Below are 288,358 nucleotides of genomic sequence, written 5' to 3' on the forward strand. Positions count from 1 at the left end.
GAATAGGGAAGAAATATAAAATGGAGACTGTCTCTTGGAAAGCAATGTCTCTGGAAAGAAGTACTCAAAGACGACATGAAGCTCAAAATGAGTCCTCACGATGCTGTGACAACAGGAAAAGTAAATTCTCTAATAAGAGATTATCTTAACCTCCATGTATGGCATTGGCGAAACTGAAAAGAAATACTACGGAATAAATTTTTTTTAAATGTTAAAAAAAAAAAAAAAGGCAAAGAAAATCTGGAAAAGTAATTTGAGAGCTGGAAAAACTATCTTGCAGTGAAAGACTTAAAAAGCTTCAACTGTTTAGCAGAGCTAAAGAAGATTAAGAGATGGCTTGATTACGGTGTATTAAAAAGCTTCCCAGAGAGAAAATACCAGGTTCTTTAAGCCAGCATGGAAAGACAAAACAAGGACTAAGACTGGAAGTTACAGCAAGATGAAATACAAATTCATGCACTATTTCTAATTTAGCAGCAGGGGTGAGTAACGATAGAACAAACTAAAGAAGGGATGCAACCTCAATATGTCTGGGCAAGCCTGTGACTGAAACCATACGACATGATGGATTATCTTCCATCACAAAATTAGCGCTAATGGGAGGACTCAAGTCCCCTGAATAACTTCACGCCACCCACACACATCTTTACTCTGTAAATGCCAACTGATTGATATATTGAGATATAGACCATTGCCCTTCTAAAGACATGTACTTCAATTTAACCAAAACTCTAACAAGGTAAAATTATTTAGTCCACTCAAGTCAGAAGGTTAGACTGCCTTCTGATCTTCATTTATGTGTAAATCTAACAGAAGCAGAGAACAGGGCTTGAAGAGACTGTAAAAATGTAGCTACTCACATCTTTAATATATTACTGAATTAGTGACACTGAAAACTTGTGTTTCCAGTACTTAATTTGGTTGCAGTTTCAGCATTACCAATAAGTGTGGACACTGATATTAGGTGGGATTATTTATAAAATATTTCATGTCTGCTTCCCAGGTGCTAATCCAGAATTATTGCTTTGGTTTTGAAGAGAAACACATCCAGAAATAAAAATGCCAATTCTTTTCAAATTTGTACCTGAAGACATCTCAAAATGGAATTTTTATGATGATTTTTATTCTGCTTGAGAAGTGCAGCTTGTTTCCCATATAGCGTTAACTATGAATCTGTTTTGTGTTTAGCTTTTCTTGGGTTTCGCTGTCTTTCTGCTCCCTTTTGCTCCAGTTCCTCTCCGAGCAGCTCTCATGCCAATACATGTTTATTCGGGTCTTACCATCTTTGCAACAGTGATTGCAACAGCTCTCATGGGAATCACAGAAAAGCTTATATTTTCATTGTAAGTATTTGTTTTCACTTGTTTATTGTAAGTATTTTTTTTTCACTTGTTTATTAAGGTTATTCATTGCAAACTGTACTTCCATTTGCACAGAATAATAACCATCTAGTATTGGGACATTGTTTTGTTTTAAAAAGACCCCCTACCTAGAAGGAGACTGCTGTTTTTAGACCAGGATTGTCTTTAAAACAACTGACCTTTTTTTTTTCCCCCTTCCAAAGGAAAAATCCTGCATATAGTGCATCCCCACCAGAGGCAACTTTTGTCAACTGTCTTGGTCTTTTGCTTGTCATATTTGGTGCACTTATTTTGTGGATGGCAAGCAGGTCCCATTGGAAGCGCCCCCCAGAAGAGAATGCTAAAGTTCTGCGGCCCATTGGAGGGACTCCTGAAGGCACAGAAGCAGAATCCACAATGACAGACGGTAGTAATGCAGATAAATCTGATCTGAGGATCAATAGCGAAGCAGCCAGAAAACAAAACCTTAAACTTGATGAAGCAGGCCAACGATCAACTATGTAAAGAAAATACACAGAATAACAGTACTATTATACTGCCAAACCCCCCTGGTTTCTTCCCATTTAGTTATATTGACATATAAATAGGTTGGGGTTTTATTTTCAGTATGGCTTGCTCAAAGGTACTCAAGTTTTCTGCATATGAATTTAAATTCCAGTAAGTCCCAAACATACTATATTGGTTCATGCTCAATCCTCATTTAAAAAATGAGAGCGTGAATGACATCACATAACGGGAAAATCACATAATTGGAAAATGTTTTCCATATCACTTCTTAATTTAATGCTTATATATCTTCTAGTTATGAAAAGTTAACATGATTCAGATTAAATTTTGCTCTGAGTGATTTTGCAGGTTATGAATCAGAGTCATGAAGTATACCAGACAGCAGAATTTAGTTGGTCACACATAATTTTTCTGGTAATGTTCACTTTTTTAAAGGCCTGATTTCTCAAGCTGATGAACCCCCTCACCAGCTGCTAAGATCTACGGGATTTGAGGTCATTCAGCACTTTGCAGAGTTGCACCATAAAAATGTTTAGTCTAAAATTTTGAATTCAAAAAAAGAAATGAAAGTGTGCCTGAAATCTTCATTAAATGTTACGTTTCCTTTAAAAACTTCTATGTTTTTTTTTTTAATCAGAATGTATCTGTTGACTTTTTAACCAACTCTACCAAATATATTGTATACAGACAAGATTTGGCTTTGGATTATGTGCGGGCATTACTGAAATCTAAGGAAATTGTAAGACATCCAAATGCAGAATTTGTCTTATTTGGAAGGCTATAGATACACACTTAGAAAAATATGTATCACTTAAACCAAGTCTTCCTTTTATCCCAGAAGGCAGCGTTTTACTATCTTTATTTGATTGTACAGTTCTACTGATTTATGGCACTAGACTAGAAATTAGGAGGTTAGAAACCAGAGAAGACTGCTAGCAGTCTCGCAGAAGAAAGGAGCTTGAAGTGAGAAATGCTTCCTCCAAGAAACAGCTGAGCTTTGCTGATTTGATTAAAATGCTACCCATTAACTGAAAGCCAATTTTGGTATCTCCACACTGGTGTCAAAATCATTATCGTCACAGGCATGAAGACATACTTTAGTCTATAAGCAAACTATATAAACTCTATGACTTTTTAATTTGAAATTAAAGTATTAAATAATGCAGTTTGAGTCTCTACTGGCACTTTACTTCTATAGCTCTTTCTAGTAATCGGAATATTAATGTATTATGTTCATTCATTATTTTCACAGATATAAACAATACTTACATTTTTTACTTCTATAGAAGAATAATTATAGTAGATTATTTTGATTGCACATGTCCAAAATGGTGAGCCTTTCTATTACAATCTCTTGTAAAAGCTGCAGAGCCCACTACAAGTCCAAATTTACCACTGTTCATGTTGCAATATAGACAGTTTCAGGCAGCATATAATATCCTATTTTTTTAAAGACTACATAAGTTTTTATCTACTTCAGCTTTTTAAAATGTTTAAACACATTAAACTTTAGCAAATATGCAATTTTGTAGTTCAGTGTTGCGTAAGTACAAACAGTTTTGGTCATGAGTTATTTTGGATCTTCTCTGACAAGAAGCACCTCAGTTCCTGTTATTTGATTTGTAATAACATTTAATTATTTGGTGAATGCAGTGTAGAAAGCTAGCGTAGTAAATTATTCAAAAAACTTTTCTGCTGTACCATTTGGTACTCAAGGACTACATCCGAGAGTTCTGTGTTTTCACTCACATATGTTTGTGGATGACTGGGACACACCTAGCATTGGTGTATTGTTTCATTTGAGAAAATACCTACTTTTAAATGCCTTAGTGTAGAATTCAGGTATGACAGAAGGAATACTATCCTATTGTGTGAGCACTCCTCCAGTCCCACTACGTGCAATGGATCAGACAGCTTTTTCCCTGTTTTTCAAGTTCCACACAGTTATCTGTCTTCCCTAAAATTGTTCTGTGCAGCTTCAGCATAAAATCCAAATGGTACTGATAGCAGCTTTCTGAGAGAAAAACAAGAGCACTTGTTTTACATGACATTAGTGCTCAACTGACACAACATGATTATGTTATGCATCCTATTACAAATTTCTATATTGAACATTAAGTAGGAAGAGGGATTCGCAGTAGCTTCTGGAGAACACTAAATTGTGCTGTCGTTTCTTCTGATCTCATTATGTTCTGCTCAACGAGTCTGCTTTTTTGTTGAAATCAGTAAGCGTCTTACAGCTGGTGGATGCACATTTAGTCTTTGCAAGAGATGCTCTGTTAACACTTTTGAAGTATAACAGGTGAAGTGAATAAACTGTTCTAGTGATTTACTATGCTAGCTTTCTATACTGCAGTCGCCCAGGCAACAGCATTTTAAGTTGGCATGTGTTGGCCTGTTACTGTGTCATCTACCTGTGCAAACGAGCTCATTCAATCCTTGCATAGTACTAAGTCATCTAATAAAAGCATGTGTTTATGTGGATGGTAGTCACTTGTCTAAGGATTGTTCTGGAAGAAACTCTAACTGTACAGTACATTGGGAAAAAAACCACAAAATCTGTGATTTCTTTTGTTACAATACTGACTTGGATGTATTGAAATCAACAGCTTTTAAGTGAGTGGTTCTATATGCTGTTAAAGTTAAGCTATAGTAACGAGTATGCCTTCTGTTTTCCATTTTATTCCATGTACTGTTCAAGAGTAATGATACTTGAAAAAGAATGGTGGCATTTCTTTACTGCTCTATTCTGATGATATAAAACTAATTGAAAATCAAGGATTAGCAATCTTTTGAGGGTAGTCTGCCAGCCTGTATTTTGTTTTTCAACTTTGAGGTTAAACGTGATAGTAGAAACTCAGTGGGAGCTGGAAGATTCCATTCTGGGAAATTACCATAATCAGTGTGTATCTGTTGTGTATCGTGTATGAACTGTGGGCTTCTGGCCGCTTTGGTCTTTGGAAGGTCCCCATGAGATGCAGTAGCTGTGAGCTCCTAAACCTTGCTTAACCTTGGTGTGTGCAATTTAAAATAGACTCAACATGCTATAGACTTTTGGCTTCTGTTCTAAACTGATTAAAAAGGTCTTTAAGTATCCTTGCAACATATGAGGTTAGTTCAAGTGCTAAATAAAAATACATGGGACTTTGGAGAGTAATTTTCTCTGGAAATTACTTTAGGAATATTCCTAAAGCTGCTTCTCAAAGTGGCCTTCCATTAACTTTCCTTTCATGCAGCTTTTCTTACCTGTATTTATGTGTAATAGTAGCACACAGAAAATAAAAAGGTATACTTTCGAAGACATAAATGGAAGGTAGAACTCTAGCTTTTTTATCAGGATTTTTCTGCACGTTTGGAAATCTTCTACATTGTTGTTTTTAGAGGGACATGATTGTAGAGCTTACATTCCAAATTTGGATTCCTATAAAAACATAGGAAGTTACAAAACCTAACATTAAAAGTGCTATTTTTTTAAGATGCCTGAAAAAAAATATATTTTTTAATGTATTTACGTGCTGTCATGCAGTACTGTGCACAGAAGCAGAACAGTGTTTTTTCCAACATTAATGAAACAGAGAAATGATGGTACAAATTAGATTTTAAAATTTAATGTACAGTAATTACGTGTACACTTCTTACTACATGTAACCAAGAAGATTGCATATGATATTGTAAATACGGATTACTTGTTTACATGGATATTTTATTGAGAGACTAAAAGATATTGCCAAATATTTTCTATTTCAGAAGACTCTTTTGCTTCTATTTCAGAAGGTTCCTTCCTCTGTTTCTAACTGTTCACAAGAACTTAAAGAATTATTTTATTGTTTTGTTACATGCAGTACTTCTTTGTAGATGAAAGCAAATGTTTAATTACAATGTCTATTTTCCTTATTCTTTTTTGTATGTTAATAAAAATGATTTTTCAAGCTTATGATACCACTGAGTACAGATGTATATTATGGTACTAAAATATGACTTTCTGAATTTGGGAAAAGATCAAATTCTTCTTATGAATCTTTTTTGAAAACAGGAGGATAATTGTACAAAATTTCTTAAATATTTCTCAATTCCAAATATTTGTTATGATCTTCCTGACGAAATTTATGTACTCTGTAGTGTTAGAACGATAATCAGTATGTAACGGAAAGTGAAGGAATTCACTGTATAAAGAAAGAATCTGTATTTCACCTTCTGATCATAATAGAAATTCCCCATAGCAGTTGTTAGAGGGCAAAAAAACCCCAAAACTATCCTCAGTCATGCACTTGCCATAGCAAATAAAGGAAGATCATAAATTCTGATGTATGACGGTCACATAATGCGCTGTAAGATCCAAATACCCTCAGATAAATAACAGCCAAACTGAACGCAGAGAAGTTTTGACCCTCTGGAACCTTCTGATCCAGATTTAACTTCTGCACATCACGTTACTCATCAATACGTTGTTGATCATAAAATGCTATAAATAGCAAAACTATCTATATGAACATATCTGTAACAAGTAAGAATTAAGATGAGTATGTTCTTGAGCTTAGTAAGATTAACTGGAAACTCTTCTAAAAGTGTAAAGCATAAACTGATTATTCCTGAATATCATACAGCTGTCGGCTAAAACTTTCCAACATCATCATCATCATGGAAGAGTAAAAAATATTGTTACAATCATCAGTATAGCAGAAAACTTACTGTATTCAAACCTAACAATTCCCTGTTGCTGATAACTTAGCTTAACTGTCTCCTGTAGGCTGGATTTTTTGGGGAAAGTTCTGGTAAAATAGTCCATATTTTTTCAATACATTGATTATTACAAAATTCAATAAAAACTCAATTGTATTCACACTTGAAAGAGGGGACTCAAAATTTTGGCAGGAGGACTGCATTTGTGTGGAGAAGTGTTTTTTGTAAGTAGCTGATGGAACCCTTGTAACTTACGTACAGATTTTTGTATTGTGTTATGGTATGAGCAACACCTTCGATCTCTGTAAGACTAGTGGGTAGTAATGAAGGGTAAATTACTATACAGGAAGAGACTGAAGTCCAGGACAAAAAAATGGATGACAACCATTCCAAGCGATGCAGCTAACAGAGGAGAGGAGGTAAAGTTGAGAAAATCCAGTTACTACTGTACACATATCAGAACTTTTGTTGTAACAAAAATGACAAGGCCACAGCTAACTCTAATAGAAGAAGTAGAAACAACTGGTATAAATTTCAGTGAGCTCACTTATGCTTGCCAAATATGGTGATCATAGACTACCAACTAACATATGTTAGCTTGGGGCTTGAGTTTACAGTTGAGTTCATGGCCATGTATACTGACTACTCGTTGGCTCTCAAATTCCATCTTTTGCCTATCACCAAGTCAAGCAATAGCTATAAGTAAAGCTATCAGAAAATGGATAAAAGTTGAGAGAATGTTTGCAATTTTTATTTCAATTTTCACTAGCATTTCATTCCAACAAAAACATTTCCATCTAGTGGTACTCAAAGTCTGCAGGATATTATTAAATAGTGTGATTAATAAGCAGATTTTCAAATGTTTTTGTAGCAGATGATCCTTCTCATATGTGTATACAGGCAGTAGTCCACTAGGTGGCAAGCACTACCAAAACGGCCTTTGGCAGATGCTAGTCGATCATTGCTTTAGATGATACAATATGATGTAGTCATCTGCCTTAAAATAAAATTACAAGGTTAGTAGACATAAAACACACAGTCATGTCAGAATTTATATATTTAGTTTTATATTCTTTTAAAGGGCCCACTTAAAACACAGTATTTCTTTATCTCTGATGTTGGAAAGCGTTCCTTATGGTGTTCTACCTCAGACTTCTTAAACTCCTGTTTGTAACTTCTGTGTGAGTACAAGCTTGGTTAAAAGACGCAACAAAGAGGACATACCAGCATGAAAATGATAAGCTCATATACACAATATGAAAGTAGCAAAAATTAGAAAAAACAGGAATTTCCAGTACTTTTGCCATTTGATCTTGCAGTCTCACATAAAATTTGACCCTGAAAAAGTGAACATTAGTGCCAATTTCAAATAACCAAAAAGTAAAGTTCTCTCCTCTGATACATGCTAAGAACTTCTGTTCTTAATTTACTCTATTTGTGGATACTGACTTTGTAAGCATGTTTTCTGATATATTCCACTGAATATACTGGTTTCAGTACTACTGAAAGCTATTTTGTGCATGTGCATGCTAGTGCTACTTCTTGATCGGACTTGCTTACCTGTCCTCTCGGGCTATACTGGAAGATATTTTGTCTCCTACAGCTAACTATGGCAGTGATTTTATGGTGTTAGTAACAGTGGGAGTACTGATGTAGACAGGGCACTGTGGTTTTTCACAAAGCTTAGTATTCCTGTTTAGCTCAAAAAAGTAGCAAAATTCAGTGTAATTCTGATTCTCCAGGACATTACTCTCATTATTGCTATGACTATTGGATCTGGTAGAAATACTGTGTTACAAGACCTCCAGTATAGGTATTATCCTAGCAATTCAGCTTGAGTGCTTGATCTTTTTATTAAAAACATCAATTGCTGTTGCAGTTAAGGCATAGCTCATAGATCACTGTGGCAATGGGAGCACTAATACTGTCTGGCTACTGTTCCTGAGCAGATATAGAGAATGGGATTAAAAATACAAGAAAATTTACATGAGTGTTCATTGCTGTTATTACTGCATCTGTAATGAAGAATTTGAACAAAAGTTCAATAAGACACAGCCCCTGAAATAATTTTAATCTGTCCCAAACGCAAGACTTCCAATGGATAATAATTGATATAATGTTAAAATTGTCAGGGGCCTGAACACACTAACAGGCCTTAATGGCCCTGACTAGCTTTACCCGGGACCCTCACCCACACACCCCTGTCCATGAGTCCAGGGGCTCTAATTAAGCTCAACCTGGGTGCTTCAGTCCTTGCCTGTGCCCCACTGGACCTGACTTCCTGGCCTGGTTTCTGCCTGACCCCATCACCATGGACCTGCCCAGTGATCACAGGACTCTGGCCCTCAGTGGGTCTGGTGGATTGACTTTCCAGCATGACCGTCAACCTGCCTCAGCACCACAAACTTGCCTGATGGTGTTGAACCCGGCTGCCACTTCCATGCCCGTCCTGCTCCCAGCAAGCCCTCACTGCTCTCTGACAGCAATCTTGTATATTCAGCCTGTGCTCTGAACTGGATAGATCAGTCTTCATGCAGTATTTGCTGTAGACAGGCAGTGGCTTCTCTATTTATAACTACTTCTTCTCTTCATATGGTTTTATGGAAATACTTTGCTTAAAAAGCCTTAAAGTTACATTTTAGCTATAATTCACAGATAAAGGATGAGGTGTGTGGAGTAAAAGATGTTTGCTGGACAGTTACTCAAGAAAAAATAAAGCACTTTTTTTTCTGCATTTACAGAGTGATACAAAATGATACCATCACTTCACAGACCTTCATACCTAGTAAGAATAGCAGCTGGAAATGATGAGTATGCTGCTTAGATTTTGTAGCAATGTAAAATCAGAGATAAATCTTGTCCTCACTTTATTACATACTATAAGCAGAAGTTGGAAGGGCCTTGCAAAACAAAACTGCAGCAGCTTTCAAAATGCTGCAGTAGACGACTTCCTAGCTCTTTTGTCTTTACTGACAGCTATACAGCTGGTGACTGAAAATAACAACCGCTGCCCAGCAAAGAAGGCACCATTATACATGGATTTGGATGAACTGTTCTCTGCTACCAGGCAGCGGGACCCTGACAATGGCATTGCAAAAGCTTGGGAAGAATTTGCCTATCCATAGGACTGTAAGTGTATAACCAAAAGCAGTATTTGTCTCAAAGAATTTGCATACAGACCTAAGCACTGCTATCCTAGCCTCAAATAAATGAGATGAAGTTCACAGGCAAAACAGGCAGTCAGCCATTCCCACACCAACAGGGGTTCAAATCCCCCACAGCAGTGTCACTCCACTTTGAAAAAAAGTATCTTTAAGTAACAGTTGCTTCCAGAGTTTTTAGTGGACATCAGAGACAGTAGATTTCAATGTTATTTCAATCTCCGACTGTACCTGTACTCTGTCTGTACCTGCTTTTTCTATAAAGTCAAATATTCTAGCACAGAATTATATACAGTGCCCATTTTGATTCCTTCCTTCATAAGCCTACACCAGTCACCAAGGAGTTTTGCATACTCTGTTTGAGCCTCTCCAGAATTTTCAATTGTTACTCAGGTACTAACACAGAAATGAATATAGGAACCTCTATCAGGGAATCTACACATGGTTTGAGCTGTTCACAGCAATGCCCAGGTCTCTTCCCTAAGTTGAGAGGTGATTACAATCCTGTGAAAAGTTCAGACATTTCTTCACATTTTCCCTACAAAATGTATTATTTTGCACTTAAGCTTTCCAAGCCACTGAGTTACATGTGCTCCACTCACTAAATAACGCTTCTTTCTTATTCCAGCCTTCCTTCTCCAGTTCTTCTAGGGACATTTTATTCCTAACTCTGTATTCCCTGAATCTCTGCTCTAGCAAACAAAATCTTTATATCTCTGAATACATTTTCTTTGTTTTATAATAACCCTGGTAATCATTCTCTCATTTTGGGGAGGGCAAGTCAGTTTAGTATGAGTAAGACAGTTCCTTCTCATGCCTTAAAGGACTAATTCACTCTGAAGTAAGCTCTTGTGGAATGTAATAACTGGATACAAAGACATTTTGTACATCAGTCCAATATGTACAAATTCAGATTATATTACAAACCACACTTTCAGTTTTATTATGTTGTCACCATGTTTATATGATAGTTGTTATTTGTATTACACTTAGTCTTCCTTTGCCTATCTCTAAACATTTAAAATACCCCTAATCAAATTACTAGTAATATTTTTGATATGTAGGACTGTAATAACAAAGAATACCTTGGGGTTTTGATCTAACATAATGAATTTTCAATTAAAAATATTTTTTGTGGCTTTAGAGTCAGTCTGTATGTAAAATACATAAAATCCATCCCACCAGCTACATCCAACAATTTTTCATTACTTTAAATCTATAATTTGAGGTCTGACCCATTTTGAGAGAAGACAGCTTGTATAGCCTCTATGCAAAACACTAGGAAAAGCAGAAACTTCAATTTGTTCTCTTTATAGATTTGTTTATTCAGAAAGAAGCTTTGAAGTAAAAGGCTTTGAAAGGCTGGCAAGCTGAACAATGAGTTGTTATTCTTTGAAGGCACATTATCTTAAAAATTACAAGAAAACCTGAGTGTTTCTAATGAGTAGAACTCTTATTTTTGAGAGAAAATAAATGGAAGAGTTTGAGAGGATATTTTTTGTTGGTTTTTTTTTCCTCCTGGGGCTGCCTGTTGCTCTTATGTGGAAGTTTCCTGCTGATTTGACTTTTTATTCTGCTGTGAGACTGATGCCAAGATTTACATGATTGCTGTGGATAGGAATTGGATTTAGCAAAAGGAAGATAACTGCTTTTCCCCTAGGGAGAGACAGAAAAGGGAACAACGGAGTGGGGCACATAGACAATATTATCTGAAGCTATATTCTTGGTCAATTATTTTATTCAGCCTCTATTTTAGATTATGCTGCAACTAATAAAAGGCAGGAAAGCTACTGGCCTCAAGCCAGGAATACAGATCAGCAAAGAAACTATTTGTGTTTTAATGCAAACGTCCAACTATAATACTGTTTTTATATACAGCTGACAATAATGCATCTTGTAATATATGTGTAATTAAGAAAAACTGTCATTAGAATTTGCCACGTGGAGATTTGCCTTATATGCAGGGTTCTTTAGCAGAAAGAAAAGGGTGATTGTAGATCTGTGCATCATTACAGTTATTTTAGCAATTCATTGTCTGTATAGTCTTTTGCGCATTCTTTGATTTTGGATTACATGCTCTGAATGTTAAAACAGGGGTTAAGATTTTTGCTTATAAGGCAGACTTGTGCAACATGAAAGCATTTACAGCCAGTTGTCAGACTGTTGTCTTTTGTTAACCTACAGTACCTATGGAAAATGCAATGTTTTGAGATACTGAAATATGTTTGCATCACAACGCAGGGAACTTCACAAGCAAAGCAAGACTCCACAGTAAGCAGACAATAAATACTGAGGGCAGAAGATAGTTTGAGGGAGTTTAGCACTGAGAGCGTATATGTTTTCAAATGTAATTATTAACAGATCATTTAACAAAATTTTAGTAATTTTTCTAATTAAATCATATACACAGAATAAATTAAAAAATCCCACAGTTAGCCAATAATTAAACAAACCAGAAATAAATACTATCTACTTGGTCTAAAAGTTTCAATCCAGTAATCATATTACCAAGGTATCATATTACAGTATCATATTACCAAGGTAAATATTCTGGAGTTCCTGAACTAGATGTATATAACAGAAAAATGGGGAAGAATTCCCATCATTCCCTTTTCCTTCAGTTAGTTATATGGACAACAGTTTATCCTGACATTAAAATAAAATCATCTAACTACAATGACTGATTTTATGTTTTTGCATCTTGTTGATTGCACAGTTATGATTATGTCATGAAATTTAGTTATTAAGGATAACTGATCCTTTAATTAAATTGTGCCTGTTGCAGTACTGGTTTTGATGCTAGAAAACAGCATATTTGAGATACTCAGTTATCACCTGCAAAATTTTCAAAAGGCATTTCTTGAAAAAGAGTGTCATTTTATGGCCACTGATAATAATTGCTTGGTATTTTTGTATATGCTAAAGATTACATTTAGTATCAGTGTTTCTTGAATAGAAATTTTAGCAAAGCCTTGAATTTGGGGTATATGGACAAGCTTCCTGGAGTTTAGAAGTTTAACTGAGCAATTGGTACTACCCAAAGTCTTAGTGAACCCTCCATTCTACTGAGACTCCCCTCAACACAGAATTATTTTGAAGAGAAACCTAATAACCTGATATATAGCTACAAAATTACCATGAGGGTTACGGCAGACTCATTAGCATTGATCTACCTTCCAGAACCATTTATTTTCTTTTCAAAACATGGTAAATTGAGTCTTGGTTTGGGGTTTTACATTTTTCCCTCCTTTTAGAATGGAGTGATGACATGGAGCTTCTCTGTTTCAAAACTTCTTATTTTTTACTACCTCCTGCTATGTCACATTTGACTTTAATTTCTCTTTCATGGGGAGGAGAGCACTATGGGGAACAACAGGTGCCTTATTTCTCCCCTGTCTGTTTTCCATGGTTGGCTAATGAGATTTCTAATGATGAAATTCAGGGCAAGAGGTCTTACCAGGAAGCTCAGAGACTGTGAAATCCAGCTCCTGTGAACTATTCTGACCTCCTACAAATCACAGGTTGTAGGCCTTTAATCAATAATTCCCATATCAGTTCAGAAATTGTGCCTCAAGTATACAGAAAAAAATCGGCAGTTAAAGAATTTAGATGATAGAATATTACTCCTACCCTAGATACATTGTTCCAAATTGTAATGAATCAAATTTTTTTAAGTATCTAATTAATATTTTTTATTTATCTACCTTCAACCTTTGATCATTGGATTTTATGCTTTTATCTGGTAACTAATGGATGCTCTACTATCAGCTATTTTCCTTCTAGATAGATATTTGTAATTATGACCAAGACAACTATCTTTTCTATGAAGCTAAATGGGGAGTCTGCATATCAAAAAAGTAGTCTGTAAGGAATAAAATGTTCATTCTTCTGTCCAAAATGAAAGAACCCACCTCACAAAATTGACTACACAGAGGAGGATCACTTTACACCCTTACACAGGGCTATAACCAAGCTAAAACCTTTAATAGCTCAAGCTTGGGCTTGTCACTGCTAGCTCAAACTGTCACCGTATCATTATGTTCCAAAAGAGTCCAGCAGGCTCAGTGCAGAGGCAGAGCAAGTTCACATTTATTCCTGCAAAACAGAATATAAAACTATCCTATATATGACAAAGGTGGCTTGAGGACTTCTTTGAGATATATGTGCTTACATAAATTTTCACAATTTCATCTGAAAAATAAAGTCTTTTTTAGTTTTGTAAAGATTTGGAATAAAACTGACTTTTATAACAGGATGACAAGTCTCTTTCTTTCTTTCTAGTAGTTCTTTTGGCCATTTCATTCATTTGTATGGTTCACTGCAGGACTGGGACAAAACTACCAGCAGCTGACAGCACTTCTTTGCCTCAATTCTTTTCTACACCTGCAGCACAAGTCAGGGAGGTGACATTATGAAGATGAAAGACAATTCATCAAATTCATCAGAAAGACAAAACATCAGATCCTATTTCCACCCAAGACAGAAACCTGTACAATGAGATTTTTTAAAAGCAACCAACTGGCCATGATTACAGCTAGCAATATAACCAGGAGAGCCTTTCTGAAAGGAAAGGAAAAAGTGCCAATGAAAAGGAAACAGTATATATAACTACACCACATCAGTGGAAACTAGCTAGAAACGTAGTGCTTTCCTATAGAATACGAAAAAATCGTCAAAACTCTTAAATATACGTGCAAACTGGATTTCAAGCAGAAAAACAGAAGTCTTTCTGGCAGCTTCCCAGCTTTCCAGACTGCTGCTCTTTAGTAACTGAGTCCTATTGAGCTATTTGTGCAAAATGATGAGCATGTTGCTCCTATACTTAATAATAAAATATAAGTAAGTATATACTGCAAGGATATTTTCAAGAATATTACTGCGTGTTGTTTTATACTGAGTAAAAAATACCTGGAAGGTAAACATGAGTTTATAACAGTATATAATGCCTTCTTCCACTACCACTGTCATCTATATCAATCATCTATACAATTGGAAATTTAGAGATATCAAATGATGCTATATCAATGAATTATGTAGATGTCACTAGTTAACCAGATCATTCCACATTAGTTTTAGGGCACTCAGTTTTGCTTTGTATGACCAACGTATCTTATTTCTGGCAAAAGTCTGTTCGTTTTGACATAGTTTCTTTTGACAACTCATCAAATGGCTCTTGATCACTAGACTCTGTCTCATTTTCCTCTTTCTCTGCCTGGCTGTAGCAGTGGTCTACCAGCAGGTCTAGCTTCGTCCACTGCCAGGTTCAACTGAGTATTCAGACCTGGATTGAGGAGCTAGTCCAGTTTCTGGTAGACACACAAAATGGGTAGCAGAGATAAACCACTGCCGTCTGTGGTCCCGTATATATTTCCTGACATATTTGATTTGGGTAGACTTTCTTCTGTATTTGGCACATACAGATTTCTGCACCGCCAAACAAATACTCATGTGTCAGAGATGCTTGGAGTATGTTATTAATTTTTCATGCTCCTTGACTCAAAGGTACAAGCATGGATATTCTCACAAAACAAGCTTCTCTGCTCATTGTGACTTAATGGATTTTTATCAAAAAGTTTTGCAATGAAAAAGACTCACAGCTGCGGTACCCATGCAATATGCAACCCTATCTGTATATAGGCCAGCGGTCTCTGGATAATTCAGAATGACATGGAAGGAAAATGAAGTGAAGAAAAGTAAACAGGTAGACAACATTTACAGTTGTTCTCCAATCCAGAGACTGCTACTCTCTGAGATAAATACTCCTTTGGAGTGCCATGATCGCTTTACAATTCCAAAGCAAACTGATGATCAATAGTTGTAGGAAAGTCTTACAGCGCAAGTTAAATGTGCTGTAGGACATTACAGGAAACAGACAGCAAGGCAGGTGCCACTTTTTAGACTGAGATGTCCAAGTATTAACATTCTGCTTCAAGTGGAGTTTTAATGAAACTCCAGTTACAAAAACTCTACCAACATATTACAATAAACTCATCCTGTAATATAAAATTCAGGCACCAAAAAAGACAGAAATAAAAGTTTTCTAGAACGTGCCGTAGGGTGGTAATTTCTGACACTGACTAAGCCACTGAATTCTAGGATATCTATAAAACTACAACTTGAATGCAATTCAATAAAATTTAGCTTTTTATTTGGAAGTCAGATGGACTCTAGAATCATAGAGTCATAGAATTATTTAGATTAGAAAAGACCTTTAAGATCATTGAATCCAACCGCAAACCTAACACTGCCAAGTCCACCACTAAACCATGTCCCTAAGCGCTATGTCTACACATCTTTTAAATATCTCCAGGGATGGTGACTCAACCACTTCTGTGGGCAGCCTGTTGCAATGCTTGATAACCCTTTCAGTGAAGAAATGTTTCCTAATATCCAATCTAAACCTCCCCTGGCGCAACTTGAGGCTGTTTCCTCTCATCCTATGACTTGTTACTTGGGAGAGGAGACCGACACCCACCTCACTACAACCTCCTTTCAGGTAGTTGTAGAGAGCGATAAGGTCTCCCCTCAGCCTCCTTTTCTCCAGGCTAAACAGCCCCAGTTCCCTCAGCCGCTCCTCATAAGACTTGTGCTCCAGACCCTTCACCAGCTTCGTTGCTCTTTGGACGCGCTCCAGCACCTCAATGTCTTTCTTGTAGTGAGGGGCCCAAAACTGCACACGGTATTCAAGGTGCAGCCTCACCAGTGCCGAGTACAGGGGGACCGTCACTTACCTACTCCTGCTGGCCACACTATTTCTGACACAAGCCAGGATGCTATTGGCCTTCTTGGCCACCTGGGCACACTGCTGGCTCATGTTCAGCCGGCTGTCGACCAACACCCCCAGGTCCTTTTCCGCCTGGCAGCTTTCCAGCCACTCTTCCCCAAGCCTGTAGAGTTGCATGTGGTTGTTGTGACCCAAGTGCAGGACTACTTTACTTCCTCTGCATTTGAGGCTGTCTCATATCTCTAATACACAAGAAATTAAAAGTCTTACCTTAGTTATACACTCCAAATATTAACTTAAAGAAATTGAGTTACTTCAGAGTTTATGGATATAAGCTCCTTAAACATGACTGTACTTCACAAGTAATCAAACTACCAATACAAAATACGGAGAAAGAAAAAGAACAAATGTTAAATGAAGTCATATATTCCAATGTAGGGAAATATTACACTTTTTCTTCCTTTTACACATCTTACTATGTATCTAGTTTTTGTCGGTTTTTTTTTTAAATGTATAACTAGCTTCCACAGCCCATTATAGCCAAATATTTCCCTTGGCTCATATAAGTTTTTTGGTAGTAGAAATTTTCCACTTTTTGTTGCTTTAGGGAAGCTGCAGTAATACAGTTATTTGAAAAGGAAAATTGGATGGCTTTGCATTGTATACAATATTTGCATACCTGAGGTTTTTTAACTGATTCATTCCTGTGAAGAGTAGCCAAAGGAAGGAACTCTGCCTATTTTGAGTTTAGACATCTTTTAGAATGAAACTGCACAGAGTAGTGCAAGTACATACACACACAAAAACACGTGCATATGGCCAGCCGGTGCTAGCTACTTTGTAGGAGAAAGATACACATTCTGAAGTCCAAATTTTTCAAAACAGCTTCTGATGCTGTGTAAGTAAAAATCTTTAATAGGCTACACACCATTTAGGTGTACATAAAATGGCAGGTTTTGCCCCAGGTAGTAGGTAATTTAAGATATTTAAAAGCTAGCATTTGAGCCTACAGTTTGTAATGAGCCAAAATTTATGGATTAACTTTAACACCTTAAAAAAGTTATCTATAAATGTAAGACATGCTAAATCTATTATTTTTGCCAAATGTCAAATCGTCTTTTATTTTGGACTATTAAATTACACATCTCATAATGGCCTAATAAATCACCTCCAACTACATAAGCAATTGCAGATATGCACAGGTAGCTGGCTTTCACAATTAGGGTGTTCTATTCCTCTTCCTGGAAGCACAAAGCTTTTTCTTCAATGTGTATCCTCCAGACCGATAGCTTAGAAATGGCATAATTCTGCAGACTGAAGGTTTTCTGATAAGGAAGTGCCTTGACTACTAAGTATGTATATGTGTTTGTGTGTGTATGCAGATATATACATACATACATGCACTACAGTATATATACTGTAGAACCCACACTTTGCTACAGTTGTTCTTCCACCAACTTATGTGGAGACAGGAGTTCAAGCAGTGTTCTAGCCAACTGTCTTCTTAGACTTTCAGGTAAATTACTAAAGCAGCGTCCTAGTTCAGAATGCCATGCTCCACTACTGTCTTTACAACCATACAACCTTAAAAAACTGACTTGGAGCTGCCACTGTTCACTCTCTTACCCCTGTCCACAGTTCTTGCTGACATTACAAGTAGTTTTATACAATTGCAGCATTGTGTAAGCAAGGGACTATCAGAAGCTTGAATGTTTACATTCAAAGTTACACTGCAGCCACAGAATATAACTATTAGAGCTGTTACGAAGTGCTAGTTAACAAAAAAATAAAGGACATTCTCCCTAAAGGTACGTTTGGGGGTTTTTTGCTTTTTTTTCTCAATTGTATTGAGAAGGACGTCTTAAGACTGATGGTCGAAAGACAACATAATTATTTAAGATTTTTTTTTGTTCACTGCCAAAGTTATAAGACAAATAAGTTGGATTTCAGCATGCATTTTACTCTGAAACAGGTTTTTTGATACATTGAAGTGCAGATGCATTTTTCCTCTGAAATAAAGGCATAGAAGGGTTCTATTAATACTGTCCATATTTCAAAGACTTAAAAATCCAGTATGTCTATTGTTTACATAATAAGATTTTTTCCCAACTATTCACCTCAAGCTTGACTTAGAAACTGAACATTAAACACATTTTTTTCATGTGAATTAACTAGTAGGGCAGCTTTACATGCCATCATTTTGTTTGCACTGATGGAACTGATGGTTCTTTTAAATGGAAGGCAGCAATTCATTTTTGAGGCCTTAAAAGTATAATAAAATCCAACTAATGCTCATTCAAAGATGTATCTACAGTGGAAAATTACTGCATAATGAGACATGGTAAAAGCCAAATACCCAAGTGCTACTCTGCACAACTGCCCTTCAGGTATTTTTAGTGTATATTTAAGCATGGCTTAGCTTCTGCCAGTTTGAAAGGACTCTTCCTTGTATTCTATTTGTAGTAAAAGTAAAAAAGCCAGCCAGAACATATAAAGATTTGCCATGACTTAAGTGTTGTTTACCAATAGACTTATGATCAGTTGCCTAAGCAGTTGCCTAAGCAGTTGTCTAAGCTGTTGGGATCCAGTTTTGCCAGCTCTCCAGAGCTCTTCCCTTAAAACTATCTTATTCCGTGATGCTTACCAAAACTTCAGTCACTGATACACTGAAATCACTATCTATCATAATAGCCAATATTGTCTTGGTTTTTTTAATACTAAACTGTCTACCTCTGTACAACCTATTTTATACTTGGATTATAGGACCTGTCAGTGAAGAACCATCTTTTTTCTTTTTATTTGTATAGCAAATTCCTTGTTCCTGACTAGGGCCTCTATTTATGTAAGCAATACAAACAAAATAATAAGAAGAAAGCTTTTCACTGAATACAGTAGGTAAGATCTGAAGGATTGACTTCAACTGAGTTCTATGACTGAAAGTCTAAGGGGATCAGGCCTACATTTCTACAGTAAAAGTGTCTGTATATCATCCCAAAGACTAAATTATGAATACTTCTGCTTTGCTTGAAATAAACACACTTTCTGAATGAGATTTTTCATTAACATTTCACAAGTCAATGTTGTTTATTACAGTGTTATCACACACATGCAGCCATTTGTTATAGAAGAAACAAAATGAAAAATCTTTTATGTTTCACTGGGTCAAAAAGCACTGGCAAAGATGTGCTGCAATTCATTACTATGTTACTGGAAATCTAGCTTTCATAAACATGAAGCTTCCTTTCTGGATATATAATCAAATCACATCAAATTTGAGGTCAGAGAGCTTATCTAATTAGTTTTCATTGACTTGAATATATGTTTATGTTTCTTAGCTGTTGTTGTAGGTTTTACAACAGTGTTTTTCATTAAAGGTTGGCAAAAATATTTAACTATATCTTAACCGGACTCTTCTGCACAGTTCTGGTTGCTGGGATATTCTGCTGAAACATCTTGATCGTTCAGAACAGTTTTGTGTATGATAAGCCCTAATCCACTAACTTTATGCGGCTGGACAGAAGATTGAAAAAAAAAAAACAATCAAGTTACGAAGGCTTGCAGAATTAACAGAATAGTCCTAACTGTGTGCATTCATGTTCTCTATGGGTTCACTCAATGAAACGTTGGTGATTGTTGATGAAACTAACATATTCCATCTTACAGTAAGGATAAGAAAAGGATAAGCACATGGACAGAAGAACTTTCATGACCTCCTGCCTCTTGTTTCTGACTCATAACTTCCTCCTCCATCATGGTAATGTGTCAGCAGGATTATGTGGTGAACTGTGTTAGAATACTGATCCAGTTCTTCACATGATCACACAAACAACCAGCCCAATTAAGAAAGGAATATGGGTGAGAATGGGTGTCCACAGTGAGACCTGCTTTAGCCAGGAGACTCAATGACAGAAATATTTATGTAAACACATCCTAAGTTAAAATGACATATCTTAAAGTAACTTGGGGGATTCTGTAAAAGGGATCTGCACTTGTTCAATTAAAACTGAATTAAGCTTTAATTAGAAGTTTATTAAAAAGTTTATTAAAAATACTTTTTAGTGCAAACAAGGCTTACAAATAAAAGATAATGAAAGGATGTCTTGGATAAAATCGCACTTTTTACATTGGCAAAGTCAATCAGGGAACAGTGTTTAAGAGAGAACTGCAACACTGTGTTTCTAAATTAAAAAAAAATTTATATCACAGGTTTCCTGATCATATAAGAAATATAATACACTATAGTGAGCCTGCATCTGAATGTGTGGCAGGAGAAATACAAAACACAAAGTTAAAAAAAATCCACTAAAATTGTGAAGTCTATTGATTCTACAGATCACATTACCTCTCGAGTCCAGAGACAGAATCTCATAATGCGATCCTTTTCCAAGCAAAACAGGTACCCAACTAAAAGACAGTTGTGCTGTTCGACCACAGTTTTCAAAGGGACTGTTGACTTTGCATGTGTCAATTTATGTATGTCTACTTGAGATGTGTTAGGACTTTTTTTTAGAACTGTTGAACATCCATAATTGCCTGTTTAAGTCATTATAGTTCTTGATGTTCATTTTAGCTACAAAATTAAACCCCAAAGTAATACCCCTTGGTCACTAAAAATCAGAGTCACTTTGAGAGAAATAATAATTTCATTATTTTATCCTCACTTACTTATCTCCTATCTCTTTGACAACTGTTAAAATATATATGTTTTAAATTACTACGCTCAAGGCTTCAAGTAAAAAAAAAACTTTTTTGTGGCAGGCATTATCCATATGTTATTAACATTGTCTCTGACTCATATAGTTAATAATCTTGTTAAGAGCATCCAATCTGTCATTATCTTGTTCATCAGTTCTTTCTATTTTCTGTACCATATTAACAAAGTTATATAAAAATCTTTTCTCTCTTCAACTCATTATCCATGGATAATTTCTTTGCTCTGGAGTGGTCTAGCGTGGTGTTCTGGAAGTTGTTTGAGACATATGCAATATATGAAGGATGTTCCTTCATCAATATATTCTAGTACCATCATTTGGGCAGGTCCTTCAGTACAAAATCAGTTCTGATTTATACCTAACACCTTCATTCTGTGGCCTCAGAAATTTCTTCCTCCACGCTTCTCCAGTCTCCTGACACCTACTTTCACAGATCTGGTTGTCTTTCTGTTATTTGCTTTGGATAGTCTCTTTCCACTTCAAGCTCAATATAGAATAAAGTATTCTCCTTAAATGCTTATCCTTTCTCTTTTACTGTTGTTACTATTGCAAGCTTGTACATCACAATATTTTTGTTCTTATTTTAGAACGTTTAGAAAATCAGAACTTCTTTCTTGCATTCAAATGCAAAGCAACAGCAAAGAGAACCTACCTGTACTTTTAAAAACTCAGAACACCAAGGTCTGATTAGTACTGAAAGAAGTTCTTTAAAAAGGGAAATCTGGGGAACATGTACTTTTGTGCACTACAGTACAGCCCAGAGATCTTTGGCGTACTGATGACAGAATCTGCAGGTTCCCTTTTAGCTCTCTAGGGAGTCCTACAAATTTCAGATGCAGTAGTCCATGGTTCAATTTCTTGCTGGAATGGATTCTTCACAAGTAGGGATAATCCTTCATTTGATGTTTACTCACTTGGATACATTTCTGTATTACATACTGGCCATATCAGGCTTTGCAATGCTTATTTATTCTTACCAGAATGCACTCCTGCATTAGCTGATTTTATTACACTTATATGGTTGAAATGGCACTTTTATTCTACGACCTTCTTTTCATTAGCTTAAAATAACTTTTCACAACAATTACCTCTAGGCCAATACTTCTCATGCTTGTTCTCAGACTAACAGTCACATTTTTACCATTTTTAGTTTTAAGAGAATGTGTTCAGTAGTTTTCGAGGATCAGGCTTTCAAATATATACAGATACAGTTGTTTTTATTAAATATTTACCAATTACAATAGTTCCTTATTTCCATTCCGACTTGTTATTTTTTCCCTCCTAATTATTAATAAGTAATATATAATAACTCCTCAAACACCACTTCCAAAATTTTTTGTTTTGAAATTCCTCCTGAAGTTTGTCTCCTCTCTGGTTCTGTTAAAGTTATAAGGTATTTAGAGCATCTTTTGACTTGACTCACTATCCAAATGTATTAAATAAAACTCAATAATTTTATTATATCAATTATGCATAAGTTAATATACATACTCTATGCATGTATTGATATATTACCTACACTACATAATTGTAATTTATATAGTCATAAATATATTGTATTATAATGTCTCAATTAAAATGTATCTTAATTACATAAAATATATGTTAACATCGTAATTTTAAATCTATAAAAGCTATATAACTAGCTAAGATTTCAAAACAATATGCTGTTCTCTAGGTAAATACAGCACAATGTAGCATAATATATAACATGACATTACATGATCTCATGGTCAATATAACATTTATTAATAATAATGCAGTTTAAGGAAACAGATTATTGAGCCTGAAAGACAGCAGATGAAGGTGGGAGAAATGGAAAAATTAGCTGTATGCAAACCTTATGCTGTACCACCTGCCAGCTTGTGTCATGTACTCTTCAGCCATCACTGAATCTCCTGTGAACAATGGAAGATTCAAAATAAATCCAAATCAGAATAAGCCACAGTTTTTACTGTAAAAATTGCTTAGTCTTCCTTAGTTATTATATTTTGGGTTATCCACTATTACTGAACTGACAAATTTAGTATTGGTTAAGAAACTTCTAAAACCATTTCCAACATTTTCTTAGCAGACACTGAATCAGAATTTTCAATTGCTACAGTACCATATAAAAAGTCTATTTAAAATGTATTTCAGTCCAATGCCTGACATAGCAATTTCTCATCTCTCAGCTTGCTAGTACCAGCACTATTCTTCACAGTGCGGAAACAATTCAAATACACAAAGAGGCACATCAGCATTCTGTTGAGTCCTACATGTTTCAGCAAATAAAACAAGGTGATTTGACAATTCCAGATATAGCTTAATCTTTTTTGATAAATAAAAAGCCAGTAAATTAAAGCATTTCCTTTCATTTTACACAATATTGTGGAATTTATTTTAATAAAATGAACTCCAATATCTAATTGATTGATTTCCAACAGTAATTTAGAGACAGATTTTCAAAGGCATGAAAGCCTATTAAGAACGCATCTAATTGATTTTCAGAAAGAGTTGAGGACTTGATCCTGCATTCACTGCAGTCAGCAGTGAAATTTCCATTGATTTAAATAAGAACAGGTTCATACCTGCAGAGACTAGCTATTTATGCCTTTCACATTATCCCTTCCATAGCTAGAGATCTTTTCCCACTTTTTTTGCACAAATAATCTACACACTTGATGTGAAGTGAAAATGCTAAGAGCATATATTCATGTCAAAATAAAAGAGGAAAAAAATACTGATTTTGTATATACACTCGCTATAATTTACCTTATATTATAAAAAAAACAACAAGCCACATTTGCAAAGAAAGGTAATGAAAGTTTTAACACTGAAGATGAGTGAACACACTGCCATTCAGTTTTATGGTGCCTCTCTTCACTGAAATCAATGGGATTATTTATGAGTAAAACAACCAAACTGATACATAGTTTACTTTCTAGGTATTTAGAAGTAAATAAGTTTACTTAAACAAGTTTGAGTAATTATACATAGAACTATTGCTTTACTACTGCAAAAGTGAGAAAAACATTATCAAATATTCAGTTCTATCAAATGATCCAATACATTATCAATAAATGAAACACTGTGATCTTATTCTGTTTTATTTAGTAAAGAAATGCAACTTAATATTTAAAATGTATTACTCTCTAGGGAATAACTGGTTTTTAAGAGAACTGTCACACCGATATATGCAAAGATCAAAAAGTGACGGTAGTGTTAGCATTCCAAATTCATCTAGATGAAACAAGAAGATAATTAGGTGTAAAAAATTCACACTCTTACGTTCAACACAGTAAAGGATCAATTTCATCTAAAGGCAAGTGGAGTGTACACCATATCATCTGATCCAAAGTAGTGACCTTCTTGATTCAAATATAAAATGCCTATTCCTATTGCAGATGGAATTTACCAGGACAAAATGTTCAATAGAAAGATTAAATTTCCAGTGGGGCAGAAAGGTATTTGTCAGTGTCTCATTACAGCTTTGATACAAACATCTTGGATTTCAATTAGCTTTCAGATATAACGGCAATAATTCAGCATTGAGACTACAGACAGATCTTTGTTTCTTACACCCTTATATGTGGATTTTTGTTTCGTTTGCAATAAGACTGTAAGATTTCCAAAAGAAAAGAAATAGAAGGAAATAACATTCCAGTCATTTTAATGTCAGAGATATCACTTAGTGATGTCTGTCTGATAACTTTGCACTAGGAGGCGAGGGTGACATCATTTACATTTTTTTCAGCATAAATGAAAAGTGCTGAATTCCTTGAACCGTGTGTCCCATCAGTTCTTCTACCCTCACTGTCCCACCTCTTATTATTAACATACCATATCCACTCTGATGCTTTTGATCCTTTTCTATGAAAAGTAATTTGCTCTCTCAATGGAAATAAATATGAAATTTGCTTTAGTACATTTCAGGAGTTCAAACAATGGCCCATAGAAATTTCCACCCTATAGAGGTCATCTTTTAACTTTACAAATTTAGAATTTGCAGTCATTTAAAATGTTTACTTCTAAATATTTGATATTTTAGAAAACTGTTCTGATATTTTAGAAAACTGGTCACAGAACTAGGAGTTGGAAGGGCAATTTTTAACTGTCACCTGAATATCTGTAACTCTGATTTTGAGTTAACTCCTATAAAACTCTGGATAATATTTGTCACCCTTACTTTATACCTGTGTCATGAGGGTAACTCTGTCAGCTTATGAAATGTGGCAGGAGGAAAAGCTCAGAAATCATGGAGGTATGATTCAAAAAGCTTCCTTTCAAATACCAATTCACACAGCCTTAGCTGTAAGTAATATTGTTATTGAAATAAATACAGTTAATCTGACACATTAAGAAACTGAGACTAAGAGAAAATAAAGATATGTCTGTAACCTAGGAACCAGTGGCAAAAACTATTGGTGGCAAAACACCACTTTTCCTCCTTTGATATCAAGGTGAAAGAGTTATGACTTAAGTCACTCGCCCTCACAATTCCAGAGCAAGGACAAGAGCTGGGAAAATAGTCCCTTTTAAGATCAATTGTTTTATGTACTAGCCACAAGCTTCTTTCTCTCAGAGAAAGAAATTCAACAAAATGCTTGATTTATCAGTAAACAAAAAATGATAAACATAAAATTATAAGATATAATGGATCTGTATTTTTTACTTCATCTTGAACTCTAAATGGGTCTTGTAAATATATCACAACAGTTGGTCAGTAACTGTCTGTGGACATATACAATGAATTAAGGTAGCATCTATAATGGATTTTTTCCTCACTCCTGAACTGCAGCCACCTTTAGGATAATGAATAGCAAGAAAAGAGACAATACTTCATAACTATAGCGAAATGAAAAATAATTTTCCTGATTAATGAGAGTATTGCTTAAATATCACATACTTCCACTGACTTTAAAAACAGCTGTAAGTACATTTTGCTTCTACATACATATCTGTAAATATGTGTTGGCGTTTGCTAGCATTACTAGCATACAAAATACTAACAAAAATAGTGTTGTTTAATTTTTGTCATACTGCTATAAAAAATCAAATTTAACAGGTTAGATTGCTTTGTATACGTAATGCAGAACAAAACCTGCCAAATCATACATGTAGTTTTTTTCAAGAAGAATATCTGAACATATTCTATTTCCTGTAAAATAAATGGACTTCCCCAGCCATAAAGATATATTTAATATTTTATTATGATGAAATGAAATTTAAATTTTATAAAAATATTTTTCTGCAAGTATAATGTAGTTGAAGAATTGATTTTTTTCAAATTGTTTATTTTTTGCAGAGAAGCAGAGCTTGATTGTAAACTACTAAAGCTGCGTCAGATTCCAGATTGCTATTTCACAAGAAGGTGTTGCATGAGAAGGATTAAATCAGTTGTTTTTTTTTTTTTCTTCCTGTACTCACAGCACCATAGGAACACAGACTTGGAAAGGACATCCAGAGATCTAGTCCAACCTGTTTCAGCAGAATCAGTGTACTTTAACATATAATAGCTGTCTAATCTCCTGTTAAAAATACCCAGATAGAAGAGATTCCAGTAGCAAATTTAACAAACCAAAAAGACAAATTGCTTTCTCTCGAACAGGCTCATATCTTATAAAACTTTTTCTGACAGAAATGACAGATTTGACTCCACAGAAAACTGAACAGAGAGCCATCAAGACCCATGGTTAAAAGCATTTCTTGGATAAAAATTTGCCAGCAGTAGAGTATCCACTTATACACATACATACCTGCAAAATATACCTTATTCGCAGGAAATTGTATACTTCTCTCAACTTTAAAAAAATTAAATCAGCAGTTGTTTAAATTTTTAACATTATATAATGTGTGCATTTCATTGTCTTATTGTTTTCTTGAGTCTTAAAATCATATGTCATGGGGAAGATGTACACTTACTTAAGTTTATACAAGTTCACACATGTATATTCCGTTTACAAGTCTTACAGAAGGCCTTTTGCAGTTTTTTCTCTTTTTCTGTCTTAACATAGATGCACTAAAGTAATCAAGGGCATTGAATGATGTACCATTCCAACCTGAACAGATAACTTTGGTTCAAAATGTTTTTTTTAAAAACAAACTACTTGCACAGATCATACTATTTCACAAGAAAACATAATCCAAAACACTTGTCAAATAGATTAAATAACAGGATATTAATGTGGTCAAATTTTGTTCAAGCAAAATAGAAAGATCAAATTTATCGTGATTTAAAAAAACCCAAAAAACAAAAAAACAACGAACAGGTTAAGACAATATGATGTGTTTGTCTAGAAAACCAATCTATAAATAAAACAAAGGAAATCCTGTTTGTTTGGAGCATATAAAATTAAACTAACATTAGCCCTAAACTAGAAAGTAGATGGGTTTAGCTATCCAAATCATGTTTACTGACATTAAATGTGGTTTGAATTTAAAACTTTTTTCTATTTTTTTTCATAGGAATGCACACGAATTTTGCAGATTCTCAGTGACTGATTTTAACATTTTTGAAATGCAACAAAAATCTGAAACAAATTAAAATACAGTTTAGCTGAACAGTCTTCATTGACAGCCAACCAGATTTTCAAAATTTTTCTTGCATAAAAACTGTTGCAAGATCCACAGGAAATCTCCTTACAGACATTCCAAACTATATAAGCTTAAACACCACTGTTAGCACATGATCTCTGTGAACAAAGAGGATGAAGTTCTGTCATACTCTGGTAAATATTCAGCCAGGAGAAGGCTACTTGCAGTTGGACCAAGTCGCTATACATTTGTTTGGGACATGGAACACATCCCTGGTATCTTGTCCCTTCTCACTGCGCTTGCTCTGCCACTTGTGATATGTCCAGCAGGGTGCTTACTATAAACCAGATGGCTGCAGTAATTGTTACAGGAGATTTACTATGCCATATCCTTTCTGCTCAGGTGTTTTATAAATATGGCCTAGGAGCTTCTGCTAGTAATAAATACATTTCCAACTACCTACTGCTTTGCAACTTACGTTAAAAGTAAAGATTTATTTAAGTTAAAAAGTAGGAGATATTCTGAGAAAATTTTTGTATTAAAAATTGCTGTTTATGTGTTTGCTCTATAGTTTAATTCCATGTAATTTTCAGACTTTCTTCCAACATATTAGCAAGTTGCTTATTAAAGACCCAAAAAAAGGAACAAACTCTATCTTTACTTACATTGCTGTTAGCAGTAAAATGACTCCATGGCACCAGTCTTTATTGAACTGACTGATGCTGTGAGATAGTGACTCAACTAATTCTCAGAAGAATGTGAAAACATGAAAAGTTAACTGTTACAGTTAACAGTTACAAAAGAATAAATATTACTTTGTGGTAAGAATAGAGGACCGGAACCCAGGAATCCTAAATTCTAATCCCTGTGGTCTTGTCACTTATCTTTTTAACTCTCTTATTTGTTTTCTCTTATTTCTCTCATTTCACCTCCTCCAAGCTCAGGAGCGATGCATCCCAACAAAGAGGAAGTCAGGCAAAAACGCCTGCATGGATGAACAAGGAGCTCCTGGACAAACTCAAACACAAAAAGCAAGCCTACAGAGAGTGGAAGCAAGGACAGGTAGCTTCGGAGGAATACAGAGAAATTATCCGGGCAGCCAGGGATCAGGTTAGGAAAGCTAAAGCCCTGACAGAATTAAATCTAGCCAGGGACAACAAGGGCAACAAGAAAAGCTTCTGTAGGTACATCAGGGATAAACGGGAAAATGTGGGCCCTCTCCGGAATGAAACAGGAGACCTGATTACCCGGGATATGGAGGTACTCAATGACTTTTTTGCCTCAGTCTTCACCGGCAAGTGCTCAAGCCACACCGCCCAAGTCACAGAAGGCAAAGGCAGGGACTGGGAGAATAAAGAGCCGTCCACTGTAGGAGAAGATCAGGTTCGAGACCATCTCAGGAACCTGAAGGTGCACAAGTCCATGGATCCTGATGAGATCCATCCGCGGGTCCTGAAGGAACTGGTGGAAGAAGTTGCTAAGCCACTATTCATCATATTTGAGAAGTTGTGGCAGTCCGGTGAAGTTCCCACTGACTGGAAAAGGAGAAACATAACCCCTATTTTTAAAAAGGGAAAAAAGGAAGACCCGGGGAACTACAGGCCAGTCAGTCTCACCTCTGTGCCTGGGGAAATCATGGAACAGAGCCTCCTGGAAGCTATGTTAAGGAACATGGAAGACAGGGAGGTGATTCGAGACAGCCAGCATGGCTTCACCAAGGGCAAGTCCTGCCTGACCAACTTAATGGTCTTCTATGATGGAGTGACTACGTCAGTGGACATGGGAAGAGCTACAGATGTCATCTATCTGGATCTTTGTAAGGCCTTTGACACGGTCCCCCACAACATCCTTCTCTCTAAACTGGAGAGATATGGATTTGATGGGTTGACTGTCCGGTGGATGAGGAATTGGTTGGACGGTCACATCCAGAAGGTAGTAGTCAACAGCTCAATGTCCAGATGGAGATCTGTGACGAGCGTTGTCCCACAGAGGTCTGTATATCTGTTCAATATCTTCATCAATGACATAGACAGTGGGATCGAGTGCACCCTCAGCAAGTTTGCAGACGACACCAAGCTGAGTGGTACGGTTGACACACCTGAGGGACGCGACGCCATCCAGAGGGATCTGGACAAACTCGAGAAGTGGGCCCATGTGAACCTCATGAGGTTCAACAAGGCCAAGTGCAGGGTCCTGCACCTGGGTTGGGACAACCCCCAGTATCAATACAGGCTGGGGGATGAAGAGATTGAGAGCAGCCCTGCCAAGAAGGACTTGGGGGTACTGGTGGATGAAAAGCTGGACATGAGCCAACAATGTACACTCACAGCCCAAAAGGTCAACCATATCCTGGGCTGCATCAGAAGAAACATGGCCAGCAGGTCAAAGGAGGTGATTCTGCCCCTCTACTCTGCTCTGGTGAGACCCCACCTGGAGTACTGCGTCCAGCTCTGGAACCCTCAGCACAGGAAAGACATGGACCTGTTGGAGCGGGTCCAGAGGATGGCCACAAAAATGATCAGGGGGATGGAACGCCTCTCCTATGAAGAAAGGCTGAGAGAGTTGGGGTTATTCAGCTTGGAGAAGAAAAGACTTCGGGGAGACCTTATTGCAGCCTTTCAGTACTTAAAGGGGGCTTATAAGAAAGATGGGGACAAACTTTTTATCAGGGCCTGTTGCGACAGGACAAGGGGGAATGGTTTTAAAGGAAAAGAGGGTAGATTTGGACTAGATTTAAGGAAGAATTTTTTTACAATGAGGGTGGTGAAACACTGGCACAGGTTGCCCAGAGAGGGGTAGATGCCCCATCCCTGGAAACATTCAAGGTCAGGTTGGACAGGGCTCTGAGCAACCTGATCTAGTTGAAGATGTCCCTGCTCATGGCAGGGGGGTTGGACTAGATGACCTTTAAAGGTCCCTTCCAACCCAAACTATTCTATCATTCTATGATTATGAAGTACTTGATATGGGTAATTATTTAACATTTCTAGAATGAGATAATTTGATGTCACTGGATGAAAAGTACATTCATTTTTAGTAAAACTTAGTATTTTACTGTGCCTTTGTTCATATTAATTCTAGCCTGAAATATACTTTAAGATTATGTAAGATACCCCTTTTGTTTACATATAGAAAAATAATTGAATTCTTAACGAAAAGTTAAAAAAAGCCCCTGAAAAAAGTGAACACACTTTCTCCTTATTTATCCTACTATCTTTTTAGCTAATAACGCTAACCTAATACATATAAAAGGAAGTCTGTTATCATCTTAACAAATATTCAAACGTATTCTTCCTTTGATGAATACACAAAACTTCCATAAAGGTTAATGAGAGATAGGTGCACAAACTGAGGGTAGAATATAGCCTGGCATACAACATATTTGAAAATAGTTCCTTTTGGTTGATCTCTTGGCAGTTTTCATACTCTCTCTTAAAACCATTAGAACTAGTGCAGGTTTTGGTGCATTGCAGGATCCCTTAAGAAGCTCCCATTATCTCCTCTCTTCTTAACCACATAATAGAAAAAAAATGAGAGTACCGTACACAGAACACACCGAGGAAGGAGAACTTGCCTTGAAATTTTTCAGCTGGTAAACCTATTTTCGATAATGCTTAGTAGTGAATCACTCTTAAGTGCTGGACCATTCACTAGTGTATGTCTTCTATGCCAAAGGTTATCAGATTGCAAAAGTGTTCTCATCTCAGAAAGGACCCATCATTCACCATCATCTTATTTTGACACAACAGAAAAAAAGCATGTCCATCTAGCAGGAATAGGAAAGGGGTGAGAAGGACAGAGAGAAACCTATATTAGCAATGCAGCAAATTTTCTAAGAGAAAACAAACTATTAAATGATACTAGAAAAGTTATATCTTTATATTATGGGATGAGATCTTCCTGATTATTTCAATTCCAGTAAGTCTATAAGATGGACTTTTAATTTTCCTGAAATATGAGGAAAAAAAGGAAATTAAAATGGAGCCTTAACAGAGAAAGGTACGGCAGCTGCCTTTTTGCAGTCTCTTGTACTGCTAGAGAGGACAGCGCAGCAGTGGCAGTTACTTAAGGAGGGAACTACCCTCTCCAGCATAGATCTTGGGCTCATGCTCCAGAGCAAATCACTGTTCTCCAGCAGCACAATGAGGTGACAAAGCAAGGTGAGGGCCCACTTGCCTTTGCTGTCTACCCTTCTTCTGATTCAGGCAGCACGGAAGTCTAACATTTTCCAAAATACAAAAGTAGAAGCTCTTCTGAATCGAATAGTATCTTCTTGTGTTTAATCTGGATTCCTGCCCACCTGCAGCAGAGACCTGATTTATCTCTATCAGTCCTTTACATGTCTTAAAATAACTTCTCAGTAATACACTAATTCTGTTTACGTGGGTACACAATCACTGTTGAAGTGGTGTTCACATCTTAAGCAAGCCATGTTCATCCTAAACCCAATGCATAGGGTGGGCACATAAAATCCCTTACAAGCTGTTTTCCCGATCCTAGATACAGAAAGGGTCCACCCCACAGTATAACTTCTCCACGTTCTCAGAGACCATTATAAAATTGGGGTTCACTATACCAAAAGATACTGTCACCAGGAAGCTGAGGCTAGAAGAAAACACTCACTTGTAAACATCTACAACCAGTATGCTTTCTCAAACCTGTCCTCCCACCATATACCTCATGAGCCTTCCAGCTGATGAAAAATGTATATCAGATTATTTAAATTTAAACTGCTATTACTTGTCAGATCAATAACTGCTAAAAAATCACAAAGGTATTTGTATAGAGTTAGCATTCTGTCAGTGTTTGTGTCACTGCTAAACTGACCCAGATAGAGCTATTTGAAAACTATAGCTATCATTTACAAAGAAAAAGGGGGATGTCAGTGCTGCAAAAATTAGCTATTGTAGTTACTGTGTTCTAAAATGAAAGACTAACGTAAAAAATAATAACATGACCTTCAGCAGATATATTCAGGACCAAGAAATACACTTCAGTGTTGAAGATCAATTACCAAAAATCAATTGGCTAAATTCATTACAAGTGTGAAATATCTGGCTGCTACATTCATAATTTTAAATGTAAGCCTGAAAAGTATTATTGGAAAGCTTCAAATACAAAATTAATATTTTATGGCCAAACGAGAAGCATATGCAAAATACAGAAATAAAACACATATTCCTATTCTCAGTTGCACACATTATTGTAAGTGATATTAGAAAATTCTGGCAAATAAATTCAACAACGACAGCTGTTTGTGGAATTTCATTACTATCATCTTCATATTTCCACCTCTGAAGAAAAATAAACCCTCTTCTCTTGCACATCATACAATTTTCTTTGACAGTTTCACTTATAGTTTTTCTGAATGGTAACACCCATACTCTTATGAAATGCATGGGGGTTATTCAATGATCAGAAACCATCTACACAACAAATAGTTTTTCTGATTTTTCTTAAGGTATAGTATGAACCCTGACTCACATGGAAGACTACAGAGGAGTAAATAATCAACACTGATTCTTGCAGCAATTGAAGTTCTCCTGAGAGCTATCCCAACAAAGTACCAACCAACCTGTTCAGTTTATGATACACAACAGGATTGCAGCCTGACAGAGCTTGACTGCAAACGCAGTCTTTTTCCAGGGCTTGTCAGCAGGAGTTCAGAAGATATACTCACCAGACATAAATGTTTGTAGATCCAGTGATTTTAAATGAATTATTCCAATTTGCAATACCAGAAAATTTAACCCTCTCTGGAGCTAATAGTTATTGCCTCTAAAAACTTCATTTCATAGAGAGTTGTGAACACACACTCCACTTGAACTGTATGAGTTGTCCATATTAATTCTGCTTTGGTAAGCAGAGTTTTGGAAGATCAGCAGTCTGAGGAATCAACCACTTCATTCAGATAGTAGTCAGTAGCACCAGCTCAGCAGTTAGGAAAAAAGGTAGAAAAACTTGATATATGTTTCCACAGGATACAAGTGGCAATATACTTATTTATTTAGGATAACTGGGGAACAGCAAAGTCAATTACTACTGGTTGATACTTGTATCAAAATGAACTGTGTAACTTCATTCCCGCATGGCGTTCATTGGCGCGGTTCGGGTTTGGCACAGCTTTACCCCATTCAGCACCCCCAATGAAGCAGTCTGCTAATGTATGATGCCGTATCAACCTGACAACCTAACTCCACTTGCTGACATCCACGCAAAGCAGTGGGTAATTCTGTCCCTAACCTGACACTCACAGCAAATCAGGCTTTTATGTATTTTACGCTCAGGTCACTGAAGTGATTATGGCTACCAGCCTGTCTAGCCTACCACTCAAATCATACAGTTCAGTCAATGTCCGCATCGGGCTGACTCGTTTCACTGCCGGCTTGGCGGTGGCCAGCGTGCATCCTTCCTCCCCGGGAAGCCAAATCGAAGGAGAAAGCGAAGCCCCGCACAGGCGTCCCGGCTGGGCCTGCCTTCCTCAGGGCCGCCCGCCGCCGTGGGTGCGAGGCGCAGCGAGACCGCGAGACGCCGCCGCGCGAGCCACTGAACCGCCGCTACCAGCTAACCACAGCAGAGCGCGCGCGCACCCGGCCGCCCGCCCCACCACGCGGTGGCGCTCGCTTCCCCGGCCCCGCGGCCGCTGGTCGCTGCCGATGTGTCCCCCAAAAGACTACAGCTCCCATCATGCCGCGCGCGGCCGCGCCACACTCACTCCGCAGGACGCTGAGGACGAGGCCCGCCCAGCGGGGCGCGTTGCATGTTGGGCGTCGTTGTTCTCAAAGCAGCTTCACCGGCGCTCCACAGGAGGGGTTCGGTGTTAAGCCTCTGGAAGCGCCCCATCCCCGCGTCGCTTCGCGCTGGTTCCCCGTGTGCTTTCAAATCGCTGCCCCTGACGGCGCAAACGAGTGGCCGGTCGGTGCCGCAGTCGTCTGCACCTCCGTGTCCTTCCGCAGTTCCTGTAAGTTCCTGCGCATCCCGCAACGCTTTCGGAGCTGGTTTGATCCTCGGCTCCCGCCGTAGGCTGCTGGCTGTCAGCTGCCGGCGCCTTTGTGGAGCGGCGGAAGCGGAGCGGGGCGCTGTGGCCGAGGGGCGGTTGGAACAGGAGGGGGTCCCGCTGCCAGGTGCGCGGGGATCCCGCGGCGGCCGAGCTGCCCCTGGGGTCGCCGCCCCTCCCGGCTCTGCGCCGCTGCCTCCCGGTGGGGACCCTCCTTCTTTCGGCCTCGCCTTGTCGAGTGAGGGGCGCGGCAGCAGGGTGGGGCCGAGGGGTGGCCCGTGCCGGGGCTCGGCCCTTAATAAGTAGGAGAGGGTACGGGAAAGCCCGGGGGGGGGGCGCGGGGGGGGGCGCGGTTTAGGCAGTGCTGCCTTCCCCGGGCCTCAGGGTGTGGTAGGGTCCTGTCAGGGTGGGAGTGTGCTGCCAGGCTCCCGCCCCAGTACGGCCCGTGTGGGATTTGGGTGGGGAACTTTCTGCTGGCGGCACCGCCGCTGTCATCTTAGGGTGGGGCGGGGTGGGCGCTCCTCTCCTCAGGGATGGCTCGGTTTGTGCTGCTTTGTTTTCCCGGCTCCGCATTAGAAAGACGGGTGGGGGCGGGAATCCATGGTGTGGTGACAATGCGCCTTCCTAGCGCTGTTTTAAAGCGACATGGGAATGCCATTTGAAAATGCTGAGAGTGGCTTTTTTTTTTTTAATTTATTTATTAGCACTTAAATGTTTGCAGACGACATGGAGGAATATATACATTTACCCCAGTATACATACCACTAAGTGTATTGGGGTAGGTGTATGAGGCTTGCATCGTTTTGCATCCTTTTCTGTGCTTAGATGTGCTATGCAAACACTTGCAGGTATTCTTAATTTTGAATTAGTGAATAGTTATATTACTAGTGCTTAATCTGGTGTCATTGTTATCAAGCTTAGTATAAAAGCATTTATAGATCCCTCATCTGTTGTAGAACCATTTCTGCATTCTCTTTACTGACTTTGATTTGCTTAAAAACAGTAAACCTAAGCTTTTATTCACTCCATCCAGTCACACAGTTTTTCATACCTGTGTTCTAAATCTTTGTTAAGTTCCGAAGTGGGTTTTTTTCACCTTTTGTTTATTGCTGACCTTCTTGTCTGTATTTAATTGTGTTAGTTATGTAGCAAAACTTTTTGTAGAGTTTTTGTCTTTGAAAGATCCACAAATTTCTTAGCAATGTACATGAAGTTTGGGGAAAAAATTGATATTGCACATATTTTACAGGTCTTTTTGGCCATCACATTTGTACTTACTTTGCCTTGCAATTTTTAGCAATCCTTCTAAATCTTTTAATAAACCTATATTTTGAATCCTACAACTGTATGTAGGAAGATACATAGCTTACATACTGCTAAGTTATAGCATGCCAATATTTAAGCTGTTGAAGTGAAAAGTAAAAGGTAGATATTGTGCTGGTACTCTCCTTGCTGTTTTCAATCTCATAGTTGGCTCTGTAGCTGTACAGAATCCTATGGCAAGATCAGATAGCCCCATCTCCAGTGCCTAACACTTCTTTCAAAGCAGTTCCTTCAGACAGTGTCAGAACTACCTTAGGAATGGATGCTGTCACATATCATAGTTCTGTCTGTTTGTTTTAAATCAATCCCTTTAGTACTGAGAATGTGTTTAGTGAAAGAAACGTGGCAATAGGAATGTGATTTTTTTACTATTTTAAGACTTCTCACAGTTCTGGTTTTAGTAAGCTAGTGTAGTTCCTTTAATAATAGCTTATTTAAAGGAAAGCTGCTATCTTAAAAAACCAAAACAAAACCACCAAAAAAAACCCCAAACCACCAAACCAAATCCAAACAGTGGTATGATTTCTGTTGGTCAGTGTTTCAGCCATGTCTGACAAAAGTGAACTGAAGGCGGAGTTGGAGCGCAAGAAGCAACGATTAGCTCAAATCAGAGAGGAGAAGAAAAGAAAGGAGGAAGAAAGAAAGAAAAAAGAAGTAAGAAATAATTTTCTCTTTGAAATTTGACTGTTTGCGTATGTAACTTGCCCAAAACTTAAAGGTAGGTTCACTTAGTCATTTGCTACATGCTATTCAGGGAGTGTCTATTGAATGGTCGGTTGCTAATGCAAATGTAGCACTTTCATTTTCTGATAAGAGCAAACACCTACTGTTTTCTTTAGAATTATCCATATGGTAAGTTAAATTTTAATTTTTTTTTTAAATCCTACACTGGCATAAAGTTTGGATTTCTAAAACTACTTGTGTGCATGGGACATCATTAAGCAAATCAATGTGAAGCACAAAAGCTCTACTTAATGAGTTGTGATGGTGTTATTTAGAGAACTCATTTCTGAAGTGCAGTTCCGAGGATGTCCATATGAATTGTCTGACTGTCAGTATTATTATTGTACAAACAATGCGCTACTTTCTGCTACTCTTTGACTCATCTTTAGCCTGAATTTTAAAATCAGAGCAACACTCAGGATGTATATGCTACAAGTGTTAGACTTGGTTTGTTAACAGTCTTCTGGATTTCTCTCTGCTGAAGTATGTGACAATCAGTGATTTATTACTATGTTTCTCCTGAATGTAGATTATACTTCATAATTTAAACTTTTGCTGGTGTTTTGGAGTACTTTTTCAAGACTTCTCTGTGTTTTGGTTATGGTCTTGTAGGTGTTCTAAATTAGCTTATGACTGAAGACTGGGCAGCTGCCAGCTACATGATTCAGACAAAAAGGAGAGGGAAATATCTCAAATTATGTTCTGATGACCTTGTAACAATGTATTGCCTGTATCCGAGATTCCATGTGTGATGCAATAGCTTATCAGTTGAGAACTTTTCTAAAATTTGGGAATTGCTGCTTTAATAGAGACTTACATTTGTATCATGAATTTATATTTACAAAAATATTCACTTGCCAATGGCTGAGTTGTGAACACCTTAAGCTATGAATTATATTTCTGTAATTGAATGAGCAGTTAAATGGATGTGGAAAGATACGGAGTGTTCAGCATCTTTCACAGTAGAGTTTGCGTTATCTCTAAATTATGAGGATGGGGGTGTAATTTTTATACTTTTTTTTTTTTTACATGAAATCTAGCAGATAATAACACAAGTTAAAGAAAACTACTGCCTTGTAAACTTCAAGTTACTGCAAAGTGTTTTAAGACTTTCTATTTTTTTGTGAAACCTGAGGTTCAAAAGAAAGCTTTCTCACTAAACAGCTTTTTGATGTTTTTGTTTTAAAAAATAGTTTAAAATGCACACATAGGCAATGATCATTTTTACATCTTATAAGCATTTTCTTAATTGCTACACACTTTAGCATTTGGTCTATTTAGCTAAGTGCCCTAATACTTTCTTGACCAAAGAGGGATGTCTCTTACTGTCATTCTAACCCTATCGTGTTTTCTTTGACACAGTTATTGTCATTTCAAAATCAGAACAATATGACTATGTCTTTAAAATACTTTTATACACAGGTATTATATACCTTTTTTTTCAGTCTTTGCATTTTACGGTGCTTAGCATTAGTGTAAAACGGTATTCTTGATCTTATCAAGTGTCAGTCATTTTGACGAATGAGAAGACACTTTTTGCATGTTATATGTCTTTTAAAGGCAGTATCAAAGCTACAAAATTTTGATTCCTGTCTGCTGTTTATTATCTACAGAAAGGACCATCAGAATTACTAGAGTCAAATATCTAACCTGTATGATGATAGGTTTCAGCAGCATAAAAAAACCTGTGAGATCTCAAACAAATAAATGAAACAGGTTTTGATACCTGTTAAATGCTATAACTTAATTATTGAATTATTTTTAGACTGATCAGAAGAAAGAAGTTCTTCCTGTACAAGAAGAATCTGATCTTGAAAAGAAGAGAAGAGAAGCTGAAGCATTACTTCAGAGCATGGGGTTGACACCTGAGTCTCCTGTTGGTAGGAATGTTAAAATTAGTTCGAGATAAATGTTTGGGTTTTTTTTGTTTGGGGTTTTTTTTGGGGGTCTGGTTTTGGTTTTTCTTGTTTTTTTGGTGGTGGTGGGCTTTTTGTTTGGTTGGTTTTGTTAGGGTTGTGGTATTTATATAACTAGCATGAAAATTCTCTGGCCACTATTTTTTGGGGTATACATGTCTGGTTTTTGTAATATTTTGTCCTGCATGATCTCTGTTATAAATGTCAAGTGATGTGCTTCAGTACACATTACTAGTACTATTTTGTAAAATACATGTTTTACACTTAGTGGATTATTTGGCATATTTTAGGTAAAATATATAAATATCATGTATTTGTTGTTCTTTTTTTTTTCCCCTATTTTCCCTGCACATTATTCTTCTGTATTTTTTTCCTTTCTCTTTTTCTTAATGCCAAATTTTAATTCTAATATTTTAGTGCAGAGTTGGCTTGTTTCCTTTCTGCATCTTTTACACCCTAATTTTCCTTATTTCAACATTCGACTGACTTTGATAGAGTAATAGCAAGGCTAAGTATAAAATTTAACTATCAAGGATGATGATTCATATCTGTGCCACTCTTGGATGGGTTAGCGTATTGGTGGTTGTTTTTTGCCTTTACATAGCCCCATATCTCTGAAAGATGAAAGCAAAGAGTGTGATAATTCAATTCCCCTTTTTGTCTCTAGCTCTGAAATCTAAGGGATATAAAACTTATTTTTCAGGTTGGCTCAATGGTGAGGCTCTATTTCAACTGGGTTTGCAAATAAAAAATAATAATAATTTGGTATGGGTATAGTATATCCCTGACTATATCTTCGTAATTGCTTTTGCGTAGTCCTCAAGCGTTCAAAAGTGAATGTAGAATAAAGACCACTATAGCTGGTCCCATTCCAACAGCCACAGCAGCCATTTTTAGTAGTTAGAACTGTTCTAAGAGTTTAGAGACTGCATTTGGGCTATGTTAGCACTAGTGCACAGCATTTTAAGTCATCAGTTCTTACCTACTACTAGAGATTTTGTTTGGCAGACTAATAGTTGAACACTTTATTGTGTGGGGTTTTGCTAAGGTAGCTGATTAAGACTTTTGCAGAAATGCATATGGTTGTTGGTTTTTTAAATCTGTGAGAGAGAATCTGAAAACCACAGAATAGTCAGTCCTCAAAGCAAGTCATTCATAGACTTAGAGTAGCTGTTTGTGAAAAGCTCTTTGAGGTGGTGGTGTATAAGACCCAGGCACGCCCCTGCGAGTGTTGTGTTTAATTCCATTGAGCATCTACTTAACCACACCCTTTAACATACACAGATTCTCAGGGAATTCATCCTGTTCCCTTTCAAAACACCCAGATCTGATCTGGATCCTAAATCAAGCTAAAATGTCCTACTCGCTACCTCTCAGTAGCATGCTTGAGGCACAGGCTCGGGTCTGCTGGCTGGATACTAGCGAAGTATGATAGTACAGTGATCGTACGCCTGAACTGAAGCTAACTCACAGCTGACCAGCTTGGGCAGATAGCTTGAGCTCGCATTGTCCGTGTAGGTGGATAGCTTGAGATTAGATTCCTTCATAGAAAATCATGTTACAAATTCCTCAGGCAATTCCTGTCCTGTTAACTGCCAGAGAGAGGCAGCTCTCTTACCGGAGAAGGGATCTTAACAATCTAAGTACGCTTTTGATATCTACCGTACCCATTATATAAGAAGCCATAAGTTAGTGAACCAAAGTAACTTTCAAGAAGGTATTATAGTTTCATCCTCTGTTGGGGCAGGTGGAATTTTACTTGGTCTTTTCATAAGACTGTTAGCCTTTTGAATAGGTTTCACCTCACTAATGGGAAGACTTTCTTGAAAACAGGGTGCCCCACAAGAGGGCACTGTAGCATCAAAACGAAGCTACTGAATTCTTTTGGCCGGGCTTACTGCGAGGTAGCGCTGACTGACTTTGTAAATGTTAAAAAGATATGTTTCTAATGTCTCCTCTTCAATTAAGAAAGGGTGACATTAAAATGTCATCGTTTCTGATAAAACTCAAAAATAATGTAGGAATATAAAGGCCTATGGGCATTTCCTTTACTATAAATTATTCAGTAGATGGCGATGATGAGTTGAATATATATATACTCTTAGATATACACATATACACCTATATTTATATAGATATATGTATAAAGTGTAAGTGTGTGTATGTATGAATTTTCCAAGTATAACTCTAGACCTGTATAAAAGTCTCTCCTGTAGGAGAAATGAATTTTTAATAAATTGAAGTATTCACTGTGATTTTGTAAATTTAGGGTAGAATTTTTGTCAACCAGAGTCATGTCTCTCTTTTGGGATGGGATGGAAACATTCTTCAAAATTCACAATATACTTGTGATTTCAGGAAATTCTCTAGAAATGTTGCAGATTTAAATTCAGAATTCTCCCCTGCCTGACCCCTGGCAGAGTGGATACCAATTTATACACATAACTTGTGTTCAGCTGGTTAAAGGTTCTTTTTAAGGATTGTTAAGGAGTGAATGTGTTCTATGAATGCTTTACATATTGCTGAAAATGAAGCAAATAAGGACCTTCAACACACACCCTGATTCTTAAGCATAAACCTGTTCCATTAAATAATGAGTTTTACTATTTCTAAAAAGAAAAGCTGAAAGAAATATCAAAATAGCTTTGTGTTTTTATCAGATTGCATATCATTCGCTATTATGTATCAGTTCCAAAAAACATGTTGCTTTTTAAACAGTAATTGCAATCTTCATCTACGTGCTGAAAATGAACTGACTTTTAAGAAAAAGTTTCAATATAACTGTACTAGACTGTTTGTCAACTAAAAAGAAAGAAAACAAGAAAATCCCTCAAACCCCAACACTAGAAACTTTGTTGTAATACACAGTATTTATGTTGGTTTGATTCAAACTAGAACAAAAATAATAGTATGCTGTATGACAAAGCCACTTTTTTTGGTTCACGCTTCAGTGATTATATATTTTGAAACAAAATTACCAGTTAAATACATTCAATGTCTAATTTTTAAGAAAAACTGATGTCAAAGCTGTATTAGCAACTATCTTCCTTTTATGTTTAAGCAACATGATTTAGTGGAAATTACCCTTTGAAAATTGATGCCATCATTTGTCAGAAGTTCTGTTTAAAAATATTTTTTCAATTCATTTTTTCTTAAATGTCTTTCCCTCCATGTCTTCTTGTATGCATCAGATGCATAAATGCCAAACAATTGCATGAAAGTCCAGCATGAATTGTTAACATTGTCTTTTCCCCTCTTTTTCTACTGTTCATTTTCATCCATGTATTTTTTGTTTGCCATCACTTTTTTTTTTAAATACTTCATGTTAAATTAATTTGAAAACATCCTAAGCTGTGCAACCTCTGCGAGTAGTAACAGCGGATACCTGTCTGTTTCACTATTTAGTCCCTCCTCCTACGTCTCCGTCTTCCAAATCTGTGAGTACGCCAAGTGAGGCTGGGAGCCAGGACTCTGGTGATGGCGCTGTTGGATCTAGGTATGTCACTTTCCTTGTCATATTCCTCTGCTTCATACTCGTATTCTGAATAATTAAGCTTTAGAAGAAATCAAGGTTAATTACTTGATTATAATATAATAATATGAGGTTATGGTGTTACTGAATCTGTGAACAGTGACTGTTTTACAGAAGTACTTTAAAATTTGAAATGCAACTACACTTACTAATTTGAAATTTGCAACATTAACATGGAGTTGTTTAAACTTGCAAGTTTAAAGTAAAATGAGTCTGAATGTCTTGTGGTAATGTTGTTGTAAGTATGAATGTATGTCAGGACAATAGAAAACTGGAAAAGTCCAACTTCTGGGCTCTTCCCAGCTTTTTCTAAAGGAGGGTGTGTATGGATGATAGGCTATTTCCTTTTTCCCTCTATTCTAGTTGGTTTAATAAAAGATGCTGTCTACAAACTTTGCTTCTGATTTTAATTTTTTTTCCTTACTCAGGACAGTATTTCTCGTTATTTTACCTTGCAGTCATCCCTGTAATACAACTGTACCACTCACAGTCTCTCTCATTTGGCCAAAACATAGCACCTTGTTAGTACGACAGGTTTTTTTCAGTTCCAGTACTTGCTACATCTATTTGACCATTTTTTTGTGCATGACGTTTGAGAAATGCTTCTCTAAAGAGAGTCAGAGAAATATTTCTGTTAAACTAAGAATTCAAAGTGGCGTTATATGGGTGATAAGGTGGGAAACACTAATTCCACAGGGTATTTCTGCTGTTCCCCATGCGCAGTCTGCAAATAAGAGCAGTGTTTGCCTACTAATATTGATAACTTATGTTTCCTCAGCACATTAAGTTCACGTACTTAAAATTTACTGAGTATGCATTGTGTATGAAGTTTAGTTAAAGCACAGTTACTAAAGCAGTTATCATCACTTCTGTGCTTATATGAGTATTTGTTTTGGAGAAAGAGTGAATACTTACACCGCTTTGAAACACCACAGTTTTAAAAGACTACAGTAACATCTTGTATGCATGTGGATTATGCACACATAACTGTATACAATCTTAATCTGAAAATTTTCAAGATTATAATGACTTGAACAAAAGTTACAAGGTGCCTATTTCTAAGTAGCAACCATTAAATTAAAACACAGAATACATCAGACAGCAGATATGAACCCAAACTCTTCTTTCTTTTTTTTTTTTTAACAGAGCCCAGGTGTGATCTTGTACATAGCATATTCATATGCAATTGAAGTTCACCCGTCATGTTAATAAAGAACCAATATAATTGTTCCTTAACTGAGTAACAAGCAAATTTTAAATTATTTGAAATCTGTGATTGCTTATTAAATTGTCATTTTATATTTAAATTCACTGTCTAAAAGAAAAAACAAGAATTATTTGATGATGACTTCTTTTTTAAAAACCACGAATTTCTTTCCATTCATACATAATTTAAGTTCAATATGAAAAAGTATGTATAGGCCACATATCTGTTCCATTCATACATGATTTAAATTCAATATGAAAAAGTATGTATAGGCCACATATCTGTAATTGAACGCTATATTGTTTACTGAATTTATCCCCACCTCATGGGTGTACTGTACTCTCTGATGGTATGTTCCTTGGAAGTTGTACATGATGTTGTATGCATACATTTTCTTATGAAGCCTTGAGAAAACTCATATCCTAAGCCTCTATAGCTTCATGCATTGGCAAACTTTTAAACTAAATCTGTCTCTTGACAATTTCCCAGACATGGAAGTGTAAAAAGATTGTGGTCTTGAAGGTGTGGAGGTATGAATGTATAGCTAAACTGAAGGCTATATAGAATCACTGTTAGAGTCCCCTTGCTTATTCTCGGACCTCTGGATAACATTCTTCCCCTCCCACAGTAAACAGATGTCTATATTCTAGTCTATTAGTAAAAGTTTGTACGGCATTCCTAATGTAAACATACACATGAACCTGAGAGTTAATGGGAAAAGTTGGACTGTGTGATATCCCTTAGCGTTATACCTGGCATTTCACAGGTGACTCTCATATCAATATAAGATATATTAGCCCAAGCTGTTCTACTATGCTTGATAATCTTAAAACAAACCCTTTCATATTAGTGTATTATTTCAGTTCTTTTTTTTGGTCTGTGGCCATTTGTTCTCTGGTCATGCGGCAATTATACTTTACAAAGGTGATCTCCTTTGTTGGTTTAGTCTTTTCTCCTCTATGATGCTGAATCTTGCCAGTGACTTTACTTATTTAGTAATTAGTAGAGCAGTGTTCAGACTGTGTTCCTGCTGTTACTTCCCTCTGTCTTGCTTTATTTTCATCAGTAAAGAGTTTTGGTTCACAGCTTGATAGTGATCTTTCTCTTTTTCCTCAGTTAAGAGTATAAATTCAAGGCTGGAAATTAATACAGTTGGTTTACTTTTAGGTTAGGTGGATGCTTCATAGAATTAGTTTAAGTGCAGAAAGAGATACAGGAAGCGTTAGGAATATTTTTTAGATATATAGGAAGCGTTAGGAATATTGCTGGATACAGAGAAGTTTGGGCATATGTGGAAGAATAGGAACTTCGTTCACTGAAGCTTGTAGATAAATTCATTTAACTTAAGGCATAACAAACATCTGGAAAGCAAAAGGAACAGTATTTTACATCATTTTGGTACACATAATAGGTGAATTTTTTCTCAGAATGTTACCTTTATTTTAAAATATCTCTGAGAAAGATTTAACTGTATATCCTGTACTGCTTGTTGACTTAACTATTTTAAATGGCAGACTATTCCTGGTACCACTGAAGCAACTGTTGAAAGTTAAAAGTATGCTTTGAAAGCAGGAAAGCAACCTCAGTAAGGGCTAGGTCTTAAGCAGGCACAAAATTTGGAGCCTTTTAAATTTATAGCCCTTTCTTCAAGTTCATCTCAAGTGGGATTGAAAAAGTTGATAAAATGTTTGATAAGTATTGAGTAACGCAGCATTTGGATCTGTAGATAAGTCATCCTTTGCAGAAGCAACATGAAGGGTGGGGGGATGGTGGTTTGTTTTTGCACCTGTATGAGCAATATCCAGCTTGAAGTCTCAGGCACCAAATTAAACTCCAAGCATAAACCTAAAGAATAAGTATACTCAAAATAATTAGCTTTATGGTAAAATGGTGTATTGTCTGATGCACAAAAGATATGGAAAGGTTTTAGAGATTAAGGTATTACTGTGGATGCAATAGCAGTTATGTAGAATGATTTGCTAAATATGAAGACAGTGGATTTGTAATTCTTAATTAAACTATAATTAATTATTCTTCTAATGCATACTTTGTACAAGAACAAGGTAGTGCATGACACACCCATATTTATGAGTTTTTATGGCATTGCCTGTACATTTTTGAGATCAACTTTACCTTTAGGAATTCTGTATCTGGTTTATAAGAACATTACCATCTATGGGATGGAAATGGAAAATTACCTTTTATTGACTTAGCATAGTAAAATATTACATATTCTTTTTTTTTATTTGTTATAAAACATGATTTAAAAAAAAAAAATAACATCTAAGAACTTCAGAAAAACCATACATGTTCGTCTGTTAATCTCTCTTTTATAAGCTTATTTCAAAATTCTGCCTAAGCCTGATAGCAGGCAGTAGACTAAATGAAAATTTGTGGAGAAGGGATGAAGGCTAAAAATGAAGGAAGAGGGAAGATTTATTTCCCCCTTCATATTTCTTCTGATACAAAAGTGACTTGAAATAGATCTGTTCTGTTCATTATTCCACATGACTTTGAAATGTGTTATTAATATAAATCCCACTATTTCTAAGAGATTTAAGTATCTTGAACGGAGTTGGCTCTAAATCAGATGACACTTATAAGCCCAAGGCAGTGCTTAACCCATAATTACTGCAATGTCACATCTTGGAAACTCTAGCAGTTCTCTATCCCAGTGGAAATGCATTTTTGCCCCTCTACCAAAAGGCTTATGTGTTGACTCATTTCCTTTACCAATATGACAGTTTCCTCCACATATTTACCGCTCTGGGCAAGATTGCATTACATTAACAAATCTGTCTTCGTATGACATGAACAAATCTGAACAGATTTAAAAAGGAATTTGAAGTTTTTAATGGTTCTTGTCGGCATTTAAAATATTTTTATTTGCCTCTCATAAAGGCTGTGTTTGTTTGCAGATCTTTAACTTTCAATCTTTAAAATAATTTAATTCTTTTCTAATAGCTCTGAATTCTATGTTTGCTTTTTAACTTTTGTATTTACTGCATGTATTATTGCACTGAATGGTTGCTGAATTTCCCTTAACTGATGTTACATTGCTTTGTTTCTTGTGAACAATGAAATAACTATAAGCTTACTGTAACTCTAGCATTTCATAGTGTGTATTTGCTTCACTAATCTCTGGCCTTTTTTGCTAATGCTGCATGATTGTTCAACCTGGGGTATCAGGACGCTGCATTGGGATACTGATCCATCAGTTCTTCAGCTCCACTCTGATTCCGATCTGGGGTATTGCATAGATTTCTTATATTCCCTCTTTCATGTACTTACAGATAATAAGTATAAGAGTTTATTTTTTCTTTAAGAATTCAAGTTGATGTTAAGAGTCTGTTCTGTGAGTGACAGAAATTCACTATCCCTAGACTTAGTGCAGTTTGCTTGCGATGGGAAATTTTTATATTATTCAATATACATAAGATGCTTATTTCTAATAACAAAACTTAACTTATTCATGTTTTTCTTTGAGTCTTTCTTTGGCAAAATGTAAACTTTAAAAAGTCATTTCTTTAAAATAAAAAGCTTAGAATAACTGTATTTAAAAACAGAGTGACTCCTATCTTTTCTTATAAATATGTTTATAAAAGCTGTAGCTCATTATAAGCACTTACTAAAAACCATATCGTGCTGTAAGAATTATGATTCTGCCCACCAAAAGCTTTCAAAAGGGATTACTCTTTTTCTTTCACTTTTATCTTAGGAGAAGGGTGGATAATAAGAAACGAAATTTGGTATAGGTAAATTGTTGTTGGATCATTGCAGTATTACTACAATATATACTGAAACTAGCTTTTATAGGAAGTTACAGTGACTGAATTAATGTTATGTGGTTTTTGGAAGTACACTAGGCATTGTAGTTTGATACTAGCTATATCTGCGTTTATAGGATCTTCCATAAGCTAAAGTCAGAAGCTCAGAGGTTTTCGGTATCGTATTCTGGAGTAATGTATTATGGATAAATCACTTGTCAGTGTGTGAGTTTCAGATTAGACCTGCAGTTCTGCATTCTAAATAGTACCTTAGAGGTAGACAAAAAAGGGCAGCAAAGTTAAAAGGACTAGGAAATGCTTTTTCCTTCAGAATAACTAAGCTGTTTTTTAAGCTTTAAAATCCTAGAACCATTGCTGTACAAACATGACTCATGTCAGCAGATCTGTTCCACTGAAAATAGAGATACATCATATATGTAGCAGTACCCTAGTCAACCACAAAGAGCAAAACCTTAAAATTATATCCTATAATCCAGATATTTATATATATATTTGCATACCTTTCTTTTTGTTGCAGATGTATAAATAGCTGCTGATTTTAAATAATAATGATAATAAATTATTAGTCATAATCATGTGACTTCCTCAGAGTTAAATTTCCACTGGATTTAAGTTTGACTAAGCAGTGCTGTGACATGATGATTTGGATATTATTCTAGGCAAAATGTGAAGTAATTCATAAAGTTAAATAATTTTTCTGATTTCTCTATTAATTTTATTTAGACGTGGACCTGTTAAACTTGGAATGGCCAAAATTACACAAGTTGACTTTCCTCCTCGAGAAATTGTTACATATACAAAGGAAACGCAAACACCTGTTATGACTCAGCCAAAGGAAGGTGAATGGTTAACTTATTACTACCCAAGTTATTTTTCTTTTCTTTTATTATAATAATGATGACTGACTGAATTAGAACCAGCACTTGTGATCTTGAAACTTAATAAGGTAGGATGAGGGTTGATATGTGAGATAATTGGTATAAATTCAATTATTAAATTCATACAGGTCTTGCTTAAGAGCGTTACTGTCATTCTGCATCTTGTTTAACATTACTTTTATTACTAACACATGGTATTTTCTCCTCCTAGTAAACGTTCAGATAAGACACCGAGTTGCTTAATTAGCTGACAACTGATAAATGAAAGTGGGATATATCTTGTATTTATGACATCTAAGAATCCACACACAACTTACTTGAAGGCTGTGTATCCTTACAACAAACTTAGCAATTAAACCCCCCCATTTGAATTTTCATACCTGGAGCTTATACACTGAGTTTTAACAGAAGGAACTAATTTCTTTATTAACCCATGCAGTTTCTGTTCTCAGCAACTGAACGTATGCTTTCCTTCAGTCACGACTTGTTTGCTTTTCAGAAAAGAAATTTTTCCAAAGAAAACATAGTTGGCTAATAAATTTGCTTTTCAATGTTGAAACACTTGAATTTAGCTGCAAATGAAATACTAATCTTGACCTAGTTTGTATGTAGTTCTACAACAAAATCTTGTAGTTGTTTAATATGACTGACTTTGAGTATATGTCTTTGCTAGCAGTTTTAGGACCTAATTCTACATTCATAATTTTGCATTTTCCTGCTCTTTGGTGTGTGCACTTTTGGGTGTTTATGCAAGGAGAAAAAAGCACTTTTTAAACCATGAAGAGAATACTCAACTGAAATCTTATGCTGATGTTTCCAGAAACTGTATGATTTACCTGAAAATGTAATACAGATGATATGGAGTGTAAAGTGTAATGCAAGTGATGCAGAATTGTTGTGGCTCCAGTCTACATCAATATGCCACTCTTGTCTGGAGTGTGTCTTGAAGTCACTGTGGCAAATTTAACTAGATGCAAATGACACTGTCAATGAGATTAAGTGAGGGGGGGAAGGGAAGGGTAAAGAAATGAAGTAAATTGCAACAATTAGGAAGTTTCTTCCCTTCTTATCTCTGGGTATCCAGTATAAGGGATCAGTGTGTCTTCAGGACACAAACCAGATCTTTCAAACTTCATTATTCAGTGAGCCAGAATAACAGAGGATGTACTTTTTCTCTAACGGCGTTTCTTTCCCATTCTTCATTTTATTTGTATCCCTGCACAGATAGGCATTTTGGGTTTTCCTGCTTTTATTTCTCCCATGCCCTTACCTTTTCCTTTAATCTCTCAGTTTTTTTTCCTCCCCTCTGTCAGGTTCATGGAATCTGAAGACTTAGTTCATAGTTTGTGTGCCTGAAGAGTTTTACTTCTGCTGCCTGCTGCCAGTGGAAATTGCTTGGGATTGTATGATCCTAGTTTTACGCTCAGTGGATAGGCTGTAGTTGAGGTTTACTGTAATGGAGCTGGAAAAATGGGTCGTCTGTATTTCTGCATTTACCAAAAAGCTCTCTCAATACAGATGTTGTCTCCTGATCCATTCCACCTTAAAAATAATACTGTTTTCTTGAGGGCCATCATAATTATTTTATGTATGTGTACTTCACAAAAGTCATTTACAGATGCTTTTTTATCACTTCAGCGTCGAGGATCTTTTTAAGGTCTGTCTTAAGACTGCCTAAATACATTCAAAATTAAGCTCTATGTTCACAATTTACGATAATATCTGAAATAGGGCATGGGTTTTAAAAAAAAAATCATGCTGCCTCCAAAAAAAGAGTCACTAGGTGAGAGATTTTAATTATGGGAAGAAAATTTTGAAATCTTTAAAACAATTGACAAAAGCAATATGCTGAATTTTCAGAGTGCAATTAGATAAAATTAGATACATTCTATCTCATTGAATCTTGTTTCTTCTCACAATCTGAGGGTTTTTTATTTATTTTATTGAGTATACTGTAAACTAAAGATAATCTTACAAAGTACACTTGAAAGTTGAGCTTGCACCTGAATTTACACATACAAGTACACCTCCTGGACATTAGGAAAAATTTCTTTACTGAAGGAGTGGTTAAACATTGGAACAGGCTGCCCAGGGAAGTGGTTGAGTCACCATCCCTGGAGGTATTTAAAAGACGTGTAGATGCAGCACTTAGGGACATGGTGTAGTGGGCATGGTGGTTGACGGTTGGACTCGATGATCTTAAAGGTCTTTTCCAACCTTAATGATTCTATGATTCTAAGTAATCTTCAGTAGCTCCCTTGTATAGCAACAAGTTGCATCTCAGTTAGGTTAGCTCCAACGTTCACACTTTCTTAGAAAATGAAGTGGACTGGACTTTTCTTAATTATCATATCTTGAGATTTTTAAAATGCTGTTGGAGCTGTACTTTTGAACAAAGGAAAACAGAAGCAGGTTTGTTAGATATGCTGTGCAGTCATTCTGCAGGTTCAGGTCTACTTGTGCTGTAGGTTGAATTGTGCTAACACTGATTTTGGGAAGGGAAAAAAAAAAAACCACCAAAAAACAAAAACCAAGAACAAACGAAAAACAAAACTAAAAAAACAGTTCCACTTCTGTGTGCCACAATGGCTATGTAGTTATATTGTAACTTGAATTGGGAAACATTCAAGCTACAACTAATCTGTTTGGTGGGACAGATAGGAAGTAGGGGAAAACTGGTGTTAAACTAAAACAGTTCCTAATTGTCATGGAAATATTTATGGCAACACAAATGAAATGGCAGTTACATAGGGGAGATTTCATGTCCTCAACTTAAAGTTGGCCTTTGGAGATGCCTGTTTTGGATGCAGTGTAACAAACAGTTAAATTTAAATAATGAGTACGTTTCACCTGACAGTTCTGGTTTTAAAATGCGAAGGTCACTCATCTCAGAAGTTGATAGAAAAGACCGTATTCAGTAGTTGAGAAATCCAAAACAGGAAAATTCCATAGTTAGGGAAGGGAGGTAGACTAAGTTTATATGTTCATGCTTCTGTATAGTGCAGACATGTTGCACCATCCTAGACAATATTCAAACATGAAGTAACTCCCTCCCACTATCTTACAGATACAAGGCTTCTCAGCTGCAGCTGTTTTGAGCCAGTGACCCCTTCCATTTGTGATGAAAGAATGACCACTTTGCATGCAGCCCTAGATGCTAGAGCTAGAATGTGACCTCAGTGTTAGTGGCACTATAGCCTCTTTATGTTAAGACAAAAAGTATAATTGCTGGCATTATGACTTTTCCACATTTCTTCACCCTCACCCCTTTGAAGTGTTGTATCCAAAATAGTAGATAGGCTTGTCTTTCTCTTATAGAATGCCCAGCTCTTAATTTTGAAATGTGACAGCTTCTTTAGGAGGTAGAGGCATTTAATGTGTTAACAGTTCTCACAACATCCACTATTTTATGGCAGTAATATGTTGGTCTAATATGACCTCAAAGAATTTGAGAAACTGCCTATCTTAGGGAGATTGATTTGTGTTATAATATTGTAAAACAATAAAATCCAGATCTCTCCTAGAAATCAGTTTCATTCTGTGATTAGCGATTGAGTCATCTTTAGAGCGCTAAGTATTTTGCCACAGGAAGTCACTAACTGTGTTCTGAACAGTATAGAATATTAAATTTCCCCATTAATTGAAGTTAATAAACATGTTTCACAGTTCTTACAGGAAGATGTCCACATCCAAAGTAGACTTAGAAGGTAAATCTGCAATACTTGTTTTATGGGCTTTTCATATGATGGGTGTAACCCACAGCTGCTCTTTCCTCAAGGTCCCATGTGTACAAGTAAGTGACTAAGGATATAGAAGAGAAGTACAGTAAGCAGTGCTGTCAGGCGTGGCCGTCTTGGTGCTCTCAAACTTCTTGCTTTGAAAATACTGACACGTGTCTGTCTTCAGTACTACTATTTTTTTTTCCCCACACACTTCTGTTTTTTTTCTCCAGAATTTTCAATAGCCTTCATCTTCTAACCCTACTGTTTCTGTAGCAGCTCTATTTATTATGTAAAAGAAATGAAATGAAATCATGAAATGGTTCATTATTCTGAGGAATATAGCAGAGAAAATACACCCACTTTTTTTTCTTGTTCTCTTGGCACGTCCTGTTACTGGGTTTTTGTCATTCTGTGATACAGTAATGATGGCCATCTTTTTTGTTTAGGGACCAAATAAATTTATTTTGGTGTGATAAAAGTGTTGTGCCGTACTCAGGCTGTTCTCCCTTATTTCATAACTAATAAACCTAAGCGTCTACATCTCTATGCCATTATTACTCTTTAATAACTTTTGTCACCGTCATAACATGAGCATCCTGTGTTTAGGCTGCTCCATTCCCCAGCATCCTTGTTCTGCCATCCCCTTTTCTACTATCTAAATCCATTTCTCACTTCCCATGATGCTGTGTATAACACTGCTGCCTGCTTCCCTCATTGTCCAATTTTGGTGGACATGTTTTTTAGTTAGTGTGGTCAACTGGTTATTAGGGCTGTTATTTAGCCTTTATTTGGCATGCTCTGTCAGGCAGCAGATTTTCAGATCTACTGTCTGAAAATACATTTGAAATTTTCCTTCATGCACTCATTTCTTTCTAGCAGGTAGCAGAAGCAGTTTCAGCAACAGAGATGCAATTTAGATGTGAACTCTGGTATATGTCTTAATGTTCTGCAGGCTCCATGTTGGCCACCACGCAGAGTACTGTAATCATTGGTGCTAAATTTTTTTTTCGTATCTGTACTTCTTGCTACACTGCTCTCTACGATACTGTTTGATCTCTTCCTTTGTGATTTGCTAACATATTGTTCTAATTCTCATGGCAAGAAATTTGTCACCAGTACACCCAATAAAGATGTGTTATGAGTCCTTGAAGTAGTTAATCCAAAGAAAGATAGGCATATAGGAGAATATGATTCTGCTTAGCTGTCACAATTAAGGCTTTTCCTGGGCTAACGGGCTACTTGTTATTTAGTGCTGCTGTACAATATTGTGCATGTGCAATCACAACTAACTGCAGACAGTATTATTGCATTAGCTCCACTCTTTGAGGAATTACTGCCTGGCAAAGTCTTCAAGACGCAGGATGAAAATATTAAGCATTTTTGTCCTTTTAATTCTGACTTAAGCTAAGTAATAACAATTTGGATGCTGTTATAGTGAATGTAGTATTTTTACATTTTAATATTTTAAAAAGAAATAACAGACCCGTATATATTTATGTATTATCCTGTACCTGCCTTAAGTGTACAGTGAAATATAGATGGGAAAACTTGATATGAAGACATTCTGCTTAACAAAAGCCACCCATTTCACAGATGATTTAACTTTGATTAACCTACTCTGCAGCAACAGATTACTCGGACAACTGGAACTTCACTCTATAGTGTTATTGCTAGGTGCAGCCTAATTTACAACATTGCTTTTCTTTCTGTCTTGCCAAAATACGTTACAATTTTGATGTTAATTCAAAGTAAAAAATCAGTGGTTCATTAAACGTGTTTTTAGCATTCATTGACAAGAAATTTGTCGCTATTAAAGTAGCTGCTATTTTTATGCAATCTTTACTGCTCAGTTTGTAACCTTAGATCCCCTGTTTGCCTGTCAGAAATAACATGGAATTAATCTCTTAGCATATTATAATGAATTTTGATCAATATGTTGATGTGACATAGAGTCCCATTTCCTGTCTTCACGGTCCTATGACTTTTCTAAGTGTTAGCAGCCTTTTTTTAAATGCGAAATTGTATTTGGTATATTGACAATTGAAGTGGCATAGAATGCCAGTAGGTACAGACAATAATGAATAAAGAGGATGAAGTTAGTGCCTTTAAGGTTTCCAAATTTATGTAGCTGACTTGAAGTAAATGCAGTACACCACTGTATCATGGGTTCTTGACTTACTAGATGTGGAACTTTTTCAAAAATGGTATGTTGAATCTTTTCAGTTTGCTGGGTAATATATTATTGTTATGCCAATTCCTTGCAAATACCAGCACCTGGCCTGTTTATTAAATAAATTTAAGATGAAGGAGAGACAGGAGTAAATAATTAAAACAAAAACTTCTTACCTTTTTTGTTGTCCAACAGCTTCATGCTGCCTTTTTTGATTGTAAACTTCTGTGAGAAAGCATCCTAGTTTCAGATAAGGAGGTCAAGAACTTGTATATGTGGGGGTTTTTTGTTTTCTGTTGGTTTTTTTTTTTGTTCCAGATCCTTTAATGAGAAAGTTTGCATATGACTTTTCTTTCTTTAGAGAGAAGGGTTTAGATTTATGTAGTTACAGATAAATCACAGTGAGATGACATGTTCAATTTCAAGTTTGATACTTTGAGAATATTAAAATAAGTGCTGTATCCTGCATTTAAATGCAGTAATATCAGCTGGCTGTATGCAGTGAAAGTACTATGAAGGAATTTAGATCTCTGTATAATATATGCCATTTATGTTTCAAACATTAAAAGGCAGGAGCAATCAACTATATGATCTTTTGAATAAAATATGTAGATTAGAAGGTCACTTAGCGCTAAGGGGTTGACCATCTGCATTTGACAAGAATTTGACTCCTGTCACTGAAAATGGTACTTAGAATCAGTGTAGTATGACTAATGGGGGGTTGGGCTGAAATTTCTAATTTGGGACTTTCAAAGCTAGAATAATGTATCCAGGGTGACCCAAAACCAAATTTCTGAATTTGAAGGCGTCATTTAAATCTGCAAGATTGATTGGCAGGGCAAAGAAGATGGGGATTTTTATCCAAGTGGCTGTAATGTGAATATGTGGTCCTGTATTTGTTGTTCTCAAAATCGTGTGTGTTAACTCGTATTACATTTTTTAATTAATCAGTGTTCACACCTCTGGTGATTTGACATTAAGAATTCCATTCTTTAGAATTGCTACAAGTCATACAGTTTTCAGATTACTAGTCCGCTGTACATGCGAATCCATCTAAAAAGGAGCAGTGTCTTTCTGTTTCTCTGCGTGATTATTTTGCCCAAAAAAGCTTTCATTTTTTTTAAGTAGCACAAAAGCTGTAATTGGCATGCTTTGTAAGGAAGTGTCAATGTGCAAGAGAGTGGAGATCACTAAGAATTCTTTTACGCGTTCTTTCCCCTTTGCACCACCGCCTCCTCAGCAGGGTCACTGAGATCACTAGCTTTTCTTGAAATGGCCATTTTCACTGGCAGGTGCATTATACCCTGTATTTTCAGATTGTTTTTCCATTCTGAATGTTTGGCAGGTTGATTGCTCTGGCTGCATTGACGGAGAAAGGGCTGACAAATGCGGTTGGGCTGGCTGAAAAGACAGTGATTACTGTTTTCCTTTGTGGCTGATTGAGGCCCTTGAAAGGAAAGATTTTAACCTTCACCATTTGGTTCAAAAGTATGAGCATATATTGAAATCATTCATGCCATTTATCCTAGTTCTGTAAACTTGTCAGAACGTAAAAATCGCTCAATTTCAAGTAATGTAGGATTGGCATACGTCATTATCATTTTGATTAAGTTGGAGTTTGTATTATTGTGTGCATTATACAGTGTCATTTAAAGCTTTCTTTCCTGCAGGTACAGTTATATTTTTATTGCTTATACTATGGAGTTAGAAAGATTTTCAGACCTCTTTAAACCTATCACTATGTGTGTGGTTTGGCAGCTGGTATGGCCTACAAGCTGTATTTTGTTTGCAGGGTAAAGGCTTGTCTGTAGACCTCCTGGAGTGCTGGTAATTGCACAGGCTTGCCATTGGGGAAAGACATGATTGGAAGCAGTCAGGCAGAAAAATGTTGTGCCATCCCATTGCCATCTCTCATAGCAGAGAGACAATCCTAGCAGTACCATCTGGTTGTTGCTATCTAGTCAGCTGGCCTGGCTGCTGGGACCATGGCTTGGCAGCTGGTTCCCATCCCTTGACCACCCTTTTTTTGTGTGTGTGCGTGCATGTGGATTTTTTTTTTTCACTTTTTTTTTTTTGTTGGATAACTTTGAACATGGTCAGGGAGATGGCTGCAACAAACAAGCATAGTCCCTGTTCAATACTGTCTCATTACTTGTGATGAGGCATGCAGCAGACTCCTGCTGCCATTCCCTTATAGACAGATGACATAGCTGTTTAACCAATAAAAATAGTCTTTTCAGAAGCTTATTCTAGAAAGTGGATGAAGAAAAGCCAGGAAATGCATATTCCACAACACAAGTAATTTAAAGTTATTTTCTGGTTTACAGTATTCAAAGAATAAAATGCAGAAATGCAAAAAGTGCTGTAAACCTTGTCGGTATTCCTGAGCATTAACATTTTATGTTATTCATTGCAATTAGGAAAAACACATTTTGCTGTAAAGTTCTCATTGCCAAACATGATACAGATAATGAGACTTGCATTTAGAATGACAGAAAAAATGTAATCTCCCTGCTATTATCTTTAGCAAAATTTGCCTCTCAGAATAGCAACCTGAAAGCTAATGTAAGCCATCTTCATGCCATGTGAAGACCCATTAGACTCTGATGGTTTCAGATCACAAGTAAGCAGCTGCTCTGTAGACTATTTTAGACATTTGATTTTTCTTTTTTCTGCAGCATTAATATGTCAGTATGTTACACAGAACATGCATCTACCACATGGTTTTGCATGGAATCATAAATGCTTGTGAGAGAGATTTCTACTTTGGATTCTTTACAATTTCTTACGTGTCTTATTTCAGTTTATACAACTACATAATTTAGTGCAACTAAAATCCAGGTGTAGACAGTGTTCCAATGATCTTTTGGTTTGAGATAATGTTATCCTGGGGACTACATTTTACAAATATAACCATTTTAAGCTAAATGATACCATTTTACATCAGCTTATTTGAGATTCATATGGAATGTTACTGTTCCTCTTTAAAAACATTGACAGTCTCACCATAATGTTTCTCTTTAGATGAGGAAGATGAAGATGATGTGGTTGCACCAAAACCATTAGTTGAACCTGAGGAAGAAAAAACATTAAAAAAAGAGGAGGAGGAAGAAGGTACAGTTCACCTCAAGACTTCTGAGTGTGATGTAAAGAAAGGCATCAATAAATTTTTAACTTTTTTTCTTTCCATTAAGTTGAAATTAATTTGATTTACATTTTAAAAATCAGCTAGCAAAATATAAAATGTAAAAATGTAATTAAAGTCTATGGATGTTAGGAAACAAATTTTCCAACATCATGATAAATACTTTTTTTTTCTTTCTTGGAAAGAATTGGTGAAAGTATGCAGTCCAGAGAATGTATGTATAATTCTTTTCCAGCTGCCCCTCATGAACTTACAGAAGAGGAAAAACAACAAATTTTGCATTCTGAAGAATTTTTAAGTTTCTTTGACCACTCCACAAGGATTGTCGAAAGAGCCCTTTCTGAGCAAATCAATATTTTCTTTGACTACAGTGGAAGAGACTTAGAAGACAAAGAAGGGTAACATGAATGTTGAATACTTTATTGTGAATGTGCAATATTTGTAATTGAAAAAGTTATCTAAGATTAATATCTGGTAATTGCCTTTATAGAGAGATTCAAGCGGGAGCAAAACTATCCTTAAATAGGCAGTTTTTTGATGAACGTTGGTCAAAGCATCGTGTTGTCAGTTGTTTGGACTGGTCATCTCAGGTAAAAAATAATGCTTACAGTAAGCAGTTATCTTTGTAAATTATTCTAGTTCTATGCGCTTGACACTTCTATAAGTACAATTGATACAGGCTATATTTCTGAATGTGTTCCTTACGTGCTCCATAGTTTGCAAAAAGTAAACAGAACTGTTTTGTGAAAAGTAGCAAAATGTTTGTATTATGAAGAAAGTCTTCAGCATATTTGTTTCTGGTTTACGGACTACTTTGTAGAGGTAACTGTTAGCTTCACTGGAAAAAGCTCACTTAAAAGTACTGGGTTTTCACATTTAAAAGCAAGTTTATGATGAAAGACAGAACGACTCTAATGTGTATATTAATGCTGTTTTATGAGCTAAATTTGAAACAATTACAGTTTTAACTGACAATTTCTCATTCTTATATAATGTAAGGTGGCTTTTGTTTTTTGGTGGTGTTTTTTTTTTAACCTTATTTTGGCGAAAGAAAACAAAGATTCTAGGGTTGTCTGGACCACTAGCTAGTCATCTTGCTTACTTTGAGTCTTTTCCACTTATTTTACAGTACCCAGAATTACTTGTAGCCTCTTACAACAACAATGAGGATGCACCTCATGAGCCTGATGGGGTGGCCCTTGTATGGAATATGAAATACAAGAAAACTACCCCAGAGTATGTCTTTCACTGCCAGGTATGATTCTGTCTCGGGAGACTAAAGTTTTTATGTTGATGAACTTGGACAAGTACCTTCCTTATGCTTGTCAACATAATGATTTCATTGAGCTGGCATTCACATATTTGCAAACAGATGTTGATAGCTAGAGATTTCAGTTTAGAAACATTATTCTGTTTCAGAATTTCTGACATCATTCAGAATTCAATCTTGTTTGAGAACTCCTTTTCTTGTTTTAATTTATTTAAAAACCAAAAAACCTTCTTGTGTTATGGTTGAACCACAAAGAAGGTTTGTGTGTAAGAGGATTGAGTGGGATTGTATACTATGAGAGCTTAGTTTACTGAATAAAATGAAGATGGCCTGAGGAGATGGGGCAAGTATGAAAACTAGAAACATATGCATCAAGAAAAAAGGCAGGTGGAGGTTTTCTAGTAGCTTTCTGAAAGATAAAAACACGCAAATCTCTTCCATTATACCAAGCCTGGGATAGCCAGTTTATTTTCAAATGTCATAATTCTGAAAAGTTACATAGTTGAATCAAAATTTAATCTCATGTTGTTAGATTACTGTCAAACTCCAGATTGCAAAAGTAATTTTATCATATCAAAGCGGATTTGTACATTCTCTAAGAAAATGACCACAGAATGTGGCAAAACGTTATTAAAATCTTGTGCATTACTGGGCCTTCCCTTGCTAACAAACTATGCTAGGAGGAATACAAATACATATATATGAAAGAAAAGAGGAGGAAAACTTCATTTTATGAATACAAATTAGAACTAAAAGACTGTTGAGGGTTCACAAAGGGTTTGTGAATCCTTAAGTAATTGAACAGTGAAATAGCGTATCAAATAAATCTGGGCAAAGAACTTACTCTGATATTTGGTCCCATTTTCTTTGGTTTTAGACATAGTGTCGTTGAATTATAGTTTATTGTGGTTTTTTTTGTTTGTTTGTTTTTTCCTTACAGTCAGCAGTGATGTCAGCTACATTTGCAAAATTTCATCCCAATCTGGTGGTTGGTGGCACATACTCAGGCCAAATAGTGCTATGGGATAATCGCAGCAATAAGAGAACCCCAGTGCAGAGAACTCCACTTTCGGCTGCTGCTCACACGGTAGGGGGTGAAATATCTTCAAGGACTGTTCCCTGTTGAGATGTATTTAACCTCTAGGGAACTCTGTCCAGTGCACTTGGTTGATAATGCTTAAATGTTTATGTCCATATTTTGCCAATGCTATCACTGAAAAACTGGGCTATTCATAAAAGTCAAAGTTTCAGAAAAACAAATATCAGCTTTATAGGGGAGCGTTCTTTGTACCGTACTGTGATCAACCTTTTATGCTTTGTTAAATGGTGAAGTTCTATATTTTACTGTATATTAATTATACCAGAATTAGTTATTACTTGGAAATTCCTTTTTCTGATAGTATTTTACATTTCTTAGCACCCAGTGTACTGTGTAAATGTTGTTGGGACCCAGAATGCTCACAATTTGATTAGTATCTCAACTGATGGGAAAATATGCTCTTGGAGTCTGGACATGCTTTCCCAACCACAGGTAAGATAACTCTGTATATATATAGTATCTATTCCAGATGAATATATAGTAAAAACTTAATGAATCTAAAAAGCATTAATAAACACTTTCTCAACACACAGAATTATACTTGAGGTAGCTTGGTAAGTATTTGATAAAATATTTCCCCACTCGTGGAATCACATATTATCTGTTGATCCTTTTGTATATTTTTGTTGCACTTGTGTTAGTGGTGAACACAATTTTAACAAGAAATAACTTTTTTATTCCTGCCCAATTTTGTACAAGTAAAATATAAAAAAAACCCTACTATTGAAAAATCTAAATGAATTTGTAGATGTTAATAATTAATTTTTTTTTTTTAAGTAAGTTGCTGATATTTTCACTACAGGATAGCATGGAGCTGGTTCACAAACAGTCCAAGGCTGTGGCTGTTACTTGCATGTCCTTCCCCGTTGGAGATGTCAACAACTTTGTTGTTGGCAGTGAAGAAGGCTCAGTGTACACTGCATGCCGCCATGGCAGGTAAATGCAAACTTTAATTATTCAAAGGAAATAAAAATAGTGAAAGGATGGGTCCCTGCATGCTTTACACTCCTAAAATTATTTATAGTGCGTTTACTCCTTTGTCTCGAAGGAGTTCAAGATAGCTGTATATGAATTCCAGTGCGCACTTTTCCCCGAGTCATTAAAAACAGAAGAAGTTGGAATATTGAATTGGTGCTGTGCTGTCTTCAGTGACTGGGAGTTGTTTGTGTTGATGAGGGCAGCATAGGTCACTGTGGTTTTATTCATTTGAATTGTAGCAGAACATTCCAAACTTTGTATCGGTTCTATAGATAATTGTACAGTAACATCACGCACAAATCTTAAATTGGCTAGCTTTTCTCCTGCTGTTCAATCTATTTTGAAATTGTCTGACTGTATCTTATCAATTGCTTTCTTAAATATAATTGAGTGTCCAGGTTTCATCTCAGATACACATCACCCTTGCTGCACAGCTTTTTGGTTCCAAAATACCCCAAATTGTATCACTTTTGTGTAACATCCTTCCCATCTCTTCCCCCCTTCTTTTTCATCGCTTCTGATAGGAGACTATTAGGGATATATTGTTACTGTTTTATGTCTGAAAGCTGTGTCCATAAGGTACATGTAACTCTTCTTAAGTCAGTGGGAGTTTTATGCTCATTCCAGAGAACTGGATTTTGTTCTTTGTATGAATGGAAGTTTTAGCTATTGCTTGGAGAACAGTGTAGTTAAATGTGTGGACTGGTACCTGCTGAATAAGTCTCTTCTTTCTGTGGTATATTTTGGCACTTAAGGTTAGCAGAAAATAGATGTTGAAGTTAAGGTCCATATTCAAGCCTGGTCTTCTGTGATCCTGTTGTGATGAAGCCTTTTGCAGTGGGGTAACATCCATACAAAGCAGCAAAATCTTCTTGGGGCTATATTTATATTGCATTTCAGTGCTATTTCTGTCTGCACATGTATGGTTTCCAGATAAATTAACCTTGGTTATATATTCTAAAACAGCAAAGCTGGAATCAGTGAGATGTTTGAAGGACACCAGGGACCAATCACAGGTATCAACTGCCATGCAGCAGTTGGACCTGTAGACTTCTCACATCTTTTTGTCACCTCTTCTTTTGACTGGACAGTAAAGCTTTGGACAACTAAGGTAACTTAAATAGATAGTTCAGTGGTTTTCTTCGTGGTCCTTGACACAAGGTGGTGCTATAACGTAAGCTATTTAAGAAACTTCAGTAAACTGAAGTCAAATCGGGTGAAGCTCTCTAGGTTCCTAGCAGCAGTCCTGCAAAGAGGAGACAGCTCATGAGCAAAACTATAGTTAACACAAAGCTTTGCTTTCAGATTGTACATCATTTGTATACTTCTGATCCATTCTGTTCATCCTTTTGCCCTTTGTTATCAACAATGATTACAATGTAATCAAATGTAAATCATGTTGTAAAATCAGTTACTTTCATATTATGCATAAGGCAAATGTTTTGCTACAATTTTGTGGAGGACTAAGGGACAGCACCAAAACTGATGTCGGTTAAACTCCATGAGGCTCACAATTGAAGTATCTATCATGCCCATTGCCAGAATTACCTCCTTCTCTGTTAGTTTCATGCCCTGAGGAATGCAAAGCAGAGGAAGCAGAGTTAGAATCTCTCAGTAATAGCCTGAAGTGCTGTCACTTTGGCTTGATTTATAAGATTCTTAACGCATTAAGTTTACAATCTCTTAACAATACTGACTTGCTACTGATTTGTTTTATAGTAGCAGCCAGATACCAGCAGCAGCCAGGCTGCATGCTTTGCAAAGCATCTCTTTAATAATAGCAGTAATTTTTGGCTGCTTTTAACAGAGGCATTTTTTAAAGTAAGTAAAAATGTGAATCACTTTTTAGTTATTGCTGATAATGCTATTGAGAAGTACTGTATTTTGCTTTACCCGTTAGCTTTGTAATTTTGAAGTGCAGAGTTTGGGTATTGCATTGTTATGTTTGCTTTTTTCAGAATAACAAACCCCTCTACTCCTTTGAAGACAACTCCGATTATGTTTATGATGTGATGTGGTCTCCAACTCACCCTGCCTTGTTTGCCTGCGTGGATGGGATGGGCAGGCTTGACCTGTGGAATCTCAACAATGATACTGAGGTGAGGCAGTCAGTCAAATGTAGCTGGAAAAGTGTTTGTACACTTCGCAAAAAATGTCAGGCATTTACCATAACGTTTTGGTTTGGTTTTTTGTTGTTGTTCTTAAATATTCTGTAGTTCCAGTAGTTTCTGCGTAATAGATACCATTCTTTGATTACGGGGTTGTAACTCAAATGACTCCTCATAATGAATAACAGCGGTAATGAAATTGTTTTACCTGTAACAAGAGTGCAAAACATCTGTCAGTGTAACACTGATCCATGTTGTGAAAGTGATTATAGACCTCCCCTGATACGGCCTTGGCAGCCTATAGCTTAACAGTGTGAACAAACCTGTTATCCACACACCACCGTTGTTCCTATCGCCATATTACTATTGCCATAGTAATACTGCAGTGAAGTTGTAGTTTGTTTCTAAACTTAGAGAATTGAATGTTTGGGTTTTCTGGTGTGAGTTATAAACGTAATTATAGTGTAAATCTTTTATGAGACTTAAACTTGTTGGAGGTAGGTGAGAGGAATAACCTGACAGATACTCAGTACTTGAATTTCACCTTCTTAAAACTGCATATAGAAGAAAGAGCAGTTCTGTAGGAGCATATGCCAGCCTATGGCTTCAAATCGGAATTACCCGGTTTTAGTCTTCGGACAGGATTTGACCTGCCAAAGCAGCTGATTTCATCCCTGCCCTCTGTCATAATCTTTCTTGAGATCCCAGGGCTCCTCCTTGCTGCCTGACTGAATGCATGTCTGCGCCTCCTGTCTCATGACAAGAGTGCAGATGTGCTTTTTGATAGAGGATGTTTGTACTTTGGCCAAGGGGCAGAAGATGTGTTGTTTTGGTCATGTCACTGGTGATAGCTTAAGGCCACTGAGAGTCTTTGAGACCTACGTACTCTGGCCTCAGTGGAAACATTGGGCACTTCTTTTGATACAAGATTGAGGGACTAGGTGTGTTTTGTAATCTATAGCTTATGGAATCCTCGTGCATTTTTAGCAATGTGTTTTAAATGGATACAGGTGCCAACTGCAAGCGTTACTGTGGAGGGCAATCCTGCTCTGAACCGTGTGAGATGGACGCATTCCGGGAGAGAGATAGCTGTAGGTGATTCAGAGGGACAAATAGTTATATATGATGTGGGAGAGGTATGTATACCATGTATTGTGCAAAGTACATCACAAAACGCTCAAGTTTCTTTGACTTTTACTCTTATTTAGCAACTTGCTTTTAACTTTTTTTCCCTGTGGCTAGAGGAATAAGGTTTAATTTTTATTTTCACATTAATGTTTCCTTTTTGTGTCTATTTCAGCATATTTCAGCAGTCTATTCTAGCATAACTTTTTAGCATGCTATCTGGCAGCCAATCAAAAAGTAAAAACATAAGGCTGGTGAAATAAGATGAAAGAATCAATGGTTTTGTTTGTAGAGATTTTATCTTCTTTGTAACTGTGACACATGTGAATTCTGATCATAGCTTGAGAAGTGCCAAACAAAAAATTTTGCAGTGAAGCAGGTCTTGACTTCGTTCCTACAGGGAAGCTGTTGCTATTGCGAGTATGTGTACTGCAGTAGTATGTAACTAATTGATTGGATGAGGACATGGCATTAGTATTCCCCTTTGGAGGCCGTCTCTCAGATGGAGACGTATCATGCAAGCTTGTAATAGTACCATTACATACTTAAATACAGGATTTTCAAATTCTGCTTCTTTTGTTAGTTAGAGCTTTTGATGTTCAGATTATTTTAAAAGTTACACTAAATAAAGGTAAGGTTTTCCATCGGAACCTCTTCTGAACATTACTTTAAGCACTCTACTATTCAAAATGAGCTCCATTTTTATTTATCAGTAGGCTTAAATAACGTTCTCTTTGTCAACAGCAAATTGCCGTTCCTCGCAGTGATGAGTGGACTCGATTTGGTCGAACACTGGCAGAAATAAATGCTAACAGAGCTGACGCAGAAGAGGAAGCTGCAACCCGCATACCAGCGTAGATCTTTAAAAACAGGCAGCAGTGGTAGACTTGTGAATGACTTGATGCAAACCTTAAAAGTGTAAGCATGTGTCAGTTCAATTAATAGCTTAAGGGAGGAATATATGGATTCAACTATGGACTCTGAAAATCAGGTCTTGCATTGTCAGTTTTTATATATCAATTACAAGCACGTTCTTAGATTTGTGTAACTTTTAATACAGTTAACTTTAACTTTGCAAGGAACTTCTTTTGCTGGAACACTAACCTGGTGTAAATTTGCTATTGGGCTTCTGAAATTTTCACTTTGTAACAGCATCTATTTCTGAAAAGTAAAAGTTCTGTTTCTAAACTAAACTTTCTATATTACAGACTAACCTTCATTAGGTAGTAAATCTCTGAAGCATTCTTTAATTTGAACTCTTCAAATTACCCATGGATATGCATGCATATGTTCAAAGTAAGTTTCATTGTTTATATATAGATGAGCCTCAGACTCTGGTAGTGGGTAATATATGTGAATAAAAATTTGTCTGCAGTTACAAACTTACGTGATAATTGGACCTGAATTAATGAAATACATGTTTAATACCAAGTTCTTTTGTTTGAATTGGTGCATTAAAAGGTGAGACTGATTTATAAATAAATATTATATGAGCACTAATCTGACCCCTAATCTCTGTCCCTTCAGTAGTTTGAGAGGAGAAAGTTCCTGGGAGCTGCTGCTTTCACTTTACTACACACATCACGGAATTGTTTTCTGCCCCCAAAGTCCGCTTCCTACCATGGCAATCGGCCAAAAGCAAAAAGGCTACTGTCATCACATTTTTTTTTTTTTAAAGGATAAGGAGCTAGATTTTGACTTAATTTCTATAGTATGATGATTTGCATTCTGTTAACTACAGACTTACTACTAATTTTCTGTATTAAGTTAAAGAAAGATGTTTTCATTGCTTTTTAACATTTTTATTGAAACAAAACCTCTCAATGGCTTGAAACAATGGTTGGAATTTCTGTTAAAGGTTAAATTTTTATAGTTTCCCATCAAGACTGGGTTTGGGATCGGAGGGGTGGGGTGTTTGTTGGTTTTTGGTTTTGTGGGGGGTATTTTTTTTTTTTTTTAGTAAATATTCTGGCTTGTACTAATTAGGCACTAAACCAGTATTGATGCCTTTAAGTTAGGACTTTAGGTTTGTTTCTGGTATTCTTAATCCGCTAAAAGCTTATTGTTTTGCCAGAAGAGCTGTTTTATATGTTTGAAAGTAGGAAATAGGTTTATATTCCTTAATCAGCTTTATGTCCAGAAGTATTTTTATTGTTTCTGCATTGTTTGTGTTTTAAGGTTTTTGTTTTTTTTTTTCTTTCTATTTCTCCTTGTCTCACTTCTGTTATGAGCAGCTCATAGAGACACAGACAGCAGTAACAGCAGTTCTGTCTTCAGGAGATTGTCTCTTTCAGTGGGTTTGAAAGTGAAATGTGTTTAGGCTTCCATTGGTGTTGACTTGTTGAAAGTCCCCCCTCTTTTCAATGCAAAGTCCTGCTGTTCAGTTTGACATTTGCCTTCTATGTTTTCCTCACCCTCACGACAGCAGCTATCTGCTCAGTTGAGAAACATGTGAACTATATAAAGAACAGGCACATCATGTGATGATTTTTACCCTTTAGGCACAAGAATTCTTAACGAGCAGAATGTTCTGTTGTCTTGCTGTTTTTTGGGGTTGGTTTTGGTTTGTCTTTGGTTTTTTTACTGAGATTGTTACTTCTCATTTAATAATACATTTCCTTCAGACTTATATTTTCAGAAATCCAGTACATAAGGCTTTTTTTCAATGGATTGTGGCATAAACATATAGGTCATATGGCATTAGTTTTACATAATTTCAACCTTTTAATAATTTTCAACAAAACTATTCTGTATTCATTCCTGTTTCTGTTCCTCCCTCATGAAATAGTTGAGTACAGGTTAAAAATGTTGTAAAAGCCATACCTGCAAACATTAAGAGACCAACAGTGATGGGAGATACTGTAAATGATCATTCTGGGAGCCACACTGTCCAGTTTTGGAGCTGTAAGAAATACAAATGCTGTCTTGCATTGTAAAGGCTCCTAAGTCAGTCAACAAGGTGTGACTAAGATTAAATGCTAGTGGGTACCTACCATTCTCGTATCTATTTAGAAAAGCACAGAACAAAATACACAGATATGGGAGAGTGTTCCTGGGAAGCCTGTCTCTAGAAAACTGCACAGAACAGGTAATTCTTTAAACAGAAAAAAACGAATAAAGACAGGAAGCCTTCCAGTGGGGTTATATATATGCACATTGCCCAAGTTCAATGTATTGTAACCTCTAGCTCACTAAATATTATTCAGCACCAAAAGATTTTGCATCTTGCTTAGAGGCTAGTGCTGAAGGAGGGCTTGTGTGTGTTTGTAGTGTTCAGTTTTTAAGAAGCCATTTCTTCATAAGCTGACTAAAACTCTTCATATTGGCCTGCTGTCACCTGAGCAAGAAAGTAACAGAGCCTCAAATCAGTTTATACCGCTGGCATACACTGTACTCCAGGATGTTTAACCCTGAAAGAAACATGTAAAACTAAAGATTGGAGGTTGTCATACTTCAGTAAGCAAGGCTGGAAACCCACCCATCTCTTCTCTGGCTGTATGGGTAGTATAACTACCTTTCCTCTAGGACTGCAGAAATCTAGACTCCTCTATTTCCTCTGACATTTTTGCATTTAAAAATTACACTAGATAGACTTCTGGCAGACATTAAGCCAGAAATAGTTCAAGCTTTTCCTTTCTCCTCTCCTTTTACTTAGCATTCCACTCAACTGGAAGTCTAAAAAAAACCCAGTTTTTCATATAAAAAGAATATAAAAGTAAGTCTTTTTTTTCCAGAATAACCTAATCTTTCAATGGTAAAACAATCTCAAAATAAAGAGAATGCCTTCAATTTTTGTTAAAAGAAGTTTTCCATTCTGGAAAAAAAACACTGAGTAATAAATCCTGTAAAGACTCTTGAGTCTGCTAGTAACTGGCAAATATCTCATTGTGTTTTAAATATGCTACCATAGAGGCAAGATCTATTACACATTTAGTATAACCATGTATTTCGAGATAATTCCTTGTTACGAAGTAGTGCTGCAAAATAAGATATTGCATGTGCTCATCCAATTACTGTGTTCTCTTACACTTAAAAATCAGCACGTTGCATTTTAATAGCTTTGCTGCAACTAGCAGTGAAATGCATTCCTTTAGAGGCTTTGTCCTGTACTGTACATTCATTAAATGGGTGCATCTAATCTTTATATTTTGTTCTGTGATCTGGGGAGCCGGGGGGGGGGGAAATCATACTGGACAACTTTTCCATAAACATAAAGAAATTAACTGACTTAAGTGGTTTTTAAATGTTTTATTGTCACATGATTGTTAACAAAACTCCTTCAAAACATTCTGTACATTTCAAACTATTTTGAACTGCAATATCCATTATATAAATGTACGTGTATAGATGCCACGATGTCTCTGTACAAAGATGTACAATATGTACAGTAACATTAAATGCAAGCTGTGCAAGGCAAAGTCTAGGCCACAGATTCATGCCACTGCTTAAAACAAGGCATAGAACCACAGCTTCAATCAGTTTCTTGTGTGCAAATAAACAAATAAATGCAGGTATATATTAATATTAGAAAGGAGTAATTAGATTTGCAAGCTCAGTTCAGCTAGAACAACATGCAGCTGACTGGAAAAAATACAGTACTACTCTTGCAAACTTCTTCCACTGCATCACTTTGTTAGGTTGAAACATCTTTTCAGGATTCAGCTGCTACTTTTAGGTTGAGCTGAGGCGATGCCAGGAGATCGAAACTTTGGAAGATATAAACCAAATTTATTTTCTATACCAGCAAATGTAGCTGTAGCAAGTCTGTATCCACCAATGTGCTCAGGGTTAACAGGAGGAAGATCTGAAATTCGAGTTTTTGGGCTAGGTTCTGATCCAGGAGGTTTGCTGTTTGAAGAAAGAAAAAGAAAAAAAGCCTTTCCTTTATTTAAAGTGTTTTCTTAATCCTGAATAACTCTACAAAATCTAGACTAAATGCTTATGGCTTTTGTCCGAGTATGGGAGACTGTTAAAGCTGACTTTAATTAATTCACTTCTATGGTCAAGTAAAGTTGTGAGTTCAGACCACTACTTAATGGGAAATCAAGGCCAAAACTGAAGTTACATTTTCACTGATAGCTTTGTAAATTCTTTTAACTTCCAGTGACACAGGGAAAATGGAAAAAATATCATGCTACAATGGACGTACACATTTTACGTAGTGTATTAAAATAAATATGAAATGGTTCTTTATCTCCTCATCTGTTTAGAAGTAGCATGCAAGTTTCTCTCACTTATATAAGGATGGGGGGATTTTTTGCATACTGTAATTTTAAGTACAGGTGCTCAAAGTCACCAAGTTTAAGTGGTCCCATGCATGGGGAAAAAAGTAAGATTTTTTTTTTTAACTTGGTAGGCTTTTTGTGCAAGCTAAAAAGCAAATATTTGACTTACAGGCCTCCAAAATCGACATAAAACCATCTCTGCAGAAGTTCGTAAGTGACCAAAGTAACACCAAACTGGGGTGAAGATCTGAACACACGAGCTGTTAAATATTACAAATCATAGTGTCAAACAAAGAAAAGTTTCTCAGGAGAGAAGCTAAATATTTTAAACAAAATGTTACGGTTTTGAGAATCAGACCTTGTAAATACTGCTCTAATTTGAGTCCTTAACAAAGCAAGTGCTAATTTGCAGATTCGGAGTCAGCCTTAGTATTCAGAGTGCATTTCTCACCTCCAGCTCCCTTCCAAAAAGCCGAAGGTCCTTCTTCCCTTAGAATCTTTCCAAAGCAGTCAATAACTCCACTGTATGTTGTCTGACCAGCGCGAGCTGCCACTTGCAGTCTTGTCTTGATGACATCAGCAGGGGTTACCAAAGAAGCAGCAGGCACACCTTTTAGAAGAAAACCACATTTAATTTGCACAAAGAATCTTGTAAAAGATGAAACGCTTCTAACTGAAAAATACAACTGCAAACTTCAATACTTTTTGCAAGAATTAGACATTACTAAAATTGCAAGTTCTTACACTTGATGCTAATGTAAACTTTTGTTCTTGGTATAATCCTTCTGAGTTTCTTCTAAATTTAAAGGCTATAATTGATAGTAAAGAAAATAATAATAAACTATCAACAGCAATTCTCTCAACATCTTCTAGTGGTCTGTCATTAACAGTAGTTTCAAATAGATAAAAGCATTTTTAAATTCACACATATGCTATATACGTAGTAAAAGATATCTATGACAAAAATCAGTTGTGCAACCTTACTGTATTTGCTAATACTCTACAACATTTTGCAAATTACATAGATGATTGAGTTGGGAACTTGAATCCTACACATCCATTTGTTAAAGGTGTTAATAAGAAAACTACTACTTAGAACACCTATTCTACAGAAATATGTCTGTACTGCTGTTCGGACTATTCTGTAGGAGAATAGATGCTGTTTACTTCAATAGGCAAGCCATAAAAAGACTGAGGACAATGAAGGTGTTTTACAAGTCTGCTTAGTACCAGCAGCGTGATATTAGCCAACAGTGATAGAAGAACAAATCTCCACTTCCAAGGCACCACTCTCAGCTTTCTAGTCAAAGGAAAGGAGAAAGTTTTCAGAAATGTACTCCACAGTATATAACTGTGTTATCTGAGATATTTCTGAATACTTCTGAACACTGACAGAATTTCAACCTCTTAAAAAAGAGGAACCATCTTCTGACTTAGAATTTCGAAATTGATTTTGACTTCTGTTGAACTTCTACTATTGGTTAACATTGAATTAAAAGTTTAACAAGTCACTGATTTGCATAGGTGATCATAAAATCTCAAAAGTGTTGGTGGTCAATTCAGGAGGTTTTAAAGGAAAACAGAAGCAGTGTAGTTAAGCCTACAAGCATACACTAACAGCAACCGTACACAGAGCAGATTTTCCTTTACAGGCAGATATGTTCAGACTGTATTCTTCCCTGCAGCATGTGCACAACAGGAATAGATCGAGCAATTGGGAATTTGAAATTTGCAATTCAGAAAGGCAGATTCCTGTACATGCTATAAAACTAGGCCTACAAGATTTACACACATTTTTAATAGGGTTCATCACTTAGTATGAGTGACCCAGAAACACTAATCAAACAAACGAAGAGAAGCTGTGAAGTTTGCAATCTAAAACCAGTGAGTCTTTATATGAGACACAAGTTAAATAATAGTATTTATATGTGCTTCTATGAGTACAGTAAGCTAAATAATTTTCCATTTCTGGCAGCTCTGCATTACTTGAGAATAAAGAGGGCTACAAATCTGTTACTAGTTTCCTAGCTGGTCTCCCCCTCTGGCACGAGGAACATACCAACTGGCAAAGAGCAGGTGCAGCCAAGCTCTGTACCAAGTCCAGCATGGGAAACTGCTCTTTACACACAGACGGCTCATGCTTGATGTATATATAGTGATTCCTTACGACTGCAACAGTAACATAAAGGTCTGTTCAGCCCAGTGAGGTTTCTAAACTGCACAGATTCCAACACTGAATTGTTCACGTTTGAGAGGCTGCAGATACCTGGTTTTCTTCCTAGTGATCTAATCCACGGCAGTGCAGAATCTGGCCATCTGTATCCACATTTTTAAATATCCACCACTACAGTTCCCACATCTAGTATTTTTATAACCACTTGCCATTTAGGAAAAACAACTTTTTATCTCAGCTGCCTATTCTTTTTATACTAAACATTTTTGAGAAGCCTTAAAATACTATAAATTTCAGAGAACGATGCTTTAATTTCAGCTTCTTTACAAACTAATGCCCTACTTTTAGCAATTACATTTAAACCAAGTTTCTTCTCAGTTATTCAGGAATCCAAAACTAAATAAGTCATTTTCTTTTAGCTCTTATGATATCTCATTTTATGTTCATCAAAGATTCAAATTAGCCTTCAACTCTGAGAGCACAGTAACAAGTAAAACCCCATTGAGACAGACAGATCAAATTTGACTACAAGTTGCTGAGCTGCATTACGCTGTTTATCCACATTATGCAAATGTAATTAGCTTTCATCAAAATTACATCGCCTCCCACTAAGGATAACAGTGATCAAATTTAGATTAAATCAGATACAATGGTACAGTACCCTTTCTTTATATGGGGCTACTGAATGAATATTAAATATTACTCACTAAAAGAAAAAAAATTACTTCTAGAAAACATTCTGCAAAATTACCTGCAATGGCTCCAGCTGTAAGGAGATTAAGCCCTCCCACATGGCCATTTTCATCAGCAAGCATCAGTTTACTATGAGCGTAAACAGGAAAGTAGATTGCAGAAAAGGGAATGTCTCTGAGGAAACATGCTTTGGCACCCTGTCATACAGAAAACAGACATAATACAAATAAATTCTGTAAATAAGGTTAAAATTGATACCTAGCAAGCAGCCTGAGCCCAGGAAGTACCAACTCTTTTGATCTACCAGGTAAATAACACAGAAAATAAAATGTCTCAGGAAACAGAGGATGTAGAGTTGAACTTGAAAAAATAATAAAGCACATCTAAAGTAAATTCCTAGAATGAGGAAGATTCAAGGTTCATGTCTAATTTCGGTAAGCAATACGTGACATCAATCCTGACACCAGTACCTACGATAAATAACTTTTACATAAGATGTGTCCAAATGCGATGAAGAAAGTGACAAAGGTCTGTCCTTACATCTTGCTGACAACAACCCACAACCACGGAAGCAGCAAGACCTCGCATGCCGTTATTTCCACCAAACACAAAAGCATTACTAAAATATCAGTGAGGACTGTAAGACCTCAGAGTGATCTCCACTGATAGTCACCTGGTTGACTGAAGAAGCTGCACAGGAAGGCTAGCAAAAAGAGGGAAACCGTGGCAAAATGGGAGTCTTTTAGCCAAGGGAAGATAGAGGGAGACAAAACCAGTGGCCTATGATAATACTGCAAGGAGTAGCTCCTGGCCACAACCTGGCATTAAAGAGTTCCTTAACAGAAATTTGCCTGCTGTAAAAACAGTGGCATACTCGTAATAAAACATATCTAATATTCTTCTTTTAGTAACTTCAGTCATCAGTCTGTTACCAACTAAATAACTCCTTCTGTACAAAGCTCAGATAAGCACTTCTTGTGTCCAAAAATCTCATTTCCATACCGTGAAAGCTCACACGTTACAAAAACACTACTCCTGCCCTAAATACCCAACCAGTATACTCCAAGCCAGCAGCCTGCACACAATGGACCCAAGGCCAGTCACCCAACAGTTACAATAACAGACAGCATATATTACAAACCCTACGAGGCTTAAGCAGAAGACCTGATAAAGAGAAACTCATCCCTTCAATGATTTTCATGCAGATACTTTATGCTCTAAAATGAGTTCCTACAGTTATTCACAAATGATAATGCAATTCTAAAGAACAGCAGAATTTTTAGTACGCTCAGTTGTTTAATTACTGCAAACAGAAATGGTAATTTTGTCCCATGTACCAAAACACCTGTGATCTTTAGGAAATGAATCTTTAGGTCATGAATCTGACGCACCGAATTCAAAAGCTTCAGCTCTAAAAGCAAATTTGCACATTTTTATAGTATTATTGCAGGTCTATGGACAAATCACGTAAAACAATGTTTTGTAAGTGCACAGCTAACATAAGTGCTGAATTTACGTATTACCTCTTGCACTGGCAGAAAGATACAGGAAGAAATACTCTTCCTTGTTTAAGAAAACTAACAGCTTCTGCTCCATTACATCTGATCTGTAATGATGGTAGTAAGTGTACCCGCAGGGAAGGAATCTGTTGACTTGTATTCTGCTGAAGTACAGTACAGTATGGACTTTTTTTTTAGTGGAATTCATTATTGACAAATCCCACCACTTAACTTCTTAAAAATCTGAATCCTACTAAACTCCACTACTGTTTCACTGCCATCGAATTATTAAGACAAAGAAAATATCCTGCTGCAAAGATAACAATAGAGATAACAGAGATTCAAAATAAACATAAGAATAACAGGGAAAGCTAAAGAAACTTTTCACAAAACCCCACCAAATGAAATGATCAGTGCCAGAAGCCAGCAGGTCTGCAATACAGGACTCCCTGTAGCTCGGTATAAAAGCCCAAAGGATAGAATGGAGGAGTATTTTTTTGTATCCCACTGCCATTAATATAGAAGTGGGTTTTCTTCAGCTTTCCACTGTGGGGCTGCCCTGCAGGAAGAGATTGGTTTTAAATTCAAAAGGTTTCTTTGTTTTTAACAGTTTTTGTTTCAACAATGTAAAAGTTTAGCATAAAACATAAAACAACAAAGCCACTCAAAGCAGAAATACATACCTTGTAAAGACCAAGAAGGCCTAAATCTTTTATAACAGAGAGGGCACTGACTCTGGGCCCTGTAGTAATTTCTCCTGCTACCTGCAGCCGAATCTTTACAATCTCCAGTGGATTAGTGAAGATGACCTGCGAAGCTCCTGCCTGCAAACCCAAAGAAAATAAAGTAAATTGCATTACTAGAGCATGTGGTGACAGGTTGACTTTTGCAAGGTGCTGAGTGCCTTCACTTCTCACTGCATTGGCTGATATTCTCATGTAAAAATATATGAGAGATATTTAATAAAGCACCTGTGTGGAAGTTAAAAGCCCCGAATCAGAAATCATGGGTTTGTCCGAAATAAATTTTATTTATTTATATGTTTATAGTCCACAGAGGTGGATTAATTCAGTTTGTCTCTGCTTTTCTCCTTGACATCACCTTCTAGAAGTCATGGCTGTGTTTAAAAGTCCATCAGATATTACACGAAATACTAAACTAAAATAACCATTAGACTTACGCTACTAGAGCATCAAACATATAAAAAGAAGACCTTATGTTTATTCAATAATAATCCATCACCAATGTGTAGATATGTTACTTGCATTTAGTGGTGATGCTGTTTAAAAGGTAAATTTACGTTTAATGGTGTAATTTTAGATTATTAGAAAAGGTGTTTGGAGTTTTGCTTAGCAGCCTTTAATTGTCCTAAGTGGAAACAAAATATAAAACTTAAATAGGAAGAGTAACATTTCAAAATATGATACTAGATAGAAACAGGAGTCATATCTTTCTCTGAGCTGAGCATGACAGATTTTGCATGCAGGAATATTCTGTTAGCAGTGCTGAAGGACTATTTTGCATGCTTCCTAGCAATAGTGTTGCAGAGCTGCTTCAGATTCTGCACTTTAACCAAAGACTTTCAAAGAACTATGTTTCAGATTTGAGAGAGATTCAATCTGACAGTTCAGTTTCAGAAGCATGTAAACCTATTTAAAATGACATGTTTAGATTTCTCCCTGGTTTGCTGTAGGTACTACCATTCACTTCTGGAGAAGTGTGTGGTTCATCACAAAACAGCTAAATTTTACTAAGCTTTCTTTTCCCCTCTTCCTAAGCCACCTTTATTCATTTAAAAATTAAAATCACTTCCTTAAAATTTATGGCATATAACCACTTGAATACAGCCAACTTCAAAAAGCATTTCTTCCACAATCTAAAAGCTCCTCTTAATCCTAATCTATTCCTCCAACCCACCAAATCTTAGTAAAGGAAAAAGATGCAGAACATCTGCAATTAAAGCTTTTTTCCACTTCTAAATTGCCCAGGAAATAAACTCTCTTTGTGATGCTGGGGGGTGTGTGTGTGAAGGAAATCAATAGTCTGCTCCAGCACCTCCTGGACAGCATGCATGGCATTCTCTGCTAATTGATTCGGAACTAATGAACGCTATTCCTTTCTGCCTATAGCACAATCTTCCTCTCTCCAGCAGCAGACAGAATAAACTTGAGATTAGGCCTGAAGCATATCTTAGAAGTTGGTAACTTGAATTATTCCCGACTGCCAGAGACAAAAGAGCATTGCAAACCTCAACAGCTCTTACTAAGAATGACCAAGCGCTCAGGTGCCTATCTATGGGATGGGGGGCATGAAGCATCAAAATCTTCACTGACCAAGCATCCGATACTTCACTGAACCTTCACTGAGCACACCTTTACTGAGCCATCATTTTGTTGCAAGCCCTGTTTATTACTTCACTCAATATTGATATTTAAAATCATCATTGTTATGGCTTTACTAAAGCACCTTGACCCAAACAGTGGGAGATCAACCCTTGCTTTTGATTAATTATCTCCAACATAGTAGTTACTGTCTTTAACACTTTCCACTCAAATAATCAGTCCAGGTTGTTAATCTTCATTTTATTCCCTCACTTCTTCACCCCTCTGAAAGAAAATCAAAGCCTACATTTTTGTGGACATTTATTGCAACCATCAGGAAAATCACTGGCACTCCCAGACCTGCCAAACTGATCCCATCTTCTGTTCCTTGGACTTAAGGCATTGTTTTTACTCAGTTACCTGACACCACTCGTGTCCAAAGCCATTCTTCAGACTCTCTTTACTTCTCATCTCACCTTTTCCTTCACAGTTCATACACACCTGTGCATGCAAGATGAAATGGCTGTCCTGCCAGGCAAAGTTCCAATCTAAATAAAACTTATAAAATTCTCATCTGGCAAGTTCAGTTAAACAATAACCATTTTTTTTTGTTCATATTGCATTAAACAGAAAACCAATTTCAAATGTTTATCATTTCCCTACATCGGTAGATAAAACATTAAGCAGAATGTTCTTACTACATAACACAATGCCTCACTCAAAAAATTCAAATAACTTTAAATTTAGACACTAAGCTACAAATTCACTGCTTCTAAACAGTTACCTGCTACCTGCCTATTAAATATGCATTCTTTGTTTAGATATATATGTGAAATTTCATTTTTATTTTTAATGTTATAAATTAGCACATCCTGCAGAGCAGCCAAAATAACTCTTCCTATTTGCCTGACACCCACCACAGAAACACAAATAGGCCAATTCGTAAACATTTCTATTTCCTACCCTGAATTTAATCTTCCTGCAATTAACATTCTCCTCTCCTAGGTGCACAACTGCCTACCTTTCTGTTAAAATCAGCAACAGCCCTCTTCTGATACAGAAATGAAAAGAGGAGACTCTAAACACAACACATTTTAATAATTTAGTAGCAATACCAATTATATATACAATGTTACAAATTGTATATTGCTAATACAGAATTTATATATTATGACAATATTAATATTAAAATATGACTTGATGATCGGGTTATTGAGCAAAATAAAATATAAGGAAAACCCTAACATATGCCTATATTATCAGTAGAAAACCATTTGAAAAGCTCTTTAATTACATTAACACTTTGAACACTGACTATTTACAGTGTTGACAAACTTCTCAAGAGGCAGCTTTCTCAAAAAGAAGTGTTAACTGTCAAGATACCCAGTTAAATACTCCCTATTAGCAATATGTACTTCTATCCAAGTCTTGACTTTTCATACAGTTATACTTAGAGCTCGGTAAACTTTTCTACACAGCAGTGATTTGATTCACGTGAAAAGGGGCACTGAATTCACTGGAGTTGCATGAATGAGTTCGGTCCTTAGACATATCACAAGTACAGATAAGACAAGCATTGACTTTAATACAGAACATGTAACACAAGAAAACTCGCTTTTTCATTGTGCATTTTTTAAAAAATTAATGTGAGGGTTGTTTTTTGTTTGTTTGTTTTTTCTAAATAAATGGTTGCCTAACTGTACGATGAAGAACGTGTGAGGCAGAGGAGAGTGCTGCCTGGGGAGCAGAGGAAGAGCACCCCCCAGAAGAGGGTGCAGAGGAGAATGACACAAAGGATCTCCAAATAAAAATGAACTGGTAACGTGCAGGGTTGCAATACAAATCTCCACGCTTCTGTGCAAATCATTGGCAATCATCCTCATTCTTTTTCAAAGTATCTTACTTTAGCTGTCAGCTCTGTATGTTAAATACACGTGCACACAGAGGTATACATTGCACCCCTTGAATTTCTTTTGGAGAAGGTGCACTAAATCTAGATTTTCCCCCCATAAAAACCTCCCTTCACACATAAATTACAACAGACACTTTAAAAAAGGTTGACAAATTTGTTTCTGAATGGAGGTTATTCATACACATCAAAAATACCAGTAATAAAAGCTTCTACTTAACCTTAATGTCATGTAAAATAACTCTACAAGGAGCAAATAAAGGAACTAAATCTGACAGCAAAGGTTATGAGAGAAAAGATGTAGTTTGAGATCCCACAGCAAACGCCCCATGACATGCCAAAGGCTGAAGGAAATACACAAATGACCCTGCAACATGAGACCTCTTGCCCTTTCCAATTCCACCCGAGAGGCATATGCTACCAAGGGGGAGAGGCCTATTTCAAGCCCTTCCTTCCTTCCTTTTTGAAACCACCACATCCTGGACCACAACTATGTCCCATACAAGCAGCTAAAATAAGATGTTACTTAAAACAGTCTGGTTTAAAAACATCAAAAGAACTCACACTTCTCTCTCAAGGCAAAGCTGTTGTTGTTCATGCGCCTACAGTAAGCTTACTGTCTCTTTTACTAAACAATAAATTTCTCCCTAACTTTAAATGTCCGCAACAGAGATCAAGACAAAGCAGTAAAGTTTAATTCTGCTTCTAACTTCATCTGTTTAAAGCATATTAAAAAAGTAGAGTATCTTCAAGATTTTGAAGGAAACGTAGTTTGACAGCTATAATTCTGTATTTTTATGTTTGTTTAATAAAAACAGTAACATTTTAAATTATTTAAAAAGAAGTATTTGACACATTCCTATTTGCCTGATAAGCTTATATACCTGTATGTATGTTTATATGTATAAATACATATGAAAATTATTTTTACAAGTATACCAAAATATTTAGACTAAATGTTAGATTTAATGTTTAAATGTATGAAAGTTTTTAAATCAGTGGTAAATTCGGACCTCTATATGTATGTATGTGCAAACACACACACACACATATCCCAACCTCTAATCATCAACAGATGCATTGCCTACACCTCCAAGAAGGGTTCTTAGACCCTTTCTGTCTGGCACCCCACATCCTCCTCCTCCCTGCAGCACAAATCGGAAATGTCTTTCAATTGAGACAGGATTCATCCATTCAAAATGCTAAGCACCATGCACATTGCATTGATGGGAAGAATGCATTTCTTTCTGTGTAACTCATAGGAATTACAGCTTAAAATCACAGCATCTTTGTCTACTGTAACAGTACTTACAAATCATTTACATAGCATTAGATGTCTACTTCAACATCGCTTCCCAACTGAGGACGAACAGCTGCACTATAGCACCTTGCCCTTCATGATGTACTCACATGCATCACGCGTGTAAGTTCCTTTGAAAAGCATGTCCATACCAGGTATGTGCTCTCTGCTTCCCCAGCCGCCTTCGGGATACAGGAAAGCTTTGCCAAAGCCTCACTCAGTCTCCCTGCAACTCAAAGCTAATGGTAGCTGAAAACTCCAAAGGCAGAAATGCAGGCTAATCACTGAATTACAATGAAATGTAATTCAATTAATTACAGTAACAGTAGGGAAATAAATTGTTTTCTCTGAACATGCGTAAGTGCGGATAGTGCTGTTGATGATTAATAAACCTGCCTACTCTCGGGAAGGTAGGAAGATGGGATATCAGTTTCATCCATCAGGGACCAGAGCCCTTTCATTGACAGATACGACCTGACCGCTGTAACTGAGCTGCCCCACGTAGCTGTTCTGCAGATTTCAAATACAGCTACAGCTTGGGAGCAGCTGGGAATATTTGGGCTCTGACAGAGCAGACCCTACGCTTCCCAATGACATTTACATTGCCCAGCGGCTAGCAGGTAGGTTTCAAGGAGCACAGGGCACAGGCTGCCTGCGGGAGGTCCCTGCCCTGCAGTAAGGAAGGAAAGACAGCAGACAGGCAGCTGACCATATAAACAGGCCACTGCATGGGCAGATGTCTTTGTTAACAGCTACGAGAATGAAGACATTTCCTCTTACTCCGAATGGGAGTTTATTCCATAACCTTGCAGGAGCTGAGAATAATTGGAGCCTGAGAAGTAAGATTTTGGCCAAAGAGATCCAGTCTCTTGACGTTACCGTTTCTGGAGGAAGCAGATGCTGGGGGGCAACCCCTTTGCTGGATGGTATAGCACTTCTTGCAGACACTCCGGAGCTATACAGCCTACACAGGTTCTCTTGAATCACTATTGTCTTAATGTCAAAGGTTTCACCTCTCCTCATGTGTGGGTCTTAGAAGGCTGTAACACCATACGTAGGCTTTGATTCGGCACTGCCATCCAGAGAAGCGAATTTGCTAGGTCTGCTGGAGCCTTTCCCAAGCTGCCTCCACTTCCTCACAAGAATCTTTTTTGTTCCTGGTTGAGGACTGTGGCACGCACAATGTGCTTTTGTACAGCTTGCAAGAGGGTGGGCCTTCAAAGATCAGGAAGTCCTCTGCTGTAGACTCCATAAAACGGCTGAAAATATGGTTTGCTCATTTTGCTCATCCACTACCAGTTCCACACCAGAAATGATGAAAAAGTGCGTTATTCCTGTTAATCGGGAGAAGGTTCAACACTAAACACAGACAAGTGATGGTCAGAGATAGTAATAAGTACATCTCTGACAAGTACATACGGGTATAATGCTGTTTCTTCTGATGTTATGACAAGGTGAAAAGCATGTTTTGAATTTAGCCTATATTTATAGTGTACGATTAGCAAAATATTTAAGTGTCGAACAATAAAGAAAAGCCACAAAAAAACAAGTTACCCAAATCCAGATGCTGAAAATAATTTTGGCACATATAAAACCCAAACAGTCCCATAGTAACCCATCATTTTTTATTAACAGAGAGAGAAGGAATAGAATAAAGGAAAAATTAAGAAGAAAGATAGCATCACTCGAACAGAAAGTCTTGCATGCCCCTGCACGTAGAAATGGACTAAGCTTACTTGTGGCACTTCCTTGGATGTAACTGTTGGTTATGTCTCATAATGTTTTGTAGAAAAACAGTATACAATGAACACCAGAAGGGCGAAGATCAACACTATTTCCAAGCAAGTCAACATAGAAAAGATCTGTCACAATGAGGATGAAAATGACTAAGGATGAGAAAGACTAACATATCAACTTGCTACTGCTTTAGTCAACTGATACTTTCAGACTTTTAGAATGAACTTTTATAGGCTTGCTAATAAAGATTCTGGTATTTGGGAAGAAGTGAAATTGCTGAAATGGAACTAAGCAGCAGTACAGACAGAAATGTCATCAACTGATAAGATATCAGATGATCCAGAGGGGGCTACAAATAAATGAACGTCCCTGAGGTTGCTAAACTGTGGCCAACTCCAATCCTACAAAGGTCAACTTTGTTTAAAATTCTCCCAGATTGAGTGAGATAAGTATTATCTTGAAAAAGGAGATGAGAATATCAGCTAAGACAGTCAGCTAGAAGAAAGGATTGTGTTTGGACAGATTATAAATCTGCTCGGCTTCACAGAAACATCCAAATTTCTGAAAGCTTATCTGAAACTCAGATTTCTCCCCAATTTTTGCATTTTCACTACAGTAAGATAATAAAGTTATTTTGAAAAAGGAGTACCTACCAGGAAATGGAAAAGCCTCTAATGTAGATTGAATTTAATACTATACATTTCAGTACAAAAGAACGTAAAATAATAAAACTGATTATCAGATGTTTGATTTTAATTACGAATTTAACCACAACACAGAGAAAAACACTAATGAATTACATTCACTTCTGTTATAAATGACCTGCATGTGCTTTCTGTGTTATTGAGCTTTCCAGAAAAAGGTTAGTCTTTTGCTAGCTATACATCACAGCTGCTTTCTCACATTTCTCAGAAAATAAACTTTGTACGCTGACAGGTGAAGACTCAAGCATGTACCAGGCTGCCAAATTAAATCAGGCAGAACTATAAGCAGCCTCCCTTCAGGGCTGCTTCTTTGAATTAAAAGTTTGCAGAGGTCAACAACCTTTCTGCCCCAGGTTTTGTTGTAAGCTGAGGAGGTTTTATACCAGCCTGTCAGCCTACTCAACTGGAAGTTATTAGTGTTCTCTGCTACAAAAGAAACCTAACTCAAGCCTTAAACATTTTATAGGGTTAACAACTTTTGGGGAATCCCACAAATGAAATTAGCCAATGTGCAAAACCAAAAAAAATCTATCATCAATATCAATTCAAACCACTTACAGATTGCTAAGAGATCCACTGAATTACAGCCCTCAATCACAATGAAAACACAATTTGTTTTTGAACTGTATTTAAATGATGGATGATGGATGTAGTTAGCATCTGGAGTAATGTAGCTACATTTTATATTAAGTCATTTAAACAGAAAATTCACTCATACCTGTTATCTGAAACATAAGACTACACTGTTCAGTTTTTCCACATTTTCACAAACAGAAAAATTTCACATATAGCAAGTTGAAGAGTGTATTTCTTTTCCTCCTTACAATCTTCAGCAAGAAATAGATTTTTTAAACTGTTCTAGCCCCTCCCCGCCCCCGGCTGAAGGAAACTCAAACATGATCTCTATAATCCATTCTCAAGGACTACCTGTATCTTTCCAAACTAACCATGAACGCTAACCCAAGCAAAAGTACAGAGAGGGAGAAAAGGCACCCTCTCTTTAGCGTTTTGTGAATAAAACCACTGCTGAAACTGAAAGTTATAAACTGGGCCAAAAGAAGTTGTTTCAAGCACATAATTTCAAGGGAACTCAACTCAGAAGTATGCAAACCTTTCCAAACAGAAAAAGAATTTTTTTAATTCTTGTGACTGGGAGAAAAAAGAACAGTTCTGTTCAAATCAACAAAGCAAACCCATTAACTGTCATTCCAACTATACTGCATGTGACTGAGAATCAATTTTTCCTAGGAATACAGGACCGATACTTACACAGCCTCCAGCAAAGACCTCTGCAAGGAATGGAATGGAACCATCTTTCTTCGTAAATTTGTCTCTGACAAAGTCATTAACCTAATAAAGATACAATACATTACACACAATTTTAAGTTATTTTTCCTTCTTATTAACATACATCAAGTACATCTGTAACCATATATATTAGAGTGCTTGTAAGTGGTCATCTTTCACACATTTTTAGGAAATAAATCCTGTGTATGTTAACAAACAAAAGGATGCCAGGAAAAAAAAAAAGATACGTACAGTTAGCTTAATAGCCTTTTCTGGAGCAACACCTATCAGTTGTGGTAACAAGCCTATAGAAACAAAGACATCATAAGGCAACATTATCTTCCTAATACAGAAACTAGTATTTTATAAGAGCTCTACAGAAATGCCTTTCTGCACATGGGATATCCTTTGAGGTGGATGGCATTTATGTATGTGATGCTGCTAGAGCACTGCATATTCTTACCAATACAATTTTATATTAAGATTTCTGTTGAAAATGGTGCTGAAAAGGGTGACCAGATCTGCCTTCCACAACCAAGTCAAGCCTGATGCTCTTGCTGTTTTAGAAGGAAAAAAAGGATAAGGACTGAACATACACCTTCGATATGTCTACTGCATAAGAGTTTGTTTGACTTTTTTAGCCCCTTAATATCATTTTCCCATAAAGCTTGCAATTACTTTTTAAAATAGGAGAGTAATTGTGAGATAAACACATGACTATGATAAATTATCAACTCACTTCTGTTTGACTCACTAACCTGAGTTTTCTGAAGGCTCCAGTCAATTAAAGATACAAGGGATTTTCTCTTTTTCAGTCCAACATGGTAGCATGAACTTCTTTAAACCCTATTACTATTAAGTATTTTTTATCTCACCAAGAGGAAGCATTAGTGGACAGAAACCGATTTTGAAAAGGCCCTTGCTCCTGGAAAATAGCTACTATCAAAATGAACTGCCATTTGACAAAAGCACATACACTTTTCTAGGAACTAATGGGTTTAAGAAAAAAATCAGTAGATGGCAGTCTTAACTTCCTAACATACAAGATTATAACAGTATCTGTTATTTTTAAATCCATTTTCTCCACAGTCATTTTGGCATATGTATAGCATATAAAACTTAAAAGGCTTATTTTTATTAGAAGTGTTCATTTCCTAATGTTATTCCATGGTTAGGGAATATCAGTTTGTCAAAAGCATTTGCCAGTTAACTAACAAAAAATCCCATGTTAATTATATCAAATATCACATAACAGCAACAAAACTGTATTGATGTAGTTTTCCACTCTCCGTTAAGTGAAAAGAATAATAGTTAAAAATTAATTAAAAATGTTCAAAACTACCAAAAGTTCTCAGCCTGCAGAATTTTTATACTACTTCCTTAAAAGGAAGCTCAGAGCAAACGCACCTAAATAGAAAGTGCAGCAGTTAATATATGCAGTGTAGTGTTTTCTTCCAACATAGTACTTTCTGTGCGATTTACAGACTTACTATGCTGAGGAAAGGTAGTTATTAAATACAAAGAAAGGTTGACAATAACAAAAAGAAATGCTGCCCTCCCAGCCTGAATCTCTGATCTACCATGAAAAGAAAATCCAGCTCTGCAGTGCCTACACTTTAAAAAACCAAAACTACCAGACAAAAGACCACAAGACAATCCTCCCCACCCCACCTTTTATGCAGTTGAACTCGTTGGGCACACACATTCGGTGTGCCAGAGAACCTGGGACCCTGCATGTCTAGTGAGGGACCTCAGAAGATACTTCATTAGTTCTGAAGTTAGATGCCAAGATTCAAATGTGTCATAATTTTCTTGACCAAAAATTATAAGTTTTTATTTAAAAATACGAATATTCCAGTATGTATTCAGACCTATTTTTTAAACCGCAGTAAACAACTACATTGTACAGTTACATTACAATACAGTTAGGATCATCCAGCTCAGGAACATAAGAACCCAGTAACAGACCCACAGTCAACTCCATAAATGTTTCTGTAGAAACTTTCACAGACCATCTAATTCTATGAGTCCAAGACCTTAGTAACACGCTGACCATTAACTGTAACATTTTCAAAACAACTACATGAACTTCTTATGCTAAACAAACTTAAAGACAATTATTAAACAGACTATTAAGAAGTTTAACAAGCTGACATTCTTTCAAACAAGCACATTTTTTCTCAAGTGTAAAGCATTGCTTTTAACTCATCAATGGAATCATCCTTGATTTCAAAGTGTTTGAGAAAGGTTAGAAAACAAAAATAAAAATAACAATGACCAGTTTTAGAAGCTGCTTTGCAAAACCGTGTGGCTGGGGAGGAGTGGCGGGAAGAGAAAGAAAACTACTGTAGAACAGCACTGTAGAAATAGTCTCATAAATGTAACTCAAGGAGTATTTGCTTTTGTGAAAGATTTAGCAACAAAAAAGGAAAACAATTCACCAGTAAGACGTAAACTACAGAGATTACAGCTATTTCATTAACATTTTCACTGACATATTCCTTCCTCTACTCACTTGCATAGCAAAATCCTGCAAGATTACAAAAAACGCTTTAGCCAGAATCCACAGACTTTCACGTGCAAAAACTTCTTAGATACTGTCCTTAAAGGACACTGTCCAGTGTCTTCATTGACAGAACACATTGCAAAGCAGAAAAAAAGGCTGTGACCATCACAGAAGTGAGTGACTGTGCTCCAACTAAAAAAAAAGTATGCCAATTAATAAATACCTTACTGATCCTTATGAAAATTGTGCATTTCATTAAGTTATGTGAAATGACAATTTTAAATAGAGAATTTAACTAAATGTCAATTTCAGAGGACTGGCTAGCATGTACCCTCTATGTAAGTGATCTTTCTGATGTGATAAAAGCCCATTCAGAATCTTCTCCTAAGCTAAAAGAGGATAGCTTTCAGTCTAACTGATAAAACTGATAAAAAGTTGCTTTGAATTCTTAACCTGTATTTTAGAGGAGGTTCTTTTCTTTTATTAAATTACAACTTTTATGAGTTCCACTGTTGATATTTTAAAATAAAATAGAGCAACATAATACAACAGCAGGATGCAATTTCTTGTTCACAGGATAAAATCATAAAACAAGTACGGCTACCTGCAAAAGTATGAGGCATAAGATCTGGCATCCAGTTTAACAGGTACATTTCAAAATGACTGTCTTTTAACAAAAAATATTTGCAGTAAAATGGATCTTTACTCCTCAGATGCTAATCTGCTCCTGATGTTTGCCCCCAGCCAAAAGTTACAATCCTCAGTTTGTGAGGTAACAGTCATGTCCACAACACTCACACCCCAGAAATTAGGACTTTAAACAACCTACACAGCAAGGAGCAGATCAGTAACAACAAAAATATGCCCAGTTTTTCCTAGCAATTGTTCATGATGAACAGTGCTCAAGGTAACAGAAATATTCAGCTCTATGAAACAGAAGCAAAATTGTATATGATATCAAGTTTCCTGATTTTCCCACAAGAAACTAGCTGTTGAGGTATCAAAAAAAGAAAAGGCAGAAAATCCGTGACTCGATATATATATATTTTTTATTCACTTACCTCTGTAAAGACCAAAAAAGCCTTCAAAACGCAAAACCTTTTTAAAGCAGTCAAAGCTGTTTTTATACATCAACTCTCCTACGACTGAACCAGAGGAGCGCTGATTCTGCATACGAGTTTTCACCAGATCTATGGGATATACCGCAGTAGCGCCAACAGCTGTAAGAAAGGATTTGGAGCATTATTTCTGCAACGTCATTGTTGGTGTAGTATATAATTCTTAGGAGTATATTAGCTGGTAAGATCTCTGATACGTTGGAAGTAAGAAAAAAGTCTCAAGGAGAATGAATTACGCTATTACATAAAACAAGGTGCATAGAACAAAGAAAACCAATCTGAATTACCAGTAAGGAAATTCATTACTGGAGTAGAGTTTCAGAGGACTGTGGAGGGATACCAGAACAGAAGTGATAAGGGAAGAAAGGGAATGGCACAACCAAAAGTGGTTCCACGCTCCAATTCTTCATGTGTATAGCCAAGAAATGCACCTTAGATGAGACCAAGTAGTCTGGCCAGAAATATTACTCACCTCCAGCAATTGAGCCCAAAGTGAACCTGTAAGCTGACTCAGCTACCTGGAGCCAGACAGGCCTGCCTAGCTCTCCGAAAGACTGCTGTGTGAGGAAAGGAAAAGAAAAAAAAATGCTTGAAAATCTGCATGGGAAAACAAAGATGCCTGTGAATTGGCTTTTATAACATTACAGAAAGAATCTGATAAAAATTGGTAGAATTATATTAGGGAGGGGAAAAAAAAAGAAATTACTATATAACTTCCATTACGCAATGAATGAAGCATTTTTTTCAAATATTCCTTTCAGAAAATATTCTTCCTTACATATTCATAGTATAACTGAAACAACTATGGTCAAGAAAAAGTACACAGACAGTCAAATCAACTTCGCTACTTTCCATTCTGTTGCCTTTGTATTCATAAGAATAATGAGAATAATAAAGAAAAATAAGAACTTTCTCTTGGCTAAAATAAAATTCAGTATCTCAAAAGGAATTCAGTATCTCACAGACATTTATCAGCACGGAATATATTTTAAGATTACATATACATTAATACATAGCATAAACATGACATTTCATGTCTTCAAAACAAGCAAAAAGTCAATTATTCCCCAAAGTATTCTCCACAAGACTTTTTCAGGCAATTGATAATTTACAGACACAATGATGACCTCACTCACTTCAATCACATACACTACTACAAATGTATTAGTGTTTTAAATAAATACAAGTCTGCACAGAAAATATTTGCAGAGATTCTATTATTAGACGGTTATTAGAAACAAGGTAACTGGTAAACAAGATGTAAGTGTTCACAAATTTGCACTACAAAGTATGCAAGATGGGCCAAATTTTCTTCCAAACATAAATAAGGGGATTAGAGAAGAATTTATATTATGCAGCATAACTTGTCTGGGTTATGTAAGTGGCCAAGATATTAACTGTTAAATTCTATATTAAAGCAGATACTAAAGCCCATCTCCCAAACACAAACCTGTTTTTCTTAAAAGCACCCTGTACCGTTAGCAGATGCGCTCCTGACAGCACAGCTGGAATGTATACAGACCTCAGACTGCTACAGGAGGCTTTGCTCTGATGCACATTATGAATTCTCCACAAAGATTATCATATGCACATTTCACAGCTAACTCACCAAGGCTACTTATCTAAGTTACGTTCAGCTTACTGAAGCTCTGGAAAGTGGAATTTCCACAGAAAGACAGCATGTACCTCAGTGTAAGCTACTCTGTTTGGACGGGTGTTACACTGGATATGCAAAAACCTGCCTTTATTGCATAATGTTACACCAATGTAGGACAAAAGCCTATGGGATTAAGATGGGATCATTACCTGTAAAAAAACATGTATTATATTTTATATGGTTTTTCCATAGGTTTTCTCCCACCGCTACCACCATTTCCTTCCACAAGACATTTTCCTCCCCCAACAATATAGCTTAACAGAGAAGAACAGAGAAATTCTGGGTAGCACCAAAATTACAAACTGTACATGTGGACCAGCATAAAGTATAAATCAAATATATTGCCTTTACAAGCAAATAGAAGCAATAAATCTGAAGAATGTCCTTATTAGTCTCAAAACACTAAATTTTCCTTACCTAAAAAAAAAAATCACAATAAAAACAAAATAACCACAAAAATAAATTCTAAAATACAGAGATATCTCTTCTGATTCATGTAAATAAAAGACACGTGCAATAATACTACCCCAAAAAGGCTTAGAAACAGGCCTGGTTCTTCATTCCCCAAAAATTTTCTCCTAGTTTAGCACACCCATTTCCTTTTAATCATTTTAAGGTTATTCTTTTTTTTCTTAGCTCCACAGAGTTCTCATCAAAATCCAATCATTACATTCAGACATTAATCTTAATGAATATGTCACTGGATGTTAAAAATCAAATTCTTTGTGAAGGAAATGGCACTTTTATATTATTAAATAAGTGTCCACAAAGTTTGCAGTTTACTTGTGTGTTCAGATGGATATGTAAATGAATGTAATTAATGCTATAGCTTTCAAATCATGAATATTTATAAACAGAAAATTACTGTAGCTGTCATCCTCATAGGATATTCAGCTGCTAGGCTTTAAGAAAATCTTACACAATAAAAGAATTGACAATAAAGTAAACATGGTTGAAAGCAGGCTAATTTCCATTTCCACCAAATCTACAAAGATAGAGTGAGTTTATGTAAAAATCTAGATTTTCCTTTAAGAAGAAATTTTAAAATCACATAAAAGTGATTACAGACTTGTTTTCATTTTCCAGAGACAGCTGGACCTTACCGGAATGATATTCTCTCCTCCAGAAAGGGATATCTTTCATCTTATCAATACAGTTAAATGAGGTAATATAAGGTTAACTTAGAATAAGGTCTAATAAAAGACTGTTCCTTATAAAACAAAGAAAATGAAATTACTTTGCTTTCTGCTGTGCTCTCTTAACACAGAATGTAGAATAGGATGAAAAATTAATGTATTACTCCAGGAGTGTGAAAAGAGTGTATTCTGTTCTAGTCATGAGTGTAACTTTAATCAATGAGCTCATTTTATAATAGTGCCAAGCTACAAAGCTAATTCTGAAGTGTAAAACAAAACAACTTAGTATTTTGTCTACTCAGAAAGGTGAGTGCCACAAAGACACCAATTAAAACCAAAGTTGGCAGTTTGGAATGTAATTACAAAACTTCATCAAAAATATTTCTCATTCGTCTGGATAAACATTGCATACACATTTCTGTGTCAGTCCATTCCATCATTCTTGTCTTGAGGAATCCATAGGAAGGCTGTTACTATTAAGTAGGTTTTGGACACTTTTTCATTGGCTCAGATATGTCTAATCGCCTAAGGACAACAGGGTGGTAACATTAAAAACAGACCAGACACTGCGTTTCAGACCAATTTGTTTGAAAGAGAACGGAATGATCAAATCCACCTGTAATAACAGTAACCAAAATACACTCGAAGTCCCACATATGGAAGACTTGCTATATTCCGTATAGGACAATTTTTCAACCAATGCAGTTGAAGTAATTAATGATTTTCCTGTCACTGACACATATCCTCGGTTTTGTAGTGGATATAACTGCTTAAAGGAACCTCTTTGCAGTATGCGTAAAAAGTGAGCTGAGACATAAAAGGCTTTATAAACGCAAGCTTTCATTTTCAGACTCCTGGGATCCCTCATCCACTGGCAAATACAGGACATTCACGTGGCAAACAAGGCACAGGTGATTTTGTCACTGCGCTGCCGCTTTATTCAGACCACCCTGCAGCAGTACTGTCTGTCACTGGCATCACCAGGGTAGAGAATCTGAATTTCACTTTATGGGAGACAGTGTAGCTTGGAATGGCTGACAAAGGTATAGCTGCCAGCTGCGTGTCCTTCTGCCCCAACAGCCCAGATGGCTGAGCTACTCAGGAATCAGGTGCTGAATTACTGCAATTCAGGAGCAGCATTTTAACGCAACTCATCACCAGCGTCAGATTGCCATAAATGCTGAGCTGCAAGATGTGGCCATTCAGCAGCTGATTCGTAGGTAGCTCAGCTGTCTGCGTACCAAGCGAGGTGTGGGGCAGCTGGGAGCAGAACCCAGCCCAAGTCAGGCTATGCCCACTTGGGAATCAGAGCCCTTGGATGTCTTGATAGGTACCCCATAAACTCTTAATGCAGACTGAAAGAGTGAGAATTTGAGTTGTTTAGGCATTATAAGAAAATGGGAACCTTCAGGATGAAAAATTATATTTATCTACTGAGTACCCAAAGATGTGTTTAGTCAGAACTATGGGATACGCTCATACAAGATCTTAAGAATTAGATATCCTACCTCCCTTTGTATATTACAGAGGGAAAGGGGATATGGAGACATCCTCGGAGCAAAATGCGCTGGTTCAGATGAACACTATTATATTTTCTTATAAAGCTGACTCGAGAATGTACAGCTCTTTATGGAATTGCAATTTCTCATGAAGTTCTAACAGTAAAAATAAATAAAAGATTGTGCATCAGAAACTTTTAAGACCAGATCCTATTTTTTTCTGTTTTGCATAATAAACACCAATGTGCAACCGGCCTATGTATTTTATGATTATGCAACCATGTAATTCACCATGTATGTATGTCTTCCTTTCTGAATCTGCTGTGTAACCGCTTCAAGGATTTTCTTGAGTGCATTATTATCTTTACATTATTAACAATTGAGTTAATTCCCCCTGAACTACTCTCGTGAGAGCAGTCACCTACAAAATGCTCCAGAAAAAGGATTTTCCTAGAATATATCTAGAATGGAATGGAATGGAATATTTCTACTAGCAGCACAGCAGATGCCCCATCATGTTGCAAGCTTCGATATCAGCAGTACTTCAGGTTCAATCTTAGATGAAGGTTAAGGTAAAATTTAATTCACAACTTAACTAGTGTTAAACAGACCTGCTGGCAAAAGAAAGCCTCTCAGATTATATGTCGAACCAAAAATATAGTGAAGATAAGCCCCCAAAATCTAGATTTATTTTTAACACAAACTTGCAACCTATACTCCTGAAAGTGAGCAGTGTGGTACCCAGTAATTGTGTCTAAAGTCTAAACACAAGCTAAACACCTGCATAATATTTGGTCCTAGATCTTCAGTTCTTACAGTTGTAAAAAGAGCCATTGAAGTAAGAAACAATTTATATTCAAAATCCTACTGCACAGTCTGGGACTCATGCTGTACTATCATGTGTATGTCTAATAAGGACACTATGATAAAAGCAAAGCTAGCAAACATGAATGTAAAGGTCTACTGAAATAGAGGTTTAATATTCTACTGTGATATTTTTCATCTTCTAATTCTACCCTTTTCATCAGTCCCAATAAATTTGAATTCCCCTTCTATGTCTAGGTCAGGTAGCCAACAAGTATCGTAAAATTCAATTACCATTTTAGATAAATGGTTAAGCCAATCATTTCACCCAATTTTTCAAAAAAGAACACATTTATAAGCCTTGCATTTAATACTCATATTTTTTACTATCTACAAATAATTTTATAATTACAGAGTTAGAGTACTTAGTGAAGTGAAAGGCCTTTTCAGGAGTGAACAAATGTATTCACAGTAAGGAATCCAAGTATCTATACATGCTCATACCTAAACAGGCCATCCTTCAATATGACAACTAATATCTTGTTTAGACACATACTCAAACAGTCTGCCCCATTTCGATCCTTATAGCAATACACACAGCATGTTTCACTTGTTAGGAATCTGTTTAAAGTGTATTATTCTTATTTTTCATATGAAAGTACATGTAAACAGTCACTTAACTTCAACAATTTTATTGTGTATATCACTTCTGCCTACCTGCCTCTGGAGTTCTGCCAAGTTGTAAGGTAAAGCACCTTCAGCCAGTGGTGCTATTCTCTCAATATCTGCCAAAGTTAAGCGCCTTTACGCAAGGCAGAGAAAAGCAAATTACTGTTAGATAAAACATTACACATATTCAATATGGTATTCCTGGCCACACCCCACAGAATACATCCTGAGTTAAAAAAAAACACTTGTCATATTTGAATGCATGAATAAGAAGTCTGCTACACTGCCATAGAGAATCCTTGGAGTTAGAAGGGCATTCTCTTCTTGTAGCTCACAAGTGGAGATAAAGGGAGCTTGGATTACTCAGAAACAAGTTCTTGATTACTAGTAATAAAAGATATAATACACAAATAAAACTATTTCTAGGTATTCCTACCTAAGATTTCACATGCGTTAAAGACCCATGCAAAACATCATCAATACTTAAAGTTAATAATACCAGTTTATTGTAGCCTTTTCGGACTACTGTAATATATTTTGCTATTTTATATGTATACCTATAATATGACAATTAATAATTGTGCTTGATGTGCACAATTCACTTACAAAACCCATGCATACACCAAAGTCAGTTTACATTGAATAAATTACTGTCATGAAATACAACGGAACACACAACTTTTTAAAATTAAGACGAAAAAGAGTAGTTTTCACACAGAAAACAGCAAAATAATGATTGTAAAATGATAAAATTATTATGTTACCCAGTAACACTGTATAAATCTGCAAGTTGGTAGAGAATATCTATTTCCAGTGGTGTAACCTGTCCAAATCGGATTGCAGAGTGGGTAAATTCCTCTGGATTTAAAAGGGAAAGAGAAATAAAGCAATTGTGTTATTTGTCAAATTTCCTCTTTAAATGCTCACAAATAACGTTAATATAAAAAAAATGAAATCTATCACCAAGAAGCAAAATCCATAATGCAAGGGGAAAAGATATCTTTAGGAGAACACCTATCTTGAAACAGGCCTTTTCAATACAGAGCAAGTCTGACTCCACAACCCTGATTTACGGTAAGAATTCATCAAAGTCAACAAAAATCCTCATATTAGTAAGCTTAATAAAACCACACCCACAATTTGTGATTCTTGTTTCTGAAGTTCTGCAAAACAGAACAGAACAGAATAATGGGCCATTATTCACAGCTTTGAGGGCATCTGACTCATCTATTGCCATCATGTCCAGATTTCTTTCCCTGCTAGCTCTGAATGACCCCAAGCTTAAGTATTCACCTAGCCAAATTACATGACATGTTCATGACGTAATTGGCAAGCTACAGTAGACAAGTTTGAGCAGTGAAAACACAGTAGCTTTTTTCACAACACAAATCCAAGCAAGATGTATTTATGTATCTGCACCAAAAAACATTGCTAGGCAATTTGTTAGCACTATTTGGAGGATGAGGACAGGCATTTTATGCTTTCCTTTAGGGACAAAGGTATGCAGAGCATATGAACGTAAGCCAAACAAAGAAGAAAAAAAAGGAACGTGGCATGCTTTTTACCACACGTAGGGTTCGCAGGTCCCATCCATACAGGTAATAAAATCGGTGATAAAATCTGTCACAAAATGACTACAAAAGCAATCCACTCATGCCTGTGGCAAGACTGAAATATGGCAACCTTTCATATGCACAGGGATTAGCTATGTCCTAACAGACATAAACTGCACTGTAAATATATATAAAACCACTCAGGCTAGTAAGCACTAAGAAGTCATAAATTATTACCATTTTTCTAAAAGATTGAATCATGAATAAAGTAACTAGAGCTAAAACAACATGGAGATTATTGGTAATGGATGTTTCAAACTTAACCCATTCTATCACATTCCTTAGGAACTTTCTATCTCTAAGCAACCATGCATCCCTTTCGAGGAGTGGTAAAATCCTCAATAATATACTGACTTGCAGTTATCCATTCAAACTAATATGATCAATACGGCTCCTGCCAGAATCCCAATTCTTCTCCTTAATAAGTTGAAAATCATTACTAACCTTTGAGGATGAAAATCACCCTTTAAACATTTTCACAGTAGCCCTAACCTTGCACGCTATTGCAGCTTCTGACTTGCCTTAACCCATATGCAACACAGATTACAAATTGGACAGAACTGAAAAATTAATAAAATGTAGGAAATATATTTTACCTTTTGTGACTTCAACATCTTTTCTTGTACCTGCTATATTACCGTATATCTTCCTAACAAGATCCATGTTATTCAAAAGGGCATTGAATGCATTGAAATAGGAGAAGCTGACCTGATGTGAAACAGTTCCACCAGCTACCTTTAAAAATTAAATTAATGCAATTAAGTGCCTTAAGACCTTTTACAACATCTTATTACAAATTACAGAAACATCCAAATAAGGAAAGAATTAAAGATATCTTTCTACTCCTGTAACCGTAAGATATTTTTAACAGAAACATGAGGGGAGAATTATTTGACAGGATACTATTTTTTGGTAAAAATTGAATATCAGGAAATAATCATATAAGTAGATTATTATTCAATTTATCTGATACACATACTAAATGTGTCACTGAGTATTCTTCTAATAGTCTCTATTTCTAATAGAGAAATGCATGTAAATGCTACTTCACATAAATGCACTAACTGACTTCTTGCATCACATACAGCAGTGACCATTTATTTCAAAGTCTAAAGTTAATAGATACTATAAATTTTACGGAAGACGGTATGCCTCATTAGTTAGGCAAGGCAAGATTTATAGGTAAAATAGTAAGATAAAAGTTATTACTTTATATTTTACATAATTTTCATTTTTATATACTTTTTATACTATATACTTTTAGTTTATAACTTTTATGTCACTACTTTACCTACAGATCTTGCCAGACTATCACAGCTGTAACCATTCTACCTCTAGAATCTACATACTGATTTTCCAAATTCTGATCTGAAAAAGAGAAGAATGTAAGAGTATATAAAAGGACAAAACTGTAAATAGTCTCCACCTTTTGAGATCTGTCATATACTCAAATATAAAAATTAGATGGTTTTGTCCTAAATGAACATTTTTTCTGTGCCAAGTACAGTTTTGCCTTTCTTTAGTGGAAAGTATAGTAGACTAACTCAAACTGTTTCCAACGGCACTTTGAGCATGTAAATCAGACTGCCAAACGTCTCCACTGCTGGAGCCAAGGAGTGCTGCCATGTTTCACTCTGCCCACTCTATTATGAAGGTGATAATCTCTAGCACCAAGGCAGTGATAAACAGGTAGGAGAAGACAAAGTGGGAGAGAAGCAGTAATATCTTAAAACATTACAACTATTAAACGCTGAATTCAAGGCACTTCTCTTTACACTTACTGAAACTAAATTTTCTTCCACAAATGGAGTTAGCATATGTGAGCGAAGGGTAACCATGATGTCATTGAAGTCCAGCCCAGTTATCATACCACTTTTATTTTTGTCCTTCAGCGCAAAGGCTTGTCTTGCATGTTCTGACTGCAGCTCCTAGAATGAATATTCAGAAATAGCAGATTAGAAGCAAATTCTGTAACTCACTGTTCACAAAACTCTCACTAATTTCATATTCTTACAGCATGCCTCAATACATCTGTGTATGTAGACCACAGCCCAACTGCAGTTTAAACTTAAAGGTCAGCTCAACTAAACCAAGAAGTATGCGTACTGATTCTATCCACAGATTCATTCCTCTGTCAAAGAAAAGCCTCAATTCAACTGTAAGGAAATATGCACTTTCACTAAATGATTTGAGAAATAAACTTCACATACCCATGTCCTGTCTGCTATCTATTCCTCTATTAAATACTTAACTGCTAGAGAAACTTCTGATATTGATCTTGAAGACTCAAAGTGAGCTGATCTTTTACACATCCACGATGATACATGACGGGGCTGTTATAAACTAACTCATTGAAAAGTATTTGAAAATAAACAGGAGGACAGTGAAAATTATATAATATAGATTTAGATTGCCCCCAACAGCTACCTCCCATAATGTCAGAAATGGTCACTCATTTCAGGCAATTTAAACTCCTATACAAGCTGTAAAAACCTTCATATAAAGCACACTACAGTAACCTAACCTGAAGATAATAATGATGGTTGTAAATTCTATATCCAGAAAAAGTTGCTTCCTTCTATTCAAGCAAACAGTAAAACACATTCAGCTGTCATTCAACCTCTAGAACCAGCTAAAATAATAACCATGTTCTGACAGACAATAAGAAGAGGGCAAACTATCTAGCTTATATCACCTTTACAGTAATTTCTCAAGTCTTATAACCTCAAGATCAAGGTTTTCTAGATCAGGGTGCAACAAGCCTGCGCTGATCCAAGTCCCAAACCCCACAAGATGCTGTTAGACCAAATAAGAAAACCAACCTAATCTAAAAGGAGGGACAACAATATCCAACTGGTGTACATATTGAAATTACCGCAGCCCGTACCACCCTTCCCTACTAAGGGGTTTTATTATATGATGACAGTAAGAGGTTACTGTATCTTACATGACAGTATCTTGGAACAATAAACATAAAAACAGAACAGGTATTTATCACTTTGCTCTGGGTTCCCAACAAGAAGATTCTTCTCACTAGCAATCTGCTTTTTTTCTGCACCTGTGTCCCAAATTTGTGTCTGGGATCACTTAAAACATGTAGTATCAAATGCAGGACACAGTTTATTCCGTGAAAGTAACATCAAGTTATACTGCAGCCTTGGAAGACTGTGCCAAACTTCAGTATCTCAATTTACAATATAGACTTCAGATCCTATCTAGTTAGACACGTTTTTCTAGAATCTGTTCTAGATCTAGATACAGCTCAGTACAGGACAGACAAGGACCTGTTGGAGCGGGTCCAGAGAATGGCCACAAAAATGATCAGGGGGATGGAACGCCTCTCCTATGAAGAAAGGCTGAGAGAGTTGGGGTTATTCAGCTTGGAGAAGAAAAGACTTTGGGGAGACCTTATTGCAACCTTTCAGTACTTAAAGGGGGCTCATAAGAAAGATGGGGACAAACTTTTTAGCAGGGCCTGTTGCGACAGGACAAGGGGGAATGCTTTTAAACTAAAAGAGGGTAAATTCAGATTAGATATAAGGAAGAAATTTTCTACAATGAGGGTGGTGAAACACTGGAACAGGTTGCCCAGAGAGGTGGTAGACACCCCATCCCTGGAAACATTTAAGGTCAGGTTGGACGGGGCTCTGAGCAACCTGATCCAGTTGAAGATGTCCCTACCCATGGCAGGGGGGTTGGACTAGATGACCTTTAAAGGTCCCTTCCAACCCAAACTATTCGATGATTCTATGATCTGTTTTTATCCTGGACAATAATTACAGATTATATCAAAGCATATCTATCACTCCCTACTTTTAGGACAGTATGTCCAAAACGATTTTGTACCAAAGGCCAGCTCTGGAAGTTCATAATCTATTTTTCTTCAGGTCTACTAGACAGAAAACTTTAAGCAATATCATGAGGTGATCACTGCATGTTAACTTATGGAATTCAGTGCAATTACCTACAATTCTGCGAACTCCTTTCTCATGAATTATAATTTACATGTCTCCTACTTTCCTCTTCCTCTATCTTTATAACTGATGTCTTCCTTTACTTCCTCCTAGTATAATGTTCAATTCATAATGTTTTTACTGTAACTTTTTGGCTTAGCATGAAGTCCAGTTCTAGGAGTGAGATCCTTTAAAGCCTCATCCCTAGAGGGTGCTTCAGCAACATCTCAGGAAAGCAGGTTTGCCTCCTGCAAAGTTGTCTGCATTTAAGACCAAAGTCCCAATGTATGTGAGGTAGCATGCATGCCACTGAGAGAAAAAAAGGGTAAGCATTAGGATAACATTTATAAAACTAAAAGAAATGTTAAAGAAGCTAAAGCCTTTATATGGGAGATTATATGGTTAATAACAACTGGTTATATTAAGGATGCAATCTTTCTCTGGTAGAGGTTAGTTTTGCTATTAAATTCCTATGACAGAAAATGTAGACCCTCAATCCAGTTTAACAACAATCAGTAAAATGGTTAATTTCATAAACAGTATATTTAATCCCATTCTTTTACAGAATGATATTCAAGTTAAAACACAATGAGTACACACTGTTTACAGAACTGATATGGAGAAATAACAGTTCATCGTAATTGTCAGGGTTAGTATCAGATAATGATTATCACCACCAGAATAAGCTCAAAATTTATAATGGTATTATTAGAAGTGTAGATGAATTTCAATTCTACTTTGGAAGAAGGTTAATAACTGACCTGAAGAAACTGAGTGAACTCTGAATAGTTAAGATGCTTCTTCTTGTTATGTCCAAAATGCAGTCGAATGAACTCACAGTCCCAGTTGAAGGGGATTTGAAGATGAATAATAGTTTGTTCAAATATTTCTTTGACATTTGCTTTGGGGAAGGGAAAAACAACAAGTGAGCTTTGGGGTACAGTAAATCTACAAAAATTCCAGGTAGGATACAAACAAATGGTGCTTTAAGCAGCTGTTTAACAAGTGGTTTCGTTTGTTAAGAATAATTGCTAACCGAACATTTACAGACCTGTATATGAACATATTTGCGACACAATGTGATACTTTTTGTATTACTGCATAAAACCTTGGAGTGAGTGTTTTATTTAGTTTTAATTAAGAAGCAATTTCCCTCAAACATGACAAATAAGAGCTATTTTGCACTCTGATATAAAAATCAATAGTGGTTCTCCGTCTCTGCTAGGAGTCAAATTAAGCCCTTTATCAAGAGCACAAATACCTGCATTACAATCTCACGCAATATTTGTCATACTAAGTATGGTTTGATTGAAACTTGATTATTACAATCACACTGTCTGAATATGTCTATTGAAGATAGGTATAAGAAATGCCATCTAAAACATATCATTAACTCAGCAGAAAGCACCTTATTAAAAGCACCTTTTGATAAAGCCTTAGCACAAAAATCAAATCCTATAAAACATAATCAGTAGTCTCAGTTATTAAAATGTTTTAAGATAAGTGAAGATAGAGATGTCCTCTTTTAAATGAAGTAAAGAAAAAACCTGTCATTTCAGAATATGGAATTCTCCGTATACTGTATACTGTACAACTGAAATCTCAATGTCAAACATATTATCTGAATTCAGTCAAAAACCTCATCTGAAAAAAAACCATGCATTATTCATACACAGCATTGCCACGCTGCAAAACAAGGCTGCTTTTTGTGCAGATTATCCAACCACATAAGCAGTATAACTGGACATCTATCCATACCACGTGAACACTTTCCAAAATCTACCTCAAAGAATCTGAATTGATTTGTTTTTATCAACTAACCTAGAATCTCCTAACAACCAAAATAAAATGTGGCATATAGCTTCAATTTAAAAGAAAGTACAAAATGTATTAGCTGAAAACACACCTCTTCTTTTATATGTTTAGAGTAAACAGTTCTGCTAAAAGACAAAATGCAATGACAAGAACTTTAATATCATTTGATAACTCCATCAAGAGCTATTTACTTGGAGTAAATGTGTTACTTTCTCTATGCTAAAGGACTATTTGATTCATTCATTCTTTCAATTCTATAGCCATTCTACTAGTTCTAGATCAAATCTAGGCAAATCATTATATGGTTTTATCTTATCAGTGAGGAAAGGAAGGGCAATGTTCAGAACAAATCTGTCTCAGAATGGGGACATAAAAAGTAGGATTCCTTGGCTAGATCACCTGCTTCACAGTTAGTTTGAGATTATATATTCAAAGGGCAGATTATGGCCAGTAAGTGATTTAGCTGTAATTTAGCCCTTACTTAAAGGTCAAACACAGACTATAGTCAAAAAACTGCAATTTAAACCATAGTTTCCACTGCAAGGTAGGCTAAAGGAGTTGTTCGGGTAAACAAGAAACTTAAAAAACTACCCTGACTACTTGTAACTGTCCACTCATTTCTATTCCTGGTATCAATATGCACGGTAAGGGTTAAGAAAATGAGAGATAAAGCACCCAATACATAGTGCTAAACTATTTATTTTGCCGTATTTCCATTGAAAGTTTTGTCTGTAGTAGATTTATTCATCATTGCTAGAGCTGAAGGAACCAGGAGAGGTAAATTTAAATTCCCCACCTACGACTGATTCACTGCAGCTTCTGACCAAACTACCTAGAGTCTTCATGTACTACAAACACAAACACATCGGTGCAGCTCACTATTGAGCTTGCAAAATGGCACTGAACTGTGAACAGAAGAGAAGACAGGCCTACTTAACTGAATCTATTGGCTTGGTTACTAATGTACAAACTGGGTGCCAACTGGTGACTATTTACACATCTGTAAAACTGACTTATAATACACACTGAGTTCTCCTAATGAAAACTTAGGAAAGAACATGCTGAAGCAGCCAGAAAATTTAAATTGTATTTCAATTGTTTCCAATGGTTGCTTCTTTTAACCTTAGAGAAAGGTTAAAAAAGGTCTCACTTCTTTCTTGTAAGAAATTATTCATACATGCTCATATAGACAAATCTTCCAATTGTTTTTAATGAAACTTCAGCCCCTGGTCTTTTCATAATTCTCATTCAAGCATTTAATTATATACTACTTAAAAAAACAAGAATCGGTTTCCTACGCTATTGATTCTCCCTTCTTAAAAACGTTTACAACTAGTTGTCAACACATCACAAGTCCAGATTCTTCAGCGTATAAAAATAATACTGGTAAATGAATTAAATTTATATTCAATACTTGAGTGTATTGGTACTTGAAGAATCCCAGTAGTGGCTAACTAGCTTTAAAAAATGGTATACAAATTAGCCTGTTGCTTCTCTGAAAATTGAGGCGCCTTACCCATTTTTTTTCCACAGGCAATCGCTCGCAATCCGTAATATATACTGCATGTATTACAGTAGTCTGGGTTTAAGGATATGCTCTTGTATCTAAGGCTTAATTAATTCCATGTTGGCTTTGTTTATGAAACATTTGGGGTACAGGACCAAATCCATGTACCTGTTGTGAATAACTGACATAGTTAAAACCATTGAAACTCTAAATACAATTTTCCAAAGCCATTTGGGATTCTCAAAAACCTCTAGATAAGCACTAAAATTTACTACTTCTACCCAAGAGCAGCGATGCTTTCTTCACAATATATCAAGAATACCTTTTTAATCCAATTTTGTTGGCTATTCTCTTATATTAAAGGAAATAGCCATCACCACAACTAACAACTCGTGCAATGAGAAGCAGCAAACGGACAATCACATTTCAGAAATTATACATAATGTGATCACCTACACTTTCACCATTTTGAATTATGATCAAATGTCTTTAATTTATTTTTTTCACAGCAGAAGCAAAGCACTGACAACAAAGAAAACAGGTAACATTAAGGTACAGATGCTGGGGTTTTTTGCCTTTTTTTTTTTAATCTCAGTTAAAACCCAGTAATGCTTCTAAATTAAGATAAACTACAAGTACTTCAAATTTCCAACAGAGCTATTCTGCAGGGGGCAAACAGCAAATTATTTTTAAACCCTTTCATTTTAGTATGACACTTTACAGAATGCATTCATTGTCCCTGTCAATACATGTTGCTCATTTACTAATGTCTTCTCCTACTCTTTGCTCACCTTTCCACAGTGGAATTCTTTCCTACTGAGCTGATAACTTTCTTTCCAGGCTTATAGCAATGCATTTTCTTCTCAGATAGGCATACAAGTCAGCAGCCTGATGACATACTCAACTTACCATCAGCCCCAGGAACAATAAACCTACTACTCTAGTGCACTAGTACATTACCTCCAAGGCGACACACATTCTCTCAAGATTGCTTCAGAATTTCCCCACCCAATCATTTTAAACAAATTATAGATGCCTGGAGCAGCTATCTGCAGGCAGCATACACAGACTGGCCCAACCTCCATCAAACACCATTACCTATCGGGCTCAGAAAAATGATACTGAATTTCATAGAAGGAGGAAGAATACTTTAAGTTATAAACACTATGATGTCTTGTTGATGGCCCATGGTGGGGATGAGCTTAGTACCCCAAGTAAGCCTTGAGGTAGTACCTATTATTTATTTTGACTTATCAGTTCTCAAAGAAGCAGGGTGGAAACCTCACACAATTCCAGTGCCACCAACCTGTTAACAGAGTTTGCCATTCCCTCTCACCAGTGATGAAACATCAGTCATGCTTGTTAGAGACACAAAAATATAAATGCGATAGTTTTAAGTTCTAGCAGAAGTATGCTAAAGGTTTGTTGTTTAACAGGTTTTTTTTCTTTTTAAATCTGTCTACTCAGTCATCTACAGTCCCATTTGTACATATTTCAGCCTTAATGTACATAATGCATTTTAACGTATTCTATGTTGCTATTTTTCACTATGTCTAACGGCAAATTTTACGTATTTTCACTTTCAAGCATAAAATAAAAAATCACAGTTAAAGGCAAAAAGACTTTTTTTGTAGCACCTTTTGCAACAGAAGTATATTAAGAGTGATCCAAATGTAGGTAATATAATAATTACTTTGACGTGAAGCAAAATGACAAGTGGCAGGAAAAGTGAGAAGCCTAAACTAGAAAGTTATATTGTATTTCTACTCTTATTTTAAAAGGATTAGTAATTCTGTTCAAGATTAAGATTAGCAACAGCCGTAACAACAAATTGTCAATATATATAATTTTAATGTGGAGTTCTCCTTTTCTATTCCTTCTTGCTGAACTACGGTTTTGAACTTAGTACTATATTATTATTATAAAAAATAAGGAGGGGCTCCCATCCTGCACTGCCTACAAGTGTTTAAAATTGTGGTTTAAACCTGAAAGAATCATACAACAAGAAAGAAACAAACAAAAACAAAAAAAAAAAGAGGACAAAAGAAAGTCATAACATACAGTGATGCCTCCTACATTATCTGCATGTGTTAAGCAAAAGACATCTTGAAAACAGGCAACTAACATATGGCTACCAGGAAGCCAAGAAAAATAGCAGTTCTCGTTTACAGCACACTTGATAAAAACATGTTTTTCTTATATCCTCAAATCTGTAGCCATGTGATTATGAGATTTTTTTCTGTTCACATTTTAAAAGGTTTCCAGTCTTTATGGTTGCAAATAATATTTTATAAAGCAGAACTCTTAAGATTAAATCCAAATCCTAGCATTTTCAGTCGAATTGCTCTTTTGGAAATGGTGGAGGAGCGAGTACTAGGAGTGATCTATGTTTCCTGAAAAATAAAACTCAAAAGCAAAGAACTATATCAATATACATTCAACTCCTTTCTCTTGTTCTTCTCACTCACCTTCTTCCAGTGTTCTCAAACTCATTAATGTCCTCATTAAGAGAAATCTGAACTTTCTCTCTCAGATTAAAATTTGTTTAAGAAATTAGATGGACAAAATTCCAGTATCACTGTATACCCAACTTCTGAAACTATTACATTGATGTTTATTATTTCAATTACCAATATCATGATAATTTTCACACAGTTGCATTACTAGGTATCCAATCCCCTTACTCTTTAAAGAAGAGTGCCTTTAAAGAAGAGGCCATTATACTCTGCAAAATATTTTTAATTAAATTTTGAGCTGCAGGATGTTTTTAAAAGCCTTATGTTCAGTTCCATAAATATTTTCCAATTACCTCCAAAATAATGTAAAAATTCTGAATATAGAAGAATCACAAACATGAAGGCAGTAAAATTGTTTCAACATCTCATTATTTTAGATCTATCTATCTATCCATACCAGCATGGGCATTTAACTAAAAAAGTTTCTCTGAAATTCTCCAGTTTATCGGAGAATGGCTTTCTTTGTGTTGACTCTACAAGGAAGAACAGCTGGAAAAAGCCTTAAAATTCTACATTCCAATTAAAAGTGATACAGTCCAGATCATTGTATGGTTTGCCGAAGGGATAAATTATAAAGAATCCTTTTACTTCCAGTTAGACAACCTATTTTTGAGAGAAGTTTCAGTGATAGTCACAGACTTCACCTTTTAACTACACTAAGGATTATCTGCTTCATCATCAAAGCAAACTAAATAGCTTGAGCAGATTTAATATTCAGGTTTGCTTTAACCTGAATTCAGGTCAAAAGACCTGCACAGAATAGCAATAAAAAGAAGCTTCCTTAGTACAACAGCATTAATTTTATGGCGTGTTTTTAAATATTTCACTCATGTTAAGTAGCTTAGTCAGTTACATCCCATGATCAAAAAAGCAAAGTGGTTATCAGTCTTCCCTAGCTACAGATAGCAAACCATAACAAGAAAGACAATGCATGAAAAAAAAAAATCACTTTTCTTTACCAGCTTTAGCTGTTACCTCTTAAATATTTTATGGTTAAAGCAATATTGTAAGGGCTCATCAGCAACATATCTACCATAAAATATTCACCTAGGAATCATTTATGAAGACGTACAAGCATTTGATCAGGAAAAGAAATGCTTTTTTTCTATTTCTCCATGATTAAAAAGTCATTTAAACTACACTGTCACTTGTATCAATGGGTTATTAAAATAGTAGTTTTATTGCTTTTTATTCACCAAGCTGACAGCAAGTCCGGCACAGCTGAAACATGTAAAAAGTACTGAGCATGCTCTACAGTTTGCTCAAAGTAGGTCCAATTTCATGTTCTTGCCATGGACCTACTATACAAATATTGCAACATACTATCTGCACATTTATGGCAGTCATTCATACAGGATTTCTGGATATCCAAAACTCCTGGAAAAATGTCCCAAAGCAATAAGAAAGTAGATGACACTAGAGTGACAGAAGGCTTCCTGTTTCAATAATCCCAATTAACGTTTGATATTGCACAGACAAAGACAAAGACATTGATTAGCATAGCATAGCCGTCAAGTATTTCTACGAAATAGTTTCTAAAGAATCATAAACTCTTTGTCCTCTTCCATTTCTCAACTCATAATACAGAGCTTCTTCTGTAATACAATTTAATTAACAGTTTCCTCATTGGAGAGTTGGAAGCTAAACTTTTGAAGAGACAAGTGGCAGACTGAGGCTAAAGAGGACTGCAACAAGCTAAAGCGCTCAAGTATGGTCCGAGTCCATGTCAGTAAATAAAATCTAAAAAGGAGATGTGAACTCAACTGGAGCAACTTGCTTTTAAATACAGAGTCAGCTCTAAAAATCAACAAGTACACTTAACTTTCTCCAGATAACTGAAAATTTGAGTAGATCGGGATTATTTTTTGAAAACACCATACAGTCATATCCAAATATTTTGAGACATTATCTCATGTCCAGCAAAGCCAGTGTTGGGTTCAAGTTACTGGCCTAACAGACCCAAGTTGATTTGGTGTTCCACTCTCCCGCACCTCCACTCTTTGTTCCAGATGCACAGTGCAGAAAAACCTCAGTAAATCCATGTCACATCTGGCAAGACTTACTGTCTTAAGTTAGCTTTGGAATCAATGCAATCACATCCACACAGCATTGCATCTGAGCTAGAAAATCTTGATTCATGGTTGCTCCTATAACCAAGATGGTTTATCTGCAGACTGGATACATTACACACTCATAAAAGAGAGCTGACTTGCCCGATAGCAATTCTCACACCGGTCGGCTAAACTTACTCCATTTCAGTATATTTCTAATAATTTATTACAACTTTTCTCTTTAAGACCTAATTTTATATATTCTCCTGTTTTTACAGGAAACTAAACTTTGTGCCTTTCTGTTTATGTGGTGTGAAAATGAAAGAGTGCAGGACTCATTTATAAAACAGCCTATATAGGCCACAAGACTGACTTGGAAATTGACTGCAGAGTTACCAAATTCTGAACATGTCATATATCATCATTCACATTTTTCCCACATGCATTAATTTGTATGATATACCTATGAAGTAAAAATAAGTAGCCCATGTTACAAACAACAACAACAGAAAAAAGCAAAAAAGCAGCAGTATATGTGGGAACTGTAGCACAAAAATAGGTACCACTGATATGTTACAACATACCATTAAATATAGTAATAATTGCAATATAATTAATTTTGTAAAAACAAGAAACCAATAGTAAATTTTAAATTCCCCAAAGAGTTCCCTATTCAAGATTTATCAGCCTTATAAAAAAATTCATTGAGAAAGATATGGAAAAATTGTGCCATTTTCTGGTTTACAGTTTCTCTTGTTTGCGTTGTTCTTTTAGCCTTTAATATAATGATGCACTCATAAAAATAACAATCTTCAGTCTGATTGAGGAATCTGTATACAATCTGAAATTACTTTTTGTTCATTTACGGAACCAGCTATTTCAAGTGTGTTCATGAGAGCTACAAAGTGCATATGCCCGTTTTGTGAGATTTTTAAATATACTATCATTAACATGGTCACACTGATTGTAGTAGTTTGTCTACTTCCTAATGACTGCATTTACTGACTTCACCTTTACTTAGGTTCTAAAAGATTTTCTTTTCAAGATGTTGTGTATCCAAATTGCTTAGTATTCGACCCTTCAGTTAACGATGTTATTTAACAGACATCATAAGTCAAGCAGTTTGTTTCCATAAAAAGACCCTTGCTTTTTTTTTTTCAACAAGTTGCAACAATTTTCATAAGAATGAAATAGTACAAACAGCAAGTGGTTACAAATGCAAGCATAGTTTGTATTTTCTTTATTGAGAGCTTTATTCTTTTGGATAGAAATAACATTTAATTCTCATTCCATTTTATTAAAATTCTTAGCATTGATTTATCTAATTTTCATAAACAAATGAAGTTTTAAAAATAAAACCTCATCCTCCTTAAACTGCAATGTCAATAACAGTTATTTAGCAACATCATAAAGCAGTATAGTTAGCCTAAAGAATTTTGTCCAACTACTAATTTATGTGATTAGGGAAAAAAAAAGTAACAAAACTTAAAGGCCATATTTTCTTCCTAGTTTTTCAAATACATGATCTAGTTGGAAGTTACACACATAACATTAAAGTAAGATTTGCTCCTCAAGAAAAGGAATGCTAAACTAGGAATTCAAAAGATTAGACCTCCTTCGTTTCTATATTGAGCTATTACTGTATCTAATGACAATTCTTCAAAGATATGTGGAGATCCAGAACATATTTCTAAAATCCCTCATCACTGAAGAAGTTCAAAGTCCATGACATAGAATTTTACTTAGGATGACACTGAACAAAACAGCATTGTATTAACTACTTCAGGAACATGAAAAATCTTGATTCAGGAAGACAGAGCATACATTTCATTTCTGTCTATTTCTTAAGCTTGTATCACTTGAAAGAAAAAAAATGTTTTACTCATGCAAACTGTTAGGAAATCAGTGCAGTACTGCACAATATGCATTTCTATGCACCAATGGTGATGAAACATTATTACGATTTATACTATCACAATCACTTTCTTAAACTGTTTTTCTTTAGATATTCTTACCAAATGTTACCTCTCCATTGCCACTCTTGTCAAATAACTGAAAAGCAACAATGAATATTGCATCTGGAGTACACAAAACAGATTCAAATGCCAAAAATTCTTGATAGGAAATCAATCTACAAAGGAAAACACAGAAGTTATAAAGATGTCAAAAAATTATTCACAATACCAATGATATTTTGTGTTTGATGCTCTAGAAAACTGTATGATACAATTATTAAAATAAAATTCTAATATAAAAAAGTTAAGACTCTACACTAGAAACTGAAAAAGTATTTGTTACATTTAAGTAGTTACCTTTATGCAACTCAGTTTCTTCCTCTGTAAAAGGACTGAATTCTTCACATCCATCAACAACAAAATATAATCAATTCTCAGTGAATACCTACAATTTATTACCTTGTAATTATAAATGTAAGCAGACAGCACTTAAAAATTAAGACATAAAAAACGCACAGAAATTCTACCACCATGAAATTTACAGGGCTGTCATTCCATTAATTTATATATGTATTCCTACTGAGAAAGAAAAGATCATTTAATGCAAGTATAGGAATATACTATACAACATATGTATTTTCTTAAAATAACATATAACATTCATAAAAAACAAACAGGTTCAGAAAAAGTTATACTTTAATATGTATATAGAAAAAATATTATACTTCAAATATAACATGAACCGCAACATCATGTACTTGAGGACAAGAAAGAAACAAAGAAACTGTAAGAACATTTGGACATAAGGACAGTTAGACATGACCAAGGCAGGGAAGGATTTGAGTGTAACAGCAGATCACAAGATTCTGAGCTGTGTATGCAAGACAGTCACCATATAGAAAAATGCAACTCAAGATGCATTAGGAAAGCTGTTTCTGTGCGAGATAAGGAAGCAGCGGTATCCCCAGAGAGGGTTCCCACAACATCTCTGGAATGCTGCATAGAAATCCAAGCCCTTGTGTTCAACACATATAAACTCCGACTTCAATGTATGCACGGGTAACTTATCAGGATAATCATAAATAACTTTTCTAGAAGAACTCAGCTTATTTTGACTAACAGAAAAAACATTTAGAGGGGATCCTAATGCTGTATGTAAGAACAGCTGCAGAAAGATAAGCCCTAAGCCAGGAGAAGATAAAGGATAATGTTGGCACAAGAACAAAATCACATATCCATAAAGATATTTAGAGCAGGCATATACTGTGGCCCTTCCAGAATACTGCAGGCAAAAGCCTTAGGTTTTAACAGCAAACTTGGTTTATTAAAACTACTGTGTGTTTCCATCCTTGTAAAAATAGGGGACTTAGCTTGATGACTTAGAATATTCCATCCAGTCACAAGTTCCTGAGCTCAGTTTATAGAAATAAATGATGGGATATCTATTTCAGCATCAAATATATTATCAATGGGAATAAGAACTTTAATTACATTTTTTAAACTAAGCAAAAAAATTACTATTTCAGTAGATGCTGTTAAAACATAGAATATCACTGTAGATGGTACATTTTCCTAGAAAATGTACATAATTGATCTGAATTTAGTACTCTTCATAAGAGATCATTAGCTCATAGTGATTACTTCACACATATACTGCTTACTGCTAAAGAGCCAAGTTTAAATTCTGTTCCCTACAAAAAAAAAAAAAATCAAGCCACACTATTCATTAGTTTATCTAGTCTTTCTCTGTCAAAGTACACATAAAGCAGAATTGAGATACTTTAAACAATGTTATATATGTTGACATTCTTGCATATACGCATTATACAGAAAATACAGAAAAAATGTAGTGATTTTGAAAGGCATTAAGATATGGCAAATACGGAATTGTGATATTAATTTGTCACACTTTAGCCACAAAAATCAAAGATGTGAGAACGGTTCTTCAGATGGAAAGTCAATTTCATCCAAAGGATGATCTTGATAAGGGGTTAGTATCAGAGAAACAGAATAACCTTTAAAATAATTGTAAATACTATCATTTCAAAATATACCTCACATACAAGTGTAAACCTGACATACAAATTAATTCCTAACCAGGAAGCTTTATAACTGACAGAATCAAGTGACGATCTCTGTAGAAAGCATTCGTAGAAGCCTGAACCTGAAAGAAGCCGTCTTCAGAGGTCTCACTTTAACAGTGCCTACAGCAAAAGGAGATAGACACATTCAATTTCCTTTCCATATATTCAATTTGCAATGCCTAAGAGCAGGGATATCCCCTGTGATCCTCCATTATCCATCAGCACGGAGATAACAGGAGCTGGATTAAACAGAATGGTGGAGCGTCCCACCCAATCGCTACTCAAGTATCATTCAGTGAGCTCGCTGCATTACAGAGTCCGTAACGATATCAAATCACTCACCTTTCATTTTATTTGTAACATTTTAAAAAATTCCTTTTCTCTTATTTCTTCTGTACCGTTACTCTTCAAAGGCACACAAAGCAAGCTGTGTGTTTACAATTCTTCTCTCTCTTTCCTTTTTTCCTACCACAACTCTCTCTTTTTTCCCTCACACAACATAGCTTTTAGACGTTATGCATAGCTCTGTTGTGACTCTCCATTATGTGAAACATCAACTCTTTCTTCAGGACTTAGCTTAAGAAGAACACATTTCCAAATTTTAAGAACCATATGCTGATAAGCAGAGTAGCCCGAAACAAGCAATTCAAATGAAGAATTTTGAATGACTACTGTGAAATTTTGAAGGTTTGAAGGGGGAAGAAAATTTTTGATTTTAAAACTGCAATACCTACCAATGTTAATTGACTTATGTAATTATGAAGCTGGTTTTGGCACACACATGTAAGTACATTATTCAGAGAGGATATGTATCCTAATTTCAAAAGTAGTGCCTGCAGTCTGGTAACAAAGGAATGCTTACCTACAGCATCAGTGAAATCCCATTGTATTAAACAGATAGCAGACAAGGTAGTTTAGGCCAAATTCTAATTTAGAACTCATCACATTAATTTCTCAGAATGTGCATTTGTAACAATGAGGAAGAAACACTTTGAAAGTGAAAAGTCATCAGTTTTAAGGACTACCTTACAGAATTCCACTAAAGCAAATCAGTCTTATACTGTAGCAATGGGAAAAGGCAATAGTACTCTGGAACAGTTAAGTAAGTATCAAATTACCATCAGGAAAAAGTAAAAATACATTTTTTTAAACACATGCCTACAGACAGCCAGTTCCAAAATGTGCTTTCTTTCTAAAGTGCCAAACTTAAAACTAAATGAAATAAAAAATTATCAACAAAGAAAAGTTACCAAAAATACTTCGCATATTTATTTGAAGGGCAAGCAAGGCTGAGAGAATATGATAGCAGATATAGGAATGAAATCTCGTAACAGAACCCAAAGCTTCTCAATGACTTGCTGTGTGACTTTGGGCCGTCACTTAATTTACATATGTCTGTATGGAATAGGACTACTGATACTTCCTCAGACTTCATAAAGTAACTTTAAGTCCTAGGAAAGATGTAATATATTCCGGAATTCAGTTGAAGATTACAATAATTATTCATGCCACAGATTAAACTCTGTGCGCAGATGATATAGTTATTAGAGTCTGGATTTTGATATATTACAGCTCACTACAAAAGGAAGAATGTGAATGTAAAAATAAATAAATAATCCAATGATCATGATGGGGGTATAACAAATTCTTCACATGAAATACAGATTAGAGATAAATATAAATTAAAACATTTAAGAAAATAAGTTTCAGACAAGTATCAACAGGTATTCAGACAGACAAACATTTTGTATTGCAGACCATATGGTAATAATTCCTATTCCCACTGTTCCCATACAGAAGTAGATAAAGCACACTTACCCATATTTGATTACCCTACTTCAAACATTACCCAGATTTAAAACAAAAAAAAAACAAAAAAACCCCACCCACCCCAAAACCTTATATTCACAGACAAAGCAATAAAAAAAGCGATGCCTCAACATAAAGTTCTGTTGTAGCAATAAAACAAATTATTGATTTCTTAATGTAAGAAAGATCCTTTTATAAAACATTTTCTGAAGAAATGCACACCGTAAAAGATAACCAACAGCTTTCAGAGAAAAAAGATACTCAACATGTTGGTTTACTAGTCATCAATTAGACTATTATTTCAACATATAAATACAAAATAGCATTTTCAGTCCATAACAATGCAACAAACTGCAACTATGTATTGCAAACAGAGACAGGCTATTTGGATTTATCAAATATAAGTATATATCAAATGTATGTATATATCAAATGTATTACCAAAATGCTACAGCTTTATAAAATAAAAAAATCATGTCACATTACATCAAACAGGAGATCCTACTTTGTCGTTTAGTGTAAAATGTATATAGCATATACAATTTTATTTGTAAAGCACAGATACTGTGCAAGCTGCTCGGGACACTACGCAAACTACTAAAATATTCTAAAGCAGAACACAGGAAAATAAAAACATTAAAGTGATGTCAAAGGTCAGACTTAGACTCACAAGTCCAAGGAAGTTAAGGGGCTTTCAAATTTAAAGTAAGTTACATCTATATATTTACAAATGTATTGTATATGATTTTAACAGCAACTTTTTCTCTTCTCTACAAAATACCCACTCCCTTCTGCATTCTTGACCTCTTCTCTGATCCATCTTAACCTTTTCACTTCACTTTAACAACGTCCATGCTTCCTACTACAATTCAAGGCCAAAGCTAGAAGCCTACATAAAAAAAGAGAAAAGGCTCATTTGAAGATGAGTGGGTTGGATGGTACTACCTCACTGGAGTGGACATTTTCTAAATTAGTTTCAGAGAACTGTCTAAAAGCAACTAATATCACCTGTAAGCAGAGTTGGAAAAGCTTTATGTGGTGTGACCTTATCTTGATTAGGCAAACACCTTCTTCCTCCACAGTCATTAGTGTCTCTCTTTCCTAATACCCAGCACTTCAAAAAAACTCCATGATGGTTTGATTTGAATTGCACGCCACAGAAATAAGAAAGCTTTTCCATATTTCCATGTTTAATTACAGGTACTAAAGACGCTGCGTAATATCTAATCATGGACATGAGTATACAGAAAAGAACTTTTCCAACGCAATCATACTACATTAAACTTATTTGCAGTTCAACTTCCTCTGCATTTGTAGTAATTGTTAAAAGTCCATTAAAACGAATCTTAATTTAAAAAATGCATTGAACTCTTCACTGGTAAATACCATATTTTTTCCCAGTTTCGACAAATTTGTAGTCTATTGTACTTGAGAAAAACTCACCATCTAAATAAACTTGAAGTGTAATAAAATCAATACTGTATTTTAGAAGATGAAATTATCAAATCCATTCACTCACGCATTTACCAATGCATTACAAGCTTCTAATGGAAAGCAAAATTCTCACCCATCCTTTGTTTGATCTGCCACTCCAGCCAACAGCTGCACTGTTTTAGGATTGTAACGCAGATCTGTATAAAGTCCTAGGTATTTTTGCACAAAATCTTCTGGGGTCATGTAATGCTCACCATCTTTCTCGACACTGGCATACTAGAGTGAAAATAAAAAAACAACCACAAAAACAAAAATGAATCCATTTAGATGCTAATTATCAGTGATTACCGAACTAGTATCTTTACTGAATATCACTTAAAATGGTCCACAACTGCCTGCACGTAACTGCTCTGAAATTAAAGGGCTTGATTAAACTAATAGCGTTACTGTACTAGTTGCATACCACAACAATCAGATTATCCCTGTAGAATAGATATGTTCACATAATGACCAATATCTTCTAATAAAAAGACAATTACGTATTTTCAGAAACTGTCAGGTAATTGCATAAATTTATAAAAATTACAGCCATGCTGTAGCTTTCCATTTGCAGCTACCATGTGAAAATACAGCACATAAATTTTCTTACAATTTCTAGTACCAGATATCTTCTGAATAATTATTCCTGATCATTCTTATAGTTAGCTTGGAAAATACATATTATTTCTTTTCTTTTTTTTGTGAGAGATAACTTTTCAGATTAATTTTTATCCTGAAACTAATGGTTTTGGCATTTTTCATTTAAGTAAAAATTGACACACGGACAAAAAGGATTTGGGTCAGTTGAAATGGTTTACTTTGATTTTGAGTTTTAATTTTATTAACAATAAATTTTCAAATAAAAATCAGGCAAATTTTAGAATTATATAATTTAAATATTAATAAAACTAACTAAAAATAAAATAACCACGTACATCTTTATTACTTGTACATCAAGACAATTGCCACATGTCTGTATCAGTATTCTTACCGATTACTTTTCTGTTTCAAATCATTAATCACTGGTTCTTATCCATAGGCAAACTTTAAATTAAAAGTGAACTTTTTAGCATAAAGTAAATTCCATGCCCTCAGCTGTCCAGTTATGCTGGGTAATACCAATCTTGAACTAAGAACATGAGGAGCCAGGAGTAGAAAGCATCACAACTGATGAATAAAAGGGAAATGTATTATGGAAGTTCATTCCCCTCAGATCTTGTTTCAAGATGGCAGTATAGTTGCAGGAAAAATTTCTTGTAGTTTATTTATGATATGACAGTAATCTTAGAAATAAAACCTAAGTTTTCAGATTGCAAAGTTAAACTATGTTTGCATCCCGGAACACAGGAAAGTAGCTCACAAAAGATTTCTAGTTCCCTAAACTACTGTGACCCAATCCAGTTTGATGACTGAGCTTGTTTCTCAGTGTTTTTGCTCACAAAACCTGTAAGCAAGCTTATTGAATAGTTTAAAATCCATCTCCTGTTCACTTTCCACTGTATAGTCTACTTATACACACAATGATTTAGATGCAGACCTTCAAACATATACATAGAACTGTGTTCGTTCTGAGAAAGTGAAGTTACAAAACTACACAGCTGTTTCATTAGAATTTTGATTTGCAATAAAAGTACTGATTTTTAATTCATTTGTAAAAATGTAATTCGCCTTTCTAGGTTCTAGTCATTAGAAGATGACTACATAAGCTTTCTCTGCAGAAAAAGAAATGGCAATGCCCCCCAAGACCTATAGTGCAACATCTATGCTAGTGAATTCAAACTTCAACTAATGGCCTTACCTGTAATGTGTAACTTTTCCACTATATGCTGCCGTATCTTGATTCATTTGACACAGCTTTATGTGAAAGAGTAACAACATGGGACCTTATTCTGCCAGGGACCCACAGGAATTAGAATATTAACAATAAGACCTACACACAATACCTGTTAGGGTGTAACACTCCATTATGATAAAGGGATCATTCACATGTCTCATACTTGTTTCAGCTGTATGCTGAATCCAACCAATTCAGTCAGGACACTCTTTCAGCATAAAGGAGCTTGCATTAGCATCAATGCCTGCTGAAGCATCTCCCATATCTCTTCCACCATACCAGCGTTTCGCATCATCTCATCACCTCTCCCTCTTCCACCCTATAGCTGTGATGACAGCCGTTTGCAAGACTTCACTGTAAACCAGATTACTGAACTAATCCAGAATTAAAATAGATGATTTCCAGAAAAACAGGAACACAAAGCAGTGGACAGGAATCCTTTAATTCAGCACTGCTGCCAACATGAGAAAACAATGAAACTGTGGCTTCACTGAATCAACTCAGAAAGGTTCTCTTCTCAGTTGTATACACAAGTGACTAAAAAATGCATTATGAAACACAATTCTGCTGCAAGATGTGCAATCCAAAGAAAGTTTTATGTATGAAGGACCATCAAACATGCAGAGTATTGAGCGTATCTTCAAGAATAATGGAATTCAACTGTATACGACAGTAGAGCGCGTATCAAAGACAGTCAAAATCTAGACGTCATCATCTTTTTTTCTTCAGACACCAATTTATCTGAGTTTATTACAAATAGTGAATTGTTTTACAATAAAAACTCCATGTGGGAATTTTTGTTAAAAAATATTTGAGACAAAAATAATTAACTGACAGATACATTTTGCTCCATATGAGAAGGTCATGGTATTTTGAAACAGCTTGGCAGAAAGCCAATAAATTAAGACCTGACAAAGTAGCTAGGCATGTATTTACATTTGGCCTCAAGTTATCTTTTCACCACACAACTTAAGTCAAGAATCTTTTAGCACAAAATAGGCAATTGTAAATTATATCTTAATTTGCATATAAAACATAACACATCCATTAAATCTATATTTTCCTCAGTCTTGAATTGTATTACTTTATAACACAAAATTCTTACTATACATTTATAGACTGTCTCAGATAAGCACTTGATGAATTTCCATGAGACTTTTTTTTAAACATCATCACATAACCCTACTCTATTTGTACAATATAGTGCTAAGTATCGCCACACTTTCAGAAACAATGCTTTCTTTGAAAAATTGGTTAGTTTTCAATTTAAAGGGGTCTTCTATCCCAATTATTTTATCTGGGCAGAGGAGGAATAAGTTCCAAAATAAAAGAGACCTACAGATACTCTTAATTTTTTTTTTTTTTAATTAAGCTAAGCTGTGAGCAAAAGATTCAGGACATTTTTAAGTGCGGGGGAAAAAAGTTTCCTGTATTAAAATTGGAAATTTGTTTTTGTTTCTTTCTCCACCTTGCTGGAACAGGGTCCACTTGCATTCATCAGGCAGGGAATAATTCAACTATATTCCCCAAGGGCTGACTGTGTCTTTCCTAAGAAAAAAGAATGAAGTCTCACTAAGAAGTCTGATAACTGTTGTTCTACATAACTCCTTTATCCTCCAGTGAATTTCTGTTTTGTTCTTCATGGTTGTTACTGAAGTCAGTGGTTAGCAAACACCTGAGAGGTAACTTATTTGATGGTGCACAAACATGAAATTTCAATGCCTGCATTTCATAGTTACAGGATTACATAGAAATAATAGCACATCTTTTTAATACAAGTCAAACTTAAGATTTTTAAAAGTTTAAAATAATAAAAAGAAATATATAGCAAGCTTCAGAAATTCTAAAAGAAAGGTATATATCAAGCATCCATTAAGATACAACTTAAACTGGATGGACAGAGGACACGTATCACATTAGAGGATACGCGTGAACTGAAGGAAATTTAAGTACACTCTCTATGAATAAGGTGGATGACGAAGAGGCCCAGAGTTCACATCTTCCCTTGCTCCCATTTCCAAGGGAAGCCAAATTTAGGAAGGAATGCACGCCCTTTAGCTGAAGCGCACAGAACTGGCCAGCACCCTCAGCAAAGAGCACAACGTATCTGACCACTGAAGTGTGCAACACTAGCAGTATTTCATAACGAGACTCTCTACAACTTAGTCTTGGAAAGAGTGGGTTCTTTTTTGATTTTTTTAAAGTTTGCAACTAAGTTTGCTTGCTATCTGTCAAACAAAAAACACAATTTCAAACTCCATTAGAATCAAATATCATCCAAAAGAAATATAAACTCTCTTTCGATGCCAGAGGTGTCTGTGTTGTTTGTCTTTTTTTAGAAGTTTAGAAGTATCTGCATATCTCAGATACTCAAGAGGAGACAGGACAGCTTTTGTATTTTTCATTCCTCAGACCACAAAACAATTCACAACTTAATTTGCATGTTTCTTTGAAGATTGTAAGATAGACATGGAGAAGACCAAAAAGCTGTTTTAAAACCAGTAGACTGTCTGCTTTTTACATGTATTGTCACAAAGATAACTTCAAGAACCAGTTGTACAATGTTCTTCCTCTCCACTTTTCCTGTATGACCAAAATCAAGGACTTCAAACAATTTACTTATTTCCAGAAGCAAGCACTTCTACTGACTGGAAGTCAAGAATCATAAAAAGCCCCTATTTCCAGGTTGAATACAGTATTTTGACACTACATTTCACTTTTTTGCAATGCAACATGCAAAAGTGTCTTGCAAAAAAGTTGGAAGAGCTGTGTGATATTCTAGAATCACACATTTTTATATTGTAATATTTAAAAATCATAATTTTATTAACATACTCTACTGTATTCCTTATCTACAAAAGCTAAATGTCATGTCAACAATAAATGAACCTGTGATGGAAGATTTTTTAGTAGAAACTAAATGCTGGGCTTTCACAGTTTGATTCCAACATTCTAAGTTTTAGCACTCAAGCAATGTTACTAGTGTAATCCAGTATGCAAAAGCAAAAATCTGCCAAAATTATGGTTGAGATGTAACTTCTCCCTCTCAGGCAAAAAGGTATCCCTGTCTACTTATCATATGTGGAAACTGTTAGATAATACAGTAGGACCCAAAGATACATGCCAAAGATGAAATAATAGAATTTATTATTTACAGTATTACCGCTAATACTTAATTTTATATTCTTTCCTTTTTCATAGAGTAAAGCTTCTGGAATGTACTGTATGATACTCAACATAAAAGGAAAGAAAAAATGTATTTTAGTGATTTTGGAAATATCAGCAGACCAACTATGGACCTAAAACATAATTGTTCTTTGTATTCCATCTGCCTGATTCAAACCTTATTATCAAAGTTCTAGGATTGATAGGATTTTCCTTTAAAATTGTGATTCACTGTAACTAATGGGAATGGAGAAAGCTTCACGCTGATATTTACATATGTTAATTCTAATGCCCTGCAAGAGATAATATTATGAAATCCATCAATCTTAAGAAATCAATTTTAACTTCTAAAAACATTGCCAGTCGTCCATCCATTTGTAAGAGGAACACATATAAACCCCAAGAACAAAACATACAGCCATGGAAGAAGAATTTTTTAGAATCTTGCAAAACTGTATTTAAAAAAATAACAGTACCTAGTTATGGTTATAATTATTTGCTTTAGAGAAAAATAGAAAATACCTTATAAAATTATTTAAGATTTAATTTGGAAATGGTTAAGCACAATTTGTGTCAGGAGCAGTTTCTCCTCAACGCCTGAAGGCCCTTTCAATACACTGTGCCTGCAAAGTGAACTTTTAAGCGTCCCACAAGCACGACACGCGTGCGAAGCCGTGGCAAACTGCTGAAAGGGCAAAAAATAAAAGTCTATCAATCAAACAACATTAGAAAGATCTTTTTACCTGCAAAAAAATATTTCGTAGTTCAACAGGATCCGCTCTTTTGGTTGATTGCACCTGTAAACACAAGCAAGTTAATGCTTCGCTAGCCGGGCTACTGACCGAGTGTGGGTAACAACCGCCGCGCGCGCTGGTAAGGGCAGGCACACCGGGTCCCTCATCTAACCGACAGGGCGAATCTCAAGCACGACCCCGCTGCGCTTACTGCGGGACTCTACAGGACTCCAGTGCCGATGACAGCTGTCAAACTCCGGGCTGCCTGGAAGAGGCGCGCCGCCCCGGCCCCGCCGTTACCGCCCGGCGGGCCCAGCCGTTACCGCCCGCGCGCGCCGGATAACGGCCCTCCGCCCGCGCCCGTGGGGCCCCGCCCGCCCCGGGGCGCCCCGCGCCCGCCGGGCCCTCGGCCCGCGGCCCCGCAGCCTCGCAGCTTCACCTCAGGAGGCGGAGGCAGGGCAGGCTGCGCTGCCCCTTCCCCGGGGCCGCCCCGCCATCACCGCCCCCGCCGGCGGCTTCCCCTGGCCCCCCGCGAGGCTCCCGCAGCAGCGGCTGCCTCCACCCGCCGCCCGCCTGCCCCCTGGCCGCCCCCGCCCGTCTCCTCCTGCGGCAAGCGACGGAGGGGGAGAGTCACCTTGACCGCCATTCTGCGCCCGGCGAGAAGGAGGAGGAGCCGCCCGCCGCTACCCACCCGCCGCGCCGCCGCAACAGCCGCCGCCTCAGCGCAGCGCAACGGTAATGAGCGCCCTGCCCTGCCCTGCCCCGCCCGGCGCGGCCCGCTCCCCTCGGCGGGCTCCCCTCAGCGGCCGCAGCGCCCGCCGCAGGTCTCCGGGGACGAGGGGAGCGGAGCGGAGCCCACTGGCACCGCCGTGGCCCCAGCCCGGGGCTCGCCGTCCGCTTACGCCGCGGCCCCTGATCCGTGACCCCGGCGGGCGACGAGCCAGCCGTGGCCCTACCTCCTGCCCCGCCTGCTCTCGGCCGGGCACCTCGGCGGGCGCCCAGGGCAGAAGCGGTGTCGCTGCGCCCTCGCCCCCCGCGCTAGCCGCCACGCGGACCCACCGCGGGCGATGTTGGTTACCCCCATTAGCGCCGCTTGGACGGCGTGTCACCCGCCCCACCAAAGGCACCAGGAGCGCGGTTGTGAGTTCTGGCTGGGGGGCTGCTGGGAACACCTCCATAGCGCAAAACTAAACTTTAAAATGCTGCTGAAACTCATTTCTGGCTTAACAGATGCAGCTGTTCCCGTGAGGGTCAGCAAAGCTATACCTGTTGATACCAAGTGCTGAAACTGTTTACAGACCGATATTCTGGCAGCATGGCTGCAAAGTGATAGTAGCCCCATATTTCTAACAAAGGCACAAAGTAATCAGTTCTGGCTGGAATTCAGTAGCTTCTGACAGACTCTCGTAATACTTCAGCAGTAGAGCACACAGACTTGCTTTATACCTCAAAATGAAAAACATGCAGGCCACGGCCTCAAGAAAGGAGAAATTTATACTTTGTTTGGACAATTCAATCACAGTAAGTGCTTATAAAGCCTGACTTAAACAATAATGCATGTTTTGTCTTGCTGTACTATTTCAAGGGACCAACAAGATCTCTTTTATTACATGTCACTGGAAAACATAAAAAGGACGGCTTCCGTTATACCTCAGATAACACAGTGAGATATAAAACTACAGTATAATAGTTGGGAGTTTATAATGGTAGATACGAAACAATGACTCGCCTCTCTAAGTTTAAAACAACTAATTTTCTCTAGAAAGCATAACTTTTTTTGGCTACGGGTCAATAAAAACTTCCTCAAGATAACCTGGAGTTCACATACTATGTACGTGGCTACGTGCCAGCTGACAGCAGAAATAGTTCTGCTGGAAATCTGCCTATTTGGAAGTATTTGACCACTAAACAGTCTTGTTCAGCAAGTCCACATATAGGCCAGTTGCAGAGTAACAGTGTGCATCAGAAAACAGACCTTTAGAAGAAAATTGCAGAAGTCTCCAGCAGTGGCTGTAAGAAGTGATTCAGCATATGGCTTTCTTCTTTACTAATGATAAAGCTCTATTTTTTCCCTCAGTTGAACAGCGGCACTGAGTCATGAGGTCTATAGGTGAAGAAAGAGTGGAATTAAAAGAGCTTGCTCTACCCGCTCCAAAACGGGAAGGGAAGGTGTGTTTCAGGCCTCTTCACAAAGGGTTAACGTCTGATTTAGCCGGCGGGTCGGGGCAGGGCTAAGCTGCTCAGGTCCAAAGCGCTCGGCTGTCCAAGGGGAACCAGAAGTGACAGCGGAGGACCGGCGGGCCCGGCCCGGCCCGGCCCGGCCCGGCGCTCTGCGGCCCGCACCCCCCGCACGCGCTGCCCCTCACCGCCGCGCGGACCCGCGCTGCTGGGGCAGGTGCGAGGCGCGGCAGGAAGCACTGCGCATGCGTGTCGGCCAGGCCGCCTCAGCCTGGGCTCCTGACGGCGGCTCCCTGGGGGCGGGACTATGCAAAAGAGCAATTGCGCGGATGCGCTTCTTAAAGGTTCCCGCCGGGACAGCGCGGCGCTCGGCGCAGCGGCGGGCATGCGCACGGGCTACGCGCCTCGCACAGTGCGGCTGTTGGCTCGCCGTTGCGTTTCGGCGGGCGGAAGCGGATGTGTATGTGTGTGCGCTCATTTCCGGTGAGTGGGCGCGCGGGTTGATTCGTTCTGCCCGGGTGACTCGGCCACCGCCGCTCTTCGGAAATGGCGGGTGAGTCCTCGGGCCTGGTTTGCCCTGCGTCGCCCGCCTGCGCTCCCAGGCTGATAGGGCCCGTCCTGCCGCCCTGACCGCGGAGGGGGGCGGCGGCTTGGCCGCTTTGGGGAACAGGTCTGGGCGCTGCCGGCGCCTCTCCGTGAGGGGGAGTGGGGCCCTGGGGCGGTCGACACTGTTCCCCTCGGCCGGGCTCATTCGGGCACTGGCAGGGCCCTGGTGTCGCCCGCGCGTGGGAGCGCGCGGGACATGGGGCAAGGAAGCGGAGCGTGAGCTCGGTGCGGCCGTGGCGGGACCAGCGGGCGGGGGTGCCGGCGAGGGCTGAATGCGGTGAGCTCGGACGACCGGGGAATCGGGTGTCTGGGTGGGGAGCGCGGCTAACTTTCCGCCGCCCTGTTGCTATGGTCATGCTGCTGCTGGGCAGGCAGGCAGCCTCGGGCTCACGGTCCCCACGCTTAGTAGTGGTAAGCCAAAGTGCACCTCCATGTCCACTAGTTTACTGGGGGGAAATAAAAAAACCCAAACTTGTTTTTACTTACTTTACTTAAAGTTTAATATCTAAGGTTAGGGGAAGAACTTTCTGATGAGACTTATGGAATGAAGGGGAGATGGATTTGTAAAGCACTTGAAAAATACCATGATAAGTAACACGTCTTCTGTGCTGGATTATGCTTTGAAAAACAGACTAGATGCAATTTGTTATTTCCGTCTGCATCTGCTCTGGAAGAGAAGTGACTAGATAATTGCTGGTGGTATACATGCCACTGTAGTTCACAAACACCTGTTTATGAAAATGACTTAATGCAAACACTTGAAATGCCCTGAAACATGTTACTTAACATGTTCTTTAAAAGAAACATCTGTTAGACTGAATTCTTAATTTCTACTTACAGTTTTCAACTATGTTTTATTGGTAATAACTTGGAACATTTAAATATTTTTATTGTAATGCCCTTCATTCTCAGAAACTAAAAGGAGAGGCACTTGTGGTTTGTGTTCTAGTTCTTGTTCCTCGTTCCAGGAAAGTGTTTGAGATAAATCTCTATATTCCTTTTATACGTTGTAGCATATTGTAGCTTTTTTTACCTACTTGTTCAGTAAGTGGGTTTGTGTTGTGTGGTTTTTTGGTTTTGAGAACCTATTTTTAAATATGTTCCTTGAATAATAGTGACACATAAATTGTACATCTCTTAACTCTTTTAAAAAAAAATCTTTTTCTTCAGGACTTACTGCTATGGAGAAGAAGCTGGCTGAATACAAGTGTAATACAAATGAAGCCGTTCAGCTGAAACTGGGTAATGTCACTTTTTAAATATTGTGCATTTGACACTGCAATATTTTAGTACCTTCTTAAGAAACTTCCTTATACTTGCATCCACCCATATGTACTTATTAATGTAAATATACAAACATAAGAATAGGAATACATAGTCTAGTTTTGCTGAGACTACTAGAATTAAAGTACAGCTATAGAAACTCAGTCCTGTCTCTGCATGATAATGTCATCAGCAATTTATTAGCATGTTACCAGAGTGCATTGGAATTACATCTTGTCTTATTTTCTTGAAGTACTCATTATGTTCTTTTAGTTTCCCTTTTCTTCTCTAATCCTTATGCTATGCTGCAGTCCTAAGTATGTGTCATCTTCATGGTGACTATAGCAACAGAATTCATTTCTTTAGGGTTACAAACATCTAATTATATGTTAGATATTTTTTAACATCTTTCCTCCTTCTTTGAGGGGAAAAAAAATAAAAGCAAGAAAGAAGTCTGAAAAGTATTGTTGGGTTGGGTTTTTGGCTGCCCTTCCCCCCAACACCTGTATTACACAAGACATTTTTAATGAAAATTATTTAAAATCTGAATAGAAAAAATGTCACTCTTTTGAGAACTGTTTCTTGCTCTCTATAGCTAATTTGCTTACTAGGACACCCAGAATACAGACTGAATTACTGAACTCTTGGTGGACTTGCTTATATCTCAAACTTACGTGCAGCAGTGATAACTTGAAGAATAAGGCATACCTGTCTAATTTTTAATCTTTCCAGCCCTTCTGCAGTTGTTCCCTTGAGCAGTACAAATACTATAATTTGTTAAGCACTTTTCAGAACTACTACTAGCAATCTGTTCTGTATAGTTTAGTATGATTTTTAATACACAATCACCTTTGGCTTGTGAGCCAAAGCTTAAGTCTTTAAACCACTTTAATTGTGAAGTATTTCTCTTCCTCTTAAACACTATTTCAAATAATGGTTTTGTGACTAGATCTAACATTTTATTCTTCTCTTCCACCTTTCTAAAACCAAAGTAAAAAATGAGAGCTCATGATACCTGAGTGAATTTGGTCTAGAAATCTGAGGAGCTACTATATCAGGTTTCAGGGGGATTGCTAAAGGGTTTTTAAACAAGGTACCCATTGCCCATCTCAGCTAATATTTTTAGCTTCCTTTTTTATTTCAGAGTGTGTAGATGTTCCGTGTACAAATTATATTAAGAGAAAAAATGAGAAGCTACGAAGTGGTACCATTAAAAAAAAAAAAAAAACAGGTATTTCCCACATATAAAAGCAGTCATACGCTAGCCTCTTCAGAGTCATAATTTCTTCCATGGTGATAATTCAGATTTGCTGTTTGGCTTTTGTTTTGTTCCTTTTTCTGTGTTTTGTTGTTTTTTGTTTTTTTTTTTAACACTACTTTGCCTCAGATCTGTTGCTTTCTGAATTAAACCTGAGAAGGCAAGAGCAATCATTCTCTTTTGCTTTTGAGGGCCAAACTTTTATCTTGTCACTGGAACACTCCTCATTTGCATTTTTCTCTTTGAATAATTCCTTTCCAATATTATTAGAAAAAACTTTTTTTCTCATCTCCACTTTTACTGGAGTAAAGCAGCAATGAAGCTGTAGTTCAATATTCTACATGCTTTAAAAAAAAAGCTTTAATAGCAATATTAACTCGTACAACATTGCATGCTCATGCTAATGCAATATTGACTCGTTCAACATTAAAAATGTGTAACTGTTGTCTTGAGCTACCTGTGCCTCGTTAATGCAGCTGACCTGTCACTTTAAGGCCTAAGTTAAGAGTTACATCCCTTCCAATTTTAGGTAATTTTTTTAACTGCAAATACACAGAGGATGTTTGGGAATCAAGTATCTAAAATTTTTCCTAGAAAATCCTACTTTAATCTCTAATTTCATTCACTAATCATAAATCATATATTTAAGATGAAAGAACTCCTGTCACAATTGCTGTGGAGCAACTGCTATAACTCCATAAGCATGAATAAGATGCTTGTTTGGTAAGTTACTGAGTTTGAGTAGACTCCATTATAGCAAATATTTTTACACTACCAGAAAAGACCTTGTTTAATACTAGGCTTTGAGGAAAAGTAAACAGTCAGAAAAAAAATTGCCAATTATTTTGGTAATATTGGTAAAAGTACCAATATGGTATTGGTGCAGCTGTTTTGTATGTATCCATGCTGATTCTCCAAAACTTTGACATGAACATAAATGCACATAAACATTTCTTTCTGTTCATCACTTCATCAAAACCCCCTACAGTGAAGTGTTCTCACCTGCGTGTAGGAGAAGAATGGCAGAATGAGAAGGCAACATTGATTACATGATCGGTCTGGCTTACTGTGGGAATATCCAGCTGGGCAGTGTCCTCAGTGTTCAAGATGAACTTAAAGGCAGTAACATTCAGGAGATACATATATATATTAAATACATACATGTATACATCTGTGTCAATTTCTCAATTTTATTCTGCTTAATGATTTGATCTCCTCAATAACATGCATCTAAATGGCATAAGATGTCTTTATTTCATTTGTATGCTAGCCTAACATAGGTTCATAATTGAAGTTGTCTGACTCTGTAGTGGAAGAATGTATGAACATCTAACATGGCATCTGTGGATGAACAAACTGAAGCTGATGACTTGGTCATGCTCTCTTTTTTTCTTTTTTCCCCTCTCAGTTCGCTTTCCTGAGGATTTGGAGGATGACAACACAACGTTTAATCCAGAGTATAGCCATCAAGTGTTTGGAGACGAGTAAGTTAAAGTATCGACAGTCAAATTAATAGTTCCGGAAGGGGAAAGTTGCTTCCAAATTGTTAGAAAACAAGAAATCCTGCTATACCAAGCTATTTTAGATGACACAGCAATACTTCAGTTTTATGACTGTATAGTTAAACAGTGGCCTTGGTGCCTAGCTCATAGAGTTTGAGCCTGTAGTCGTTTTATATGCTATTTTTAAGGTAGATTAGCAGAGAATGAAATACCTGATTTTGCAGTCAGAATTACTTGTTTAAGTGGGTGTTGCGTTCAAGGCATTTTTCTAAGATTAGGAAAGAATTATCAATTCTTGCTAATAACTTTCACAGTAATGTGTACCAAAAAACAGTATCTAGCAACAATATATCAATTCATTTTTTACTACTACATGGGATTTTTAGTGAGTAAAACACAGAAGTCAAGTATTAACTTAAACTCACATTGGTGGCTGTTCTAGATCATTGAATGTTAACTGTATTGAATTCAGGGGTTTATTTTCTCTAATATGTACACTTGTAACCAGTTAGACATGCAGGGGATACAGAAACTACAGAAAAGTACTGTTTCTTTTTTTTTTTTTTTTCAAGTATGCTGACTTTCATTAATGTTGTAGGGAAGTTAGGCACTATGTCCCTAGTGCTAAAATGTCATTTAATATTTTCAGTAGAGTGATATTCAACAATCTGGCCATAGTTGTTTTTTTTTTAAAAAAAACAAAAAAAACAAAAAAAAACCAAAAAATAAAACAAAAAAAAACCAAAAAACCAACAAAAACACACTAAGGAAAATCCACATGCACGTATCTGTGGACTTCTTGAAGTAATTAAGTTTCTTAATTTCCAATTCCTTTAAAAAGCATTCTGCGTACTCCGAGTAGGATTAACTACTTATATTAATTGTATTAAAATTAATTACACTATTACACATCTACTGCAGTTATCATTGACAATAATTATGCTTTTAGTAATGGGAGAACTCTCCAATCTGTCAGTGTAACTAACAAGTAAATTCTTGTTCTGGCACTTATACTTTAAATTTTAAATTGTAAATGTGCTACCATAAAAGAAAAATCTCCATAAAAAAATGTTAACTATGCATTAAAATAACAAAAAAAGGAACCTGTTTCTTCATAAACATTACCATTTTCTGCAGTTCTGTTTTTTTTGCCTGAAAAGAAATTCTCTATACTTCATATAGTGTTTATGTTTAGGCAACTCATATTTTCAAAATGTAAAAAAGGCTTTTGTGTTCCGTACCTTTTTTTGCATTTACTTGGTTCTAGTTAGATTGAATAAGTATACAGAAACTGTCCACCAAAAACACACTTATTGCTATGACTAGTTATCTATCTGTTTTATACAGTATAAACTGCAGTAGTGTACTCCAAAATATTATACTACACTGCAAAGTAAGTTTTAATAAATGTTATTGATCAATTAATATAAATAAATGTTAATGAGTTTAAGATACTGAGAAACATAGATGCAGTATTAGCTCTTTCAGGTATTCTTTCTTGAGCTGTCACAATAAGTGCACAGGCACTGCCTTACTGAGTTCAGGAACATATTCTATTTCTCCACTAGAGGAGCAAAATAACTAGTAGAGATAGTGTAAGGCATTATATCTGTCTAGACAGCGCACATCCAGTTTGATTCCCTTTTCCTATTAGGAAGCTTAGTATGGAAAAGCTCACTGGGAAAGACGATGTGAACTTCAAAGCTTATTAAATGAAAGCTCTGTGATGTGAATGTTTTGCTGTGAAACTTGCATAGAGTTCCTGATTGCTCTTTTCTTCCTCAGCGAAGTTGCCTTTGGCTACAAGGGACTGAAGATCCTCTTGTACTATATTGCTGGTAACCTGTCAACGCTCTTCCGCATCGAATATACATCTAAAGTTAATGAAAAGTTTGACTGTGTAGAGGTAAAGACAGAACCAGACCTGCACTTAAAATATTATTGAGAAGGTTTAGTTGGGATATGGATAAGAACGCTACATTTAGTAATTGCCCACCCAAACGTGATTTACATTAAAAGCAAACAAACAAAGCTTCCTTCGTTGCTAAGCTGAAAAAAGCTTTGAACTTCATCCATACGTTTTCCCATTGTTCCTCCTTTGAGTGCAGTACCATCAAAATTGTGTCAAACGGTATGGTCAAACATGAGGTGCTAATACTGAGGCTACTTCCACAAAAAAACGCAACAATTTAGCAAGTCTGTATTTTCATGTTAACTGTCTCCAGGAGGAGGACTAGCATTGGTGGTTTTTTTTTATATTGAAGAGAATTCAGTGAGAAGGAAAAGGAGGTTTCTGTAAACACTGCATGAGGTAGGATATTTGATTGTGTCTCTTTAAATGGCAAATGTGGAGAACAAGTAAAGCAGAAACAAGATTAGAAACTTCTGATTGGGTATTGTGTGCTTTACATCTTGCTTAAAGGAATACAATAATACAGTTAGCTGCAGGATGTTTTGTTTCGTTTGGGGTTTTGGGTTTTTTTACTTTTTTCTCTTTTTGCCTACAGGTTTTCCAAGCTTATAGAAGACTTGTAGAAAAGCTTTTTTTAATCCTTCTGCCTATATGCTCTCAGAATATTTTTGAGATAATAGCTCAGAATCCTTGTTTCTTTCAAGCCCTGCTTCCTCTACTGAATTATTCCTCCAGTTGCTTAAGGGTTTGAGATGGGGACAAAAAAGATCTTTTTGAGTGAGGCTTCTGTATGCTTTCCAGAGTATTTACAAGCCTTGACTGAATCGGAAGAATGTCGTGGATTACCCTGGACTTCCCTTGGTATTGTTAACACTGTGCATCCAAATAGGCTGCTCATATGGCTATATCTAAACCTTAGTAGGAAAAAAGATATGGTGGTCATCAGTCTTGTTCTGCATTTGTATTTGCCATTAGTTTAACCACCTTAAGATATGAATGCATTTGCAGAGATTAAAACAAGCTGTCATTACAGCAGGGTGTTAATTTAAATGCATATTAACATTTACTTTTCTAAGTTAACTATTTGGTTGTTGATCTCAACTCCTTCAGGATAATCATACTAAGATGCGGACTATCTGCCATATATGACAGGTAATCTTTGTGCTGTGAATAGATGGTGTTCAGGAAAGGACAGCAGTCTCTGCCTTTAACATAACTGGTTACAAGTGGGAAGTTAGTTTTAATGCTCTGCAAAGTTATTCACAGCTTAGGATTTTGTATCTAAATACCTACACAAGCCCATTCAACAGCAAGTGGTTTTACTCTGTGATACTAAGTTTTGTTACATTATTGCTAAAGCAGCTGCTACAATCTCTGCTAGGGACCGACAGAAATATTCCTCCCCATACTACTACTTTTTTTCTTCAAGATCTTTTCAAACATGAGGAAAAAGATAAGACCCTGAAATGTCAAAAGCCAGTCATATTTATGCATCTTAACATCATCTCCCTGAAGATGGATCTAAACCATGTTAGTGGGGAAGGCTCAGCAAAGTATGATCACATTTTAAACAGAAGTTGGCACTTGATTTACTGAAAATGGACAGAATTTATCCCTTGGGTGGAGCTGATTTTTTCAAATATCTGAAGAGAGGCTGCTTTCTTCCAGTGTAAATAGTAAGAACATTGACCTCCAAATTGCTTGCTGCTTTGAGATTTGCAGCTGTTCAAGTATCCTCTTTTTCATCTGGATTTTATGATGGGGTGGGGGAAAGTATTTCACTAACCTCTGAAACAGTCTTTACTATAAATGTGTTTATCTTGCTTTGCAGCTGGTCTAATACATTTGCTTTACACAAAAGTTAATGAAAAAGTGTAATTTTCATATTGGGTATCCTTGTTTTAAGTAATACTACTGATCACTCCATTACTGCCCACTGGAATTAATACATGTAATTGTTAGAGAAATTCAACTTTCAAATATGTTGCTGTAATTATTTTAAATGAAGCCACTTTGAAACAGCATCTACATGGTATACAAACGTGATAACTGCCCGTTAGTACAAGAATAATCGCTATATTAAAATTATCAAGAGTCAAATGCAATGTACAAAGAGATACTGCCCACTTAAATAGTCCTACTACGAATCAAATTTAGTTACAAAGCCTATACCAAATTCCCCATCATCACCTAACATGTTTCTGATTACGAAGGTAGTACATTACAGGCAGTACTTCCATGAACCATAAGCTCAACAACTCTTGGCTGGTTTCATTCAGGTTTTTGAACACTTCATTGTAAGTGGCTTTGCCTATGTTTAACACTGCTGCAGTAGTCAACTGGATTGTTTTCTGAACAGAAACTTGTGCGTCATCAGGTACATCCATGCCAATTGGTAAGATATGAGTGCCTTGCTCTGATAAAAGAAATGAACCTCTCGCCAATATCAAAGAAATGCACAAGGGAAAGGCAGTAAACAAATTTTTGGTAACTCTTGGGATTATGAGCACCTCAGAGAGAAGAGTTTGGAAAGTGCCTACTGTGTAATGGATGTTTCCCTTTAAAAGTATGAGTATTAATGAAATAAATTATTTGTATGCTGTTGATATTTGTAGATTCCAGTATTCCAGGACATACTAACTGAAAATTGCATCACTTAAACTTATGCCATGACTCAAACTGAGGATTCTGGGATTTCCTCTGTCAGAAAGGGAGATCTTGTTAACTAAAAGTAACTGAATAATATAGCTTCTTTTCTTAAATTGTGTCAGGCCCCATTTAGAGGGGAGAGAACTTTTAGGAGGCAGGTGAAAATATGTTTTGGTCATATAGAACTAAGAAGGATTGGCTACTGCTTTATTTGCTAAGCATCTGTTCTCATGATTTAATTCTTTCTATTTTATGGAAAACAAGATTTTTCTGTGGTGGCAGCCAGTGATCGATGCATTATCTTACATGCTTTCAGCAGGTGAAAGTTTGTCTTCCTTCTTATCACTAACGAAGAAACTTAAAAATGCAAGGAGAGCAAAATTACTTAAATGTTATTTATATAGTACTCCATACTGCATATTCACCCTTTTTAGTTATCTTCCACATAGTCTGAGCTATTGAACAAATGCTTGGAAGTTTTGTTTTAGTTCTAGATTATTTTTACATGCCTTTTTCAGATATATAAAATGAAAGTTGCTACAGATTCTTAGTTGTGGTTTCCTACAGCTTTGTCAGCAGTGCAGACTTAAGATTTGTGTAAACAATGCACTTGCACAATTAAAAAAAAAGCATTTCTGAAATGTGTTCCATACAAATACTTTTTCTTTGTGTAATTCATTGATTCTGAAAGAAATGGCTGGTTTTGTGTAATGCAGTTAAATCAGTAAGTGTAGAGAAAATATGTTTAACCAATACTGCTTTAAGAACAATAGCAAAGGTTCCAATAAATGCATCTCCTTTGTTTTGAGAATGAAATGGATGTAAAATTGTATGCATTTTAACTGGGTTCTTACACCAAGTATTGTAGAGCTATATTTTAACTGCTTGATAGCTCTCTATACAAATATAAATATAAATGTTGGTAGTACCAAACCATTAAGAATAAAACTTGTTTGTGCTGAACTACATCCATCTTTCTCTACACTAAAAATGTAACTGGATGATAAAGTGCTATTCATTTGCAGGTGCATTGCTTCTACTTAAGGGACTATGGTTGAAAGAACAGGAATTAGTAGCATGTTGTATTAGCCTTTTGTAGTGTATTTTGTTCTAAGGATCTTAATTTCCCTGTTTTGAATGCTAAGTAGCAAGGGTCTTGGTTTTGAACTAATACCCATCATGCATGTAAACGGTGTGAAAGAGCTGCTTAGTAAGTTAACACAAAGTGTTCTTGTGTCAGTCCTTGTGGAAATAGATACAATACAAACATTACAGCTGAACTCACGGCAAACTCCATTAAGTAAAAACCTGGATTCATTGTCCAGAGGAAAGTTTGAATTGAATGTAAGCTCATTTTGTTGAATGTAATGTCAGGCTTTTAGGGGTTGTATTGAGGAGTACGGTTTTGTTAAGTTGAGACCAATTCATTAAGTTTTATTGCCTGGTGAGAAGCAGTAATACGTTATTGTGAAACTTCATCAAATATTCATGGTTAAAAAGAAGTAGTAAATGTATTCAATCAAGTGGTCTTTTTGGGGTCTGAAAAGGATTATGAAGTCTGCTCAGCTGATAGTCTGTAACTTTCACTTTGGTTATCTGAAAAGAGTAATTTTAATCTCTGAATTTAATTTTGGTGTTGGAATATTTCTTCTTCCCTAGTATGTTAGACTACAGGTCAGATTTGCTGACAGTATCCTTAAATTATATTGTTATTATTTTATGTCAAACTTTGTTTTCAAAATGTTCTTTGATTTGAATATGGAATGTTGTTTTCTGAGTTTGTAATGTGTTTTGCAGCTGATCCTATAGGCAGGCATTTCAAGCAGGGAGACATAAAAATGCAAGAGTGTGCTAGCTGTCACTTTCCTGTTTGGGAGCTACCATTTTTGATCTTTGTCCCTTTTCCTCCACTTAGTTCTGCACCACCTAATACCTCTTGTAAGCTGCTTGTTTGAGAACCTGAGTTCCACAAGACTGTGTAACGTAGTCTTGGAGAATTGCTGGCTGGAAAGTCTTAGCTTCTGAATATGCTGCACTTTCAGAATAGCTATCAACACTCTTAGGTTTTACTTGGACAAATGTAACAATCTTTAAACAAAAATGTTCATGAACTTACGCTGTAACTATGAACTTTTTGATGCTTACTGTGGCTGGATTGTGACCTTTCTGGATCTCGTCAGTGCAGCTCCCTTACTTGCTGGAAGGTCACTACTGAACAACAGGAATGCTTTCTTTTTCCTTTTCTTCTTTTTTTTTTTTTTTTTTTTTAAATTACTGTTAGGCCATAGCACCTCTTTTATATTCGTTTCTTATAGCGCAATAGTGACATCAATGCTGTCTTTTTCTAATCTTCCACTGATCCTACCTCCTTTTATAATCTCCAGGCAGATGATGTTGAAAGTAAAATTAGAGAAATCATTCCTCCTGGGTTTTGCACAAACACAGATGACTTTGTGTCTCTGCTGGAGAAGGAGGTCAACTTCAAGCCCTTTGGAATGCTGCTACACACATATTCTGTCCATAACGAGGAAGCTGGTGAAGATATAACATATCAGATATACCAGGTATGAAAAATAAATGAAACTTCTGCTTTTGAGCAACGAAAAAGTCTATTTTGCAGTGATGCACTTTCAGTAATGTTTCAACTATAGTATATAAATACTATCATTTTACCAGTTTATTAATAATTATAAACATGCTTTTTTGTATTGGAGAACTTAATTAGGTTTTGCATATTTTTTTCTTCTAATGTCTGTGATAGGTTTCACCTGACTTCTCCTGGCTTTTTCCCTAGGCTGACATGACATGTCCAGGCTTTCGAGAATATCATGAAAGGCTTCAGACGTTCTTGATGTGGTTTATTGAAACTGCTAGCTTTATTGATGTAGATGATGAAAGATGGAACTACTTTTTAGTGTAAGTACAGTTCTAAAGCAACAGTGGACCTTATTACCTCCACAAAGCCTGCATTTTAATTGTGGCTGGCCAATTATTGGAGCAGTATAATGATATTTTTCCCAGGAAAGAAAAACCATTGTTTATGAGGCTTGAGTTTTCCTCCATTATGCTTTGGGAAACCTTGAGAATAGAGCTGAATTAAATGCTGTTGTCCGTTAGAGCCCTGAATGTAGGCTTAAACAGTAAAATGAGCTTTGCCTGTGTTTTCTTTTACTTGCCACCTATTCATCTTTATAATAGGCAAGTGCACTGAAGTGCTGTAAAGAGGCCTGATTTATCCAAGTTGCTGCACACCAATTAAGTGAATTGTACATTCAGAACATAGCAGGTGTACCCATTGGGCCCTCACAGAGTAGCTTGCTGACACTGAAAATTCAGTTGGAGAATGGAAAAGAAAATGGACACTGCATGGGAGCGCGACTGTAATTGACCTGCTTGGCTTTCTGTTTTATCTGCAGATTTGAGAAGTATAATAAGGATGGAGCTACACTCTTTGCGACCGTAGGCTACATGACAGTCTATAATTACTATGTGTACCCAGACAAAACCCGGCCACGTGTAAGGTAATTGGCGGCATAACTCGTGCCTTGCCTTTTATTTCAGAAGAGGGAACTGCTGAAGTTCCCAATACTTGTTTATAATGGTGTTGATTTGTTTAAAAAAATCCCCATTATTAGCTGGCTATGCACTGATTTATTTCATTGTTCCCTTCTTGAAGCGGAGGGAATCTCAAACAAGTTTTGAATATTTAGCAATTTTAAAACTCTGTTAAAAATTATATTTTAACATGAAGATTGCTACACTACTTTAATCTAAAATGAAATACCATCGTTTTCAAGCCTTTACATTATAATGTTTGCAAATGCATGCATTTGAACTGAAAATACCTTCCTTTGTCTGTAGCCAGATGCTGATATTGCCACCATTCCAAGGAGAAGGCCATGGTGCTCAGCTTCTTGAAACAGTTCATAGATACTATATGTCTTCTCCTACAGTACTTGATATAACAGGTTTGTGTTAAATTTTTAACTCAGTTCATAAGCAACTTGTAGCATTCACAGGTTGTTAGCCCGCAAACTAACTTTCATGTTCACTTGTCAGAATTTGTCAGGCCTTTTGAAGATTTAGCTTCAGCTCAGTTCAGGATTAATAGTATCCTGGTTTATAGAAGACCTGTATATAACATAGCTCCTTAAATCCTTTACTTAGAGAACAGCACACCAGGAAAATTCAATCCCTAGCATGAACGGATTACCAGCTAATTAGACATTTTATTGTGAGATACACAGCTCAGTTTGCCCAGAGATCAAGCTTTGTCAAATTCCGTGTTCAACTTACGCCTATTACCCAAAACTCAAAATTGGGGGGGTGGGGAGAACCAAATTGAAATAGCATATTAATATTAGTGTGCAAGCCAAAATTTTTACAGACAATAAAAATCTGTAGAGAATTTGTGCTCCAGGAGCCTGTATTGCTGGCTGAAGGCACCCATGATATTAGAGGTGTGTGCACAAATATCTAAAAATAAAAAATTATTGGGGAAGTGGCACAGGGGAGGAAGGGTGTACGCGCATAAAAAAAAAAAAGGCCACAAACATGACATCTGTCCTGTGGTTTCAAGTCCAATATAGGAAAAAATGCAATTCAAACACATGACTTGACCATTCAATTCTAGGTGCTATCTCAGACCTCATCTTAGTTGGGAATAACTCCCCCATTCTAATTAAAATACAATAGAACACTTGCTTTCATAATGCATTGCTGCAGGATAACCCTAACATAAAGTAATCCACCTCAAAATTTTAATCCAGTTCATAGGAACCTAAAGAAGTATAACTTCGTTTATACAACAGGAAATCATGTGCATCATGCATTTACTTTTTTCTTTTTCCTTTTAATAGTACGAAGCTTTACACAGCTTTTATAGCTGAGGATAAACAAAGTCTTAACATGGTACTGCATAAATCATGTGACGTGTTCATGACTCAATACCTTAAATGCAGGGTCGTAGCAAAGAGTAAATGTGCACTACAATAGGTTTTAATTTCTTTATGGAATAAAGCAGGAGAAAGCTTGCAATATTCTACATGGCACTCAAGTTATGGAAATTAAGGCTTTTACAAAATTATTTATTGTCCTTTTTGAGGGGAAAATCAGGCTGGACGATCTCGATATGGCCAGGATATTTAGTTACGCAGCATCTAAAATTGTGAAGTAAAGCCTTGAACCTTTCTGAAAAGAGGAAATTAAGATCTACTTAAATTCTTTGAAAGACCTAATGCTTTTTAAAAAAAATATATATTTTGGAGTTTCACATTTACAACAAATACTTTGTTCTGCTTATAACTTGTCATCCTAACTGATAAAGTGAAATGTATGCTGATAGTGCTTACTGTACAGAAACTGCCTCATCTTTCTTTAAACTAATCTGGGCGAAAAGGAATGGAATCCTTAATTTTAGTACAGCTTCTCAATCTCTTTTGCAGAATAAGTGCTATAAGACTTGCCATACAAGATTAGGCTACTCATGCACAAAACATTTTAGCTGATACAATCATCATAAGCGTTCTCCAACCCAAAAAATAAATTGCTGGTTGTGGAGTGCTGCATATACAGAGCAAAAACTTCTATCCCAGTCCTTCTTCTTGGTAACTTACTAGCTTTTGATCGTCCTTAAACTGCAAATTTCAACTATTTACAGTGGTCCACAAAACTAAAGAAAAAATTGCTGGGATATAAGCTATTTAGCAATAGATTCCACAATGCTAGTCCACGGAAAAATGAGTGTTGGGAGGAAACATGACCTGCTACTTATTTGTAGTAAGCCTGTCTAAACAATTAAGTAAGGAAGAAAGAAATATATTCACAACGTCATAAGCATTTTTCTTCTGTATAGTTCATAAGTGGGAACAAAGTTGCATATGGGATCATGTTCACCAAAGCTAGTTGTCAACTTTGGTGTTTTTTCTAAAGCAGCAGTTTTGATAGTTATGCTGCCACTTCAAGCAAAATTGAAGTAACTTGAAATTGTGATCACCTTTTGCTTAGGTCCTTCTAGCCTTTTAATTTTGGATAAGCTTGTCGTTTGGGTCCTTGTACTTTTCCCTATCTTCCTTGCTGACAAAGACTGTAACTCGTGGTCAGTACATGTCTTTGGCTAGTTTAGTTGTATGCAGTAGGATAGTTTCACCAGTCTTTTTCCACATAATTAGTTTGTGTTCTAGTAGTTCTACCACTCTGTCAAATACAGAATAGGTGGGACATACAAGAAAAAGGGGTTATACGTAGAGTAATTTTCTTTTCCCAAGGAGTTAAATTGGATTAAATGTATATATTGTCAGCCTCTTAGAAATGCGTATATAATACTGTACAGTACTGCATACACAAAATATTAAAGTTTTTCTTTCTGCAATCTCTTTAACGTCTACTGTCAAACATCTAAAACTTTGATAGTAGTACTTATGATCAAGCACATTGTTTATATACTGATGAATATTGTATCTGCTTTTGTTTTCCATAGTTCTTTGTAATTACATACCAGAGATGAGGAAACAAATAATACTGATATTAACTATGTGCTTTTCTTTCTAGCTGAAGATCCATCTGAAAACTATGTGAAGCTAAGAGACTTTGTTCTTGTAAAGCTCTGTCAAGATTTGCTTTGCTTTTCCCCAGGAAAGTTAATGCAAGGTTTCAGTCAAGAAATGGTGGTGGAAGCTCAACAAAAACTGAAAATAAATAAGGTATTAAATCAGAACAGTTTTAGTTGAACATATTCTTATCAAACTAGTAGAATAACAATTTAAACATAGAGGTGGAGACTTGGAATTTACACTCTGCCTTATTTCAATAGATCTTTAGGATGTATCTGGAAGGGAGATACCTAGCTTGTGGCTTTAGATAAATGCTTTTTTTTTTTAACCTAGTAATTCTGTTGATGTAATAGAGTTTGACATGGTTTCCATTTCTTTCAAGTATATTTATACAAATAACAAGTGTTGGTCTGGGAATGCAGAACACTAAAGTAGCAAACAATTGCTACTAAGGCAGCTCTAAATGCTTGGAGAACTAAACAGTTAAATTAACGATTAAATTTGCTGGTAATCTCAGTGAATGATTAAACTCATTAGTGAGTATGGTAGTGAAAAGGCGGAGTTGCTTTATTAAAAAGTGTATTTGAATGTGGTTTAATGAAAACTTTGAGGCTTGAGGGATGAGGGGTGTGAAGCCATATTCAAATGTGTTCATGAAAATGGTATAGCTTGTATAAGGAAACTACATCTGCAGCCTTCTGTGTCTGATATCTTAAACCTGGAAGGATAAATAGGTTGGTTTGGGTTTTTAACAGTATCTGAACATGTGCTAGTGTAGCAAACAAACCATCATATTTTTGTTCTGTTGCTCAGCAAAAGACTACTTGGTCTTAAATTCTGTTTTCATACAGATGCAACAGTTAATAGTAATATAGTGGCAACATGATTTTTTTTTTTCCCAGATGTGCTACTAGCTGGTTCTGGTTCCAAAAGCACTTCGGTTTTTCTGTTTACTAATTCTTTCATTTTCTTCCCTAGTAAACAGAAAACTTTAAATATTTTGTTTTATTCTCATACTTAAAACCTGCAGGGGCCCTTGTGAAGGGCAGTAGGTGTATGGAGATTATTAAAATTAGCAAAGTAGATACTGTTTTGTAAAATATTGCTTAATGGCACTCTAGTTCCACTCTTTCAGTTCTTTGAAGTATTTTTGGACTCTGGCTTCTGAAATTTTTGCTGCTCATTTACAGCGGGTCCTTGAAGCACCTCTACAGCTAGTGCAACACTTTGAGAGATCAGATACTGGCTGCATGGAAGAAAATGGTTTTGAAGGAAAAACAAGAATGTTTATTCATTTAACCCACCAGATAGGATAGGTTTGACGGAGGCTTTGTCCATGCCTCTGACTGTCTTCTGATAAGCTGAGGAACTACTCTAATATTTCAGTATTTCTCCACTTTGAGTTCTATTGAGTGACCTCTTTATTCAGACATGATTTCTATTCTCCTTTCTGTTCATTAGCAACACACAAGACGAGTTTATGAAATTCTCCGATTGCGTGCAACAGATATGGGTGATGCAGAACAGTCCAGAAGCTATCGGTTGGACGTTAAAAGAAGACTGATTGGCCCCTATAAGGTGTATATAACATCATTTACTTATAAGTATCATTTAATACTTATTTCAAGGCTAATTATAGTTAATTTTATTTTCATTTCCATAAATGTAGTTGATGCCAATTATGTTGCCAATCAACTACTATTAGTTAAGCAGCGTTCAACTGACATGTATACAGATGCAGAGAACATTCATACATAGCAGTGCTGAAGATTCTGTGTTTGACTCCTGACTGCTTCCTGCCCAATTCCAGCAGGAAGTTGTCACTAAGGTTATGTTATCTAGCTACAAGTGGCATTATGCCCAGGTAGGCTTAAGGGGGAAAAAAATGTCAATTTCTTGAAAAGGTAAAAATATCTTTGACAAGCCAAAAATTTGGAGAGGTAAATCCTGTAATAAGTTTACACTACAGACTACGTATAGTTTAGATTCCTGTTCTACTTGTTAGTTAGGTCTTTACAAAACAGCTTGCTAGAAGTAATCTAGCCACGTCAACATAGAACTCCATGCAGATAGAATATAAAATAATTCCACCGGTAAAGTTTAAGCAAGTACTGAACTTAGTGCAAAGTAACTTTCTTAGTTCCTATTAAGTATGCTTCTCAGGATCTTCAGTATAGTTGGTCTGTGTTCCATAAACTGACCTTTTGAGATGCAGATTAAAAAAAAAAAAATCCTAGTTGCTAATGGCATCAATCTTTGTATTAAGAGTCAAAAGACCACAAATAAATCTAGGTTTATTGCTATAACTAGCATGTTAGCTACTCTCTTCAATTAAGTACTTGCTAAGCAAACCAAAACCCTGTTGGAAAAGTTTCACAAAGTATGAGAAGTACCTTGATTAGCTTGCAAGCCTCCCTAAAGCAGTACTTACCCTGTTATACCAAAATAGCAAAACTCTGATTGTACTCATGTTGGACTTAGGGGGGCTATTAGCAGAAATGAGAACCCAGTACTGTATTAAATAGTTGCCTGATCTGGAGGTAATACCATTTCATGCTGAGTGGCAGGACCTTAATCAAAACACTTTCTATTTTCTTTCATGAGTGTCTTGTCTCATTTGCTAGATTTCGCTCTGTGTCCCCTACAAAAAAGGCTATGATTTCTCCGCTAACAGGACTGTTACATGGTTTCAATTCATTCACTCAGCACTGAAGTCCTATGGGGGAAATCCAAAATTCCATAAGCAGCTTCAATTCTAGTGCTTCTAGCAATTGTTTCCACTTCAGTCTTTGCATGCAATAAATGCATTAATCATGAATGGATTTTGTATTGCTAGATGTGCAATATTGCTACTTCAGAATATTGCATTTTTAATTTTTTAGGTATTTCAATGAGGATTCAAAAGAATCCTTAAAGCAGCAAACACCCTCTCCTTGACTTTAAGTTTCATGTTCTGAAATACAGCCATCTTGTTTATGGTAGTTCTACCTGGTAAACAGCTTACTCATGCACTCATATTAAACAGTGTTTCAAATAAATTTTAGTCGCGGTGCTGTTTTCAAAAACTTTTCAGAACTGCAATTAAACTAACTTAATATATATAGTAATTTGGAGAGGGGGGAAGCAGATTTTAATAAAGAAACAGGAATATTACTGCATGCTCTAATGCTGCTATCATTTTTCTTATACAAAGCACTTGATAGCTTCATTTGAACAGTGCTCTACAGATGTAGAATAATTCTAAATTGCAACTACCTTAATTTAATAAAAATGGTATTGCATCTTACAGCTATTTCCTGGCTAACAGTAGCAGCAATAAAACTGTATGCAGAAACCCCAGATGAAAAAACCTGTAATACATCTATTCCCCTTGAAGTCTTCACATTAGAAAGGAGGCTGTTGCTAAAAATACTGAGATTATATATACGGCACCACTAGATTGGAGTGACTGATACAGCCAGCTGTGGTGCTTTCTGTATAAGTACTACTAATAGAGGAAATGAAAGATTTGGTATCTTAGTGAACGGGGCATCACTCTAAGGTAGTTCAGAGGGTGAGCAGCTTGTGAAATTCCAGTTTCACTGTGGCTTCTCCATTTCTGAAGAATTCTGCTTTTTATGCTCATTAGCAGGCTGTGCTGCTAGACATGTCTCCTTGATTGTGTCTTTGTTCATCACGTCATCCCTTTTGGAAGTAAACACTACTGCTGTGCTGCTTTTATTTATCATAATACTTTGTTCAGGTTTGCTACTTGAACAAAATATACTTTTCTGCTCAGCCCAGTAACTTGCTCTCAAAGAATCGTCTTGAAACTGTCCAGGTAAAATGTCACTGATTGCAGGTTTCAGAATCTTGTGTACCTGGATATGCTGGTAGTATATTTGGAGGGAAATGGATATTGAAAAAACTGGTTATCTGAAACATGCAGAGGGAGTTTGCTTTTTACCTGGAATCTGGAACTTAGAGATGACTTAAAGCTACAGTATCAGACATAATGGGCATTTGAAAGCTAGACCTTTTTTTCAGAGCTAATATTTATAATCTTAGCAGATATTCCTGTTAATTAAGCAGACTTTGAATTAATTCTAGAATAAGGTTTTAGTTTTCCTACTGACAGAAGCTTGCTCAGGAGATACTCATCTCTATTTTCATTTGGGCAACTCATCACATGTTTTGAGTATCTTATTTATTTTGACTAGATAGAGCTAACATGAATCTAAAATTTTAACAGCTATGCTTTCTACAAGGAAATGTTTCTTGATTATTGGCCAAAGTGTGCCTGGAGGCCTCATCAGGACCCTGATACAGAACCTCCTTTTCTGAACTGAACTTTGCCTATCTATGGGATCTGTGGGAGATTATCAAAGTTTTTCTGATCTTACTCATTTACAGCTTACTGTGGTCTCCACTCCTTCCTCCTGGCCCTCAGCATCAGTCATAGAAAGCAAACAAATTTTCCTTTGAGAGATAAGTGTAAAATTAAATAGACTACAGAAAGGCTTTGATGTTGAGACTGATGGTAGAAGTAGTATTGTTTGGGAGAATTTTGTTGTTTTAACGAACTCTATGATTCCATAGGCATTGCAAAGACTTATTGATAAGATGCCAGGCATACATAATGCATCTATTTCCTTTTTTAATGACATGTTGAATGATATTCTGCTTTTACAAAGCAAGGGAAGACTGAAGAATGGTAAGTAACTAAGGAACTGAGCAGCTCAGATATTGCTGTATAAAAAAATATATCTGGGGAGAGGAAAAATACCTCAAAATACTCTTGTATTTAAGAAACATGTAAAAATATCACATATGTGACACAGCAAGGGGAACTCCTTGTCGTCTTGCTGTACAAATATGTTTATGCTTGTAAATAATCTTATTGCTGTTACTGCTAATCCTCGGTAACTTGAATAATTTGTAACAATTCCTGAAATATTTTCTGTGTAGAGGAGGCTTAAAATTAATTTTTGATAGTCAATTATGGAGAAATTAATTGGCTGAGCAGCCACATCATGGGACACCAGTGTGATTAATGTCAGCATAGAACTAAATATCCTGGTCAATTTTCTACAGTCTAGTTTTTCATGCCATACATCTTCAGTAGTAAAGTACCATTAGACTCAATCTGTTTGGTTAAGGAAAACTCTGAAACCATTTTTCACTTCACTGGTTCATTGGTAATACAGAAACTATGAGGCTTTAACAGAAACGATGTCCTAATCAAACACTGTTACTGTTTTTCTTAGGATTAGGGACATCTTAAAGAACTAGATAGTGAAATTGAATACATTTAATGAAATACCATATTCTTGATTATTGGTTGTGTTCAAACTACTATTTGTTTGATTGCTTAGAAAAAGCAGAGAGAACTTGCCAAGATGAGAAGGTGTCTAAGACCAGAGGAGCTGACGAATCAGTTGAACCAAATAGACCTGAACATGCAACATGAACAGTTAGAAGAGAGCTTCCAACAACTTGTTTCAGATTACCGAAGAGTCCTAGAACGACTTGCACAAGCATGAGGATCCTGCCTGTACAGGAAACTTGCAAATTTCTATACAGTGTTGTAAAGCACATCCTTAATTGCCACTTAACTGCAAAAAAAACTCATGTGACGTTTTAATCACATTAAAGGTGACTTGTGTTTCTGTGCATTTTGAATATTTTCTATTTTTGTGTTGTAGATTTTTCAATGTTGTACTCTAGGTTTGGGGGCACTTATTGCTGAAATAAACAACGTAGATTCTCAGATACAGTATCACTTCAATTGTATTAATTTTCTTTTACCCTTCTGTTTTGCCTGAAGACTTAATAGATACCTGAATAGCAAGTTAATACATAAATCTAAGCAATATAAATATTGCATCTCTTAAATTCTTCTAACTTGATCCTCCTCAGGCTGTTCTACTTGGATCCTATTGTACTGTGTAGGGCCTGTGCACTCCTGGGTTTAATGTCATATGAGCAGGTGACAAGACTGGTTCTGTGGTCTGGCTGGCATGCTTCCTGAGTACAGGCTCTTTACCCTTTCTTAAAAGTGGATCCTGCTCCCATACTCAGCAGACCCATTCTGCTTAAGCCTCTAAAGGGCCTTGAGCATATTCTTTTTCAAACCCCCAAGTTTGCAGGTTCACAATTTCAGGAAAATGCCTGACAGTTGGGGAAACAGACAAGACTTTGTAAGGACTCCAAAAGCACTTCTACTTTAGCTAGCGTAAGAAACACACAAATTTGTAAGAAGCAAGTGCCTTTATGTAGTTCCTTGACTCTATTCTGCTATCCTTGAGAAGTAATGTCATTCCTCCCTCAAAGGAATAAATTACAGTATCTTTTCTGGTAGCTCAGACTTCAGAACTGACTTGTCTTGGTCTGTAATCTGAATGTTGAAATGTATTAACCATGTTTCATGGTCCTAATGGGATTCAGGTCCAGCTTTCAAAACTGGACTTTGTAGATTGAGAGTTCTCTACTACCATCTGGTATGATGTGGAGAAAGTGTAATGTTTTCCAAATGTTTAAAACCTCCTGTGGATTTTTTTTGTATTTTCTATTAAATTCTTTTTTGAGATTTTAATTCTTCTGGCTAGGATATCTTGTCTGTATGATATTATGTCATTCATTTACTTCAGTATCCAAATCTTTTATACACATTAATAATAACAATTTTAAAAAGACCTCTCCTGATTGTAGTAGTAAGCCTGAAGGTAAGTTGTGGGATTTGAGGGGCTGGGGTGGGGTTTTTTGGTTGGTTGGTTGGTTTTGGTTTCCTATTGAACATGTTCAGGTGTTGGTGATAAGCCAGAAGAGGGAAAGCTGAAGTGAAGCACTGTGCTTTAATTAGGTTTCTGCACAGAAGTCCAGGATACTTCTTCTGCTTCTGGGGAAGTCTACACTAACACTGCCTGAGCTTTTGCATTACTAAGGCTGAAGCCGCTCACGAAGAAGCTTAAGCCTTTTAAGAAACTGTGGGACTAACAAGAAAAAACACTGCCTGATGGGCTGTTTGCCCACTTAGAGAGGTTGAACATTGTTTCGCTCTTAAGTTACTTTTCTTGAGGTGGGGGGAGCGTAAAAAGGCAGAAGAGTCTGGCATATCTGTATCTTCCATCCTTCTAGTACCCGATGTGGGAAGGGAAAGGAGGTTTGTCTGCTGTCACCCCCAGGTTGTATGGATATCCCGAAAGGGCTGAGAAATGTCATGAAATGTAGGCTTGATGCTAGAGGTAGTGAAGATTGCCTTATTCAGTTGATGGTGCAGGATGGATATGAAAGAAACTACTGAGCCAAAAGGACAAAAGTGCATTCCTTAAGCAAATAGTGAAACTTCTCCCGCAAGGTGATTAGGGCAGATTAATCTTTTCATAACCTAACGGAATATTTTTTCCTTTTTATGTTGACCCTGTTGAAAGAGGTGAGCTAGTGCCTCCAGTTCCCTTAGTGAAGGGGCAGTCTTAGGCTGAGCATGGTTTCTCATTCCAGTATGGGCTGGGAACATTCTAAGCTGTTGGGATGTGCCTGTGGACAGCAAAACGTGACCTGGTTTACAGGAACTATCTTGTAACTAATTCTTGGCACTGAAGAGATGAATAAACAGCCTCTTAGAGATCTAGAAACTTTGAATTCTGCCATCCTGCAGCAGATTACAGCTTCTGCAGCACTGCTGCCAGGAAAGACCATATGAGTACTCCCTAATCCATTACAGTTAATTAAGCGAATTATCGGAAACAACCTTCATCAGCAAACTGAACTAGCCCTGCTGACTTTGTCTGAAGTGGTCTAAGAAGTGTCTGGACTATCCCTTGGCAGAGAGAAAGAGGCAGTAATCTCTTCTATAGCTCCTAGAGAACAGTGGCAGTTCCACTGACGCTACTGCTTGGGGAGCATATGCCAGTTTGGTTCGGCAGGCTTTTGGGGTGAGTCTGTTCGAACTAACATTTTAGAGACTGAGCATTAATGGTAAAGTGGACTAAACACTCAGGTTTCAGTGGATGCTGCTAGACAAACTCCTAGCTTTCTGACTTGCCAGGCTGGATATTTTGTTCCATGGTTTTCAACAGGGTAACAAATTTCACCTACAAGTGAGCTGCAGGATTCTTGTCTCTGAAGTACACACAGCAGCAATAGCAGCTATTCAGCAAATCATATTTGTGAAATAAAAAAGTTTAATACTGTTTGCAAAAGTTTAATAAGTTTTCTGTAACTCCTGTTTATGTTTCTGTATTAACATAATTACGAACAGGGACCTCATACTATGTTTAAACAAATACTTATCTGTGTAGTATAGAAAATAGCATAGCTATCCCTAGAATTGTCTGACTTTTGCATGCTGAGAGGACCTGTCAACTAATAACAGCTGTCTATATAAAATTGCTGTTAGATACTGGGGGGATCCCATTTTGTGGATTTGTGAGCTGACAAATGAACACTGAGGCTTAGTAGCAACTTTTCAACTCTAGATGTTAGGAGTGTAGGAATTGGGTAGCTGAAGCTGAATGCTATTAGAGCCCTCTTCTATTCTGGGCACAATATGACACTAAAGTAATCCTGGATAAAAATTACTTTTGTTCAAACACATAATTTGTTATCCTAGGTTTCTTATCTTAAGCGGCTATTGTTCTTCTTTTGAGTTATTGTACACTAACAAGAACTAAGAGCAAACACTAATAATAGGTTTATATGATTTAATTTATGACTTTTTTCTGCATTTTGATTAAATCTAGATTCTTCAGTCACTTCACCCAAACATCACGTGAAACTTTGCACAACATACTGATACAGCTTTTGAAAGAGTTTTGTGCATTTGAAAATTCTTTTCAGAACGTACATAAGACCTGTAAGTATATTTAAAATTTTTCGTTGTGGATGCTGCTGGCGTCAGGCTGCTGGTTTGCCCTTTCATCACTTACAAATCCAGTCATAGCAACAGTGAATCTACTTGAAGGAAATTCAGTATCTAAAAATATTCAGCATCTAAAATGGTGAACTTAGTTCAACTGGTAGAGACAATTTTTTTTTTCATGCAAAGCTATCATCAATGGTACTAATCCAAGATTTTGTCCTAAGAGGTAAACCAAGCTCTGAAAAATGTTTATGTTTAGAAACCTGGGTCAAACTGTTCCCTTTCATGTATTTTGAAACATAAAATTTACCTACTGCAGATACGAGGAAACAACTTCTAGCTCAACAACTAATAACCTGAAGAAATATAACAGAAAACCTATACTTTCAGAACTGAGAAAGCAAGCTACGTGAAGCTACAGGATTTGAAGGACACCTTAACTGCTGTAGTAGGGGAATAAAGGTCTATGTAGCTGAAGCAGTATCTTGGGCAGTAAATGTCCGTGCCTCCTATGAACAAACACACAAAGCTGCTATGTGGCAGTTTAGGCAATTCAAGCCTGACCTATTGTCTCTCTCTGCAATGTCAGCAGGAGGGTAAGCAGCCTATAATGTCTATACGAAGGATTTAGGTCTGCTTATATAGATCATTTTTTCAACTCCTTTTTCTCTCTCACTGAGACTTCGTTGCTCTTTATGCATTTCCTTTATCATATTGTATGACTGCAGATATTAGAAAGCTTGAAAATCTTATGTTGCGTATTTTGCCATTTTACCTTTTTCTCAGTGTCAGTTCTGACCTGATTTCATCAGTATCAAACTGTTAGAGCTAGAAATACCTGTTATATTTGTAAGCCTATCACCTAAAAGCTTGGAATCTCAGCTTTCAAACTGGAAAATACTATTCTCTAATGCTACTGCTTTGTGAAACATTGCTTGCTAGGATAATTTGGACTTGAAGTTGACAAAAAGACAGCATGGTAAAATATTAAAATCTGTATCTCATAAGCAAGTATCTGTTGCAGATATTTGAGTTTTCTTACAAAAATCAACTTAAAGTCATGGGGAACATTTTTTCCCCATGCCATGAGTATTTCCAGCCACTTTACACTGCTAGTTCTTTCTCTAATGATCAGAAATATTTCAGTCGAACCCTGAGTTCTGTCTATTAAAATGTTTCATTTACAAAAGGCTATTAACACAGCAGTGGCAGTATTTGGAACTGTGAGGCTAAAAATTTAGTGCAACCAGTAAAAATGGAAGGCTATTACACAAAGCAATACAAATAGATGCAAGCTCCACTCTGCTCTGCTCATGCTATCTGCCATCGTACTGGCTTAGATCTGTGGAGGCAAAATTGTACAAATGGGCTTGCCTCCCTACCACTCAAATCTTTTTTACACTGTAAAGGAAAAAATAATGCAAATACCAGTTTCTACTCAAAACTACTTATTCAAATACATGCTTACTCGGTTCTTTGTTCCTTGCGCTAAAGCCTTCAGTGACAGGCATTGCAAGAAATGAGACTACAGACTATCTGAGCTTCCTTCTAGACCTATAATGGTACAAGCAGGTGTAAAAAGGATCATTAATCTAGCAATTTCCAGATTTCCGTGTTCAAAATATATTTAATATATTTAAAATATTCCGTGTTCAAAATATATTTAATATATTTTTTAAAAAGGGGGGAAAAAATGTCCTCCTTCACTCTTCAAAGCTCATTTCAGATATAAAGGTCCCACCCAAATTGAAGGAATCTCAGGTAATGACATGGTGAAGACAAAGCCTTGGGAACAGTGTTTCAGAATCTCCTCTTTGCCATTGCAAACAATCTATATAGCAGGAGCAGTAGTGTGCACTGTTTTTTTCCAAGGGTAGCACTAGCTTCTTTCTTTAGTAAATAAAGAACATGTAATGCTGTAAACATTCATCATATAGGAGATATGTGCTCCATTTATGGTTGTTGCACAGTTTGAGCTGAAGAGAAGAGCTTGACATCCCCTTTTTGTTTCTAAATGGTACAGCAATAAGGGAGGTGTTCCACGTTCAATAGCTGCTATTTTTAGATGCTTGTCAGTCTTCCAGTTAAGCCTTCCTCAGAGCTGTATGGGATGTTCATGTTTTTAAAACTTTCATAGTTTCATGGGAAAGATAAAATCTTTGCCTGGAATGAGTTCAATATGACAGGGACCGTGAATATGTCATTTTGCTTTCCTTAGAGCTGTGATGTAACAGTTTGGCGTAGCTTTGTCTGATTATATATATTCTCTATCACTGACGTAGGTGGTTTTTGGTTTTTTGCAAGTTCAGGACTCCAAACTATCTCACCATGGATCAGATGAACAGCAGTGCTGAAAAAAGGACACCTATCTGTGATTAGAGCAGGACCCAAAGAGCACCAGCCTCATCAGCAAACACCGCTGTGGAACTAAATCATCTTTTAAGACAGTCTTAGATAGGAAAGTCTAAGCAGTCTAAGCCTAACCCCAGAAGTATCCAGCTGCTATACTTAAACGAGAAGCGTATTTCTATATTGCTTTATATAAGATTTCATGTATACATAAGGCATAACTCTGTTGTTTTATAGGCTATTACAGACTGCTTTCAAACTTGCATTTAAAAGCCTAGCTTTCTGTCTTCCTTAGCACATCTTTTGCTTATTTTAATATCAGCCTGCGCAATATCTTGGGAGGAAATAAAGTTGAGATTCTACATTTAGAACATGCTGACTCTGCCAGCACAGAGCCAATCTAAGTGAGATGGGATGTGCAAGACTCTCCTTGAAGAAGGTAATACACAGATGTGTAAAGAAAAAAAGTGATTTCTCCAAAGCCGCCTCCCAACCTGAAGCTCAGGACAACTTGAGACATCACGGTCCATCTTAAACATTTCAGAGGATTTGCCAAATGTGAACAACAGACATACATACATGAGGAAAAAATGCCATATTTTCTTTTGGTGACAACTTGATTGGCAGAGTATGATTTTTCAGGTTTGCTGTGTTAGGATGCGATGTATCTCTCCTTTTCTGAGATGCTCATCCTCATTTTACTGGTATAAAGCTGCTAACAAACCTATATCTGTTATCTATATTTCTTAGTAAAAGGAGAAAACCTGCATTTAAGCATAAATTAAAGACTACTGAATAACGACTGTTGTTAGGTTTAAGATTCATTGAGAGACTGCAAAAATTACGCAGTTGTTCTCTTGGAATGTGATCGATTGTAATTCTATCGATCCCCTCTTGGTTTCTGATATGCCAAAGGAATTGGTCCAGTCTAACCGCTAGCACATACCTACAAGTACTTGTGAAATAACCTGACACTTAAGGACAAAGTAATTACAAAGGTGATAGCAGCATAACTAGTATTGTCTCCAGTTCCTGCATTTTGTTATGCCATCAACCAGTTTTCAGGCTGTTACAATACGGAATTTTGGTCTTACAGCTGCAGACAAAAGCCAAACGTTCACTTTATTTTCTCTAACAGTGGCCTCTCATTCCACTGAATAGGAAATACTTATTGACTCACATAAGAAAGGTGAGACTAGGCTGCCTTAGAGCACTTTGTTTCTCTTCTTTAGTGACAGTTCGTGAAAAGATGGTGAATTACCCACCAGACACGGCTACTTTTCTGTAAAGTGTGCTGTTCTCTTTAGGCACACAAAAGCACACCCGCTCCAGCATATACGGAGTTACTTATACCAAGCAGCAAGAACGTGCGATTGCTTTACACTGTGCATTGTTGTCATAGAACCAACGGTTGGGTGTCTGCATTCCCAAAGCCTCACCGAGATAGAAAATACAATAAAATGATGCCTGATGAGATTCAAACTCCTGACGGCCCTACTATGTTGTAGAATTAGGAACGAGGTGAAGACACGAACATTTCTGCCCTGCAAATGAAATGTGTGCAAACCTCTCGCCAGTGAGCAGTGGGTAATGATGCTCATGAGGTGTAATTGGGCAGCTTAGCAATGCTGTTTCTTCATTTATTTCTAGCTCTATTTTTCTACTGTTAAAATCCTATCATTCTCCCCTCACTGAATAACGATGATGAAATACGTCAGTTGGTGCAGAATGTGGCTATAAAAAGTGGATTGTTCTATTTTTTGGAGGCAGTGCAATGTATTGTATTGATCTTTAAACCGCTATGTGGTCTGGATATAAGCTATATGATACGCTGCCTTTCGCGCTGCGGTGGCAGATTAAGTGATACACTTCTGCTAGTGATGACCGTGTGATCCACTGAGAGGATCACAGCATATTTTTTTGATCAGAGAACTCTTGGAATTTTCTCCTTAAGGGCAGAAATACTTAGTGTAACTTTTAAGTTCATACATTTTTTCCAGAGTACAGGGGGATAAATAACATCCGCATTCCCATCTGCCTTGGGCTTTGAGTCCATTCTTGTTTATTAAATTATAAAATTTGTAGATGTGAAGTTAAAAACAAGTAACGGCTATACCAGGAGATAAATAAACCTGGAGATAAACAGCCAGCCTCTGTTCTCATTTGAAAATTTGCCTACTTATCCCATAGGTTACCACTGTGTGTGTACACGCGCACGTGTGTTAGGATACAAAGATCATTACACGTGTGTGAGGGTGTAAGAAAGGATACTTGTATTACTTCTACATTTTGGTTTCTTCCCTCTACTCTTGCAACCACTACCCTAATGCATTCTATTCATTCCTTCATTTGGTGATTTGATTCCTTTAGGTTTAGTATTTGCCTGCCAGCTGTTGGATCCATGTCCTGTAACAGTGTTTCTCAAACTCCGACTAGTTCTAAGAACATAATTTCAAAACAACTGCAAAATGTGTTTAAAAAAAAGAGTTCATACAGAGAAGCCAATGCAGGCAAGGAAACAAAACGGTGGAAAATAAAAATTATAAATGGACATTAGAAGTTTAGTTTGATTTTTATTTGACGGCAAATGAAACCTACCACACCAACACTGTGTAAGATGGTGATATTTCTTTACGGTAAGGTGATACCTGTATCAAAATCAGTTGGAAAGATGCTGCTCTGCTGAAAAGTTTGCTTTTAGATCTTTTCTAAATGCATGAAGTTTGGCTGTGCAGATGAAGTAATGAGTTTAGCTAGAAAAATATTTGACTTTTAGGGTTCAAGCTTTATCCTTCAGATTCTGCACAGGCCTTTACAACAAATATAACAGCAAAAAACTTAGTTCATAAAGAGTAGTTCATCTTTTTATTCACAAAAGTACAAAAAAGCTTAAAAAAAAAGGAGGGAAAAGAAATGATGAGGTAGCTCCAGCACTCATGGAATAGTACGCGTGCAACTCTTCTGAGACTGAGTTCCCACTTTGGGAAGTGCTGTCTCTCTGCCACGTCTCTGGTGGAATGAGCACAGCCTCCGAGCCTGCGAGGCACGTTAGAAACCTGCGCAGGATGGAAACGGTATAGAAGGGCACTTCAGCAGCGCTTCAGGGGAACAGCAACCTGAAGCCCCCCCAGCATTCCACCGTAGGGCAGGCCGAGGCTGCCACTAACGGCAGCGCGGATAGCACTGACATTTGAAGGCTGCCACCTGCAAACCCCGCTCCCGCGGGGCCCGCGGCAGAGCCCGCCGTGCCCCACGCCGCCCGCCCCACCGCCTGGCTCAAACCGCCGCAGCTCCCCGCCGTGGAAGGGCGGGAAGGGGGCGCTCCCGCCCCGCCGCCACAGCCATAGCCGAGGAGCAGCCGGGCGCCGCGCCCCCGGCCGACGAGCTGCGCCCTGCGAGAGCTACAGGGCAGCGGGGGAGGGCTGCGGGAGGCCGCCCGGCTCGGCCACGGTGCCGGCTGCCCTGAGGGGACGGGCTTGTCAGGCACCTGCCCGAGACCGGCGGGCGGGGCGGGGCGGGGCGGGGCGGGGCGGGGCGGGACTCACCTGCCGGCACCCGCCTCCGCCTCCGGCGGCGCGCATATAACGGCCCCGGCTGAGCCCCTGCCCCCAACAACCGCCGGGGCGGCGGCCGCTCGCTCCCGCCCGCCGGCCCGGCTTGCCTCCCGCGGCCACGTGACTCCACCTCACATGGGCAAGATGGCGGCGCCCAGAGCTGTCAGCGTGCTGCGGGGCGGAGGTGAGTGCGCGCCGCCGCCGAGGGGGGCCCGGCCCGGCCCGGCCCGGCCCGGCGCTTTGCCCTCTTCCCGCCGTCCGCCGCTGTCGGGCTGGGGCGTGCTTTGAAATCGAGGAGCAAAAGGACCCGCCGCCGCCCTGGCGGGGAGACCGGCGCGCCTGCCGGGGGCGGCGACAGACCGCTCGGCCAGCCGCAGCGCCCGGGGCGCGGGAGGGTGTCCCGGGGCGAGATGTCGGCGGGGCTTGGGGAGCTGCAGCGGGGTCCTGGGCACGTACGGCGGAGAAGCGTGGGCCAGGCGGTGTGCTTCTGCCCTGCCGCCGGCCCGGGCGCGCAGGCTGCAGTGGGGCTCCCGTGGGCAGAGCCGGGAGGCGGGCGGTGACCTGAGGTTGTGCGCCGCCCGAAGTCCCGTGTTGGGCTCCGGCCCTGTCCCGTGGCAACTGTCAAGTCTGTACTTTTATTAATGCATGTTGCCCTGGCGCTTTGCTGGGAGCGGAGGCAGAGCTGGCCGCCTCAGCTGGCTGACGCCGGTCAGAGCATAGCAGTGGTGAACAGCCCAGGTATTTTGCTCTAGTTTTGCTGTGATAATGATTGCTGTTACAATTTAAGTGTTTGACAGAAAAAGCAATCTGACATAAATATGCGTGTTTCTTCTGCCAGCCCATTCAACTGCAGAACTTCTTACCTGTTGGCACATCAGTGTATGTAATGGCTTTTCAGGTCCCACCGTCCCTCATACTCTGAGGTCCTCCTAACAGCACCTTTTCTACCATGTAACCTTTCACAAGTGAATCACTCCCATGTGTGTTATTGCCTTATTAATACATAAGAACAATTGTACAAGATGCTGTACTTTGCTGAAAAGTACGTTAGCTTATTGGCATAACATTATTTACCTCTCATTCCTTCACCTCGGTGTTTTGTTGTCTCACATTAAATAAGATTGGAAGCTTTTGGGGCGTACCATTCTGTGCGTGTTTCTTTTTAGCACCCATTATAAAATCTTAAATGTCTGAACAGAAGGAAATACCTCACAATGGTCTTGATGAAAGACTTGTATGATTAAATTTTTTTTAAGACTGTTGAATGCTTAGTGTAGTAATAGGGGATAGAGTGATCCCAGATTAGTTTTAACTTAAACATTAAACTGAATGCTGTGTGCTTTCAGCTAAAGCATAATATTGCAATGCTTTACACCTGGCATAACAAAATTTCAATCCCTTTTCTCACGTTATTGATCCTGATCTTCTACTGTACTTCTATTTTTTATTCTATCCAACAGTCTTGAAAACCACTGGAAAACGTAAAGGCCTTTTCTTCATAGTTAATCCTGAATTTTGCAGGGCAGAAGTGCCACATCATTTTTTTTTTTTCGATGGTGAAGGCTCATATCCATAAGGAAATTTCAGTTTGATTGGACTCTTGGAATCTGAGCATCAGCTGAACTCTGGGAAGAGCTGCAACACTTGACCTTCAGAGTCTCCTATTTGTTTTATTTCTAACAGCTGCCAAAACCTTCACCCTTCCACATGTGTGGAAGGGAATCATACTTTTAGTATGTAATACCATACAAACAATGGGTTTTTTTTGTTTGAATCTCAAATGAATTGAAATTTAGTGTGCAGCTTCATACTATTCTTCAGTATTTGCTTCAGCAATTCTGTGTCTGCAACCTTTTTGTTCTGGATACTGTTTTGGTCGTGTGTCCATGCCCTACCACTGCCCCAGCCCCCTCCACACCTAGAAACCTGATGTCTGTCATGCAGTTAAAAGAGCCAAAACTGTTTAAATTTGTTAAGCCTTCATACCTTCCCTTCAGGCATCAAACCTTGTTCAGCTCCCCTAGTGGATATGCATTTCCAGAAGTTGAAAAAGCAAAACTGTCGTAGTTCAGACAAGACTGATTAAACTGAATCCAATTTTCTCTGAACTGGACAGTTCAGTATAATTTAATTTGCAAATACTGAAAGACAGAAGTAATTTAAATTAGATTTCTGTTCACCTAAGGGAATCTATTCTACCTAAATTGAACAAAAATTACTTGTTTATTGGCTCTTTTGTGATATTTTTTTGTATTTCTGATTTTATGTTTTTATAAATGATGAAAGGAAAATTTTCTTTATTATGGAACTGTTTCTAGATAAGTGCATTTGAACAGCAGAGATCTTAGAAGTTTGTATACTGGTTAAATACTTCCTCCGCATATCAGAAGGACTTCAGCTAGCCTAAAAAATCTTTATTATGTTTGAAAAAAAAAAAAGAAAAAAAAAAGTTGAAGGAAAGATTGTAGGAAGTTAAAAAGACGTATGTGCCTTTTCAGTAGGCATATCGGGAATTTATTTGAATAGTCTCTGCCTTAGAGAGTAGTGTCAGAATTGTAACACTGTCAATCCAAGGAGAAGGTACACAATTTTGTAAGAGTGTGAGTGGCTTGCACAAACCTTTGTGAAATTCTGTACACTAAAACACTGCATTTCAGAGTGGCCTTGCAGTGGGTTGAACTGCATTTTAGCTGCCATCCTTTCCTGAAGAGTTTTGGAAAAGAATTTTACAGGTGACTCATAGAAGTGTGAATTGCATTTACCATTTTGTAAAAGAAAACTAAAACATCCAGAACATGAACACATCGAATCAGTGTTTGTATGGTTTGTACTTCTAAATAGTACGGATTATATGGTGATTCATTGGCTTGTAAATGATCTAATTACATATTATGACAGTTTCAGGTATTACAATAATTGCATTTGTGATACTTCATTGGTAATAAAATAAAGTAGAGGACATCAAAGAACTGCATGTCTATAAATACAACTTAGATGGTTTAAGGCATAGTAGTCTCTTATTGATTTATTCATTTTAGGCAAGTAAATTACTGTAAAGTAGAAGCCCGTAATTTCTTGTAATGAAGAAAGTTTCAGGACTTTGAGCCACAGGAAAATAATTGATGAGAAGACATCCCTTGTAAAATGAGTTACTTACTCTGTTAAATACTGATATAACTGATTTCTGATCTTGCTTTCCTGTATCTAACTATGAGTAAGTATTCTGTAATAATCTGTGGCGTATTCTTGGCCAGACTTTTAAAGTTAAGTTGCTGAAGACTCACAGTGTGTGATACATCTCTTAGATACGTAGTCGGTGTTCCCAGGCTGTCCGTTTGCTTGTACACCGCCTTGTTAAGCCCCTTGTGGAACTGGGAATTCATACACAGGCTCCTAAACGGGTACTAATAAACCTAGAAACTGCTCTCAGGTAGAAGCTGTAGCTGTCTCCAACACCACAGTATGTGAGATGTTGTGAGATACTTTTCTTCTGTGGATGCAGAGCCTTTTGGAAATTATTGTTTTCAAAATCTTTCTGAGAATGTTACTCTTTTCCCCTCCATTAGTAAAATGAAGAGGAGATACATAAACATGTTTTTAAACCTTTTTAAAAAAAAGCGGGGAGGCGTAGCTGAAGTTTGATTTTGTTGCAATACAGCTTCAAAGCCTTGCACTTCCAAGTTTGCCTGGAAGTGCTGAGTCTCATTAGAAATCAGACTTTTTTTTTTTTAATATTACAGAGTGTTCTTATTTGGGCCATATAGATCACAGTAATGCATGGGTCTTGTCAGTAATGCATGATTGAGTATAAACAATTGTCTATACTTCATAGTTAGCCTAGGCAAAATTGAGTATTTCAAAGGAATAATAAACTCTTCTCCATCGGGGTAGTTATATGAAAATCATCAAACTATTCTGAAGCATTACAGAAGTTAGAAATATTGGTTTGGACCCTGCAAAGAGTGTACTAATAGAAGAAGGTGCAGCAAGTGACTGAGGCAATATGAAGTGATTTGATTTTCATCCTTTAGATAGAGTGCATATATATAATTTTATGTAGTGTTTTTCTTTGTCAGATATGGCTTTGCCATTTAGGATGGTAAAACTGGTAGTCAACTTTTAATTTACCATCTTATATTGAACTCTGTATGTCAGTGTACAGAAGTGTGCTATGGGGTCTCCAGCTGGGAGGTGGTTAAATAAATAAAGTGCCTGCTGTAAATCTCTTCAAATCTCCATTTCCATGGCTTTTTGATTTCCAGAAACATGCTCAAGATCAAATCGGTCACCTTACTGAATAATATCTACCTAAAACTGTTGCCGTTTCCACCATCTGCAAGGGGAGAGGACTGTCTTCACTCTCTGGGAATCTTTTTTGCAGCAGTTTCTGATACCCTATTGCCGTCGCTAACCCACTTCTTCCGTAGGCGGGAACCTGGACGTGCCGCGTGTCACCTGCCCACCCACACAGCCTGCCACAGAGGATCCAGCATCTTTCTGAATAGTTAGCAGAATCAGCATCTGAACTGAGTTGAGGCATCCTTCCCCCAGTGTGCTTACTTTCCTTTCCTTTTATATTTCTTTTACTTTTATTCATGAAATACTTATTCATTATCCAGGATTCATCAAACACCTGCGGTCAGCCTTGTTTCATGAACACACCTGAGGGTGCCTATTGGTCCTCGGAGAAGCAGGGGACACCCCTGTGAAAAATAAGGTACTGAACTGTATTTTAGGGACATATAATTTCCATTACCTTAACCTTAATTTGGAGTTGATCTTTATCATTATCGGTATTTAGCTAGTTTGTGCATTCTGTCCAAATGGGAACCTGTTTTTTTCACTCCTGCATTGGAACTGGAGTTGACATAAAACATTCAACCAAACTTAAGAAATTGAGTGAATTTGGGTAGAACGTGGAGCATTAATGACTGTCTCATACAAGACTCCTGACTCTTGAATTATCCATAAAAACTTTACTGAATCTTTTACTAAGCAGTATTTCTGATACACACAGTCCATATCTTGTGTTTTGTTAGTCTGCAGCCCTTGATAATGCTCATGGTCTCAGGAAATGCAAACTTTTCAGTATTTTTAAGAGGAAGTGAAAGAAGGGCTCAAAATAAGGTCATTTTCTTTTTTGCTGAAATCAAACCATGCATGCCAGATTTTTTAACTGCCATATGGGGGTACTGAATCAATCTGTTTCCATCTTCTTGATGATGCGTTTTCAAATAGGAGTTACATTTATTTAAAAAAAATTATTGTAGCTTGCCCTTTGGTAAGTGTATTTAACCATAAACTTCACGCGTGAGATTATTCTCATGTTAAGAATGAATCATAAAAATCTTCTTAGTACTATTAATATTCAAATGCTAAAAGTATCTCTTCATTCATGTCTTCATCACTGTTAAAAAGAAACTTAGAAATGTACAACTCAAAAAATTAATCCTCACCTATGGTAACTTTCAATACTTTTAAGCTAATGCTTTTTAAAAAATTAACCGTAGCATATACAGGTAACAGTTTTGGGGAGACTGGACTAAACGTTTCCTGGTATTTCAGCCTGATAATGAAATGTCCTGTAATTCTGAGTCTTTTTGGCAGATGAGAAAAAGTGATTGAAATCTTTCACTAGAGAGTTTTCAAGATCAAATGATATTTTGCTGCACTGTGCAATATATAAGCTGGGCAATTAGCTGGAAGAAAATATTAATTCACATTTTCCATTAATTTGTAGACAGACTCATGTCTCCAGAATTTAACATTAGCATTATCAGCTGCAAATGATGCACGGTGGAAGTTCAAACCATTTGATTGTAGTACACTTTTAACATTTTTCAAATGATCCTAAGGTAGTTTCATCCCTGTCTTGAAAATAATCAGGCAGACGAGGAATTATTCCCATTTCAACAGTGCAGCAATGAGTAATTCTGGGGGAGACATGCACTTTCATGGTTTGAGGCACGAGAGAAAAAATATTCCCCTTTCAATAAAGTGTTTAATTGTTCTCTTCTTTCTATTGAGAGGTAATGTATTGTTGGCAGCACACAGCCCCTTTGTTCTGACAAGATCTATCACTTCTGGCTGTGGATGGATTTGTAGGGTGTGGTTTCTCAATCAGCCAGCATTAGCTAAGATTGCCTTTAAACGAAGGAAAGTCCTTCGCAGATGTCCAACCGTGGCGAGAGTTGGATCAAGCTGTTGATCTACCTGAAAACCAGCCGCGCGGCGGAGGCTGTGTTCGGGTCGGCAGCTCCCGGTCCAGTTTGGTGTAGGGGGAAGGGTGGCATCCCCACTCCTGGCAGCAGCCTGCAGCCAGGCTGGCACAGCTGCCGGCTTATAAAGCAGCAGCGTTTTCATGTGCGGTTACATTTAAGTGATCTGTATAAGTGATGTTAGGCATTACCCAAGTGTTTTTAGTTGGTGGCTAGCTGCTGAAACTTGACGTTTTCTGCCATATTGACAGCTTTGCTAACACATGCCTACTCATGTAGCCATGGGTCCCGTACATAAAAAGTCTTTTCTCCTTTGTAGGAAGGTGCCCATTGACCTGATGCTGGAGCGTCACCGTTGGCGGTTACAACTAAAATCCACATAGAGACAAAATTCATGACAAGTTCCTGAAGAGTACTTAGTTTCAGCCTTTTGTGAATGCTTTCGCTGCTCTGTGTGCCTTGTGTTTTGGGTGGCCAGGTCCCAGGCAGTGTCCTATATCTGCCAGTACTTAGCCTGTGATAAATATATTGGACAGGTGCATTTTTAGATACCAGAAGTTAACTGAGGTAAGCCTAGCTGTAATCCTTCAGGCAAAATTGAACTGGTTTGAAAGTGTATTTTACAGGTATCGTTTTCCATTTTGCAGGATTTTCCTTAAAGCTCACCTGGACCTTTCCCTAAGCAGAAAGGAGCTGCTTTCTCTTTCCATTCCCATCGCAGAGCTCAAACTTTTCCACCATCTGCAGCAGCTCACCGCCCTGGTGCGGCGATTCTGTGTAAGGGCTGGTGTCCAGCTATGCACATAGGCTACTAACGCTAAAGGAAAGCACCAGAAAGCTCTGGGAAAGCCTCTACCAAGAAACTGGGATGCCCCATCACAGGGACTTGGCTTGCTGCTGTGTTTCCAAAATAGGTTTTACAGTGCTCTCTCAGTCTTCAGAGTTAGATGTGGGGATGCCCATAAGCAAGGAGCACTCCCTGTTTGCATGCACAACTTCTGCATCGCCTGCCAGAGGCTGTTGTCCTTGTCTGGCTTTTCCTTACCTGGCTTCAGGTATAGAAGCATAAGGTCAACATAGTACCGTGTAATAGGGTGGAAAGTCTGAAACGGGAAGTCACGTCTGTGATTTTATTTCCAGGTGTGGAGTTCAGTGCTGGCTTTGGGCAGCACAAAAGGCAAACTTTGTCTCTTACTGAAGGGGTAGGTCTCTTCAGGCTCCCAAACGCAATGTTAACCAACACGCAAATCTTAGTGTTGTTCTGCAAAGAACCAAATGACTGATTTAACCTTCTCTGTACTTATACAGCAAATCAATAAAATAAAGGATACTGCTTCACAATCTCTAGGGATTAAATTAAAGGAAAGAAAGATACAGGCTTTTAAAAATACATACTAGAAGATGACCCTGCCAAGCCTGTGTACAGGATCTAACTGCAAGTGAAGTCTCTGGGTTCTTGGTTCTTGCATATTCTATTACTTAAAACATCACGCATAGCGGTATAGTGTATCATAGGTCTCTGGTGGTCTCTAAGCTCGTTTACTGTAATACATGGCGTTTGAAGAGAAAGGATGAAGGACTTAATCATCCCTAAAGAAATTCTGGACCTCAAATTGTGAATTATATTGTATTTTAGAGGAGATAGCTCCTCTAACCAAAATCACAGTATCAGATGCCGTATCAGCATATAGCATAATGTTGTTTAGCCTCCAAGAGCTCGCAGTACAGGCAGCTGTGGTGAACAAAAGGGACTGAAATTGTGAGCACTAGTTGACGGATGGACAAACTGTAGTGCCGAGGGAGTAATTTATGGAGGGTCTCATGGCAGCATGGCATTGGCAGAATGAAACGGGGCCTGAGGCTGCCCTAATGCCCGCTGCTCCTAAGCGACCAGGCTAACACGCAGTTTAACAGTGGACATTTGTGAAGTGGCTTTCTACATTTAGATAACGTATTCCTTTTACTCAAGCTTTTGCACTGAATTACCCTACCTAGACCAGAAGCTGGATTTAAGGCATACATGAAAACAATGTACCACGTGTCTGTAAAGTTTGGGAATTGTGTGTTGTGGGTATTCTCTAGCTGTGCAGGGGAAACCAAACTGAGCCAGTCTGGCATGCTTCCCCTCATTTCTTGTGTGGTCTTCTATGTATAGGTAGAGTTGGAGTGTAAGGTTGAGGCTACCAAAAAAATGTTTCTACAGTGTTATGGTATGTTCTTTTTTCATTCTGAAGAGACCTGGGTTTCTGCTGAAGTCACATTGAAGACAGGCTACTCCTGGTTTTGAACCTGTTCTGGTCTAAAGCTGCAGCAGAGGTCTGTGTCATGAAATCTAATCTAGTTTTCCTTTCCACGACATTCAGACATACTAGACATGATGTTCTGGTTGTGACAGTTGTGAATCATGAGGAAATTTAAGTGAGAGCTTAGGAGTTTTTGAGCAATCTTCAGTGACAGTTCTGCTGGTCCACTGCAAACTATGATTTCAAAGTAGTGCTTGGTCGTGTATGCAGTCTGTAAAAGACCTTTTCTGTGCTAAAAGCACCTAAAGGATCCCTGCTTACAATGATCTCAATTCGGGATTGTATAATTTTCCCTCTTTCTTTTTTTTCGTTCCTCCTTCCTTCTCACCTGCTCCCAAACAAGCACATTCCTATAGCACTTGGAAACACACCTCTGGTGAGACAGACTCGCTGCCTCTTCTCTTTGACAGTTTGACGTGGTGATGTGCCAACCCTGGATAGCTTGCAGTGCTTCTAGACGCCACATCCCAGTGCTGTCGATCTAGCAATATTTATTAGCATTAAAATTTAATTTGAAAATATTTTGAAGTAACGAAGTGGGAGAGGGAGTGGGTTACAGGGCAATTGGGGGTTTTTGCCCTTTTTTTTTTTATGTTGTGCCTGTTCAAGCTGTGTGCATTTGTGGCAGTGATTTCTTTCCTAAGTATTACTATTTATATCAATGTTTGGTAAAATATACTTGTGTGCCTGGTCTAACTTCCATATTACATATGTGGAAAAGCAAGAGAACGTATACAAGGAGCAGTCTGTACATTGTACGCTCTCTGCGTTACTGTTATTGCATCCTGTAGAAAGAGGCTGCTTGGCTACAGCAGTGTTTTAATTTCATTTTTCAGTTTTTAGTTACACATTTCTGGAGCCTCTCTGACCACTACTGTTACCTGATGGCGCCTATATTTCATCAAGTTTAGACAAGCAGTCTACCTGGGCTTAGGCTCAGAGGAGCTGCTGTAACTGATGAACATGATCCCCTCTGCCTGGGAATCCAAGACCTGTAGTACCACGATTCCCAAGGGAATTGAAAGAAAACGTGTTCAAGCCTCGCCTCCTTCTTTTTTTATTTTCTTTGTTGTTTTTACGTAATATCGCCTTATACTGATGGGTACCGTACCTCACCACGAGTAAAATTTGGTATTAGTTTGTTGATAATTAGGAGGAAAGATTCTTTTTAACCTAGACTGAAAACAGAAGTGGGGAAGAACACAGGCAGCGACAGAAGTTGCTCTGACATCTCTAGATTACTGCTTGCAAATAAAGTGACAAGTTATTAAACAAGATAACAAAAAGTGTTGCAGCACTAGTGTTACCGTGGTTTTTTTACTACATTATCATTTTAATGCTCCCAGAGTTTAGTGGATACAATTGCCTGTTTTAATTTTGTTCTTGCATGTTTCTCTTTAATCTGTTTCATTCTGTTACAAAAGCTGCATTATATAAACATTGTATATTATTTTAGCTTCAGAATATTATCATGGTGGATTTTTTGTTTAGAAAATGTTTTTAGAATTTTTTTATGATTACAGAGTGAGTGTTAGTGTTCAATCTAATTAAATTTAATTGCATTTCCTGTATGTTTTATTTTTAGTTTGCTCTTATATGCCTTTGTTTTCATCAGGAGTTGTAAATTTGACTTTTTTTTTTAAAAGCATGATGTTGGCAGTCAGAGACAAGCCCACTTTAAAGCAATGAAATAATTATCTTAAAATTCTTCTAAGTGTTGGGAACATAAGGGAACATGTAGTTTCTGCTTAATGATCAAGAGCTGTTTCTTCATGTTTTTTTGGATTGTGTGACCGTGTTAGCTTTTTCTTCTGTAAGTTTAAAAAATTAAGATGGGGAAGAATAGTTAAAAACTGTTTCTCTCTTCCTATTCTAGCTTTTATGTCCAGGTCAACGGGACAGGCCTGCGGAACATGTGAATTACTCTTCTAGCTACATACATTTTTGTCATTGTTCATTTACCTTTTATTGCTAATATTTACTTAACAAACATGTTATAAAATTGCTTGTAGAGATTTTTTTTTCCCTGGTATCTTAAGAAAAAGTGTGGAAAAACTTGCCTTCATCTATTTCTTCTTTTTCTGTTATTGTAACTGTTTGTCTGACTTATTTTTCTAAACATGAGCTGTTTACCCTGGGAGGAACTACAATGGCTCTGGGATCGCGAATGTGAAGACTGAACAGATAAGGATTCCCAGATTTACTTATTTAAATTTAGTGACTAACAAACATTTGAAATAAAGATGTCATTACTAAAAATTCATTATTCTTTTTCTCTGGGTAAGAGAATATAAGGTCTGCTGTAGCACAGTACACGTATTGTGTTACAGTTCACATCTTCCAGGCTTCTTGTCTGCTCCAGGTTTGACATTCCTGGTATTTCTGAGGTTTTTAAAAAAAAAAAAAAGCATGAAAAAACAAAACTCATATCAGATCTTTTTAATCCTCAAAAATGTGAAAGTATAATCATGTGGTATAATCACATTAAGAATTTTTTCCCAGTCACCAGCAAGGGAGAGAGTTACTGTTCTTGCTAGACAAAGTTCATTCTAAGTTTTTTGATGGTTGGAGAATGCCTGAGGGGTGAAGCTGAAGCTGTTTTCTTGCATTGTGGCCGTGCTTGGAGGCCTCAGGCTTCAGGTTTCTGTTGCCTGCATTGTAGGAGCCTCCTGCCCCGGAGACTGTGCAGCAGTTTGCAAAATTTATAAATAAGGGAGAGAGGCAGAGGCTTTTGCCAACGCAGAGGCTTTCTCAGCTCACTGCTCGGTGGTGAATAGGTTTGAGAACCTATGTCGAGAGTCTCACCTTGGTGTCTTGTGAACTTCCCACTTCCTCGGGTCGGTGGTCCCGGTGGAAGCTAGCAGTCCTTGGGAGCTCACCTGCTTCGGAAACGGGAGGCTCTCCTGCTAGTCTGCCACCACCCTTCTTGCAGTAAGACGAGTTCTCCTACAGCTGCGTGGCTGAAGAGAAGGCATGATCTCAACACAGGATGGGACTCAGGTCCTTCACGGGACTAGGAGCCAGGGATTTTGAGGCTGGTGGTGTTCATGGCCTTGGAAAAGCCGTTGAACTTTGTGTCTTTCTACACCTACAATGCAGATATTTGTCTACCTTGCAGGTGCTTTGGTTGAGATTAATGAGTTGTTTGTAAAGCACTTTGAAGATGAAAAGCACTATAAAAATGCTAAGTATTATTATGTATGAGCTCTTGAGTGTATAATGGCTGTTTGCCTGCCAGTATTTAAAGCAATTTGTTGCACACTAAGTATGAAAGGCACTGTATGAAGTCAAGTTCTAGTTTCCATTTAAGAAAAGTCACTCATATTTTGTGTTCAGCAGTTCAGTTCACACTATTGGTCTTCGGTGTTATCTGGAGTGAAAACAGACTCTAGACAATTTTTTAAGAGGAAACGTTTCAAAACTTCTAAAACTAGGTTATTATATAATAAGGGTTTTTTCTCAATCGGTCATTTTTACCCTCTCTATATGTCTTGGGGTTTGTGTGCCAAATTCCCCGATATTTTACTTTCTGCAGTTTTGCAAATGCTTCTCCTCTCCCTTCTCACGCTTCTGTCTGAACTGCCGTAACTTTTCTCTCCCTGACCTTTCCGTCCTTCTCCACAGTTGTCAGCAAAGCTGCTGTTCTTTCCACCGCTTCTGCTTGGCAGCTCTTGCCATGTTGCGCAGGTTTCCTCAGCCCTTCGTCTACCCGCCCCTCACTTCGGTCATTCCTGCACCAGGCTTCCCCTGCGCTCCTGCCCCGAGGAGTCTCCCGCCCCGGGTGCTCGCTGCCGGCCAGTGCTGTACGGTGTAGTGCTCTTCTTCAGGATGCTTCTCTGGTAAATGTCAGAGTGAACTGCCTGTCGGACAGGCAACAACACCCACAAAAGGGGCAATGTTGTTCTGTGTGAGAGTAGACCTGCCCGGCTGTGGCATGTTGGTTCAGTGATCTTCAAGCTTTTTGAGCGTGGGTTTTTCTAAGCATCCTCCAGTGGCGATATGGACTCCCATGTAGGGAGCTGAAACAAATTGATAATGAACTTGCTTTCTAAAAAGAAGCCTTTTCAAGGTCTTTAGATGTGGCCATCAAATTCCCAGGCTTCCTTGAAGCACAAATTGAAAACAGCTGCATCTTGTTTATTATGTATCGGCACCATATAGCCTGTCCAGCTTGGATAATACTCACTTTGGCCCCAATCTTGGTTTACTGCATCATGTTAGAGATGTGAAAGAAATAAATGCCCCATCCTCAAAACATTCACGCTTATATATAATTACTTAAGTGCAGTCCCCTTCACTTTGTAAGGCGTGTCATATAACCAGAATAGTGCATGTTTTAATTGTAGGAGTAAAACGTAAGTAAGCATGACAATTCTTATACCACAGAGTAAGGTCTTGGGGTTTATTGGATGCAATTCAAGCAGGAAAATATAGTATGTGGCTATGTTTAGTATGTTGAGAAGTGTCAGAATTCTCTATTTTGTCTTAGTTATTGCATTATCTTGCTATGTTTTTAAAAGGATCTAGGAGAAATTGTTTAAGGTAATATTTACAAGCTAAACTGTTCACTGGCAAAGGGCTTTATCTGTATGATAACTGGCTGTTCCTTGGAGGTAGATACTACAGATGTTCCTGGACAGGGGAAGTTTGAAAATTTTTTTTTTATTCCTTTAAGATAGCTCCTATTAAAAACATTGTTTGAGTGGAAAACAATCTGGAAATGTTTTATGACATAGAAACAAAGTATGGAAAGTTTGTTTGTTTATTTTGTTAAATGACCGATTCCCTGGGGAGCTCTCCTTTTAGAGCCGTTGTCCTTTCCAAATCAGTAGATGTCTTTCCCTTTACTACTTAATTTCTGAACAAAGAGGAAAATGTTGGAAACCAAGTGTTCAACAAACTGCCCTGCTGCATGGAAGCCTTAGAAAAGGGGAATAAAGGGCTCTTCAGAGCTCCTCAGAGGTCTTTTGGCAGGCATACTCCATAGCGAGCAGCCTGAGAAAACTTTCATGAGTGTTTTTGAAAGTCGCACTGTTCTCTTTTGAGTTCAGATAATAAATAACCAGCCACTCTAACTAGCTGTATAAAGTCTCCAACTTTCACATTTTAAAACTGTTTACTTTCAGGTATTTATGGTTAGAATACTTGTTTAAAGCTGTTTCAATTTTAGATCAAGCTCATTTTGAACCATGAAGGACTATTGCAGTGATGAACATGATCTAAATTTATACATTAATACTTGTGGCATATCAGATATTCTCTAAAGGAATATGTACACTTCTCAGATTATCTGTTTCATGTTTAGTTGTACATAAACTTAAATTAAGTCCTGCCTTATGTATTTTTTAAATTATGCAAGTCAACAGATGTGGCATAATGTTGAAAGAAAATGGCAAAGAAATTGTTTCTCACATAAATTCCAGCTGTTCAGTCTCAGATTTTCTGATAGACACAGGTGAATTTGGCGTTGAAAAAAAGCAACAGCGAGCTCCTAATCTCCTTCCACAAGTCGTAAAAATGCGGTGCTTTGTGTCATAGATAGTGCGGTCACTGCAGATCTGCTTGTATGCTGCTTGGGTTCGTAGCTCTTGAATGTGCTTAAAAACTCATCTAGAGTTGTTGAGTTGAGGTCCTTCTCCACTGGACAAAGTAGATAGTCATCTTGCAAAGATGTCCTGGTTTGACACCGAGATGAGGTGTTGCCCACAGTGGTTTGTGCAGGTCTGAGAATCGAGTCACACTCTTGCATCGTGGTTGAAATGGTAGGCGGTGACGAGGCTTAATTTCATTGCCATGTGCTTTCTGAACTAACAAGAGTGAGGTGACTAGGCAGGTCTCACCTCTCAGAGCTATTTCTGGTTGTTCTGCACTAATTATTATTAACGTATTTCTTATGGCTTATGACAGAGACTTAAAGGAAATGGGCGTTCTTTAAAGAAATAAATTAAGTAGTAGGACTTGTCTGGGTTTGTAAAGATTTGTTCATACTCTGGCAGACCCTACTAATTCAGCAGAAGGTCAGCTCGTGAGAAGAGTTCTCTTCTGGGAAAGCTTAAATTGGTTACTCTAAAAGATCAAGTTGTACCAGCAAGAATTATTTTGCTGGTATAGCTCTGTCCCAGCAGTTTGGCGAGCGGTATTTTACATTGTCTAAGAGTTTTGGGTTGCAGAGTACTCTCCTTAAATAATATGTGTTTTCTGGCAAAACTTTAATTGCAGAGCAACCCAAAGACTGCAGGAGAAGTGGCTATTTCTGAAACCTGCTTGATAAAGACAGTCCTGCTTTTGTTCATTTGGGTCTGTTTCATCCAAATAACTCTTTTGTAAAAACTATTTCACAAAATCAGGTATAGAATAAGGTAGCTGGTAGACAAACTTTGGCAGCTTTTGCTGCAACAGTATCCCCAGCTGCAGGGCCCAGCTGGAGGTTGCCACGGGATGGTGGGAGGTTGCCAGCTGGGAGTTCAGCCAGCTGAAAATAATCTGCCGGAGTGGCTGGGGTAAAGGCACCGATTCTCTCCTGTCCCCTCTGGTGTGGCAAGTGGTGATGATGGACTACCAACCACCGCACCATGAGCAGGCACGGCGGAGGCACGGGCACATCGCTTCTGCTGACTGTGCCCTTGCAGTGGCAGCAGCCAAGTCAGAGTCATCTTTGCTGTAGCTGTTTGCTCAGTGAATGCAAATCGGGAGCCCTGATGTTTGTAAAGTTGTGGCCAGGGTCATAAAATTCAAATTCACAGTCACATCACTTTGGAGCAGGCCATGCACGTGGATTGAAATGGACGTCACGTTCTCCATGATTAAAATATGCAGCAGGATTCTTGGCCCGTAATTGATGGAATTAGCTGATTTGGGGATGACTTTGGAGTCAAAAGGAGTTGAGAGCTCCTCCTGTACATGTCTCGGCTGTGATTTTGTCAATACACATAACATGTTATCACATCTTTCATATATTTTAATGCCAAAGCTTCTCACTCAGAATTTTTCTAGGTGTTGGACCAAAGTCTTCCAAGAGACAGACCAAAGATATGAAGTCAAACGCAGAAGGTGCCTGGTTCTGTGGCTGGGCTTCTGCAGACAGTTGTGGGAGCGCTCCAGAGTTAAGGCTTGTATACGCTCTCTGTCCAGCTCTATTTTATAATACTCAGAATAATTTATAGTACATCATGAATCACATCTGGATAGAGGTTTAATGAACAACTTCACTGACCTGATTTTTTTAATTAGAAAAACAGTGCCTTTGCAGCTGAAATCACCAGTAAAATCGAGACATCGATGTTTCCCCCTGCAGACCTGCAGGTTTAGTAAAGCACTGTCAAGATGGGTCAGCACTATCATTGGATTTACCAGGGGCTGCCAGGATCACTGACCTTTCTTAATAGCACGGATGTGTACTTCTTGCCACATGCATGGCTCTACTACTAGCCCATTTTTTATTTGTTTTTTCAGTTCTCCCCATGAGGAATGCAATATGTGCCTGTAACTTGCATGACACACAGACAGCTATGCAGCCTTCTCTTCCAGTCATGTTAATTTTTACTTAGAAGTAAAAATGCTCTTTTTTTTGTATCGAATGGGAAGCCTTTGCAAAAATTTTTCTTTTTATGCAATTAATATCTTTACAAATTTTGTCTCTTGCGTCAGTTCTGCCTCCGGAGCTCTTTCTATCTAACCAGAGCTCCAAATAAATAAATACGTAAGTGAGCTGTGTTCTAGTTGAAACTTTTCCGCACTTGCAAGCAACTCGCTCCTGTCAGAGCAACTGGGAGATCCAGCTGTGGGCTCAGGTTGCTACCCACACTGGTCTGTCTCTCCAGTGGGCAATACTATTGCAAATCTGTATATTTAAACCACAAACCTGTAACAACAACAACAAAAAAAGAGAGTTGAGGTGGATGTTTGACAAATCATGCAAGACAATCTAAAAGTTCTGAGCTGAGTTTGCAAATTAGTAATTGTTTAAGTGGGATGTCCCCATGGAGAATTTCATGGATTGCTGCCCAGCCTTGCAGACAAGGTAGCTAAGCCTGCTCTGAAGAAATGCCTGTCATATTTAGCTGGCAAGTTAGATTATCTTCGTCTTGTGGAAAGCAAAACATTTATTGCTTCTTACAGATTTACTACCTGTGCAGAGAAGAGCAGTGTGAATCCTTATCAGTCTAGAAAAAGGAGTTGGAGACCTAATCTCCTGCGAAGACCCTTTGCTTATTCTATCTTAGAAAATCAGATGGTGGAGTAGTCCAATAAACTGTACAAAGTGAGTGAACAGCCTGGTGAAGATAGTTTAGAAATTAAGTATTCTATTTTTTAAGTCTGCCTGTGTGGGGAGTGGCTGTCACGGGCCTTGCCATACCCATCCTTGGAGCACTGTATGCAGTAAGGAGGTGTTATGTGGGTGGCTGACACCTGTCCAGTGTGCATTGGGAGAAGTGACTGGGAGCGAGGTCAAGATTTGGAGGTGAGAGGCACTGCCTAAAGTGCAACTGGACTGCATGATCCGCTCTCTAGGCGTTAAGCAGCTGCTGTAATTTGTGATTTATTGTCTTTGTTTCAATAAGTGCTGCTTGCAGTTCCTCCAGGAAATTTCTCATAGCAGTAGCTGGGGTGTTGACCATGGGGTATGGGGCAGTGGAGAAACCCAGAGGTCCTTCCTTACCGCTCAGGGCTGCCAGCTAGCTCTTGAGATCTAAATGTGACATTTTCTCTCCAGAAAGCAAGGGGCCAGACGGGCAGGGCTGGAGCCAGTCCCAAAGATGTGCTTTAGAAACTCGCAGATGTTGAATGTCCATTGTCTTGACTCCTCCTGATGTGCATTACATGGGACAGGGCGCAGGGAAACGAGTGTGCCGGATACTGACCTGCACGTGCGTTGTCACACCATGAAATACGCTGCGCTCTCCTTCATGTTCCCAACACCTAAAAAAGGTCATGGCGAAGACTGAACCTGGATCATCATAGTGGTGGTTATTGTTTAATTTACTGTGAATCAGCCACCAGGTCAGTGCCTATGGATGCCTTAGCTCTTTGCACTGGACAGTTACTGCATCCAGTCAAGGTGCCCGCTGTACCCAGCTGTTTATTAGGTACTGGTGAAACACTTGTCCGGGGCATGAGTGTTGCAAACGAAGTCTTCTGAGGTCTGAATAGTTGGAAACCTCCTACTTTGCCATATGTCAATTAGTTTACTTTAAAAGCTGAAGCTCAGTTCCTACTCCCCTCATTTACATTTGTGGATTGGAAAAGGAAGCATGGTGGAGGCTGTCAGAGAAAGCCGGTGGCTGGTGCTCAAGCTATATTATTGGTTTTCAATCCCAAAATCAGAAACTTGGATTATGGTAGCAAGTGAGTGGCCAGAATAGCTTCTGGAAAAGAGATGATGTGTGCTGTATCACTGACACCTGTTCAGCAAATAACAGCTACTTTCAACGGAAGCCAAAGCCAAAGTTTTGAGGTTTTAAATTTGTTACTAGAAAATAAACAGAAATATCAATGGTTGTGCTGATATCAGTCTAAATGTCTAAATAAGGATGGATGTGGAGCACACACTGTCCAGCAGCAATAAGGGAGGAGGTAAGAAGTCCCACCACCTGTCTGCCCGTGGCCTCGCAGCCCATGCATCCCGTCTCCGAGAAGATCGGACGTCCCCTGTGTTGTCCTGCAGGATCTGCCCTGTGGTGTGAACAGCGTGGCGTTTCCCAGGCAAGCTCTGCCAGCCCTGTTACGCTGCAGTGTAATCAAAGGTGTCATCTCTGCCTTTATAGAGATTTTGTGCCATGGCAGTACTTTCGTGTTTGAGGGAATCCTGATCGCTTCCTCTTTTTTTTTTTATCCTAATTTTATATTCATTGAATGAATGAATCTGAATGTTTGGTACCTGATCTTCCTGTTACCTTCTGCCTGTTTTGTACTTACGTTCTTTCCCTTTGGCATTTATTGAGCAGCTTCCCTTTCCACAGAAGCGGTTACTTATAAATTTTATTTGCAATATGCTATATATGAAATGGGCCTTAGATGATGGTTACGTGGCTTGAGAATAGAGCCCTTAGTTTTGATGTGTTTTATAAATAATTGGCCTGATCCTGTGTCCTTTGACTTTAGTGGGAGTTTTCCAACAAGCGTATTTACGCAAGAAGAGCCCGGCTGCCAGCGCAGCGTCAGCGGGCAGCACGCCTTTGCATTCAGCGCAGTTGCATGTCCCTGTGCCAAGAACGAATTTTGCCGATTCAAATTTGCTCAGTTTGTCAACACACAGCTCCCATTGAACTTCGCGGGATGAGAATCATTCTTGGCACGGGGCCGCGGGCAGCCCGGAGAGCGCTGCCCGCTGCCGGCACCGGCTGCGGCAGGAGCTGTGCACCAGCGAGAGGAGCAGCGCCCAGCCTTGGCTCCCCGGTCTGCAAGGCTCCCGTCTCCTGTAGCATGTGTTTGCTGTTGTTTGACTAGTGGGAAGAGTCGGTGATAGAAAGAGATTTCCTAGGTTAGTTTTCAAGGCTTTTTTTTTTTTTGTGGCTGTCTGGATGATTAACGTGAATAGGAAAATACTGTTGACCCATTTAAATCATGTTAGACGACATCCATTGCTCATCTGCATAATGAAATACACACTGAACATTACAGCCTAAGAGCCAGTGGACTACAAAAATAATATTTTACTCATTTAGGTTATGAAGTAAAATATAGGACATTAGTACTAATCATAGTATTAAATTTTAAGCCATGCAAATTGTAATTGTCAGTGAAAAAGAACTATAAGTTGAAAAGGCTATTAGCATTTCAGCTTTAACAGTTAATTTGAGTAATCTTTTTTTTTTTGCTAGTTTGCAGCTTAGAAAAGTTTATATGCAAAACATTAGATAATAAGTGCAGGAGTGTTTGTTTTATATCATTATTTAATTTCAATCATTAAAGAAATGTTAGAAATATTAATTTGCAGTATTAAAATGTATTAACATTTTATATTACAAAGAGTAAACTGTAATCTTTACTTGGATAAAATCAAATCTAAAAGTAACAGAGACAGGAAATAATTTTAAGCATTTATTTAAGTACCAAAGCAAAAACTGAAGCTTTTAAAAATATGGATTTCGACAAATAGAAACATCATTTTCAGCATTTTAAATGAAATACAAATTTAAAGTACTGAATTTAGGCTGTCAGGTTTCTATGGTTACCTACCTTTCCAGCAGTTTGGTGAGATGTGTAAATAGGCCTATGAGTCACTTGTAATTATTTGTTTTTTGTTTGTTATAGTTGTAATTCTGTGTTCAGTTTGAACTAATATAGTTCACACCACATGCTTTGGTTTATGTATATTTTAGTGTGTATGATTGACAGTGATTGAGAATTTCTTATGGAGTGCTTGTTTTTTTTGTCGTAAGTGATGTATGTTGGTACTTATAAAAATGTAAACAACTTCTTCCTGTATCACTGTTTGATAAACAGGGGCTTTTATGATAAAAAAGAGGTCTTTGTAATGTTAAGCAAGGAGATAAGTGAAAGGTATTTAAAAAAAAAAAATTAACAGCTCCCAAACATTATATTGTACTCTTCCAAATTTGATCCATATTCCTATCATTATAATTCATTCGGTGACCCAAATGTCACATATTTGTGAATAAGCTTCCAAGTTATGCATTAATAGCACATACTAATGACTGACAGGTTTAAAAATAAATGTTTTAATAAGGATGCTACAAGTTGTCTGCAGCAAGCTCTTAATTGGAACATCTTCCTTGTGCAGAGCATCTTCTTGAAACAAAAGAGCTTGTTTCCACCACCACCGCAATAGTTTAGTAGAAACAGCTGTAAACGCTTACACCTCTCTGCTCATATATTTTGAAGTCCAGGTTATAGGATGTGATTTCCCAACCTTACACTCTTCACTCTAAAGAAGGACACGTACATGTTTTCTCAGTAAAGACTCACTGTCCTAATGTAACTTGTGTTTTCATGTGAAAACAGGACAATGCAAGCGACTAACAACATTTAATACAAGGCAAGAAACACTGCTAGCTGTCACTTTTATCAAATGAGTAGTAATGCAATCTTATTTTATTAAGGTATTCATCCCAAAATTGCTAGCAGTGTGCACTTTTTTAAAATTTTGAGATAAGACTGGCTTACGATTCAGCAATCATCTTGTATCCTTAGAGATTGGGCTGCAGGTGTATTGAAAATAATTATTGCAATGGGTCTTATATTTTGTGCGGGGAAAAGACTCCTGACTGCCCATTCTCTTCCTCTGTCTCAAGCTACGCAGAAAATCCTGATACGACGTTCAGGAGCACTCCTAAATTTTCTGTGCGAAGATTACTCTTATTTCAGCAGCCTCGCTCACCCTCTGAAAGGGTTTCTGTGGGAAACGCTTTTTGTGATGATTCAGACATATTTTTTCCATTTCAGGTGGAAATTTAAGAGGTTAGAGGAGGATTTATTTTTAACATTTAATACTGTATCAGGCGTGTATATAGGACATAACCATGCCAGTTGAAAAACAGTTGTTTCACAGAGCACCTGGAAAGATTTTATCCCAGTAGGATTCAATGGATGTTTAAGCTGTGGGTGGGTGCATATTAACAAGATTCGGTATTGTGCGTGTGTGTAAGGACTATTTGAATAGCTTATTATTTTAATCTGAAACAACTGCTATTTTTTAAACTGAGTAACTTGTTCCAACAGTTGTTACTTCCCTACAAAATCAAAATAATGCATACAATAACCAGTCTTTCAAGCGCAAGTAATTCCTCTGATCTTTTAAAAAACCTAAAGATAGATAGAAAGTGATTGAAAGATGTATTTAAATACGCAGACCTGAGCAGATATGTTTCTCGTTCTAATTTATTCACTTTATGATAAATTAATTTACTCGATACAGGAATGCAGTAACATCAGAGGAATGTTTCTCCTGCTAGTCACAGAAGTTGAAACTTGCCAGATGCTGTGATCTGGAGCCTAAATTCCCCTGATATTAACTGTGTTTGAAACTCTTAATATTGCTTTGTCCAGTTTTTGTACCCGACTTCTTTCATTTTGCTGTGATACTGCATTAGGCAACACTTTCTTTTTATTTTCTACTTGTGTTATTCTATTGGAGAGCGAAAATGTGGTAGAAATAACACTAGGATGAAAGGCTCTATTGGAGAACTACAATGCCCTGTTCCCAAAGTTAAGCCTGTACAGCCCAGCCACATTTTGTGTAGTAGACAATTAATTTCCTTTGGTATATGAATGAATATCATTCGGATATAGTTAGATTGTACTCTGTATTTTTTAAAACCTATGATAAAATGGGAAAGTGCTGTTTAATGATACCATAATTTTACTCAGTCAGTGAATTTATTTCTTATGCTGGCTTGGTGTGACTCTGTGTGTATATTTATATACAACTACTCAATTGGTCGAAGGGGTTTTTAAGGATGTAAAACTAATTTTTCCTTTTCTTCTTGTTTGTTAAAGTTGCACTGTTGGTTGCTGCTGATAAAAGGTGGCACCGAGCCAGCTTCCTGAAGGAGCTAAGGGGAGGGTCATGGCTTGTCATGACCTGGGCACCATTACTTGAATGTTGTTATTATTGGGATGAAGTACCCTTAGGCTGTCATCCTTCCTGTAAATAGAAGAGGTTCTGATTCTCTGTGGTTTCCCAGTTTACCAACTTGTAGAACAGCTATTTTGTTGGCCTTAAGTTTGCCTGAATAATGAATTAAAAGGACGGCACTATTCCAGGAGGCACTGATTCATCATTTTAGTGTGCTGGTCTAGACTAAGTCATAATAAGTAAAGCCAGACAAGAATGTATTTCTATATAGTTTATAAATTTACACCCAATTAAAAAACTCATTTGTATTAGCATACAGCAAACAAATTGCCCGGTTTTGCTCTCCATGAAGTAAGGGCAAAATTTTAATTAGCAGGGAGCACAACTGGTCCTGAGGGCCAAACTTGACTTTTTTCAGTGTCATTGAGGAGCCCCAGTGGTGTCGGCAGAGGGACCGACTCGGCTCCCTTGGAGTCGGTCGGTGTTTGGCCCTTGCCTTGCTTTATTGGCTCTTTTGAGAGTAACGAGAACAGCAATTCTGTTAATGCCTTTATTAACTGAACAACTTCTGGTGTTAATTTCCAGTTAATTTCAATAATTAAATAAAACAAAGCCAAATAGAATATAATGTTTGCAAGATGCTGCTCTGTGTTTCGGTTTGTCAGGGTACAGTCATGAGCATGCAGTTGCCGAGATTTTGACCAATGTGTTGCTGTTGTAACTGAAGTCACATCTATCCTGATGAATATTTCATTTCCCCAATCATGCTATTAAAATCAGAGTGTTTTTACCCTTTCATTTCTGTTTTCTCTTTTCCAGTACCATCATGACAGCTGTGGCTGCGTCCTGTTTACAAATTGCTGCTAGTCACATTTTCAGTAGTCCTTGTGGGTTTTGCTTTCCCCTAATATGGGCAATTAGGAGGAAATATTTCTCACGAGCATGGACTTGCTCTTCTCCTTGTAATGACATAGTCCTGCAACCCAGGAAACAGTGCTGCATGGTGTCCATGTCCACGATTTCCTGATGTGGGAAAAAAGTGTGGAAAGCATCTGGAGAGGAGGAGACCCCCTTTACCAGCTTGTTTCCTGTAAGCGAAATTGGAAGACCTTGTCTGTGCAAATAGATTTCAAAATAGAGTCTGCCCTTTGACTGTCTCCATAATTACACAGCGCTCTCTGTATTTTATTTGGCTGCCAGAGCAGTTAACCCCTGGAAGTAAGGGGCTGATGATGGCATGACCAGCACGGGTATGCAGACATGACCATGTGAATACACTCTTGTTTGGAGAAGCCTGTCGTTAAGACCTCGTTACAATATACTTTTACCAAATTTAAAAATTATTACGTGTTGGGTTGTGTTGATTAAGATATGTTATATCCTTAATGTACAGAAAATGCAGAGGTATTAGTTGCAGAAAAGGAAAAAAAAAGAAACAGAAAAAAGTTCTTCCGTGGCTTTGATGTAATCAACATCTGTCAACAGAATGAATTTGCTTTTGTTTAATTTCAAGGGCTCTTGTCCTTCTACTTTGCCCAATCAGTTTCAACTTCTGCCTCAGGCATTTCCCTATGTTGTTCTTATTTTTTTCTTTTTTTTTCTTTTTTTTTTCTTTTTTTTTTTTTAGCAAATGCACAGGTTATTGCTTGTGAAATGTGAACTGCTCTTCTGCTACACAGGTTACACACAGTTGGAGAGAACCTTTAATCTCTCCCATCCTATTTTTGAAGCTTGGACGTACTTTTGCAACACGGGGATTACAAAATCAGTGTTTTATTAAGACAGTTAGAATTACAATTACAAGTAAACATCTATCAAACCACAGACATTATTTTGGATTGAAAAATAGGAACATTTGGTAATTAACAGTAAAAAGCTATATATTCTTACCTAGTTGCATTGGTTGGATTCCACATATTATTACCCATAGTGATTTTTTAATACCTCACTTTAAACTTTATTCCTCTGAAGTTTCAATAAAAGGAATATTTGCACAAGAAGCAAAATTATAATATAATACTAAAATGACCTGACAAGCCAAATTAAAGATTTCTAGTGTTTTACCCTCAGATGCATATATACTAAGAAAATCTCCACCGTCATTCCTTTTTTTAGGTTTAAAAAATATCTATATCTATATATAAAATCACATATTTAAAAATGAGTTATCTGAACAATGCTTTTGATGATGATAATTGTTCATATATATTAAGTAAGATTTACTTTATCAAGAGCGAGTTGATTTTATTTCCTAAATCAGTTAGATGTGAATTCTTGTAATCCTAAATAATTTTGGTACTGTGCTTCTGTTGATACTATGACTAAATTATTCTAAAATATGTTAAATTTATTTCTTGGTTCTTTTAAGATGTACCCTTGTATTTATTGTAGCTTAGAACTGTCATGAAGTCTATCCTTTGGTAATATTTTTGCTAATTGCTGGGAAATTTGAAGTCTTTCATAAATAAATACCAAAAAAATGGTCGCTAACAGTCACATTTGATGAGTCACGTAGATGAACAGTTTTTTGCATGGCTACCCCACACCTCATTCGTTGAAAACGTAGCTGTTAAATTGCTGTAACTGTTAAACAAGAAGCATTAGAAAAGGGCTTATGTGAGAGTTCATTTCCAACATCTGCCTTTAAAAATACTTCTTGACCAGAGGAAAATCACATTTAAATGACTAAAATCAACTTAATTAAGGGTCATTAATAGAGATACACATAAAAAACTCTCTACTCTGTGAGTGAAATGGGAGCATTTCATTATATAGTGTAGCATGCATGAACAGATAACAATTAAAATAGACCTAGAGTAAAAGGCTAATAAATATAGGGCACATTGTGCTGCAAAATCAGTCACTTAAAATGCTCCCACCCATCATCATACTTGAATTCTGTATTCAGCCCCTTTGGCTGACTCGTTTAAAAGAAAAAGGAAATGTGATTTCCACACCAGATAAATTCATCTGGTAATTCACAAAAGCTCACAGTGCATATTTATATTATTAATACAAATTAAGGTCTGGAGGTATGCGGAGGAATCCAGCGGCTGCAGCAGGACGTGCGTGCATGCAGATTGCACAGTGTGATTCACTGTCGAGTCAGAGGAGCAGTTGTCTGTAATTTTCTGTGCTCAGTACATCGTATCTGCTGATGTGATTCAGTAACGCTGGTAATAATTCTCCTTATTGCAGCTGATAGTAAATATTCTGTTACTCGTGGCAAGTGACGTAGCCTTGCTGGTGGGGGAGAGAAGAAACATGTAAAGGGTCAACTTCACATCCGGGCTGTGCTGGCGTGTTACCAGGCTACCCGGCTTCAGACGCTGGGCTTGCTCCGACGGCTGCAGTTTCCACTGGCAGCTGCACAAATCCCGTGTTTATGAACTATCTTACAGTAATTAATATACACAGAAAGCTTAACAAAAAGGATGTGCTTGAGCGCCAGTGTTGCAGAAGTAAATAAGGCACTGCGAAAAGCTTTGATAGGTGTAAGGGGTGGGGAGGAGGGAATATCTGAGCCAGACTTGGAGAATACAGCCAGTTGTTCCTGTCTCCAGTGATTGATGATGTTGCTATATCGAATTAGCTGTGAATATGGGAGCTTAAAAAATACAAGGAGCTGTGGAGACATTAGGAAGGCCTTCTTGAGGAAGGAAGTGTGTGGATGGAGTCCAGATTTTCATTATGAAACAGTAACTTCATTATATTTTAATGCCATTTTATTTCATTTTATTTTTACTTTGTAGGAGAATGTTTTCTGTTATAATTTTTTATATTTCAAATAAAGGTTTAGTTGTCCTGTGTTTATAATTCTTGCGATGTATTTTAGGAGTCGTATTATACTATGGTGATATTTATTTGGTTGTCGCATTTCACCTGTTCAAGTAGTAGGTATTTTTGTGTGCGTCTGGTATATAATGAGTAGTTAGTAGAGTAACAACAGACTACAGTACCTTATTATCCTGTTATCTTGTGACAACACTTACACTGCATCTTTGGGAGAATACAGGTAAAAATTTTATTCCAAATAAAAAGGTATCCCTTCTGAATGTGGGATGGGCGATAGGCATGCACCCGTGAATATGAACTGGCTTAATGTATTTAAGAGTGTGTATTTGGGACATCTGGAGTTTTATTGTTGAATAATTGACAAACACACTTGCACCTTTTCTTCCCCAATTAAACTTTTACACAGTAGATGAGGTGCCCAGGCAGCATGCTGTGCATCAAGGAGAGCATTTGAAATACACGTTTACATATTGATGTCCACGTGAACTTTAACTGACCACATCAGTGAGTGTGGGTTTTCAGTATATTTATAATACCTTCAGAGCAAGGTACTTCCACTGCACTCTGTAAAAGAGCTACCTTAGCTTACGCTGGCGGACTGATTGCTACTTCTGATGGCCCAAAAGTTGCTGCCTCAGCAGATTCTGTGCTTTCAGCTTCCAGAAACGGATGCAAACCGCCCAGGGAGTTTATAGGATGCTTTGGGCTCTTTGGATGCGCTCATACGTTGTGCAGTTTGGGTCGCCCAGATTTTTTTTTCTTTAATTGGACAATGATTTTTTTTCTTGTGCAGGAGACCCTATGAAAGCAGTAGATGATGAAGTTCTTGATTAAATAATTAAAATACCACCAAACCAGTCCACCCTCTGTCACCCTCTGTTAACTGGGCAGCTGCGCTTCCATGGAGAAGCAGACAACTTCTGTTGGGGTACCTAGGTTATACTGAGAGCTTGATCTGAGCCTCGCTCTCCAACTCTGCCTTATTACTTATAAACAATTTTTAAAAATACTAAAAATTTGCTTGCATTGAGTAAAAGTCTTTACAACCTTTCAGGTGTTATACAAATTCAGATATTGGTAACTAAATGTAGCACTGATCAGTGCGCAAAGAGAGAGTCGGGAACATTTCTAAAGCAAACCCCATGCAACTATTTCATTCATTCTGGGCTCCAAAAAGGGTGCGTAACTCGAATCTCCTGTATATCGTGGAATGCTGTAAGAGGGCTGTCTATGAAGCCAAGTGTGCATGTGGAAAGATAATTTCTGCATCTGGACATTATAAAGGCAAGGAAAGGAAGGAAGGTGCAATAAAAACATATAAGATATGGAAGAAACTATTCTTCTAAAAAAAAAAAAAATCATATTTACATAGCTACAAAATCTGCAGTAGATTAATTTCTTAATTTCTGTGATATAAAAATGTTTACTTACTTCTGTTTAAACAAAAACACTTTCTTTTTACTGAAGAGTAATTATTCATATGGGTTATTTGCCACAAAAGATTGGTCTTGTATTTGTATACATATGACATTTTTCAGAAGCAGCTTAACTATTATATGAAACTTATGTTTCAAAAAACCCCTCTGTTTAGATTGTAGAATGTTTGAGTGATGGAAATATGTGTAATTGTAGTTTAATTGGGCAGTGTCAATAATCACTTTGAATTTAGTGTATTTCCCAGTTTTGATGCTAGCATCGTCTTTTGTGATGCATTATTTTGGTTTTGATGTCTCTGACAACCTTTGGCCTTCAATGCCCTTTTTTTTTCCTTTTTTTCTTCTTTTTTGAGGGGGGCAAAATGTGTCGTTGCCCAACAACTTTAAGTTTGAGCAATGAATACTCTGATGGACTATCATCCCAAATTCCCATGTGAATTAAATGGAAATCTGATTCAAATATTCCAGGTCAATTACAAATTTTAATCCCTTCAGTTGCCTTTGGCAAAGATTAAAAATATCTCTTGAAGTTTGTTCTGTTGCCCTACTAGGCAGGACAAATTGAACCCCGTTCCTTGTGTGTTGGTGCAAATGACGAGAGCAACATTAACTTGGGTATGGTCGAATCTGTGACCAACTGTGCAAAAATATTGGTGAAAATATTGGCTGAAATCAACATTAAATCATTTATTTTCTCTCCTCTTTTCTTGCTATTGTCCCTTATTCGCTGTTTCCCCAAGCCTTGAACAGTGCAGCTTCTCGCCGTGCAAATGGCTACAAGCAGGGGCCAGTTGGAGCGTCACTCCTGGCTGTAAGCTTTGGGGAATTTACCCACACTACTTTTTAATACATCAAATCAAAATAGATCTGGTATTTTATAAAGCTTTGAAGTATTGTTTGGGAACATTTTTTGTTCTCATTGCTTCTTGGTGTTAATGCTCTTTATTTAACAATACAAGATTTGAACAATTTGAACTACCCTTTGCTTCTACATGAGTTCTGTGGTTTGTTTTACATTATGCCCTTCTTCTTGTATACTTTCCACTTTGTAATGTGGTAGTAGAAAAAAACGTTAACCATTTTGAACTTATCTCTTAACAGGTTCTGTGACTGGCTGCTGCATAATCTTTTCTTCGTGCAATCGTATCTACCTGCACAGGCAGTCAAGCAATCAACAGCGAAGATGCTTCTTTTTTCAGGGACAAAGAAATACTGCTTATAGTATAGTTTGGCCAGCCACGGTTTCTCCAGCTCACCCAGTTCCTAAGGTACTGCAATTTCTATTACCTAATCTGTTCTTCAGTCAGAATAGAGTTAGACTGCAGGCGTGATCAAGTGTATTCGTTGTCCGGCAGCTGGGGGTTTGGATCACCATCCTGTCGCTTGGTCTGGTATTTGAAATGGGAGCACTGGTGAGAGAAGTTTTCAGCTTCCTCACATGTTAAACACAATGGCGTATCTAGTTATTAGGGAGTTTAAATCTGGGGCTTGTTCAGTTATGGTAGTATGAACGTGGAATATTGTAATCATCTGACAACACTTAACACTTCTGGGTCCAGATTCTCATTTTGGACAATTACAGATGGTCCTACCAAAAGTCAGTAGGAATCATTCGTGATCATCTGAGTCCTTTTCTATATAAATCTCTAGAAAGCTAATTATAAAAATGTTTATATTTTGCTGAAGGTTTTGTTAATTGGTTATGTCAGATTTAGGAAGAGAATGTACAATACCTGCTGGTAGCTGCCCCACAACCCCACTGCACGTTCTAAACTCGTCTTTACTGTCCCTGAGTGGGTTTTTTTCTGCAACATATACTTTTATTTTTATTTACTTTAGAGCCAAAGGAACTTTTTCATGCAATTTTAACATGTGTTCCACTTCTTTTTTCCTTTTTTCCTTTTTTCCTTTTTTTCTTTTTTTCTTTTCCATTTAATTACAGCATAGAGATTAACTGTTTAGTATCTTTCCTTTAGCCAAAAGAAAACCAAAGTACCCTTTCTAAACAGTGCTTTTCAGGATGTGTATTGGTACTTTAAGTTTTACTTTTCATTTGATTATAGATTTCTTATGCAAAATATAGAGTATTTCCGTGGGCCAGAAATACTAAAAAGCTGTTAGATAGGAAAGCAGATAAGGATGCTGGATGTAGGGCTCTTACACCTAAGAGGCTGTGGAAGCTCTGTGTGCAGGGAGACCATAGGGTTACATGCTTTATATGTTTTCAAAGGTTTAAAAAATATAGAACTTACAAACTTTTTTTTATGCATTTAGATGCTTCTTTTAGGATAAAGAGGGAGAAATATATCGTCATACTGAAAAGTTGTTTTCACAGATCAGACTTCTCAGACTGTCTAAAAATCAGTCCAATTCTTCAACTCTGGGAACTTGAGGGCAAAGTTATTACTTTATACAGAGTATGCCAGAAATCACATTGAAATAACATGGGTTTTTTCAAGATGTTGGTCTGAAACTGTATACACAGACATTTGTATGTACACTGCTTTGGGCTTCTCCGTTAACAGATCTTACAGGTCAGCAGGGTCAGGTCTCAGCAGTTACTAGGTAAGTGCCCTCCAAGGGGAAAGCAAGGGTGCTGCTGTGTATGGAGTTGCTAATCCAGCAAATGGTGGGGTTTTTTTCTAAACTACTGCAATAGGATGTTGTTAGGGTTGATTTGCCATTAATTTGAATGAAATGTAAAAACTGAAATTCTTTTGACATAAGTCCATTAAAAATAGTTTCACTTTTTATCAGAGTAGAAGTGAAATACCCGTAGGAGTAACAATAGTCTTCAATTTAAAGTCCCACTAGAGCGAATTGGTTGCCCCACTTTTCTTTACTCCGACACCCTGCTGTTGTATGGTCTTCATGTGCACAGCCCAAGTGCCCATTTTGTTTTACGCCTACCAGCTTGATTCTGTATTTTGTGAAGTCAGTGCAAAACTCACCCTGTGGCCAGCGTGGCAGAGAATCAGCCTGGCTGTGGTGGGCAAAGGGACCCTTCTCCAGTCAGTGAAACAGCCCATGACCCTCTGAGAGAAAGCGCATTTCCATCTCTGTGCAAGATGTTACCATTATTATTAGTTTGTTGTGTTCATACACGTGTCATGAAATTGTTGTGTATTTTAAAAAATCAGAAATTAAATTTCACCTCTATACGAGGGCTGAGAACTTTATGTGTGCAAAAAACGAAGTTTATTATACTTTCCTTGACACAGCAAATTGGGATACCCTTGCATAGTGGTGTAGATGGACAAATTTTGGCACAACATATGAACTAGATTAATAAGTAAATACCTCTAAATTAAAATAAATTAAATCCTAAGGTTCTTAGTCAAAAAGCAATCTCATGGAAGTTAATAGGAGTTCTGTCTGAAAGAGAAACTAAGGATTTGATCAGGTTTATTTTTCAGCCTAATTCTGCATGTTTGTCCCATCAGTTCCAGTGTTTAGATGCCTTTTGTAGAAAATGTGCCTCTTTGCAAAAGACAATAAAGAGTTTTTAAGTCTCTTTCTCCCAGTTTTAAAACTTGGAACTGTCTGTGCTGGAAGTCAGTTTCAGCACTGGAAGGTTAACAGACTGTGTAAGGCAGTAGTAGTAACAGGCAATGTTAAGTTCAAAAGGGCAGTGGAAGAAATACTGAGGCAGCCTTGAGGGTTTGCCCTGATGGCTTAGGAAGGTCGATACTACGACAGAAAGGGCAAGCTGCCATGAAGCAGGAGGCAGTATCTGAGAAAATGATCCCATTGTCATGCTCAGTTTTCTGATCTTCATTTTCAATCCTTTTTCTCCAAGCATATAAAGAAGCCAGACTATGTGACGACAGGCATTGTACCAGACTGGGGAGACGACATAGAAATTAAGAATGAAGATCAGATTCAAGGGCTTCGTCAAGCTTGTCAATTGGCCCGTCATGTCCTGCTTCTGGCTGGAAAGGGCTTAAAGGTAACAATTACAGAAGTCCCATAACAGCTTGGATGGCTTTTATGCCTTCACTTATTTGGGGTTTTTTCCTACTTTTTTTTTTTTTTAATTTTCCCTTAATGTGCATCCAACTTCAACTTTGATATTGAAAAAAGAAGGATTTATTAACTTTTTATTCAGTCCGTGATATACCTGTTTAATTATTTCTGTATTTTGGACCTATGTAGGACTTAGAGTGAGTTGCTGGCTCAGATGTACTATCTCTCTGTCTGTAATCTCCCTCTGTTCGGATTGTGCCAAACCATGTGAGTTTCTCATAAGGCCCATGCTACATTTTTTCCTTTCATTTCATGGCCCATCTTCCTCATACATCGTGCTTTCCGGCTCTGCATGTGTGCAAGTCCAACAGGCTGGGCTGCCTCCTCTGTTCCCGTCCATCCTTCTTCAGCCCCTCGCTGTCCCGCGGGGTCTGGCGTGACTTGTAGAGCTGCTGTTGGAAAAAACAGCTGCCAAATTCCACACAATTTTCCAGAGTGCATTGATAATAAAGCCTCATGGTTTCCAGTAATGTTTCTACAGTATGCTTTTTGGGATACCGCCCAAGTTAAAATGTACTGGGAGGAGGCTACTACCAGGTTTTGCAGATGAAGGAGTGCTTTTTTAGCCTTGCCTTGGTATTTCATGTAATAGCGTACCGGATAGGGTAAAATGGGTTGAGTTGCTATGAGATGCAGAGATAGATGGGGACTGTAGGTCAATGCCATTGACTTAAAATGGGAAAAAATTATCAGTTTACCGTGCATTTTTCTTTCAGCTATCATCACACTTTCCCATCTGGAGCTGGGGTCACCAATAACAAAACTGCCTGAAGCTTTAATCTTATATATGCTCGTGCATATTTAACTACTTTATGTGCAATTATTTCCCAGTACAGTAAAACTTACTCATGTAAAGTTAAGGGCATAGACATGTTTCTGAAGGATCAGGGTGCAACGTGGGTTTTGAATGAGAGCATTTTTTCACTAACACTCTTTGGTTGTTATCATATGTAAAATACATATGTATGCAACATGGTGTAGCTTATGATGTAGCTCATAGTATGTGCCAAATCATACATAATAGCAAAATACTACATGTAAGTAAGGAACATTTTGGAGCAAGAAGGTTTATAAGGCAAGAATTACATGACCAGGAGCTGTGGACTGGGAGGGAGGTGGCACTTGGAGTTGTGATGCCAAGACCGCTTCCCAGGTCAGCTGCAGACAGCTGGTGACCTCCGTTTTACAGCAGTAAATGTTTGGCTAAGACTCCCCTGGCTGGGAGGATGCTCCCTCATCGACAGGGAGCATCTTCTGCTTTCCAGCCTGACACTGCACGTGGCCAGTTTATATCCATTTGTTCTTGTGCCAACACCACTCTTTAATTTAAACAGCTTCCTACCTTTCCTTGAGTCTGTCCCCTTCACACAGTAATAGAGCTATTACAGCTTTCAGTGCTCCAGACTAAACAAACCGAGCTCTTTTAGGCTATTCTCATGAGGTAAACTCTGCATTCCTATTTTATCTGTAGAGCCCCATCCCTCCACCTGTTCCTGTTGTCTTGCTGAACCCGCCTTGCATGCAGCCCTCCAAACCAGCTCTCGCCTGTGCTTTAGCTAATGGCAGTAACATCCCCCAGTATAACAAAGGTGCATTATAATGTATGGATGCAGAGAGACAAAGTTTGGGCTGAGCGTGGTTTTGATTTTACCATTTACTGCCTGTGGGACTTAAAAATACAACATGGTATTATATACGATTGCATTTCCTGGGTTTGAGTTAAATATTTGGGAATAAAGCAGCAAATTTTATGACATGGAAGTATTTTGTAAGATAACATCAGTTTGCCCCGTCCCAAATAAGGGATGAGGTGCGCAGTAGGTGCCTCCCCACATTGCCCAGCTAGCAAAAACTCCTTTAAAAGTAAAGCAGATGCTGTTAAAAGCAGAACTTTTTACAGCGTGTAAGCCTGCCATGCAGAGAGCGCAGATCTGTCTGCTGAGTGTCCAAATCGACACGTCGAGTTCCTTGAGCAGAGCGGCGGCAGACAGCACCCAGTCTGGTACGTGGCGGTTCAGTTTGTCTATGGGCTGAAGACGGTAGATGGGTGAGCAGAGGCAGGAGCAACAAACCTGTATTTATCCCGAACCGATGACTGCAGTATCCAATACAGACAGCGCACCGGGGCTGCGGCTACCATCCCAGCGCAGAGGCTGCAATGGCTACTGCAAAGCAGGGGGGTTGCACAGTGACCCCAAATCCTGGTCTTGAGTGGGTTCATTGCTCCTCTCCTGCCCAACCACGTTTTTGTGCTGAACAAGATGCAAGCTGAGCAAATAGACCTGGTTTTATCCTCAGGACAGTACACAAGTGCACTCCGCCGTATTAACTGTGCGTGATCACTGAATATTTCAATATATGGATAAGTATGCCTCCTGCGCCACAGCCTACCTATATTCCACGTGTTACTAAAAAGTCCTCCAAAATCACAGCCACTGTAGTATATGTGTACGAAGTATGATTTTCAAAGGCTCAAAACTCATTCAAATCAAAATCAATTTGCAGAGGAACCCTCAAAGGCACTTCTTCTCAATGAGGGAGGTTTCCCTACCAAATTTCAAATTTCTGCTCTAACCATTCCAGAGACAGAGTCGATCCAAAAGAAAAACAAGAAGAATGTTATATTAAGCGTGTGTGTTTTCCACTCCATGGATACTCAGAAAATGGCTGAATGATTTATGAGAGGGTTTTTTTTTAATATGTAAGATTAGGAGAAAAAGATGACTCTAGAAAACGTCAAGCATAAAAATGAAGATTTCTAAAAACGATGGATAAGCACTTGTAGATTCACTGTGATCATCCAACTTCGAGTAAAATATCCTCAAGATATGAAGCCAAATATTTAAATCTTTTATAAAATTGAAGAATACTGGGAAAACAATTTCATGAAATGCACAAATACATTATGATAAATGTACTGGGTGGTTACAAGAATTAAGATCCTTTCTTTTACAAATAAAAAGGGAAAGTAGTAGTGTGTTTTAAAGGATTGAAAGCATTGAAACCAGACATTTCTATAGCAGCTACTGAAACAAGATGCCATGAAAAATTGGTGTCTTTGAGAAAGCAAATGTGGAAAAAAGAACGGAAAGGAAGTAGACAGTATTTTAGGTTTTCTAGGAACCTTTGAGTGCTCGTTGCTACTGCATGCTTTATCTAAAACCTCTTTAAAAAAAAAAGATCCAATTGTCAATAAAGTATATCAGACTGTTTAGTGTTTTGTATCAAAGCAGCGTATTTGAAACATCCAAGATTTCATTGAAATGCTTGGCTGCAATCACATCCAGTAAATATGATAAACTATCTTTGGTTTTTTAACAGGATGTTATGTTTGATATTTTAGGTTGGCATGACAACTGAAGAAATAGATTCTATTGTTCATCATGAAATAATCAGACAGAATGCCTATCCATCACCTCTGGGCTATGGAGGTTTTCCAAAATCTGTTTGTACTTCTGTAAACAACGTGGTATGTCATGGTATTCCTGACAGGTATTTCCCTAATAATATACATTTTACCACCGGGAATGAAAATGTTAAACTGAAATTAATAGATTGTGTTTAATACTGAACATACTTCAGCTTAACTAAATGTCATATGTAAACGTATTGCAGATGCATATCATGTTACCAGACAATGCTGATAGATGTTACAGAAATGTATGTTAAATAGAAAAAAAAAAAAAAATTATCCTGTTTGTCCAGACACTTTAAAAAAAAAAAACAAAACATAATGCCTTTAGAGTTTAGTGTGTGGGAAAAAAAAAACACTGCAGTCTGATTTTTTTTTTTTCTTTTTTCCCCCTCCAGCAAAATAAGTATAGGGTAAGGAATAAATATATTTGAATTTATATGTGGGGGTTTTTTTTATTTGCAATACGTTCAGCTACTCACAAAGTAAAATATGAACCCTAGTGAGAGAAAAAGAATAAATACAATGGTAGATTTTTCAGGTGTTGATATGTTTTTCTGATAGTTGTTTCTCATTATTTTATATTCAGCTACACTTGTTCTTTAAGTTTGAGAGCTGAACATTAAAAATGGTTATTCTGTTCGCCTCTGCCTTCCTTCATCACAAAATATCTACCCCCTGATTTTTTATGTATGTGTCATTAGGTGTTTATTCTTATATTCCCTTTGTTGGGAACTGTCTGTCACCATTTTTTTTTTTTCTGTTTATGTTTCAGTCGACCTCTTCAGGATGGAGATATTATCAACGTTGATGTCACGGTGAGTAATTCATATAAAAAATAGTCTTTGATCAACTTTAGAATCACTAGTAGTAACAGGAAGAATAGTGGATTGGAGATGGGGGATGCACAGATGGATGTGCTGTTTACTTCTGAGCCAAGGCACAAGCAGCTGGTTTCCTTTTTTGTTTTTAACTGTGTGTTTATTCCAGCTAGACCCAGGCCTGACTTGAATTTAGGACTGGAATCAGATGCACTGAGATCAATGTTGGCCTAAGTGAAATGTCAACCCAATCCTGCTATGTGTCATGTTTTTGAGAAGGTGTAATTGTTATTGATCCACTGTGTAGTTAATGCAGAGCACCACAGTACTGGGCAGCAGCTGAAGATAGATATGTATGAGATGAGCTAACATGAAGAAAGCCAGCATTTTTCCTTCACTCTGCCAAGATTGATCTTCCTCTTCCTGCTGATTTTGAGTGGGGCCTGTCATTATCTTACTCTGTCATTAGAGGCTACATTGGCCTGTGTATGTCAGTCTATTTGGACAGCAACTCTTTTGCTAGCAGTGTTCCCTACATTTATTAAAATCCCCGAAGGTAGTGTTGTGTTCCATTTCTGGTATAAAAGCCCTGAACCTTTTGCACAGAAACAGAAATAGTGTGATATAACCGTGACTTAATATTTCCAGAGAATGGTCAATTATAGCTATTTAAATAAACACTGGCTGGATTTTCTTAGGAGCAAGAAAGTACAGAAACTGGAAACCTAATTCTCATTTCATTTATGAAAAAAAAAAAATTATTCATCTCTGGCAGAAACTTTTTTTCCTTTTACTGTGCATGTTTTTATTTTCCCAGAGTGCCATTTATTTCTAATATGAACACAGACATCTTTTGAATCCCACCGTTATTTTGCAATAATATGTCATGTACAAGGGAGTAGTATCTCATAAAAACAAGCTTTTTTAATCATTAAAGAAACTCTTGGTAACTTGATACTATTTTCCATGGGCCCAAATTTCATACTGGCAGAAGCGAAGAAATCTCCAGCAGACCTACCTCTGAGCATGAGATTCAAGCTTTCTAAAATATTTTTTCTATTAAAATTAGGGTCAGTGACCTTTTTCCCGTGGTATACTCACGTGTGATCCAGAACTGGGTTTGGTTTGGTTTGTTTTTTTAATCTTTCTAAATTCTTCCCCATTTCCATACTTTCTAATTGTAGAATTCTGCCTATCAGGTTTACACAGTGCAAGCTATCATTTTTAAAGTATATTTTCAGCCTACATTTTTACTTTGGTGAACTGGTGTAGCTTTGCTCATTTTATTAGACTAAATCAGTTTGCAACAGCTAAGGATTTAACATCTGGTTTCTTTGTATCTCATTAAGATTCATTTTATTTTTTTGTTTTATCTGTCAAGATAATAATGACGCCTTAGATAAAAAGAAGTGTAGGTTCATATCACAGATACTTTCCATGGTAAACTAAACAAAACATTTTTATATTAACGTGGTGTGCTTATCTTGTCCACTCTGCTTTACAAATAATGTCTGACTAAATGTTACTGGTCTTTTTGAAGACATATTTTTATTTGTTTTCTGTTTACCCTCATAAAATAAAATAAATCTTGACATTTCTGTGAACGTGAAGATTCCTGCAAGGATGGGAATTGCTGATTATCTTTGTAAGATTTTTTTAATCATTTAAAACTGAACTATGCTGTGTTTGATCATTGCTCGGTTCCAAAATAGCTGAGTAAAAAATACTACTTTTCAGTGTTGCTAATTGATCTTTTAGTTTATTTTTAATGAGCAAAACTGGGACGTTTCACAGGTGGACAGAATAAAAATCAAAGTAAATATTGCACAACAAATTGTTTATAGTTGTGTACAGGTTCTATAAAATTATTAAATAATATTCTGATATTAAGGGTAAACACTTCACGCTATGTACAAATTATTTGAAGAAAAAAATCCATTTTTGCACAATTAAGATAGTAAAATTTCATAGATTAAATACAAATTTTATTGGGTTGAATCATGTAGCCTTTAAAGTGCATTCTAATGTAGAAACAATAGCATTATCCATCACTGAATCCTCAGCATAGTGCAATTTTCAGCCAGACATTACCAGGTTAATGTTTCTTACAACTTGGTTCTTTCATTGACTTTTAAGGAATTAGTGTGTTACAGTTGCTGTGGTTGTAGCTTATTAACGTCAAAAATATGTAATTGCAGTTGATGGGTTGCAGTAAATATTATTATTATTTTTAAGCTCTCCTATGTTTTAAATCTGTATTTGTTTTTCCAGGATGATGATGTTTAATGCTGGAGTTTTGTGTGTTGTACTTGCTAGAGCTAAAAATGAACTACATCAGTTGAAATATGAGCTAGCTAGATTAAAATCTGCCCAATGGGCATTAAATTTAAAAAAAAAGATTTAGTGGCAGTCGGGACTGGCAGGGGAAGGTGTAGAGCTGGGGATCGCAGCCACTCTCTGCCGGAGCGGTGGCAACATGGTTGGGCCCTTGCTGGCGCTCGCCTTTCCTTAAAACACCCCTCGCTCCTAACTGCCTGCATTTTCTTCACATCTTGGCCTCAACACAAACCTGGCCTTGGGATAAACTGTCTGTAGCCAATTTTTTTTTCTTTTTTTTTTTTTTCCCCCTAGTTTGGAATCGACCAAAAAGAATGTGAGTCTGTCTTTCACAAATAGCTCGCCAGTGGCAAAAGTTCAGTGCTTCGAGCTGCGTGAGTTATTAGTCCTAGAAGGATAGTTGCCCACTGTCGAGGGAAAAAAAATGTTGTAGAAGATCAAAACTGTACACCATTACAATTTGTCTTTCTGTAGGGAAATTTGGCTTGGTCTTGCAATTATGTGCCTGCCTGCCGTACTGCAGAGCTGCAAACCCCATTTTAATGGGGTGTTGCAGAGCTCCATAGTGCAGATCCAGGGTTTCCTGTGCCCGGCAGAGAATTTCTGGAGATCTGAGGTTTAAAACCTATGAAATGTCAGAAAGGAAAAAAAAAAAAAAAAAAAGACGACAGTACGAAATTAATTCAACAGGGTGTGCTACGTTTTCAGCACATGAAACTGTGCGGTGCCAGAACGGCACATTTATTCTCTTTCAAAATTCATCTCTGGAAATCAGAAGTAAAATCCAATGTTAATGCCACGTTGTAGTTTAAAAATGAGATTAAAGAAAACGTGCAATGGCGGGCGTTGGATTTGGCCCGTGCTTTCCGTTGGGCTCCCTCTGGACGTTGGCAGCAGCAGGCGCTGTGCACAGCATCACCTCAAAACCGCGCCGGGGATGCCGGCTGCGGAGGGACGGGTCTCTCCGCCAGCCGCCGATGGGTCTCCCAGCACCCGTGGCCAGCACCCTGCGGGGTGCAAGCAGATCCCCAGCCCCAGAGGTGGGCAGCTGGGGCAGGTGGGCACCTGAGGGCCCCCAAGGCCCCCTTCAGCCCATGCACAGCCTGCACCCGTCTTCGCGCATGCAGCCCAGTTAGCCTCGTGCCTTGTGGTTGAGCAATGTCACCATCTGGTGCACTGCTGGGCAGAGATGCACAACTTTTGCATTTCTTGAATTTTTAATTGTCAACCTTTGCACACTTTGCAATCTTTCACGCTTTGGTTTTTTTTTCCATGCAATGTTTTGCTTTTCCGGTCTCGTTCACGCAAATATAGCTTACCTGTGGTCTATCTGTTGCAATATATAGCTCAATCTTAGGAAGAATGGATTTAATTAAGGAGACGATCTGTTTCTGGATGCAAAACAAGAAAATGTCTTTACATTTCTGCATATGTTTAGGTGTATTACAATGGCTACCATGGTGACACTTCTGAAACCTTTTTGGTGGGCAATGTGGATAAATCTGGTCAAAAGTTAGTGGAGGTTGCCAGGAAATGTAGAGATGAAGCAATTGCAGCTTGCAGACCAGGGGCTCCCTTCTCTGTAATTGGAAACACAATCAGGTAAGCCTTATATTGACAAGTAAAGGGAGGGCTGGCAAGTGGGACAAAGGTTATTGGTGGTTTGGTATAAAGCTGATGACATGTTTTATGATTCAAAACCATTATTTCAGTCTGATATCAGTATGTGAACTGCCAAGCTATAATGTTGTTCCTTGGGTAAGAGAAATTTTTTTTTTTAAAGTGAATTACACTAGGGTCAGCAAAGATAACTGTAGAAAGAGTCAAAAGTTATTCATAAGGTAGATTTAAATTAACAGATGTGATTTGCGGTGGGTTTTTGTTTATTTTTTATTTGTGGGTGAAGCTACACCACATCTGTCTAACGATGTAAGAAGGTTAGAAACCATTGTTTTCATTGTATAGGAATAACGAATGTTACAAAGGAATTAGTCAACATAAATAAGTCTCTTTGTTTAAAAAGTACAAAAATATTTAACTCAAGAGCTTCAGATCTTACAAAGAGCAGCGCATGCTAACGTCACAGGGAAAAAAGAGCCCACATTCAGAGATTTTTCTCTATTTTGCATCTCTTCTAGCCTTCACAGAAATGCAGTCATGACTCTTCTTCTGCTGGCAGTTTTGAATAAAAATAAGGCTTAGTTTTTTGAAGGTACCTATGGATTATTTTAAAATGTTTGCCAAAAAAAAATAGACATCTATCGTATACATTTCATTAAGCAATACTTCACTGGACTATTAATGGTCCCAACATGCTATTGAATACATTCTGATTACTTAAAAGCTGCAAGGCTTAGTCACCTTGAAAGGATGCTGCTTTTTTTTCTTTGTAAATCTTCAAATACTTTAAGGAAAAAAGAGAACAGCAAAATATCAGTCAGATGTATTTATAGCTTTAAAAATATTGTAACAGAGTCTGAATCAAACTTTAGTAAAACCTCTTTGGGTTATATCTGAGAAGCTTTTATTGAAGACTTTGTATAAAATTGTGTTTTTGACAGTTTTAAATTATAGGCTAACTAGCCTGGAGAAAAAGGATAGTGTCTTTCTGTTCTTTCATAGGAAATGTTGAATCAGACCCCTACTGGGAAAAGAAATTTAATGCATATCTCACTATCTTACTGTCCATGAATATAATAGAAGTGAATTCAAAATGTAGTTTTATTTTTGCAAATGGGATGAGTCGATAGATGCACCTCATATTTTTGAACACCTAGGGTTCAACAAATTTACTGGTGGTGCTCTTGCATTTTAACAAAATTTATTCTTGAGTAGAAGGGGGCACAGAACACTGGATTCTTATTCAAGCATTCTATCGAGCTCTGCATTCATGGCTGTGTCTAAAGGGCATGTCAGCCTTTGATTCTCTCTGAGAGGTAATTATCCTTTTCCTGTCACGGAACAACAAATGATAGCTAACTACAGAGGCACATTTGCAGTAGTCACATTCATCAACTGCAGAAAAAAAATTCAATTTAATTGTGCAACACAGCTGCACATAGGCTTTTTGAGCATTTCTGTTGTTCTCCCTGTCTTGCTATTCCTCCCTCCAGATCTATTTTTTAAACTTTTTTTCTGGTTATTTTTTTCCCCCTTTTTGTCTCTTCTTCCATTTTTACTCTCTGTACTTTCTTGTTAAAGTAATTTTCCTTTGTGGCTCTCATTCTTTTTTCCCCATTGAAGGCTATGAATGTAGAAAATTATCACAATTACTCATATAATTGAGCCTCTTTGTAGCAAGTGCAACTCCAGTAGCCTTTCTCCATCATGAAAATGGTTTCATTATAGGGTTTTTCATATTCTCTGACACCATCTACACAGAGGAACAGGCGTGCAGATGAGATGTACTAGGAACAGGGTAGATCAGTAAGGTCACAGTAGGAATAATTAGCTCTGCTATGGAAAGAGCATCTAGGCCTTTTACTGCTACATAAATGTACTGTCCGTGGCTTTTAGTCACAAAAAAACTTACTAACAAATGGAGCTCCCGCCTACTACTTTGAAAAAAAGATTTGTATCAACACTACAATTTTCCATCATTAAGACTAATAACACAGAGCCTAGTATACATCAAGGGGAATAAAAAGAAAAATCTCACATTCAAGTGGCGGCTGGGTGCTGACCTTTGTTCCCTTTTTTTGTGTTCAACTTAACTCTTTACAAAAAAGAGCCACACGCCACACCAACATGCAGGTGAACTCCAGCTAGTGCTAGCAAAGCATGGCATTCATTTGGAAAATCTGATAAATCTCTGTGCAGGATAATGCATTTCATTACAGATTCACTACATTAATTCTAGCTGTATTAAAAAAAAAAAAAAAAAGGGAAGAAGAAAAAGAACAGAATTGAATGTGACATTGGATTTTTGCTGTGTTGGTAGAGAGGTCAGTTTACTTGCAAAGTGTAAATATATAGTCAGCGCCCCCTTTGAAAAGCAGATTAATCAAAGCTAGTAGGTGTTCAAAACTACATATGAAATAGTAGGTCATTAACTTTATGTCTCAATATTTTATCATGTAGATGATTTACATGTGCTGATTTGTTTAGAACTACTTTAACACTGCCTCTGCTGAAAGATCACCTTGGTTTGTTGAAGCTGTGTGTTTCTGGTTATTTGTCATTTGATATTTGCATGCAGACAGACATACGTACATAATACATACATCAAAATCTTAAGTTTCAGGAGAGTTAGATATCTTAAATACCTGAGAACAAGTGCCTACAAGCTGAAAACATTTAGGCCCATCAGAATGGAAATGTGTCTAGGTTTCTGTCATCGATATTTTCTATAAAGATGCTCAAGTGATGAACGTATCTTAGGCACAGATAATGAGAATATTTCCTTTCTACAATAGGTTTGGGAAGAATTATATCACAGAGTTAAGTTTGCATTCAGTATTCTAACATAGTCTTTGGTATGGAAGCTCGATAGCTGACACTGAGTGTTTCTTGGATAGCGGTTCCTTCTCCCATGAGCTACAAGTTGCAAATAAAAGATTGCATAGAGTCGTGAGTTACTTTGCTTAGAAAAATTTGATTCTTTGCTATCCTGTTCTTATTGAAGGTGGTGGCAAAACTGTTGGTCAGCTCCAGTGGAAACAGAATTGGGCCCTATGTTCCATTTTCTTCTACCATTTCTGACATTTCTCTTTCAGACAGAAGCAAATCTTGTCTGAAATCTACTTTTTAGACAGTGAGTTTAGGTACATGGAAGTGTTGTGAGTGTAGAGAGCTAAAAAACATAAATGTGATATTGTTAAATAAACCAATTTCCAACTCCTAGGTAAAAATAGTAGTGATGAAAGTATTAATAAATGGTTTAAAATGTTTAACTCATAAGTATATGTTTTGATATTAATTTAGAACAATATAAAGCAGATTTAAAAAAAAATCTGTTTCTATCAGATTATGCACATTTAAACAATAAGTGGCTCAGGCAAAATAAGTCATTTTAATGTCATCTGTGATAGATTTTCCTTGACAGCTACTGTAAATTACAATTACACTGCTTCTCTCTGCACTTGAAAGTAAGCATTGCAATAAATTATCTTTTATTTCAATCCATCATGTCTGCTTTCAGAAACACAGAACCTCAAATAAAAGTTCAGCACTATTGTAAGAAAAATACAGTAATTTGTGTTCCAGTTTGAAACTAAAATGTACCTTTCTTTCAAAAAACAATTGTTGGCTTTCAAAAATATTACTAATTATACCTCAACATTTATTGTCATTATAGGGAATCCCTGAACTTGTGCATTCCCTCAGTCTAGCATTACTATTTAAGAGAAAAATACTTTAATATTTTCTCAATAGAATTTTGTGATTTCTTAAATTCGATAATATGGTACTATTCAAAATTAATATTTTTATCATAAGCAAATCTACTTTAGGCTGATGCTGTTTTCAAAAAAAAAAGCAAACATGCCATTCAGTGGTCACTTTGCTAACAGTGTGTCTAAGAAAACGTGACTACTTCTAATAAAAAAAAAAAGATGCATTCATATGGATCCCTAAGTAGGCAGACAATTATCATAGGTCTGTTACTGCTTTCACTGTTTCCCAAGCGTGTTCACTGCCCAGAAGTGTAAGACGGGTTTGTTTAGCAACTTCAGCCATTCATGTCATGCTGCTCTGCAAGACTGTTGTGGATAAAGTTTCATCCCTGGGGAGAGAAGCTGGCACTGCAGGGGAAGCGGCCCTAGCTGGGAATCAGTTCGCCAGGATGTTCAGCCTGGGTAGCGAAGCAGTCTGTGCCGTCTTGTCTTCCTTTGTGCCACCAAAAGCCCAGAGAGGCAGTTGCTACCAGTGCTGAAAATGGGATTTGTTTCACTTTGTTTCTTCGGTGAGGGCTTAGAATACTGGACCAGCCCTGCCTTGAGGAAAAAGTGACAAAATTTGGTAAAAAGAAAATAAAATGCAGGTTTTGGGGTGGTTCTTTTTCCCCCAAAAAAATGGGAGTTCCAGTCCTAAGACTGAACTGTTTTTTCTCTGGAGCTGGTATGCCTGTTATCCTGTAGACGCTCCTAGAGGCTATCTGCACAGGGCCAGCCCCCTAAGGAAATTCTTTCGACCCACTTTTCATCTTCTTAGCGGGAGGGATTTATCCCATTCACCCAAGAACTCCTTTCAGGGGAGGTTGCAGAGTATCGGGGAGAGCTTTGTAGAGAGTTGGTCCTGCCTGTTGCTGCTTTGTGGCGTTTTCCCTGTTGGGCTGCTGGCAGGACGGCAATGCATGTCTTCACACTTATCCCTCCTTTTGGAGAATTAGCTGTTGTCTGGCAACATGGGAAGAGGATGCTTAGGAAGGAACTGATACCCAACTCTCCTGTCTCTGTCCACTCTCTGAAGCACGATACCACCACACGAGAGGCCCTGCCTTTGGGTTTAGGTGGACAGCCTGGCCCTCAGTGATGTTTCTTTACCAGCTGGGCCGCTGCGGGTCCATCCTGATGCCAGACGCTTTGCCATCAGCAAAAGAGGAGCAGCACTGCGTACTCTTGACTCTGCAGCCACTGGGCTGGAACACATGGCAGCAAAACATAAAATCAAGTACTGGGCTCATTAAATGATTATGCTTTTAATCCTGCCCAATTCACCTCTGTCCAAGCATGCAACATGGCTCAAAGAATGAAATGTGTGATGGTAAATGTTGTCAACGGATGTTTTTAACAATGATTATTCTGAAGAATCTTTTTTTTCTTTCTTGATGCTGTCGGTGCAGCGTGGCTCTACTGCCCCAGCCTTTGCCCTGGAAGTGGTTCGCTGAGGGAAGCCCCGCGGCCAAGGGGAACTGGCAGACTGGCACATCCACCCAGCGGTGCAGCTCTCCTTTCCCAGGGCAGGTGCCAGGCAGCCCAGCTCAGCCGTGCCGACTCCTGCCTCCCACCTTGCAACCAGGACTCCTCCGGCTGCCTGTCTGCAAGGAGCAGCGCATGGAGCTGGGGCTGCAATCTTGTAAGGCTGCCTTCCAGGGAAGGCTGGACAGAAAGGCCACCACTGACAGCTCCGGAGCTGGGCAATGAGACAGCAAGACCAAAATGTTGAGCTGTTGTCAACAGCAAATGGCAAACTTGGGCAAAAATGCTCCATTCTATGACATCCCGATTTTTTCACCAGATTCCACAGCCTGGGATTCCTGGAGGCCGGAGAGGCTGACCAAGATTAAAAGTTCAATTCACTCTTCTTAGAGCTGTTTCAAAGTCCTCCCTGCCAGCTTTTACAGCCAACGTGTACATGTACATTTACAGGATTACCTTTGCAAGTTGTAGCTGGGGTTAGTAGCTTTGTTTTTTATGAAAGCTGGGTGCTTTTACTGTAACTCCACAAGGATGTAAGAGCTCACTAGGATTTTTTAAATACTCCAAAGTAAAGCTAGTAGTTGTGGAGTGAAATTCCCCATAAGGTGCTTCTGCAGCACATGCAAATACTAAAACCAGATTGAACGTGGCTGAGTTTCATACCTGCAGCTTATTTTCTCCACAGGTTTTCTCTGTGTCACTTCAGGTTCATTGGCCACATTACATTTTATGTAAAGAATACCCAAGCTCTGTATGTAGACATTATTAAGTGGTTAGGAGGGGGGGTACGGGCATCTGTCAGTGCAGATGTCAAAGCCCTGTGAGCTGCAAGATCCCCTATTTTGATCACAGACAGTAACCACTGAGGTACTGATGCCAACAGAGTTGTTTTCAAGCTGTTTGGCAAGAAAGTGGCAGAATTCACCATTGAAATACATGAGAACCCATTGTTTCACCGCATGAGGACGGGATACTGTCTTAACACTGCCTTCTGTGTGCCCCAGCGCTCGTGCGCCCGGTGCCCAGCATGCAGCATCTCCTCGGCACCAGCTGAGTGCTGGGGCCAGAGCTTCCCCTGCCCGCAAGAGAGTATGTAGCCATGGCGCTCGGAAGAACAGCTTTCTGTCTTGCTACAGAAGATGGATTTTTGTGGGGTGAAAATCCTGTAATAATACAAAACATCTCAGAAAATGACCATGCTCTTTCAGTGGGCAGGGATACCGTGTAAGGACATTGGCAAAGCTGAATAGTCAATGGGATTGTTCATGCTTTTGCAAAAAGACTTGCAGAAGAAGGTGAGAGAAAAGCTTATCCCATGTTGCATTCTCCCATGTCTCTTCAGAGAATCGCTTCACCCGTATGGGAATCATTACCTGCATTGCTCTGGGCTTGGTCACCGGAGACCTTCCGTTTCGTTTTGTGTGTTTCTGAGTAATCTGGCTTTCTAACTCCTCACTGTTCCCCGTGCTTCTTCCTTGGCCTTCAGCATTGTCATAGCCAGTGGGCCGAGTCTCTGACCCAGATGTGAGTGACATGATAGAAAGGCATGGGAGAAAGTCTTTTCCATTGCTAGTAGGACTTTTCGCTGCATAAACCTTCATGATTCTTTTCCACATAAATGATGTATAAGGCAAAAACCTGGACTTTGAATGCAACCAAACGAAGCCCAACTTCTAGCCCTATCAGTAACTCTCTTTGCCAGTACTTAGGAGTTTGGGGGCATTCTTCTCCAGAGTTAATGAAAGAAATGTGATGAGTCTTTGTATCAGGGCGATGGGTAGGTAAAAGCTAATATACAAATCCTGTTAAAACGTGCTCTTAAGGTCTGAACACTGCAGCATTATTAACCATTGACCCAACTCTCTTCTCTCGTTGCCGTTTCGCTGTGGTGGAGCACCATGTCCCTCAATTGCAGTGGCATTAAATTCTAGGACGGTGACCCACGGGCACTGGAGCCAGCACTGCAGGGTCTGTGGAGCAAAGGGATTACTGCGTACAGCAAGCTGAGGCCACTTTGCACCTGAATAAGAGCGTCCTCATGGGATTTAACATGCTTTAATTGCTCTGAGAGCTTACACCTTTATTTGAGTTTCTTAACTTTTCCGCCTATAGTCAAACTCTGAGAAAGCATTTGTTAGGGTGTAAATATAGGCAAACCTGAAGTTTTTAAGTGCCTACCTTGGTTTAAAACAAACAAATGAAGCTTTTAATGTTGTAGGTGAAATCTTTTCAGGCTAAGTGCCTTCCTGTCTTGCTCCTGTTTGCTTTTAGAAATAGTGTGGGGATGATATGCAGGGAGGGGGTAGCTTTCTTGTCGTTTCTAATCCACCTCCAGGTGCCCCCAAATCTCCACACATTTCTGTTTCGGATGTGGGCAGCCCTTCTGGCTGAGCTGCCTCAAGTCACCCCCTCCACCACTGCTTGAGTAAGGGCAGAGCCTGAGAGTGAAGCCTGCAGGCATGGGGTGGCCCAGCAGCAAGAGAAGACCCCACATTTCTCCAGGTCCTCTGGTTTTTAGGAATTGGGATAGTACTTTGCTTTCCCGACATGGGTAGGGATTGGTGCTGGGACATGTTCCTGCAGGCAGCTCTTGGAGACGCTCCTCCCTGAGGCAGGCCATGAAGGACAGGACAGATGTCCCAGGCAGAACTGAAATGCCATAATTGTTATGATTTGGTTTTGCTATGGTGGTGATGGGTTCATTAGAAATATGTTGTTAATTAGCGGGAACAAATTTGCTGGAGTTGCAATATATTTTGGTACTGAATGTTTGCAGTATTCCAAAAGGGAAGCGGTAGGGCTCTTAACTCTCCCTGTCGGGAGCAGGACCCTCTTCTGCAGAAAACCCGGTGCAGGCAGTGGGTACGCAGCCCAGCACGGGCTCTGCACGTAGGGAGGACTCGACAGAGGCTGCGGTTTGGTGGTGTGCCAGGGCCTCGGCTGCGTGACTTGGCTGCCATTTAGCTGTCCCACATTAAAACAAGCTCCCAGTGAGCTCATGGAAAAGGCTACCCTCCATCAGACAGGGAGATTACACGCTGCCATGTTGCTCAGACAGCAGGGCTGGCACAGGAGCTACCAGCCTCTGCTGGCAGGTATGTTAACTCTGAAACCTAATAATGGCTCACTGGCGGAAGCTCTGATGGCTGCTGTCTTTCGGAGCGGGTGCAAACTGGTGACCTGGCACTGGGGTGGGGGTGAGAGCTTGCAGGAGACGGGTGATGCCACTGCCGGTACCAATGCGGTGGCAGGGGCCGGGGCCGGGGCCAGGGCCAGGGCCGGCTAGCGGAGGTGGTGGTCGAGGCGTGCTCCCTCACGGTGTCCTCTTTGCCCCACAGCTCCTTGGCGCGGCGGGGCGGCTTCCAGGTCTGCCCTTCCTTCGTTGGCCACGGCATCGGGTCGTACTTCCACGGGCACCCCGAGGTGTGGCACCACGGTAAGCGGCCCCCGCCGGCCGGACCTGCCCCCCCCCGCCGCTCGCTTCACCGCCGGCGGTGAAATGACTCCGGGGGAGGAGGGTAAAACGAGCAGAGCCCCCCGGACCCACCCACGCTGCCGGTCCCGGCGGGTGTGCCCGGGGCGGGCTTTCCGCGCTGGAAAGACGGCGGGCAGCCCCGGACTCGCTTTCTGAGAGTCGCGCGGGTATTTTTCAGGACAAATCGCTCGTTTAACGGAGTCGTCGGGGCAGCTGGGCCCCGCGCACCGCCTCCCCCGCCCCGCTCCAGGCGGCAGCCGCCGTGTGCCGCGTCCCGCCCGCGCCCGAACCGCGCCGGCAAAGTTCGTCGCGGGGCGAAGAAAAATCTCCGCTGAGACGCTAAAGCCCCCCGGACCCCGCCTGGAAGGAGCCGCCGTCGGGGCGGTCCCGCTGCGGCCGGGGTGGGATCGCTTTCGGCGGGTGCTCCGGTTCATGGCGGGGACCGGCGTGCACGGTACCTGCGCGCCAAAAAGGAGTTTAAACTAAGCGCTGGTTGCGTTTACTAAAAAAAAGAAAATAAAAAAAAAGCCCCAATAGCCATAAACGCGTTTTTATTTTCTTTTGTAGCCAATGACAGTGACTTGTTAATGGAAGAGGGAATGGCGTTCACAATAGGTTAGTAGCTCTCTGCTATGGTTTTCTTTAAAAAAGCACACACAGAGCAGCCCAGATCCGTACCATTTCTTTATTGGGATATAGAAATATCCATGCAGATATGGGGAGGTCGGCGACACTGACCCCTTAGGAAGCAGATTAAAATATCATTTTAAAAAACGCATTAAGGAACTAATTGGCTGAAATAGCTTCCAAATGATACGATTTAGAAAATGAAATGTGTATTATAAAACTTAATAAATTACATATTTGACGCATATTTTTGGCAAGGCGGAGACTCCGCCGGCACACTTGGGCTGTGGAGGACGAGAAGGATGCGATTGTGTCCCCGAAGCCGTGGTTTACCAGCGAGCTGCCTGGTGGCTCTCATGTCACTTGCTGCCTGCCAGAGCTGCTCTTTGGGTTTGGGGACTGCAGCGCCGGTAACCACTCAGAGCCTCGCCCCGCAGACGGAACGTGCTAAATACCAATCATGGAGAGCTGGTGGGGGAAAAGCCCTCTTCCTCACTGCGTGGCTAAATGGCGCGGCAATTAGAGGGAAATAAGAAAATTGTTGTTTTGCTGATTTAATGAACATTTTAAGCCTGTTTCAAAAATTCAAATATTTAAAACTATCTGCTGTTTATAAGTGTGGTTGGTGCTTTGGTTATTACCCACGGGGTCTTAATTAAAGCTTGATTAAAATTCCCCGTTTTTACAAAAGAGGAATGGGCAACTTCCTACCTTGATATTTCGTCTTCCTCTTTAGTTCACATTTTAGTGTTGCCGGCCCAGGGAGGACAGGAGCTGTGCGGAAGGGGAGCTACCTGCTGGGACACCCCCCCTTTCTTGCTTGCTTCACAGTCCGCACGGGAGTGCAACTAACTTTAGAATACACTTTGTTTTTCTTGTTGCAGAGCCAATAATAATGGAAGGATCACCCGAATTTAAGATTCTGAAGGATAAATGGACTGCAATTTCTGTAGACAATAGAAGGTGCCTGATTTTATTTTTTGATCTTTCCTAAGCCGTGGAACTGATCACTGACAGCCGGGGAAAAAAAACGGGTGAGTTTTACAGGCATGGGGGACGCGTTTGCCCCCTAATAACTGCTAAATGTGCATTTCAGATCAGCGCAGTTTGAACATACCATTGTGATTACCTCAGAGGGAGCAGAAATCCTCTCTAAACTGGTGGAAGAAGCCTAAAGATGGGGCAAGGAGTGAAGGGACTCGCTGTGCTTCCGGGATTTCCAGTTTCAGTCGGGACAGAGAGGAGGTGTCTGTAATTTCTGTGGGGAATGGGTAGCGTGTAAGTCGCTGCAAGGGACAGAAAACGCAGCTTGAGGGGTTGGCTCTGGACATAGTCCTTTCTGTGTGTTAACCTGGTGAGTATTTAATAAAAGTCCCTTGGCTTGTTTGTGATCCTGGAAGCAGCCATGCACAGCCTGCAAGTGCAAAGGGTTTGGGTTATTTGGGGTGAGGGGCAGAGAGCGGGTCCCCTCTCTTCCAAATCCTAAGAGGGACAAACATCTTCCATCGGATGACACGGTCTCAGTGCAGCTGAGAGGACAGAGGAGCATAGTATTTTCCCTTTATAGCTGAGCTATGGAGTCAAATTGTCTTCACTGCGATTAGCACAGTGCTGTTTCCCAGGCTGTAACTTCTACTAGGATGGAAAAAAGTTTCCCGAGGGTGGCAAGCAGAGGCAGCAGCCTCTTCCCCCGCAGCCATCCCAGCAGCTCTCCCCCTTCCTGCCTTGGCTAATTTCTCTTTGCACAGCACAAAAAGTGATTAAAAATGAGATGCGAAGCGCGCTTCTCTGGAGATCAATAATTGCCCTGCTTGAAGAATTAGCCGGTTTGAGGTAATCACTGCCCTGCGGTGCCCACGTTAGTTAAGGGAGAGGCACTCCGCAATTTGTTTAACAGAAACGGAAGAGTTTGCGGTCTGGAGGATGAGCCCCGGCTCCTGCCCGGAGTTTGGAGCTGATGGTCCTCATGAGCTGCGGGTCCCACTCGGCCCCGCGCTCGCTGCGGTCCTGTCCCGGGCCTGCCGGGCGCGGAGGCTTTGATTTGCAATTAGCCAGCTGCTGACCGCCCCGTCGGGCCGGACGTGCCTGGCCTTGGTACTTCGAGGCTACCAGGACCCGGTCCTGTGAAATGCGGGGTAGCCTTGGAGACAAGCAAGTGACATCCAGAAGTACCCCAGACCCGCGGCAGCGGTTTTGGTACAAATAACCTGCCCTTAATTGTAGGCAGATGCGGTCCTGTGCCGAGGGCTGGCCGGTTGCACATGCAGGCGACCGGGGCTGCTCAGGACCGGCTCCCTCCGTGGTCCAGGGCAGAAGTAAGCCGCTTTCTTACAGCTTTACTCTGCAGTTTGTTTTCACTCGAGTACAGCGAGCTGTCAGCTCTAATAGTTTCTAACAGCATCGTTTCAAAAAGCAGGACCGCCCCAGAACACGGCTAACACCGCGGGGCAGCCGCTCGGCTCCGTCCTCCCCGAAAGGAGCTTGGAAGGCCTTAAAACCTGTAAAAACAAACGATGCAGCCAACAGGTTTACAAATACACGGAGGTTAAACAGCGCGCTGCGGCCGCGGGAAGGCGACGGACACCCAGCGCTGCCGGGGCGGGATATGTTTTTGTTTCCTAACGCCCCGCCGCGCTGCCCCCCCCGAGGGGCGCTGGGGGCGCCGCGCGTCCCGGGGGCACACCGGGGGCGCGTCCCGGGGGTTTTGGCTGCGCCGGGAGCCCCTGGATGGCCGCGCAGGTGCTAAGCTTCTCCCCGTCCCCTGCCCCTCCGCCGGGCCGCCTCCGCCTCCCGTCCCGCGGCGTGGGGTGAGGCGGGAACGGGGCAGCCTGGAGCAGGGAACCCCCCCGCAGCCCGGTGTAAGGGGGCTGCTGGCAGCTCCTGTTAGTCGCTGTTTGCTCTGAAGTCCCCCCGGTAACTCTGACGGGACTGCGGGTTTTACCGGCCTCTGCGGAGCAGTGGCGGTCAGGCGCCGGCGTTAGTGGCGCACGTTTGTAATCCTAATTACGAACGAGACTAAAGAGATGCCTGGGCTGTGAGGGGACAGCCAACGCCTCGCACAAGCCCGTCACGCAGGAGGTCTTGCCGGGAAGCACGATGAGAGCCGCGACGGGGCGATCGCCCCCGCGGGGCCGGGGCGGCCGCGGCCCCTCCGCGTCCGCCGAAGCCGCGCTGCCCGGGGCGGGTGTGAGCTCCGGAGGACGGGTGTGAGCAGAGCCGCGGAGTGTGGTCCGCGGGGTTTTGGCTAACGCGAGGGGGGAGCTCCGGGCGGGTTGCGGGCCCGACGGCCGGCGGGACTGAGGTTCGCCCCGGGACTGCCTGCGCCCGGCCGACCGGAGGAGATGGCGGCAGACCCGGCGAGCACGGAGCAGCTTCCCCTCCCCGCAGCCGCCGGGGTCGAGGCCGGCAAAGGTGCCGGAGCTGCCGGGGCGCCCCGTCCCCTCCTCGGACAAGCGCGCAGCCCCGCCTCGGGTGGTCACTTACATCGTCAGGGGGGCAGAGCCGGCTGCCGGAGGAGTCCGTGTGGGGACACACCGCCGCTGCCCCTTCCCGCGCCAAGCTGCAGCGATTTTGTGAGAATGAACTTTGCGCATCGCGAGCAAAACAAAAAAAAAAAAAAAAAAAAAAAAAAAAGGAGGGGGGAGGAAGTACAAGAGGCGTTAGGAAATGGGCAATTAAAACCGACAGAGCCACTAATGAAAAAATTAAAAGAAAGGAAAAAAAAGACCAGGAGCCAGAGGGGCTCGGTCTTGTCAGCTTTGCACAGTCATAAGCCCGTTGCTTGAAGGACCGTCGCTGCCCGACGGAGACTGAACGCCGTGCGGGCGCTGCCGGGGGTGCCCCAGCCCCGCTGCCCCGGTGCCCGCCGCCAGCGGCGCGGGAAGACAGGTCGGCGCTAATACCGTTAACGACATCAGCGCCGCGATTTGTTTTGAATGTTCACTTTTATTGGTGTTCTCCCTTTGCCAAAATGCGCTTGATTACATAGATGTGGTGCCGTGATAACTGCGCACCCTGAACAGCCTAGGTGTAACCGGGAAAGTTCAGCCCAGGCCAGATCAAATCCCAGGCTGTTTAATGCTGAAAGGCTGCATGTTGCTATTAGTGTTAAATATATGGCTAATTATGCGTATGAAAATTAAACATCAGTGTTATGCTAATGGGGCCGCCTTCAGCTGTGGATCAGAGCACTTGAGACTAGCATTTAATCAAATGAATCAGTAACTAATACATCTGCACGTGTGAACTTTCACAAGATCATTTTCCTGTTACAGTCACACCGCTGAATTATGAAAGAAATAATTATCAACACTTTCTAATTATCTAACAAAGTAATTTGGGATTCATCGTGGGCTTTCTGGGGAGGATCTCCCAAGTCCCACCTCATTTACCGTTCACGCACGCGGAAGTTTTCATTTTAAGCTCAAATGCGGCGTTTGGCCCATTCAGGGCGATTTTTGCTTCGTTGGATTACTGTGGTGTTTTTTTTTTTCCCTTGTAAGAACAATAACGGCAATAACCGAGCGGCGCGTTCCGGAGGTGCAGGTGGCGCGTTCCGGAGGTGCAGGCGGCGCTGGGACCCGCAGGCCGGAGCGGAGAGCCCCTGCGCGCCCGCGGAGTGTGCGCGGCCGGGCAGGCGGGGGCCGCCCGCTTTGTCTGCGGGTCCCGCCGCCGTCTGCCGGAGCGGGGCGCGGAGCGGGGCCTGCGCGGCGGGCCAGCACCCCCGCAGCCCACCCGGGCCGGCGGAGCGCGGCTGCCGTCCCCTCCGGCGGAGGAGAAGGGCGGAGGGACGTGCGCTGCCTCCTGCCGTGCCCCGGGTCAGCGCCCTCCGCCGCCGCCGGCGGGAGCGGGCGGCCCGCCATGGGAGCGGGGGGCCGAGGCGGCTCCTCGCCCAGGACCGGCCGGGGAGCGGTGCCGGGGAGCCGGGGGAGCCGGCGGAGCGGAGCGGAGGCCGCCGAGCCGAGCCGAGCCGAGCCGAGCCGAGCCGAGCCGAGTCGAGCCGAGCCGAGCCGAGCCGCCGGTGCCGTCGGGGCGTGCGGCCGGCGCTCGGGGACGCGCGGCGCTGCCAGCCCGGCTTTCCGCGCTCACCGGGGTCCGGGCGAGCCCCGAGCGCCTTGGACCAATCCAAAGCGATTATGCAAGACAGCGGACCAATCAGCTCCGCCAGCTCATGAATATTCATAGACTTGGCTGAGTCAAAGCTTTTAGGCGAGTTTGTGTAGATCTACAGCATCATGCTTAGACTTTTCAAAGAGACAAACTCCATTTTCTTATGAATGGAAAGTGAAAAACCCTGTTCCGCTTAAATTGGGTTCTTTCCTGTCCTGAGAAACACAACAGACCCCAAAAAGGCAAGCTGAAGAGAGAACACACACACAGACCAAGCGACAAGAAATGACCATGACTACCATGCCAGAGAGTCTAAATAGCCCCGTCTCAGGGAAGGCTGTCTTTATGGAGTTTGGGCCGCCCAGCCAGCAAATGTCTCCTTCTCCCATGTCCCACGGACACTATTCCATGCACTGTTTACACTCCGCGGGCCACTCTCAGCCTGACAGCTCGTACAGCACAGCTTCGTCCTTCTCCCGACCGCTGGGCTACCCCTATGTGAACTCGGTCAGCAGCCACTCGACCAACCCCTACATCAGTTCAGTGCAGTCCTACCCCAACAGCTCCAGCCTGACTCAGACCCGGTTAGAGGAGACAGGTAGGTGCACTCGGCTTTGGGGAGGGGGGGAGGGGGGAAGGGAAGGCAAGGAGGGAGGGAGGGTGCTTGTAGCAAAAAAAAAAATCTATCGGGGGGGAAAAATTAAATTAAATTACAAAATATTAGTCAGGAGAGGCTGAGAATCACAGGGGAGCAGTACACAGAGCACACAATGCCCGGCTGGAAAAGAAACCAACCCAGATGTGCACGTATTAGTCTTCATAATTATTTATTGCGTAGCGCTATAAACAATGTATGCAATTAAGGGTAATTAAACCTAAACTGCAGCCTGTAAAAATAGCAAACTTTCTCTGGGAAGAAGCCTGGGCTGCCATAATCGCCCGGAGCCTTTGTTAGCGTTACTCGAGCTTCACTTTTCTTCCTCCTCATTATTGTTATTGTTGATGTTGCTGCTGTTATTGTTACTATTACTGCTGCTATTGCTGTTACTGCTATTATTACTATTGCTGCTGTTATTATTATTTACTCTGCATCGTTTGTGGTTTGTAGGGGCCGAATCGGAGAAAAGCACTGTGGTAGAAGGAGGGGAAGTTCGCTTTAATGGGAAAGGGAAAAAAATCCGCAAACCCAGGACTATTTATTCCAGTTTGCAGCTGCAGGCTTTGAACAGGAGGTTCCAACAAACTCAGTACCTGGCTCTCCCCGAAAGAGCCGAGCTCGCAGCATCTCTGGGACTCACCCAGACCCAGGTACAGCTCCGAAGGAGCCGGCCCCTCTCCCATGGCCTCTCCCTGTCCCCACGGCCGGCGTGGGAGACACCACGCATGATGCAGACGGGTGACAACCGCGGGCAACAGGGCCCGGCGCGACGCCCGCCCCGCCGCGGAGGAGCAGCCGGTGCCGCGGAGGCCCCGCGGGGGCTTCCGCGGCACCGGCTGCTCCTCCGCGGCGGGACGGGCGGGGGGGGGGTTTACCGGGTGGTTTGGCATCACAAAATGGCAACGGGCACAGCAGCCACGGGGGTGATAACAGGGAGAAGCTGGAGAGCTGCCGGGCGAGGGGATCCGTGGGTCCCCGAGGCGGGCGGGGGGATGCTGGACCGTGCTGAGGGATGCTGAGCCCTGTCCCGTTCCCGTTTGCAGGTGAAGATTTGGTTTCAGAACAAACGCTCCAAATTCAAGAAGCTGATGAAGCAAGGAGGGGCCGCCCTGGAGAGCAGCGCCTTGACCAACGGCAGGGCTCTCTCGGGCAGTTCGCCACCGGTGCCCCCGGTGTGGAATACCACCTCCGCCTCCGGTAAGGCCTCGTCGGGAACCCCGGGCACCTACATCCCCAGCTACACGTCGTGGTATCCTTCGGCCCACCAAGAAGCTATGCAGCAGCCGCAGCTGATGTGATTATAAACCCGTTTTCCCCTACCGCAAGCACTATCGGTCCCGAAAAGAATTAAAATTATTACGGAAAAACAAAAAAACAGAAATTAAGTAAAATAAAAGGGGGGGAAAGGAAAAAAAAGAGAGAGGGAAAGCGAGAGAGAGAGGAAAAACACAAAAGAAACCCAAGCAAACAAACAAACAGGAGGTCTCTTGCCCATCCAGCCATTAGGACGCTGCACTGCAGCTCGGTGCGGGAGAGCACAGATGTGATGCGGGCCGGTTCCCAGCGCTGACAGCTGACGGAGCGGCCCCGAGCACCGCACAACAGCCTGGGAGCAGAGCGAGCGCCGGCCGCGGCTTTGTGGGACAATCAGAAAAAGATGTTGGGGGGGGAAAGCCCTCTCCTCTGTCCTGTCTGTCTGTCTGTGTCTGTTGAAATGTAGGTCATTTATTTACCACCCCGATCTGACGGTCTCTTCAATTGCAAGGGGGAAGGAAGCTGTACAATTTCCAGAGCTTCTTTCCCTCGACATTTTCTGTACCTTTCACTATCCATCTGTATATTTTTTGTTGTTGTTAAAAGGGGAAGACAGGGGGGTTATTTATTGACTTAAATTACCACTACGAGAGTGCTAGAAACAAACGGACAATCCGGCTTGCTCAGTGCACTGCTCGGACGCACAGTTTACTTTAAACAAAACCACACGCGGTCCCCCGGCCCCGGACCCCCCCCTCCCCCCCCAAAAAAATCACCACAAGAGAAGGATGCGATTTTTAACTTTTACAATAACTTTTATACTTCGCTGATGTGGAGAGGTTTGGTCCGAATGATTTGCATTTCTCGCCTATTTAACAAAGGAAATAAATGCACATTGTTTGGTACTCTGAAGTGGAATCGCAGCAGCTGCCGAGCGCTTTGCTGAGGTGAAGCGAGGCGCGGAGGACGGAACGAGAGCCCCGAGGGCGGCGGCGGCGGGGGGGGGGGACGGGACCCGCCGGGCGGGCGGGCGGGCGCACCCGCGCAGCTCCGCGCAGCCCCGGCGAGGCTTCCCCGCGGAAAGCCGGCCCGAAGTCGAAATGCACAAACCGACGTGCAGGAGCTACTCGCTGTACATATTTTATTCTTTATTATTATTATTATTATTATTATTATTATTATTATTGTTCTGTAAACACGTTGCACAAATTTAGCCTTTTTTTAATTATTATTATTATTTCCGTTCTGTTTCGTGTGGCTGTAAAACATGATGCTTTGTGTACTGAGATCTCGACATTTTACTTGTGAAACTCGGAAGATGTGATAAACTGAGCTCGGCTGTGTTTAGTGTTCTATATGTCAAAGTTTAGTTTTATATTGAGAATGTTAACTTATTGCTTTGTATCTGGGGAAGGAAAAGAAAAAAACACACAAATCTTTGTACATAAGTTATAAAGTTTCTTTGAGACAGTAAAATTATTGTTTGGAAAAAGAGACACGCATGCTCCCTCTCTCGTAGCGCGGCCGGGAGCGGGGCCCGGGCCAGGCTCCGCGCTCCGCGGCAGGACGGCGGTGGCCGTCACCGCGAGGCGAGGCGGGGACACGAGCCGGGGCCGGGGCCGGCGCGGCGCGGCCCGGGTCGGGCAGCCTGTCCCCGGTGCGCCCGGCCGGGCCCAGCTAGGCGGCGGCGGACGCCCCGCGAAGGGGCGGCTCGGGGCCGGGGGGAGACCGGGAACGGCCCCTGGGCCCGGGGGGGGGATGCGGGCGGGCCGGGGGGGGGCCGGTGCCCGCGCCCACAACCAGGCCTGCTACCTGAGCCGCGCATCCCCTTGGTGGCGGAGCCGTCCCGGTGCGGCGGCGGCTATCCCAGCGCCGGGCTCGGCCGTGCCCGCTCCCCGGGGCGGCCCTGCGCCGGGCAGAGCCCGCAGCCACCACTGGGGGTAAGGCGCTGCAGAGCGGAGGGGAGCGGCCGGGCTTGGCCGGCTGGCCGTGTGCGGCTCTGCGCGCAGGTTGCGCGGGTGTGCCGCCCCGCGGGGACAATGCTCCCCCGCCCCGAGACACGCCGCCGCACGCACCCACTCCCCCGTGCGCGGGGCCGGCACGCAGCCGATGCGCGGCAGCGCAGTATACGCCCCGGAGCGCACACGCGGCGCGGCGTCCGCGGGGGTGCTGGGTCCGGCCCGGGAAATACTTCCCAGCCCTGTATTCCCCGCGGTGCCGCGGCCCCAGCCCGGTCCCAAGCCGCCCGAAGCCCTGAGCGAGGCGGGAGCGGGGCGGCTCCGCGGCCCCGCGGCCCCCCAGGACCCGCGCAGCTCCGCGGCGGCTGCAGCCAAGACCAACCGCCTGTGACCGGACAGGAACGGGGTGGTCAAGCAGCTCGGAGCGCTTTAAAGATATATTAGCTTCTCCTAATTCAATAACGCCTTGTTAACAGTTCAAATAGAGAAATTATTAGTTTTCTCTCAGCGAGGCGGTCTTGAGTTAGAGTCTATTATAATTGTACATTTGAAAATGTTAATCTCAATACAGGCCTAATTAATTCTGCCTTGTTGCTGACAAGTAGTTCATCAAATATCTGATTCGAAGATTTTCATAATGAGGATATTAATTAAACTATGAATAATCCAAAGGTGCTTATATTGAAACAATACCTCATTACAATGATTAAGCCCTGATTTCGAATATTATACCTTTAACAATTGTCACCCCGCAAACACAACCTTATGGATGAGCCTGTAAATGGCAAAATGTAATTTTGGGATATATTTTTTCCTTGTTGGGAAAAAAAGAGTCCCCCTCATTTTCAAACACTTCTGAAATAGGTTACACACAGCTTAATGATGATCAAAATGACTCTTTTCTGCAAAAAAAGACCCCAAAGTGCGCGTACAGCTGCAAACCCAAGAGGGTCAGCATCATTTCACTGTATTCTCTTCTTGATTACAAGCCGAGCCCATCAAACACAACATAATTACAGTAATTTCAGGTTTATTTATTCTAATGCAGTTTCCCCATCTCTCTGGTAATTATGAGCAATTTTTTCGCCCAGGGAATCTTTTTGCATTAACAAAAGAGATAACGCACTGAAAGCCAAATTTGCTGTGCATTGAGAAAAGCGAAGAAAAAAAAATAAAATAGGTGCGAGCTGCCATCTCTGCAATTCTCCTATATTGGAGCTCTGCAAATTGCTTGCAGGTGTATGGAGCAGAGCTGTCAATAGGAAGGGGCTTCCAAATTAGCAAATGCACAATGTTGAAGTAATGAAGACAGACTTAGCAAAATTGCCAAACAACAGATACCTCTTTAATATCTTCCACCCAAAAAGAAAAAGGAAAAAAAAAAATCTCTTTGGAGTGTCCCTGCGAACCCCCTTGAATGGCTGGGGATGCTGTACATGTGTCAATCTAATTGCAGAGCACAGAGCGGCCCCTGAAACTAGAAAAAAAATCAAATATCAGAGCCCAAGCCCGTTTGCGTTCGGAATTTGCTCCCTTCGATTGACAGGGGGGGATAAGAAATCCCCGCGGCCGCCCGCTCCGCTCTCCCCGCCGCCGGCCGCCGGCCCCGCTCCCGTCACCGCCGCCGCTCTCACGCCGGTGAAAAAGTGCCACGTCCCCCCCCCGCTCCGGTGCCCTCCCCTCCCGCCTCCCGGTTCCCGGCTGGGAACCGGGCAGCAACGCTCCCCTTTGCGAGGAACCGTCAAACGCGCACCGCGAAACCACCACCGAAAATGAGCGCGCCCCGGCGCCGGCAGCCCCCGGCCCCCGCGGAAGCCCCGGGCGGCGAGTGCCCCCGCTCCGCCCCGGCGCCGCTCTGCCCGCGCAGCACTCCGCGGCTTGGCGCGGCTCGGCCCGCGGGATGCCCCGGCGCGGCTCGGCTGTGCGCGGCATCCCCGCCGCCCGCCCGGCGCCCCGCTCCCTTCCCTTCCCTCGCCCTGGCGCCGCCGGCGGGAAGTTTTGCGGGAGATCGGGCCGGCGGAGCCGCTGCCGGTGCCCCCCCCCGCGGCCCGCGCGGGGCATCCGTCCACGTCGCGCCCCGTGCACTCACCTACCCCCACGAGAAGGGAGCCTGTGTCGCCACCCTTACCTTCCGCCTCAGTCCCTGAGGCTCTGGACACAAGTCTTTGCTTTACAACAAACCAAAGGACCGAACGCGGCTTTTTGCTACGAAAGTTACAGGAGCGAGAGAGTGTGAGAGACAGGGAGAGGATTGGGGAGGGAGAAAGAAAGGGGGGAAAAAAAAAAAAAAGAAGCCGAGCACAATAATAATATCCTGAGAGTGCAAATGTGGATTGAGATCCCCCAGAGATGCACATGCCTCTGAGCGCAGCAGCCTTTTTGCAGCTCTGCTCTTGCAGAATATGACTGAAATTTTCTGCTATATAGCCTCTGTCTTTATAGCTGATGAAAAAAATTGCAGATTATTAGCATAAATGTTTACTCTTCATTACGCTGATGACATTGTGCACTCGAGATCTTGGTAATCTTTGGGAAAATTATGAGTAATTTTTAAAAATTTTAAAGCAGCAGCAGTTACCATGCAATTCAGGCTAATTCTGCGTAGGCTCCGAACGGATATAATTATCGAGGAGTCAAGATGTTATGCTAAAAACTATGCATTGATATTCCCATTTATTATGTACATACAACTTTGACAATGTTGATGCTTGAAATAGCAGGAAATTGTCTTGCGCAAAAATTACAGTCCATATTAGGACATGTGAAATTGCGAAGAATTATATAGTAATTGCAGGCTTTCAGATGGGAGAGCCAGAATGCTCAAACTAGTGCAAATGTGGATAAAATTACAGATCAGAGCAAAAATTAGGGAAAAAAGGGGTCTGGGATTTTTCAAGTTGGCTATAGGATTCCGGAAGTGTCTAATGCCACATGATTGCTGCAGCTTTAGGGGAGACATTCATGCCTCAAATAACTCCTTTTGCCAGAGCCGCTTTAATTGAATTTCTCGTGCTTTTTCTTTTCACCGGGGCAAATGAGTAAATTGCCTACCCACGGCACGAGCCCGGCCGGCCCCGCCCGTGCGCCGGGGAGGCAGACGGAGCCCCTCGCCCGGGCGGCTGCCGGGCCGGCCCCCCCGCACCGGGCTGGCCGCGGAGCCGTCACTTACCCCGGCAGCCCCCCCGGGACCGGCCCCGCTCAGCCGCCCCCGCCCGGGCCCGGCACTGGGCCGTGGGGCAGAATCGGCCCAGCCGCCCCCCCCAAAGCCTTCCCGCAGTGCTGGGGAGGCAGGGGCAGCTCTCGCCCCGCGGCTCTTCCCGGCAGCTGCCGCCTTGTGCGGGGGCACATCGTTCACAGCGGTGCCTGCCCCGTCCTATCGGTCAGGAAGAGAAAACAGATTGCAAACATACACGTATGCATCTATACGTATGCATCTACAGTGCGTGCGGAGGTGCAGCGCGCCTATGCATCCGCTTGCCTTCGCTGTCCCCAGTGCGGTGTGAGCCGCATCCCAAGCCCGGGCAAGCAGCGGGCGAAATGCGGAGCCTGGAAGGACTCCGGAAGCTGCGGGCATCTTCAGGGTGAAGCACGAACACCCCCACGCACACACCAGGTGCGGGCAGCCCAGGGAGAGCTGCTGCTAGCAGGCAGCAAATAAATACTAATAAATAAATAATAAAATAATAAATAACTAAATAGGGGAAGGAAAGCGCGGAGGGCAACAAGGGCGGCCCACGGTCTCCCCCGTCCCGGGGTGGGGTGCTCTGCTCCCGGACGGCTGGCAAGCAACCCCCGGCTGGGCAGGGCCCCGCCCAGGGAACGCCACGCCGCTGTCGGCGTCCTGCCCGACCCCACGGGGCCGAGTCACGGTCCGCACGGCACCGCACCACTGCACCGGGCTGGAGTCGCTGGGCGAGGAGGGACGGCGGGGAGGGGAGGGGGGGGACAGGTGTTTGTGGGGAACAGCGAGAAACGCCTGTAAAAACGACGGGGCGGGAGTGGGGGTGGCCCCGTCCCGGCCATGTCCCGCGCCCACGGTCCTCCTGCATCCCGGACGAGCGGTTTAGCAAAACTTGTCACCTAGCAGAGGGGTGTCCCAGCCCCCCTATACCCCCCCTCGCCGGGGCCCGCGGAAGCACGGCGCTGCCGGGAGCGCAGCCCCTGCCAGACCGCGGGGGCGGAGGGCTCGGCGGTGCTGCTTGCCACGCGTGCCCCCGCCATGCGTGTCCCGTCCCTGGAGGCGGCCCCGCTGCCTCTCCCCCCCGCCCCACTCCGTGCCTGCCGCCCCAGCGCTTCGTCGCCCGCCAGCGGGGAAACTCCTTCCCCCGGGCCGAGCGGGCGGCCGAGGCCGCTGCCGCCGGGTTTCCCCGCGGCCGGTGGGGGGGATGATGCAGGGGAGAGGTGCGGGGCGGGCGGGCCCCGCTGTTTCCCGGTGCGGTTCTGGGCTCGTCTCCCCGTCGGCGCCGCCGGGGCAGCGCCGGGGCCGGCGGGCAGCTGCCGCTTCCCTCTTTGTCTCTCCCGCTCCCTTCTCTCGCCTCCTTTGGGGCCGCCTCTCTCGTCCTCCAACATACCCCCTCCTTCTTCTTTTCCTCACTCCTCCTTCGCCCCTCTGCCCCCCACCCCCCTCGCCCTCTAGCTTTCCCCAAGCTCTCAGGAATAATCCGCTCTCCCGGGCCCCCCCACTCCGGCGTGTCCCCTATGCGGCCGATCCCCCCCGCGCCTTCCCCGGCCCCGCCCGGGCCACTCATGCCGAGGCCTGACGGGAGAGTCCCGGACGGGCTGCACGTTCCCTGCCCCGGGCGAGCTATCCTGGCCCTCTTCAGCGTCTTGTCTGCAGCGGGATCCTGCGCACCGGACCTTCTCCCCCCGCACCCTTCCAGGCTGGCGGGGCCCTCGGGGCGACAAGGGGCAGAGACCCCCCCCTCCCACCTCGCTTTACTTTTTCCAGCCGCCAGGACCTCCAGGGGTGCAGCCCGGAGGAGTACACTCCTCAGGGTTACAGCTTGGAGGGACACAGCCGGGAGGGGTACGTCCCGAGGGGGGCAGCCTGGAGGGGTGCAACCTACGTCGGAGGGGTGCAGGGAGGGGTACAGAGCGTCCCAGAAGGCTACATCCTGGAGGCGTCCAGCCCTCGAGGGATACACGCCAGAGAGGTGCGACTTGGAGGGGGTACAGCCTGGAAGGGGGTTCAGCCTGGAGGGATCCAGCCCTCGCGGAGTACATCCCAGAGGGGTTCAGCTATGAGGGGTGAAGCCTGGGGGGGTACATCCCAGAGGGGTACATCCTGAGGGGTCCAGCCCTCCAGGGGCTTATCCCGGAGAGGTCCAGCCGGTGCCTCCAGCCCTCGAAGGGCCACAGAGGGGCTCGGGGGCAGCCACCAGCTCCGGCCCAAGGAAAGCTCCCCCGCAGGCTACTGGCCTGGGTGCCACCAACGCGGGGGGAGGCGAAAGTTCTCCGGCGCAGGGCTGCGCCCGGGGACCAGCTGCAGGCGTACTCGGGTCCGCGGACACGGCCCTACCCCAAACCCCTCTGGCCCGTCTGGGAGGCTGGGAGGCGGCAGGAGCCAGTCCAGGCGAAATGTCGCTGGCGCCAGCAGGCGGGGGGGGAGGGGGGGGGGCGGCTGTGGGCTGCTGCAGGCAGCGCTGAGTGATTCATGGCCTCGCCGAGAAGACTGGCAGGGGCGAGATTTTATTGTAGACGGGAAAGGAGAATGGGGGAAGAAAGGGGGAGGTTGCCGGTTTGCGGCAACTGTTGCAATGGGGAGGGGGTGGAGGGGACGCGGACGCAGCCCTCCCCCCCAGCGAGCGCCGGGGTCCGGATCCACACCCCCAACTTCCCTCATCCCCAAAGAAACTCAGTGCGGGCACCATGGAAACAATAATTTATTTAAATAATCTCTGCTTATTGTAAAAGAAACATTAAAGGTGTTTAAGTTTTCCATAATAAATAACCAAAAATACCCTTTTTTTTTTCCACGACTCTAGACATCAAACGGCGCAGGGGCTGGACCAGTGGCTGGGTTGCCGCCGGGGGGGGCGGAGGGGAGGGCTCGCCGCGGCTCGCCGCCCGCCCCGAGGAGGCCCCCTCGGGGCACGAAACCCGCTCGGAGACACCGCGCGGGCGGGAGCCCCCCCGCCGGGGGGGGGGGGCAGAGCCGCGCCGGCACCGCCGCCTGCGACCGCCCCCCCTCGCCCGACGGTGTCGTTCACGGCTAAAAAGGATAACTTAAACACGGGACGCTCTTGTTTTAAATCTACATATAAAAATTATTTATCTTTTTTTTAACATTTTATTTTTTTAATCCCCAACATTGAAGTGAGGTCATCCGCAAAGGCACCTATCAACTTTAAAAAAATAAAAAATAAAGTTAACCAAAGTTCTGCACCGGTGGTTTGATGAAAAAGCCGGGGCGGAGGAAGAGGGACGGAGGGAGGGGAGGTGGGTGCTCGTTCCGCAGCGTGGTTATTGTGGCGGCCAAGCCACGGGGGCCAAGCGCACACGGGGTCCGCCGCCGGCGGCGCGACGGGACGGGACGGGGCACGGAGCGGTTCCTCTCCGCCGGGACGGCCGGAGCCAGGCATCACCAAAACACCAGTGCTGCACTTCGGTGCCCCGCGGGCTCAGTCTCTGCGGCGCCTAGAAGATGCCGCTGCCGCCGTGGTGGTGCGGGGGCTGCGCCGGCTGCGGGAGGGGGGCGGCCGCCGGCAGGTGCCCCGGGCCGCCGGGCGGCGGCGGGTACCACGAGTAGCTACCGAGGAAGGCGGCGGCGGGGCTGGGGCTGGCGGTGCCGGCGCCGCCCGCCGTGCGCGGGTGCGGAGCGAAGTCCCAGGCGGGGGGCGAGGCGGGAGGCGGCGGCGAGGCGCTGCGGCGGGGGGGCGGCTCCGCCGGGATCTCGCCGCTCTTCCACATCTTTTTGAACTTGGAGCGGCGGTTCTGAAACCAGATCTTCACCTGGGGGGAGAGAGGCGTCAGGCGGCCGCAGCCTCCGCGGAGCCGCCCCGGCGCCCGGCTCCCCCGCGGCGGGGCAGGGACGAGCGGCTTTCGCAGCCCCGAGCGGTCCCGGCGCTGCCTCGGCGGCGAGGCCGCATCCCCCGCACTCGCACCCCGGGGCCGTCGAGGCACCGCGGGCCGGCCCCCCTCCCACGTCCGCACCCGACCCCGCGGAGGGCGAGCGGCCCCGGCGGGGCGGGGCGGGACGTGCCCGGGGCCCCGCGGCGGGAGAGCCCTACCTGTGTCTGGGTGAGGCCGAGGGAGGCCGCCAGCTCCGCTCTCTCGGGCAGGGCGAGGTACTGGGTTTTCTGGAAGCGCCGCTGCAGAGCCGCCAGCTGGAAGCTGGAGTAGATGGTCCGGGGCTTCCGCACTTTCTTCGGCTTTCCGTTCACGATCCTGATCTCCGGCTCGCAGTCTTCCTTCTCTGCTGCGGCAGAAACGGCGGCCCCGGTGAGGAGAGGCGTCCCCGCCGCGCCGGGCCCTGCCCGCAGCGCGGCAGCACCGCCCGCCCCGTCGGGGCGGCCCGCCGGGGACAAGCTCCCTCCCGGCCCGCCCCGGGTCCCGAGCCCCGACCGCCTCCTCGCCGGGCCTGGAGGGGCCGCCCGGCTCCCCCGAGCCGCCCCTCGCAGGGGCTCGGACGTACCGGAGTCGTTGTTGGCCGGAGAGGCTCTGCCGCCGTAGGGCCCGTAGGAGCCGTAGGCGCCCGCGTAGCCCAGGTCGTAGCCGGCCTTCGCGGAGTAGGGGGCGTTGCCGCCGCCCGCGTAGGGGTAGGAGCCCACCGGGCCGTAGGGCGGCCCGCCCGCCGCCCCGTGCTGCTGGTTGGTGTAGTAGCTGCTGTCGGTGGCCGTGGAGACGGGCAGCGTGGGGGACTCCTGCGGCTTGTGCAGGCCGCCGTGCTGGTGGTAGCTGCCGGCGGAGATCTGGCTGGCGTGCATGTCCGGCACCAGGCTCTCCAGCACCCCGGTCATCCCGCGCCCCCGCCCGCCGGGGCACGGGCCGCCGCCGCCCCGCGGCCGTCCCCACCGGGAAGAGGCGGTCAGGGTCGCGCCACCATGCTCGCCGCGCTGCGCTGCGTTCCGCGCCCGCGGGGCCAGGCCGGGGCGGGCAGCCGCGCTCCCGCCGCCGCCAGCGGGACGGGCTCTGCGGCGCCGCGCGCCGCCGGGACGGCATTTAACACCGGTCACGTGGCGCGGCGCACGTCACCTAGCAACAGCCAATGGGGCGCCGGGCCGCGCTGTATCCCGCGGGTTCGCGGGGCGCGGGACGGCCAGCGGCGCCGGGCGCGGGCACGAGCGGCCGCGGTGTTGCGCCCTGCGCGGGGCTGCGCGGCGCCACGGACCGCCCCGGGACCAGGACCGGGATCTTCCCCGGTCCTTCCCCGGCCCCCTCGTACAGCTCATGCCGCCGCCCCTCTCCGCCGCCGCCGGCGCGGTCCGACGGGGCGGTCCGACCTCCTGCGGCTCGGTCCGGCCGCTTCTGCCGGTGTGTGCCCCCGCCCGGCCGGCAACCCCAGGGAAAGGCCCGCGGCGTCCGTCCCCCCGTGAGCGGCATCCCCGCGCGGGCGCGGCTGGCGGCGGGCGCCGATAGGACGGCAAGCGGCGGGCGGAGCTGTGGGGGCCGTGGTCGGGGGAGTCCCTCCCGAGTGTCCTGGCCCCGGGAGATCGGCCACGTGGGGGAGCGCTGCCCCCCCGCCCCGTGCCAGGGTGGGAGCGCTTTCCAGCGAAACCTCCGCAACGTTACCCGCAGAGGGGCGACACTCCGCCTGGCACACACGCACGTGTATTTTACACATCGGTTGCTGACGGCACCCACGGGTCGTCCCTCCACGCGGCAGTCGGTAACGGCGCGTTGTTGCGGCCCCGGCACGGCCGCGGGACCGGCGGTGCCGGGCACCCCCGAGCGGCCGCCCGCGCCCACCTCCCTGCCCCGTCCCTGCCGGCTTGCGGCTGCACTGAGGACGGCGCCGGCCATCGGGGGCGGGTGTCGGGTGGGCGAGGCGGCGCTGCCCTCGGCCGCCCTCTGCCGGGGTCAACGCCACGGGGCCGCAGCAACCGGCGTGGCGGCCGTGGGTAGCCGAGCCGGGCGGCGGCTGCCGTCGCCGGCTGGAATGGTGCCTCGGAGGCGCGGGGAAGTGGCTTCAGAACGGGTTTTTGTGTTTATGTTTTATTTTTTCCCGCTCGACTGTCCCGCCGCGGAGCGGAGCCGCTCGTCAGGAAACGCGTTTCTTTCGCGGGGGATGTTAAAGCGCGGACGGTCCCCACGCCGCCCGGGGCTGCCACGCGCGGGGTGGCCGCGTCCCTGCGCGGGGGGAGGGCGGGAATCTCACGGGTGCCTAGCGTGGGCCCCCGCGGAGAGGGGAGGGAGGGAGGGAGGCGGCACGGGTGCGAGGGTGGCTGCAAATGGGACAAAAAGTGGGTAAAGAGGGAGAAAAAAAAAGAGATCGGCCGCCGTGGCGTTATTGGCAAGGGCCGGGTGGGGCTGCGGCCCCAGCGCGCCCCCACGAGCCCCGCGCGTGCCGATCGCGTGCCCCCGCGAGCCCCGCGCCTGCCCCGTCTCGCGAGCCCCGGCGCGTGCCCCCTCAGGACCCTCCTCGCGCTCGCCCCCGCGCGGCGGGGGGGGCCGTTCCCTCACGGCGCAGGTGCCGGTGCTGGGCGGCTCCGCCGGGCGTCCCGCCCCCGCCGCGGGGAGGCCTCGCCCCGGCCGCGGCCCCGCTGCGGTCGCTTTGAAGTGGGGCGCGGCTGGAGCCTGTCCGTCTGTGCCCGGCGGGGCGGCGGCGCTGCGGCGGGCGCCGGGCGAAGGTGAGCGGGGCTGGGCCGGGGCTCCACGACGCCGGCGGTGTCATGTGGCCCGGGAAGCGGGGCCGCGGGAGGCGGGGTGCTCGGCCGGGCCGGCGTTAAGCCCGGCGTACAGCCTGCGACAGGAGCGACCTGCCGAGAACCCGGGGTGACACCGCCGGTACCTGGCGCCCGGCCCTGCCGGGGCGAGCGCAGCCCGCGGGGTCCCGGGGCCGGGCCGGGAAAGAGCAGCGACAGTTACGGAGAGGGCACGGCGCCTGTACCAGTGGGCTCACGTACTGCTGTCTCTCTCAGACATAGTTAGTATTTAATGCAAAAGAAAGTTGGTTTACAAAATCCGCAGTCTGAGCTGACTACTGTCCCAAGTTGCATCTTTGTACGACTGTTTCTGTCCGCGGCTGGATGGGGGCCAGCAGCCTGAAACAGCCGCTGACTGGCACCGGAGAGAAGGGGGGGAGGCAGACAGCAGTTAGTGATGGTCAGCAGAGATCAGGGCAATCGGCTACTCTTTATTAGTCACATTTTGAAGCATGTGAGGTAGTTAAAAAAAGGAGAAAGGACATGTCACCTTATCTCAGAAATTCTGAGGATTTAACAATGCAAAGGACTTCCTTGGAAATTTGTCTTCCTATGTGGCAATACTTTTTTTTTTTTTAATTAAAATAAGTACTTCAGTGCTATATAGCCCCATGGATGTGCATGGTGACTTACACAAAAAAGTAAAGGGCATGGTTTTGTTTACTTCGGCTCATATGAATAGTCTTTCTCATGCAATTTGTTTTTCCTAAGTTAGCGCAGGGCTCACAAATTTAAGTGAATTGTCATGGTAGCTGCTCCGGAGTCTGCTGGCTTTGGTCCTGCAGTTTGTTTTGCCTGTGTGGAGGCACAGGCTCTGCTGGAACGACCACTGAAGAGTTACTTACGCATATATTCACATGGCTGATCTTGTAGATCAGATTTTACTATTTCTCATTTACTTGAACCTTGCTCATGAGTAAGGTGGTTGTTTTAAACACCAACTTGTATAAATAAAGGCATGGCTCTCCGGGCTGTGAAGGTCAACAGGTTATGATGCGGGGAGGGAAGACATCAGGCAGCGGGAAGGAAGGAGGCAAGAGACAACTCGACTGCTATCAATGTTTTGAAACGCACTCCTCTGAATCAGTCTTGGTATTAGCAAGGAGTTAAAAAAAATAATGGCATTCGGCTGGCCCGTGTTTATGTGTTTTCATGTTCTCATGTCAAGTTAATAATTTTAATTCTACTTTTTTGCCTCTGCTTTGGGAATTGTGAATGTTGTCCGGATGGGTAATTAGAAAGGACCCAGGGAGACTGGGGGCATGAGGTAAAACTCAGAGAGGAGGAGTGTTTTGTGTACCTGCTATCACTACGCACAGTCTTGCTTTGTTTTGGTGTAATAGATCATGTGTTATTGTTTATGTCCTGTGAGAAGGAATGTTTGGGTGATGCAAAATACGTATCTTACACATGTTAGTCATTCAGTTGCACATGGGAGAAAGATGCTTGCCTTCTCATTGCAGAGTTCAGTGTTCAAAAGTTTTGCTCGTGAGGTTTATATAAATTTACAGCACTTATTGCCAGAGGCTGCAAAACAATTGAGCTGGCTTTGTTGTTGTTGATTTTTTGTTTTAGAAGCATCCTCATGCTGCTAGGACTGTGGACATATTTTGTTTATCAAGTATACTAAACACGGTGTGTACAAACACCAGAAAGGACCATCAGTTTTCAAAATCATCATCTCTCCCGCTGATCAGTTTGTATTAATTAATTTTTTTTTTTTTTTAAACAGGCCAGTTGTATATGACTCATAGAAACGGCTACAGTAACTTCTGCCTGGTATGTTTCATTTTATTTTTTATTAACTATTATTTCTATGATTCTCTTCCTAAAACAGACTCCATCTGAGAAAAATGTGAAAGCACTTAAAGGCTGGCGTCCTTAGTCTGTATATATGGTATAGATTTAACCTAGGGATCAACAGAGCAAGTTGTTTGGCCATATTTTATCTCAAGTTTGACTTGAAGAGAACCACACTCAACATTAAGAAAGAGATTAATCTTTAATCCGTTGTAATCGTTAATAATATTTTATCTGTTATGATCTGCATCTGCCTGAACCATTTCACTTATTTTAGTGGGAATGTGGTGAATCTTGGGAAATGGGCCTGTAATTTCTGATAATGTTGCAAAAAAGTAATTGAACAGTAGTCTGTAACATGCAGTGGCACGTTAACAAGTACAGTTTTTTTCTCATGGCTATGGGAAATGCTTTCCAGTGGATTTATGGTGATACAATGCATGCGATAGTCCCGAGCGTTTGTCTTCGTAATAGAAGGGTCATTTAAATCATGTGCCACATGAAGCCATGAGGAGGGTTTATGCTTGCATTGTACCTGTGGGATCTGGTATTACACTCTGGAGTAATGGTAACAGTTAAATCTGCCTTTTCTGAGGGATTAAGCATATCAGCTTTTAGGAAATTGTATGAGTCTTTTCAACACCCATCCGGAAGCTTGCTACCTGCTGTGCTTAGTTTCAGAATCCAGCGTTACCATTTTCCTCTCTAAAAACTGTTTATTGTCTCATCCATCTGTGCATCAGATTACTTCATTCCAAAAATCACAAAACTCTTCTGGAAGAATATGCCCCGTTGCGTGGCTCCCCGAGGTTTCCTTTCTTAGCCCCTTGTTGTAAACAGCTTATACAAATGTGATAGGAGACATGGGCTCTGTAAAATCCTTTCAGAGTTGTTTATTAAGCTGTCTTGGCCTCAGATTATCTTTCTCAGTGAAGATTCACTGGCAGCTCAGCACCTTTCTTCACTAGAAACCTCTGCAGACTGCAGCACAAACTGTGACTTTTAATAGTGGATTAGTCCGGTGTTACTTAACACAGGTGTTTCTCATTTGTTTCCTTGTACTATATTGAGGAAGCGCACAGCCTGATGCATTGGCATGAGTGTCTAATATCAGCACATTTTTGGGTCTAATTATTGCTACAGATGCAGGGGGAAGGAAGGTCTGTGTGCAGAATGTGAAGGCAGTAGAGCTGCAATCCTCCATGTGTGGCGTGTGGGTTTTGGGAATAAAGCAGAGCACGCCCAAGCAGTCCCTCTTGCCTCCTTTATGGCTGTGAAATCCCACCCAGTGCTTAAGTAGGGCCCCTCAGGCTGTTCTGACCACCTCTTGTGTTTCCAGATTTGTTTTTTTCTTTACTAGCTGTATCGTAAGTAACAGCACTGACAAAAGCTGTATGTTTTTTTTTTTTTCTATGGATGGGGATTGGTAGAACAGCTAGAAAATAATTTTAATAGTGTTATACGGGAATGTTAACCAGCCACAGCCTGGGCAACCATGGCTGCAGGTACACGTACACTCCGGAGCAGGTGGTTCTGAGCCCACTTTATAGTGGATTTGAGCAAACTCAGGTTCAGCCCACAGGTGAATCTTTGTTGAAGAATTTTGTGTGTGAATATTTAGATGGAAAAAATCTTTAGTAAGAGCATGCATGAAAAATACTTTCAAGATGAATCATTAGATAATTTCTAATATTGCTGTATACAAGTGTGAGAAAAGCTGAGAGGCGTATTTTGTGGGAGCAAATTTAGGCTGAGTTGATCATTTGTGTCATTGTGAGCTCTCGTTTTGCACAGGTAGTGGAGAACAGATATTTTTGCCTTGATTGTAACATCTGTACAACCTTTGCCTGTGCAGTCTAAGCACAGTTCAAGCAAACTGTTCAACACGGAGAATAACCTGGACTGCTTTGGTTTTAGTTTAAGTGTGGTTATTTTAAAGGTTCAATTTAGTGGACGATGGTATTTGGAGCTGAGAAACGCTATATCACCGCGGTGTGCTTGGGTAAGTTTTGATTTGTAGTGCCAGTGAACTGCCTGAGGCGTGGAGTGCAGTTTCTCCTGCAGCATGTTGCTTGAACTGACGCCTCCTCTGACTGGCAAATAACAAGGTCTGTTCCTGCTGGAAAACATGAACATCTTGCTTGGAAGGATGGGATGTTTGTTTTGCTTTAAAGAAGATACACACTCATGAACAGACCTCGTAAGTGGATTATACAGCTGCAACACACTTGAGGCAAGTCCTAGATGGCTGCATTTCCATCTGGAATGCCACACTAAATGGACTCAAATTGTGGGCCATGCAAATTGCAGAGCCTCTTCACAGGAACACTTGGACATACGCTCTGGGATTTGGCACTGGCTATCCCCAGCCTTCGTAGGCAGCTTAAGTAGAGATGGTGAATTGCCTGAAGATGTAAATGTAAAAGAAAATCTTTTTTCCTGTAGTGAGAAAATATGCACATGCAAACCACAAAAAATAATTGTCCTTGAAGTTCATTTGCTTTTTGTTTTTAAAAGTGGTGAAGTCAACATGATCAGAAGTGAGTGAGTTGGGATGATCTTGACTTGTGAAGCCACAGCTGTCCCATGAACTGGCTGGGGGACCTTTTCGTCGAGCTGTGTAGCTGAAGTCCGTCGTGTAAGTATGAAAACAGAGGGAGTTTTGGGCAGTGAGTTGTCCATGAGGAGCACTCAACCTAATAGTTTGTGCACAGATCTATCCTGAAATTGTGCCTCCCTTGGAGGGAAGGAGGTGAAAGGAACTGTGTTCAGATTCAGAAGAGTTTTGTTTTCTTGAGGTTGCTTAGCATACAATATTGGCAGGTGCTTTACACATGTATTTCATCTGATAGTATTTTTCCTGTTGGCAGAATGCCTAGATCTGAGAATTACATGCCTTTTATGAACGCTGCTATAAATCTAAATAAGATTAAATTAGAATGTCGTTTTGACTTGTATGCATGGCTGTCAGGGATTAGTGTTGCCACCTAGACCAGCTCAAGCTCCTTAAATGTTCTTTTTTTTTCTTTTTTTTTACTTGGAAACTCCCAGAAGAGGAGGTGATGTTGAAAACTGAGGTAGAGTACAGCAACTGCTGAGAAGGGATTACATAAAGTGGTAGGTGGGAAGTTAGCTAAGCTAATTCTATTGCCTTCAGGCCCTCTTACATTATTAAGTGACTCTGCATCTGATTTGCAGAAGTGGTTGAACAAATGGATTAAAAATAATAGTGGGAACATTGAAGTGTAAGGAATCTAAGTGGCCACAGGATGTCCCCACTGTTCCATGCTGATGCATCCTGATAGGCCATTTATCCTGAAGTACAAAGCTTGACACATTTCTTAAGTGTGATACTTTATATGTTGGAGGTTTAGCATTCATTTTCATACTCCCAATGCTTATTAGTTGACAGGGCAACCAATTAACATCTGGTCTGATGGAGGGAGAAAGGAAAAAGGGGAATGCTTTACTTGGCTTGCTTGCTTTAGGTCTGAGTTCTCTTTTAACTTCCGAAGATTGGGAACGGACAAGACTTAATTTTTTTGAAGTAACAGTTATTAATTCCATGTGAATGCAATTTGGTCTCTCAAATTAGAACAAGAATTTATTCAGAAAGGTAATTTTCTGCCCACTTTTAAAAGCCTGCTACAGTTGGTTTGCATGTTGACTAAGAAAGTGAAGGGGCATACTTATCTAAGGGCTTGTCTGAACAGGGCTGGTGGCATCGAATAAACTAAGGTGTGAAAGTAAATGTAATGTTTTTGGGCTGTTAGGGTATCCTACTGTGGAAGCAGTTTAATTTAAACAGAAGGGAGGCATTCTGCGAAATAAATATATCCATGCAGGAAGCTGGTGCAGAGAATAGCTACGATGATAAAATGTACACCCTGGCTTCTGAATAACATATGTATCCCAAAACTCTGTACGTACCATATGTGATGGACTAGACTGTGGCTGATGCTGCACAAGGATATATGCAGGGAAAAGTATAGAGCATAAGGAACTCTATGTTAGGGCTGGGACTTTATGTGAAAACAGACTCCCGAGTCCAAGACCACGCTGTTACATGTAGGCTGTGGCAGCAATGTTTTCCTTACGGATTCTTTATAGCTATGGCAACTATATCCTGTTGTTTCAGATTTTCAGCACCTCTGAAAATCACAGCCTGTGTTTTGAAGTCAGATAGTATTTGGGATGAGGAACAATAACGTTTTGGGTAGCCTGTTGTGCCTGGAAATCCATGCAGTGAGGCTTTGTACGCTGGGAACAGACAGACATATGTCCACATTCGTACTTTTTTTACGTGCATGTGGCCATTCAGCCTTCTGGAAAAGCCTGAAGAGGAAACTCTTCTTCCCTGAGCAACTTGTTGCTTTTGATTGTCCCTTCTGCAGTGCAGGAGCTGTGAATTATGTTTTTGTATCAGTGTCACACTTGCCTTTTCTTACTGAATTGAATGCTGCAATACTGTCAGCATTCTGCAGCCTTGTTTATCTGATAGCTTCCAGGCTTGGATTGTCTATCCTACTTTAAATAGCTCTGTAGACCAGACTTGTCTAAATAACTACAGTAATTATGCTGCAAAGAACAGATGACTGGCATTTCACCTAGAGATGTTTCCTTGGGAGTTGGGGAATGTGAACTTACTTTCTTAAGAAGAACTACTCTAGAATTAAGCTTGGAGTGCAGCACTGAGTTAACATATAAGCTAAGTCTATTCTTGTCCATGAGGACATGCTACCCAAATCTATATGATTGTATATGCTTTTATTATTGAAACGGGAGACAAATGTTTTCTCTTTTCCAACAAGCTATGCCTTCTGGGTGTTCTATGTGGAAATACAAGTTAGCTTTTTTGTATCTATGGTTTTCATGACCAGTGTGAAAGGATTTTTATAAAGGAGGCATATGCTCTCATCCACTTTAGTATATGCAAGGTGCCCACCAGGCCAGAATCATACTGCTGCTACCACTGCCTGCTTAGTCAGTTGGCTCACTGCCATCAAAGGTAGCTTTGCATGAAAGACAAAACTGATGGAGTTGTTAGTGGGGCTACCACTGTTCAAAACAATGGGACTCTTATGTATCCAGAGACTGCAAATCTTGACTCGGACCTAGTCTTTCCATTCTTACATTAAGTGATGTGAAGTGATCCAGTGATGAAAGCTGATCACCAAGTAGATAAAACTTTTACAGTGCTTCTGGAACTGAAAGGCTGGAGTTGCAGTACAGTGTGTGCTGTAAGGTGTGTGAGCTGGGAAGGTGATGCATGGAGAACTGGGCTGTTGAACTCGGGAGTGGTCAGATTTTGTAAGGAGTCTGCGGTGCTGCTAATCGAGAATCCTGTTGTACGGATCTTAGTGCTGGAAGAGTAACTGCATTACTAAGTGCACTGCAGCAAAGGAAAAGGCTACCTTACAAGCAAGGGATTTTTGTGCTCTAATTGAAGAACTGTGAACAGTTGCTCTTGAACAATGTGAGGCAGCACCTATTGGAGGAATAATTGCCCTTCAGACATAAACTATATAGTATATGAGTTGCACGCTTACTTCATAATACTTTTTATGTCCCTTTGGCTGCTGCCTTCCTTTTTTCTTCCTGCATACACATATCCTTCTGGAATGAGGAATAACTAGTGCAATTTTTCAGTGAGAGAGCCAGCTGCCCAGAGATTATGAATCCTATCCTTTCCTCATTCCCTAGTGGGAATGAGGCAGGAGATGGCGTTCCTGCCTGGGTGGGTCCAGGTCACTTACTACATCTCATTCTGTATATCTGGCCCTGTAAACGGTTAGGAGAAGGCAGCAATAAGAAATGTGGTCTCAGGCCGACAACCTACAGTGTGGCACTGCTGGCATGGCTCTTTCGTCTTTGTGTGTGTGTCTGTGTGGCACAAGAATGCAGCGGTGCTGTGGTTGGAGTATAGCAGCTCCCAGCTTGCTGTGAGAATGAGGATTTGGATGTTGCTGTCTCTGACCAGAAAAGATATGTGCCATGTCGTCAGCCAGCTTGAATGGGGAAAGAAAAACAGGGTGGGGCACATTGCCTGTCCAGGTTATTGGCCTCTATGTTAGCTGGTCCAGTCTTGACAAAACCCAGGAGCAGAGACAGATAGGAAGGTGTCTTCTTAGCCATATTGTCAGGAAAAAAGCTTTTTTCCAGGAGACGGCTTATTTCCACCGGGTTTGTGCCAGCACAGCTGTGTTGGCAGGGAGACTCCAGGCCCCTGTCTGAAAAGGAAATTCTGTGTTTCACCTTTCATTCATCCAGCGATGAAGCCAGACCTTTCTTGGCGAGCTCTAGAAAGGTAAAGTAGGTAGGACAGGAAGCATTCCTCTAACTGGTAACGAGCTGTGACTGCCAGTTGGTACTCACATAGCATACCTGTAAATGTGAAATTCTGTTGTTGTATCAATGGTTGGGGAGCTGGGAAGGGGAGAAGAGGTCACTGTCGAGTGTGAAACTTACCTGGCTCTGGAGGGGAAACGGGAAGGAGAGCGCACTGTCATCACTCAGGCGGGGTGGGGGAACAATGTGTTTTGCAGTCCAGAGATTTGCTTTTAATTACATAAAACATAAAGCATAAACACTGTTAAGTTGAACCAGAGTTGCTTTACTGTTACGGAACTTCATTTTTGTTATTGTGCGAAGAAGACACTAAATATTTTTGAATTCTAAAAGTGTCCTCACTGTTCTGGGGAGGATTGGATAGAGCTGATTTATCAGTTTGTAAGAGTATCTGTCTTTAAGACAAAAATGCATTTTTGTTGATCCCTGGTTTGCATGACCTAGTTAACTAGTTAAGTTTCTTAGAGCTCTGCAGAGACTTAATAATAACCTTGCATGGTAATTAGCAGTTCTTCAAAGAAATACCAAGCTCCAACAAATGTATTACCGTTGGTGAACTGATAGCAAAGGTAAGTAAATAAGCTGTTGTGCCAGCTTCTGTCCTGTTTGCCTGATGTGCTGCCCAGCAGTTACTTAAGCATATTATAGGGAGGTAAATAAATTGGACCTTCCTTTTTTCAGGTGACATGTCTGACAACTAGTGTTTTCTTGTTGCTTCTCATGCATTTTCTTTTTTGACAGCAGCTCACCTGATGGAGTTGATGTACTGTCTTTAACACAAGTCTAGTGTCTGTTGCTAAGCCAGGAAGTCAGTGAAGTGATGCATCATCTCTTGAAATTCTGTTAATCTTAAATTCTCATTGCTGTATCCATTCTTTCTTATACTGTTTTTTTTTTTTTTTTTTTATTGTAAGGGTGGGCCACATTCTCATGGGAGTTGTTAAGGAAGCAGTTAAATATAACATGACATTTTAAAAACAAATGTACATCATATCTGTTGCTTAATTGCACAATGATATATAACAATACTCAGTTCATCCACATACACAAATGTGGGATTTGCATTTGCAGTTTTAACAGGAGGTTTTGGGCTTTCTCCCTGGTGATGGTATTTGAAAGTGAAAAGTACAGCTGTATACTTATGAAAGCTGGCAGAAAAATCTCTTTTGCAATACAGTGGTTATACTTTTGCATCCTTACTCCCTCCTATTATGCGCTATTGAAAATGCGTGATTGAAATTGGAGTCAGTGTAAACCACAATAGTCTTCATGAAAACTGTGAAAAATAGTTTTAACAGTTTTGCCAAGCAGCTTTAAACTGTGCTTAAGGGTAATATCAGGAAATCTCAGGCAATCATCCTCAGAACCTGCAGAGGGAATAGCAATTATCTTGCAGACTTAATGCAGTTCCTTCAGGAGGTTGCTTGAAGGTAGTGTTTGGACTTAATCTGTGCACAGCATTCATGAAGAGAAATATCCCTGGCTAATTCCCTATTTGCATCAGGTATTTGCTCTTAGAAGGTATTCTTAGAAGAATAGCAATGCCTGAGCTTTCTTCTGCATGAAACTTCAACCATGTTGTTACCAAATCTGTCTGGTGTGTTTGTATTTTCTGTCACTGGAGCATGGCAGCATCTCTTGCACAAACATCAGTATTGTGACAAGCTGATTAATGGATAAGTGCTTTCTAAATGTGTCCACTTGGCTGCACTGTAGATTTATAAATGTTACCTTAAAATCTTCCTCTCCTGGCTTGTTTCCTAAATTAGTACTTCACCTGAGCTTGAAAAACTTTTAATTTCTGAGATGTTCCCAAAGCTCGGGCATCAGGTCTTCTGTGAGAACAAGACTTAGGAAAATCATCTGAATATAGCGTAAAGGTCTACAGCTTACATCCTCTGTCAGATTTTCGTATGTGCTCTTATGTAACATGTTGAATACAGAAATTGTGAAGTTAAATGGTTTTGTTGGTCTGTCTGTGTGTCGTGTTCAGCATAGTTTTGGGGCAAAAGCATTTTTTCAATGCTAAACCAGCTCTGGAGTTAGGGTAGGGGGTATGTGAGCTGGGTACAGCCACAGGGACTGGGCACCCCATCCTGCGGGGGCTCACCTCCCTGGGGTGCCACCTCTGGCCCTGGGTGCATGCATAGGCTGGGCAGGAGCCACGGGAGAGCCTCCCACCCAGCCAAAACAGCTGCAGAGGAGGGCTCTGCACCACACTCCCTGCTCCGCAGTGGGGCCAGCTGCTCCAGTGTCCACCCTGGCAGGGCACTGGGCCTATGGGGACAAGTGGGGCAAAGCCAGTGGGACTTGTGCACTATGGGGACATTAAGGATGAGTGAAAGGAGGTGAAGAAACCTACTTGTTTTGTGATGGTTGTGCAGGCTTTTCCTAGTCTCCATTCTTTTCCTCCCCCTTGGTGTTTTTTTTGCAAAATCTACTGCATTGTGTGAGATGGAGCTGATCTCCAGTAGCCTCATAATGCTATGACCTCTTCTGAGGTACAGGAAAATTAAAACGAGCAATGCACTGTCACAGATCTCTAATATGATCTCTACCAATGGGTTCCGAGGCAAAGATCTGGACCCCACCTGATTTGAAAATTGTTTTGATTTGACAGGTGGTAACAATTCTACTTATTTCATATCTCTAGCATTGAATATTGTAAATTGGGAATTACATTTCAGTAGAATCCCTTCTTAGGGTAGCAGAGCATAGCTATCAATTTATGGATTACTTCATTCAAATATTATCTATTATTATTACATATTGCTCTGTCAAACACAGTATTAGCTTTAAAGATCATGCATAGAGGAACAGTGTTTAATAATGCACAGCATTAACAAACAGCATTACTTGGCAGCCTGACCACCCAGCTTATAATAAAGGCTTTGGCTTTCACATCAGTGAAATCTTTGTATTGCTGCCAGCATGCTTTCCACAACACTGCTTCATGGTTGTGTAAAACTTCTGAGAGAAGACCTACAGAAATAACAGGCTACACCATTGTGCCACAAGATTATACACTGCTTATCATAGATGAAGTGCTAAGTACTGGCCGAGTCATCAAAGAGATTGAGATTGATGTGTGTGTGAGTGGATGGCTGCCTGTTTAACTTCTTCCTTGTGTTCCTTGGTGTAATATTGTCTTAGCTGTTGAGCCTGAGTATTCACTAATGCTTGCTGTGTTTAGCTACTGCCAATTTTGACTAAGCACCAGTCACAACAAGGAGCAGAAACTTTCTAAACTTGTTCTTCCTTAGTTACCTAGGATACATCTGCCAAATTCCTTAAAAGAAGTTTTATCCTTCTTACCTGATGCTTCCAGTTGTCTAGTACACATAGATTACCTGGATTTATACCTCCAAAATGTGCTTGATCATGATTTGAGAGTGACGGTTTTTACAAATATTCTAATTCAAAAAAGTTCCTTTTATAAAATTAAATGGCTTATTCTCTATTATATAGATATATAGCACTTTTCCCCTTTTTCTTGTGCATATCAATGATGTTTACTTCAAATACATCTTAGTTATTGCAATGGAATCAAAGACGTTACAGCATGTGTCTATATATAGGCAAAACAGTGGCTTGACTTAAAGCCAACAATAAAATAATTAATGACTGCAGCTATAAAAACTTAGAACAGTAATTTCTCCAAAACACTTTCTTCTGTCTGGAAAATCAGGAATCTGTTTTACAAAATAGTCTGGAGCATTCAGGAAACTTACAGGTGAGGTCATTCAAACACACTAGTGCTACCCTGAGAACGACGAGAGTCTATGACAACTTTATCTTCCACCCCACAGTTCTTATTATCGGTGAGCCTTAACACCTTTTACATTAGACAGAGAACATTAACATCTTAATATTACAGGGAAAGCTATGCAGCAGAAAATAATAGCTTGCTATTTCCTGTGCAGCTTAAAAATAGGTAGTGGTAGCATGTATATTTAGTTATGTGCTGTACGAGCACTTCAGTTTAACTGTACAAGAGACTTCTTTGGGTATTTGTTTCTTTGTTTAGCCACTAAGACTTTGTTGGGGTTTTTTTGTTGCTGATAGTCAGTGTTCAAACTGACAAGCAGTACTCAGCGGTCAATAAGCTTGCTTCCAACACTGACTGAGGTGCTGGTAGTAGTGTCAGGCAACCACCACTGCTGTTGGCTGAAACGCCAGTTTCACATTGCTTTTTGGAAGGCTCCTACAAAAGCCTCAAATGAGGTCACTGCATGACTGTAAAAGAGCAATGAGTGAGAAGCAATAAAGTTCTAGGATCCTAATTTTTACACTTTAAGGAAATAAGGGAATCTGTAGATCTGCTACAAAAATGTGGAATGAGAGCTGAGAAGAAGCAAAAAATGCAGTAGTAATCCAAAAACAGCAGCAAGTGTACTAAGAGCTGTCCTCCAGGGTTAGGGGATTTGCTGACTTTTAGACCTCTGCCTATTAGGTCATTAGCGCCTGGCTTCAACCTTTGATCTTTCTGCAATTCTGGAAGCTCTCTTCAGTTTTTTCCAACACAAGGCCAAAGTTGTGTAATTACAATGAGGCCATTGTACTAAACATCCCACATATGGATGCAGCACAGAAGACTCAGAGAAGTGGCTTATGTTGCAAGAATGCAACAGTCCACATTGTACAATGTATATTCATCTCAAAACAGTCTTTATTAAGTGAATAAGGCCTGATTGTTTTTGTTTAAGCAGCTTTTTTGCAGGAGGGAAGATGCACCTCAAAACAAGATAGGATGGATAATCTAAGCTCCCCTGTGACACATTAGGCAGAGAGGAGGGGGCTGTTTGTCAGGTCAGAACAGTTGGAGAACAAAGCTCTTGGGAGACACGGGGAGCAGTAATATGAGACTACAAAAACTTGGAGCCAGCAATGCAGAACTGTGTTAAAAGTGTAATGAAACTTGGATACCTTTGCTGTAATTCCGAATAACGTTATGCCTGGAAAAACACCAGAGTTGATGAATTCTACACAATGGATTAATTAGAGACTTGACTAACTTGAAATTACTCATATTTCAGGGAGAAGTGTGTCCTCTGGGTCAGGATGGGAGATGTTGGATGTATGTATTCTTTAAGAAGGGTTCCCCTTTTTAATTTTTAGGAAACATTTTCTTTTTCCCTTGGTATTTGGGTGAGTTACGTAGTTGTGTCTTTAGTGGTTTCTTGTGATTGCCTACCTTCGCTGTTGATTTTTATGGGCCAGATTCTTGGCCATTTGGGGGTGTCACTGACCATTCAGGAGCATCACTGTAGATTTGGGAGTACAATGTACAGACTGGAAACACCACGGCTTTCCCAGTGTCTTTGAGGTTGTTCTGGTTGGTGGAGTAGGGCCAACGTGGGAGCTCTAGCCTCTTTCCCTAGGCTTTCCCTAGCCTCTTCCCATGTGAAAGAAAAGGACTTGCAAATACCTGTGTTGCCTGATTACCAAGGCTGCTCTCTTACGTATTTGCTAACATGTCACCCCCTTCCTATTTCTAAGGAAATGCCTAATTTTTCTTAGCTTTGCTTTTATTGTACTCCAACACCACTGACGATCTGGATTATGGGTCTAGTAAGCTAATGGTTTGAAGGAGCACAGTTTTCAAACTACTTGCAGCTTACTTTCTTGTTTGTTACAGCAGCAGTTACTTGCTTTTGGTTACCAGTTAGCTGTGCTAGTGCTTATCAACTCTGACTGAAGCACAGACATCTTGTTGGTGTCGCAGCACCTCTTTGTCTTCCTCCTCATCTGTATCTAGTTTAGAGGGCCCCGCTTGTCCCGTGTTGCTAGAGAGCCTGCCCAGGAGTAGTGGGTGAAGCACTGAGTCACGGAAACAGGAGCTGCGTGCGCTGCACTGGCAGGGTCTTAGAGCCAGTTGGGGCTGACTCCAGGACAGACTCATTCAAGCTCACTCTTGTCTCTCAGGCTTAACCACTGGCAGGCTCTGTCTTGTCCCACATACCAGCGCCCAGACTCACATGGGGTTACAGAGGAGAGTCCCAGGATGTCTGTGGTGTAAACAAAGATGTAACTGTGGAGCCAAATACTGAAATCTTTTTAAGGTCTCAGAGGCTGGAAGGGCTGTGTCGTGAAATCCGTTTCAGCCAGTTCAGTTCAGTGACCTTATATCTCTTTTTTTTCCATTTTTTAAGGATAAAAACCAAAGGGAACCATTAGATCATCTGTCTTGGTCACTATCTGACACTTAGCCTAGCTACCAACTTACTTAACAAACAAAACTGACAAAATTTGTAATAAACTATAATTAGAAGGAATCCTAGGACTAGTGTAGGCATTAATAACAACAGAAAAGTTAGGGAGTCACATTGTAATCAGGGGACAATGTCTAAAATGCTACCATTTAAAAGAATAACAAAAAAATAGAAAAATCTTCTTGTTTTCTTTGAGATCACTGCCAAAGATTTCTCTATTTAGAAATGATGTGCTTTTCCATTATTAAAAAAGGAGCGTATCAGCACAGCTAGGCTTCCTGTTAAGATTTGGTATCTTCCATGGTCACTAGACAGAGAGTATTTACCAGGAAATGATTGAAAATCTTTCTGGAATATTGTAGGTACCCTGTCCAGAGCCAGCTGTCTCTGACAGTCCTGGTAGTGGTCCAGGAGTCTAATGGAGTCCAGTAATTGGGGATTTATTTCAATTAGTGGCAGCCCTCCTTTTGGGCTCAAAGAGCTGGATCAGTAACTTACTGCTGTCAGTCAGAGCACTTAATTTTACATCCTGTATCTTGCTGTGTTCAGTCTGAAGAGTGAAACTATTTGTTTCATGCTGTTGTTGTTATTTAAGCACTATCACTTAAGCAGTACATCACAGTGCCTGACAACATGGCATTAAAAAGTTAAGGTTCTTTAACAAAGTAAGGAACCCACAGCCCCATGAATTTGGCTTGTCTCGCTGCAGCATAGCTATGCATACTTATCCTTGGCTAGACTAGGTTTGGTCTGCGTGGGTTTGCGGAAACGAATAGCCAGCCCAGGGGGATCGAACTTCTTGTGGAAATTAGCTGCTCTGTTGCAGTGACTGCCAGTTTTGTTCAGGGATAGAGGAGGCCCATGGAGCTGAGTACGGTGAAGACCTGGTCTGTTTAGTGGTTGGGAATGGTTTTGCATGTGCACGTTGTTAAAAGTTGTTGGTGGTATACAGAATACTCATTACAGCTCAGTGTGTAAAAACTGCAGTCAGCCTGCCTTGCCTGAGTCATTCAGAACAGGTAAAGCAAGGTAGGACACTAGAAACCAAGAGCAGGCAGAATGTTTCCTCTGCAGGAAGAAGCATGCCCGTTGCTCTTAAAACCCAGTAACTTGTGGTACTGAGCCCAGCTAGTCTGCTGTGTGGGTGGGGAGTTGGAGCGATAGAGACACTGGAGGTGGTGTTTCTTTTCCTTCTTAATTTTCCACTGCTTAGCGGTGCAAAGGCACTTCCCCATATCCTGAAGCTGGCCAGGATCCCGCAGACGTTGCAGCGCTGTGTTTGTGCTACAAAGGGCAAACCTGCCCAAGCAACCGGAAAGTCATCCTGATTATTTGAATCAGTAATGAACTAGTGCCGAGGCATTCCTGCATAGGGTGGGGTGAGGCAGGGAAAGGCAGGTGGATCCGGGACATGGCCTGGGTGCTCAGCCTGGGCTGTCTGTAGTAACCAATAACCCTCCCAGCATCACTGCTGTTCACCCTTGCACGTGGGGCAGGCAGCCTCAATTAGCCTATCTGCTCCTCTGGCCTTGTATGGCTCATTTCCACCTCATGCCGTGCTTCTTGTATACCTGAGTGCAGGACCTAGGGACACTTGAGGCTGCAGTCTTATTTTCACCCCTGAACTCTCCCCAGGACCCATGGTTGGGCCCCTGTCGATACCTGAGGCTGCGCTACTGGCTCCAGGCATATTGAGAAAGCTTTAATAAATCCCTAAAGGAAGTCAATTTATGTGAGGATGTTAGACAATCTAGCTATTTTCTATTCCTCTCTTGGTCAAGTTCATCCTTGAACACTAATACCTCAGGTTTGTGATCACATTAGCCTGGCAGAGGCTGGCACTGTGGCTGAGAGAGGTGGTCCTGCTGCCCCAGCTTGCTCTCCCCTCTGCTGTACTGTCCCCTTTATGTGCTGGCATAAGTGTACTTGTGGTAAACTGTGCATACAGTAGCCTGGCTTAATAGTGAAATGACAGCCTCGATGCCCTTAAGTAGCACATTTTCCTGTGCGGTTGGCACACACGGCAAGGTGTGTCCAAGAAGCAGAGTGAGGCAATTGTGTGGCCTGAGGCTTAGGATTTAAGTTTGAGAAAGGTGTTGCAAAATTTTTGAGGGGGAGGCAGGGAAAAAGGGAGAAGTGGCCTTTTTTCCCCCCCCTGCTTTTCCCTGTGACTTGGGAACACAGGTTTGAGCTGTAAGGGTTGTTTTGAAGATTTCAATGCTAGGCTCTTTAAATCCCACTCTATGCACTTTGTGTCTCTGGAGTGACAGAACTGAGGAGGGATTTTTCAATAAGGCAAGTGCAAACTCTTTCTAAACAGGGAAGACATTTTAATACTCAGAAGCATTTTTCTGTAACTGAAATGCTGCATCTCTTGCATCTCTGGTATTTGTACCTCTCCCTGAGTTGCGTCCAGGGGCATGCAGGAAAGAAGTATTTAAGAGCACGGAGACTGTCATGGACTCAGGAAGGTCTGGAAACAAAACCAGCTATGTAAAAATTTAAATGATCTCTTTCTCCTCCCTGTTTTTTGTTCTTTTTACAAGATGATGGCAGACAGTGGCTTGCTGGACTTCTGTTTCAGCTGCATGTAATGTATTCCAGAGTAGCAGAAGACACAAAAGCCATTATACTGAAGGTGTAAATTAGCTTGTACTCGGAACTGTTGCCAGCTCAGAGGACAGTGTGTGAAGCATACCAAATGATAGAGCTGGGTATGCGGCAATGATAATCAGTCCAGAGAGAGGCTGCCACCTTTTTGCTCCAGCAGTATAAGAATTGGCAAGGAGAGAAAGTGCCCCACCTTGGAGCTATTCATGAAGAGGAGAGAAAAGGGTGTTAAATTAGCATTTAGTGTCTCTAGCTGCCAAAATGTCTCACTTGAGCTGCATGTGACTGCAAGGCTGAGTACTCCCAGCAGCATGTTTCTGGAGCCCAAGAAGGCTGGGGAGGAGCTGGGAAGCACCTGTTGTGGGACACTCCCCGGCTGCGGCAGCACGTGAAGGCAGGAGGTGGCTGCCAAGTGGTAACTTCTGCTGGGTGGTTGAAGCATCTGACCCACCTGTGGAAAGCTGCCTGGAGTGTGTATGGAGCTAAAATGAGTGACAGAGTTCTGATTTAAACTTTAGCTTCCAGCTCTGTACCAAGATTAAAGGAAAGCCAAGAAGTGCGGGTTGGGCATGCTTAAATGTAGGAAGGAAAATTGCTCTTCAGCTGAGCAATGTCTTCATCTTATCCCAGACAGAACAACCTGCAAGGTATTGGCACAGAAATGTACCTCCTCCAGACATACAAGACCAGCAGCCAGTTGAACAAGGCTAAATTGCCTTGTCTAGAGTTTGAGAGTTTTTATCTACACTCTGACATTGTACTGGATTAGAAAGTAAAAATCAGAAGCAGCAGAATGGTGTGAAACACAGCAGTATGGGAGCTGCAGCTAAAACAAGGCTCGGATAACTACTGTGTTGTTCATGAGTGACTGGCAGATGAAATTCAGGTATTCCCAGGAAGGATTTATTTTGTGTGTTTTGAAGACAGAGATATAAAATCTTCATGACAAGAAAAGTCTGCTTCCCTTTGTAATAATTTAATTTTTAAAAATTGCATTATCCTGACACCTAGGAATCAGTTAGGGACTCTGGTCGCATTGTGCTTGGTGCTGGACAGATGCAAGGAGGTGTAGGCCATCAGTAAATAGCTATGGATGAATACAGCTACTTTAACAGATTTGCAAAACTGCATCGCCCATTTCTTAAACTTTTTTTTTCTTTTGCAATAGTTTATCAGAGGTTTCATATTAAATAGCCAGCTACATTTATTCTGTTTTCAAAAGCTTCTTGGTGGATCTTATTTTGATGCAGGCTGGTCTTACTTAGAATCTATGTCGATGGACATGTGTAGCTATAAGCTGCCCTTAAGACGCTGGAGTGTGTATTAGCAGATTATTATCCTTAGACTTGTTATGTGGATTTTTAGGTATGCTTTAATCTCCTGCTGCCTCTTCCCTGGAAGATTGATTTTTAAGTAGCAAAGCTGATTAAAGCTTCTTAAGTTTTGGTTTTTGTTCTTTTTTTTTTTTTTTTTTTAAAGAAAAGGACTGTATGCAATTTTATCTCTTAACCAGAGTTCACCTAAGCTGTGAGTGACTGTTTGCTCTCATAGTTTAAAATAAAGCCTTTGTGATAGTGACTTGTTCCACAACGTTCAGCTGTGACTCTGGTGCTAATTTATTCAGTTAATCATTAAAAGAACAGTATTGCTGACCAGTGACAAAGCAGAGTTTGAGACTGAAAGAAAACTGCTGTACAGGCTTAAGGTGGAAACTGATGTAGGAATAATAGCGATAGGCCACCAGCTGGGTAAGAGTTGGCTTTTGTGTCTGTTTACTTTTGGATGTAGAGGGAGAGAGTAGTTTGGAAAGAGGAAGAAAAGTATTTCCTAAATGTCCACATGGTATGAACTCAGTCCAACCTATTACTGTGATATCTAACAGAATCCATTTAACAGAATCCATTTAATGTAATGCATTCTTATTTACCTGCACTTGCTTAAAAATGAAAGTGTTTGTAACACAAGCACATTGTTCTGACCTTTAATGTTAACATTAATTGCATTTCCCAGTATCCACACTCCGAGTCACAACTGAAAGACCTTTGATTTATAATGATGTTAAGCATCTCTCTCTGTTTTCTGGTTTTTGTTTGTTTTTTCTTTTAATAAAAAATGAATAAAAAATTAATTTTAATAACTAAAAAATTAATAAAAAAATCAGCTACATTTAGTAGTGATAGCATAGGATTCATCCTACTGAATAACAGTGAATACTGGAAGAAACCTCCATTATATAAGAAGTACGATTTTGTGGCTAAGGCCATAGTGAGATCTGGGTAGATGCCTAACTTGCAGCTGAGTTAGGCAAGTATTTAGTATGGTCTGAAAAAAGCCACTTCCTTTTTCTTTGCCTCAAATATCCAAAAGCTAAATGTGGTGAATCTTACGCTTGACCATTTGTCTGTTCAGACTGAGAGTGCTTCAGTCTGGTACCAGTTGGAGTATCATCACGTTCTCCAGTACCATTGAGACTGTTTAGCTTAATGGAGGAAATCAGAAACCATTTTGGTATAGACACAAAGGTCATTCAGAAGCAGCCTACGCAATGCAACAGACAGACTTTTGCAGCTACTTAATCTCATTTAATCTAAAAGATGAATTAGGCATGGTGACCGGAGGAGAGCATTGGGGACCAGCCTGGGAGAACTATCAAACATTCTCTTTTCCTGTTCTTTGCCTTCTATATTTAATGCAATTTCCATGATTTGGCAAGCTCAGCACTGAGAAGAGTGCCAGAGTGATGTCTACAGGCAGCCCTATCTTCTATGTTGCTTCACTTGTGTCTGCTAACCATAAGTGTGACCCTGCTTTACAGAGGTCAAAAGTACCTCTTCCTGCACATGCCATCTTTGGATCCTTTTTCCCCTGTTTCATTTTGTATTTCATGTTTATAATGTGTGACCTGGTGCTACTTGTGAACTCGCTGCATGGTGCCCTGTCTAGAGGCCCCAGCTGATGCAGTGTGCCCAGGCCACTGGCAGCTCCATCTCACCGCCTGGGTTAGAGTCTGGGTTCTTCATTTCCAACTGACCCATGTCCCAGGCAGTCAATGCAGTTTCTGATTAAGTGTTTTGTGGTTGAAGAGTGCAGGTGCTGTGCTTAGCTGTTGATGGGGAAGAAGGCCAGGGGATGCCATGCCTTATTTTATTACCTGGATGGAGGAGTTACTGCAGAAGTGCCAAATGCAAATTAAATGCAAGAAATGAATATGGCCTTGTTTCTTGGTACAGCTATTAGTAAGGAAATACTGGCTATCTCAGTCAACAATTTAATGTCTGTTTTCTTCATGCTAAAGGCACTGAAGACTTTAAAAATTGCTCTCAAAGGGTACTTCTCATATATGCTGTGTGGATACGGGATAATGAGATTTAGAAAACCTCTAAGTAGCTTCTAGAAATAGAGGCATGAACAGCTGTACGTTTCTATGGATGCTGAAAAGTAAATATGCTGAAAGGAAGGCTGAAGGAATGGTCATGGGATGAAAAGGCTTACATGGATGCTTTCTCCAGCAATTGCCAGTGGCAGATTGGGGGAGGCGCGTAAAAACAAAGTAAGGGAACTACAGATTGCCCCTTCTGTGTTCTCCAGTCTGAAGCAATCAGCAGCTGAAAGAGATCCAGGGGTGAGACGTTGCACGTGAACTGCTAAGTTTTACTAGCCACTGATTGACTTACCCTCCAAGAACGTGTCTAATCACTTTTTGAAAGCATTTATACTGTTGATGCAGGATACTATGGAAGCTTAAAAGCTTAGAAATTTACATATTCTTTACATGAAGAAAGCCTTTTTGTTTGTTTAAATTCTGCCACCTGATGAGAATTAGTAGTAGTGAGTGAAACCATTTATGAGAGACCAAGTAGTCATTTCCTACACAGCTTCTCTTATACAGACTGCCATCATGTCCGTTGGTCATCTTTGGAAGAAGAGAGGCAAATTTTACTTCTGGTACTACAGGCAGTGATGGCAGGGACTGAGGAAAGACAGCCTTCAGCTCTGTATGCCATTAAAAATTAGATTTCTGTGTGCAACATAGCAATGATAAGTAACTGTTGCAGCATACCAACAAGTTGACTTAACTCAACTCCAGAAGGTCCTCTGTATGCAAGAGATGTAGGATCAAGGGATAGCTGACACAAGGTAGTCATAAAGCAGCTATTTATTGGTGAGCATAAGCATTATTAGGGATAACACCATATCCTGTGTATAGGATATATCCTACATTAGTGATGCCTTATATTTTCTCAGCCATAAGAATGCCAGCTGTTACTATTTCTATTTCACAGTTCTAGACTGATGGAACAATCATAGTTTGACCCATTAGAGTGAAGAACCCTAAAAGACCCACAATGCCTGCATCCTAACCATTACAGCACCTTTATCAGTAAACTTATGGAAACAGAATATTCCTTCAGGTATCCGCTCTTATGAGAACAGGGATGTTTGCACATATTTTGGACTATATTTACAAAAATGTTTCAGATACGGAGACATCTGCTTTTACTCCTGAAAAAATTGAATGCCTGACTTGGCTTTGATACCGTGAGCTCCTAATAACAGTTCCAGAAGAACACTCTTAAATAAGAGATTTTTAAAAATTATTATTTGAGGTTAAGTAAAATTTGCACTTGGACTTCTTTTGTGGTCCAGAGAAGGAAGTGGTGGCCATATTCTGAGAGAAGGTCTTAAAGCACAGGTTGTCTCATTGCCCTCTGTTTTGATTCAGGAGGGAAGGACAGGATTCTGAAGGAGTGGAAGCAGTTATTGGAAAGTTTATAGGGAAAAATCTTAATAATTGCTTCAGTGTTTTCCCATTGTTCATAAATGACACAAGCCTGTCTGCATTGAATGAAATATGCCCTTGCAATCTTATCAAAAGAAAAGCTGGAAGTGAAGTCCTATGAACATTTGCCTTCTGGAGGCTGTTTTATATGAAGCAGAACAATTTGCCTCCCTCAATTATACTATTTGTTTGAAGAAAGCAGCGGGTTGCTTCCTGAGCAACTTGTTACTCTCGGTAAGCTGCCTTAGCCCTGCGGCATCTGGGGGCTGGTGCCCACTCTCCACAGGCTGGGATGCAGAACACTTGACTTGCTACAAGCTGTACCTTGCACCTTAACAATTTAGATGAGGAAGCCCATCCTTAATGAATTTGTGAGGCTCTTAGTTAGCAACTGCCAGTTGCCCCTTCCCCTCTGGGAAGGAGAAAGTCTTTTGGCCAGCTCTACAGAGGAGAGAGACAACTGCTGCTCTCTCCTGGCATGGTAAACCCGAAGTGGTAATGGCTTGAAGGAGGAGCAGGCAGAGTGTAAGGAAATCTGATGCCCTTGGCATAACATAATCTGGCATTAGTATGTAGCTTTAAAAATAATACTACGGGGAGGAGAACAATGCTATTACAAAGTAGTTGTTGCAGCATTTCTGCCAAACTTAGCTTTTCAGCAGCAAAATTAGTTTAAGGAATCCTTTCCTTAAACTGCTTTTTCTTCTGATTTATACTTCAGCCACAATCAGACTTCTCTGTGGTTTTATTTAGTTTCTGAGTCAGACTTCTTCTTTCTCTTTTTGAATAACAACCTTCCTAGTCTGGGAATAGCAGTACTACTGTACCCGCCAGTTCTCTTCTGCATGAACTCCTGTTGCCTTATATTGCAGAGTGCTGCTGCCTTGCAGTGAGGGGTCCAAATGCAGCTACAGCCTCTGTGAAGCAACAGCCTGCTGTCATACCTGTCTAAACACAGCTGATTCTTACCTGGTGAGATAACACCTCCAAGTCCTGGATTACCTTGTGGTAGTTACTGAGGAGACTGTAACTGACTTCCTTGTTTGACAGGAGAAAATAGTTTAGGGGGTTATAAGGTCTTTTGCTGGTCTGGGTTGCTGCTCTGCAACTCTGTGAATAAGAGCTGTGCTTTTCCTTTGTGTTTCTAGCTGTGGCATGTTCCGGAAGTCTACAAGCACAGCCTCTGCACTTTGGCTTTGGCCTCTGTGTCAGGACTCCATCTCATCCCATAGTTAGGCACGCGGGCTGGGAGTGCAGTGCAAGACGAGAAGCTGCTATGCTGGGTGAATGCGATAGAAATTTAGGATAGCTTGAGTGTGCCCTGGAATGAAATGAGAGCTTGCTTTTTACTAAAGATAATATCGTTTTGTTTGTTGCATTTGCGTCATCTGAATCTGGAGAATTGGCAGTAGTTCCTTCAGACCCTTGCTCTTCCTTGCTCGTTAGCATAGCCTAAACATCTTAATATTTTATGAGACAACTATATAACAGTATGGATCTTAGGATAGGATATAATATATGAAAATGCTGAGTCCCTTCTATGGATGTGAGCATTATAAAATTTGGGAGGACTTGATATAAGGCTTTGAGTTTTGCACTTTAATGGTATGGTATATTGATAGGATATTAATATCTATTTCTTTTACCATCATGTAGCTAGGAAGTGGTGCTGTCATATTTGAATGAATCCTGTAGAAACAGAAAATGTTCTAGTATGCCTTTTGGAGACTGAGGAAAAGTGTCCCATAGCACTGCTTGGCTGGGACCATGGTCTCATTTAGGCGAAGGCTGGGGTCACTGAGCCAGCACAGTTAGGTTTATTGGCTAACCATCTAGCTTGCAGAGAAACTGCTTTTGTTTTTAATGAGAAATGTCACATTATTAGCACTATTTCGATGCGGAGGAGTCAGAATTGCTGAACTTGTTTGAAATTTTCCCTTGGTTCTCTTTTTTTTTTTTTTTTTTTAATAAAAATGTAATAGTGACTGCATGCTGAAAGTGCTTACTTTACTCATGGCATAAGAATGCTTTTCCTGTGCTGTGTGTGCATTTTTGATATGATCCAGAGTCCAGGAGTGATTCATGATGCCTTTGTAACAGGGACTTGACTCACGTATATCATGGTGAATCAGCTTCCTAGGCCTGGCGGATGCTGTTCTGTGAAAGAAATGTTCTTTGGGCATGGTACACTGTGCGAGCACACGTTCCTAGTCTCTTTGTTTCTGCGTTCATCCCATCAATTACTAAGACTGTAAATCCACACCTAAATTGTTTATGCAAATTAACATTTCAGAAAACCAGTATTTTGCCATTGGTTCAACTTATTGTATGAATAGAAATTCTTGGCCTGCTCTCACAGAGCCTCAGGGTGGTTTATTCTTTCCCTTGTGACACGTTACTACTAGTCGCTTCAGTGGTAGCTTTGTCCTTGCATCAGAGTGGCTCTGCAAAGGACAGATTTGCAAGCGGAAAAGTGTTGCCATATAAATAAGACTTTCTAAAGCTTCAGCTTGAATGTAGTAGGATGAAGTGGAAATGAAACAGGAGAATTTAGCTTAGGAAAAGCTACCCATATTTTGGAGAGTTTCTTAAGATTAAGCTGACTTGACTCTTAAAATATTTTAATTAACACTTCATTAACCTCAGTGTGTTTGGAAGATTGAGAATGATTTCTCCTCTCTCCCCATTGGCGCAAGGAGAATTTGTCTGTTTGCCTTGAGCTATATGCTAGACATTGCCATAATGTCATTATTATAAGAATGAAATATGTGACACAAGCTACTTACGAAAAATGGCCATGGGCAGATGACCTTTTGTGAAATGTGGACTAGGCACAATTTTCTCTTTGCAGATGCACTTCTTGAAACTGATAGTGATTATCATAGGACATGATTTCTTTACAGTGAAATATCTTAAATAACATAAATAAAAATTAAAATTGCATGATTTTTTTGAAACTGAAGTCAAGCATACCTACCTTCCTGGTCAACAACAAGTAAATTTTTTGGTACTCAGAAGGATTTTGTAGGTGCTTTGTTCTTAACAACGAATATGATACAGGCATATGTTAACTAATATTCATTATATGATGTGCTTTGATTTTGGGTGTCTGGTTTTGGTCATGAAGTGTAAGAACTGCAGTACTAGTCTTCAAAGTGTGCAAAATACAGGAGTACTATATGCAATGTATATACTTCAGTGTTAATAATAAAGCTGATTGTATTGCTTGAAATTAAAGTTGACTTGCACTTTTCTGTAAAAGATCACTTTTCAGATGCTTATAACTTTACCAAATTTTAATCTTTTGGACTGATGTTTTCTGTGTTTGATCTGTGCCTGAGGATGAAACTTATGTGCATAAATTTTAGGGAAATTGTTTTTCTGAATATGGTTTGTATTGGTTCCATATAATGGATTTTTTTTTTTTTTTAAGAGTTAGGAATCACGTCTGAAGAAATTATTTTAAAAGAACATATGTTAAATGCAGAGTGAAGCATGTTTAGGAAATACCAGAATTAAATTTTCCTGTGTAACTAGGGTTCAGTAGTTTAGATGGAATGAGTGACAGAGGCATCAGCTACACACTTACTGTAGAGGATAAAAATAAATACTGAATGCTCAAATACTAAATGAAGGAGTGTTTTAGAGAAAACGATGCTCCAATAATGTAATTGGAGACTTATAGCCTAATGAGTATGCAAAGAGAGTCACCTGAGGTTGCACATACAACTTTTCTTTGGGTGTGTCTGCAGTCTAATCAACTTTTTTTTCAATGAGTCATTTTATTGGACATAATAAACCTAAATGAATATAGATGATTATTCTCTGGTTCAACTTTTGGGGTTCTGTAGAAATACGAATAAGAAACTGCTTTCGTTGTCACTTTGTACTATGCAATACAATTAGTCCTTGCTGGTATATAAACCTGAAACAATTGCTTGGATATAGTGAAATATTTTCTATTTCTCTCTTTGTTGTAATGCATACTGAAGCTTTTTAATGTTGTTATATTAATATGTAATTGCCAGTAAGATCTCCTCTACTGGATTTCATATTATACTTCCATAATGAAAGTAGCTTTGGTATATTCCACTGCTGTTATACTTGAAACAAAAGATGAAAGTGATTGATTCATGGTTAAAAGATTGCATTTACATTGAAGTATAACCTGGAATATTATAAATGGGAAAGAATGAGTGGTTTATATACATTTATCAATTGTATAATAACTTGGAATTCTTGAACATCATGGTATGATTTCTATATCATGAACATGGTATGAAGAGCTGCCTTACACCTGCCAAAGATCTGAACGCAGATACTGTATTTATAGCTAGGTACTATTACTACAGTGGTAGTTCAGAAAATGCTACATCTTTGCAACTTCTCTTCATCAGCCACCAGTTTGGAGGCACTTAGTGGTAGAGGAGGTGCTGCTGTGGCAGATCTGCCTACAGCAGACTGGCTGGGGTATGTGCCTGAGCCTCCATGCACTGGGAGCAGGAGTGGTACCTGTGTCATTGCTTCTGCCTTTTTTCTTTTCCCAAGTCTGCATTTTTTTACAGGAGAACTGAAATGGGAGAATGTCCAGGCTTTTGGTGAACTTGTAGGTTCTAAATCTGTGTGAATTGTTTATAAAGTTGTTTAATTATGAATAAAGAAAAAGTATTGCTAGCAGTCATCTGTAGTTGCGCCTGCTCACATGAAAGTGTTGTGGTTTAACCCCAGTCGGCAACTAAGCCCCACACAGCCGCTTGCTCACTCCCTCCCCAGTGGGATGGGGAAGAGAATCAGAAGAGTAAAAGTGAGAAAACTGAGTGAGTTGAGATAAAGACAGTTTAATAAGTAAAGCAAAAGCTGTGCACGCAAGCAAAGCAAAACAAGGAATTCATTCACTACTTCCCATTGGCAGGCAGGTGTTCAGCCATCTCCAGGAAAGCAGGGCTCCATCACATGTCATGGTTACTTGGGAAGACAAACGCCATCACTCTGAATGTTCTCCCCTTCCTCTTCTTCCCCCAGCTTTATATGCTGAGCATGATGTCATATGGTCTGGAATATCCCTTTGGTCAGTTGGGGTCAGCTGTCCTGGCTGTGTCCCCTTCCAGCTTCTTGTGCACCCCCAGCCTGCTCACTGGGGGTGCAGAAAAGGCCTTGACTCTGTGTGAGCACTGCTCAGCAATAACGAAAACATCCCTGTGTTATCAACACTGTTTCTAGCACGAATCTAAAACATAGCCCCATACTAGCTATTATGAAGAAAATTAACTCTATCCCAGCCAAAACCAGCATAGGAAGAAACTGCCCATAAGCAAGGTCAGACTCCCATCAAAAAAATCAGATTCAGCAAAAGGCAGCATGAAGTAAGTGGGATCAGCTTCTCTGACTGCCAGAAGCAGAAGTTCCTTAAACAGAATTTAAAGTTCATGTGTCTGTGAGTGGAGTAAGAGGGGGAGTCAGATCCCCAGTTCTCAATAGCTAAAATGTCTCTCTAGCACATCACTTCTGTTGTTGTGAGAATATCACTGAGGAGAATATTGGAGGGGGCTGGAATATATTTGTTTTAAGCCATTTTTATGGTTTCCCTCCAGCAACCTCCTGATACAGGGAAATGTAGCAGGGAGACCCGCATGAGGTAATTCACCTTGCTTATAGGGAACTTACTGCCCTACTTGAAACAGCAGGGATAGGAGTGTTGTACCCATCCTGTTAATTCCATCCACGGGGCATGCAATTCTCCCTTCAAATCTTGCAGCTAATTCAGGAGCACTTCCAGTGTTGACAGGTGGTGGAGTCCGTACAGCACTAATGGCCTTGCAAACATCCAGGACATCTGTGCCACCCCTAAACTTTAACCATATCTGGACAGATGGCTAACAGATCTCTGACAGTATGGGCTGTTGGTTGTCACAGGGTTGCTGAACCGTTATCAGTCCTCTTCTGATCGTTGCTAACGTATGTGAGGTAAATCCCTTGTACAGCCTCATGAAAATGTCTTTTCTTATTTGAAAGTTTTGGGCACAGTGCATGTTGCTGTGTGTCCATTTGCAGCATAGTTGCACAAGCACAGCTTGTTTCTGTGTCCTCTCTCAGTTGCTCTGAACACAAGCTGTATCTCTGTCCTCAGATTAGCATTTGAGGCTTGTCAACCTTACATGGTAGTTGCTTGTGCAGAAGCAAGGAAAAGAAATACTGGCTTCATAAAAAGCAGCAGTGTTTGGTTCTGGTAATTAGGGAGGGTAGGATTGGTTTCCCTAACACGTAGCAGCCTATACCATGCAGCTGGAGCCTGTTGTCAGGAAATGGATTTTGCAGACCTGGACCATTTCTTCCTACGATTGCAACACCAAATGGACAAGTTGTCCTGTAACCTCCCGTGAGTGTGCTTAGGAGGTAGTGCAGTGTCTTGTGGGGCTGCGAAATGGGATATGACTGCAGCGAGCTGTGGAGCTTGTCATGGCTGGTGCCCATAGTGAAGCCCAGCAAGATGAAATGATACTATACTGGCAAGGGGAAATGCAGGTGCTTATCTTATGGCTAGTGTGCAGTACTGATGGTGTTAGAAGTGCTTTAGGAATTAGAAATGCTTTTTGTGGGTTTAGGAGATCTTAAAAATAAGACAAAAAGCTTTTCTTTTTGTCCCCAGCCAATATGAACTTCCACTTTATCTGCAGTGGAGTCTGAAATCCAACATCCTACTGTATTGTGTTTCCCTATAGACAAACAACTTCCTTATCGGTCTTGATAAGAGTCAAATAACCTCCTGTATTCAAAAGGCAATGTTCACAACTGGCTTCTAATTTCAAAGCCAAGATCTTATTTCCTATGAAGACTATCATGCTACATCAGCTGAAATTATTATTGGAAGACACAGCAGTAATCTGCTTCCACTGAAGATGAAATGTTCCAGCGTGAAATTTTATTTTATGTTCCAAAGATGTCAGCTGCATAGCAGGCATTGTAACTTGCAGGAGGAGTTTGAATATAACAGCTGATACATTTTTGAGTGTCACATATATCCTTTAAAGTTGATAAAATTCTCATTCTAAAGACTTACTGCAATAATAGCCTTTTTTTTTTTTTGGCCTGGATGTTGCACAGACATCACAGCTGCTGTGATAGTCATCACACAGTAAGTAATGAATGTAGTGCAGCAGAAGTGGGCCTTGCCCAGATGGTGGCACAGAAAGCTGGAACTCCTCCCATGCAAGCGCTGACCGCACCTGGCCCTCTCTGCCTTTCCCAAAAGGATCTCTGTAGGTTGTCAAGGCTTAAGTAATTTCAATCTATTTGTGACACAGATTTGTTGGCTTATGTTTTTCTGGGTCTGCGTGCTGTGTCTGGTAACATTTTTGCCTCACAAGTGTGAGGAGTGTATATCAAATATATATAGAACAGTTATGCACTCGGTTTAGGGAGGTGACGATATATATGGCTTCATGATTTTGCGTAAAAGAAACTGTCTGTGCAATTTTATCGTAGAAAACAAGCAACCTACAGCTGGAAGGACAAAACAGTTGTACTCTATTTCTGCAATAGGTCACAGAGGGAGGGTTGTACAAAACTATCTGTGTAAACCAGTAAAATTATTTTGATGAATTTGAATTGTAGTGTAAAGAATCATCTTAATAATCCACTCCACATTAGCCTGGCTCTGTGCATAGTGAATGATAATGCTGGACCAGAAGGGAGCGTGGCTGAGTGGTGCTATGATGGTTTTTGGCTGGAAATTATTGGAGCAGGAGATGTGCTGATGCAGCTGTGAGCAGCGTGAGTATTTCACTTTCAGTGTTATCATTTACAAATGGAAATGCTGTAGTACCTCCTGGCCTCTTTTTTTTCCTCTGTGCCTTCAAAATAGCAGTTGCCAGGACTGCTTCCCTGCTTTACTACTTTGTTTTACACTTTCTAGTTGCTCTGACTTTGCCACAGCAGAGTGGCAAATCTGGCCTGATTGGTTAGTGGATGATGTCTGAATGTGGGGTTGTATCATTATGACTTTCTGAAAACTGAAATTATGAACTATTTTTTCAAGGTTGGGTAGCCCATTTTAGCTGACCACACATTGACCCAACATGGTCCTCGGAAAATGTTATTACTTTATCTGGCTTGGCTTATTCAGGACTGTAAGTAGCTGGTTTGGTAGTTTTTTTTTTTCTCTGTGGCCTCAGCTTTTCATGGACACTGAGAACACTGCTAGGACAGGCCTTGGTAACTCTGTTTTAGGGCAACATTTTCTATTCATGGCAATTTCTAACTACTTCAGCAAAAGCAACGGGGCTGGACCAGAGCTAGAAAGCATCAGTAGTGAGTTTACCTCTGTGCTGCAAGCCAGGTTGTGAGTACGAACCTAGGGCAGCAGTAACAGCTATCACAGCCTGTCTGGGCCAACAGCGACTGTAACTCATAGGCAGAGTCAAATGTACATGGCACTGCCTTTTCCCCACACCTCCCCTCTTCTCTCCTGATAGCTTTCCCTCCTCTGACTGTTTTCAGCCCAGGATGGTTTCCTCAGCTTGATGTGCTTTGTCTGTCTAGCGGGACGAGGCAGGCTCCCTTCCAAGTATGTGTTTGCTCCTCCACACCACCTCAGCTCTATTTAAATGTCTCCAGGGCACGGCTTGGCTCAGATTGCCACAGTTTGGTCATCTGTGTGAGGAAACGCATGTTTGTTCTGAACTGACTCCTGATGGCTTCATTTGCTGGACCCTATCTCCAACATCAGAAGAGACCATGAACAGCATTCTCCACGCTCTCCTTCCTCCTTTCCGTTTTTTTGCCACCTGCTCCTGAAGCCACCACTTTCCCAGGCTGAAGAATCATAACCTGCCCAGCTGACCCATTACCTCTGTTCTTCCATGTTGTTTCCTCTGAACCTTTCACTTGCTGAGATAAGGGGACTAGTCTGAACTGCGCTCAAGGTCTGGAAAAAACATGGATTTATTCAGCATCGTAATGTTGTTTTCTTTTGCTCACTGTTCTGTTCTTAATAACTCAACGGGGTTTTGGTGGCGTTCAAGCACTGAGCTGGGTCATAACCCCAGACCATGCTTTAGAGAAGTAATGGCTAGGAGTACTCTCTTCCTCCTCTGAGGTGAGAGAATCTGGTCTTTTATACAGTGGGGATACTACATTCATATATTCTGAAGAGAGTTTGGACCTAGTAAGTCATCTGGACGTTCTACAGTCTTTTTAAAGAGGCTTGCTCATAATATTCTTGTAAACAATACCATGCAAATCTGCCATTGCTACGACATTTCAGATATATCTTCATATGGATTTGTTTATAAAACTGCACTTTTAGTTTTGCAGTTGTCCAAGTTGTTGGAGACAGTCTAGCAATTGCATTGTTATGCTATACATTTGAATAACAAAAGAAGTTACTATTTTATATGTCAGCGGATATGAGCCCTGTGAACGTCATGAGCCCTCTCTTTGCTTATTATCAGCTCTAGAGAATCACCCTTATTCATACAATCCTGGAAATCTATGCTTGACTGCATTTGCTGGAAATATTAGAAACATCGTTTTATATTATGGAAACACCTACTGTGTAGTAGGCATGAACCTGGGGTTGTGTTTTCTATAGGCTTATTTGATGGGCTTAAACACTAGGTGTGTATTTCTAAAAGTATATATAAACTGCCCCTTGATGGATGGGGGCTAGAAAGAAGCTTCCAGTACTGGCAGATTGTACTCAGGCTGTCCTATGTCATGCTGAGGAAGATTCAGAACTTGAAATGCTGACAACGCTTCCTCGAAACACTCGGCAACTGTGCACAAGGTTGTTTCTGCATTACTGCTGTTCAGTGCAGGTAATACTGTAGTGCCAAAGAGCTGTAGCCATATGAGTGGTCAACATGGCAGATAAAACCCACACAATTGGATGCAGAATTTGTGGTTGAACAATGGCATAATTAACAGGTGTTTCTCTCTCCCTCTATCTAAAATACATACGTATAAATCTCACATAAATTTTATATATATAAATCCCTCTATCTAAAACACTTAAATGTGAAGTATATTATTATACCTCTAATAACTCTGTATTTTTAATGTGTTTCCACTGTCTAGTTGCTACTTACTATTAAGCCTGGTTAAACTGGAAACAGAAATACCCATCCCTTCTAAACAGGGGAAGGAGGGTTTCAAGACAGGGAAAAATAGTAGGGCAAGATTTAGTAAGGATGGGTAGCATTTGTGAGAGAGTAATGAAAGCAAAAAGTATACAAGTGGAAAAAAAAGTGAAACTTAGCTAGAGGTATGTGGTGAACCCTGATGGCATATATGCAGCCAGGTTTTCAACAGCAAAGAAACACATATGTTTGTACTGCGTGTCTATCAGATTCTTTCTCTTTTTCTTCCTTTTAGTCCACTGTAACTCTTGAACCTATTGGCTACAAAATTTAACAGAGAGTGAGATGTCTCAAATATATTTAAGTTCCTATAAATTAACGACAAGCTGGGTGAAAGAGAACAGCCCAATTACTGCTCCCCGCTGAGAAAAGGCAGCTACATCTTGGCTCCCAGTCGCCTCTGCCGAGCATCAGCCAGCTGGTCAATGAGCACACGCATCCTGCACCGGCTGGTCAGCCAGCACATATGTAGCTGTGAAAACATCATGGCCCATATGTCACTTGTCTGGCTGAACAGAGTGCTCGGGGATAAGTGGGTTAGGAAGTCTAGGACATGTCTAGAGGAAACTAGGCATCACATTTCTAGTGGCTCATGGAACAACATGTTGTTTTAGTAGTTACCAAGATGTGATGTTTTACCTCTTGTCAACTAATGTGCGCTTAGAAAGCTTCTAGATGTGTAATCTTGAGAACCTCATGGTCAAGTCCCACATAATGGGAGAGGCTCTGAAAGTACCGCTGGAGCTCCTGCTCTGGTTTGAAGGAGGAGGGGTGGTCACTGTGTCGTAGTTGCAGTGATGTCAGCCAATTCATGCATGATCCATATACATTCCACTTTTCATAAAAGAAAATTACATTTCTCTAGACATGAAGTGATATGAAATATTTCCAAATTGTCTCCATGTCTTTGTGGAGATGCTGCCAAAGGCAAGGTGAGAAATGGAGAAAAATGCAGTAAATAGTGCCATTAGCACTTCTTTTTTTTCATTGAGAATGTATTTTCTTCAAATGTTTTTAGTGGGTTCTTCTATAAAGATCTCATTTTTCCAACTCTTAATGTATGCTAATTCATTTTTACTTGAATGAAGGAGTAAGAAATTTGGCCAGCATATTTTTGAGGAAATGCACTTTCCATTTTAGTTACGCTGATGCAACTTTTCCGTGTAGCCACTCTTTGTGGCATCAAGGCACTTTCTTATTCTTTATTCAGGTAAACCTGTGTTGTGGTTTAAGCCCAGCCAGCAACTAAGCACCACACAGCCGCTCGCTCACTCCCCCCGCAGCAGTATGGGGGAGAGAATCGGAAGGGTAAAAGTGAGAAAACTCGTGGGTTGAGATAAAGACAGTTTAATAGGTAAAGTAAGAAGCCGCGCACGCAAGCAAAGCAAAACAAGGAGTTCATTCACTACTTCCCGTTGGCAGGCAGGTGTTCAGCCATCTCCAGGAAAGCAGGGCTCCATCACATGTGACGGTTACTTGGGAAGACAAACGCCATCACTCCGAATGCCCCCCTTCCTTCTTCTTCCCCCAGCTTTATATGCTGAGCATGATGTCATATGGTATGGAATACCCCATTGGCCAGTTGGGTTAGCTGTCCTGGCTGCGCGCCCTCCCAGCTTCTTGTGCACTTGAGAATATCTGTGTAAATACATAGGAAATTGTTCCCTTGAATACCTTTAAAACTACTGTGATTATGAACAAGAGATTACTCTGACTTGCAGATTTATTCATGATAGTTCCATTGAAATATACATAAGTTTAAGTATTACATGCAATATAAATGCACTTGATTTTATGATAATTTGTCTTATGTTGGAAGTTGGAAAGCATGCTTTAATCACATATATATGTGTGAAAAGGACTAAACATACTGATGATTAACATACTTAATCTAGGTTTGCTCTCATGCATGTGCCATGCAGCGACATATTTCAAACTACAAAGGATTGTAAAATTAAAAATATCAACTTCTGCAGAATGTTGGCACCAGTAGGATACACTGGTTAATGATGGGACTGAAATATTTTTACAGTGGAAAGACTGTATCTTTGATACCTATAGCACTTCTATAAATACGGCTGTATCTTTCACAGTAGAGCTTGGAGAGCGTTTGAAAAATGCCACATGATGGAAAACAGAAGTCTGAATTTACAAGTGCTATGGTTGCCTATGTTTACCCATTATTTTACTGGAAAAAAACAGCATGTAGCAAAACAAAGAATTGTTTGTTTAGCAGAATCTTTACATTGTAATTTTCAAATTCATTTAGCAAAGAGATGAAATCAATAGAAATCGATTGATTGTAGTAGAGTGTCGTGGTTTAACCCCAGCCAGCAAAAATAAACGCCACGCAGCCGCTCGATCACCCCCCCCCCCCCACGGTGGGATGGGGCAGAGAATCGGGAGGGCACAAGTAGGAAAGCTCCCGGGTTGAGATAAAAACAGTTTAATAATTGAAATAAAACTAAGTAGAACAGTAATAATGACAATGAGAACAACAACAATAACAGAATACACAATGCAGGCAATGCACAACACAACCGCTCACCGACCGCCGACCGCGTGTCACGAACGGGGGCGAGCCCCCCACACACCTGGTTTTTATACTGAGCATGATGTCACATGGTATAGAATACCCCATTGGCCAGCTGGGTCCACCACCCCGGCTGTGCTCCCCCCTCCCGGTGCAAGCATCACCCAGCAACAGCCAAAGCATCAATGGGCCATCAACGCTCCTTTCACACAGAACCCAAAACACAGCACACCCCCCAAGCTACTGGGAAGAAAGTTAACCCTGTCCCAGCTGGAACCAGGACATAGAGTAAAAGTGAACAGAAAATGCCCTCCTATTATTTGGTGACGAACTACTCTATACTTACATCCACCATGAGTGAGTGTCTGGTCTTTCCCTAAGACAAATGAACAAAAGACAAACAGTCTGTGTAGTGTGTGGTCATCTCTGCATTTCAGGAAGTTTTGGAGATTCACTTGATAGTACTGTTTTCTGTGTTAGTGATAAATAAAGGTGCTGAGACATTGAAGATGGGTTTTGGGGGGTGGGAGTAAAGAAGAAACCAAAACCTTGAGTTTAAGACAATGTAGTACTTTTTTCAACAATAGAAAAGATGACTTCATGTTCATAATCATGCTCACATTTGGCTAACAGCATTGTACAGTCAAATACCTGTTAGTCTCATTCAGTTAGATCTTCTATATTTGCTTTTTAAATCTTTTTGAGGTTTTACACTGTTGTTTTTGATCACCACCATAAATTTCATTAACAAATTTCTCATTCACTGAACCATGATCCCCCAAAGCAGGGTTATGTGATATTGTGCTAGTTAATGCGTTTTAAAATTCTTAAAACATAACGTTATAGTAATGAGTGGAGGTAAAAGAATATGAATAAAGGTGTTCTGGATGGAAGCTGATCTGGGCTGACAAAAGTCATGCTATGTAATTATCCTAATTGGAAACAGTAACAGAAAAACAACTAGGCAAAGGGCATTGCTAGAGAGGGATGTGGAAAGGATTTTTTTATGTTAGGCCAGCAGGAACAAGTTTAACTGAAAGCAGCAGAAAATCCATATGAGACTGGCAAATGTGTTTGATGTTCGTGATGAAATATTGAAAGAAGGGCTGTGCTCTGAAATGATGCTCCCTTTGCTCTGGCTCCTGTCTTGACTTACAAGTTTGTCTTTTGTAAAGTACTATATTTCTTTGTGCATAGTGGGGAATGGAGTAGAAATGTAATGATATTAAAATCTCTAACAGTTGAGCAGAGCCTAACAAAATTAACTACAAACTATTTAAAATCTGCTTTATCTTGGAAGATTTATGTTATTAAATAGTAAAGAACAAACACTTTCAATGAGAAATTTGAAATTGGTATTCAAATCACTGTCAAGTGAAACTGTTAGGAAAACTGTGGGCCTCACTTTGATTTCCTATTAGAAACAGCTGGAAGAAATGCATTATCAACTTCCGCTACTTCACTGGTGTAAAACTAACAGGGAAGAACAAAACATAGAAACTTTCTAGGCTTTCCTGTGTGGGAAGGCAGAGGTCAGTAAACTGATGCTCTCTGAGCTGATGTCCTGGATTACTTTTCAGCAACTTCCTTGCATAAGTAAGTTCTTAGATTTTTCTCTGGCACAAATTTGCAATTTAGTTTTTCCTAAAACATTGTTAATGTATTTAATAACACTGATGACAAGTTAGAGGGACATTATATGGCCTAAGACACTGTTTACCCTGTGTATTTGAAAGATAAGTGCTTTTCTGAACCTCAGAGAGATTTAGCTTAACACAAGAGCAACAGGGGAAGAGCTAGCTACACCGAGAGAGAGAGATAGGTGGCAGGAAACTAAAAACAACCATACTAAACCAAAATAAACCCACACAGCCCGCCCAAACAAAAAAACCCCACTCTAACCCAAACAACCTCTCTATGAAGGGAAGGAAGAAAACCCAAAATACCCTATGTCTTAAACCTGTGTTTCCTCTATTTTAAAGGTATTTTACAAATTAAGTTTTAGAGATACCTTTTTTTTTTTTTCTTTCAACCTTTTTTGACCTGGAAGAAATAAATCTTAGTTGGGTATTGCAGTTTGAAGAGACGTACTGTAAATTGTATCAGCAGTATTTTACCTTCCAAGAGAATGTAATTTTAGATGAATCTAAGGAACGACAGTCAACCATTTAATTGGCATTGTGTGCAAGGCAGAATGTACACACTAAAGGTTACCTTGAGGTCTGCAGCTATAATTACCATTGACCAAAACAGACTTCTCATTTAATCAGCTGCCTGAGAAATGATGTTGCAAGGTTAAAGGATTACCATTTTTCAAGAAAGATGCCAATAAGGAATGAAGACTGCTTACAATTTTACAGTCTGTCTTGTCTCTGCTATGCTTGAAATCTGATAGAGTTGGACCCTTTAAGTATGAAAACGAACTGTATTCAATACTCATTCCTGCTAAAAAAAAAAAACACCACCAAAAAAAAAACCCCAAAACAAAAAAAAAAACCAAAGAATTTTAAAGGTGGGAAGAGAAGACATTCAAGTATCTTTTAAATACCTTTAAGTCTTGATCACATTCTAGTGAGTTTTTTTAAAATGTACACTTCTAAAGAACGGAAGTGGAAAAAAAATGCTGGAAGTGCCGGAGTATCCCTTGATGCAGAATTGGTTATAGTGGCAGCTGAGATAATTTGAGGTGCTGAATTCACAGCTGTATAAATTTAGGAAGAGACAGGTCATGGCAAATTTTATGTCCTTAACAAAGGCTTCTTAGCTCTAAAATGCGCTTCCCTCTTTTTCATGGGGGTTCACATTTGGTTACGATGAGAAAATTCCGAGAAGCTGTTTACTAGATACTTTCTAGTGTTGAGGTAAAGGGTTGATTGATAACTTGAGACTAGGATACATAGGCTCGAGAAAATACATACTGTGACAAATGTTTTGTGCAGCCTGAGCATAGAAATAGCGTTAAAATCATGTACATAAAGACAGTTACTTCTAGCTTTGAATAGAGGGTATTAGGAGGAAAAATGTTGGAAATCCTTCCACCTTCATGTAAGTGTATCCATAGGCCCTGTGCAAATGGGATCTCTGACACTTTTGTTAATGAACTGAAAAGTGTCCCGCTTGCAGTGTTCAGATGCACATCCCCCAGCAGGCAGGGGTCGTGCCGTGCCATGCCACCACGTGAAAAGCACAGAGCCGCTGCTGCAACGCTGTGCCCCTCTTCTTTTGCCACTGGTCAGGAAACCTGCATCTGCTCTTTTGTTGTTGCTGTCACTCTTCCTTTCATGTCACCTCATTACATCTGCAAACGATGTGTGTGGTTTTGTCCACTTTCCCTAGCAGAATAACAGCTAGATAGTGTAGGGCAGGAGTTGGCTCTACTGTGACTTGTTCATGCAGCAATTAGCACAGTAAGGCCTCACATTAGTGTAACAACTGTTATCTTGGTGAAGACTGGATGCTTCGCTGTGGATCTCCAGAATTAAAAGCACAGCCTCTATGTGGATCTGAAGAGTTAAGCGCAGTAGCGGTGAGGCTTGCATCCTCAGTCACGTGGAAGGGCAGTGCAGCTGAGTGATGGGCTGCGTTCCTGCAGGGCACACAACAATAGCACTGGCACCTAAGGGGCTGCTACAAGGGGCCAATGCAGGAAAGCACAAGTATTGCCAATTTATTTATCTGCAGTGTGGGAAAAGTGTGGTTCCTTGCACTTTCACCCCTGAGCATTTATTTCTAGGCCATACTCAACCTGTCTCTATCTCATTTGCTTAGCATCTCAGTGATTCTCAAGTTAATTTCCTTTACCTCCATCTGATTTTCAAATCAACTGCAAGATTCAGGATGTGATAGGGAAGGATCTTAAATGTTCACAATGAGCTCAGCTTTCCAACTTTCAGCAAGCTAGAAATACGTATTTAAGACAAAACATGGAAGTCCTACAAATCATCAGTGAATGCCCGTGTTCTCTTTTTCAGGAAGTACACTTTGGCTTACACATCCCTCTCGGTACAGAGTTCCCCAGCAGTCTTGCTGGACAGTTTGAAAGTGATTACCTTGGTAACGCCACTTCCCACGGCCAAAAAAGCTTCAGGCAGCTTGTCTTAGTATTGCCTTTGTGCTTAGCGCTCTTAACAATTACAGTGTAAGTCCCTAATTATCCTGCTTCACAACAACTTTCCTTCTCCCCTGCTGGAGCACTTGAAAGGGTGAAGTAAGTAGAATAAAGCAAGGATTTACAACTCTGAAACTTGTTCAAAATCAAGTCCTGATGACAAACTAAAATGCATTACAAAAGAAAAATGTTTTGATTATCAGTTTCCTGCTGCTACATCTTCCTGTTTAACATTAGTGTACACACACACTCTCTTCCTTTAAATCTCAGATGGGAATATGAGTATGACGCCAATTAAGAGTATAATGCTACAACTACTAGACCCAAAAAGGGTGTGACTAAGTGGGAGCAAGACAAAGTGGTCATGTGGTTTTGTTTTCTGAGTTCCTCTTGTGGTCTGTTTTTCAGGTGTTGAGCATCCAAAACTGTACAGAGGTCAAAGAAACTGTACCTACTTGATCTTTCTGAAAATCGGGTATTAGTGATTCTGCTGCATCCTATTCCAAATACTGCTGTCCTGCCTGTGTCATGGCAATGAGTGTCTCGCAGTGAGTCTGACAAATGTCCATTTGTCCCAGGATTGTAAAGCTACAGTTCCATAAGGAAAGCTGCAAAGGTGAGGAGATACAGTGTTTGTGATCTTTAGCTCAGAGGCAGCAGTGGGATGCAATATGCTCCTCTCAGTGCTATCTTGCCCTGTTTCAAGGGTTGACATCAGACACTTTCTTAACTTAGATTTGAGAGTGTTGTAATTGCTTTGCAGTTGAATTCAAGGACTTGCCATATTAATAAAAACAAACAAACCCCACATTGAATAGCTCTTGCAACTGAGGAAAATGCTTCTGCATGTATAGACCTTGATGTCCCCTCACATTTAAATGATTATAGCAGAACACAGATTTGTTTTTTGGGATCTACTGGAGATACTCCTCGTGAAGAGAAAGCAGCATGTTAGCATGGGATTGTACTGTTTACGTAGGTAATGTCTAGTATTGTGACAAAAAAATCTGTTAGTATTTGTTAGAAAAAATCCTGCTTGTCTTTACGTTATTAGGAAGGCATATGTCTCTGTTAGGGAAGCAAAGGGGCTATTAAACGCTTCTTTTGTTGTTGATGGAAATTCCGTGTTCAATTGTGATGTGTCAAGTATGAATATAAAAGATCTGCCATTCCACAATAGCTGTCTACAGTATATCCTGATGACAGTGAAGCCAAATTAATCTGCTGCGTGTCGGTCAATATTTGCAATTGTTTAGAGAGTTTCCTTGATGGACATTTATATAAATAGTGGTTCATTGTCCCTTAAGTGGATGTCACCTTCTGAGAGACATAATCTCCCAGGGGGGAAAAACAATCATGGCAAACCTATCATCAGTCCACAGACTGAGGGACATTCATTTTCTTCTTGTTTCACTGTGAATACCTATTCCATGTGCCCGACACTGATTGTTTTCACTTTCTCTAATGTACGATTGCAATTTTCTAGTTTGTGCTATTTCTTAGCAGAGTTTGGGATGGTCACATTTCACACATCAAATCCTTCATACAAAGCAGAAAGATACATGTATATAGTGTTGGTTGGGTTTTTTTTTTTGTGCACAATTGTTATCAGGAATTAACAATTCTCTTTTTTCCCTGTGAAATACAAAGTCAAATTTTAAAATCAAGACTATACAGTTAAAATTGTAAGATATTAAGCATCTCTGTGAAATTCAAGAACTTATGTGGACTTGGACTAATTCACAATTGTAGTTCACATTTCAGATATGGTATGAAAGGGCTCCCAGTATGTTCAGTTCATCGTTAGCAGCTTCCCTGTCTTCTCAGGTCTTCTGCCAAAGCCTTGTATAGTGCTGACAAGAGCCATCTGTGCTCATTCTCTTCTATAACCCAGGCATCTGTAAATCACCAGGCTGTTCAGTATTGAAACCTGCTTACATAGCACAGCAATAGGTGATATATTTTTGTATGTGAGCATTTATTTAGGAAAGAACACGGTTTGGTTAACAGTGTCTCACTGTGCACTTAAGCAGATTTATCTTTACGCTTTGCTAGATTACTGGTAGGTTTAACCCTATGCTTGTCAACTACTGTGCTTCACATAAAATAAGTAGTGGCTTCACATTCCCTAAATGTTCCTTTCAAAACTTATCGAAATAAATGTCTTTGCTCCTCAATACCTTTGTGAGACAAAAAAGTTTTGCTTCTGGCTCTTCTAGTCTTCCATTTTTAAAATTAGTTGTGTTAGGAAACCTCTCAAAAAAACTTCCATCTACACAAATGGATTTTATTTATAGAAGAGTGGAGCTGGTTCTCCTGCAGGAAGGACATATTTCTTCTGTCAGAAACAAAGAAATAAGCGAATTAAAACAAGGAAAAGGTCTATTTTGGCTGTGCATACTAATTAAAGAAGAATTAAAAGGCAAAAGATGGGCAGGGGAAGAGAGATCAGAGTTTGATTTGCTGTTTGGCTTCAGTTTGTAACTATTTTTCTGACTCATTGTTAGGAAATCCTCTTCCTGTGCCACTAGTGTCACGAAAGAGCAAGGGGAGAAATCTTGGGGTCACAGATGTCTATGGAAATGGTATTAACTTCAATCAGCAATGAGTGAGTTACAATGCTCAAGAGAGGGACTGATGACCTGTTAGCCCAAAAAAACACAGAGAGGGAAGAACTGTTATGGCAGTGGGATGCTTGAAAAGTGTCCTGAAACCATCCTTTTTCTTTTATGTTGTGAATGGTTCAAGCTTTAGGAGAATGAATTGTGTCCTGACAAGCTTGCCTGTCAGTCTAACATCCAGCCCTAAAGCAGCTTGTCCTCAGCCTCTTGTACTTGCCACACTGGGCTGCGGGCCGTTCTTGCCAGCTTCAAGGCACAATATGTGGGCAAGGTCTTGGGAAGCAGGATTTGGTTGTTATTTGTGCCTGCCTGACTCACTGTGTAACACGTTATAGATTGGTGGGTCACTTCTTTCCCTTTGGCTTGTCCTTCCCAATCAACCTCCAGAACTTCCAGATGCCTGAGGATTTCACAAATAGGCTGCATGAGGGAATAATACATTGTTTGAACTCTCCTGTTGGTAGGAAATTTAGTTCAAAGGTGGGTGTTTTCTATGCCAGAGAGGCATGATTTCTGTGTTTCTGTGCCTTGTGATGCTTGGGTTTCTTTTGCAATGATTTGACTTACAAAAGTTAATAACTTAATGAGTCCTTCTTAAAAAAAAAAAAACCTAAAGTTAACAGTGGTTTCTTTGTGTATACGTGTCTGTGTGTATGTGAGATTAGTTTTGTTTAAAGCTAGTCAGGAAACAATTATTAAACCAATTTAACAAAGCAAAACATGTTTGTGACTTGATTATATACAGAAGCCTCTGGAGCACAACAGAAAGTGGCAGAACAAATAGACAAAAATGAGACTGGATTGATAAATAATTGTAGCAGTATTTGAAAGAAGGGTAGTTTACAAATAAGTACTGTATTGAACACACAGGACTAGGGTATTCTGTGGTGCTCCCATGATATTTGTGCTTGGCCAGATGGGGCTGTCAGTATCGGGAGCACGAATGACTCTCAGCATGCGCACAAGTGTAGGATGTGCTATCCTGCATGAGAGCTGAGGGACAAGAGAATCTAGCTTATTAACATTACCTAGGAAGTCCAACTGTTGAATTCCTACTGCAAAAGCACTGGAATTAATCCCCTATTGCAGTGCTGGTGGATTCCCTTATATGCTGACTCCTAGATAATTGATGTATAGCAGAATAGCTTTACAGGTTTCCAGATTTTGGAGGGTAACATGGCACATTTAGAACGACCCCTGCAGAGACTGTTTATTCCAATTCACAGTAGCAGGTAGGGCTAGAGGAGGAATTAGCCTGCAACACACAGCCGTAGGACTCTGGAGTCAGGTTAATAGCTTCAGTCCCTGAATGCCCGTTTCCTGAAGCCACTCTCAGCTCATCTGCAAGAAATCTTGTTGCCACTGCAGCACCGAGGATTATCCTGATGGAGGACTTTGCAGCTATATACAAAGACTGTATAAGGTGGGCCTTATTTCAGAAACCCCTCTTGTACCATTTTACCATTTGTACAATTTTACCATTTTTGTAACAGTCACAGTTGAACAAAAGTTATATTAAAATGCTTTATAAACTACAATAGTAACTTATTTTTGCTCTTGCTATTACTGTTTTGTTGAACTCCTTACTAACAGTGAGAAATTCACATTGCAACATGTTGCTGCATGACTTATTCTAGCATATGCTATCTATTGGGTTGTGGCCCTAGATGAGGCAGAGAGGCGTCTCATAAGTGGTTGTTATCAATAAATTAACTCAAAGGTTACACCTATGCTTCACCGGTGCTTTTTTGTTTGTTTGTTCCATTTGCCCTCCCTCTCTAATATTAAAGGCGATGCCAATGACAAATAATTTTGGGCAATACCCTGTTTCTGGTATTGCTTGGATGTCGATAATATTTCTCTGCAATGCAGCCTCAAGGATTGTCATATCCCCCACCTAGTGGCTTGCAAGGAATGCATTGGATAATGACAAACTGCAGTGCACTGTGCTCGGAGAGCTAATGAGGTGCTTTGTTCTTCAGCATCAGTACATATTTCATCTACACTGTTCATGTACAGAAGTGGAATTTTAACTGACATTATATGCATCTAAAAGGAAGTGAATTTCTGATGGAAGTGTAGGTGCTAATATCCTAACCATGATTTCATTATGTCCTCCAAACTCAGCAGCAGACTGTCCTTGGGGGAAATGGATGTTTTGAATGTAAGGTAGGAAATTACCAAATTGAGGATGCCCTTCTGAAAGGGTGTCATAAAGATGCTGTGACTTGTAAGAAGGAACAAGGGTGTGATACATACTCAGACATAGCTTTATAAGCCTTTCCTCGACACTAAGCACCTCTATTGAATGCCAAGGCTGAATTTCTACAAGGTGAATATAACCATAGGATAAACGTGCAGGAAATATAATTTTAATCTTGTCCTCTTTTGCTTTTTCTGTGTATTTAAAAAAATAACCTCATTGTGCTACTTAAAAGGCTGGTATTTTCAGACCACGACTCTGGGTGGGAATGAATGGGGGAAATATGCATTTTGACTCTTAAGAAAATGATGTGTCTCCTAATACTATCAAAGTGGCAGATCAGCTGTTGGAAAAGTTGAGCATTGCTATCTGTGTAAAAGGATGCTGTTCTGAGTGTCTCTTCTGTTGTATAGGCTCTTATTGTATGTTCATCACTGCTGTGTCTGATCATCCTGCAGTAGTAAATGAAGTGATATGGCTAATATCTGCCGTGTGTTCTTTCACTATTCTCTTGCAGGGAGAGGAGTGTATGTAGTTAAATGTTTTATTTGGGATTTTTTAACTGTGTGTATATGCAGGCTTGCACATGTTGTTATGCACTTGTGCTGAGAGTCCAAGATCTAAGAAACAGTGTGGTTTGTGACATTTCACAATCCAGCCGATTCTCAAGGTAACTTTGTCTTCTGCCCAGCTCAGCCTATTGCATTGTGTTGCTTTTGCCAGAAGAGCAAAACTGTCTGCAGAGTTCTTGAGCTCTGGAGCAATGCTAGGTAGGTAGTGGCCCAATCTGAGGTTATTTTGACAATGATTTACAACCCCAAAGGAAAATCTCAGCAATGTAACACTTTCTTTCTTTGCATGTCTGAGTCAAACTGCAGCTCTACTTCCCTCCAGATTGATACAAATTTCATAGATTTATTTATTTGCACTAGTGTATGTCTTCATCGCCCCATCCCTTCCCTCACCCATGTGTGAGTCCCATGGTAGAAATGAAGGGTGCTGCCCGAAGTACAGATGCTCTGAAAGAAGAGTTGCTGGTTGTGTCTGCTACAACTGCAGGAAAAGTTTCAGTGTTTTTTCTTACCCCCTGCACTGTTCGTCTCCTCCTGCTCCTCTGTTGCGCTGCTATAGACAGCTCTCTCTTACCAGAAAGTAACTTAAATGCAGTGTTAATAACATGAGTAGTACCCGTGCTTGGACGTGAGTGGGAGATGGGATAAAGGATGGAGACTGGGGGGCCTTCTGCCTTCTGGTAAATCTCTGCACTTAAACTGAGCTGCAAAACTTGTTAGTTGCTTGGAAAATGCCTCCTGTGTCTGTTTGTTGCTGCCTGCCTAATATCAAGATCTTTTGGAAATCAATGCTAATGCTTTTGGAGCAGTATTTCAAGGTGATCTAGAATCCACATGTAGGTTATGATTTTGCATCAGCTATGTTGCAGACACATTAGTGCAGATTAAATAGAAGAAGATAAAAGGCAAGTTGGTGCAATCATATCTGCAGAACAATAGAAGTGAAAGTGATCAAAGGCAAGCACACCGCTGGATTACTTTGCTGCAGTACTCCTGACACATAGCTCTCTTCGTTTGAGCTGCTCTTAGCAGTTTTCCAGGCTCTTTGGAGCAGGAGTTGGAAGCATGCCCAAGGAAGGTGTTTCACCATTATACATTAATTTTTATTTACTGCTCGACAGCTGAGAACCAAAGAGTAGAGCCTGTTCTTTGATACATGGCTGACTTATTACACACCTCTTTAAAGCCCTCTCATCAGCAGGAGTTACGCTTCAGCCAGTCCCGAGGTCTGAGATACTGAATGCCTCTTTGGTACGTGACAGATCTTTTGAAGCTTTTGAAGCTACTAAAGCTGGAAGCACCATCAAACTTCCAAATTGTTTGTAGAGCATATAATGGCCCATTAGAGAAAATAAGAAAGTTAGGGAATAACAGTGAAATGTCCAAGACCTACAATTGTTCCTTGTTGAACAAATGGTGTTACATTGCAGCACCTCAGTTTTCCTCCCTGCAAAGGAGGGGATCATTACCCTCATCTGTAGAATACTTTGAGGCTGACAGTTGAAGGGGACTGTGGAAGTGTTTGGATTAATTACTATTTATCATGGTGTTACTGTTATGGCTATCACTCTATAATCTGATGTAGGTTCATTTACATAATTAAACAATTCTATTGTCAACAGAGATTTGAGTTGCAGCTTAAATGTGCTGGTATATTGAGGCAACGTAGAAACTTCTTGTGACTTGCTGTGGTGCAAACCCGTTGCTGTCCTGGATTTTAGTAAGGATAACTTAGCGAAGCGATGCACTCTAAATCTGAGTAGCTGATCTGTTTGTTTTTTGAGGAGCACTGTCCTCTGAAAGTTTGGATGTACATACGCTTAGATGTTTTTGTAACAGCTAAAATGAGTCTGTCTTAATGATGTATTCCTATAGTCAAGACCAGAGCAGCAGGTATAGGATAGACATTGGTAAAAACACCTGAAGAATGAAGTGCCAAATGTTACAACTCGAGCGAGAGGCTCAAGAGAGACCCTGGGGCTAAGAAGGAACTCACTGTTTACTCAGACGTTTCCTTACAGAAACTGTGGAAGTCAGTAGCTTTTGTGAAAAGGAAAGGATTGATGGGCAAAGGTGAAATGGCACTGGTGAAAGCTGAACTACTGCTTGATTTATGGCAGCCACCCACAGCACGCTGAGCACCAAGGGTTGCTGAGGTATCATGGTGCTGGCGTTAGCCAGGGAAAAGGGTGGATGATCTGGTTTTGAGCCAGACATCTTCTAGGTTTTCTAAATATGACCCACAATGCTGTCGTCTTGCTCTGTCCAGAGGGAGAGTTTGCTCCAGGAGAAATCTTGTATTGTTTTGGCTAAAGACTCTAATGCCCAAAGGGGGAAAAATGACCCCTCTTTTTCATCCCAGATGTATATTTGGTAGTAGATTGGTTTTGTCACAGTTTGAGAATGGGGGTTTTCCTTAATCTTATTTTTTATTATTACTCTCCCTAGCTATTTTGTATGGTGTTTGGAGATTTTCATTAATCATGGCAGCGTTGTCATTTGAGATGGGTTTGGTGAGGCATCCAGCATGTTAGTGCCTGTGAGCTGGCTGCCTCCCGCTCCAGCCAGCCACAGAATCACACCAGTCTGGCATAGGAATAAATAGCTTTACGTTCCCCCATCTTACAAATCCGCTGAGTGGGTCAGTCTGACTTCTTTCTTTCCTTGGCTTCCTTCCTTCCAGCTTTCACTCTGCTGTGCCTTTGAAATGGTAAGAGATGGTATAATACCAGTTTTACAGAACGAAAAGAGAAGAGAAAGAGAAGTGAAATGACTTGTCCACGTTCAGGAAATAAGGCAAGAGACAGAAAACAAACTCTTTAACTCCCAGAGCCTGTCTGGTAGGGCCAGCGCAATCCCCACTCTGACAGCTTCTCCCTCTGTCTCTTACCTTTTCTTTCCTATACACATTTGAAGAAAGTTTCAGGACTGCATGCTTCCTTCTGCACTGCTTAATCTGTTTTCTCTGGTAGTAACCAAAGTGGTTTGAGATTCCCAGGTCCTTTTAGCTATAACTGCCTTTGTTTCTTTGTTTAGCTACAATTTAAATACCAGCCAAACTGTGTCAGAATTGTTACTTGCCATGACTACTTCTGACTACCCTCAGCTGCTTTCTCGCATAGGCTAATAGAGGTGCTTGAGAGCAAAGTCTAGTAATGCAATTTCCTTTCTCAGTAGATTTCATTCCCGCTCTTAACCTGTTCACCTCCTCAATAGCAGTATCTGGGAAGCCATGCTTCCGGTTTAAGATTAAAGACACTTCAGAGATTACTTCCATAGCATTGGAAGATAACGAAAGAACTGTTGTTGCACAGGTTACCAAAAGTGTATTTAGTAAATATCCCTTTGCAAAATAAACTCAATGTGGACAAAAGCGATGGGGGAGAAGGAGGAACAAGCCCTGAACTTAATTGTCCTTGGGACTGTAGATGGCTTCCAGACCATGGACTGATCACTGGTGTTGTGGAAGGGTTATTTGAAGGTGACAAATAGCACTATTTTTTGTCAATAATGTCCGGAAAATTAGCTGTATAAATTCTGTCAAAGTAAGTGTGGACTAGATTCACCAAATTCAGAACTTCAATCTGTATACACACTCATTCCACAGTTGCATACATTTTGAATGTGGAGTACCTGACACATCCCTATCTCAAATGAAATGCTACAGCATAACAATCAGGGCACGCAGCAGTTAAGAAGACTATCAGGCTGGAGTGCAGCTATCATAACCTCGGAGCACGTCACACTGAGCAGAAAATAGGTACCTAAAGTTGTAAAGTGCCTGATCAACTGTGGTGCTGTGCTGATGCACGAGTGGGTCTCTAAATGATGCTGTGCAGCATTTTCCAGCCATTCTTTTTGGCAATTTCTAGTCGTCTGAACTTGTTCATGAATTTTTACACTTGGATGTCGGCTACACAGTGGGGTAATATGCTGATTTTATTAATTTTTTTAAATTTATTTTGTTAAAATTTTTGGCTCAGTTAAATGTTCTTTTCTACTTCAGAGTATACTTGCATGAATTTGTGTACCTTTTTAATGCATAAAGATGGCTTCGTAGTTAAATGTTTTCCTTCCATGCCAGTCTACTACTTCACTTGTCTTCCTTAGTGGTTCTTGTTCTGAGGGCAGGAAAGAAAGGGATGAATGCAGTCTCCATTTTATGCTCAGTTAGTTATCCAAATTCACTTTGCTTTGTCTAACAGCTTCATGTTTTTCACTAGCAAGATCCCTCAATCATAATTTGATCTTTAGAGATGATTTCCAAGAACTGCTTTACAGGCAACTTTTGCATGTCATTTAAGAGATTTCCCCATCAATCCTAACTGACATTCATAATCTGGGAAAGAAAATTGTGCAACTGAAGAGCTCTCTTACACTTCTATGGTATAAATGTGATGTCACTCATTCTTTTAGTGTTTGTGGTGTGGGGTTTTTTTTTTAATCTTTTGCTGAAGTTTAGCAGAAGCAGTAAAACAAGGTTTCTAGGTAGTGCAGTTAAATTCAATGTTTTACTGCAGTGATTAAGATAGAGTGCTCTATCATATCTGACTGTATCACTCACTGATTTCCTTTCATTCCCAGATGTGAATTTTTATCATACCCTTTGCCTCTTCCACCCACTGCAATTAGCTCAGCTAAAGTAAAGATAAAGTTTCTAGAATCAACCATATTCCGTTTCATGATTGTTCTAAAGAAAAATCAGAGTCTCTTTCATTGCATGTTTGGGGCACCTCAAATAAATAGCAGGTCAAATTACTAATCTATTAGCTCTTTGTCTGCCATGGTATGCGCAGTTAGTCATGAAATATTCATGCAATTCACAAAAAAGCTGGGGGGGATGGGGGGGAGAGGCAGCTCCTGAAATGAAACCACAGTATCATAAGGTCAATCAGCTTGCTGCGCGTAGATGCAAGTGCAGGTCAAGCCTTTCATCCTAGAAACTTTGTCCAAGAATTATTTACTTTCAGCTGTCAAGCTTGTTAAATGATTACCTAAGTCAATAGTGTGCATTTTCTTTATTCACTGGAAGATTTTTATAAATTACTTTTTTCCCTAAAGGATTACATTTTTACAGTACATGGTTCTCTGTATGTAAGCTTTTCACAGAAGTCCTAATCTGGCTTCAAATTAAATCGATTGGCAACTCTTGTTGACTTCAGTCAGAACAGTATAGTGCCTGTCTATCTTTGTGTGTTTGAAGAAAGTCCATTCAGCAGTAGAAAGCACATTCAATGGCATGTAGTTATAAGATTACTGGGATTAAAAGAATATGAAGTTGCATATGCACATAAATACAAAACTAGATGTACTCTAGTTGGGGTCCTACCCCATCTCCTCATCCAGCCCTGGAGAATGAACAAATGCATGATAAAAGAGGAGATAATCTAAATTTTAAATATAAAGAAAAATAAGAACCTGTGTTAAACCTGTGCTAAACCTATGCTAATATTATGTTCATTATTATAATATCAGAGTACCTTCTTCTGTGTACTAGTGACATATACATTTTTTCTGTTCTTGTGCTTCCTCATCAATGTGAAAAATGTGTAAGGGAAGGTTTCAGTTTGAGGGTAACTTTTGCTCTTTAAATGCCTGTATGTATTAGGGAAGGTGAGAAGAATCCAACTTGTAATCTGGAGCAAAAGGTGACAAGGTTGGCTCCAAGGATGGTTGAAGGAAATTAATTTCATGGATTCAGGCTGATACTTGTAGAAGCTTGCATCTTTTTCCATTATGTCAGGTGAACAAAGTGTTGCCTGTCATCTTTATTTCAGCACCTCATTTATTTTGATTAATCTGGTTCAAAGTTTTGGAAACTTTGCAGATTAACACCTGAGACCCTGATTTTATATTTATTGGCCGGTATGTTGTACTCTGAGGATGCACACTGCAGTGTCTTGTAGCTCTTGCAGGTGTCTAAACATGTCTGGATTTTCAACACAGTCCAAGACAGGAATGACTTTCTAATTTAGGCTGGAGAGTCAGACTAATCAGAAACATTGACTGAGGATACATAAAATTGTGGAGTCATAGGGATGTTGGCTGGAAAGGACATGTAGTCCAGCATCCCTTTTGAGGCATAAGGATTGCCATCGGGCCAGCTTTAGTTTTGTCTAGCTGCATCCTGAAAACCTCCAAGGATGATGATTTAACCTCTTCCAGGTTCTCCAGGATGACCTCCTGCTGGAGATTTTTCTTTTTTTTCCCCCAAATATCCAGCCTGAATCTCCCAAGCCTTAATTTCGAGTTGCAGTTTGTTGTCCCATGTTACACTATTTGTTACTAAGGGAAGAGTTTAGCTCCATCATCTTCATAACCACTGTTGAAATAGCTGTAGGCTGCTGTTAGAACCTCCTGTTGCCTCTAGCTAAGCCTAGACTAAACACCTTAGAAAAGACAAAATATTTTGTAGGCAAATTTTACTGTAGTAGAAAATATATCCTGTGGCACATGCCACATATACACATCACCAGTTGCTGTTGAAGCTCATGAATCATGGTAGAATAGAAGCGTGCTCCATAAAACATGAAATTTCCACTGGCTGCCAGCCAGTGTTTTTCTTGAACAATTTAATGCTCCACCCTGTAGCAGGATACCCTGCCCAGCAGCAGGGTCAGGAAGTGATACACGGATTTCTTCTTTGAATAAGAGCCTTCACAGGCATGAAAAGAAAATGTGTCTAAATCCAACTGCCTTTATACTTCTCCAGCGGAACTGACACATTCCCATAACCTGTTCCTTTTTAGTTAATGGTATGTGCAATCCTTTGGTCTAACACGCTACCATTAGAAATGGAGGAGTCATGGGGAAATGGAGCTGATGTTGGGTCCAGCTACAGTGTGTTATTTCTAAAGAATCGTGTAGAGTTAAACATCTTCACATTACCCATTTCCAGACAGCACCTGCAGTGTTGTTGCTGTGATGTTTATGGCAAAGTATAAAGTAGTTCAAGAAAGTTTCCAAGACTCTGGCTAAAAAAGATTTGCCGCATAACTTATATCCAATCACCAGACCAGTGGGAATTTTTTGGCCTACTGTAAGAGTGGTAAATACGATGAAGATTTAGATGTTCTGAAGTGTTACATTTATCTCAAATTACTGCATTGTATTAAAATGCTAAAGCGAACCCATTTGCAATATGTGCTGCTCTTAGGAAACTGATGCTGGTTGAAGAAATATTTTCTGGGATATTTAGATACTTTTTTCATGGGAGGGAAATTGTCCATTTCTTGTGACATCTCATTGACTATGCCTTGCAGTAAAGCATTCATGATTTTGTAATATGGAAGTTAGGATTTTTAATGGGAAATACCCTTTTTGTTGCCAGGATGTGGAAAAAATACATGGTACACTTTGAAAAGATGATTTTGTACGTAGTTATACAATTGGGATTTCCTTCAAGAAAAGGCAGGTTTAGGAGACTGTAAAAGAGCCTGTTTTATATCTGTGTCGACTCATAAGCTGAGGTACCATTGTCTTTGAAAGTGCTGTTGCATGCTGTTTCTCTGCACAGTCTTCTGCCATGACCATGAAATAAAGATCGGGTGCTGCGCAGCCCATTGAGGTCGAAATGCCAAATGCTGTTCTCAGTTGCACATACTACTGGATAATGGCTGCATCAGTCCCTGCCCCTGGGGAGGTCATGGGGACCTGCACGACAGTCCCTGTGGCAGCTTGTATTGCTCACCTCATTGCAGTGAGGGACGCTCCCTCCCTGGGTGCTGCCGCTGGCACACCGAGCCCCAGGCCCTCGCGTGCTCTGCCGCACAGGGCTGGATAGATCCCTGTAGTAAAAGATTGCAGATCGAAAAACTAATTATGCGGTTATGTCACACAGTGAGGTCTAAAACAAGGATTGTTTTGGATATTGTCTGGCAAGCATATCCCACAAAGCCAAAACGAGTTGCAGCCTTCTTTCCTGTGCTAGCTTTTATTCCACCTATACAGGAGAGCATCTCCACTTGTATTTCAAGTTCTGTCTAAATCATTTGGAGATATGCTGCTGTGGAATGCAGACTCCTGACTCCTGTCAGAGGCACTGGGAGAATTGGTTGTGCACCTGCATAGAAAATTTCTGCCTTTATTACCATAAAGAAATAGAAACCCACCATGCATTGTCAGCGATTTGTGTGTTAATTATCACATTTCTCAGTTGAATCTGGTCCATGGTGACATATCTATAAGAAAGATACATCTATAATGAAGAGAGGAGCACATCTGATTAATGATTGTCATGATTCTTCTCATTTGAGGTTGGAATCTGGAGAGGGCACTAAATTGCACGCTGGTAGAAAATTTATTTAATACTCCTATATTTCCCTTCCTTATCTTAGATGATTTTTCTCTGTGTCTGATTTTTAAGGGATGAGAATAGTAAAATATTAAACTTGGGAATATAAAGTTCTATATTCAATGTCTGGTGTTATTACATAATATTTAGAAATTGGTCTTTGATCTGTTCTGTATTGTTCCAAAGGTCAGGTCTAAAATCAAAGCTCTGCTCTGGATATGAGAGATATGAGTTCCTTTCCCAGCTTTTCTACTGATCTGCAAATTTCTGATATTGCTGAGATCTTTCCAGTTTTGCCATCTTAAAAGTCAGAATAATGATACTGATTTCCTTGGCAAGGTGTTTTGACGATAATGAATGTAAAGAGTTATTAAGAGCTGTGTTTTTATTTTCAGAGAAATATTACATTCAAATGATTTTTATTTGTCACTGAATTAACATATTTTATTTGTAAATTTTGCAACTTTTCTTTCTCCTCTGATGGAATAATTTTCATTGACAGTTTTCAAAAGGTATTTCATTTTAGTAATGAGAATACTTTTTTGGTTTTGGTTTTTTTAATGTGCTCCTGGTGGATTCTAGTCAGTACGTGTTTTCCTGTACTTATGTTTTTATTTAAGGAATAACAATGGAGACAGCAGGTGTGGTGATTGATTCTGGTGATTGATTGACTAGTTAAGTGCTGATGTCTATAGGAGGAGTTAAGACCATTTTGTAAAACTGAAAATGAAAGAAAATTATATGGGGGTGGATTTTTGTTTAGTGATTGAGACAGCTTTTGCTGTGTATTGTTAGAAAATGAATTTCGTGCACAGTAGCAATTAGATTTCTTGAATTATATTATCATTCTATTCAGTTCAATATTATAGTTGTCACTTACATAAGATACACTGAGCCTTGCTATTTCACACTGGGAACATGAAAGAAATTAGTATCTACATCTGGATTTCCCTGCATGTCCAATAGTCTGCACAGTAAGTTTTCAGATCCAAATGATGGAACTGGCATGATCTCTAAATGGTAAAAGATGTCCTTTCTGCTGACTATCAGTGAGCAACACCAGCTCTCAGGAGGCACATTTTCTTTTTTGCTGCTTTGTTTCTACTTAGAAATTCCCACGTCCACACTGACTTATACTGGGAAATATCGGTAGTTTTATGGTTTTATTTGCTCAGATATGTTTGTGCATTAGTGTTTCATTTTTTACTTAGGTTGTACACAAAATATAAACCAACGTATTTCTCTAGCATGAAGACATATAGTCAGAATAGGAAAAAAGGGCCATGAGACAAGGTATTGCAAAGTAAATGGTAGGAGAGGTTTAGTTAGTGCTGTGCTACCTGTGCCTTCTCTTAAAAACATGTTTAACTACCTTTCCTTTAGGGGAGGCCTCAGATTTGTTGCAGTTGGGAGTTTTGCAGCCTCTCAGCCACATCATGCCACTGAAGGGAAATAGATCAGTTCCCAAAGAGCTAGAGGGAAGAGGAACTGGTGCAGGCAGGTTGCCCAAAGGTTTTGGCTCAAAGCCGGACGGAGCTGCGTGCTGCGACACACATGAGTTTCCAGGACGGCTGGGATCGGGGAACTGAAACTACATTAGCAGGAATAGAAATGTTTTGGGAAGTGCTTTTCTAGAACAGAGCATGTCCAGTGCAGATGAAGAATGCCAGTGCTACTTGGAAAATTATGAAGAACGAGTCTGTTTAATTTGACCTGTACACAGGACCAACCCAAGTCCAGTACCATTCTTAAATTGTAGCTGAGTATACAAACTGACAGTAAAATGATCCCCAGTTCCATTCTCCAGACTTAAAAAAAAAAAAAAAAAAAAAATTTCCCCACAAATGTCAAAGCAAATTCGTGGTCTTTTTGCAATGTAACAGTTTGACAGAAGGCCATAAAAGAAGTGAAAATGAAGGCAAGGGTGTACCCTATGTGAATTAAGTTACAACACCTTCAGCAAGGTATGCATATCCCCAGTCAGATTTAAAACAGGCGCATCTAGAGAGATGTGTGTGTGTGTGTTTATATTTATTTGTAAATGAAGCCATCCTATAACTTGACATGTTACTACTTCTGTCCACTTCAATGGAACAATGACGTATTGTAGGATGTGCACATTTAGGATTTAGACTGTTTCTGAGCTGCTTCCCTTGAAATAAGCAAACCAGACTCCTTGTTTATTTGTTTTTTTGCCAATATGCCGTGCTTGCTCAAGGTAGTTGGCAGTATCAGAGCATCTGAAATGCTGGGCTCCTGACAATAGCTCACTTCCCAGCCAGCTCCAATTTAGGCAGGACTCTGGTGTGCTTCCTGTTATGGCAATGCCTGGTTATTTCCTCTTTGTGTTTATTAGGTCTTGCATGCTTAATGAAATTATGCTCATTAGAGACTCCAAAATGCACACCAATCTCTATCTGGTATTGTTTCAGATGATCCATGGAGTTTCTGTTGGGTTTGTACCCAGATCAAGTGGTGCCAATTTCCACATGTCTGCAGTCACGCAGGGCCCTGCTGCCCCATGGGTCGAGAGCGCCCAAAAGACTGATGTGTCCCCCCTCTGTGACAGGGGCTCTACAGGGAAAACAGGGGCAAGGGGACCTGGTGGACGAGGGGACTTGCTGCCTGGCAAATGCTCAGGGGTCTGTCTTTCCTGTCCGTGCAGTGGGAAGTTGGAGGGGCACCTAAACCTCTGAAGGGGAGCCATGGCTGTGAGCCAAAGGGCTGTGCACGGCCACTGGCATGTGCCCTGGCAGGCGAGGCTCGTCTCTCAGGGAGAGACACCTTTCCCCCAGCCTGTCCCAGGGTCCGGTGGTGCTTTGCAGACATCTGCTTCAGGCACCCACTTGCCCTCCACAAGCTTAGCCCAGTTGGTTGCCTCCTCATGCACCAGCCAGGCGGCTGGTGCTTGGACGTGAAGATGACAGATGGGTTCAGCTGCCGCATGAGGGACTTCAGGAGGATCAGGCACTTGGTTTGAGGCTTGGCTTCGACATTAAAAGTAACAGTGTTTGCGCTTGAGGAAATAGGCTTGTTGGCTTCAAAGGCAGCTACTTAGTCACATTATCTGCAAAACGTTTTCTGTGTTTGTAAGAAGAGCACGTGACTGCTTGGAAAGGGGGAAGTTGTGATATTTTTAATAGAGAATGAGCCAGTGTATAAATAAAAGGAATAATTGAAAAGTACATGGCTTCCCTGCCAAATCAAATCAGATTTTTTTTCAGCCGTGGTCTAAGAGTTATTGGTGGATGTGCTATGCCTGATAGAGGGACGCTGCCCGCATGGACATGAGGACTAGTGACCACAAATCAAAACAAGCGCAAAATGTCCTTCCATAAGTGTGGTGCAGAAATGGTTTTCAAATCAAAGGGCCATTTTATTAAACCAGCTAGTCTGGACTTCATGTTCCACAGTAACTTCTTGTTTAGCAGCAAATGCTTTTTATGGTAAAATCATTGCTTCATTCATGACTCCTAGCCTTATATGAATAAGCCCTTTCCATTTCACCTACTTGCCTTGCAGCAAAATCACTTCGTTTTAGGCTTTTTAAATAAATGTGGGTTGGAATGAGTGTTTAATTAAATAATAAGGACCTCTGTTGCTCAACTATTAAAGATCAAGCTCCATTTGGCTGCAAAAGCTTTTCATACATTGCTTAGAAAAACATACCTTATTTTTATAAAGTCATCTGGTATTTCTGGACACAACATTCTCTGCTAACTGTAACTGCCAGTTTCTTTCAGTGGTGTTTTTATTGTCTTTCAAGACTTGCTAAGCTGCCGCCTTGCCTTGATTTATGTCGGTAATGAAAACCAGTGGTTTGGAACAAGGTATAATCAGTCAGTTTTTCATGCATCCCATGACTAGCCGTTGTCCATCTTAACTTATTCTCATCATACATTTCTGAAGCAGTAAGTCTCCCCAAGGGACTCTTTTTGAGCAGGTGTTGCCTTTTCAATTTTATCCTTGTTAACAATTAATCCTTTTTCACAGTTCTTTCTATAGATAACAATAGGATACATGTTTCTCCCCCTCACAGTTTTGTATATGTATGTCCAAGGAAGGAAAAAGGACACACTTCAATTTTTAAATATGTCGTATGTTCTGCTTTAGCTCATTGTAAACAAGGAGTAATCTCAAATTCTGCTCCTTGTGTGCAAGGAGCAATGAAAACAAAAAGATTAAAATCACTTATTCTGTAGGATGGTGCTTAGTGATAGATCTTTGCAAGCAGAAGCATATTTCTTTTGGTAGTAACATTGGAGTTTCTTTTTTCCTTTGATCTTTATAAAAAATTAAGAATGCAATGATGAATCAGTGTTGCATACATGAAATTATATGGTGGTAAGTAACATTAAGCAAATTGTATTTCAATGTTTTTTCTACATGCTTGTGAAAATTAGACTCTAGCTCAGGTCCTTTTGAATTATTTTAGATGTTTATATCATTCATATCTGTAAAGTATAGAAGTGCCGCAAGACTTGTGTGTTTGTTTAGTTGCCTACACATGAAACACTGCCAACTCATGGCATTTGGAGTACGTGACTCAGGCTTTCAAATTACAAGGTTGGCTTAAAAACCTGTACATTTTAAGAGGCATTTTTTTGGTCACAGCTCTCATAAAGCATCTCTTGAGATGTGTACCAGATCAGTGCATTGCTGGGTCTGTTGTACGCTCCTAAACTTCCCAAGGCTGCTCTTGCTCGTTTTCCTATGTTTGAGGAGCGGCCTTTCAAAGGAGCTTTCTGAACCCTGCTCCACTTCATCGCTCCTTATGGGAGTGGATCTTCATGGTCTGGCTGCGTGTTACAAGATCACCCAACACCTTCTCCCTTAGCTCTGTGCCTCCTTGCACCCTTCCTCCCTCAGAAGTCTTGCCTTACTGTGCAGCCCTCTGGGGACACATGTTGACTAAAGCACTTAGCATGGAGCTTGAAACATTTACAAAATCTTTTTTCTCCGGTTATTACGAGAAACCATGATAGACAGAAGCACTCTCATGCAGTTCTCTATTTCAGTATCCTCAGCACTCTTGAGCTTTCTCAGGGCTAAGGTCAGAGTCTGCTCCTATGACTTGGATTCTTTTTTTTCCTATGGGTGCAATGTGAGTCATGAAACAAGCCTGTGGACCTTACCTACTTTCTTGTTTAAACTTCCTTTAAATTAGCCTATGAGTCTAATAAACTAAACTTCATGTGATAGCCATGTGCCCAGCATGCTTACTAAATGGCTGAGATACTTCATCAGGACGCTGTCTGCTTAACTACCACTTACCCGGAATTTACACCAGAAAACTTGACTGGCCCTGGATGTCAGTGGATTTAGTAACTAACAGATGATATATTTGAACTCACTGGCAAATCTTGGGGGTACGTTTGTATGAACAGCTTCAGTTGGGCTCATGCCTGTATCATGCCTTATGTATTATGCCTCTATACACATCCACTACTCCTGCATGCTCTGAGTTAGACATCACTTGCAGGTAAGGAAATAAGTGAATTTAAACAGCTGCTAAAGGTACTGTAATCTGAGTTCACTTTTCTGACTTCTCACTGGAAGTGCACAGAAGCATTTCCTTGGTACAATGACAGTGGAGATCTAGTTTGGGAAGCTGATGGGCTGCCAGCTGAGCCAGGGAGGCTGGACCACACACGTTCAGTGCACACCATTTAGTGTATTAGCAAGTACATCGTGAATAGTTGGGAAGGGAAAGCAAAATTGCCCAACCATAAAGCTGCATCCCAGTGCTGTCTGGTACCAACTGGAGGAAGTTCTATTATTAACACTATGTGTTACATGTTATTGGCTATAAAAGCACACTTAAAAATGAGGTTAAAAATAAACCCACAGAAAATAAAAAGTATTAAGAACAATTTTAATGACCTTCCTAAAGACTTTGCTTTCTTCTATGTAATTCTCTTTTCTTTCTTGGAACTTCCTGAAGTCCATGGTTTTGTTCTTGCATTTTGGTTTTTTTTTTTTCCTTCCTTTGAATAGGTGAAAACTGCCTTAAAAATCTTTTCTTGTTTGCTGAAGTATTTTATCTTGAGAGTATTTACAAACTCATGATCAGCAAATTGCCGGGGTTTTCAATCAATGACAAAATCTCCCACCAGCCAGCCTTTTCAGATAAAGAACTTTATCTGTACTTTAGCTTTCTCTTTTCCTGCTTAGATGACTCACTGCTCAGCTGAGTCATCTTCCAGCACGGCTGATTACCAGGCTTCATCTCGCATAGGACTCTACCTCTAAATCTCTTCACCAGCCACTTGCTGGCTTAGCAGGGCCAGGACTTGCTTTGGATACAAACTTTCAATTTCTTTCTCTGAAATTGCATTTTGCATATATTTTGTTACTTGAAATCTCATTCAGAGTTAGAAGTCTATTTTAATGTTTACATGAACATCAAAAAGCTGGCATTTTTTCATAGCTGAAGCTGGAAATGAAGCCAAGTGGGAAGATAGCAACATATTTTCTCACCATTCCTGTCTACTCTCCCCACCAATTGCAGGAATAAAGGCATGGGTGGGGAGAGGCAAACAAAACCGAGAAATTATTGTCCTGGATCTGATCCTCTAGGGGAGCGTAGCTGCTTTGTCATTAGTTTTATTGAAAATGTAGTGTCAGTAATTGATATTGTAGGGAAAAAGTCAGATTTCATCAATGTGTGGACTAGGAGAATACAGTGCTTCTGTTAAGGCTGTCTTCTTTGTCCTGCTCCACTAATGCTATTAGTAAACTTTCAGTACCACACTGGGAAATAATATTCAACTAAACATGGGCCAAATAATTTGTTTCATGGTGACATTGAGCATAACCTTGAGATAAATAGCAGGATGTGCAGCACTTTGCTTACAGCACAGCCTATTTCACAAACTGCGGAACAAGTTACTCCCATCTTTTCAGTAGAGACAAACGGTAAGTAGCCTTATTTTAAAATATTTAAGGATTTAAAATCAAAGAACAATTGAGAGAGTGATAAGCAGTGATCTAAATCTTTGAACTGAAATTTGAACTTAAGTTCTTTTGAAACTCTTTCAACTCCCCTCCCCCCTTTTCTTTTTCCTCCAAGGACTGGCAGGGGCAGAGGGAAAGCAGCACAACCTTGAGGAAAATATTATTGACTCAGTCAAACTTTGGAGGACTGTTTTTGCTGTTGTTGCTGTTTGTTTTTATTATCTGAGCACTCAGATAATTGAGAACTGTCACAAAGCTCAGGTGTGGATCCAAACCTTCCCATGGTTTTAGACTTAGTAATATAGATACTAGACTGTCTGTGGTGCCCTTCTTAAGCTGAATATGTTACCTACTTCACCTTTCTTCTACAAGCCACCTTGCAAGGTGTTTCTTTCACTGGCCTCAATGCCAGTAGGTGTTGTACTAAAAAGGTTGTTAGCTTTAAAACAAACTCAGCAAAAATGTTGTGAAAGAAAAGATAAATACAGGCCAGCAGTGCTGCCAAAGTATTAACGTATGTAGTACACCCAGATTGGGCTTCTCAGTCAATCCGTCTGGTATATGTTTACCAGCTATGGATTTCATTTGTATTCTGCAATGAACACCTTCATTTCAATAGACTGCTGATGATCCAAGGCTGGCTGTTAACCTTGGGACAATCCATTGATAACTATGAGAAAGGAAACCCCATAGCTAGCTGAAAAGGAGAAGCTTGTGAACATATAAGAAGTTGACTCTGAAAGCTGCACAACTGAAATCTTCTAATGCAGGAGAGTAGTAGATTTTATTTTCATCAAAATGTATGTCTCTGGGAAAAACACATTCTCTTGGGCCTGCCTCTTCTTCTGGCTGGGCACCATTTCAGGATTGTGACATTGTAAATTAACATGAAGTGTACCCTGCTAGAGTGGTATAAAACAGCTTTTTATAGAATAAGAATCAGGTGTATAATTTTTTTTTTCTTTACTGGACACAGAAGATACTACTAGTTATTAGAAACCAAGGTCCTGATTCCTTGAAATTAATGGTAAAAATCTTGCTTGACTTTCAGGGGGATTAAGATGTTGCCTCTTGTTTGAGAATATCTCCAAGGAAAGACCAGTGCTTGACTATCTCTCTCTCCCTCTTCTGATATTACGATCTGGCATGCATGTCATGGAAGATATGCACGCAACTGAACCTCTTCTTGTTTCTCGCAGCAATGCATCTTCCTTGCAACAAAGCTCCGGTCTTGGTTTGATGTTGTTGTGAATTCTTGCTAATGGTATGTGCCAACATACACAATAGGATAGAAAACCAATATTGTAACATGACAGGATGAATTTTCTGTGGGTTCAATACCACAGAGTCCTGTGGAGTCAGACAGCTTAGAAAAATGTACAACACCCTTAATTTGAAAGAGTTCAATAGAAATCTGTGCCTTCTGTTCCTCTGCTCCCCCAGAAATCCATCCATCTTTTGCTGCTTTAGACAGACTTCAACAGTCATGTTTGGCCTTTTGCTATTTGCATTTCAGCTATTTCAGGACTAAGTTCTTCACTTAGCCTTCTTATGCAAATAACTTTTCTTGTAGAGCTCCTTGTTTCTGGGTTTCTAACTTCAAGGCACATACGTAAGTGACAATGGCAAGCTGAATGTGATTTACCGATACCCTAATTTGCTTTGAAATATTTTGAAACAGTGTGTTGACAGTCTTTGCTATTGATGTAATTAATAGGATCACAGTTCTACATACAAATGTAATGATGTTGTATCTAGTAATTCTTGCATAGTTTCAGAGGGCGGAAATCTTGTTCTTCTCTATAACTGTTGGATGGGTTGTTTTGTTTTGAGTTTTTCTTCTATTTGCAGTATAACCTCCCACTGAAAGACTGTTGAGCCTAAATCCTTTTGTAAAAGAGAAGTTGACTTTCTATTTTAGTGAAACAGTCACTCAGAGGTTTTTCAGTTGCTGGAAGTAAAGGATGGTTTAATTATTCATCAAGACAGTCGTTTGTCACTCAAGATCCTGTGTTTCTTGGCATCTAAGAGAAAACATATAGAGCACATTAAAGGATGCATCTTTATTTTTTTCTCAGCTAGGGCTGTGCAGAATTAAAACCAGATACTGGAAAGTCATGGAGAAAGATCTTGCCCTGATAAATGTTCACAAAGAGCAGTTACTGAGGTATGCTGGTTCCTGGGATGCAAACACCTTTGCATGTGGCCTCATCTCTGGGAACTGCACAGGTCAGTGAACGCTTGTCAGATGTCTTCTGATGGTATCTCGGACAACCTCACAGTGGAAAACCCTGTCGTCAGTTAACAGTTCTTCTGAGCTGCATGATTTCACGCTCTCAACTGGCTACTGAGTCAGGTTGTACACAAAACATTCAACTAGACATTGATGCGCTGTGAGTAACTCCCCGCAATGCTGGATGTCACAGTGGTTTTGGGGCTTGACAGGGCTCCTGGCACCTAAGCCTCTCTCATCTGGCTGCTCCTGAACACTTAGTGGTGGTGTTTGTGTTGCTCTTGAAGTGCAACAACAAAAGCCTCTTGGAGAGAATGGACAATATTGCAATATGATCAAGCTAAGTTGCAAAACCCAAGTGCACAAATATGTGTTAATGAAATAGATTCTAATGTCTCTAAAGTACCAAACCCTCTTTGGGCAACCACTCCTTTTTTAGTGCATGGATTTTTGATGTGATAAATCCTGACAGCTCTTGCAGAGCCATTATAACCTAGTACAAAACCAAGTGCTTTTATTACGAAGACTTATGGCACCAAAAGACTTGTGATGGCTTTCTCTTAAATATGATTGTGGCACAAGTAGTTTAAAAAAATTACATTCCCTTTGAAACTGCTCTAGCATGTATATACAAGCCACTGTCCTAAATGTGATTACGCAGTCAAGATATTTTTCCCCTTAGTAGTGCAGTCTGCATTCTGTGAAAATAATAATTGGTACTTAGAGCCAGTCTTTTCAAACCCTCTTTCAATTTTGAAACTTTTAAAGTATTCTAAGATGCTTTAGCATGCATTATACCTGTTTTACAGTTAAGAAAGCTGAGGTACAAACTGAACGATTTGTCTGAGATCACAGAACATCTCAGTTGTAAATCTAGGAAAAGAGTAACGGTGTTAAAACCTGTTTTTTCATAACTCAGTGCGTGTTCTCCGTGTTGCTGTATCTGGAGGTTAAAGTGCAGAAAATGCTGGTTCAGTTCAGAGATGCAGGACTACAGAAGCAGCATTTAAAACTAATGTGTATTTTCACTCTTCTGATTTGATTCTGTACTGATGTCAAGCCAAAATGCTTGGTTACTTTTTGGGGGGAGGAAGGTAGTGGGGGGAGCCTGGAGTAAAATGTTGAGGTCAGTCAAAAGAGACACGATTGAGGCTGTTTGGAAATAAGAAAACAGAAAAGTTGAAACAACTAATCCTTTTGTGTAGCATTGCAAACAGAGCTCTCGTGGGCTGAGAAAGCATTGTGGGAGTGGGGGAAGGGAGGAGAGCAGCACTTCACAGAGCAGCTAGCGCAGCAGTGTTTCAGCAGATGATGATTTTGGGGAGTAGCTGCTTGATAAAGTGCTGTTTCACTAGCACCATAAAACAAAACACCTGCAAAGTAGGTGTTCCCATCTATGTTGTCCCTGCTACATTTGCAGATCACTGTTGTCTGTACTACACACCAGCTGCTTTCAATGTAGCACTTGGTAGGGGCTATATTCATTAGAAAGAATCAATTTCCTACAATAATAAAAACAGTTTGACACCCCCCCCCTTTTTTTTTAGAGATCTTTTACTTACTTTTAAATGTAGGTCACTGGTTTTGGCAAACTTGGACATAGCTTTTGTAACTTAACAAATCTGCACAGCTTGCTCACCAGGCTGCACCGAGTTCACTTGAGTGCATGGAGGAGGCAGAGGGTCCAGCAGACCTGAGGAGGGGCAGGAGGGAGTCCCGTGGTGTGGCAAACCCGAGGGCAGCGTGTAGTGTTCCAGCTCACCTGCTGCTGCTGAAGGCAACTTACAGCAGCTGAAACACTGTTCTCTGCTTTTCCACTTGTGTCAAGAAGTGTTCAGCACAGAATGCTGCTGTGTTAGTGCTATGTTCAGATACGCAGGTTTGCAGCAATAAATCTCCTTGTGCACATATAGTCCTTGATGCTGACTTTATGCCCGAGATAAACGCTATGCATGAGAATGGGAGCTGTCACTCTTTGAATTTCCTGGTCTTCATGTAATTAAATTATTGGCCATGATATTGTATTAGCTGTGGCAGGCAGGCATAGCCTGGAATGCATAAGGATCTCTGGTCTGGTCACTGCATACTGTAAAGTGTGAATCTCCAGATTACCTATGCCATCAGGATGTAGGTTTTTTTGGAGGTAGAGTAAAGAAACGGGATTAGTAGGTTGGGATCATGCCACTAAGCTGGTGCTGAAAAGGCCACTTGTTGTTTTTCCCCCATCCCAAACGGGTTACACTTTTCTAATTTAAATCTTTTCTAATTTAAAATTAATTACTTGTCTAGATTATTTTCCATCTTACATCAGACTTTAGCAAAAGAATACCATGGGTTTTTTTTCTGTTAGAAGAGTGGTTTCATGCTCACACCACAAGAATGGGATACAAGTAGGAATGGGTAGCCATGCGCTGTCTATACATATTACACTATACAGCTTTTCAGAAGCCCTGCTACCCCCCTGGGGGGGTGTTTAGCAGTAGCTGTGTCAGCTGCCAGCTTAGGCATACTTGTGAACCCAGGACTATTTCAGCAGAGTTTGCGTAACTCTTGTAAAGCTCCAGAAGTCATGTTTTTGGGATATTAACTGGCAAATAGCTTTTTACCAGAAACCATGACTACTAAGCAGTAGCTTTGTGATACAAATTCAGAAAATACCTCCTTCCAAAAGACTTCTTGAAAGCTCACTTCTTGAAAGCCCATCCAAAAGATTGCATGTTGCAGAAGAGTTTTATTACCCATTCCAAGAGTATCAAATACATTGGGCTCCAGGAGGTAATTTCTGTTCTTCACTTCAGCTGCATGTTTAGCTATAATATTCTTTTAGGATCTGACATGAAAGGTGGGTTTCTGCTTTACAGAGCATATGTAATGTGTGAGGGCATAGCCACAGTAGGGATAGCCTTTGGCTATTAAAAAACAAAATATACTTAGAACGTTTGTTTGGCTTTGCTTGTATGCTATATGCAATAGCTTTCTCAGTGTGTGTAACCTGAAGGGGCTACTGTTTGATTTGGAAGGAATAGAAACATCAACATGCCTTCTAATTTCCTCTGCTCTGTTTTCTTTTTAATATAATTAGCTTACTAAGCAGTAAAAGACAGTCAAGGTCATTAGCAGCAACTCCATTCTTTGTCTTGACATGTTAGCTACCCACTTTTCCTTCAAACTTCTCCTTAAAAATCCAGTTCATTTTTGAAGTTTAGGAACTATAGGAACACATTCAAATTTGTGTTTCTCTTCCTGGTTTCTGCATTGTGCTCCTTTTGAGTGCAGAGAGGCTCAGGTGGCAACTATTTCTGTGCAAGATATTATTCTCTCAGGGACCCGTGATACTGTTCCTTCTGCGTGGAGAGCAAAGTACAGGTTTTTAAAAGAGCTCAGAGGAATGGGAGCGATCAACTCCGAGAGTCTCATTGAATGAGGTGAATGAATAATTAGGTAATGGCAATATGTGAGAAACACCTGGAAATGAACATCTGTGTGATTTGACCCTTGGTTGTGTCAAACAGAATTTGTCAAACAAGGGTGAGATTAGTTCGTAATTTATATGAAAGTAAGCACCACTGAGCCCAGTATTAGCTACATGGCGATTGGAGCACAGGAGTAAGTAAGCAGGTTTTTTCTACCTGATTTCCCTCCCTGACGCCTGCAATTGCACCCTATTTTTGGGGGAAAGGATTTTGTTTCCAAGCAGTTTTCTCTTTCTGCCTCTATGCTTTTCATTGCTTTTCCTTTCACGAGCAAAAAGTACCTGAAAGATTAGAGAAAAAGTACCAGTTAGGGCTTGTCAAATACCTCTTCCATTCTGTCAGATGTTTTATGAACTGAGCTGTCTACGTAACTGAATTAATTTTCATTATAAACACAGCAGTTGTGTTTATCTGGGAAATACTGTGGTTAAAAATGACTCATGTATACCTTACAGAACTATTCCGCAATAAAAATTTATTTTGCATACAAGATAAATCCTAAAGGCAAGGATTTTCAGCTTCACTTCAGTGTCTGGCTAGAATTTCAGACAGATTGTCTATTTCTAAATCAAAACAAACCATTTGAGGCTTCTACATTTTTAGAATACTTCTTTCTTGATAACAACCACCTTGTAATGGAGTCTCTGGACGCTGGCATTGTCTGTTCTGTGTAAGGTAGAAATTAACACCTCAAAGTCAATTTATTCCTTTTCTTTTTTCAAACCAAATAATAGTAGAAACATTTGCATCTTTGATCTATATTACAAACATTTTCTGAAAAATGCCATATTTATGTAATTAAACTGAAGAGTTCCTTGGCATTGTATCTTAGGGGAGAAAAGGATATATTGTATGCCTTTTCTTATTATTTTTAAGTACTCTGCATAGTGCTGTCTGTATACTGTAAATGAAAGATTGCCTACTCGTTTCTTTTATAGAACTTAAGTGCAAGTACAGTACTCAATGCATCAGATATATATATTAAAAACATAAAAGTCTAAATTGGAAGATTGAGGTGTGGTGTTTTTTGAAACTGATTTAAATTGACTCATTATAGTATTATAGTTGTCACAAGTAAGATCTGAACCTGGCTCTCTTGCTTCGTTACTCATCTCTGGTAGAGAAGTCCAGAGTGCCTATAGCTACACATTTAAGGATTCTTTTTTTTTTTTTTAGGGTCTAAGGCTTTTATTCTATATTAGGTTTTATTCTATATTATGAAACCATATATTGTCTTGCATTGAAAACTATGGTGACTATTAATTTCCTGCTCTTATCTATGCAAGACACTGATTTTAAAAGTAATGGTCATTTTGTACGTGTAGGAAACACAACTAGACTCTTAGTAACTGTTGTCTTACTTTTTTTTTTCCATGACAAATATAGTGCAGATTTATAGCACTGTTTTACTGACTGATAAAAGCAAATGTTTTCCTAGGAATTGTATCTTTTCCTGTCCTTGCAGCTGCTGTCCTTGTTCTTTAATCTCTTTTGAGATTATATAATGATATAATCTGCAAAGCTCCAGAGCTAGAACTACATGCAACTGTGCTGAAATTCTGCAGTATCTCTCAACTAGAACAAGGTCAAGGCTAGGATTTCTGGAAGAGCTTTAAGATGATGCTTAAGAAGGCTTTTCCAAAAACCGTGATGGGAATCTCCCTAGGAATTGCAATGTGAGTGAAGAGGAGGCAGGCTGGAAATAATATAAGTAGGTGTCCATACATATGCTTACTTAGCTAATGGTTAAACAAAGAAAATTGATAATGAGTGATTTAGAAAGAAAGCATATAGGTATGATTTGCTGTTGACATTTAAGGCATAAATGCAGAAATATTGACACTGTAATAGAAATTTGAAGGTCCTTTGACCACGTTTCTTTTAGTCTTTTAAAGTTGCCTCCTTGTCTTGCAAAAGCTGAGAGGAGTACTGCTGTTGTGAAGGAACTGCTGATGAAGCTGAAGGAGGCGTTGCGTGGTGAGAGGAGGGGGCTGTTCTCTACTCTTGGCTTGGGCAGTATCTGGTTGATCTCTGCAGGGCTGCCAAAAGCACTAAAAGTGCAGCCCTTCTTTCTGCAAATGTAGTCGAGATGTCGGTGAATCTCTTGCAAGGAAAAGAGCAGGAGTGACTGACTATTCACCTCTTCCTAATGCATGTTGTGTGCAGCAATTGATGTGAGCTCCTAGTCCATAATGTGGGCTCTTGCAATATCTCCTTGCTGTTAGAGTTAATTTTTCCCTGTGAATCGTGTAGGGAGACGTAACTGAGATTTTTCCCAGTGACGTGCATCTTTTTTTATTAGAACAGTTTTCATGTTTTAACTTTTTCCATCAAAAAATAAATAATTTACTGGAGCATCTGGATAGAATTGCTTTTCAGACTCCCCAGACGTCCTCTAATTTTATTCCAGCAGTAGCAAGAGGAAGTATACTCTTTTTCTTCTTCACAGATTTCCGGAATGCAGATATCGGGCAGATATATGGTAATGAGTTTCAGTAGTCTGACTCCAACATTGCTGATAGTTTGGTACAATTAAGTCAGGCCTAATCTTAAAATAGGGCTAAATCCTGAATAAATATAGTATTAGGGTTGCAATGAGTAATTTCGGCTTTTCAAAAACAGTAATTGAATGCACAAATATTAAAGGCAAATCATATGGGGGCCCAGTGCATCAGTACATCTACTTAACAGGATCATTTATATGGCTAGATTAAATTAAAAGATAAATACATTCAGTTTTCTCAGTGCAGAACCTGTACATTGTGTTCAATCTAACTCATAGGATGTAATTTTAAGCATTCACTGTGGCAGTGATTTGAATTTTTTTTAACTCTCCTAAAAATGAATTTATTGCATTAAAAAGGGCTCTGGAAGATCTGGCAGATCTTGCTGAGGCAGTTTGACATTTCTCTCTCTAGGTGTCTGCCCTCCTCTTTCTTTCCATTTTCTGGCTGGGCAGAAGGGAAATGTGTACTTCTGCCTCCCTTCTCTAGTCCGCAGGCTGCTGTGTTCGCTTAAGCTGCCGGTGAAGGGCTGGGAAGGTGGGGTTAGCGATGTCCTAAAGAGCAGCTGCTGCAAGGCCCTCCAGAGCTCATCTGTCAATGTCCAGAAACTCGTAGGGAGTATTTGCTTGTAATGCCCTGTCTCTAAGAAATGGCACTTCGGTTAGATTTGAGTAAAGGAGATGGTAAGAAGATCCCCAGAATCTCTCATACAGAATTAGACTGTAGGTTATTTGTCTGATCTGGGTTGATGCTCTGCCCTAAACTGGAAACTTGTTTGCAAAGTTTCCATTGATTACCCAATTCAGCTATAATGTATGAGTAGATTGAGACCATGCCATTAAGTCATCCAGGACTGCAAATACTAAGGCATCGAGGAGCTATTTAACATGATGGTATTACTAGACTGCAGCTTTGTCTGGACTGTTTATTAGGATTGGATCAAGGGATACTATATTGCTAAAGACAGAAGCTAGATGATTGAGCAAAATTTCTTAAGAAGATTGTAACTTATGCAAGAAACAAACTTGTATACTCTGGTTTGTTACATTATTTTCTATCAGCATAGAAAAAACTGAACAGAAAAGTTTGCTGTAAATCTCAGCTTAAATTTTGTGCATGGTTTATAAAGGTCATTGTGCCCAAGGCGCCTTATTTTCCACTTAATCAACTACCACTTCCATGGCCCCGTTGCATTTCATCAAATATCCCTTCAGTGTAATGTGACACACCCAGTGAATTTGCACAATGTGTGCTTGAAGAAAGCCCTGATCTTTTTACATCTGAGGACAATGATTCAAGTGTTTAAAATTATCTGAATGTTCTGCATATCAATTCAGCATTGTTGTAATGCCTGGGTCTTTCTAAATGTGAAATTAGTAGATTTAGGACCCAGAGCTCCCCTAGAGTGTCCCCATAGATAGATTGTAGGTCACAATAACATGAGACAACCTAATTACCATAGCCATTGAAGGGAGTGAATGCACAGTAGGCACTGGATTATGAATGCTCAGTTCCAAGGAATCCATTCCCTAAATGCTTGCTGCTGGGTCCTTCTCAGGCATGTAGGGTTTTTTTATCTGTTTAGGCACAAATTTGTTCTACAACCATTGTGACAATATTACTACTTAAAAGTATCTGCAAAGCTGTGAAAGATTCATCGGCAAATACAAAATGTATTTATGCAAATGCCTAATTCTTTTTTTCCTTTTCATGCTGAAATTGGGCGGGGAAGCTGCTGATTCTAGTTTGGATTGTCATGCATATGATTCCTGTGTCCCTTTTACGTTTGTTTTTGTTTTTTCCATATGACATTGCAGATGTGGGGATGGTCCTAATCAGAAGCCCAGCAAAACTTGAGGAGCTCAGATTTTAACTGTATAGCTGAAGATTTTTTCTTCCTTTTTTTTTTTTTTTTTTAAGTAATGGTAGTAGCCACAATGCTGTCTCCATCTCTAAGAAAACTGATATCCTGCTTCAAGCTGGGGGACAGGCACCTTTCTGTCTTCAAAAAGGGTACCCAAGTTCGGTTAGAGGACTGGAATTCAATATAGTTGCTCTCTAGAAATGTTGTTGTGTTCTGTGTTTATGGTCTACATTACTCAACCATCTTCCTCTCCAATGGGAACTGATGTTACAGTGCTCATTTTTTTCTTTATTTTAATCTTTAAAAACTTAGAAACTCATGGGCATGGCAGTGCCCAGGTCAGCCGGTCCACATCCTTTCTCCAATACGGCCCAGG

The 288,358-nt window shown here is 39.9% G+C and overlaps 7 protein-coding genes and 1 long non-coding RNA gene across 34 annotated transcripts in view; 5 read left to right on the forward strand and 3 right to left on the reverse strand.

Moving 5' to 3' along the window:
• The window catches only part of CYBRD1 (cytochrome b reductase 1), a 15,416-nt gene extending 9,614 nt beyond the window's left edge, over positions 1-5,802 (forward strand). Inside the window, 2 exon segments of the mRNA XM_075153192.1 lie at positions 1,189-1,343; positions 1,565-5,802. Coding sequence (XP_075009293.1) covers positions 1,189-1,343; positions 1,565-1,865 — 456 coding nt within the window. The 3' untranslated portion in view covers positions 1,866-5,802.
• A 28,600-nt stretch (positions 5,803-34,402) lies between these two features.
• DYNC1I2 (dynein cytoplasmic 1 intermediate chain 2) lies at positions 34,403-67,821 on the forward strand. 8 transcript variants are annotated; one of them, XM_075153233.1, is made up of 17 exons: positions 34,404-34,785; positions 36,518-36,635; positions 38,470-38,584; positions 42,026-42,116; positions 46,549-46,608; positions 47,871-47,986; positions 56,942-57,031; positions 57,298-57,460; positions 57,553-57,652; positions 58,192-58,317; positions 59,273-59,419; positions 59,750-59,863; positions 60,234-60,367; positions 61,376-61,520; positions 62,368-62,508; positions 63,528-63,653; positions 64,387-67,821. In XM_075153233.1, exons 2-17 carry the CDS (start codon positions 36,528-36,530, stop codon positions 64,498-64,500), a joined length of 1,890 nt encoding a protein of 629 aa, XP_075009334.1. In that variant the 5' UTR covers positions 34,404-34,785; positions 36,518-36,527; the 3' UTR covers positions 64,501-67,821. The 8 variants fall into 8 exon arrangements, with proteins under 8 accessions (XP_075009337.1, XP_075009334.1, XP_075009333.1 ...); XM_075153232.1 differs by having other exon boundaries at positions 34,405-34,622; XM_075153234.1 differs by having other exon boundaries at positions 34,696-34,860.
• A 57-nt stretch (positions 67,822-67,878) lies between these two features.
• Positions 67,879-120,754, reverse strand: SLC25A12 (solute carrier family 25 member 12). 12 transcript variants are annotated; one of them, XM_075153223.1, is made up of 18 exons: positions 120,364-120,754; positions 118,398-118,451; positions 112,750-112,892; positions 107,350-107,465; positions 98,207-98,346; positions 95,274-95,420; positions 94,089-94,227; positions 92,644-92,737; positions 91,928-92,012; positions 86,587-86,671; positions 86,058-86,216; positions 82,743-82,795; positions 82,473-82,553; positions 73,916-74,056; positions 71,792-71,930; positions 69,319-69,477; positions 69,037-69,127; positions 67,879-68,490 (listed from the first exon to the last, which is right to left on the reverse strand). In XM_075153223.1, the coding sequence occupies exons 3-18, from the start codon at positions 112,857-112,859 to the stop codon at positions 68,301-68,303; spliced, it is 1,929 nt and encodes a 642-aa protein (XP_075009324.1). In that variant the 5' UTR covers positions 112,860-112,892; positions 118,398-118,451; positions 120,364-120,754; the 3' UTR covers positions 67,879-68,300. The 12 variants fall into 12 exon arrangements, 11 of the variants coding, with proteins under 11 accessions (XP_075009324.1, XP_075009330.1, XP_075009321.1 ...); XM_075153229.1 differs by lacking the exon at positions 120,364-120,754 and adding an exon at positions 119,080-119,154; XM_075153220.1 differs by lacking the exon at positions 120,364-120,754 and adding an exon at positions 119,023-119,105.
• On the forward strand, positions 119,018-141,968 carry HAT1 (histone acetyltransferase 1). 3 transcript variants are annotated; one of them, XM_075153242.1, is made up of 11 exons: positions 119,018-119,123; positions 122,343-122,414; positions 125,102-125,177; positions 126,981-127,101; positions 132,141-132,320; positions 132,551-132,672; positions 133,173-133,277; positions 133,618-133,724; positions 136,306-136,457; positions 137,769-137,885; positions 141,662-141,968. In XM_075153242.1, the coding sequence occupies exons 2-11, from the start codon at positions 122,354-122,356 to the stop codon at positions 141,827-141,829; spliced, it is 1,209 nt and encodes a 402-aa protein (XP_075009343.1). In that variant the 5' UTR covers positions 119,018-119,123; positions 122,343-122,353; the 3' UTR covers positions 141,830-141,968. The 3 variants fall into 3 exon arrangements, with proteins under 3 accessions (XP_075009343.1, XP_075009341.1, XP_075009342.1); XM_075153240.1 differs by lacking the exon at positions 119,018-119,123 and adding an exon at positions 120,945-121,049; XM_075153241.1 differs by lacking the exon at positions 119,018-119,123 and adding an exon at positions 121,010-121,119.
• Positions 141,969-150,337: 8,369 nt separating this feature from the next.
• LOC142083598 (uncharacterized) lies at positions 150,338-151,153 on the reverse strand. Its single transcript, XR_012674101.1, has 2 exons — positions 151,041-151,153; positions 150,338-150,551 (listed from the first exon to the last, which is right to left on the reverse strand). It is a non-coding gene; the product is annotated as an uncharacterized LOC142083598 (long non-coding RNA).
• A 14-nt stretch (positions 151,154-151,167) lies between these two features.
• Positions 151,168-201,643, forward strand: METAP1D (methionyl aminopeptidase type 1D, mitochondrial). 7 transcript variants are annotated; one of them, XM_075153246.1, is made up of 12 exons: positions 151,187-151,233; positions 155,669-155,766; positions 179,440-179,606; positions 182,138-182,287; positions 185,708-185,856; positions 186,552-186,594; positions 190,373-190,536; positions 199,130-199,227; positions 199,445-199,720; positions 199,834-199,881; positions 200,778-200,856; positions 200,990-201,643. In XM_075153246.1, the coding sequence occupies exons 5-12, from the start codon at positions 185,714-185,716 to the stop codon at positions 201,066-201,068; spliced, it is 930 nt and encodes a 309-aa protein (XP_075009347.1). In that variant the 5' UTR covers positions 151,187-151,233; positions 155,669-155,766; positions 179,440-179,606; positions 182,138-182,287; positions 185,708-185,713; the 3' UTR covers positions 201,069-201,643. The 7 variants fall into 7 exon arrangements, 6 of the variants coding, with proteins under 6 accessions (XP_075009346.1, XP_075009344.1, XP_075009345.1 ...); XM_075153245.1 differs by lacking the exon at positions 155,669-155,766 and having other exon boundaries at positions 151,168-151,233; XM_075153247.1 differs by lacking the exons at positions 151,187-151,233; positions 155,669-155,766 and adding an exon at positions 178,999-179,149.
• A 3,439-nt stretch (positions 201,644-205,082) lies between these two features.
• DLX1 (distal-less homeobox 1) lies at positions 205,083-207,103 on the forward strand. The gene is made up of 3 exons (XM_075153948.1): positions 205,083-205,600; positions 206,111-206,310; positions 206,704-207,103. The coding sequence occupies exons 1-3, from the start codon at positions 205,288-205,290 to the stop codon at positions 206,956-206,958; spliced, it is 768 nt and encodes a 255-aa protein (XP_075010049.1). The 5' UTR covers positions 205,083-205,287; the 3' UTR covers positions 206,959-207,103.
• Positions 207,104-214,851: 7,748 nt separating this feature from the next.
• On the reverse strand, positions 214,852-216,830 carry DLX2 (distal-less homeobox 2). Its single transcript, XM_075153949.1, has 3 exons — positions 216,506-216,830; positions 216,102-216,289; positions 214,852-215,823 (listed from the first exon to the last, which is right to left on the reverse strand). The coding sequence occupies exons 1-3, from the start codon at positions 216,828-216,830 to the stop codon at positions 215,509-215,511; spliced, it is 828 nt and encodes a 275-aa protein (XP_075010050.1). The 3' UTR covers positions 214,852-215,508.
• Positions 216,831-288,358: the final 71,528 nt, after the last annotated feature.

The sequence above is a fragment of the Calonectris borealis genome, chromosome 6 (assembly GCF_964195595.1).
Source record: "Calonectris borealis chromosome 6, bCalBor7.hap1.2, whole genome shotgun sequence".
Taxonomy (NCBI): domain Eukaryota; kingdom Metazoa; phylum Chordata; class Aves; order Procellariiformes; family Procellariidae; genus Calonectris; species Calonectris borealis.

Excerpts from the sequence above, each read along its gene's own strand:
- HAT1 (XM_075153241.1), top strand. Across the intron at positions 132,673-133,172 it reads AGATGGAACTACTTTTTAGT|ATTTGAGAAGTATAATAAGG; the intron begins GTAAGTACAGTT and ends TTTTATCTGCAG. Across the intron at positions 133,725-136,305 it reads TACAGTACTTGATATAACAG|CTGAAGATCCATCTGAAAAC; the intron begins GTTTGTGTTAAA and ends TTTTCTTTCTAG.
- METAP1D (XM_075153245.1), top strand. The coding sequence starts at position 151,185 with ATGGGCAAGATGGCGGCGCCCAGAGCTGTCAGCGTGCTGCGGGGCGGA. Across the intron at positions 151,234-179,439 it reads CAGCGTGCTGCGGGGCGGAG|GTTCTGTGACTGGCTGCTGC; the intron begins GTGAGTGCGCGC and ends ATCTCTTAACAG. Across the intron at positions 190,537-199,129 it reads GTAATTGGAAACACAATCAG|CTCCTTGGCGCGGCGGGGCG; the intron begins GTAAGCCTTATA and ends TTTGCCCCACAG.
- DLX2 (XM_075153949.1), bottom strand. The coding sequence starts at position 216,830 with ATGACCGGGGTGCTGGAGAGCCTGGTGCCGGACATGCACGCCAGCCAG. Across the intron at positions 216,290-216,505 it reads TCCGGCCAACAACGACTCCG|CAGAGAAGGAAGACTGCGAG; the intron begins GTACGTCCGAGC and ends TTTCTGCCGCAG. Across the intron at positions 215,824-216,101 it reads TCGGCCTCACCCAGACACAG|GTGAAGATCTGGTTTCAGAA; the intron begins GTAGGGCTCTCC and ends CTCTCCCCCCAG.
- SLC25A12 (XM_075153220.1), bottom strand. Across the intron at positions 86,672-91,927 it reads TGGCAGAACTCCAGAGGCAG|CAGTCTTTCGGAGAGCTAGG; the intron begins GTAGGCAGAAGT and ends TTCCTCACACAG. Across the intron at positions 69,478-71,791 it reads TACAGCTGGAGCCATTGCAG|GTGTGCCTGCTGCTTCTTTG; the intron begins GTAATTTTGCAG and ends TTCTTCTAAAAG.
- DLX1 (XM_075153948.1), top strand. The coding sequence starts at position 205,288 with ATGACCATGACTACCATGCCAGAGAGTCTAAATAGCCCCGTCTCAGGG. Across the intron at positions 205,601-206,110 it reads GACCCGGTTAGAGGAGACAG|GGGCCGAATCGGAGAAAAGC; the intron begins GTAGGTGCACTC and ends TGTGGTTTGTAG. Across the intron at positions 206,311-206,703 it reads TGGGACTCACCCAGACCCAG|GTGAAGATTTGGTTTCAGAA; the intron begins GTACAGCTCCGA and ends TCCCGTTTGCAG.
- DYNC1I2 (XM_075153233.1), top strand. The coding sequence starts at position 36,528 with ATGTCTGACAAAAGTGAACTGAAGGCGGAGTTGGAGCGCAAGAAGCAA. Across the intron at positions 47,987-56,941 it reads TATGACTCAGCCAAAGGAAG|ATGAGGAAGATGAAGATGAT; the intron begins GTGAATGGTTAA and ends GTTTCTCTTTAG. Across the intron at positions 58,318-59,272 it reads AGTATGTCTTTCACTGCCAG|TCAGCAGTGATGTCAGCTAC; the intron begins GTATGATTCTGT and ends TTTTCCTTACAG.